The sequence below is a fragment of the Paramisgurnus dabryanus genome, chromosome 16, assembly GCF_030506205.2.
Source record: "Paramisgurnus dabryanus chromosome 16, PD_genome_1.1, whole genome shotgun sequence".
In the NCBI taxonomy this organism is placed as follows: domain Eukaryota; kingdom Metazoa; phylum Chordata; class Actinopteri; order Cypriniformes; family Cobitidae; genus Paramisgurnus; species Paramisgurnus dabryanus.
In genome coordinates, this window is record NC_133352.1 from 28,380,666 (window position 1) to 28,669,023 (window position 288,358).

The window sequence follows — 288,358 nt, forward strand, 5'->3', positions numbered from 1 at the left end:
CCAACATTGTGAATGCAGCTCAGTACGGTGCATCTTGAGTGGGTCAAGAGCCTCTTCACATTTCACTCGAAGCATCAGTGTATCCATGGCAACCTGCGCTCCGAGCATCTACATCATCATTGACTATAATTTCCCCCTATAACAATAAACCGCCGCAATCAGTTGTCTGAGCAGGTGGCGTGCACAACGCCGTCTGAAACCGACAGTCCGATGAGACCAATCATTGCATTTGAATTGTTATGCTGGCAGGATAGCTGGCATAAAAGTGGGTCTGGTGTGCATCTGCACTGTTCAATCCAAATCAAGATGCCAGGTCTGAGTACTCTAGACGGACATCTTATTAATGCAATGTTTTTTATGTGCTGCATAATGTGCATTAATAGGGACACTTTAACAGACGGCTGTTTGATATCATGGTCCATTAGAGCACTGCTGTGAACAAATAAGATTTTAAAAGGTGCATGATTGAGCCACTTATAAAACAGATCCTCTTGTCGTTGTACAGAAGCACTGCTGCAGTTTGAATCCATAACCTTGGATCACAATGCATGCATCCACAAAAAAACATTCCTTATGTTTTAACAAAAAGTAGCAGTACTTCTGAATACCTTTTGTAACAGCCTTCATGTCAGTAGCACTCCTACAATATCTTAAAATGCTCACTAGTATTCGCACAGCCTACATGTTTGTTTGTTTGTTTGTTTTCTCAAAAATGTAAAATATGTAAGCGCATGAGGAAGACAGAATGCACTAAATGACACAGCAGCTTTTTTGGGCAGACTGTTAAAGCAACACAATGCAACTTCCATATTTCAAAGGAATGAACAGAATGCCAGTGTTTGATGGTAGGTTTCCAAGTCACATGCTTCATATTCAATGTAACAACTCAGATGATATTTTTTAATAGATTTAAAGGGATAGTTCACCCAAAATGAATAATGTCATAATGTCATCATTTTTCACTCTCATGTTTTTACAAACCTGTATAAATTTCTTTGTTCTGATGAACACAAAGAAAGATATTTTAAGGAATGTTTGTAACCAAAACGTTCGTGGACCCCATTTACTTCCATAGTATTCTTTTTTCCTACTATGAAGTAAATGGGTCCACAAACAGTTTGGTTACAAACATTCCTCAAAATATCTTCCTTCGTGTTCATCAGAAGAAAGAAATTAATAATAAATAAAATATTTGGATTATTGATTATTTTCATTTAGTACATGTGCATTAATATATGATTATAAAATGTTGAAAACAAAAAGTATTTCATTGCTTGGACTTGCACAAGATGCTATGTTGCTATGGTGTTGTGATGGTTGCCAGGATGTTGAAACATGGTTGCCATGGTGATTTGAGTGGTATGTCCTTAGGCCTATATCTTCCAATATAAGTCTATGGGATTTTTTCGTCACCCATTTCATCACCAGCCAAAAATCTTTAATGCATAAAAACACAAGAGCTCAACTAACAGCTCTTGGCTTTGATCATACAAGATAAGAGGAGACTGGAAGTTAGTGGGTGGAATAGTATCTGGGCATGACGCAAGCAGGATTCAAACCTGCGTGCTTGTGAGCACAATAGCTCCTTATGTATTCTGAGATCAGTGCAACATGGCTCTAACAACAGACCCTTTCTGTATTCAAACGAATCACACATATTTATATAACTAAAAGTATGGCTGTCACGATTATTAAATTATAGTTGGATCAAAGTTATTTGACCTAACCATGATTATTTCTGAAGTTATGGTAGATTAAAGGGATAGTTCACCCAAAAATGAAAATTCTGTCATAATTTTTCACTCTCATGTTATTATAAACCTGTATGAATTTCTTTGTTCTGATAAACATTTTGAAAAAAAAAAAGGCGATCATGATCCCCATTCACAGAATACTATTAAGATGGGGCTCATGAACAGTTTGGTTACAAACATTCCCCAAAATATCTTCCTTTGTGTTCACCAGAACAAAGATATGTATACAGGTTTGTAACAACATGAGAGTGAGTAAATGATGACAGAATTTTCATTTTTGGGTGAACTATCCCTTTAAGGCTACACAATATATTGTTTCAGCATCTTTATTGTAACGTGCATATCTGCACGATTATTTTATTCATCATCATAAATGTCAACGCCCTGAAAATGCCCTTACTTATTAAATAGTTAATCATTAAAAAAATTTATAATCATGACAGCCTAAAATATATATTCCAAAATTATATATTTTTTTTAAATACAGTATCAATAATAATGAATGCATATAGTACAAGCGCAGTACAAAAAAACTGCCAACAATTAGCAAGGGAGGCAAACAGATCCAGACTAACAACAGAAAGTTGCTTGCACATTTTAATTAGCCCCAAGTGATTTGTCAACGAGACAACCAAAGTGACCCACGAGGTCAAGCGTGACTCTCGAAAGCGGGTGCTGCAGCTATTAGTAAGCGCAATCGCTTCGTCTTAAGAAACATGGCAACATTTCCTGTACCGTGTCCAAAACTGAAACCATTTGTCTGCATGGAAAAATAAACTACGAAGAAAATGAACAAAGGGATATTTGGGCACGTCTGGAGATTTTCAATCAGACAGTTATGTTAACGCAAAGTCTCCGTGCTCAGCGGTATGTCCACCACAAGTGCACATACCAACCTACAGATCACTGTGGCATTGCCATTATGAGCGTGTGTCTGTGTGTTTCCTGCGCCAACTGTGCTGATTTGGGTGTTTATTCTCACCGCGCTGTCCTTGAGACCCTATTGACAGTGCGGCCCTTAAGGTATTTTTATCCATAGCACATGGCACCAGGTGGAGTCTTTGCAAACAAAAACAAGGTCACTGGCTTATTGACTGAATATGTATTCGCCAACTGTACGGGATACAGTTTCAACCCACTGTCATCTAGAAAATATTTAAAAAAATGTCAAGACTACGATTTAGTTAATCATTAGAGCTGGGCAATATATCAAATGTTCACAACACATATAAAATGAAGCAACAATGAATATAATTTAGTTTAATGGGCCTTTTATTTAGCCATTAAGTTCTCTTATACCTCTAGACTTGTATTCAAACAATAGGAGTGATATTTTAATAACGCCTCTAATTTAAATTAAGAATGCATTACAATTACTAAGCTTGAAAAACAGTAACATATTGAAACAATTGTTTTTAGCGATTACGTCCAGCCCCTCAACATTTACGAGCGTCAACAAATCCACAATAGCTTGAGCCGGCACACATCTAAAGCTGTTATTGATCCAATGACATTTAATATTTCCTCAGTGAAGTCCCCAGCGTGCGTAACCGATGCAAAACAGCTTAGACTGCTATTGTAATAACCCACGTGAACGAGATTAGCGTGTCATTAACTGGCAGCTTTAATCCTATAAGGAAAGCACAGTCGCACGAGATGTGCAACAAACAGATGCTCTACTGTATGTGCCGCTGGTCTGACTCCATTGTTGTCCTACAGGCAGGTTTTCATGAATGACCTAAACTTTAATATTGATTAGTAAAACTGTAATGCTAAAAGTCTGTTGGGTGTCTTGCTTCAGAGGTGCCTATATAAAGTACAGCAAGTATTGTTGTCTATTGCTTGTTCCAAGGAGGTCTATAAAACAGAGAAAGCCAAAAAAAAATTTTTTAAGTGCATCAATGCAAAGATCTGCTGTTTAGAGTGGTCAAACTGGGGTCTAGGGACCCCCAATGGTCCCCAAGAAGATGTTCACCGGAACATAGAATAAAGACAAAGCAAAATTGTCTACTGTGTTGTTAATTATTTAAGTTTGTAAACAATTTGCTTTAATATCACCAAACTATTAATCTTACAGTTTAGCCCCCAGTTTCACAGACAAGGTTTAGGGCTAGTCCTCCTAACTAAAACAGCTGTCTTAACTGAAAATAACTTTCAGCACACACATTTCTTAAAATATGCCAGTGCCATTGATTTGTCTTAAGATACAAACCAGTAACATATTTTTCTAAGGTGTATAAAAAAATGCTTAAACATTTAGGATTAGTCCATTTTCTTAAAAAAAAAAATCCAGATAATTTACTCACCACCATGTCATCCAAAATGTTGATGTCTTTCTTTGTTCAGTCGAGAAGAAATTATGTTTTTTGATGAAAACATTCCAGGATTTTTCTCATTTTAATGGACTTTAATGGACCCCAACACGTAACAGTATTAATGCAGTATAAAATTGCAGTTCCAACAGAGTTTCAAAGGACTCTAAACAATGCCAAATGAGGCATAAGGGTTTATCTAGCGAAACGATTGTCCTTTTTGGCAAGAAAAATAAAAAATATGCACTTTTAAACCACAACTTTTGTCTTCCTCTGGTCGTGTGACCTCATGTATAACGTCATCACGTCGAGAGGTCACAGATGACGTATGCGAAATTAAGCCCCAGGACCGGTCCGGCGTTGTTGTATGTGGAATGATACTTATTAATGTCTTTGTGTCAGTTTATTGTTTAAAATGGTCCGCAAATGTGCGTTTCATATATGTAACGTGACCTTTCAACGTCATTACGCAATTACGTTCACGCTGGCTCGTCACACTACCGGAGGAAGAAGAGAAGTTGTGGTTTAAAAGTGCATATTTTTTATTTTTCTAGCCAAATATTACAATCGTTTCGCTAGATAAGACCCTTATGCCTCGTTTGAGATCTTTTAGAGTCCTTTAAAACAGCAATTTTAAACTGCATTAAAACTGTTAAGTGTTGGGGTCCATTAAAGTCCATTAAAATGAGAAAAATCCTGGAATGTTTTCCTCAAAAAACATAATTTCGTCTCGACTGAACAAAGAAAGACATCAACATTTTGGATGACATGGACTAATCCTTTAAGGCTTAGTCCTGGCTTTAGCTAAGCCTTGTCTGTGAAACCAGGCCTAAATGTTTCTTTATACAAAATATGAATGTATGAAATATATATTTTAGGAAAGGGGTCCCTTGCTTAATGTTAATCATATGTGGGGGTCCCTGCTAGGGGTTTAACAATACATCAATAGGGATCAATGCATCGACCAAATGCATCAATGCCACACGTAAATATTGATATGATGTACTTTAATTTTGACACTCTCCACATGTACTGTCTTATGTCTGATTGAGATGCGACAACAAAGTGGGGTTAACAGCAAAAAGACAAAAACAGAAAACTTTGTGTCTGCTGCCAGACACTATCTGCATATTGTTATCGATGATGCATATCTACATATCGATAATCATCTTCTTCCTTTATTTCTTTACGCCATTCCAGCATCTACGAATATATTCATGGCGAGATCCAGTTAATCCATACACAAGTTGGGGGAGGGACAATTTGGCATCTCCAATTTGCCTAACTTGCATGTTTTTGGCCTGTGTGAGTAAACCGGAGAACCCGGAGTAAACCCCTGAATCAAATCACAAGATTTTTGAGGTATCTGTAAACACTGTATCACTGGCTGAAAGTAGCAATATCATATTGTATCATGATGAGATTTCCAATTTACACCCCTAGTTCACACCATCATAAAGTTTGAAAACGCCTGGTTTAGAGCTTTTATTCCACTTCTTAAATAAATATAACCAAGTATTACCTCACCAAATAGGCTTTTGATGAAGATTTGCACTCAGGAGCATTTCAGACTAAAAACAAACCAGAACATTTCCTTCACACTGTAGTCACTTCATAAGTGTTGATTACCCATAATCCTACACAGTGTTAGTATGCGGCTGCACACATCACAGTCCATATGTCTGTAACGCTATGTAATTCGCAGGGGGAAAAAAAGAGTATCTCATCAGTCTTTAAAAGTAAGCCAGCAGGGATGGCGACGACAGAGCAGATTTCCCTGCAGTGCTGTGCAGCATGTGTGATTAAATTGCAGGTGCTTCTGCAACAGCCTGCAGGATTTCATTCTGACAGCCGAGCAGCTGCAAGCATGTGACGCCTCAAATGCTGAAACTGAGCCGGGTGACGTGAGTCCTCGTAGATGAGACTCCAGAGAGCTGATCCTGTGTAAACAGTGACACATACTGCTAGCCTTTATGAAAATGAGCCGTATCCCTATCAGCTATGGTTTTTGTAGTAAAACCACATTAACCACAAATTTACCTGTTTCACAAAAATGCTAATCTATGTACCCAACAAACATTGTTTAAACTAAAGTAACACCAGAGCTATTTTCGAAGAATGAAGGGCATGTTTTTAAAGCATGGCCTGATGATTGCAAAGGAAGTTAAAACAAATTGACATCACTTGCGAATGGCCCATTAGAAAGACAACAACAGGAAGTGATGACAGGGCAGATGATTGTGGGTCTCGGTTCTGCTCCGACACCTCCTGCTGTCGAGTCAACACCTTTCATGAGAGCCGAGTTAGTGCAGCGCTAGCGACTGGAGCCGGCGCTCCTGCCAGCGCCTGCATTATTCATGCTGCAAATAAATGTGAATAATTAACAGCGACGGTCCACTTTGCTGCTGTCGTGTCAGAGTCGACCTGACATAAAGAGCTGAAGCGGCTCCATTTTAATGTGCTCAGGGTCAAATATTAGTTTAACTCAAAGTACCTCCGTGAATATAAACTACCCAATTATTTCCTATCCGCCTCCTATCCGTTTTATAATATGCATCTAGCAGTAGGCTGAAAAAAGTTCCCAAAATCCAACACAAAAATTCTAAAAACCAAATAGCAGAAAGCATCACATCAACCGACACGACATCTGTGAACATCACAGTCATTGCAAAGCAGAACATATGTGTTAAATAATGCAGAACAAGCAGGGAGAACGACGCTCAGAAGCCTTCATTGCCAGAAGAGTAGAAAAATGTGAAGTTAAAACGAAACTTGCCAAAACAAGACCTTCTGCTTTCTTTTGAACTACATCAATAATTGCCATCATTATTACTTCACTTTGGCAGAAAAGAAAAGATGAATAGAATAACTCCAAGGACGAGATCTAAATAAATGTTATATAGACTGAGTTAACCCTGCAAAACTAAGGGCATAGAAAGTGAAAAGTTACATGTTTTAACAAGAAAAATCCATTAAAATTTAATCATACCAATGAACATTTCAATTAACATCTATCCAGTGCAATTGAATAGGATCAGAATTAATGCTTTGCTTTCTGTATGTGATATTACCAGAGAGAAATGTTAATAGCAGGTGTAATTGTGTGTCTTTGGTTTTAATAATACCCTTACAATTGTGTTAAGAAATTAACACTGTTAATTGTGACAGTACGGAAAATGTTTCCTTATGGTTTAATACCACTAATCATCTTAAAACCGCACTGACATAATAGTCAATAGAGACTGTTTTAATGATAACTCGAAACAACACCACTCAACCACATCACAACTCTCTCTGCCTGGGATCTAAGCCAAACAAACATTTGCTCTGTCAGGCCCCAACACATTAGGCAAAATGTATATGTTAAAATTACTGTTGTTGATTTCCATGCGAACACATATTACTGATTCAAAAAACTGTATGGATTGAATTGGATAAAAGCATCATGAATGTAAATGGGTTGAAAACATTCTGGTCTGCGCCTGTTCATAACTGTTAGTTAAAGAGACACTCCACTTATTTGAAAATATGCTCATTTTCCAGTTCTCCTAGAGTTAAACATTTGATTTTTACCATTTTGGAATCCATTCAGCCGATCCCCGGGTCTGGCGGTACCACTTTTAGCATAGCTTAGCACAATCCATTGAATCTGATTAGACCATTAGCATCACGCTCAAAAATAACCAGAGCATTTCAATATTCTTCCCATTTAAAACTTGACTCTTCTGTATCAAGTTAACTCAACAATTATGAGAAACACTTCCCTGCCAATGACGAGTTTTTCCGGCAATCCGTATTTACGCTATTATCACCAGGTATAAAACCCGGAACCAACCGCTAAGGCCAATCTCAGCTTTTTGCTCAAAATTTTGTATTTAAAAAAAAAGAGAAGGTAGGATGAAGATTTTTGTGTAAAAGCAGAGGGTCTGTTCTTTTATTTGATATATTGTATGTGTTTATACATTTCAAGAAGAACATTTTCTGGATGGCATTAAACTTTTGTAAAAAAAAAAAAATGCTGATGCTGTCTGGCTACTTTAAAAAAAAACACGCTGGCGGTGAAAAAGTTTATAAAGGCAATCCTATTGATCAGGCACCGATCATTACCGGCCGATAAGCGCTTAAAGAAGTTATACTTTATTATAGTACTAGTTGTATCATAAACAACACTTTGTTTTTTAAAATAGATAAAAAAAATTATGCCACACAAAATCTATATATGGCTTTAAATAGACCCAGCGATTGGTAATCGGTATCGGCCACTACTGCTTTCAGTGATCAGTGTCCAAAATCCTGAACAGAGCACCCTTAAAGGTTAATTTTGGTGCATACTGTTGTTTTCACCGTGGTGTAATTGGCGTGATAAATGGGCATTAATATCTCCTTGGATCCTCTCCTTATGTTATGAGGGCCCAAATTTTAATATACATATATTTCAGCTAACCAGTAGAGCCCGACCGATAAAGGATTATGAAGGCCTATACGATACAAATCTTTGCTGGTTTTAAAATCCGATATATCGGCCGATTTTTTTATTTCAGGAATGCGCAACAAAACATTAACAGATTATTAACATTAAATAATATGATAATGCATTTTAAAAAGAAACTTGTTTCTTTTATTGTCACAACAGAACAGAGGAACATCTTAATATATTAAAGTTCTGATAAATAAAATGTACAAAAATACAAACTTAACATATGAAACGTAAAGGCCTTTGAACAAAAACACAAAAACAACAACAACCAAATTAAAGTTACCAGTTTTAAAAGACTTTGTTCATAAATATAACTTTAATAGGACTGGAGAAAATTCTGTTAAGTTCTGATAAATAACAACAACAGCAAAATATAAATTGCTGATCATTTGACTCAGGCAGTGGCTAGAGGCCTAAATCTGGACCCCACCAGCAGCTCCTGGTTCAGAGCGCTCTGTCAAAAACACCAACAGTGAGGAAATCTTATGAAGGCTGTTTCGTCCGTTTTTTTTTTTTTGTTTTGTTTTTTTTATTCATTTATTGGCCATTATGAATGCCGATACCGATAGTTTGGAAAATGCCTAATATCATTGGCCCAACTAACCAGTATTGTGTTTTCAGCCAAATGAAATTACTTAAAAAAAGAGTTTGACAACTAATGGAATTTTTGTCATCACTGAATAACTTCAACATCAAACTTCATATTGTGATGGCTTTCATCTTTAAAAATGTACATAAAGATGTTATCATGTGTTAAATGGTGAGCAAAGTTTTGAGAAAAAAAGTAAAAATAAAAGCACAGTTTTATTCTAAAATCTTATTTGTATCAAGGATGGGTCAAAAAAGCAGGGTTAAAACCAACCTGGCCACAAATAAATCCACAAAACTTTCATTTGTGGTTTACCTATACCTGCAGGAATCTACTATAGGTCCTACTTTTCACTGGCAAATAGGTCATGCTGTGACGTCGGCAAACTTAAACTAACATAGTCCTATAAAGTAAAGATAAAAAAATCAAACTGATCTGGGGAGAAAGGTCTGCGTAAGGTCCAGCTTTTACGACAAATAACTTCAACAACAAACAGCAGGTGGGCTAATTGGATTCAAAAAGGGCTTAAGTTATGGAAGGGCATGCTGTTCTTTCTCTCCCGTGTCTATAATATGAACAATCTCAGATGCTGATGTAAGCAAAACAACGTTATTCTGTGGCCCGGGATGTGCTACATCATCAAAACTCGGCAAAGGGAAAGTCGAGTCTTAGTTAAAAGCCGAATGCTTCGTACAGTGTTGTGTTCGAAGCGCAGTACCAGGCTAAAGTTTTTTTCCTCATCCAACTTAAAAAAAAACATCTGCACCGCTATTGGCTGGTGCTTCGGTGGGTGACAATAGCGGATCAATTGAAGTCTGTTTCTCTGTAGTGCGATTCTATTTCCACCATTCTGGTCCACTCGGTTGCTAGGAGACTCTGGGACAAAGGGCTCCTTTTTTGAGCATTCAGAGTATTTGGCTGCATATTTTAGGCCTGTGGGGTACACAGTCTTTCTGCTTTAAAAACAATGCGAAGCACAGAATATAAATTGGGAGTAAAAAAACATTCAAAAGCAAACTCTGAACATGCTGACTAGAATGGTTATCTTGCGATGTATCATGAAAAGCACTGCATACAGACCATGTACTGTATAGTGTAGATTTTCTGTCATAAATAACATTGTTAAATGCAATTTATAGAACGGTTAGTTCCAGCCCTTGATTCTGATTGGTCAATAGCTGTGTTTTATTTACGATATATAAACGTGTGAAACATTGTGTTGCTGCAGTCGGTCAGGGACTATTTTTTCTAGCAGGGTGATTCATGAAAGTTGTGTTGAAACATATATTTTGCTTTGATATTGTATTATGTGGTTTACAAAAGCAATACGGTACTTGAGGCTATGGCTTTATCATGAATAAGAGAGAGCTAAGGGGTTGCAGGCCCTCCTTTTCGCCTAACAATGCCTTTCAGCTATGACGCATTCCATACTTTACTGCTTACATGTTCTAATACAGACCGAAAACTTGATATTTGGATTAGATCATTTGGCAGATGCTTTCACCAAAAGCGACTTACAAATGAGGGAGCATTTTACTATTTGCCTCTTAAGTGTCACATGACTTCTGTAAACAGACCATTAGCTGTATTATCTAGTTTGTAAAAACAAACAGATTTGCTGAAACTGATCAGATTTCTCTGAATTATTATGACCACAACTATCATTTCACTGCCATATGTTTATAGCAGTCTCGCTAAAATGAATGTATAAAACGTTTCAAAGAACTAAGCAAAATCAATACACAATGGCTCGTCTATATTTTGTGCTGTTTAGATTCAGTGCAACTTTATTCAATTGTTCATCTGATTGGTCAGCTCAATCCTCCTTTCCTGTTTACAGAGAATTTTTGTGATACCTGGAGGCTCTTGAAGCCATCGGAAGATTAGATCAAGCTATTTCAAGATGCATCCTCAGGATGTTTTTTCACAATTTAATTTAAAAGGAAAGCTGATGTCAAAGTTTCTCTTTTTTTGAAGAATGTGACGTCTAGGAAGTCTATGGTATAGTTTTGTGAGTTTGTGATTAAATTACTCAATCACTAATATTATAATGTAAGGAATAATTCAAGACGTGCCACTGATTTATTAGTAAATAATGCACACCCATGGTGGAAATGCGGCACGAAGCGGAGTTACACCGTTATTTTTAATTATACCATGGGGCTGTTGAATGCATTATTCTGATTGGCTGAAAAATGTTCCGTGGGTGTTGATTATTTTCTGTAAACCGCACACCTAACCTGTCAAATATCTTAAAAATAGGCACCAGAGCAATGTTTTTGGTAACCGTGATATAAGCGGAATAATTTACCTTTGAATTATTCGAAAATAAAGCCACCCGTGGCGCGTCGTGCTGCATAACCACCTTGAGTGTGCATTCTTTTCTTATAATTCAACGGCCCGTCGTCAGTTATTCCTTACATAATTCAAAAGACCAGAGTCAATAGCTGCGTTTACATCAACGAACACCACAAACCACTTAGTACAGAGTAGTACAGTTTTGAAAATGAACGTTAAGTGTTGTTTTAATGACATGTTTGTGCATGGTCATTGACTTCCATTCTGAAGCAGTCAAAAGAGATGCTTGAGTCAAAAAGTCAAGACACGACCCATTGTCAAAATTTCTGTGTCCATCACTGTAGTTCATCCAAAACAAACCAGAAATGATACTCAAAGTGTTAAATACCGGAATTATCCTTTAAGGCAGCAAAGTATTTTTTACAGTGTAAATAATCAACACACGTGAATGTTCTCAAATTTCTCAACCAATCAGAATAAAGCATTCAACAGGCTTGTGGTATAATTTTAAATGATAAAATCCTGTCATTTGTGCCATCCCCTTTATTATCATCCCAAGTTCATATGACTGACTTCAGTACAAACACCAGAATTGTGAAGCATGCTCAAGTTCTTATTTTCCACATAGGGTGTGAACAGGAGCTGTCAAGATCCAAAAAGATGAAAGAACTAAAAAGCATAATGGATCTATTGTATGGGAATGAAAAGTAAAAACATTGTGCTTCAGCTTTTGTACTCAAATAAAAGAAAGTGAGGAATATGGGTTTGCACAACATGCTAATAAGCAGATGATGAGAAAATTTGATATGGATGAACAGTTGGCTTTCATTTACTTTTAGGATTCTGGTGCTTTATCACCATTCCCCCCCAAGAGACCTCTGGATTTTCCCCTTCCTTTAAAATGAATGCTTTGTTTGTGCTTTTCATGAAAACAACAACAATTAAAAAATATTATATACAATATTACACTCGGTATATCACCAACAAGTTTTCTTCAACCATACTTTCTTTTCAGTTCAGTACTCATGCCCGATTGTGACAAGTCCCTGAAGTGAGCCACGAATCAATGTGACTTCATTAATAATGTTACTGTCTTGAATGAAGTCACACTACTTAAACTAGCCTCATTTTCATGCTTCCCACTAAACAACCCCTAGCGAAGTAACTCCTCTACAGAATAATTACAGTAATGCTGATCGCTAGTGACAGACTACAGCAGATTACAACAGGGGTCCACTGTACTGAGACCGCACAAAGGTCCGTATGGGGTCCGCGTCTTGATGAATGTCCTTTTTCCCTTCGACTACAATCAAACACTGCTGTACTCATCAGCATAATGCTAAACTGACACTGATTCACATTATAACAGCTATCCATTAAACATCACTGGTGATTATGCCAATACACAATATGCTCTCTACACAAAGGCGTACGAATTAACAACTCCGTTTGGACACCAACGTATCACGGCCAGGTGCAGAAGCTGGTAATCAAATGTGTAACATGATACAGTAATGTGACATAATAACATCAACTTTAAACAACAGCTGATGCTACTGCTTTAAATAAAATGACATAATCACATCATAAACCCATTTAGGGATCATTTATATCCCTTGCTATGAAAAAGATGGACTTGGGAATAAAAGAGCTTTGCAGGCCAATAAAAAAAAGAATGAGTCTGAATTGTTCGCAGTGGACCTTGCCACTTTATGGCCAATTGTGAGCTGCTATTGTCAAGAAAATCTGGGTTACCTCTACACAGCGGAGGTCTTTAATGGGGGCAACATAGGTGCTTTCCTGTTCTTTTATAGTTCAAAGCCTTCTACCGATCAGTGAAGACGAGCTTAAGCTAATTGGTTTTATTAGACACAAGGGATTAGGACCAGAATAGTCACACAATAGTGCTTAGTTTGACAGGGCAAAGCTGAACAAACAAGATCTGAGAAAACAAATTTAGTACATAGAAATAAAGATGCAAAGATGAATCAGTCCAAGTATGGTGCTGCTGTGAGCCAAAAAATGAGATTAATTCATCATCTGAGACATTCAACTGTCTGTTCTAATATTAAGATGGATTTGTTGGAACGATGGAAAAACACAGGAATACGAGCCTGAAGTGAGTCTGATTTGAAAGTGTGATTTTAAAAAGTCACATTTTCTATGCATTGCTGGCCGTGAAATAAATAGGCAGTTTGATCTGCTGTACAACACTTTCAGCATCATAAACATATTAACTCTTTCACCGCCAGCGTTTTTAAAAAAAGTTGCCAGCCAGCGCCAGCGTTTTTCATGATTTTCACCAGTTTAATGCCTTCCAGAAAATGTTCTTCTTTAAATATATAAACATACAATATACCAAATGAAAGAACAGACCCTCTGCTTTCAAACAAAAAAAAACCGTTTCATCCTACCTTCAGTGGTTCTTTTGTAATCAGCTTTTGAATATGGGAAGGTTTCTGCAAAAACACCACATTTTGAGCAAAAAGCAGAGATAATTCCATTTTTGTGACTGACTATTCATAGAGATCCCATTCAGAGCGATCTTTAAAACAGACACGGACATGCAGCCGCTTGCCATAGGGTTTAAAAAAGTTGCGGAAGGGTGGTGGCCACTAGGGGTGGGAAAAAAAATCGATTCTTAGATGAATCGCGATTCAGACGTGGGCCGATTCTGAATCGATTCACAAATTTCAAGAATCGATTCTTATATGTTAGTTTACAAAATATAATAACGTGACGTTATCAGAACCAAAAGGCGGAACTCAACTGGGGGAGCGGTGCTTCACACGGACAACTTAAGAGAGCGCGCACTGCACAAGCGCATAGCGGAGCTTACAAGAGCTGAAGAGAAAGAACACTTAAATGCTTCTAGGATTATACTGCATATATCTCTACACTGAATTTAGGGCTGTCACCATTACTTTATTCTTTTTGAGTACATGTCGAGTACTCCTTAAAATAGCGGAGATGCGGTTTAGTGAAACAAACTAGAAAATTACAACTGTATCAGAAGCATACAAATCAGCGCTACGCTGCCTCTCTCTCTCTCGTTTGCTCGCTCACACACACAGTGCGCGTGCATCTGCTCCTGCGTGAGGCAAGAATGCGCATCCTTGTGAATTTTGGAAGTTAAAGACGACTGAGCTGCAGTGGCCTGGCAAAACACAGTTGAGAAGGAAGGCGCAGCATTTAAAAAAGACCTGCGTTTTTCTCAATTACTCTAAAAGACCATAATGACAATTTCGCTCGTGGAGCAGCAGTTAATTATGTGTGATCTACCGGGATTGCCTTTGCGATCTACGTATTGGACACCCTTGCCCAAAACCATCCGCTGACTGTTTAGATATAACATGAATACTTCTGTAAAATATGCACATTTGCTATTCAGTCGCTGGTTGCGCTGCATTATATAAATACAGTAATACTGCCAATCACTGTGTATAATGATGATGATTAGACGCTTAACGTTCGTGGAAGTTAATGCCGGTTAACATATAGAATTAATATGTCACGTTTAATTACTTTTTTACTGGTTTTAATGTCTTACAGAAACAGGACATATATGTATATAAGAATGACATTATTTATCCCTTAGTTGCATTAAAGTACAGTATATGACAGTTCAGAGACTACTAGCAAAAGCGCAAACATTAACCTGGCTTTGAGAGCAAATGTGACGTAATGACGTCATATATATGCAAATTAGTACGTCAAGAATCGATTCTGAATCGAATCGGGACCCTAAGAATCGATTCTGAATCGATTCATGAGGGTCCAAGCGATTCCCACCCCTAGTGGCCACCTGGTGGATAATATCGGTAATGCGGAAAGACGGAAAATCTCGTCATTGGCGGGGAAGCGTTTTCTCTTAATTGACGAGATATCTCGTCAATGGCGGTGAAAGAGTTAAAAGATAAGACACGACTATTTTTTAACAGTCCCAATCAGCCGTGTAATAAAAGGGCGAAAATAAAACCCATCACACAAAAAAGATTTATGTTTGTAAAATTCAAAAGCAAACAACGTCCGCTGGAAAAAATAGTCCCTGACCGTCTGTGAACGACATCCCAATGTTTCACATTGCTAAGCGTGCTCGCAATGATACACAAAATCGTTGTTTTAACGTAAATATAACACAGCTATTGATCAATAAGAATCAAGAACTGGAACTAACAGTTTTAAAAACATCTCATAAACCACAGCTTGAAGCACAAAATGGTAATTAAAGCACTAAAATGCATTCAATAAATAATGTATAAAATTCTGAAATTTAATCTGAACTTGACTACTTAATCCAATCATTTTCCCACTTCATATCTACATTTTATATAGGATAAAACGTTACTTTAGATCCCACTGCATGAGATAGTGCCGAACACTTAACCCCTTAGGATGAGATGCTTCCCATTAGAGACTTTTAAGGTTTTAACAAAGGTCAAAGAATATCACAGAAATTAACATAATACATGAACTTCAAGTCAATTGTTTGACGCAAACAACTATAAGCTCTTATTTGCTGACAATCACCTCATCGCTTTGAGGTTAACACTTTGCTGGCCTAAAAAAAAAAAGGTTAAAAATCAGATTCATTTTTGAGCATCCATAAGGTGAACTAAAGTCAACATTACCTCAACTGATAAGAGACAGTGGGGTTGAGAAAGACTGAGCTGGAAAGAGTTGTAATCCCACTGATTTAAAAAAATCACTTGGGAATAATGGCTGTTTTAATCTTGATACTGGCAGACGGGCAAAGGGAATCCATGCAGGAGTTCAGCCTGGGTTAACGCTCACCCGAGGGACAACAAAGCTCATCCATCGGTGTGAAACAAAAGTCAAACTGTCAGAGATTTCAGCAGGAATTACATTAGTTTGGATTAGTAAGCATCACCGCTTTGCTACTGTTGTGCTGGGACTCTCAACACATGAAAGTTGACTAGCCTGATATCAGTCAAGTTCATAGTGAAGGAAATCAATTGAGTCAAAAGAAAAAATTCAGAAAGATTTAAATAGATCTTCAATATTAATATCAGTTTGGAAGGAAAACTAATCATTGCATTTATTCATACAGTAATATTAAAGGCGGGGTGCAGTAATATTAAATCTCTAAAAGCCAATGTTGACATTTGCAATCACCTAAACAAACATGCCCCTACCCCAATAGAATCTGGACCGTCTTTTGATAGACCGCCCTACACATACGCAACCCAGGCAATGGTGTCAGTTAGTAGACACACCCCTTGCTGCTGATTGGCTACAAGTGTGTTTTGGTACTCGGCCTGACTCCCTTTTCCAAAACGTTTCTCAAAAATCGTGCACCCCGCTAGTGATGCACCGATGTATCGGCCGCCGATATTTATCGGCCGATTTTTGAAGAATTTGAAACCATCGGCATATCGGCAATAGCACGAGAAACGCTGATACCGATTGTTTATTAATTAACTGCATAAAGAAATCCATTATATGTAAAAAATGTGTTAATGTTGTTAATAAAATAAATGCTGAATTGCAAAAACCATTTTTGAAGGTTGTCATGCTGTCTTATTATAATTGTTTTAGCTTAATTTGTGCCTCTCTTATTATGTTGGTCAGTTGAATGTTAATTAGATCCAATCCATGTTCAGTAAAAATAATTTGATGCAGAAATAAACTAGCTAATAGACCAACTGTATAGTATTGTATACAAGTGTTTAATATCGGTATCGGCCAGAAGTTGTCTGTTTAAATCGGTATCGGCCCAAAAAATCCTATCGGTGCCTGACACACTCTACAGCAGGGGTGTCCAGACTTTTTTGTGTGGTGATCCACTTTTAAAATGATAAAGTCAACAAGATCTATCTGCTAAAAACACAGTTAATTATTTTTATAACACTAAACACCTTAAATGCTTGTAAGGACTATACTGCATATATATATACTGCATGTTTCACAATTACTAGACCATAATGCCAATTTCCCGCGTGGAGCAGCAGTTAACTTATGTGCGATCTACCAGCATTGCCGTATTGGACACCCTTGCTCTACAGAGTATATTTTCCAGCTGCTTGTTTGACGGCTTAAATCCAAATAATGTTGCATCTGTCTTTTTCACGAGTTCCTCTGTTTCGCTGACGCTTTCATCCATGTTTATTCGGCTGCAGCTCGTGGCTCTAAAGTTCGCGGGTAGATTGTGTCATCAACACGCATTATCGCAATAGATTTAAAATCTCTATCGTATGCCATTTTTCTATCGTTTATATTGCATATTGTTTATATTGCCCATCCCTACAGGAAGCTAAATAGTAAATGGGTAATTACTATTGCGACAGGGTCATAACCCATACGACATGGGAAATACTGCAAATGGACTTTGCTTTTCATTAGAATTTTTGCTTAGTAAATAAAAAAATGCAAACGGTTTGCACTTGCATTTGAATTGCATTATTTTTACATCCACAAACAGCAATCTGCAATATGCTTTTAAAAATGATTGAAAAATCCCAATATAATAAAAACTGACAGTCGATAAAAATCTTTGAAATTGTATGAATTACAGTTTAAAACAGAAAGCTACTGTGCAAAGCTATTGCTAATATAATGATCAAAATCTTGTTAATTATCATTTTTAGTGTGAACAGGCCTTTATAAAGCAGTTAACAGTGAAGAAACAGAAAATTTCGCATATTTATGAGCAGTCAGCCAGGGCATCACCTAGCCTAAATCCATGCCATCATAAAATCACTGCTGAAGCAATAAAAAAGTCTATGGAGCCATAAAGAATTATGGGAATACAGTGTTTCCCATACATTGATTTATTTGTGGTGGCCCACCACAGAATCAACACTGGCCCCCACAAATAGAATTTTCATGATTCCCATTTACATTTTAATTTCACCATTTAAAACAGCTTAATTCGGCTTAAAATATAATTTGATATATAATACAGATCAAATACAGATACAGATCAAAGAGTAGACGTGAAACATATTTCAGGTGCCAACACTAGATCAAACTCAAACACAACATGATGACGTCACATATATGCTAATAAGCGGGTGACGTCATCACCACCACAGTCTCCTCAAAATCCTGTGGGAAACACTGGAATATGACCTCACCAGTAGCGCTTTCTTACTGGCGATGTGCCATTGTTCACGATAGAGGAGAAATACAATACTGGGCTCATGTGTCTGATCTGCTCCTCCTCATAGCCAAGTAGACTCTACAAAAATACAGCCTGGATAAAGGCTCACCATAGGCTCACTTAAACAACATCTTATAGTTCTATAAAAAGAATCAATCACATGAGCAGCAACTTGGAAAAGTTCCCCGGACTCAATACGGAGTTTATGGACACTGGCCTACATACTGAATGAAAGAAGCTTTTGTAAACAATCCTTAACCCACCGCAGGTAATTAATCAGTTAATGCTCTGTTCTACATCTACAGATGCTAAAATGGTAAAGAGCAGGATTAACACAGTACTGCGGAAACTCTAATCACTGATCTTAGACCAGTTTTGTAGTTTCCACCCTAATACTTAACATCAGGATTTAATTCAAGGGAGCAAGCCTGAAGATCACATGCTATCAGGCCACTTCTATCCACAACAGAGCCTACGTTTCAGTAAACAGATTATGTACCTTATGCATTCTGTTTTCTTTTAAACACCAAGCCAGTTTTTTTAAGGCTATCAGGGCACTTAGTTAACTTCAAATTCAAAGACCTTTCAAGGACTTCCCAGGTCAAATACCCGCAAATTCAAAGACTAAATGGGGACACATTTCAAGTGAGAGCAAGGTTACATCGTGTTACCTTTTAAGATATGTTACAGTTCCCTTTCGAGGGAACTCACGTTGCGTCACTGCGGTAACACTTTGGGGAAGCCTTCAGTGGTAAGTGCGTCTAAACGTGTATATCAAATTTAACCAATGGTGAGGCTTAACGACAAAGAAAGGGTGACGCGGGAGCAAGGAAGTATATCACTATCTGAAATATTGCCAAAGACGATGTTACAGGGACGCAAGAAGTATGGCAAGGGAGACGCAGCGTCTCGTTCCTTCTCAGAGAACAACAGTTACATACGTAACCGAGACGTTTTCATGTGTCAAACACAACTAAAAAAGCATTTTGGTATAAATCAACATTCGCATACAGAAGATATAAGCATTTAAAGCAAACAGTTTTGCACGTTGGCTTAAAAAGTCTAGAATTTGTATGATATTATCCTACACTACACAGGGAATAATATGGATTTTTTTCCAGAAAACTTCTTGCATAAAATAGATTCAAGCACTTTCAATGACCTGTATCTATTGTTTTTTTTTTAAACTTCCCAGGGCCTTGTATTTTTTCACCCAGATTCACAAACTTTTAGAGCTGCAAATTTCGACTATTTTTTCAACCGATTAGTCTATCGATTATTTTTTCGATTAATCGAATAGTCTAAATAAAGATTTTTTTTTACAAATAATAAATGTAACATCTGCTATTAATGCCAACATTTTATTGAAGCATTTTCTCAATTAAACAAATACACAAACAGTGCCAGTGCCAAGGAAAATATAACAAATCACATAAAAACAAGTCCAACATTAATTCAGCCTAACATAAACAGTGCAAAAGGGGCATTATTCACCTTAAACAAATAAAATATATTAATATTAAAGAAGTAAAATAAAAATAAATCAAACTGAATAATAACTCCTTATTAATATAAAAACATGTCCTGCTCTTTATTGTTCCAGCCCTAGTGCTAATCATAAACTAATGAAGAGTCATCATTAACTACAAAATGACTCACATGAAATCATTGTTTATTAATACATTAACTAAAAAACATGTCATGTTGTACTTAATGATGACTCTTCACTTCGTTTATGATTAGTACATGCATTTACTCAGCATTAGTTCAGACTGAAGTAAAAATAAGTTCATTGTGATTCATGAACCCTTATTATAAAATGTAACCATTATATTATTACTGTTAATATTATTACTATCAGTAGTAACGTTACTGCATTCTCATTTAGCATCAACTTTAACATTTAACTTTTCTTAAGTCTCGGGTAAATACAAATTTAGTTAGCATGATCTTCTAATATTTTATAAACGGCGTTTACGCTGCTGTTACTTTAAATAAACGCATGTCAGGAATACCTAACGAGACGAGCTTTTATAATATCTGCGCACATAGCAAAAAAATAAGCTATGGGAACTCCGCGCTGCCAGCTGGCTTTCAGTGCACGCGGGCACATGCCTATCTCAGTGTAACACAGTAACTTATTATTTCATAACTTCTTAATATAAAAAGTTAAACTTGTCCCGCTCTTTATTTACTGTTTCACCATACTGCCCAGACGCGATGCAATGTCGTGTCTGTCAGGCGTCTCGCAGCTCGTATTAAACTAAGATGTAAACACAGCTGTATTAAGCACCATATATGCCTGCATTGATTCTATTGTTGTATAAAAACTTACTGTAAAAATTCAAATACTTACGCTGCCGTCGCGTCATTCTGAGGTCGGAGAGCTCCAGGTTGCTTTCTTTTAAGATGATCATGCACAGATGTTGCGCTGCTGTGGTATGCCATTTCAGTTTTACACAGTATGTGTTTTATTTGGTCTCTGCTTAAAGTATTCCCACACTTTTGATCACGTTCTGGCTGTTTGGTATAACACTTGTATTATCCGGTCGGAGCTGAAGCCGCCTTCATTTGAAAACGTAAACAATGCGACGCATCGACGCATTTCCGGCAAATCGACGTAATTACGTAATCGACGTAATCGACTACGTCGACGCGTCGTTCCAGCCCTACAAACTTTCAAGGATTTCAAGGACCCATGTGGGGAGAGTCAGGTTAAATTAGGGATGCACCGATAGGATTTTTTTGGGCCGATACCGATACCGATTTAAAGAGCCAACTTCTAGCCGATACCGATGCCGATACCGATATTAAACACTTGTAAACAATACTATATAGTTGGTCTATTAGCTAGTTTATTTCTGCATCAAATTATTTTTACTGAACATGGATTTGATCTTATTAACATTCAACTGACCAACATAATAAGAGAGGCACAAATTAAGCTAAAACAACTATAAGAAGACAGCATGACCTTCAAAGGCAGTTTTGGCTATTCAGCATTTATTTTATTAACAACATTAACTCATTTTTTTTTTTACCTATAATGGATTTCTTTATGCAGTTAATTAATAAACAATCGGTATCGGCTTTTCTCGTGCTATTGCCGATATGCCGATGGTTTCAAATTCATCAAAAATCGGCCGATAAATATCGGTGGCCGATACATAGGGGCATCACTAGGTTAAATTGTATAAAGCTTAATAAGTTGTTCAAGATTAATTTTTTTTTACAAAACCAAAAAACTACATTTCTATTTACTTGGATAAAAACAAACATTTAAGTCTGACAGTTTTTACTATCAGAATATCTTAGTTCTTCTTTGTTGGAGAAAGGTATTCAGATGCGCTAACATTTCAGCCTTGACATTTCTCTACTGCTTCTGAGTTTTGCACTGTCTGAACTCTTTGTTCATCAGACCGCTATGGATTTCTTTCATACTTTTTATAATCCAAAGAACTTTTTTCACTACAAAAAAAGCCTTTGTGAAACAGAAAGGTTTTTCAGATGTAGAACGTTCTTTATGGACCCATACATCCAAAAATGATTCTTCTATTCAAATCTTACCCTGGAGGGCCGAGCACTACAGATTTTAGCTCCAACCCTAATCAAACCTGACCACCTGTGATTGTCTAGTGATCATGAAGACCTTGATTAGCTTGCTCAGGTTTGTTGGATTAGGGTTGGAGCTAAACTCTGCAGTGTTCAGCCCTCCAGTGTATGATTTGAATAGCCCTGTTCTATGGCATCATGAAGCACCTTTATTTTTAAGATTGTACAACCCATAAAACAACACCATGCATGACCATCACAGCCCACAGATCGCTCTCACACGTCTGTAAAAGTTAGTACACATTGACCTTACCCCTCTCAAATTGCACTGCTTTTGTTTTACCCAACAAAACCAACAACCTTCAAATAATAAAGATTTTCAATTAAAAGTAAATTTTGTTGTTGCTGATGTTGTTGGCATGGGATGAGAATAAATCTCAAGTCTGATTTCTCAGTAAGAGACAGTAAACGTATGAGTAACAGTAACAGTGAAGTGCTTGGAAATGCCTTTTAAAAAAGAGCAGTGCGACGCAGCTTTTTATATTGGCAGCTGTCCTGTAAATCAAATATTGAAGTGTGAGCGCTCTTTTTCTGTTAACATTCAGAAAGATGCGATGTAGGAGAGAGTGGGTGAGTGCAGTCTGGTTGTTCCAAATAACTGTAAACTTCCGTCACCACAATGAAAGGCCCGCCTCTCCCCTCATTCGATTGGACAATGGAAAGACGCAAATGACGTCGGGAGCTTTTCCGCTCTCTCCGCTCGTGCTTTGGCAGGCAGCAAAAAAAGCACGCATAACACTCACTTCCCATATAAAATCGTAAAAAAAGGCATCTGCGACTGCCTTAAATGCATTTGGTGTGATCGGCCCCTTAGCAAGCCTCGCTAATTAAAGTGTGAACAGCATCATGAATTACGAAAAAGAGATCATGCTTCAGAAATCCCTGTGCACTTCGGATGTAGCTTCAGAGCGAGCGGTTTCATCTACTGAAGATCACAGGGAGAGATGCTAACAAATGATTCAGAGAACAGAAACAGCAGATCAAAGTGATCTGTTGAAAGCGAGGATGAAGATGAGCTCTCCTCTGACACAAGATAAAAACACCTGACGGGACATGGGCAGGCAATCATTATTGTTGTATTTAAATCATTCAATTTACCCCAAGCAATGACCCCCTTCTTTTTGGGGTTGAGGGGGTCATCACTGAATGTACAGCTTCATTGCAAAAAAGTCTGCAGACTAAATTGTGTGCAATGACACGCAACACTTTCTATATCATTACATTATTTCTTATGATACCCCAATTTTGTGATAGTAAATTGATAGAAAACAGTAAATCATAAAAATGACTCCAGCTGGATTTTCACAGACTGGGTCTGGGACACATAAGCAAATAACTAGTGGAGAAAGGACTAAACACAGTCATATCATAGCAATGCGACTAACTGTAACTTGTGAGAAACTTGTCAGTAAAATAAGAATGCAATGTGCATCTAAACTTCCACTGTTTAATTTCCATATTGCACTCCACTTTATTGGACCTGTATTAGATTGTCAGACTAAAAGGCAAATGGATGCACAGTCAGAAACTGTTGGTCCAGCAATAACTGTAATGGAATGGCCAAAAAAACATTTAATTTGCCTTCCAAATCCTAGTGAAATTCCAACCTCAGCCATTAGGCATCCCTTATCTTTTTTGTCTGAATAAATAAACCCAGTAGCCTGCTAACAAATCGATAAACTTCAATAACCTTGGTACAATGAAGATAAACTAACAAGTTTACAAATGATAAAGACCTCAAGATACCAATGCCATACTATAATTAAGTCAACAATTTACATTTCTACAGCTGCCTGTCATGCAGAGCGGGTTTACATTTCTCAGGCCAACGACAAACAAAAATAATGCTCTGACACTTGTTCTGGTATTAACATGCCAGTTGTCATTATTTGTTTATGCACTCTAGTCAATCCATCTATTCTTTCTGTGTAAACTGAGATGGGAAATGTCACTCAAACCAGTCTTTGTTCGTTCAATCCTGTGTTTGTACAGTATGTGTCCAACCGCTTCTGTCAAGGCAATGACTCCCATTCATAACATGTGACTTCGCTCAGCTGGAAAAGGAAAACTGCTATGGGGAAATATAGGAAACGCGTAGCATGCAGCGAACGTAGCAATGAGTGTGTTTATGCACCAAATAATAATGATATCTATCCAAAATCATCTTATTATAGAAACTTGTTTACATGCAAATCAATAAACATGTTTACATGGAATTTTTTATTTGACGGTTCGTCACATGCAGTGACAACCCCATGTACAGACCGCCTATTAATTCAAAATGCTGGCAGAAAATATGCCAAAAGCTATACCGTTCTACTGTAGAACCTGTATACACAACAAGAGCTTTTCTTTTGCAATTTCTCCATCAACTGCATCAGCTGGTTCTGCTTTATGTCTTTTTTTCATGACAATTACTTTCAAGTTCTCTGTCATTTTGAGTAGTCTTAAAAATGATCCTCACCTGCCATAGAGTAAAAACACAATGATTTTTTATTTAAATCAGCAGTACAATACTTATTATGATTTCCTACTTCAGTCTTTTGAATCTGGGTTGCAATATGGCACCCATATGACAGAATCCATAAGATGGGTGCACCCTTAAAAAAACAGAAGACACCTGCAGCTCACTGACTGGCATGTGTGTGCAAACAAAGCTGAAGAACAAAGAAACCGGGTACAGGAAGATTTTTGTTAACAAACAAGCTTTTAGCTTTCTCAAGCTCTGACAGTCCAGTGATGCACGTCCGCTTTGTTTGAAAGAAAGGAAGGAAGCTGTCGGAAGGAAACCATCAGTCCGGGATGACCAGCTTCTCACAGTATGTTTGTGGGCATCGAAAATAACTGTCTCGGGATATATTTAGCTTTTTTCATTTACCGAATGAACAAGATCCAGCCTTTCAGAACAATAAGAAAAGTGCCCTTCTTTGATCTACTGACCGATAGAGGTCAAAGCACAAGGTACCATCAGCCTGTTTCTACTGTAACCTCATTGACCCCCGCATACCCATCCGTTGACAAAAATAATATCCCAAAAGATGAAGAATGCACACCCTCCACCATTTCCCAAAATCACCTATTCCAACGGGTGCACGTTTTGCTCATTTAATTTCCGACAGCCTCCATCAGCATGTTAAATGCAGGGGCTGTTGCTGTTTAGCAATAATGAGCTTCAAGCTCCATTAGAACGGCCTGCTTCATTCTCTATAGAGAAGGGTTAAATAATTAACGCTGTCGTAAAACTAGCTAGCCATGCAGTGTTTTAAATTTCCAACTATCAATTTCATGTCAAAGGTGTGGTTTATTTTGATTTCAGAAGTCTCCCCTTAACTAAAATACTTGCTGTTCACTTGATTGGGGATTGCTGAATACTAGTAGTGGCTAACTCAGGAAGATGTGAAGACTCAATCACTGGATGGGAAAATACATGGAATATCATGGATCATCATATCATAATGTTAAGGAATTCTGTGTTTCTGCTTTTACACCAGAAGATCAGATTGAGTCCGAAGACTAAACAGAGAGAACCTCAACAGAAAGGTTCTCATGACATTAAAGGTTCTTTAAGGAACCCTACAGCCAGACAAAGAACCTTTTAGGAACCTTTATTATTTAAATATATGGTCAATATATGGCATTCATTACCAAATGGAAAAGACTTGATGTGAAAATATCTACAAATGTAATTTTTGTGATCAATAGTGTGCATAGACATTGAATCTCCACTGTTTTATATAAGATCCATACACTTACATTGGCCAGGAGTCCCTGGTAGAAGAGATATATCTCTCAATGGGATTGTTTGGTGGAAAAATGCTAGGATAAATAAAATGTCAAAACACACACAACGTGAAAATCGTCATAGCTTAAGACAATAGAAATGTGGGCACAAACAAACCATGAGATGTGAAAATGTGTCGTTTCCTTTATGTCTGACAAAGCAGCCGGTCACCTCAAGTGCACGACACATTATTTCATTACTATCGATTTTTCTTTCTTAGCTTCCACGATTATAGACAAAAGCCTACAAACGAATGCATTGTATTGTGAATGTATTGCGACTTTTGCATATATCATCCTGCAGAAAGGAATGATAAACAAAAAATACATTTTTCGCCGGCTAAGCCACGTAAATGGGTGGAGACTGTACTGTATGCAAGCAATAAGATGTCATCGCATCATCTTTCAGAGCGGGTCCTTATGCAGCACTTTTACGGATAAACGTCCAATAGACGTTTGTTTTATATCCTAAGTAAATCGCGTGAAATCATAGCTGTCCTGTTAAATAGTTTCCGAAACAAAGCTGCGACTTGTCTAACTGTGAAAGATTAAGCTTGCTTGGTTAATGTTTATGCAAAGCAAAAAACTAAAGGAAAGCATTGTAAAATGCAATGCGATACAAAAAACGTCTTTACATTATATCTAAATGCAATTATACGTTATATGCAATTGTGCACAAACTAAACGCATGCTTATTCATAGCACAATGCTGGTATAAAGTGTCAACATTGTGCAACAATGTACCCAAGATAAACGTGTTTCATGCACATAATGCAAGACCAGCAAAGATGCGACCACATGACTCCGTAAACGTTTAACAGTCATCAGCAAACATAATAAATGATTTAAAAGACTGTCTTCTGACCTGTTGCGTCCTCTCAGAGGGGTTCACCATCACCGCTTGCCGAAAACTGTTATCCACATAGGACGCCATGGTTTTGAAAACAGTGAATGGAGTGTAGTAATCCAGCCCGAACCTCAGAAGTGGTTTAAACGCTATAATTGATTATGAGAGCAGCCTCAGAATGAAGATCCAGTCCCCAGGCCACAGCCCAAGCCCGGAGCTTTCTTGCTGTCCTTAGTCCAAATCCTCCAAGAGTAGGGAGTCTTCTGATACAGTACAAGCCGCTGAAGCGTCGCTATGAGTTGACAGGCGATTTTTGTGTCGACAAAATGTTTTACGATAGACGCCGTTGCTTTAAATTTTATGCAGACGAGTGCATTTTTCAGCATTCCGTGTGTCCGCTGTTCGCTATTCCATCTTCAGATTCCCAGTTTAAAGGAATATGCGATCCACGCGTCGGGCGATTGTCCATTTTAATCCATTTGCAAACCAACGGAGGGTCAAAGGCGGCATTTATAACCGGTGCGTTTGCTCCTAAACGCGACGGATGGTGCACTGTCTGGACTCGCTGTTGTGTGCCACCACCATGGTGACCGACAGCCTCAAGAGGATTCATGGGCGAGTCTATTCAGCACAATGTTGCGCCCACTGAACGGTTACACATAACACACGGTGCCGTGTCGCCATCTACTGCGCGGAACCTGAATTACAGGTGTTCACAGTGATGCACGCTACTTCATAGCGGTTTGGGTGGAACAAAAGAACAGCGGGAATAAAAACAAATATCCATAGAGTAGGCCTACAGTACAGTGCAACAAACCAAAACTAACTAAAAATAGATAATCTCATCCGAAGAACATTAATTCACCTCTAATTAATGAATGCAGGGGTCGTCGCATCTGTAAACGCAAACGTAACAAAAATGTAAATCAGAGGCTTCTTACGTCATGCGTATAGTCAGTGGCCTTCATTTTTTTTATATATTTTTTTAAAAAATGCATTATGCCCACATGAAAAACACTACATTTACTAACTGTAGTTAACTGCACTAAAATCCATAATCTACCTAAGTGTTTACCATCACAATAAGTTTATCAAGCCACTTTAGTTAACTTTATTAAAGACCAGCTTGACTAGATACGTTTTTTCCCAAACCTATCTAAAACCATACTACTACAACACCAGCTAAAACCATCTGGCAGACCATCTTTTGCTGGTTTTAGCATTTTTAATTAGGGATTTTTTTTAGATTTTAAGTGTAGTACATAAACATTATTGTAAACTGCAGTAAATTCATATACTTAAGTGTTTTGAACTTTATATATTATTAATATATAAATTTCAAAAACACTTAAGTATATGAATACAATAAAGTATACTACACTACAGGCTACAGTTAGTAAATGCTATTGAAGTATACTACAGTTAGTGTTGTTTAATCGTTTTTATGTTTACTTTCAATGTTGGTAAAAAAATTGCAGTTGGCAACTTTTTAATAAATAATCCGAATAATCTGAATGTATAGCTACCATTTACCATTTTATGTATACCAGAGCGCGGGCTCTGTGGAAACAACCTCACCATGGCAACAGCGAGCAGGTAACCTGCTGTCCAGGGGTTGTTTTACACAGTCCCACTGGGATAACGGATGCCCCATTATTATTAAATATTTTACTGATCTAGCAACAGTTTTTAGGTGAAATTAGGGTAATGAAGCCGGTTCAACAGGACACTGGACAAAGAGTACTATTCACAGGTAAAGGACAATGAATCTTTTTATATAGGCTAATCTAATTAATGTTATTTTCCCTGACATATTAGGAATGACAACAACAAGTCTCTAAGATCCGTTTTGTTCCCATCAAGGACCAGACGGCATTGGAGATTTTCGTCCCAGGTTGGACTATTACCCCCGCAGCATTGGAATTGGCCCTTTACCTCCAGATGCCACGAGTGATCTTGAGTACCTTTTCCGGGCTGCGCCACAGTCGAGACCGCCGGTACCTAAGAACTGCTACACAGGGGAAGTGGGCTGGGGTCTTCAGTACTCCCGAGAGCTGAACAGGCGGACCGTTATCAGTACCAGACAAAATGAGGTTTGATATATTATACATTTGTATTAGTATCAACCAGTGGTTTTGTATTCTTTTTTGTGATCTTTAAATACAATCCTAAACTCCATATCATATTTTGGTAATTGATTTTTGGTAATACAATGAACACTAAAAACACAGTGGGGTACAATTGGCATGGGTCAACTATGAAGATATAAGGTTGAATTGTGTTTCAAAATAAGGATTTTTTTACACATCAGTTTGGGGCAAGTTGCCACATGTGTCTAGGATAGATCATTAACATTACCTTTACATTAAGCAATTTACAGTGCATTCAAGCTACAGTATACAGTTTATCAGTATGTGTGCGAACCCACAAACTTTTATGCTGCTAATGCAATGCTCTATCAGTTAAGCTACAGGAACACAATTGTATACAATTTATTAATTGCAATATCTTTATTTTTCGTATATTTCAGCATGGAAAATTTCATTCGGATGGTGTGACTCACAGCCAGTGGTAAGCTAAAAAAAAGAAAAGAGTAACCACTGAAGGTATAGGGTTGGATTACCTCCAGCTCTCCCCATTACTCTTGATGGTGATGGATTTCTCTGGCAGAAAATTGCTATCAATAATTCAACACTTGCACACAGGCATACTACACCCGGGTTTTGGGACAAGCAACTGTCCTGCAAAAGCCTTTCAAGGAACCACAACACACATGATACATACAGCGAAGTCAATGATAAACAGTTCTCAGACTCAGATATAAATAAACAAGAGGTAAATACTCTCAGCATTTATATAAACTCACAGCTAGTATGTTTTAATCCAACTTAAAGGTTTTAAGGTAAACATCTCTAATTATATGTAGACTAATGCAATGTTAGTGAATGAGAGGACAGGAATGCTCTTTATAAAATGTCCAGTTTTATATAAAAAAAAATCTCCTTAATTTATTTTATATAATCTTATTTTTATTTTATTTTACTTAACATTCTTTCATTTTTCTAATCTGTTGCAGAGACCGTCAGTTCATAATGAGGAAACTTAAACAGGAGGGATTACTTTCTCTAAAATACAGTATGGGTTGACTTTGAAAAATGTTGAGACAGGAAATAAAAAACCTCACTTACTGTTGCTTTGTGATCATTAAACAGCAGTTATCTAAATAACATTGTGTCATAGCTTTATTATAAATCCCTATTAATATTCCTTGAAATATTCTTAATAATAATATCCCTGTGTTTAGTTTGGTTTACCTTAAAGGTTATATATACAGTATATGTTGAAGCATGAATTTTTATTCTCAAGAAAATGCTGCATAATTTTATCATATATTAATTATTTTTTTGTCAAACATCAGAAACAATGTTATTTATATGTCTCAGTTGGTGCATTTGCATTAGTAGCTCAAAAGATCATGGGTTTAATCCCAGGGAAGACACATAACAATAAAATGTAAAGCTTGTAATACTAAATTGCATTGGATGTAAGCATCTGCCACATGCACACATGTAAATAAATGCTCACTCCATCTTTAGGAAAGAGTATCTCATAAAAAAAACATTCATTTGTGTGCAGGATATAGTCAGGAGCTTTTAACTTTATTTATATTGTAAAAATATAAAGCTCAAATCCTCTTAGCAAGAATCACCAAAGATTCAGACAGTCGATAAGAACTAACGTAGTAATCCTGAGGCTAAAAGTGGGTTTAATGTAACTGATCGCTGTCTGTATCAGTTCTCAATCCTAGCTAATAATGGGAGAAAACCTTCTCAAACCACTTCCAATATTATATATTGGTCCTTCCATGACCCTATTTAGCTGCTATTCTGGCCTCTTTATTAGGTTTCAGCAAACGGTTTTATTCTGCAGTTTTGTTGTAATACCTTTTGTAGGTGATTATTTGATCAGATTGTCAAAAATTTAAACATTAACATGAATTTAAAAACAACTTAAGATGAAAACAGACCCTACTATAACATGAGATAAACATAGTGTTTGTGGGATAATTCTTGCTCTACTAACTATTTTAAGAAATAGTATGCAGCAAATAGTGGATACTGGAAAATTATTCTTAAGAGTAATGCCTTAAAACAACACATATTGTGTCTAGTTAAGGACACCACATTTAATTTTGTTTAACGTGTTATTATTGGAACATTGTTAACACATCTTGTGTTGTCCCTTTTATTTAAACACAAAATCAACATGAACTGACACATGATGTTTAAAATTAAACACATCCTTTCTTTAGAGTATAGTAGTCTCACAACTGCAAGACAAGACTGCACAATGAGTGACTGAACAAACAAACAAACAAACAAACAAACAAACAAACAAACAAACAAACAAACAAACAAACAAACAAACAAACAAACAAACAAACAAACAAACAAACAAACAAACAAACAAACCAACCAACCAACAAACAAACAAACAGGGGCTATATAGGCAAAGAGTCATGAGACACAGCTGAATCTGATCAAGCATAATTAGTCCAGCAATGAGAAGTGTAGGTCGTGTCTCAATCGGAAGGCTGCAGCCTCCGGAGGTCGCATACGCAAACTGCATACGTCATCAAGCATGGTTTATTTAAGTTAATTGAGAAATACATTCAAAAGTTATAAGCATACTACAACAATTTACGATTAACTAAGAATAATAATCAACTTTATAATTGTTAATATTTTGAAATAAGCCTGCAAATGCGACCTTCAGAGGCTCCAGCCTTCCGATTGAGAAACGGCCGTACTATTTAGTGAAGAAATGTCAGGAGTGCCCTCTAGTGGAGCAGCACATATACTGTAGACCAGGGGCCTTCAACTTTTTGGGAGCAAGGGCTACCACAATGTATAAAACAATCTGGAGGGCTACTTTTTGATATTGTCTTAAAATATTTTTGTTTTACTTATTTTATTTTACTTTTAATCATTGTTTAAAATGTTCACATACATAAAATAAGCCAAACTTATATAAAAAATATGTAATAAATAAATATTACAATTTAGACTATTAATAGAATGTGCTATTAAGACTCTGTGTGGGCAACCTGGTTTTAAAAACTTTAAAGCATTATGCAGTTGTCGTGGAAATACATTTAATGCATTTAATAATCATATAAGCCTATCTGTCTTTATACCCCGAAACACCTCAACTTCCCACCTAGGATATCTGCCAGAACAAGCTGGCAAAAAACAGGCCTGTGTGTGAGCTTCGGATCACAACTTACTTTGGGTTATTTTAATAGGTAATAAAGGCGAATGTAGACACACCATTAGCATGTACTGTATTCTTTGTCCCCAGTCACATACAGGACTCTTCGGTTTGTTATCATCAAATTGATCTTTGAATTTTAACCTTGCTTCACAATATGCTTTCAGGGATGTTATCAATTATGGTCAATTTGTTTTGATGTCAAGATCCTGCTTTTAAGTTCCTGCTTATTATGTTTTTATTAAGTATTTCTTCAAATTTGTATTTGTTTGCATTTTTGCAAAATCTTGTGTGTAACTTCAAACAACATAACGCATGTGAAATGCATTGTTTTTGGTATTTTTCAAAAAATAAAATGGTAGCAATGAATAAAATGAATGTGTGTTTAAGGAAGCGTTACTGAAAGCAAAACCTTTTTACAGGCTAGACATTTGACATATCCTTTTTGGTCTTTTGATCTCTTCCTCCTTATTTGCATCTTTATTCCTTGACACTTTAATGAGCAATTTTATGTTTTTTTTACTCAGCTATTAAGAAAAGATGTGATTGCATAACTGATAATAGTAGAAATGTCCTTTTCAATTATTATTATAATTATTCTGTAGGCTCTGTAAATGCTAAAGTATAAAGACTATTCCCTCTAAATTGAATCAAAGAGGGAGTCACAAAAGCACTTCTCTACAGAAAACATAATACAAACAAACCTGATTTACAATGAGAATGAGAATATGACATTTAAAAAGCCCTTACAACATTTAAAACCTTTTAGTAGTCAACAACAACAAAAATAAGATTTAAATACTTAAGTATTCATGCTAGACACATAATTGAGCTTTGGGTTAAATTTGGGATTTTTATTTGACTGTCTGCAAATGGCTCAAAAACACTTAAATCAAGGAGCCATTTCTATACCTCATGCTATTTCTTTCTTTATGTTTTATTTCTTAATAAACCACAACTAGCTTTAACCAACCATACTTTTACTTTCTAAAGGTCACATATTTTCAACCTCCTTCATGATCAGTATTTTCACTTTACATGATATCTGTAAAAGATTGTGTGTCACATCGGAATTTTATGGGTTTAAATCATTTATTTCTTGGTTCCTTGTTTTTGGAAAAGCAAAACATTCTTGTTATTCTCTGGAATATTCTACGTCAACTGTTGTTTATTTGGTGTCCAATCAGAGGAACGGGAGGTGTTAATCATTTGTATCTTGGTAAAGTGTGAAATAATACATTCAAATTAGTTTACAATTACAATACCGCATTTCATCAAAATATTATCATTATGCAATTCACACTGCAAAGTTGTTGATTCAAGCAACACATTTAAGCAATTAATGATTGAATGATGAATTACAAATAAAATTACAGGCCTTGTTTAACACATCTTTAATGTAAATTTATTTAAATAAAAGATTTAGTCTATACTTCCCTTCAAAAGTTGAGTTACTTACTCATCCTTTAGGTTTTTTTCTCAACATAAGCAATTTAAACAACATTAAAAACATTTTTGTGACTAATTGTACCCCTTAACATTTAAACAATAATATATAGAAAGAGATGTGTCATAATACGTTGAGTTATGTATGTTTATATACTATGTATTATTCATATTTGCATTACTGTTTGTGCAGGTTAAACTTTTTACCCATGTTACATTACATCCTTATATAGGCCTATAGCTTTATATTCAACACATTTTGCTTTCTTTATATTAGATGTATCTATTTATTAAACATATTTATCACAACCTTTTCACACGAGGATCGAAAATGTTTTTATTTTAATGTTTTGTGATTTTTCCCTCATGGTCAGATTCATTGAATGTTCGGTCTCTCCATCAACTAATGACGCTCTTCACATCAGCCAATCACATTTCACATCTGTAGGTGACAGATTAGAGAACCGAATCTATCTTCATACCTCTAGACACAGGGGCTTTCCACACAGGACTACAAAGATCCTGAAAAGCAAGTTGTGGTGCTGTTTAAAACCCTGCTGAAGTTCAGAGGAGTTTTCATTTAGTCGAGGCGCACAAACAAACAAATACACACCTGGGATGGCAGAACAACAACAGAACGAGGCGCTTATTGAGCGCGTGCCTAGCGAGGAGACCCTCATCTTGGGCACGAGACAGACAAGGTAAATTATTATCATTATTAATGTATAAAGAGCATGGTTATTTTAAAATTATTATTTTGCATAGTTTTTGCAAAGAGTAGTTTCTGTTGAATTTAATATAGCCTATGCTTTTTATTTGATGTTTAATAATATAGAAAATGCAATTATAATATAATGTATTATTCGTCAAGGTAATTATTTTGCAAGTTTGTGCTCTTTTAAACTTTGCATGAAGACACTTGAGGCTTCAGTATTGGACATATAACAACTTATACAAACTTAAAAAAAAAATGTTATAATAACGTAACTACTTTTACTGTTTACTAGTACTACTAATAATTAATAAACTCAAACTAAATTTCTAAAAGTTAAACATCATGAAGATAGAAATCAAACCCTACCTATTTACGAGTGACGTCATTTGTCATTCCCGTTAATGATTGGTTGTTTATAATACCTCTCAAAATGAAACAAAAATGCAGCATCTTATATTCAGGCATCGTCGTTTAGTACATTTTGGGGAAATATGGTAGAATTATATTGAATTATATTTATATTACCCATGGTAAATATCAATAAACCTAAACAACAAAAACAGTTTTTAGAGTTACAATAAATCTCCCATTTCATATAAAAACCATAAATTATGCATGTTTAATAATATGTGTATAAATATATGGTTTACATTAGTTATAGATTAGATCGAGTCTGACACACTGACAGAAATCTGCAAAACCCAACCAGCAAAAATAACCTTAATAATTCAACAGATTTAACAATTCAGTGCAGTTATCTTTACCAAACCTGGAATAATTGTGTATTTAGATATAAGAAAAAAGCAATTTTATTATTTGGCCACAAAACCCCCCAATACAGTCATGTGTGTGTTTCAAGCATATAAATATTACAGAAAACAGCCCCTCCTACAAACCCAGACACCTACACTGTCCAAAAAATATTCCCAAGCTTTCACAGGGGCAGTACCCTTTATAAAGGTCCTATTATGTACAATGTAGGCACAGATATGTATACATTTGGTACTTATATGTACCTCTGAAGTACTAATATAAATTTTTTTCCTGACAATGTACTGTGTCAGTATATGTGACAGAGGTTTGTTTCCCCAGCAGGAACTCTAATGGCAAAGCACTGAAGGTGGCCGGATTCACGGTTCTTGCCTGTCTGCTGTTGGCAGGTCAGGCTCTCACCGCTTACTTCGTCTGGGGTCAGAAACAGCACATTGACTCTCTGACGCAAGGCCAGGAGCTACTGAAGAATGAACTAACCCGCAAGTCATCAGGTAGAATTAATTTAACATGAACGTTCCTTTACTTTCATTTAGATCTTCATGTTGAAAAAAAATGATGGTGATTGTGATAAGCAAGGTGCGATTTGTGGAAAAATCAGGGGGGATCAAATATTTTTATTCATGAAAATAAATGAAGAGTCACAGACTTATATTGATTATTCGGTGTATTAAGCTATTTCTTGTAATAAAATCTTGAAATAAAACATGTATAGAAATTATTATGCTTGGCCCCAGACATGCAAAAACATTTGTTTATAATCATGATGGGGTGGTTTTCCGTACAGGGATTAGTTTAAGCCATGACTAGGCCTTAGTTTAGTTATAAAATATAAAACAAACAAAGGGCACAGATGTATTTTAAGATATGTCAGTGCAAGTTGTTTCCATTTTGGACAGCTCTTACATTTATTTTAGTCTAGGACTAGTCTAATCCCTGTTCGGGAAACCGCCCTAATATCTAATAAAAAAAAATGCAGCGCACAATATACTCCAAGTATAACAATAAATAGGCTATATAAGCCTAGACAAGACGTCAGACTAAGATTCTGCTCTCTCATTCTCAATGGTAATATTTCTTCGATTTGTTTTGTGACGATCCCTTAAAATACGATGATATGCTGCTTGAAATTTTTTCTTATTGTTTTTGCACTGAAGTAGACTATTGTTGCATGGCAACATTTGGAAAATCCCGGCATGGATTAAAAAAGGACCATGACTATACATTTTGTCCCCCCTGAGATAAAGACAAATAATCATAAGCAGAGATATAAAGACCCCCAGCAAATCGCACCCTGGGGATCAGTATCTTAAACAAATTTCAATGGGTTTATTAAAATGTTTGCTATGCTTCTGGGAAAGTGAGAGGAAACAAAATTAAACAAAAAGCAGAAGTGAAAAACCTTTGAAATACCTTAAATATTAAGTGCATGTTGTCTTTGTCGGATAGCTGGAGCTCCAAAGGTGATGCGCCTGCCAATGAACAGCATGCCCCTGCTGAAAGACTTCTCCGATGAAACCTCCGATCAGAAACAGACCGTCCCACTCACGGTCAGACACCATCCTTTTGACACAATCACATTTGAGAAAAAAATCTGCTGCTAGTGCTGGATCAGCTAAATGTCTGTTTCTTCTTGTTATAGAAATTGCAACCAAGTTTCCCAAGCCAGAAAGAGGGCAGTGGAATAATGGATGGTACGTGGCCTCTCATTTCTTCTTAATTTGACAATGATGAGCATTTTTGGCAAATTTATAAATGATACAGTAACTTATCGATTTCTGACGAAACCTGCACGTTCTCACAGAGGCTTCCCGGCTGATGCCAAAGCGAATGCGTTTCCCCATGAAGACCATGCCACTGCTGATGGACCCAGACACTGATGTGAATAGCACACCTGTTGCAGGTGAGATACAGACACAAACAGACTTAATCCTATAGCCATTCAGAGCTCAATATGACATCTATGTGTATCTGTGCAGCTATTGAGCTGGAGACCAAATGTAAGCTGGAGTCCGCCAAGGAGGTGAGACCCGGGTTCTACCGGCCAGAGTGTGATGGAGAGGGCAACTACCTGCCCATGCAGTGCTGGCACAGTACCGGATACTGCTGGTGCGTGGACAAGAACGGCAATGAGATCAAGGGCACTCGCATCCGCGGGAGACCCATCTGCAACACAGGTGTGTTTTGATGCTTACGTTTCATGGTGGAAAATCAGTTGTAATATAAATACAAACATATATTTATTTGCTTTATATGTAAAAGATGATCTGATCGTACACCCTGATATTCTTGGTGAGACTCCACTCATGTAGTAAAAGTCACACACACGACACAAACTCATGAACTGATAATAGATTAAACATATACAGGAGAATTATCTGTGTTAATCTCTCTCTTTTTCTCTCTACAGAGTAAATAAGAATCATCTTCTCCATCAACATCTATGTGAGATATTCAGCAATTAAGTGAAGATCAGCCTGCTGTTAAAGTTCTCTTCATTTACTTTCATTAGTTCATTACTTACAGCTCTGTCCTAATGATTACCTGCTTCTCATAGATATCATTAGATTAGGAACCTCTGAAAGTAACTTTTCTACCCAAGATCTCTATCTGAATTAAATACACATATATAATATTTCTAAGAGATGTCTAACCCCATGTTCTGATACTATCAGTTCTGTGGTAAAATTCTGTATGTTTTAACACAAGACATGTTTGTAGGGCATGAATATCATATAATGATTATAAAGCCTATCTAAGACTGTAAATATGATGATTGCAATAAAACATGCTGTCTTTAACTGTAAATGTGTGATTTAAAATAAATATTAAGACAATGTGTACAGATAACTGACTAAATAACTAAATTAAGTTTTGCAATAAATAACATTAATTATTATACATTATACCACGGGACTGTTGAATGCTTTATTCTGATTGGCTGAGAAATGTTCAATGGGTGTTGCTTATTTTTCTGTAAACTGCACACCTAACTTGTCAAATGTCTTAAAAATAGGCACCAAAGCAATGTTTGTGGTAACCGTGGTATAAGAGGAATAATTGACTTCAGTCCTTTGAATTATTTGAAAATATGCACACCTGCAGTGTAACAGCACTCCGCTTCGGATCATGTCACATTACCCCGGATGTGCATTATTTTCTTATAATTCAATGGCCCGTCGTCAATTATTCCTAACATTAATCCGATAAATCAAGTTTCTACAGGTTTTTCTTTGAAAAAAATGTAATTAGCTGGTGTCAAGTGATTTCAGTGGATGTTTTTGGGAGTTCTCATTCAGTTTATACACATGTTTAAATAAACACAGATATATTTTTTCATCTTAGAGGCACAATATGCAATTTTCACTTAGATCTCACAAAAAAACAACAACAACGGCCGCAGCTTGATGACACCGTTAAAGGTCCACTGTGTAGATTTTTAGCGGCATCTAAAGGTGAAATTGTGAACTGCAACCAACAGTTCAGTCCACAGCTCACCTCTCTCTTTCGAAAGGCATAGAGAAGCTATGGTAGCCACCACACAAGAAACACGTAATCTGAGAGAATATAGTGCCAGTTTAAGCTTACTGTTAAAAATGGGACCGTGAAATGGGAGCCCAGTCTTCTGAAGATGCGTATAAATAGCACGAAGTGTAAAACTCGTGCAATACATACGCCAAATTCCACTTTGGCGTGCATATGATACGCCAGTCCTTCCCATTCACTTAAACGGTGCATCTTTTTTGTCGTGGTTTCTAAATTGTTTTGCTATTTTTTACCATTTTCGCTTGTGTTTAGGGTTAGAACAACTTTTTGTTATATAAAAATGACATCCTAACCCAAACCCCAACTCTAACCCCATCTCCAAGCGACCATGGCTTAAATATGGACAAAAACATGGAGAAACCTGTATATTAAATAACCTCATTAAGCAAATCTAAAATCTAACCCTAAACCCAAGCGAAAATGGTTTAAAAAAACAGAAAAAAATTGAGAAACCAATAAATAAAATGATTAAAAAAGATGCACCGTTTAAGTGAATGGGAAGGACTGGCGTATCATATGCACGCCAAAGTGGAATTTGGCGTATGTATTGCACGAGTTTTACACTTCGTGCTATTTATACGCATCTTCAGGAGACTGTATTGGAAATGGGGACTTCTGTATAAGGGGACCCGGTGTTTATGTGGATAAAAAAGCTCATTCTAAGGTGATAAAAACAATACAGTTCATTAAGTAAGGTCTTTATACACCACTGATAATATACTTATGTATATTTTATTGCATTTCTGTCAAGAGTTCCTTCTAAAAGTTAACAGTGCACATTCGAAGAGCATGTCTTCAAATTCACTGTCGATAGGAATCGATCAGACAGAACTCACATTAAAGGGGACACTTAATGAAAATCGGACTTTTTCCATGTTTAAGTGCTATAATTGGGTTCCCAATGCTTTTATCAAGTATAAAAGAACAACCCAGTAACTTAGTTTTGGGAAACCAAAATAGGTCATTGAAATTTGGCTCCCCTTGTGATGTCAGAAGGGGATATTACGGCCCTCTAATCCGCACTATCCATCCACGGCACTGCCATTTTTGCATATTAAAGGACACGCCCAAAACGGCACATTTTTGCTCACACCTACAAAGTGGCAATTTTAGCATGCTATAATAGATTATCTATGTAACCCTACCTAACTGGTATCACCACTAGGGGGGCCACAATTAATGAACCAATGTATAAACCAAGGATTCCCACTATCAGGTATTCAACTGAATGAATGAGGGAGTAGACACAGTGTTCAAAAAGAGACACACACTTTAATGCCTTAATTAGTTGTCGTAGAAAAATAGAGTTTATGTATAAATACTTTCATTTGACATAGGAGTGATCTTAACTTTTTCCAGAGGCAATATACATCGACATCAAATAAATGTGCACACACGGCAGGCAGGCTGCTATGTCAAGTCTTAACAGACAAAAAAAAACACAAAATCAATATCACCTCATTAAAGGCGAGGGGTAAAAAGGTGCCAACTGAGAACGGGATCACAGAGAGGACTTAGCGGGTGTATAGCATAACCTACCCCAAGCAGATATAACAGGCCTAGTCACATATACACAGCTGTAAGCTATATACACACTATAATTAGAAGTGCTGTAATTAGTTAAAAGTTACACCGCACATCAACCATAAACCCACTACAAACTGCAATATTATAAGTAATGTCACGATACACGCGCACACTTAGTACAAGCCTCACGGCAATAGCACGGACTAGGTTCCAGCTCGAGCAGAATATGTTACTCTCTGTGTTCTCCCAACCCCAGCTGACAAAGAAACAAAAGAAAAGAACAGGCCTCGCCTTATACAGCAAACAATAAATCAATAACACACTAATTTGGAGGTGGTTTTACATACAAGGCAAATGGTTTCACACAACCTGAGTGCAACACACTAACTTGTCGATGTTTTACACATAGGGAAAACAGTGGTTACAATTTACTCCTGAAAATAACAAACAATCATATTAATCCCATACCCATTCAATTACTTGAAATGCATAATATCTGGTTAAGAATATTAATTATTTAATACCTGATCACGTCTGTACTGATCTCTCATACCATATAGACTGAAATCAATATTTCCACATAGACAACTATAAATACAACAAATACATATTCAACACATCATCAGCATGTACCTTATTTATCTTAAAATTAATGGTTTACACTTTAATATTTGTAAGCAACTATAAAAACAATGAATGCATCTTAAACACACAATCAGCATATCCCTTATTTATCTTAAAATTAATGATTTACACTTTAGTAAATATAACACTTACTTTCAACACGATCTTCAACAAAACTCATGAAGCTATCCATCCATCTTGTCTGGACACAGTGCAAACAAGGAAACTACAATATTAAACACATCATGAAACGCTGCACCAAACAGATGGACAAAATAGCTTTAAATACCTGAATATCAGCGCACCATGTATATACAGCCAAAGATGCCGATCACGCGGCAGACAACGAACCCTGCTTCGTATCGGATCACCGCCGGCCAAGTTCAACGTGATAAATTAGTCACACCATCAGATTTCAAATAGTAGATGCGGGGTGGCCTAATATACTACTCACATTACATCCAGTCAGCTGAGAGAACGTCATGTGACTCGCTAAACATGATCATATAACTCGCTAAACATGATCACATGACTCGCTAAACATGATCACGTGACTCGCTAAAACTGTTCGCACTAAAGCCCGGTGCATCACAATTCATAACTTTCCCACCTGTCACATATTCCCCCCACTTTGAAAGGTCACCGTCCCGGTGCCTGTGATCTATAATTCTTTAGGACCATGGCCTAAAGTAATAGCTAGAATTACTATTAACTAACTGAATGGTGTTTTGTTGGCCCTCCAGGTGTTGGGTGACTGATTGTGGCAGCCGGAAGGGGTTGGAGTGTTGGCCTGCCCTCACTCGTCGTGGGCGACTAGTCACATCTTCTCTCACAGTTGTCACATCGCCCGAAGATTCTAGGTCCACTTCTAGAAAGGGAACTGTTGTGCCACTGACTATCAACATTGGGGTGGCCTGCTCGCCTTGTGGACCCCCTTCTGCTGGGTTGGGGATGGGTAATGGGTTGGCTACACCTTCTTCTTGTCCCGTTTCCCCAAAAGGCCTTGTGTATGGCTGAGGAGGTTGTACTTGGAACCACTCTTCGTTCTCATCCTCCTCATTGGTCTCAGGCCTCTTCTTTCCCTTATTTGGGTCACAGGGGATTTCAATCAGTGGTTTAACAGATGATTCATTCTGAATTGGTAGTGCTTTTAACTCTGAACGATGGATATTCACATCTGGGCCCAGCCCATCTTCAGGGGTGAGGTGATACACCAAACCCTTCTCGTCTCTGCATTTAACTACACGGTATATTCGTGGATCCCAAAGGTCATGGATTTTATGACGGCCAAGTGGGTGGTTCCTACGGTACACCCTAGTGCCCACTACAAACAATGATGGAGACAGACTATACCGTTCTCTAGAGGCGGCTGCAGCCTCCAGGCGAGTTCTAGCCTCAGCATATACTTCAGCCAAATACTCTCTGTGAGTGGTGACCCAGTCAACTGGAGAGGTGTCATCTGACTCTGCTGCCCTCAACCCTAATAACGAATCCACCGGAAGTTGAGGCTTTTGTCCAAACATAAGCTCGTATGGAGAATGATTAGTGGATTGATGAACAGATGTATTATATGCGAACAATAGATGTGGAAGTGCTTGTGGCCACTTTTTCTTCTTCTCCGGAGGGAGAGTCCGTAGAAGGTCATGGAGAGTACGATTAAATCGTTCGCATTGTCCATTTCCTTCCGGATGATATGGAGTAGTTCGACTTTTATCAATTCCATACAATTTACAAAGACGCTTCAACAGTTCTCCCTCAAATGCCCGGCCTTGGTCTGAATGGATCCTTTTTGGCACTCCAAAGGAATAAAACCACTTTTCCGTAAGAACCTTGGCCTCAGTCTCTGCTTGTTGATTCATGGTTGGATACGCCTGGGTAAACTTAGAGAAGACATCTGTGACAATGAGGACATTTTCATAGCCATTACTGGCCTTCTCCATACATGTGAAGTCGATGGCGAGGACTTCCAGAGGCTTGGTGGCCAGCAGGTGCCCTGAATAGCTGCGAGCAGTAGGGACCATCCCCTTAGCTAGGGTGCACCGTTCGCATTGTTTGCACCACTGTTCAATGGCCTGGTGCATTTTCGGCCAGTAACATCGTTGGCGGATTAGCTCCGTAGTTCTTTCCACCCCCTGGTGGCCATGATTGTCATGTAAGCTCACTAGTACTTCCCTGTGCAGCGCATTAGGCAGTAATAACTGTAGCGTACAATCTCGTGCTGGGGGTAGTTGTACCTCCCGGTATAAAATGCCTTCTTGCTCTCTAATTCTACGCCACTGTCGAACTAACTCCAGTACCGCCGGTGCTTCATGTGTCCGCTCCTGCCTATAAGGTGGTCGAGCTCTTCTCCAATACACCAAAAACGCACTAATCACTGGGTCTTTTGTCTGGAGTGTTCGTAAATCTGCAGGTGACCGAACAGGGACTGCATCAATGGTGGAACTCACAGCTATTTGTGCCTGCTGTTGCAATAGCCCCCTGGATGCTCTCAGCTCTGATGGAACAGAAATGCCTGAGACCATGGCTGTTATAGACTCTATGGACGAGTCACTACTCTGGCGGGACAGGGCATCGGCATTTTGGTTAGCAGACCCAGGCCGATACTTCAACTCAAAATCAAAAATTGCCAGCTGGGAAGCCCACCTTTGCTCTACAGCAGCCAGCCTAGCCGTCTGCAGATGACTTAAGGGATTATTGTCAGTATAGACTGTAAATTTGGCTCCTAACAAATATTCCCTGAACCGTTCTGTCACTGCCCATTTTAAGGCCAGGAATTCAAGCTTCATTGAGCTATAGTTTGACATGTTTCTTTCAGATGGCCTCAGGGTTCGGCTGGCAAAGGCAATAGGTCTAGTCTTGCCGTCTACTTCCTGGGACAGAATAGCCCCCAAGCCCTGATGGCTTGCATCAATTTCAAGAATAAATGGCTTTGAGAAGTCAGCATACTTCAGCACTGGGGCACTTACAAGCTCTTGTTTCAATGTCTGAAAAGCTTCCTCACACTGATCATCCCATAAACTGCCTAGCCTGGTATTAGGTCCTCCACGATTCTTTCCCTTACCCTGGACTTTGGCTACGAGCTTATGCAAGGGACCTGCATGCTTGGCAAAGCCTGCCACAAAGCGGCGGTAATAGGAGGCAAAGCCCAAAAATGAGCGTAGGTGAGTCAGAGTAGTTGGTTGCTTCCACTGTAGGACAGTGTGAATCTTATCAGGATCAGTTGGACACTCCATTAGCCGATATTACATGGCCTTAATATTGCACTTCTTCCTTAAAAAAGTTACATTTGCTCAATTTTAGTTTTAAATTATGTTCCTTGAGCCGGCTCAGGACTAATTGTAGCCGTTGTACATGCTGGAGGAAAGAAGATGAAAATATAACTATATCATCAAGATACAGCAATAATGACTGGAAACTTTGGTCGCCGAAAATCCTTTCCATCAGGCGTTGGAATGTACTCGGTGCATTACATAGCCCGAAGGGCATACGATTAAACTCAAATAAGCCGAACGGTGTACAGAAGGCCGTTTTTTCCTTGTCCCGTTCTGCCATAGGCACTTGATTGTATCCAGAGGCCAAATCAAGGGTGGAGAACAGGGTAGCTCCTGTCAGTGCATCCAAGGATTCCTCTATTCTTGGGAGAGGGTATGCATCCTTCCTGGTCTTAGCGTTAGCTGCCTATAATCCACACAAAGGCGAATCGCACCATCTTTCTTCTGAACCACTACGATCGGGGAAGCATATGGACTACTACTAGGCCGAGCCACACCTTTTTCCACCAACTCTTGGACATGAGCTTTAACTTGTGCAAACTGTGATGGGGGTAGACGACGATAACGCTGGCGTATGGGGGCTGTATCCACTAAGGGTATCTCATGTTGGACTAACGACGTACAACCCAAATCCCCATCATGTTCACTAAAGACCCCTCTATACTTCTCGAGCAGCTCCCTAACTTCCTGCTGTTGTGTGGAAGACAGGTTTGGCCATTGTAACCCCGAGAAATCAACAGAAACTGAGGTACTAGCTGCTGCAGATTGCACACTGACTACCTGATCCTCACAGGGAGTTGGATCCACAATATGCAGGGTCCCGAGGGTAATGCGAGGCTGAAGCCACTGATCTTCTGTTCCCACATTCACTACTGGTACATTGACTTTGCCTTGAGCAATTGGCAATAGGGCTGATGAAATAAGAAGGTTTGGTGGCAATCGGCCCTCTCCATAGGGCAGTGGCTCTAGGAAACATGATGTAATAACACCTGGGACAAGAGAGCAAGTGGCATGCACAAACTTCAGGCACCCAGCGGGTATACGAAGAGCTGGCCCTGGCTGCACAACTGCCTTTCCAATGCCGCCAGAGCTAGACAGGCGTTCCACAACCTGGCATTCAGATAAAGCTTGTTTCCATCCGTTCTCTGCTGTCTGTATTAATGGGCAGTGGAACAAGTTCTTCCCATGTTCCTCAAAAAGCTCTTGGTAACAACGGCTAATGGCGTTCATCCCCAACAAGCCTGGCACCGTCATCTTCTGTTGTCGGGTGGTGGAATCCTGTACATCTGCAACAATTAGCACTCCAATCTTTGGGAGCACTTTGCCCAATACTTCCAGATCCAACTCGATATAGCCCAAGTAGGGAATGGCCAGTCCATTGGCTGCTTTAAGCCGTAACCACTCGCATGGCTGCATCGTTTCATTGGTCTGCGGCTGCACATACTGCCGAAAAAAACTCTCAGTCACCTTTGTCACCATAGAACCAGTGTCAAGAAGGCATCGTGTAGGTACTCCCCCAAAGCGGATGTCTATAACTGGGCAACTTCCAATGAGATGTGCCTTGGTCGCAGGAGTCCTTTTCTGTTCTGAGCCCAACAAACCCCCCCCTGGTGCCGAGCTCCCAACACCGGAGGGCGCTAGTTTTCCTGCTGCAGTACATTAATGGCAGCCACCCCAACCTGCCCTTCACCAGGTAAGTCGCTACGTGTTACCACTCCTTGACCTACTGGGAGCATAGCCCTGCAAAATCTTGCTATGTGGCCCGCTTTATTACAACGTAGGCAAATAGGTTTCCCGTCTGCTTGAAATTTATATGACTTAGGCTGAGCACCCACCGGTCTATTGGTGGAACTGGGAACACTATGTGACTGTCCTAATTTAGATAAGATTGCATCTAGCTGGGCCTGCTGTTTATGGAAACATTCCCTCAACTCTGTAAGCTCTGAGGAAGAGCTAGCTGATACTACATTAGCATCTACCTCATAAGAATTGCAGGAATAGGCCCGAGGCCGAGGTGTAGTTTGTGCACGCCTATTAAGCCAATCAAGGGCTTCACTACGTATAGCCCTAAAACTTAGGCGGTGATTTGCGGCAATCTGATCTAGCAGATCGCCTTGTAGTTTCTCATTACGAAGGCCTTCGACAAACTGATCACGGATAAGGCGATCAGCATGTTCTAAATCAGTATCTTTTTCTTCAATCTGCCCCATCAACTCCATTAGGACATGGGAATACTCTCTCACAGATTCGCTTTCGAACTGCCGGCGGTGATAAAACTGACGATACAATGCATTAAGAGATTTAGAGCAGCGAAAATTATTCTTCAAAATCTCAAAAATTTTCTGTGGGTCATTTCTATCCGTTGCTGGACTAAACTTTATCTCCCGCTTAGCTTCCCCGTCTAATAAATCATACAAAAACAAAGCTTGCTCAAGTTTAGACATACGACGGGTTGTTAAGGATCTATTTGCCTCCTCAATCCAGTCTTCTACCGATATATTGTCTACAGACATTTTACCAGAGAACCGGGGACATTTCCTTTCTCTTGGTACACATACCAGATGCTCCATGGGGGTTTGGGTGATAGAACTACTGGGGGGATCAGAGTCTAAATCTACTGTATTAGAAGGACCTGCCTGCCCCCGGAGCCGCTGATTTTCAGCCTTAAGTTGGCTAACCATCTCAGTCAAACTCTTCACCTGATCCTCCACGCTTTCCAAAGACATGTTGACGACCAGGCAGCCCAACTTGAGTACGATGAGTAATGGAACCCCTTTGAAGTAACCACTGTTTTCCCACCTAATGCCTTTTAAACAACCACCTCCAACAAAAAATAAACAAAATAAAACCAGCAGCCAAACCGATCTACAGCCTACTCCCACAATCCTGCCGACTACGCCAAATGTAACCCTACCTAACTGGTATCACCACTAGGGGGGCCACAATTAATGAACCAATGTATAAACCAAGGATTCCCACTATCAGGTATTCAACTGAATGAATGAGGGAGTAGACACAGTGTTCAAAAAGAGACACACACTTTAATGCCTTAATTAGTTGTCGTAGAAAAATAGAGTTTATGTATAAATACTTTCATTTGACATAGGAGTGATCTTAACTTTTTCCAGAGGCAATATACATCGACATCAAATAAATGTGCACACACGGCAGGCAGGCTGCTATGTCAAGTCTTAACAGACAAAAAAAAACACAAATCAATATCACCTCATTAAAGGCGAGGGGTAAAAAGGTGCCAACTGAGAACGGGATCACAGAGAGGACTTAGCGGGTGTATAGCATAACCTACCCCAAGCAGATATAACAGGCCTAGTCACATATACACAGCTGTAAGCTATATACACACTATAATTAGAAGTGCTGTAATTAGTTAAAAGTTACACCGCACATCAACCATAAACCCACTACAAACTGCAATATTATAAGTAATGTCACGATACACGCGCACACTTAGTACAAGCCTCACGGCAATAGCACGGACTAGGTTCCAGCTCGAGCAGAATATGTTACTCTCTGTGTTCTCCCAACCCCAGCTGACAAAGAAACAAAAGAAAAGAACAGGCCTCGCCTTATACAGCAAACAATAAATCAATAACACACTAATTTGGAGGTGGTTTTACATACAAGGCAAATGGTTTCACACAACCTGAGTGCAACACACTAACTTGTCGATGTTTTACACATAGGGAAAACAGTGGTTACAATTTACTCCTGAAAATAACAAACAATCATATTAATCCCATACCCATTCAATTACTTGAAATGCATAATATCTGGTTAAGAATATTAATTATTTAATACCTGATCACGTCTGTACTGATCTCTCATACCATATAGACTGAAATCAATATTTCCACATAGACAACTATAAATACAACAAATACATATTCAACACATCATCAGCATGTACCTTATTTATCTTAAAATTAATGGTTTACACTTTAATATTTGTAAGCAACTATAAAAACAATGAATGCATCTTAAACACACAATCAGCATATCCCTTATTTATCTTAAAATTAATGATTTACACTTTAGTAAATATAACACTTACTTTCAACACGATCTTCAACAAAACTCATGAAGCTATCCATCCATCTTGTCTGGACACAGTGCAAACAAGGAAACTACAATATTAAAAACATCATGAAACGCTGCACCAAACAGATGGACAAAATAGCTTTAAATACCTGAATATCAGCGCACCATGTATATACAGCCAAAGATGCCGATCACGCGGCAGACAACGAACCCTGCTTCGTATCGGATCACCGCCGGCCAAGTTCAACGTGATAAATTAGTCACACCATCAGATTTCAAATAGTAGATGCGGGGTGGCCTAATATACTACTCACATTACATCCAGTCAGCTGAGAGAACGTCATGTGACTCGCTAAACATGATCATATAACTCGCTAAACATGATCACATGACTCGCTAAACATGATCACGTGACTCGCTAAAACTGTTCGCACTAAAGCCCGGTGCATCACAATTCATAACTTTCCCACCTGTCACATCTATATGGTATTTTGAGCTAAAACGTCACGTATGTGCTTGCTAAAGATTTATTTGACATCATAAAAAAAGTCTTGTGAAATGTCACCTTTAATGGATGATGGTATTGAAATAAAGTAAAACAACTGTTACATTATAATGTAAGAACCACAGTGTGTACTGGTTTCAAATTGCTTTCACATAGATGTCATAGACAGTGTGTCCCATAAAGTCAAACACATATGGTTTCTATTCTATAGCAAAAGTAGAAATCGAGAATAACCTGGACATTGACAAGTGATCCTACGAACAGAGGCGGAGGACTGGATAAAACTTAAAATTATCTGGATTCAAACATAGTTTAAAAGATGTGAGATAATGTAAGTAGCCTACACAAAATATAACACTGTGCTAGTAGTTTTTGGATGCATAAGTGTAACATTTTGTGCCTTTACCTGTAGACATGGGGGTGGTTTCCTGGACAAGGATTATCTTAAACCAGGACTAGGCCTTAGTTTATTTGGGAAATATCACCTTTTTTAATCAAACATGCATAATAAAAACATTACTTGTGTGCATTTTGAGGCCAAACAAAGGGCACTGGTGCATTTTAAAATACGTCAGTGCAAGTTGTTTCCAGTTTGGACAGCTCTTATATTTATTTTGGTCTAGGACTAGTCTAATCCCTGTCCGGGAAACCGCCCCATGATCAAGACAGACAGGTGAAAGTGAGCAGTACACAATAAATATTTTACGAGTGTAACAGAGCCACACACACACACAAAACACACTGCTGTCTTTAGTTCAGATCACAGACCTGCTCGACACAGAAAGAATGGACACATCTGTGAGTATAACATACAAAAACATGAATGAAATTTGCATGATTTATCAAAAATATGAGTTGGGGTAACACTGATACCCAGTAAGGCTTGTGTCTAACTAAACCACTTTAACGTGTGTGTGTGTTTGCTGTAGATAGCTGTCGGAGAGAGAGATAAAGAGAAGAACGAGTCGGCAGGGATACAAAATCTCCTCAGACAGGAAACAGAACTGCACATTACTGGTGTGTGTGTGTGTGTGTGAATGAAAGCTGAGATACATCAGTCTGTTATTTGTGCTGTACAGTATGCTAACCATCTTATCTAACCTGATGGTGATATCAGAGGGCAGGGTCAGTGTGCAGAAGAATCAGGAGCGGGTGAATCGAATCAGACAGCTGAAAGAACAACTTCAGAAAGACAAGGAGGAGGAATCGGACCAATCAGGACCTGGCACTAACACAGTGAGTGACCAATCAGAAGAGAGGTATTCAGTGATGATAACTGATAACATATTTTTCAGCATTCAGATGAACAATTCCTAAAAAGTTTATAAACATACGCATGTAGTTTTTTCAAAGCAGCTCATTTTTATAGTGAAAAAGTACATTTAAACCACTGGTATTAAACAGTAAAGATTAATGACATACTGTAAAAAATGTTGATCCGTGATGATGTAATGGTGTTTGGATGTCTCTTAGATAGAGCGTGAGAAACTCTTGGAGCGCAGGATGAGAATGAGAGAGACTCATGAGAAAGTGATTGAAGATGAATTAATAAAGATGGAGCGAGAACTAGAGAAGCAGCAGGTGAGAACAACACCAGCGGCCAGATTTACAAAAATGGTCTTAAAGTCACAATGAAAAACAGATTTTTTTTACAGATGACTTATCTATGAGCTTATTATTTAAAAAAAATTATGTGCCGAAATAAGTCACATGTGGTACTGTGTGTAGATTTCATATGCCTAGTTGTGGACTGAGCCATTGGTTGCAATTCACGATCTCACCACTAGATGCCGCTAGTGGTGGCCGCCCGGTGTCTTTTTTTTGAGGCCGCAGATGTGAAGCTCATCACAATTGTGTGTGGTTTGTCATTTCAAAATATGTGTTTGTTGCGTCAAATGAACCTATGCACATCACGTGTCTTGTCAAAATAAGTGCCTGCTTCACACACGTCTAAAAAGTTTATGATAAATATGCCAGATACTCGCATAATCTCATGCGTAATCAGAGTTTACTGTTAAGGGAGTGTCTTGCAAGTATTTTGTGTACGTGAGCATTTTTTTATCATAAACGGTTACAATGCGTGTGCAACAGGCACTTCTTTTGACAAGACACGTGATGCACATGTTTTACATGACACAACAAACATATATTTTAAAAACACGAGCAATAAACCCGACACTCTAAACACATATTTTGAATTCGCACCCCTGAAAGATCAATCACCAGCCGCCACTTGATGCTGCAAATAACACAGTCTCACCCCATGGCGTCAATATTTGACGACACTTGACCATGCGTCAATATGTTGACGCGGAGGGTATACCTTTCGCGTCCTTTTTTGACGAACTGGGGACTTCAATACTATTACGTCCGTTGCATTCTCTTTCCTATTTTCTTACCATTTTCGTGTCGGTTTAGGGTTAGATTACGCAAAATTAAACAGTGTACGCGAAATTAAACAGTTGTCACCTGGCGTTGGGGTTAGAGTTAGGTACGCGAAATTAAACAGTTGTCACCTGGCATTGGGGTTAGAGTTAGGTTTGGGTAGGGATGTCATTATGTAAATCTAACCCTAAACCGACGCGAAAATGGTAAGAAAATAGGAAAGAGAATGCAACGGACTTAACAGTATTGAACTCCCCAGTTCGTCAAAAAATGACGCGAAAGGTATACCCTCCGCGTCAACATATTGACGCATGGTCAAGTGTCGTCAAATATTGACGCCATGGGGTGAGACTGGGTTGCTGCAAAAGATCCACATAGTGGTCCTTTAACTCATTCGCCGCCAGCCATTTTATGTTTAAAGTTGCCTGCCAGCATTTTTTGAGATTTTCACAAAAGTTTACAGGAAGTACTTCCAGGAAAATTTTCTTCTAAAAATATATATAAACATACAAATATTTTAAATAAAAGAACAGACCCTCTGCTTTCAAACAAACAATAAACAAACAAACAAACCAAGAAATAATTGCATTTTTGTACAGGAATTTTGTTAGAGATTAGATTCAGAATGATTATCAAAACTTAAACGCGAAGCAAAATGAATCAATAATTTTTTGCTTCAGTTTTTGTATAAATTAGGGAAATAATCATGGTATTACAGATAACACTAAAACCTCACCAGTAAAACTTTTTTTTATGCAAATGTTTTATCTTAAATGATGAGATATCTCGTCAATGGCTGGGAAAGAGTTAAGCAGAACTCAATCAGAAGGTATGCTAATCTGATCACATGACTGATTCTGGCTGCAGGTGACTGGTATAGAGGGTGAAATGTTGTACCTGCGCAGAGAGAGACACATTCTGGTTCTGCAGATCGAGGCGCTGCGCAGAGAGAATCAGCAGGCACATGCAGACCTGGAGACGCAGTACACACAACACCAACAAGAACTAAACACACTCAGAGAAGAGAGCTTACAGGTGAACAACTCAACATTTTGTCTCCTGTACACAGAATACACTGATGATGACCAATACACAATGAATACTGTGTGTAAAGACACATTGCACTCATTAGCCAAACGAAAATCGGAAAGTTTTTATGTTGCATCTTTAAAGGGGCAATTCACCCAAAAATATTTACTCGCCCTCATGTTGTTACAAACCTGTATTAATTGATTTGTTCTGATGAACACAAAGGAAGATATTTGGAGGAATGCTTGTAACCAAACCAATTAGAGACCACATCCATAGTATTGTTTTTTCCTACTATGGAAGTCAATGGGGCCTCTGATTGGATTGTTCTTATGAACATGTTTTTAACCAAAGACACTTTCAGGTTTGTAACAACATGCGAGTAAATAAATGAAGACAGAATATTAGTATTTGGGTGAACTCTCCCTTTAACGCAGATTTCTGCTTGTATAGTTGCGTACTGAATATTTTGGCAAATGTATTAAGCAGGTCATCTGGATATTCCATGCATAAAGAAACTCTCCATACTATATTTCTACTATAGTATGCAGCATGCAGTTTGTCAGTATGCTAGTCTGAACATATCCAGTAATCTTGTGATGTTATTTTAAGATGATGCTTCGTCTCCTTGTGTTTGCAGGTCTTCAGGGTGTTTCGTGAGGTTCTAGAAGAACAGAAGAGAACTTCAGAAGAGAGGTACAGACGTCTGCTCATAGATGCTATTCAGGATGCCGTTCACCTGTCCACTCAAAACCTACAACTACAAGAAGAAATTCAGCAGCTGAGAAACAGTAAGACACTACTTACATGAGATACATCTTTGAGTAGCAGATAAAAGATTTTAATTTAACTTGAAATCAAACTACTATGACAATTTTTATTACACATACCAAAAAAACCAAGCTAATCCATTCACTTTTTGAGTTGTGTTTTTTTTTCTCTCACTTTGGCTTTGACAGATCAGCGAGCATTTTTCTCAAACCAGATGCCGATGCAGAACTGAATGCTTCCTGTGTGTATATCACATCTACATTATGCAAAACAGAGTCACAATCACAGTGAATAAAACACTACTAGACATTAAAAACATAAAATACTGTAAGAACTATATGATCATGTATGTAATAAATACTAAACATAAGATAAAGTAATTATTAACAATAAAACTGATGTCTGCCTAAATTTCAAACACAAAGAAAGTCATTCAAAATATTTATTTGCATAATTCACTCTTAAATACTGTACAGGCACTGTACCATTACATATGTTTCAACATTTCAATAAAATAAAAACATAGGATATGCATAGGAGAAGAAAAACAACAGTGAATCTCCAAACAATGACATTCAGTTTGTATGAGATGATGTTGATTCAGTAAGATGCACTTTTTTATAATAAAGGCAGAAAGGATAATAGTGGGCACAAGCTGAAGAAAATATTAGACAGAAGAAATGCAGTCAGAGATTTAAAATGGTTTAAATATAAAAAAAAGGATATGTGCAATTGCATGATAGTCTCTGTCCCATCCGCTCTACCTGTAATACAGGTACACTGCCCACCCAATCAAAACCACAGCAAACAGGAAGTGATGAGTAAGCTGTATTCCCAGAAGCCACCAGGAGAGGACACCATTTACCAGCATTCCAGAAGAGATGACAAAAAGTCTCATGATTCCAGTTCCGTGTTTCATGATGACAGACATGAGGAGACCATTAGTGACCTGTCCTGCAATAATAACCCAAACCAGTGCAGAGAATCCATACAGAAAGCCCTGCTGTCCACTGCTGCCAGTCACAAGAGACATAAGATTGATCGCCACCCCAAAAGCATAAAGGAAAAGATTTTGGAGGCTCAGAGGTAGATGCTGAGTTTTCAGCGTGCGCTCTGTGTAGACCGCAGCCAATCCAGACACAAAGCAATACACAAGCACCAGCAAAAGCCCCCAGGATGTGATTCGAAGCCCGGGGTTTGATATATCCTCTTTCGGCTGTTCCCAATCGAGGCTGGTGTAGCTATGGCAGACGCCAGCAGCCACGAGAAGCCCCACGGCAAACCACTGGCCACGCCTCAACCTCTTCCCTAAACAGAATGTGTAGAGGAGCGCGGTAGAGCCGATTTTCAAGTTGCTAAAAAGCTGGAAGGAGCTGGGATCCATATACACCTGCATGATGACCACAAGGTTGTTGTTAAAAGCGTACAGAAGAGCAGGAATGGCGTAGGGCAACACGGCAACAATGGACACGGATGCTTTGAGGCTGGACAGATTCCCGGTCACCACCAGGGTTGCGAAAGAGACCACGAGCTTGGCAAATTCTATAAGAACCACACAGGAAGATGAGCTGAAGGGAACGTGACCATCAACCTTAGTGAGGGAGATGAGAGGAGCGTGGGAACCATAAATAAAAACCAGAAGAACTAGTAGTATTGCCCAGGGAGCCCCACAAGACCATCGCCTGGTGCGGTGGAGTTCTGGCTGAATAGGATACTCATCATCTATCACAATTCTTACCCGGTCTGTCTGCAACATTTTATACTAAGGGAACAGATGACTAAAAAAAAAAACACCAAATGTAAAAGCAAAACAACCAAAATACCAGTGAGAATATTGATCTGAATCAAACTAGACGTGAAATATTTTAATGTCTGTGATCGGTAATCTTCATCATGAAAGTCCTCTCACATACTTAACACACATTTATCTAAAACGCACAAGACAAGCAGCTCAGACAAGCATATGCATCTGTTCTTCTTCTGACTTTTGTTCGTGTAGTCCTCTGCTAATTACCGGGTCCTTTCTTCAGAGAGCTCACAAAGTCTCGTATGCTCTCCTCAATGTTGGGCACCTGATAGCTCTGGGCAGCATAGATACCAGTCAGGGTTCCTAAAGCGACTCCCAAGATGGCAGAAGAACGCAGTCTGGAAACCACATACCCTGCCAGGAATCCTTTCAGAAAAGGTGAAGCTAATAAAGACCCACCCTGAAAAGATAAATGGACAGAGTTTAACTAGATGCAGTCACAGGTGCAGAATTGATTAAGACATTTGTACCTACAACCCTATTTACCACCTTAGACATTTAACCATCTTGTATTATAAGTTTACAAGCTGCAAATACAACATTAAACATGTTTTACATCTGTACAGGGATGCATTATTAAAATTTATCAGCAAATAATAATTTTTCCTTTTTATACATTTTTCATGCCTTAAACATCATTTTCTATGCCACGTTTCAAACATCTTGTATGGTACATACATTATATTGTTTTAATACCCGACTAAACTTAAAGGGATAGTTCACCCAAAAACAAAATTCTGGCATCATTTACTAACTTTAATGTTGTTTGAAACCTGTATAATTTTTTTGGGTTCTGATGAACAATAAGGAAGATATTTTTAAGGAAGCTTTGACCGTTCCTGAGCCCCATTCACTTCCATAGCACTCTTTTTTCCTACTATGGAAGTGAATTCCTCAAAATATCTTCCTTCGTGTTTATCCGAACAAAGACATTTTTACAGGTTTGTAACAACATGAGAGTGAGTAAATGACCGATTTTTCATTTTTGGGGGAACTATCCCTTTAACGTGATGTCACAGAAACTAAGCGGGTCTTTTGTTTGTTTAAACAAGCTGAAGTGTACTAGTTTATAATTTTGATACATCTTATCGATTTTCAATTATGAGTATATCAATATTTTGGTGTTGAAGTAATGACTGGATGAATGCTGTACCTGTGGGATTCCTGCTTGAACTTCACCCTCCACCTTCTTCTGGATTTCCTCCAGCTGATCCTTGAGCTGGGCCAGGTCCTTCAGCCGGGTTACTGGATCCTTAAACAGAACCCCGCACACTAATCAAATTTATTTATATAGCAATGTTACATTGTTTTAAAGCAGCTACACACGACATAATAAAGAAAATGTTTTTAGTCACTGAGGTCAAGTAACGTTAACAAGTAACACCTCGAGGTATAGTCACGATAGGAGCAAGTAATGTGTATTTCTGATAAGAGCAGTCTCTGTAACTTACTATGATAAAAACATAACACTTGTGAAGACATTGTTATGAGTGAGCTTTACTGACTGAGTCACCTTTAAGTTACACTCTTCTGTTTTTCAATGGTCTGTGAGATGAAATCTCGGAGTTCAGAGACTTTAGGTTAATCCAATGCAGTTAAAATAAACACGGCAGTTATTAATGTGGAAGGCACTATCGTTTATGCTACATGACAGCTCAGTGTGTTTTAATTCATTGTAAAACAGCTATGTTTTCAGACTCACCTTGTCCCCCGCCATGCTGCAGGAATCCCGAGCGATTCAATCTGCGCTCGATGGTGCGACTACTCATGTCTGACTGTTTTTCGTTGTTTGTTCATTTAAATGCCAGTCACATTACCACCAATAACATAAGTATTCATTTTTGACAAATATAATAGAGAAATATTGAACAAATAAAGAAAATAAAAATATATAATCAAAAACTCATTGTGCGAGTTTCAATTTTCGTTGGATTAATGAGATGACGAATTTTAAATGTAATAATTTTATAAATTTTTAGAGTGCACCACTCATGTAGAAACAGAATAAAAGTTGTGTTTATCAGAAAAATTAGTGTAATCATTTCCAATTTTAACTATTTAGTGTTAAGTTTCTTATAATTATTATTTGAGTATAAACTATTGTATTAACTGTGTATAAATTATTTTCCAAAACAAAAAGTAATGAAAGTTTTAAAACATTCTAGAAGCGAAGCGGACTGTGTCACGTGGTACCTGTCACTTTACTCAGCGCTGAATCAACCTCAATCACCGACTATAATTTTTTAAAATGTGTTCCATATAGTTTGCTTTGAAATTAAATTAGCATATAATAAAATAATAATCCTTGAAATAAACAGACATAACCGATTTTGTAATGCACATATATCTCATTATAACAAACACCATAGTCACATTGACACCTAAATGTAAGTCCTTTGGGCCACCGCGCGCCCCCTGGAGGACAAAACACTTTGCGTCTAATAAGTTATTATTCTTTATTAATTTAAATTAAGGGATGCCAGATGTCTTGCGTTTGCTAAAACATTATACCAGTCTATAAAATAGTCCCGCTTAAACTCTACTGTGTTGTCTTTGGAAACTGAGGATAAATAAAGATTCAGATGAATTGTGACTCTCATATCGGGCCTCCACCGGCTCATCTGATCCGCCATCTTACTGCAGCATACTGCAGAAACACACGCGCTGAAACACACACTCACACACTGTCACGCTCCACACAAAAACAAGATCTGTGTCCCGGTACCGACGAGTGACGCCGGCTGAGAGGTTCGGATGAATTTGGACCGATCGTGCGCCGATTAAGGTAAGGGTTCAATAAGACACGCGCTCATTGGCCACGCACAGCCAGTATCAGGACTCAACAATAACTGACAGACTGGAGGAAATTAAACACACACACACAGACACACACTCAAACACACTTCACCCGTGTGCATCTGTCTTTCAATATGTGTGTTGTGTGTGTACTGCAATGTATGTATGTATGTTTATATATTTGTGTATGTTTTCATATGTGAATCAGCATGTCACGTGACATGGTTAGACTGAATACTTTGAATCATATTTGATATTTTGCAACAGCTGCGGAATTGGGTTTCTGCAGAACACTGTCAGTAATGTTATTTAATATTATCGACAGTGAAGTATTATAGTAATAACATGATTCATATGTTATGTAGCCTACTAAAGAGACCATGTAAAAGGCTTAAATGTAACGAAACCTGTGAAGTTATATTTCCGCAAATCGAATAAATAGATAATTTACATGATTTAGAAATGATGTACATGCCCCTTGAATCCTCAATACAGGGGAAAATGTAAAATTGTTCACTTTATTAACACATTATTGTAAAATATACATCCTTGAAATATGTGGTACTGCCTGTCATGTTGCAGATTAAATCCAGTTTTACAATATGAATTTTATTTAACTAAGTTCGGGACGAGCATGGTCATGTGATCCAACCAATCAGGGCGAAAAGGTGCCTATAAATAGCTGTGCCTCACCGCTGTCCCATGACAGTTTTTGCAGCATCCCTCCTACACCCCATCACCTCACTAGTTTCATCTATCCCAGTTAAAGAGGGGGGAGTACTCTGGGTTGGGGCTAAAATTCTGAGTTCGGAGCCCATCCCTCAGTTACATTTTAATGTGAACTTGGGAAAATACAATAAATATGAATTACTGAGCCTAAACTGGTTTGACCTGTTAACCCACCAGTAAGCTAGCTACTTTCATCTTAGACCAGCTGTACCAGACTTTGATGACCAAATTCAATTTAATTAAATTCAAAGAAACCAGCTACTTCTATCTTAATCCAGCTAAGACCAGCCAAGCTTCCAGCCTTGTTTTAGCTGGTCTTCCAGTCTGACCAGATAGAACCAGCCTGACCAACTAAAAAATTGTCTAAAACCAGCCTTCTACATCAGCTTAAACCAGCCGGTAGGGTGTATATTTTAGGACAATAAATTTTTTACTTGATAAATATGTCTTATTACAAAAAAAACCTTAATGGCAGTGTTTAAACCACTTATATTTTTTAAGTGCATACTTTTCTTTCTATGTTTGCTCTCAGAGATGGAGGCCATCTATGGAGAGATGGAGGTGGAGAGCTGCTACACACTGCTGCAACTTCCATCACCCAAGAAGAAACGGAGGAGCAAAGGCGGCACAGGAAACGCAGACAAACCCAAGAAGCCCAGGTAGAGCTAAAGAAACTCAAACATAAACCTACTCAGGCCTGATTTATTTTTATCAAACTGCACAATCTGAACTGTAATACTAATCGACCATGATTGGTCAGAGTATAAGAGCACTAATGCATTAATGCAAGGTTTCAGCTGCATTAACCCTTGACCTCCGGTGCAGGTCAGCGTATCTGCTCTACTACTTCGACGTGCGTCAAAACATGCAACAGGAAAACCCAGAGCTGCCTCAGTCTGAGATCAACAAATGCATCAGTGACAGTTGGAAGAGACTGAATGTGGCCGATCGAGGTTATTACCTGGAGAGAGCTCGCATGGAGAAAGATGGCATCGACCCCATGAGTCTAAATGTAATTATTCAAAGAAAACCTGTGTGTATTCTTTATATACATACTGTATGTATACTGTAAATATTCATCTCATAGACTTATATGACAATCATTTCCTTAACAGCAAAAACACAAAAATTCTACATAGCCACAAGTTTCTTGTAACGCTGTGATCAGATATTAAAGGGGCCATGGCATGAAAATCTGACTTTTTCATGTTTACGTGCTATGATTGGGTCTCCAGTGCTTCTATCAACCCAGAAAATGTGAAAAAGAACAACCCAGTAACTTAGTTTTGGTAAACCATTCTCTGCAAGCACGTGAAAAATTAGGTCATTGAAATTTGTCTCTCCTTGTGATGTCATAAGGAGCTCTTATTATAATAATACTGCTCCTTAATCTGCTCTATCCAACCACAGCACTGCCATTTAGTGCAGAGAAAAAGAGAGAGAGAAAAATAATTGACAGCACAATAATTGAGTTTGAATTGCATCAAACCACCATCATTGTGATCAGTGTTTGCATTTCATCAGCTCATTTGCATTTTAAAGGACACACCCAAAACACACATACAAAGTGTAAATTTTACATCTAAAACTTCACATGAGTATTCTGGGGACACCAAAGATTTATTTTACATCTTAAAAAATTATTATGACATATCCCCTTTAAAATTTCCCACTCTTTTTCCAGAGCAACCAATCAGCTGCCTCTTCTCAGGATGTCCCAGGGTTCCGCAAGATCCTCCCACGGGCGAATTATTTGCTGCTTTCAAAGAGCGCAGTGGAAGGGGAAAGTGGAGAGGTTTGTGTGGACGGAGAAGCAGAGGGGACCCTGGATAGAGCCACTCGGACCCCCACACAGGAGACTCTGGTGTCTCCCATGACTCTGGGCAGTGAGGTGGAGCTGTCCGAGCAGTGCATCGCCATCGAGGCGCTCGGCGAACACACGTCTGTGGGTGGAACGGCACACCTCGGAGTCCTCTCCCAGAATTCCTGTGCCATTGAAGGATCACTGGGTCTCGGGCGGGATGCTCTTAAAGCTGCTGCTGTTCTTGTGAAGGGAGAGGAGTGTAAAGTAGTGGGCGGGGCCTATGGTGATGCTGGCATGGTGGTAGAGAACGTAATGGAGGGCGGAGCTCTAATGCCTCAGATCAAACCGGATGCAACACGTCTTGTTGCGATAATACCTAATAAGGTGGGCTTCGCCATATTGGCTGCAATATCTGTTTAGTTTCAAACCAAAATAATGCATTTTTTTTATTCAAATAGTGTTTAATAAGTGATTTAATTTTTTTCTGTTTGAATCATTGTTATGTATTGTGTTTTTCAGGGTGTAGTGGAAAATAAAATAATTACCACTACAGGTCCAGTAATGATGTTTCCAGTTATGAACACTGCGAAAGCAGAACCCAAACCCTCATTTAAATTGGTCAGTGAAATAGTTTTACAGTCAGTGATGCATGTACATTCACTTCTGTGCGTCTGTTTGATAATTCAGTGGTGTATTTGTAACACAAAAAATGATGTAATGTCTGCACATTTGTTCAGAGTATGTATATTTCTAATATCAGAAGTCTATTTTGCTTTCAGCCCATCAGATATACACGACGAGGGCGAGGTTACTGCACCACACCTGGCTGTTTGTTTTCATACGTCACCCGTCACAAACCGCCCCAGTGTCCTGACTGTGGCCAACATCTCGGTGGGAAGTGGGTGGCCATTGTAAGTGCTAAAAACTGATCTGGGTTACAATCGTATATTCAAGGGGTTGGCATTCCTGGTCCTGAAGGGCCACTGTCGTGCCAAGTTTAGCTCCAACCTTAATCAATCACAACTGAAAAATCTAATCAAAGGCTGCATGATGACTTTCAGGTGGGTTTGATTTGGGTTGAAGCTAAACTTTGCAGGACAGTGGCCTTCCAAGACCAGGAATGCCCACCCCTGGTATATATATATATATATATATATCTTACAAAATAATTAATTTTTCTCAATTACAGGCAAAAAGAGCATCAAGAAAAGCAGCGCCTCCAGGGCAACAATGCGATGACTTCAAGCTTCCTGTTTCTCATCCATGTGGTCTGACAGATCCGACTGATGCAACAATAAACACGGAAAAAGAACTGATGCAGAACACGGACCAAACAGGCTCTTCCATAATTACCCAGAAATCCTCTGTAGATAAACCTCAGGACCGAGGCTCTACATCCTCTCGAAAGGCCGGCTGCAGGAAGAGAGAGAAAAAAAAAGCTCAACAAGCTTCAACGTCTGATGCTGAATCAAAGTCTGTGCTGTAAGATATGCATCACACAATGCATTCTGTTCACATGAAATATTTGCAGTAGGGCTGGGCGGTATATTAAGTTTTGGTAATATATTGGTATCCTTCCCAATACTGTCTTTATTATTTTTATATCTGATATAACCAACAAAAGCTCTCCCAGACTTGTACACTGAGGTCAGACGTAAGCTTTCCAACCAGCTCACATGTATGCAGCTGTATATTTCGAAACCGGAAGAAAAAAACCCTCTTGAATCACACGCTGTTTTATTAATGGTGATCGTAACATTTTACATGCGGCTTTGACTTTGCATGTAAACATTTATTCGACTTTGTATAAAATAGAGAGGTATTTATCACACACCGCCATTCATACCCAAATTACTGAGATGTGAATTGTGGTCGATATCGTCCAGCACCTAATATGCAGTGAATTTGTATTATGCAGAAATTACGTTGATTCTCTCAGGGTTGTTTTGGTAAATATTGTGTACCTTTTCTAATTATCTAACATTTTGTCTGTTCTATGTGCTTTCAGATCATTGAGTAATGGTCAAATTCAAGTCGTCTCGAAAGAAATAAACAGCAGTGGAGCACAAAAACGCCGTATAAGAGCGATTCTTCCAGCGCCTGCTCAGACCAGTGAGTCTTAAATTTTTTTTTACTAAAATTATTCGAATTGAGGTGGGGCTGGGGTGGTCCTGGACCTCCTATAACCATTGAAGGACCCCTTATAAAGCACAAAAATATAAATTAGGGGGGTCCCCTGTTTTTATTAAAATTTAAATACTACATAAATTTAAAATTTCTCATGCTGCGCTGCCACAAAGAGATACTGTCCATTAATTGTCCCAATTTTGCAATGAATGAATCCAAAAGATTTATGTATGAAATAAATGCAAACTTTCAAGGGCGCCTCACGCTGTTTTGTGGAGGAATTGACAGATTGTTCAATTTAAAGGGGACATTTCACAAGACCTTTTTAAGATGTAAAATAAATAATTATTTGGTGTCCTAAGAGTACATATGTAAAGTTCTAGCTCAAAATATCATATAGATAATTTATTATAGCATGTTAAAATTGCCACTTACAAAGTGTGAGCAAAAATGTGCCAATTTTGTGTGTGTCCTTTTAAATGCAAATGAGCTGATCTCTGCACTAAATGTCAGTGCTGTGGTTGGATAGTCCAGATTAAGGGGCAGTATTATCCCCTTCTGACATCACAAGGGGAGCCAGATTTCAATATTTTCACATGCTTGCAGAGAATGGTTAACCAAAACTAATTTACTGGGTTGAGATTTTTTTTTTACGTTTTTGAGGTTGATAGAAGCAATGAGGACCCAATTATAGCACTTAAACATGACAAAAGTCAGATTTTCATGATATATTCCCTTTAAGATTGGGTTAGGGGCTTTTAAAAAATTCTTCTCAAACTATTATTTCACACTTTTTTGAGAGCTAAAATGGTTAGGGTTTGAATTAAGGGTAATTTTTTTTTTATTAAAATTTTGTTCCATGACTAACAAAATTTTTTGATTCAGGATCATATCTTACTTTGTGAAATCACAGCGACCCTATAATGACACAGGGCTTGGCCAGGGGGGAGTTAGCTAGTGGACCCCCATAATCTTTAAAATAATTTCGAACACTGATTGCAGAAAGTGAAATAAATGAAATGTATGTGAAGTTCAGGTGTTTCTCCACAGATGCGGCCGCCCAGTCTGCACTTGTACAGTGGATCGCTGTTCGTCCTGATGAGGTCGGCACAGATACTGGTATTATCAGAACAAGTGAGCTCAGATTTTAATAATCTGTGTTTCTCATCCATGTCTTACATCTCTGGTAACATCCAGCTTGTGTTGTTCTCAGTGAAACCATCAGCCAGTGAGCACATCGTGGGTCTGAAGCCCAGCACCCTTAAACAGTTGGGTCACATAATCACACCCACTGCCTCAGAACAGGTGAGATTGCTGTCTCTGGTACGGTTGCAACTTGCACACTGCAAAAAATTATTTTCAAGAAAAAAATGTTATTAGTATTTTTTCTTATTTTCAGTAAAAATATCTAAAAAATCTTAAATTAAGATGCTTTTGGAGCAAAACAACCCAAGAAAATAAGTCTAGTTTTTAGACCAAAAATATCAAATTGAAGTGATTTTGTGCATAAAACAAGCAAAAAAATCTGCCAATGGGGTAAGCAGATTTTTCTTGAATTTAGTGTTTAAGAAAAATGTTCAATTTTTTTTTTGCTTACCCCATTGGATGATTTTTTAACTTGTTTTATGCACAAAATTACTTAAATTTGATATTTTTGGTTTAAAAACTAGACAAATTTTATTGGGTCGTTTTGCTCCTCAAGAAAAAGCATCTTAATTCAAGAATTTTTTGATATTTTTCTGAAATTTTTTTTTGCAGTGCAGTTTTGCAAAATAAGGCACACCCTTATACATTCACGCCAAGGTGCACCCAGAATTTATTTAACATGTGAGAGCATTATAAAATATCAAGCAGTTGTTTATTGGACCATAATTGTTATCTAAAACTTCATAAATGTCATTGGAAAGATTATAGAGATTTATTATGCAAACATTTAATAAATAATAACAATGTCAATATATTCATTCATTCATTACATAAATATTTATTAGTTATTAAAGGGATAGTTCACCCAAAAATGAAACTTCTGTCATCATTTCGTAATCAACCTGTTTGTGAGCCCCATTCACTTCCATAGTATTCTTTTTCCTACTATGGAAGGGAATTGGGCTCACGAACGATTTAGTTACAAACATTCCTCAAAATATCTTCCTTCGTGTTCGGTAGAACAAATTTTTTTAATAAAGGTTTGTTTGTAACAAATGATGACAGAATATTCATTTTTGGGTGAACTATCCCTTTAATTCTATATCTCATATTTTATGGGACAGCAACCCTAATTTATGGTTCTTACCATAAATTTCATATTCATCAAGAGTAATAAACTGCTAAATCTTTTTGTATTTCAGAAGCCCACGACAGTCAACAGTAACCAATACATCATTACTGACAATGGCGTGAAGATTCTCTCCATGGTGCCCTTTAAGAAAACATCTGGATCATCCCTTGTTAGTGTGCAAATACTGCTATCCTTAACTGTTACCTAGTTTGTTGCATCTCAGTTTTTTGTGTTGCCATATTTTAACTGTTTTGTGTACGTTGATCAGGCTCTAGGTTTGTCTACGGCGAGAGGAAGAGGTCATTGTAAGAACCCTGCGTGTGATTATGTGTATAAAAACAGACACAAACCTCAACACTGTCCGACCTGTGGATGGGAACTCGGCAAGAAAACTAAACACACGGTTAGTGCGAGCACTCTTCACCCACCACATACCACATGTTGTACCGTTTCTAAATGCGTTCATGATCTCCAGATCTCTGCTGAGGTTGAGGCTGGTTCACCGATTCTGTACGACCTGTCTCAACCTTTGAGCTCCACTCAGAAGGAAGTGCAGCGTCAGTCAACAGTGAGCGTCCTCAGATGCTGTCTGCAGTTTCCAGAGAGTGAAGGAGAACTGCAGGACGTCTTTAGCCTCATACGCGAGCTCAACGCTTCTGAAATAGGCGATGAGATGGAGAACGCAGCGAAAGAGAGAAACGGATGGCCGTCTTTTTATGAACCAGCGGCCACACACTGCAGTCTGTGTCAATGCCCGCTGATTAAAGGGGAGCTGAGGTGAGACAGACCTCATCCAGAGGGTAAAAGATTATTGGGGTTTAACCCCCATTAACCCTGTGCACTTGAACCTAAAGGTTATAGGTTTTATTTTAAAAGAAAAGAAATTCCTGTCATAATTAAAGATCCAAAATAGTTCATCCAAAAATGAATGTTGTTCAAAACCTGTATGAGTTTCTTTCTTCTGTTGAATACAAAAGAAGACATTTTGATGAATGGTGGTAAGCACACAGTTGACAATATCCATTGACTTCCATAGTAGAATAAACAAAGTCAATGCACTGTCAACTGTGTGTTTACCATCACGCATTTGCGTCCACAATGCAGTTAATCCCAATAAATCGAATTATCTTAAATCCTCCTGCTTAATGTTGTGTAGAAGTTCAAAGCATATGCGTCATGTTGTGTTTAAAGGCGGGGTGCATGATCTCTGAGAGCCAATGTTGACATTTGAAATCACCTAAATAAACACGCCCCACCCCAATAGAATCAGGATCTTCTTTTGATAGACCCACCCCACACTTACGCAACCCAGGCAACAATGTTGTTTAGTAGACACGCCCCTTACTGCTGATTGGCTATAAAAGTGTATTGGTACTCGGCCCGACTTTCTTTTCCAGAGTGTTTTTCAAAAATCATGCACACCGTTTTGTGCTTCAGGTAACCGTGTGTTGTGTTGTTGTGTAGTTCGGCTGCAGGTTTAGAGGAATGCTGGTTGTTGACTGACGTTGCGATTCGACTGGTCACCCTACAGGTGAAAATCTGCTCAAATCTGCAGTGTCTGGCACTTCACAGTTTCACAGACCTGCATCCAGGTAAACACAAAAAATCTCATCATGACAAAAGTGGAAAAACACACTGTAGATGTCTGCACAGTGTGTTACTCTCATGTTCAGGACTCAAGGGGGCGTACATGCACCTTTTCCAACAGGGCTAAAACCTAATCGGGAACTATGATGTCTCCATGCCCTTCTGTCCTGCATGAAAACACTGAGAATCAAACACAGATTTGACAACGTGAACGTTTGTTTTGTCTTAGGTTTGTTTAACATCGGAAATAAACTGCTGGTGACGCTGGATTTATTCTTCAAGATGAGACATCAGATCAGACAAGGAGATGATCCTGCACACGCTGCTTTCAGTATTATTAAAAACACACAGACACAAACAGGTGCTTGTCATATACTGGACGTGTGTTGTATTTACTGGAATCATGAGCTGGGAATCAAACCATAACCGGTCAGGTGTCTCTCTTGTTTTTTTTTCAGACTGCGTGTTGAGCTCGGAGGATTTGTCTCTTGTTCAGGAGCTCTTCTGCAGTGGTTACTGGGCGTTTGAGTGTCTGACGGTCCGAGATTATAACGATATGATCTGTGGAGTGTGTGGCATCGCTCCTAAACTTGAGGTCGCACAACGCAACACCAACAACGTTTTACTGCTGAAGAATGTGGAGGTACAGAGATGTATAGATTCACATTAGTCGTGTTTTAATGTGATTCTTCTGGAGTCGAGTGATATGTAAAGATATTATAATTTTCTATGTAATTTTCAACTAAATAACAGATGATCATCATTCACATTATAGTTCACCTGGCCTGAGGTCCAAGTGACGGACGAGGTGCAGGTTGATGAGTTTTGGCTGACGATGGAGAACGAGGCGTTAGAACAGGCAGCGTTTCCCTGCAGCATCCCCATCACGCGATTCGATGCATCCATCATTGCTCCGTTTATTCCTCCTCTAATGAGGAGCGCAGGTGTCATTAACACAGAAAAGGATAAGATCACCACAGACACAGCACTCACAGGTATGCACACCACTTACAGGGTTTCCCGCAGAAAATTTGTTAAAGAGTAACTAAACCCTAAACCAACTTTTTTTAGTTAATGATCTGTAAGAATGATGCTTTATTAGTGCTGTTCATTGATTTTAGTAAGTTTTTTGACATTTAGATATAAAGTGTTTCAATACTGCAATATATGGTGTAAAAACGTCTGAGTGCTGCCCTCTTCAGGTTGAACGGTGGCTACTGCAGTTGAATTTTCCTATTGGATGTTGGGTCCAAAAAATGACTCGTGACGTAAGCAGGTTCAAGCTCACCACGCCCTTGTTATGATCTCACCACACACTTGGTACGAGCTTAGTTCGTCCCCTAAATCTCCGTTGGGATCTTCCCACTTTTCTTGTATTTTTCAAATATTGCCAGTGGGCGGAGTCAGGCTCTGACCAGGGGTTTAGTTACTCTTTAATTAAGGTGGTTGTGGCCGGCAATCAAAGGGGCGGGGAATACGCGTCATGATGAAAATGATCATATTTTTATTTAAAACACTCAAATAAAACTAAATTTTGAAGAAACTATGACAGAAAATGAACACATGCTAGATTATTAATGAATTAAATGTTTTTAACAGATGTTTTATCAACTGGCTACTAGTTATCCTCCAGACAGTGAAGGACAACGTCTTTCTCTCATTTGGCTATGTGGCACTTGACGGCCTTTTGTGCAGCAAATTATATTTTTTTTGACGACCTAGTTAAGGCGGTAGGGTTTCCCAGCTTAGGCGGGCCGCCCGAACTGCAAAGTGTTGTGGGAAACCCTGACTTATTTACCTCTGTACATTATTGTTTGAAATGGCAGTATGTGAACTTTTAGGGGTGGTTTCCCAGACGGGGTTTAAGCCTAGTCCTAGACTAACTTAAATGTTAGCGATGTCTTGATAGAAAACATCTTGCTCTTACATATCTTAAAATATATCAGTACAAGTGTTGTGTCTTAAGATGCACACCAGTAGTATTTATTTATAAATTATGCTTTTAAAAATGACTTAAATATCTTATTTAACTAAAGCCTAGTCATGGTTTAAGCTAATCCCTGTTTGGGAAACCAGCCCTTAAAGGGGTAGTGCACCCAAAAATGAAAATTCTGTCATCATTTACTCACCCTCATGTTGTAATAAACCTGTATAAATTTCTTTGTTCTGATGAAAACAAAGGTGGATTAAGAAATGTTTCTAATCAAATCATTTGTGGACCCCATTTACTTCCATTGTATGCTTTTTTCCCACAATTGAAGTGAATGGGGTCTACGAATGGTTTGGTTACAAACATTTCTCAAAAAATCTTCATTTGTGTTCATCAGAACAAAGAAATTTATGCAGGCTTGTAACAACATAAGATTGAGTAAATGATGACAGAATGTTCATTTTTGGGTGAACTATCCCTTTAAAGCAGGGGTTCTCAAAGTCCGGACTCCGGTCCGGATCCGGACCCGATGAGAACTTGATCCGGACCCGCGTACACTTCATATTACAAGTGCATTAATTTCTATGTGATTGATTAAACGAGAGCATTTGCTACTTTACAAATGCATATTGAACTTGTAAACCATTCGTTTAGTTTTGTTTTCTTTTTAGATTTAACAGTATTCTTGGTCCGAAAATAAAACGAGTTATTTAAAAATTTCCTGTGTGACGCTGTAGCCATCACACCCAGATATTATGCACAGCTACTTCACGTACTACGGCTTTTGATCAGTAAGTCCTTATCAATCTGCAATCACTGTTGGTTTGAGTCGTTTAAAACATGCATTTGAAAAAGCAACACTCGTCAAACATAATCTTTATACATATTCTTTATTATCATGAAAATACCTGAAAAGGTTTGAAGAACAGCAATATAAATATATCCTTAAGACATTTCCTGGAGCTGCGTGTGTCTTGTTCTTCGTCTGCTGCAGCGCATATTAAGTTTCTGCCCGAGAGCGCCCCCTGGCTTTTGGATGTAGCGGCATTTCACCGTAATTCATGAGAAGCATGGCAAGCATCATAAACCAATTTATAGGTGCACCCCTAATTTTGGTCAGTGTCTCTGCCTACCAACAACACTTTTTTGCCATGGTTTATGCATCTGATGGAGAACAAACTGTGCCATTTCTCTAATTAGATTGCTCTGTATTTTGCACCTGGTTACTTTTTGCATATTTCTTGTGTTTATGTTGAAAAAATTTTTTTACTTTAAATGCAAAATACACTTATGTTTTTCCCAAACTGTTCGTGTTGATTTGTTATATAAACAAATGATTTACATAAAGTTTTTCCGGACCTATGAAAATTATGAGAATTCAGATTCGGACCTTTGAATGTAAACTTTGAGAACCCCTGCTTTAAAGTATTAAAAGGTACCCCGACTTTAATACTTCATATTTGCCTTCAACTACTAAACTTTATTGATACAAACACATAAAATTTTTTCATTACTTTTTAACCTATGGAGGCCGTCATTATGTTTTGCGTTCTGAAATTGATGATGTGTAATGGTTCTTGTGAAATATAACTATAGTTTACTATAGTAAATACTATGGCATCTTCTATAGTATTTCATGTGATATTTCTTTATTTCCCACTCACACATTTTTATTTTTTAGATAACCTTAAAGGAATAGTCCATTTTCTTAAAAGAAAAATCCAGATAATTTACTCACCACCATGTCATCCAAAATGTTGATGTCTTTCTTTGTTCAGTCGAGAAGAAATTATGTTTTTTGAGGAAAACATTGCAGGAATTTTCTAATTTTAATGGACTTTAATAGACACCAACAATTAATACTTAACTCAACAATTAACAGTTTTTTTCAATGGAGTTTCAAAGGACTATAAACGATCCCAAACGAGGCATAAGGGTCTTATCTAGCAAAACGATTGTCATTTTTGACAAGAAAAATAAAAAATATGCTCTTTTAAACCACAACTTTTCGTCTAGGTCTGGTCCAGCGTGACCTAATGTTAATGCGTAGTGACGTAGAGAGGTCACGTGTTACATATATAAAACGCACATTTGCGGACCATTGTAAACAATAAACTGACACAAAGACATTAATTAGTATCAGTTGACATACAACAACGTAGGAACGGTCCTCTTTTAACACACTTGTAAACACTGGAGCGGAGTTTCGCGTTCGTCCTCTGTGACCTCTTGACGTCATGACGTATTGCGTGGGGTCACGCTGACGCGTCACGACCTGATCTACATGACGAGAAGTTGTGGTTTAAAAGTGTATATTTGTTATTTTTCTTGTCAAAATGACAATCGTTTCGCTAGATAAGACCCTTATGCCTCGTTTGGGATCGTTTAGAGTCCTTTGAAACTCCGTTGAAAAAAACTGTTAATTGTTGAGTTAAGTATTAAATGTTGGTGTCTATTAAAGTCCATTAAAATGAGAAACATCCTGCAATGTTTTCTTTAAAAAACATAATTTCTTCTCGACTGAACAAAGAAAGACATCAACATTTTGGATGACATGGTGGTGAGTAAATTATCTGGATTTTTCTTTTAAGAAAATGGACTATTCCTTTAATTTTATATTTCTTTCAGTAGTATGTTTTCTGTATTCTTCATGAAACAGAAGACCTGATGCTGTATTTTTAATTACATAGGAAACCAAATACCGCCACCTGCTGTCTGTGTGCGTTTATAGCTCTCATCTTCTGTTTCACATCTTTTTATAATCTACTTATTGAAGAATTGTTTATCACATTTACCTTGCAGTAGCGTTAATAGAAAAGGTTTTATTGCCACCATTTGACATCATGTATATTCCTTTTCTGATGATGGATGAGCTTCAAAAAGCTAAGATAGAAAGCCACACACTAAGGGTTTCACAGACAGGGTTTAGATAAATCCAGCACTAGGTCTTAGTTTTTATCATACCACGGGTCTGTTGAATGCTGTATTCTGATTGGCTAAGAAATGTTCCATGGGTGTTGATTATTTTTCAATAAGCGCACGCCTAAACTGTCAAATGTCTTAGAAAATAATGCACACCCGCAGCACCTAATTTGACATAACGGCTTAGAAATTCGCAACTTTAAATTTTCTGTCAGTCTTAGTACACAATATAACTACAAAAGATTCAAGTTTTAAATAGGTAAAATATCCAAACTCTTTGGTCATTTTGAGCGTGATGCTAAATGGTCTAATCAGATTCAATGCATTGTGCTAAGCTATGCTAAAAGTGGTACCGCCAGACTTGAAGATCGGCTGAATGGATTCCAAAACGGTGAAAATCAAATGTTTCACTCTAGGGGAGCTGGAAAATGAGCATATTTTCAAAAAAAGTGGAGTGTCCCTTTAAAAAGCATGAAATGTAATGTTGAAACGAGGTGGTGTCTCAGCCCTAAAGTTGCAGCATGTGTCTGTGTTTCAGGAGACCCTGCAGTCCTGGTGCGTCTTATCCACGAGGGTCTGCTGAGATCGGATCAGATTGAACAACACAGTGAGCAGGAGCTCAGGGACGTGCTGGAAAAATGTGGAAGCCCAGCTGCAACAGACACTCCAAAGGTACTCTTTGGAGATCTCACCTCATTGTATTTAATTCAAGTTAAATAACCGAAGTTCATCACTCGATTGTCATTTGTCCTGACAGGAGCAGCTGTTGGCGTCTGTTTCTCTGTTGTACTCACAAATAAAAAACGGACTTTGGACGGCGCCTGAACCAAAAACTCCCGTGACGGCGGGCAGAATCAGCCGAGTGTGTCCACATCAGGTACGTCATACTCTGATCATTATAGATTATGAAGGATTGAACGTGGCTTCATTCAGATTGTTTGATGATGTTTCCGGACAGGTGGTGTGCAGCTCGAAGTACATTGTTCGTCGAGAAAGCGCTCGAGATCACGTGGACCTGCTGTTGTCGACGCGGTTCTGGCCGCCGGTCTATGTGACGGATTGTGCTCAGAAGGTGGCGCTGTGTGCTGATGTGTTATACCCTGAACTGACCTCTCAGATGTGGGGTAGAAACCAAGGCTGTTTTTCTGACCCTTCAACAGCACCACAGGTAAGTTGTTTGTGCTGTGTGTTGATGTGCTTGGTCTGGTTTTGGTAACGTCTCTGTCCTCTTTCAGTACGTCTCATGCTCAGAACTACAGGACCAGCAGTACACTTTGGATCTGTCCATTACTGAGTCAAACCCACAGCTGCACCCCATCACCAAATCCGCCTCCCGCTGGATTGTGCGGCTTGACAGTTCAAACCATCTGCACGGGGACCGTGATGCTCACCACGCCATGACGCTGTGCAGAGAACTCGAACCTTACGTTGACGTAGCAAGCGAGATATGCCACGAATCTGACAATGAAACTAGCGAAAACGACGGCGTGTCTGCTATCCGCCGTAAAGCGCTAGTGTTTGATAACGCAGCGTATTATTACCTCTACAACAGGCTGGTGGACTTTCTAAGCAGCAGAGACATTGTAAACCAGCAGATCGCAGAGGTCCTGAACGCCTGTCAGCCGGGCGAGGTGGTGATGATCAGAGACGCCCTCTACAGGCTGGGAGTGGCACATATCAACTCAGACGAACAGGAGCTTGAAGATGGCGAGATGGAGAAAGACACTGAAGTGATGATGAGCGAGGAGATGATGCTCGTCTGACTCAGGGATCACGCAGACACGACTACCATTTCAATTTTAGGAAACTATAAGACGTTGGGTTTCAGACACGGAAGCACTTCAGTGGGGTTTATTCATGGAACAGTTCACTAAAAACAGGAAGATGTTGTCTTGTACTCACGCTCATGTGCTCCAAAGCTTCTGTTAGAAGAAGATCTGCAGAAGGGATGTGAATGTTTGTCCTGTGTTATTGTGTTCTGTAGTCATACTATATTAAAATATAGTATAAATAAACATTTGTTCTCAGACATTCTGTCTCATGCCTGCCACAATAATCTTTCAGGGACAGGAGCAACGTGAAATTGACTAACAGAGAACATTTTTCTGAAGGACTTTTGTATGCCTTGTGATCTTTGTAAATAAGAATTTTATTGCCCGTAGCAAAGTGAAACCACTACAGGTGACAAATCAACAGTATTTATTTTAATTGCATATTTTGACAGTTGTGTGTTGAGAGATCCCGCTTTACCGTGCATTAAAAAAAATTATCAAGTTAACTGTTTATTTTGAGTGAATTTGTGTTTGTGTGGCATAACTCATGACGTACTTTTATGCGTACTTTGAAGTTTATTTTTGAAAAACAAGGAAAATAAATGACAAGTAAATTTCTTTCGTGCATATATCATATCTAACCAGTGGCGGTCGGTGACATTTTTTTTTTTAGGGCGCACGATGCGAAGTTTGTCACAACATGTATGTAGCCTGTCATGTTTGTGGTTCGTAATTTCAAAATATGTGTTCTCTGCGTCGAGTGAACCTGTGTGCTTCACGTTTCTTGTCAAAATAAGTTGCCAGATACTTGTATAATCTCATGCGTAATCAAAGTTTACTGTTAAAGGATAATTTCGGTATTTAACACTTTGAGTCTCATTTCTGGTTTGTTTTGGATGAACTACAGCGATGGACACAGAAATTTTGACAATGGGTCGTGTCTTGAGTTTTTGACTCGTTTAGAAGTGTCTCTTGACTGCTTCAGAATGAAAGTCAATGACCATGCACAAACATGTTATTAAAATAACACTTAACGTTCATTTTCAAAACTGTACTACTCACCGAGTGGTTCGTGGTGTTCGTTGGTGCTATATACCATTTAAAGTGATCCTCAAGCCAGTGCTTTTAAATACAGCTTTTGGCAACTGACACAGTCAATAAATAATGCTTAATCTATGTGGAATAAATCATATTTATACTGATAACAACATCACATGACATTTTTAAAGATTTATTAGTATCATACAGTAGGAAGTTAGAAACATGTTTATATCTGTATATGATTAATCATCAATGATAAAGTGCTAACACTTTACAATGAAGTTGTATTAGTAAGCATAAGTTAATGCATTAATTAACATAAACAAACAATGAGCAATATAGCTTTCAGCATTTCAGCATAATTCTTGTTAATGTTAGTTAAAAATGCCATTACAGTTATTCATGTTAGTTTATGGTGAACTAACTAAGATTAATAAATGCTGTAGAAGTATTGATCATTGATAGTTCATGTTAGCTAATGTATTAACTAATTGTAACCAATTAAAACCTTATTGTTAAATGTTACCGATAAAGCTTTAATTCTCCACAAACAGAATTTTATTCATGACATAAAATGTTCAGTCTGAGACATCATTGATTAATTCAGGAATAAACTTGTCAGATTTAACAATAGATACAAAAAATGTTTACATTTCTACTCTAAGACCAATGTAAAAACAATATAATGTCTTTTGAGAACTCAAGAGTACCTTGGGTTACTCTATATGGCAGTATGTGTCTGGTGCTACATTTAATGCAAAATTATTCAAACAAAGAGATACTTTTGTACAAATGTACCACAAAATGTAAAGATTTTTCTCTTTAAAGGTGCACTGTGTACATTTACAGTAAGTAGGATCTCTTGACAGAAATTTAATATATTTCAACTATATTATCAGTGGATAAAAACCTTACATAATGAACTGTGTTGTTTTTATTACCTTAGAATAAGACGTTTTTATCTACATACACCGCGGGTCCCCTTACATGGAAGCAGCCATTTTGCGCCATCATGTTTCTACAGTAGCCCTAAATGGACAAACTGCTCTACAGAGCGCGTTTGTCACTACGTCGTCTCAGAGGATGACATGTTTGTCCTGTGATCAGTACCATAGCTTCTCTCTGCTATTCAAAAGGGAGAGGTGCAATACGCAACCTCACCACTAGTTGCTGCTAAAATCTACACACTGCACCTTTAAAATTATAGGTGAACAAGCAAATTGTAAAAAAAAGAAGAGAGATATAGCTTAATTTTTGTATTATATGAACATCTCTTGAATAAAAAAAGCTTTAAGTTTCAAACAAAAATAAATGAATGAGAAAACTGTGAAATTACTTGAATATGTAATACTCTGCATGTACAGTAAAAACCAAGCTAAAGTCATTTATTAGTGATTTGCTTTTTCTACATAAAATCATCCTACATAATGTAAACAACATTCTTTAAAAATATATCCTTGATTTCCTTAAAGGGATAGTTCACCCAAAAATGAAAATTCTGTCATTATTTACTCACTCTCATGTTGTGATCAGAGACCCCATTCACTTTCACAGTATTCTTTATCCAACTTTGGAAGTCAATGGGGCCTCTGATTAGTTTGGTTAAAAACATTCATCAACATATCTTCCTTTATGTTCATCAAAATAAAATGAAATTTATACAGGTTTGAAACAACATGAGAGATAATGACACAATTTTCATTTTTTGGTGAACTATCCCTTTAATATTGACTTCTGAAATCAATGAGTGAAATAAAACTTTGATTCTCCTATAATCTCAGAATGAATTAGGCTATAAGACTTTAGTCTGGATTTCACAGATAGGGTCGCATACAACAAGAAACTTGTTAGTTTGTACAGTTAGTTCGCCTTGTGTTATGGCAATTAAAATCAGTGTTGCTCTATTTTAAAGGCTTCTATAATGAACAAGGTTGTTTATTAATGAGAAACCATTTAACCTTCAACCCTCTGTCATCTGATGAAATAAAGTCAATGAACGTCTGACCTCAGAAACGTTATTGCACCACGAGCGTGTCAATGTTTCACCCGTTATAGGTGTGGAGTTCTGCTGTAGACCTGCGTTGAGCGTCTTATCGCTCCTAACTACCATAATCAGCAGTAAAGGGTGGTAAAATACTTTGTTTGCATTGCAAGATTGACTAAGAACCGGAGCATAGGGCTGACTTCCACCTCACCTCACTAACCTGCTTCATTCACCTCTCACCTGCTCTTTCACACCTGCAGAAATAAAGTGCATGCTGCAAACAGGTGAATCACACGCAAATGCAAAATGTTTGTTTATAGGATTTTATCCAAGATTGCGAAAACAGAAACCACTGGCAGGCAAAATGTGTTAAATGCGGAAGTGCAACATGCAGCGTTCGCATCTCAAAGTGATGAACTAGCATCATTCCCGAACAGGGAAGTTCAAGCTTACGTACAAGAGGAAACCGAATGTTAGGTTTGGAGATCCGTAAATGTGTGTTATCTGAGAAGTGAAACCGGTTGGGTTTGTAACAACACACCTAAACTTAGCAAAGCAATTTAGGACTGTTTACAACATAGTCTTAGCGTCTGGGTCGTGACCCAAAAACTGGGTGAGAGTCTTTTCTTAACAAGTCACGGACAGAGAAACGCAAAACGCAAACTGGTACCGAGACAATGTTTTGAGCATTTTTTAAAAGGATATTTAGAAAACATTTACAAAATTTCCAATGATGTTTTGTTCATCATTTTGAGCAGCTTGGTGTCAGATGTCCTACATGATTTAAGTGAAAACTGGTCAACAACACAAACTCTATAGAAGAACTGTTATCAAGATTATTTAAGCAATCGAGAGCGTTTAAAATTGCATCTTTCCATGTTTGTGACTCAGGGTCATGTAGACATAAACTGCGTCTGAGCTTCGTTTCCATGTGTCAGTGGAGAGATTGTGAATCTGTGAACCAGTCTGACTCTCAACAGAACTGATAGTTGTTCACTTTCGTAAGCAGCTGTGCGTCTTCATCCTGGTCACATGACGTCTCACATGACTCACATTCTTCATTGGTAACAATTTCACACGATTCCAGCTGTTGGTCAGCGGGTGCTTCAGACTGGACGTTCTGGTACTCTGTCTGCTGCAAAGGATTATGGGAAATAATTAGCAAGGATTTGTGTCTGCACTACTATAATTGATCATGACGTGATTGTCAAGGACTTACAGCATCAGTATTTACCTGCTGGTCTGGTGTCTCTCCCAACAATCTCTCGATAAGCTGGCTGATCTTGTTGAAGGTTGGCCTCTCGGACGGTTCCAGGTTCCAGCACATCTTCATGATTGTATATCTGCACACAGGAGCTTTTCATATGAGTTAATCAGTTAATGTTAAAGACTGTGTCGTCAACAGTGTTGAGGAAAGTTACTTTGAAAAGAAATGCATTACAATATTAAGTTACTCCCAAAAAAAGTAACTAAGGGGGTTACTTAGTTACTTTTCATGGAAAGTAATGCTTACGTTACTTTTTAGTTCGTTTTGCATGCTTTGGCTGAGGCATAATCTCTTTCAGGCCTTGCAAGTGTTTTTTATGACTGAAAAGAAATTACATATTTCATCACGAAAATGTTGAGCTCTGGCCTGCCATCTCTTTTTCTGACTCAAACTGTTCCAACACTAGTGTGTACGCATAATGTAATCAAATTAATTAAACTAAAAAAGTAGTGCTGCACAATTAATCGCATCGCAATCGCAATCGCAATGTCAGCCTGTGCAATTATATGACAGCAAAATGTTGCAATTATATTAAATAAATAAATGTGTGGACTTGTGAACACAAACTTTCTGATAACAGTTTGATGATTTTTCTTGCTGTTTAAAAAAAAGAAAGAAAAATGAACAAAAACGGCAATGCACGTGTGGCATGCACGTGTGTGGTGTGCTTCGTCACTTATACCAGAGCGAAGATGGATACAGAGGAGGTTTACAGTGATCTGGTAGCTAAAAAAAAACTCTATGTCTGTTGTATGGCGGTATTTTGGATTTAGGATTACTGACACTGAGCTGTTGCTACATCACGTGGCAATACGAAAACATTTCTAGTTTTACAAATACACATTTTAGCTAAACTGTGTGTGGATATTCTTTAAAACCCATCAAGTTGACTCATGATACCATTTAGTATAGTCGCAATCGCACATCGCAATTTTAGCATCAATAACCGCAATGGGAAAAATTACCCAAATCGTGCAGCCCTATAAAAAAGTAACTTGCATTCCTTTTTTTAAAAAGTAACTCAAATATTAATGTGTACCCTGGTGAAAAACAAATATACTTTATTGTATTTCAAGTATATTTAACTTTGCAATAGTACATTACAAATATACTTACAAAGGAATGTACTTTCTTTAAACATATTTAAAGTATGCTTACAACATATTTGCGCGTATTTTTTACAATTAAACTTTTAACATACTTCAAAATAATTATACTTTAGTATATTTTCTAAAAGTATACTTTAGAAAAATATACTTAAAGTTAAAGTTTTGTGCAATTTTTAAAGTATACTAAATTTAAACTTATTTTAAAATGTATTTTAGGTATACTTTATCGGTATGCTTAAAGTTATCATTATAATAATGCACTGACATTATATTTCTAAAATACATTATTTAGTATTCTTTAGAAACAGTATATTTTAAGTACATTTTGATATGTATATGGGGTGTACAAATGTATATTATTTTATGGAGAAATAACGTGGGCTTAAAATTACGACAGAGCAGTATGTTCAGTTACATTTTATATTGTAGATGTATACATTTGTAATATACTATTAACATAATAAGGTACACTTTAACTTCACTATAGTCAAGCATTGGATAAATCAATTAACTGTGTTTTACCACAAAATAACCATGGTTTTGCTAATAATAATCAATACACCAAAAAAAAAAAAAAATACTAAACTTTTACCACAAAAAAACATTCATTTTCGTAAGGGGAATATGAGTGTTTGTTTTTTTTGTAGTTTTTGAGTCAATTGCATACCGCTTTTAGCTGTACACATTAATTAACTTAAACAGTTTTCGTAAATGCATTTCAGAGAAAAGTGAATTCTGAGATTTGAATAATGCATCTGACGTGTGTGATGACGTCACGACGCACGTATTTTGATTTTTACCAGTCGTTCAAGACGGACGGGTTCAGTCCCAAGGTACGTTAAAATATCTTAAAATTAATTATATTTGATTATCGTTTGACCATTCTGAAGTTTATCAGTAGACTATCATATTTCGAATGCGAAATGTTGTCAATAACGCGGTGTCTAACTCGCTATTAGTGATAAGCTGCTGTGTAGCTTAGGTTAGCTTATAGCTAATGTTAAAGGTTTGAAAGATAGCACTGTTAGGCTGTTATATCGAATTAGTACACCCGATTGTTTTGTTAAATATATGTATTGGTGTGTATGTATATGTTAATGAAAAAAGGTAGTGTCAGAAAATCTGTTTTTTAAATGTAGCGTGAAAGTTAACCATTTATTGACTGTCAGAGGTTGTAAGGCTTTTACCTAACTGTATTTAGTATTAATGATGCTGCATTCTTTCCTCAGAAGCTAAAGTTTTTCAAAGACATTTGTAGGAAGGACTTTGCAGCTAATGGTAAGTCATTTTAAACTCTTAAGATATAATAATTCATTCGTAGTAGTAAATCAAGCTTCAGTTTAGATAACGTTATATACATATTGAGGCGGTTTCCCGGACAGGGATTAGACTACTCCTAGACTAAAATAAATGTAAGAGCTGTCCAAACTGAAAACAACTTGCACTGACATATCTTAAAATACACCAGTGTCCTTTGTTTTGCCTCAAAATGCACACAGGTAATGTTTTTATTAAGGCATGTTTTTTGAAACTAGTTATATTTCTTAATTAAACTAAGGCCTAGTCCTGTTTTAAGCTAATCCCTTTCCAGGAAACCACCCAATTGTCTGCTTGTTGCATTTTCTTTCTGACAAGTTTTACATTTAAATTTAATACAATAAAATCTTTCTTTAGGAGCTGAAGTATTTTATGTAAGGAGGATTTTGCAGCCCATATAGGCAAGTCATTATAATGAAAACTCTTAGGGGTGGTTTCCCAGACAGGGATTAGATTTATGCAGGACTAGACCTTAGTTTAATTAGGATAGTTTTAACAAACATGCCTTACTAAAAACATTACTTATGTGCATTACGATGTAAAACAAAGGGCACTGATGTATTTTAAGATATGTCAGAGCAAGTTGTTTTCAGTTTGGACAGCTCTTACATTTATTTTAGTCTAGGACTAGTCTAATCCCTCTCCGGGAAACCGCCCCTTAATATATATGATGACATTTAAGTCAAGCTCTAGTTTAGGTAAAAATATATCTGCTATACAATCTCTGCCAGTAAACTATAGATTTAATACAGTAAGTCTTAAATTAATGTAATGTTTTAATATTAAACACTTTTTAATTGAGCTTATTGTCTCTCTTTTTCAGATTTCCTTAGGCTGAACCAAAACCTGCCAGACTAAAGTTGATTTGGGAGAGAAAGACGTTGTAAACTCACTCATCTTGACATTCTTCAATGAGTAATTGTTCAATTTTTAGGCAAATACTGTACACTTTGAATGGTGTGAATAAAACTATATTTTAAATATATTTAAAATGAATTGTTTTTGACTGTTTTAATCAGCTTTTATTTATTTGGAAAAATATATTTTGGTTATGTTACCAGCTAAAGTAATCTATTCACAAAATAGCACTCTTTAAGTTAACTAATTATTAACGCACTTGAAGTATACTCATTACTAATCTAGCTGCAGGTATGTAAAAGTATACAAAATGTAATGTACTTGGCATATTCATTTTTCACCAGTGCAGTTTTTAGAGTTTTGGATTGGCCAAAAATATATAGAATGTACGCAAACAGTCTATTTAAGGTATACTGATTGTATGTTTGCAAGACACTCATAATACATTTGTAATGTACTCCTAACATAAATAAAACACACTCTAAATCCACTTATCAAGCATGAATTTAGCACAAAAACAAGTCATGTACTTAAATTGTACTAAATACACTTAAAGTTGTTCCACTTTAGCACACAAAAGTACACTAAATACACTTAAAGTTGTACTTTGTTACAATTAATATACAACTAAAATATATTAAGTACAAAATTAGTTGTTCCAAAATAGCACTCTTTTAATAAACTAATCAATAGCACACTTTAAGTATACTGGTCATTAGTGTGACTGCAAGTATACTTAAGTATATCAAAATTAAATATATTTAGCATACTATTTTTTCACCAGGGTACATTTAAAAAGTAATGCGTTACTCGTTACTTCAGAAAATTAATATTATTACGTAATGCACGTTACTTGAAATGCGTTACTCCTAACACTGGTCGTCACCTTTACAAAGGTTCTTATAGTTTAAAACCAGAATTTGAAATAGTAGTTATACTGTTTGTTAGTAGCCTGAATTGTAGCTACTGTAAGTAGGCCTATAAGTTATATGACTGCAGTTTATTGACAAAAAATAATTAGTAGCATGTAGCAGGGTTGTAGTCAAGTCCAACTCAAGTCTGAGTCAAGACCAAGACTAAAGATCAAGTGTCAAGTCCGACAGGGTGCAGATAATGAATGTAGACTCAGTCTTGACATGGACTTGACACTTGATTTCTGGTTTCAGACTTGAGTTGGACTTGACTACAACACTGGCATGTAGTTCATTACACACAGATTTAAAGGGACACTCCACTTTTTATTGAAAATATAACATGGCTGCAGCAGGTGTAGGGATATTACGCACTGCCCGAAAATAGTTCCCTGCCATTGAAAGTTAAAAAGGGAACTATTTTCGGCTGCTGCGTAATATCCTGCAGCCATGTTACGGCAGCAAAGTTCTTGATAATTACACCAGAATGAGAGTATAGTTCCTAGACCTATCTGCCTAGAAAATTACAACTTTTAATTTTCCAGTGGTCTTATTACACGATGCTAATGGTCAAATCAGATTCAATGGATTATGCTAAGCTATGCTAAAAGTGCCAGCCCCAGGCCCGGAGATCAGCTGAATGGATCCCAAAACTGTAAAAGTGAAATGTTTAACTATAGGGGGGCTGAAAAATGAGTGGAGTGTGCCTTTAAGGTTCTCAATACTGTTTTTATTTCTTCTTCACATAGATTTACTGATATTTTACAGAAACCCAGTGTGTGTGTTTGTGTGTGTGTCTGTGTGTGTGTGTGTGTGTGTGTGAGAGAGAGACTAAGCATGAAATGTGTGGATAAAGAAGCTCATGTCATGTGTTTAGGGTTTAACATGCAGAACTAAAGATCCATGTAAAAAGGACAAAAGCAGACACTGACAGACTGGGCTATGAGTCAGAGAGTCCACGTCAATACACTGTCATACTCAGGAAAAAAGGTCAAAAATATGAGTTGTCACTTAGCCAGTACCCTTTAATATGTCCTAATATGTACCATTTAGGTATAGATACAGTACATTTTGTACATTATACCGTGTAGGAAAATAAGGCCACAAATAAAGCTGTTAAGATACTTTTGCATTAGATAAAAACGACACAGAAGTGACTTTCACATTAAAAGAATGAAGACACAAGTGCAAAACCTTTTTTTCAAAACAGGCGTATGTGACCCTGGATGATTAAACCACTCATAAAGGTATAGATTTTTTGACATTGAAATGTATACATCTGGAAGCTGAAATATTTTATATATGCGGTAGGAAATGTACAAAATATCTTCATGGAACATGATCTTTACTTAAAGGAAAACACCACCGTTTTTTTATATTTTAGTATGTTCTTACCTAAACTTAGAAGATTTAATACATACCTATTTTTTTCAATGCGTGCACTTAATCTTTTTACAGTGTGTTGTGTGTTAGCGTTGGGATCCAAACAGGAATGAATTTAGAAGCCACCAAACACTTCCATGTTTTTCCTATTTAAAGACTGTTGCATGAGTAGTTACACGAGTAAGTATGGTGGCACAAAACAAAACATGGCGATATTTTAAGCGGATTAAAAATGAGAACTATATTATATGGCGAAAGAGCACTTAGTTTGCAGCACTTCGACCTCGGCACAGTAATATTGACTGAAGATTGAGCGAGGAGGGGAGTAGTCAGGAGTGATGATGTTATTCAATAATGATAAAAAAATTCATCCCTGTTTGGATCCTAAGGAATGAATGGGGCTAGGCTAAATGCTAACACATTCACGATGCGCTGTACAAAGATTAAGTGTACGCATTGAAAAAAATAGATATGTATTAATGCGTTTAAGTTAAGGTAAGAACATAGTAAAATAATGAAAAACTGTGGTGTTTTCCTTTTCCAATGATTTTGACCAATGCAATGTATTGTTGACTGTTGTTACAAATATACTTGTGCGACTTATGACGTAGGGTCGCATATGTTATGTTTAAAAAAATATAACATAAAATTTTATTTTACAACATAAAGTACTGTGCAAAAGTCTTAGGCCACCATGCCAGAATTAGATTAGTTGTTTTTGCAATACAGGAAATGTGTATGCAGTATTAAAAACTGTATAAAAATGTAAACTGATGTGTCAAGTTTTAGAGTAAACTCCCCTTACACTTGAGCAATAGCAGGAAACTGCAGGATCTCTTAAACATAAATAAAATGAAATCCTAACTTCTAATTTTAAAGAAATTTTTACTTCATTCTGCTCAAAAACGCTCAAGATTTCTACATATTTCCTGTATTTTCTGTTTGTATCTTAATAAAATAGATTGAAAAATAAATATGGATGGACATTAAAACTTCTAAAACAACAAGTCTGGTGGTGGTGGCCTAAGACTTTTTCACAGTACTGTATAAGAAAGAAACACAGTGACTAAAGTTTGACTTAAGATCACTGTTCTGTATTTAAGCGGTTTCTTTTTCGAACAATTCCTTCTTTCAGTGTTGTTTTTCTTACTTTTTGTTTGTTTAGTTGCAGAAAACTGTGGTTAAAACAGCTGACCTGTTACATACATGTTCAGTCTTAACATGATCTTGGTTAAAACAACATAAACAGAAAACAACTTACATCTCAGGAGGAGCAAAATCAGGTCTGGACATCTGATAGCCACATTTAATCATCTTATAGAACTTTGAGTCCACCAGCATGTTAGGGTACGGGCTCTTACCTGCAGAAACATTTTCAAATATTTACCCTGAAAATAAAGACACGAGATGAGTTTATTAACCAGCATTCGTTCTTACCCAATGAGAAGATCTCCCACAGTAAGATGCCGTAAGACCACACATCACTCTGAACCGTGTACACACACTCAAAGATGCTCTCCGGAGCCATCCATTTCACAGGAAGACGAGCCTAAACATAACAAACACACACAATTGAATTGTGTCCGTCTATGATGATGAATGTGTTCTTATGTGCGTTTGTATGTGTAGCCCTCACGTTTCCTTTGACCACATAGTTGGAATCGTTCATGATGTCTCGTGCCAGCCCAAAATCACAAATCTTAGCCACACGTTTGTCGGTAAGCAAAACGTTGCGGGCTGCCACATCTCTGTGGATACACTGAAGAGAAGACGCATAGGATTTTAATGCTTGGTTGTGGCCATCGTCACCTCTAGACTGCCATTTATCATGCTGGTTTTTTGATGTAAGAACTCACATTTTTAGCTGCGAGGAAGTGAAGTCCTTCAGACACCTGATAGGAGAATCTGAGCAGGTCGTCCATGTCCACCGGCCATGAATCTTCTTCCTGATTCTCACAAGAAGAATCTGAACCATAAGAGAAAGTGGCTGAAATCTAACAGATCTTTCACGTAAGGTCTTTTGAGTCAACATGAAAACAAAGTTCATAATTTACCTGGAAGAAAAATCAACTGAAGGATTGGTTTATGTGTACCTAAAACAGTGCTTTGTTGACTCACCCAGAAGTGAGTTTGTCAGTGCTGGTCTCATGTCCAGATAATGATCAGAGCAGGTGCTGGATATCCCACTGTCACTGTCAACACAACCAAAGACAAAACCTTTTACATCATGCAGTTTTAAATAAAACACAGATTTATTAAACCATTATTAAGTTGAAGTATGATTAAGCTTACACTCTTAAAAAAATAAAGGTGCTTAAAATCTGTGTCCATGTCATTTCAGAGAATTGTTACTAAACACATTACAAATGTTTGACACTTATTGCAGAAACACGTTACAAAGACTGTGAACTACAGTATTTAGTACTGAATTGTGGAGTTACACCGTTAAACAGTTTTTCCACATTTCTGTGTTCTGGATTATTTGGGCGGGGCTAAAACAGTGGCTTGATGATGCACTGGAGCCACCGAGCATGGCCACACCCATAACACATTCAGGTTGTAGCTGTATTTGAAAGTTGAGAAAATTATGAAATTTTCAGGTTCCGAGATATTCGGTTTCACACGCGGAGCTTACGTAAATATTCATAAACTTTCACAATCTATTGGATGTGGTGAGACTAAAGGGATTCACATTTTTTAATGCGCATGCTCGGAAAGTTATTGAATATTCACGTTAGCTCAGTAACCAAAACTCTCGTGACACCGGTGTCATAAGCAATTGGATCTCCTTTGGACCCCGACTGGTACCTGGCGCTAATGCCTGATCAAAATTTGTTCACGCGATATCTTATTAATAATGGCTAATCGAAGCTGAGTTAGCGGCTATTGGTCTAGCAAGCTAAATACTATGTACAAATTAAAATAATTAAAAAAAAATTTTAAACAAAAGTGTACAATTCATGTAGCAGACACACCAGTATCTGCTTAAAAAAATACTTCTAATATTTTTGTAAATAACCAATATCATAACAAATCAACATACCGTACGAAAATCAATCATATTTTTTACAATAGTAAAAGTGTACTAATCATGTCGTATAAGTTATCGTTTTAAAGCATGGTTCAAATATAGGCTTGCAACCCATTTAAAACTAACAAAAAAACTCTAAGGGGGCGTGCACACCAAAGCTTTTACGCCCGCAGCCGGCGCATGTTTTCAATTGATTCCAATGGAAACTCTGCGTTTTTCAAATAAGCCGGCGCTTTCAACTCTGGGTGAAAAGCTCTGCTCGTCAATGTCAGTTCTCACACGACTGTCCAGTCACAGTGGAGGAGGGGCGGGACAAGTATCACAACAACCAACCAGCTCACAGCTCAAGTATCACAGCTTAAAAGCGCTCGGCTGAAAAAACTGCTGGCAATCGGTGTCCTACAGCCGCGTTTAAAAGTTTTGGTGTGCACAACCCCTAAGAACAAGATTTGTTTAATCTCAATACCTATAGCCTCAGTTATACTATACTACAATATAGTTTCAAATTCAATATTACATTTCAAATACATTAGTTGTAATTTTAACAAATTTATAACAATTTATACCACAGGCGTGTTAAATGCTTTATTCTGATTGGTTGAGAAATGTTTCACAGGTGTTGATTATTTTTCTATAAAACTCACACCTAACCTGTCAAATGTTTTAAAATAACCACCACAGCAATGTTTGTGGTTCTTTATGGAACCATTCAGCCAAAATGGTTCTTCTAAAATAAAGCACCTTTATTTTTTAAGAGTTTAAGTATTATATTTAAAGATTTCGTTTTTAAATATATATGATGATATTTAAAGTTTAGATATGTGCTTGTTTCTGTGTTGTCAGTTTTATTTCAGTTAAATAAACCTTCTGAAAAATGCCCGATCGCCGGTCACATTCTTGTAATCCATCGTCTGCTCTGGAACATTCTGGGCCGTCATGACAAAGTTCAAGAAGGTTTCAGCTTTTTGACGCAGGAAGTTCAAGAGGTCACCATGGCAACAGTACTCAGTGATCACCAACACTGGGCCTGGAAAAAGACAATATACACATCAATTTCATCATCTGTACCTGCCATCTCTGGGATTCAGGATGTGACTATAAGGCGTTTTATATAAAAAAGACTAAAATAACATTTGCATGTTTATGTTTTTCTCACAGGCAAATAATTAATACGTGTACAGTCCACAGTCCAAAGTAACCAATCATCTTCAGCATCATATAGCAGTTACAGACAATAGAGATGAATGAATCTTACCTCCATAAGTGCAGGCGCCCAGCAGATTCACAATGTTCTTGTGCTGCCCAAGATGACTGAGGATTTTCAGTTCTGACATCAGAGCTTCCCGCTCATCTGTATGAGCGCTGGCTGCTCTCAACACAACAACACACACAACACACAGTTTTAATGTCAGTGACACATAAAACATTGGTCCTAAGGGCAATTCTCAATAGGTTCATGAGCTGTGTTAACTTTGGTTCACATCACAGTTTTACAGACATAAAACATCTGTCACATACCATGGTACTTATATGAAAAAGTTATAAGCATGCTCTGACCTTTAAGCATTTTTACAGCAACACGTAAGATGTTGTCGTCTTTCCCCAGACCGTATGCTGTAGCCTCCACCACCTTCCCAAAGGCTCCTGCACCCAGAGTCTTACCTGTGCACACAACACACATCAATACACATGAACAACATGATCAACACGCAAGGTACGCAGGTACCAACCCAGCTTGAGTTTGTCTCGTGGAAACTCCCACTTCTCATTGTATGGTAGTTGCGTTGGGTCTATGAAGGTGTAGTTATTTCCATTTGTGGTTTCAATGATTTTCCAGCGGACCTCATATCTAGGTTTCTAACAAAAGATGGAAACAAGACGTCAGACATTTAACTTCTGATGAAAGGTGGCTGGAGGAGAGACTTTGGAAAAGCATGCACTAATTTTTCAGATTTAATGCAGGATCATGAAATATGTAAACAGGATTAATTCGGATTTGAGACGTGGTGATGTCACCTGTTTGTACTTGTAAAGCAGGAAGCAGAGAAGCAGGAGAAGCACCGCCATGGCCCCCGCACCTCCGCATAAAATGCTGGTGAAATGTTTATCTGGAAATAAACCCAGAACTTCAGCAACACATCATAAGAACTTCTTTAAATTAACAAAAACTTTATAATAACGGCCGTCTTACCAGAAACTTCCATTGCAAAGATGTCACTGTCCCGCCCGACCAGATTGTAGGCCACACACACCACGGTCATTCTCTGAACAGATGATCCGATGGTCAAGACGCTTTCCACACCCACACTTCCGTATTGTTCCTTATGAAACTCCACCGTCTCCGTTTCAAGTCCTGTAGAGTTCTCTGTGCATCTGACAAACATTACATCACATTATTTCACATCATATAAAACTATATTATATAAATGGTGAAAAAGTGTAGTTAGGAGACAACACATACGAGACGTCGGTTCCTGTGCACTGGTACCAAATGATGCTGGGAGCTGGATATCCATATGACTTACAGGATAGAGTTGTGACATTCTCCCATCTCACCACAGTAACCGGCTTCCCTGTTCAGATATGTCTTTTAATATTTGACCCTGCCTGTGAAAACCCAGCTAGTTTACAGTAAAAACATCCTACAATTTTGAAAATATAACCTTTGTATCTTAAATATTGACTGAGTATGGTCATGTCAAAGATTTAAATTAATGGAAAATCAATTATTTAAATTAAACTTTGATGCTCCTAATTGCTCAAATAATGCTCAAAATGATAAGACTTTAGCCTGGATTTTACAGACAGGGTCACAAATCTTCATGTTAAAATGTATTGCCAGCTCTAATGAACATACAGCATAAATGCAAACTGCAACCATGTCATTTAAAGGGATAGTTTTTGTCACAATTTGAATTTAATTTTGTGTTCTGATGAACACAAAGGAAGATATTTTGAGAAATGTTTGTAACCAAGCCGATCAGAAGCCCCATTGACTTCCATAGTATTCTTTTTTATACAATGAAAGTCAATGGGGCTTCTGATTGTAATTTTCATTTAGGGTGAACTATCCCTTTAAGGGGGTTAATTTGGACACTCAGGTTACATTTGAAATAATACTTAACTGATGAATTTACTATACTTACTATACATTTTAATATCAAATGAAATGGAGGCGTTTCTCTTGTCGCTCTGCACATGAAGTGTGTAGCGACCCATTTCCTGAAAGTTCAGTCTTTTGAGAAACAGCAGGGCTTCATACCTACAGAATCATCAGGTGTTTTTATGAAACCCTTTACAAATAAAAATTTGCTTACACATTCAATCAACTTCAGTAATTCTGAGACAAGAGGAATTATAAAACAATGCATGTAAATATATATTTTTTCTGACCTGTCGTTATAGTTGTAAAACTTTTGCTCTAGGAGAGATGCATTATGGGGCACTGGAATCTCCCACCAGTGAGATTTAATAGGGGGGTACGCTTCAATCAGAACCCTCAGATCTACATCATCTCCTTCACTGACTTCAATGGACAGATCATTATGGGTGAGTTTAGATGAAAGCTTCGCTGACAGTCGAATGTAGGGCTCATCTGTTGCAAATCAAATTGACCATCAGTGAGGACTTCGAAGGGTTTCCAGTAAAACTGGAGTGATTGGCGATGTTCTTACCCACAACCAGCAGCTGAGTGGTGGAGCTGTTGGCTCCGGCTTCATTCTGCCCTGTACAGGTGATGTTTCCTGAATCAGAGAGTCGGACAGCTGGAATGGTGAGGACGCTCATAATGGCAATTCCATCTCCTGCCATCGTAGATTTGTCCTTAGCATCAGGCAGCTAGGAATAAACAAAAGTATAGAAAAATAAGCTGAAGAATGTTTCAGAATTAAGAGTTAAGGACAAATTTGACTTTTGTATAGAGTTTAAGTTAACCTTTCCCTGCCATTGATGAGTTATCTCGTCAATTAAGAGAAAACCCTTCCCTGCCAATAGTACTATTCAGACAGGATTAGTTTTACAGGGGGAGAAATTTTGCTTCTCAGAGGTCCTCTGTGTTTTTAAACCATTCCGAATCGGCTATAGCACTAATCGGACGGGATTAGTTTTCCAAACAACGTTTGAGTTTCAACGTCTCCCCCAGGACGTCTGTGATTTTATGTACCAATTCGGATGGGATTAAAATGATGCAGGCTATTCCAGAGATGGGAGTGTCTGTTTCATGCATTTGGGCGTTGCAGAAGAGCACGTGCTCTGGATACGCGTGTTTGTAATGTTTAATATTTTGCTTTAAATGTAAAATTATGACAGAATGTAATTTATTAATTTAATTTTAACAAATCAATATAAAATATACAAATCCTACTAAAGTTATGTTAGCCTACATGTTTTATATAACTGTCTGCTTATAATAAACCCAAAGAAATGAAGAAATAGTGATTAATAACAATTTATTATCTTTATTAATTAACATTACCATTCCGGAGTTGAACAACATTGAACGGAGTTTCTTATAACGTGAATGATATTACAGTGGCCAGTCTTAACAGTGTTTATTACACGGCTCTCTGGAATGCTTGATTCTGATTGGTCAGTTGAGACATTTGCAGGTTCGTTCTTTTCAAATAATAACCGCTCCAAAATAATAACGCATAGCCGGACTACTTGCACGATTAAAATCGCTCCGCGCCAATAAAGATCAATAAAGATTACTGTCTGTTTGGCGCCATCTTGTGACAAACACTCGACAACCACGACAAGACACAGAGAGCTTACTGAAACTGAACTTGACAAAATAGAGCATGACAGCTACGAAGCCAACACACAAAAAAATACAGAATGGGCATTAAAACTTTTCAAAGACTGGTTAAAGAGAAAAAAATGGAGACAAGTATAAAGCAGAGGATCTTAAGGTATTACGATCATTTTATGCATCTGTGCAAAGTTTCGCGGAAGGATAAAAATGTTAATTTAAAACAAATATGCCAATAAAATGTTTCAAATTCATATTCATGTCCAGTTTTTTTTCTTATGTGCAAGTAGCCGTGTAATAAGCGGGATAATGTAGAGGCAGCCGGTAGTTATTGGGAAATAAGCCCCTTCAGTGTGATACAAGACCCTCCGCTTCGCGTCGGGTCCTGATCACACTGTCGGGGCTTATTTCCCAATAACTACCGGCTGCCTCTACATTATCCCTTACTTGATATTCAGCTCGTCTTGATTTAATTATTTTATTTTGCCGAATGCGTAAAAACATCCATATCTGAATGAACAGGACTCAGGAAATACAATATACGCGCATTAGTAAGACCTTACGGCAGATCACGTTGGCCAAAACACGAAATGGACCGCGTTTTCAAAAGATATTGCGGGCAAACACAGACATTTGCATCCGGACGGGATTACATTTCTCAGAGGACCTCTGAGTTCGGCAAAAAACAGTAGGTAAATTGCTCTGGAATTCTTATGGAGGTCGTCTGAGAAAAACACAGACGTCCCGATTCGGACGGGATTAAAAACACAGAGGACCTCTGAGAAGCACGAGTTTCTCAGAGGTCCCCCTGTAAAACTAATCCCGTCCGAATAGGGCTTATGTCTGTGTTTTTCTCTAACGACCTCCGTAAAAATTCCAGGGCAATTTACTGTTTTTCGTCGAACTCAGAGGTCCTCTGAAAAATTTAACCTTGGATGCGAATGTTTGTGTTTGCCAGCCATATATTTTAAAAACGCGGTTCTTTTCGTGTTTTGGCCAACGTGATCTACCTTAAGGTCTTACTAACGCGCCAGTCCCATTTATTCATTTTTACGTTACATAAAATCACAGATGCCATGGGGGACACGTTGAAACTCAAGCGTTGTTTGGAAAAACTAATCCCGTCCGAATATTGATAAGTTTTTACTGCAATCAATATTTCCGCTATTAACAGGGTGTGGCTCTTAAAACACTAAAGCATACACTGATTCAGAAACAGTAAAAACTATGTATATATTTTGATTATCGTTTTGAATCTGACCCCCAACAAAAATCCTTTACAAAAATGCAATTATCCCAGCTTTTTGTTAAAAATTTTGTATTTTCGAAGAAACCTACCAATTTTTGAGAGGGCATAAAAGGAAACAAATAAAAACAAAATTAAACATTTTTTTCAGTTTTGTTTGTTTGAAAGCAGAGGGTTTGTTCTTTCATTTGATATATTATATATTTATAGAAAGAAAAATTCTGGAAGCATTACACATCTGGAAAATTATAAAAAATGCTGGCACTGGCTGGAAAAGAGTTAAAGGGATAGTTCAGCCAAAAAGGAAAACTTAATTGTTTGTCACTTAAAATATAGGGCAAGTTCATTGGAGATATTTGTTTAACACTTTTGGGAAGTTTAAAGAGGTGGGGTAACCATCCACTACCATAGTAACCAGAAAACCCAAAACAACACTTTTAAAAAGTTTGCATTTGGGTTCTGCAAAAAAGACATTGGGGATCAAATGACAGGAGGGTCATTAATAAATAATGGCAAAAGCCCCATTGACTTCCATAGTATTATTTTTTCCTACTATGGAAGTCAATGGGTCTTCTGACCAGTTTGGTTATAAACATATGTCAAAATGTTCTCCTTCGTATTTATCAGAACAAAGAAATTTTACAGGTTTGTGAATAAATGATGACAAAATGTTACATATTTAGCGAACTATCCCTTTAAGAATCTCATGAAAATATATAATGCTAAAAACAAAATAAACAAAACTGACTTTGCATAAAGAAAACATATTGCCATCCATAAATACATAACAATATAGTAGTAATATTATAATAGTAATATTTTACATGAAAGGGTTAACAAGTCAGAGGTCAAACCTTTCTTGAGGAGTGCGTCCAGGTAACATTGTAGTTAAAGTTTGGGTTATTTGTGGTACAGCTGATTTGAAGTGTCTCTCCCACCAATCTGACATACTCGTTTCTTTGCAAAAATACATACGGAGGAAAACGTAGTCCTGGAAATATATCAACACCGATATCTGTTATCCTTCTTGACGTAAATGTTAATAATGTAGTAACTGCTTATTGCACAATTTCAACAATTTTGGCATTTACTCACTTTGTATGACGTTAATTTTGAAAGTCTTTGAAACTTTCTCAATTCCCCTTACTCTCGCACTGCACACATAGTCTGCGTTGTATCCGGGGTGAACGTTTCGAATCAGAACACCCTTCTTGGGGTCATAGGTGATGTTCATGCCATGAGGCAGAGCTGATTTGTTATCCATACGAAATGTAAAGTCTGTGGCGTTGGGGTCGGTCAGTAGACACGGTAACAGCAGATCTTCACCTTCTTTCCGCACGTAACTAAGAGGTGTGCTTGGGCTCACGAACAGAACCTCTGGATCTGTAAGATATTTATGTTGTTGTACACTTTTGTTTATTACACTTTCTTGTTAAAGATCATCAGATAAAATCAAAGATTTATGACATTTGAGGCCAAGTTTATTAGCCATCTTTAAACATCGTTTTCTGGAGCAAAATTTGAGCAAAACGCCAACTATTTATAACAATTTATCCTAACATCACTTTCCAAAAACTACGCTGGAGACCCCTGGTCTAGAATGATAAAGCGTGCAATAGTACAAGTTTGATCTTTCAACCTTTTTAAAAAAAGAAAAAAGAGCCACTTCTACACCACAGCACTTCTGTTTTGTTCCTTCATCCGCAGGGTGTCTAAAGTTCAAAACAACAAATGTCTCTTCACTTACCCCTCACAAACACATGCAGAGAGGAAGATTCATTCGATTTATCTTTGCTGATGTAACTACAGGTGTATGTGCCAGTAAATTCCACTGTGGCTTTATCCACATGAAAACTCCGGATGTTTCCCGTTCCTTTGGAGATGTAGCGTTTGTGTTTATTCAGCCGAGGAACCCATGTTACTGGTCCATCACCTTCACACATCAGATGAAGAGGAGAACCAGAGTCCAGAATCACATCAGTACCCGACAGGACATCAGAGTTCACGAAGATCTTGAGTTGAGACCAACCTGTCAATCAAATGGCAGTTGATGATGTCACATATGATCTGATACTACAGCATTCAATACGTTAACTAAAGACATACAGTAAGAGACCATGTTAAGATCTCTGATATCTTGTGGTCACACCATCAAAGTGTCTTTAATAAAGTTTAGGAAGAAGTAAACAGTGTAAAATGTGATATAACATGCTAAAACCACATACACATTTCTTTTATATAGGAAAGGTTTAAATGTGAATGTCTGACATGATGACTGTGGCCAATTTCGTAAACACAACCACAATTTCTGAAGATCCTTTCTGTTTCACAAAATGTTCTTTGTGGTGTAAAAAGTTCTTCAAATTATAAAATGGTAAGGAAGAAATTGCTCATCTAAGAACCTTTGACTGAATGGTTCCTTGAGGAACCAAAATTGTTATGGCTTTGCTGTAAAGAACCTTTTGTAGCACCTTGCTTTTAAGAGTGTGTTTATGATTTGTACTCCCCAATCAGCAGAAAACGTCTTAATCCTTCTTTCACTTCTGCTTTATTTTTTGAGACACACACTGTTTGTGCACGCACGCACTCACGCACACCCCACCCACACACACAATCAAATTCTGACCCACTGCATTTTCAACATGAACCCCCATATTTTTTGTCATAAACACGCATCGGCTCCTCAATAGACACCTGTATTACTTCAACATCTTAATCAAACCTACAGATTTTTAAAGTATCTTACTACTTCATAAGATCAACAAATAATAATTGATGACCGGCCATTCAATTATTTGAAAATAATGCACACCCAAGGTGGTAATGCGGCAAAACGTGAAGCGGAAGTACACTGCGGGTGTGCATTATTTTTAATTATACCACGGGGTTGTTGAATGATTTATTCTGATTTGGGGAGAAATGTTCCACGGGTATGCATTATTTTTTAATAAACGCGCACAAATGTCTTAAAATAACTCCCAGAGCAATGTCTGTGGTAACCGTGGTATAAGCAGAATATTTCACTCTGGTTCTTTGAATTATTTGAAAATAATGCACACTCGTGGTGTAACGGCACAACATGAATTAGGATATGCATTATTTTCTAATAATAACGGCCCTTCGTCAATAATTCCTTACATAATTCACAGGATCAGAGTCAGTTATTTCTTACATAATTCCAAGAATTGGTGTCAATTATTCCGCTTATACCACGGTTATCAAAGACATTGCTCTGGTGGTTATTTTAAGACATTTGAGAGGTTAGGTGTTAGGTTCTCATTCTCATTTATAATAACAGCCCTGTGGTATAACCAAATATAACTGAGCCCATTAGCGGTGCTTTCCAAATGGCACCAGCAGACAGAAAGTTAATAAACAGAAACATGTCTATAGTATTCAAAAGAGCACACAAACACTTCAGTCACAGGTTTAGAAAATGACAAACTTCATCAGTGCTGTTCACATGATCATTCAGGATTGACCACATCTAAAGAACAAGTCAAATACAATATACAGTAAGAAAGCCAACTGGAAACTTTTCTGTATCTTAGAGAGTTAATTTTAGATACAGTAATGTAAAACACACACTGCACATATCCCTAAACCCTGCTGAAAAACAATAGAAACCATCACAGAAATTCTATTGGTTTATATTAAAATACCATTAGAAAGAAAGAAAGAAAGAAATACAGATACAAAGCTTTGTCACTGAGGTGGTACCCTCAAAGGTTCATTTTTGTACTTTTATACAACACATTGAAATGTTGTAAAATATTATACCCTAAGGAGCTACCAGTTAAATAGTACAAAACATTTACCGAGACCTTTAAAGGTATACAATAGTTCCAAAAACTACAACATTGTATTGTTTTGTATATCTTACATGTAAAGGTAAAAACAGAACCTCAGGGTACCACCCCAGCAAATTCTGACAGTGTACCATTACAACCACTACACAATTCCTTTTTGTAGTGTGTTTTGGGGCATATTCCAGGATTTAATGGTCCTACCAAAAAAAGAACACATACCAGACCCACAGAGTCCATTATAGTTTCCATTACAACCAATAAAATTCCTATTAAAACAATTAAATTTAATAGAATTTCTCCAATGGTTTCTATTTTTGGTTTTTAGCAGTGAAGATAAAAATTTTAGTTTTACTTTTAAAGCAATTTAGAAAAATGCACTAAACAAAATCATGAGACGCTCGTTTCCATTATTACACCATCATCAAAAACACTTTTCATCTGTACTGTATGTTTCATAAACGCACAAAGATGATGTTTAACAACCAAACATGCCATTTTAAAAATCAGCTGCTCTAACATCTTAAAATCTCTTTAAAACTTTTGAGTCTGAGCTAAATAAGCTTTGAGATGCAAGTTGTGATTTGTTCCCCATCTAATTTGTTGTTGTTACTCAATATCATAAGTGTTGAGACCAGATGAGATTCTTACCATGGGCTCGACTGTCCAGCAGTCCTAAAACGAAAATGAACAGAAGCATCATGGACCTGATCCCGGGCCAGAGATGATCCTGTTCAAGTGTTTCAAGTGTGTCTTGAGTTAGTTTCTGCTCTGAGGAAATAAGGAATGATTTCAATGTCCTTCAACAGTGACTTCTCATTTTAGTTGACGGATGTGACACATCTGGAAAATCAGCTGACCAGATATAATTTTACAGGAAATCAATATTATTTTCTTTACATAAACCAATTCTTCTTATCAATTGGAAATGAATTAAGCATGCACAAGCAAAATGCAAACGGCAAAAGTGATTAAAGAATTAAAGTTTTTTAGCTTAAAACAACTGTTTAATATCTTCTTAATATCAATTCTACTTATCAAAATATTATGTGTTTTTAAATATTTAAAGATAATCTGTGTTGAAAAAAAATCTTTTCAGTGACTGTTCAGGAAAAAAATTCATTGAATCAAAATTAAATGAACCAATTAAGTCCATACTGGAAGTAAAATCCACAAAAAGAAAAAAATAAATAATAAAACTAGTAACAGCTTCCAAATATTTTCCTTGCTAATCTCATCACCTGTGGAATTGACTGTAGTGAAGAAATGTTCTGCTGTTAGTCCCAGTTACATCCAATCTGAAATCATCTTGAGACAAACAGGTCTCATATGGTAACACTATGGTCTTACATCTCCATCATGGTATTCAAGTGAATCAAATGTGAATCCTGTGCACTAAGAACTGGGAGTTTGCCTATGTCAGCTTGAACAAGACTTTCCACTGTTCTGACAGCCACATGATCAGAGCGCTTAATCTGACTTTACCGTCTATTTATGTGTGAAAAATGGCCATCAACCGGCTCCTTGTAGAGCATATGAGCTCCAGCTGTCTTCTGCGTCCCACAAAAACATTTCTGCTGATAACCAATTTTTGCTCATGAGTCATTTCAGTGTTTAGGGACTTATTTTGGTTTCGAGTCTAAGGCATTAAACTCCAAATGAGCTGCAGAAAACCAAACTCTCAAATCTTCTACAGGTTAAATAAAAACAAAGGCTGATGTATTTTTTTTACCGTTCTTAGTTTATTATACAGAACATAGAATATGTAAAACAACAATGTACAAAAGATCTATACAAAAATATACTTGTAAACATACATAAAGCTTTGGTACCTTAGAGTGTGTAACTTCATTATTATACTTGTAGTGAATTGTGCAATTTATTAAAGTCTTGTGCATACATAGAAATGTCTAGTGTTAAAGTCAGGAATATTAAGCCCTTGTTTTTGCAAGAAAATACGACTTTACGTTACTACTGTAACTTTGTGCTTAAGGATTTTTAACTGACAGATGGAGGATGAATTTATTTTTGATACGATACGATTTAAAAAAACATCAAAAAGTGTGGGCTTCTACTGTACAATTTAAAACCAATGAGAAGCTAACCCCTGGTTTAACAGACAAGGCTTAAAGGGAAACTCCACTTTTTTTGAAAATATGCTCATTTTTCAGCTTCACTAGAGTTAAACATTTCAATTTTAGCGTTTTGGAATCTATTCAGCCGATCTCCGGGTCTGGCGGTACCACTTTTAATATAGCTTAGCATAATCCATTGAATCTGATAAAACCATTAGCATCTTGCTCAAAAATGACCAAAGAGTTTTGATATTTTTCTTATTTAAAACTATTGTGTACTAAGACCGACAGAAAATTAAAAAGTTGAGATTTTATAGGCCGATATGGCTAGGAACTATACTCTTATTCTGGCATAATAATCAAGGACTTTGCTGCCGTAACATGTGTGCAGCAGGCGAAATTATATTACGCAGCACTCGAAAAAACTCCCCTTGGTAACTTTCAGTATCTTGGGACTATTTTCGGGCACTAAATAATATCATTTCGCCATGCTAATGGTCTAATCAGATTCAATGGATTATGCTAAGCTATGTTAAAAGGGGGTACCGCCAAACCCGGAGATCAGCTGAATGGATTCCAACAGTAAAACTCAATTGTTTAACTCTAGGGGAGCTTGAAAACAAGCCTTTTTTCAAATAAATGGAGTGTCCCTGTAAGGCTACTCCTAGACTAATGTTGGGTTCACACCAGATGCGTTTGAGATGTCGAAATTCGTGTTTAACGTGCGTAGTTGGACGCTTGAACATTTTGAGTGTACTTCATTCCCATGTGAAAGTCGCATGTGAAATTTTAATCATCAAGACATTCGGACAGGAAATCCGCGTCATGGGAGGCTTCTGCAACTTTGCTCACTTCTTGTAATCACATCACTACTAGTGCAAGTTCCTGATTGGTTAACGCGGCGTGTTTTTCCGCCAAAGTTAAAATATTTCAACTTGCGGTTTCCCCTGGCAACGCTCAATTCGTGCCATTTGCGCTGCGCTAAACGGCTCATTCGCCAGCGAAACATCCAGACATGCGTCAACGCATGTTTACATCCACTTAACATTGAAATCACTCGCGCTTGACGCCTCTATCGCAGCTGGTGTGAACGCAGCATTAAACACATGTTTGAGATGCCTCAATTGAAAATAACTTTTACTGACATATCTTAAAATCTACCAGTGCCATTGATTGGTCTCAAGATACATATCAGTAACGTCTTTTTTAAATGCATGTTAATATGAAGCCTTGTCTGTTAAACCAGGCTATAATGTTTATTTGTTGCCTTGTGTTCTATTGTATTGTTTTGTGTGCCGAGTTGAATGGTATGTTGTGTATTTTGTATATTGTACAGTAAAGTATAGTGTTTTGTGTATAAAATGTATGTACAGATTTGTGTATGGGTATTTGTATCTATCATGAAGTAATTTGGAGGTTGCTTCACTAGAATTTGATAATGTAAAGTGACAATAACAGATCTGATCAATTTCAATGAAAAAAATTGAGTTTAAAAGTTTAAAATAAGGCGATTTAGATGAAAAACACTAAAGACTGTATCGTAATGTACCTTAAATTCATCATCATTTAGATTTTAGACTTATGAGGAACATATTGTACAGCTTGGCACAGGAACAGAAAAGATAACAGCTGGCTCATCAATCTCATACAAAATCAATCCATTCATGTTCTTTGACCGTTCCCTTTAAAACAGGTTTATGTAAAATAGGTGAAACCAAATTAAAATTACATATAATTACTTTAGCTTGTGTTTCATATATTTTCTTCAATTACCCATAGACGTTAAAGTGCAATTTTGCTACAAGAATCTCAAAAAAAAAAAAAAAAAAAAATTCAGATGTAAAAGAAATATATCCAAAGATATAAAATCAAAAAATCTGAAGTTGTCTGCATGTAGTGATATTCAAAATTATTCAAAATAGCAGTGAATGCATTATAACACATTAAAACACAAATTAATAATCTTCGTCAAGATCTGTGCAGATTTACAGATTGAAGTAAAAAAAAAAACATTTAAAAGCACATAAAAACATATATAGCTAAAAGATGAACTGCTTGTATGTTTGCTTTAGTCTATAATACTGAGAGTTGTACCAAGTTATTAAAAATGATAAAAAACTGACAAAAACGTGATCAAAATTCTCAAGAAGTCTTAGATTTCTGCTGTAGTTTTATACATTTTAATGCTAAAGTCAGCTATTGATGTACAACGTTTCTAATAATTTGCTAAAAATGCAAGATTTTACTTCATTGTCACAAGAAAGTCAAAGGAAACTCTCTTCCACATCTGAGGTTTCTGAACGCTCCTGCAGCAGTTGCTCCTGATCGGGTTCAGTACTTGGGGTTTCCATGGAGACCGTCTCCTCATCAGAGCTCATGAAACTGTGAAAGAGAGAGAGAGAGAGAGAGACCTTTACCATCCAACCACACAAACAAAGTAAATCACTCCATCACGGCTATACACCTCCAGAGGGCGCTATTTATTATTTATTTAATCATATTAATAATAATATTAATTAGTTTATAATTTCTCATCATCATGGGGTCATAAGAAATCCTAATAATCATGTTAATGTTTAAATTCAACCAGAAGCATCTTCCCTAATGTGCTCAGACCCCTATACATGCCCCACATACATTTAAATGCGAAGGTCACAGCAGCACATTAGTTTTTTAAGGGTCTGTTTAAAAAAGGTACATTTGGTCATTCTTAAATTAGAAATTGCTCTGGTTTGCACAGATTATTCATCCGTATTCCTGAAAGAAAAGGGAAGTGAGCCTTCTGCTAGAGGAAGAGCTCGGACTTCATCTTTTCTTCTGTGGTTTCAAATGGTTTGATTTATTTCTGATCACACAGGAAGTCTGAGATACCTCAGGGTGCTTTCCACCAGCACCATCACATCCTCAGATTCATCCTCTGGCTTTGGGTCCGGAATGGGAATGATGTACTCGTTGTGCAGAGCCTCCGCGACCCCTCCATCGGTCTGAGGACGAGGAGTTGGGATGGGCTGAGGTCTTGGAGAAAACTCAGAGAGGGTCTCTGGAAACGGTGCAGTGGGAATCGGGGACTTCACGCGAACCACAGCAGGGTGATCGCTTGTCAGAAAGTTGTTGTTGACTTGAGTGTATCTCTGACAGACAAATATTAAAATTAGGATTGTAGGCAATATGCAGAACGAGGCAACCAAAGAAATGAAAACGTAGAGGAAACCTTTTTATATCCATCCGACAGAAGGTTCCCCATTGAGTGCACTAGAAAGGAGAACTCTGGTCGTGTCTCAAACTTTTCATCCCAACATTTCTTCATGATCTCATAACTGGAGGGGGAACAACGTAAACTCCATTTAAACCAAACCCAAATTCTGATTTAAACAAGCCTAAAAAAAACTTCCGGAAGCCAAAGTCTGTTATTAACCTCTCATTCCTGTGAACAGATGTGCAAATGAAATATATATGTATAAATTAAAATTCTCTCATAATTTTTTCATCCTCATGTTGTTCTAAACCAGTATGAATTAATTTTTTTCTGGTGAACATAAAAGAAGATATTTTGATAAATGAAGGTAAGCACACAGCTGATTGTAACCATTGACTTCCAAAAATGATGAAATTCAATGGTTATCATCAACTGTATGCTTACCATCATTTATCAAAATATCTTCATTTATCAATACTTACATAATATTTGTTTTCCTACTATGGAAGTCAATGGTTACAATCAGCTGTGTGCTTATCATAATTTTTTTTAAATATCTTCTTTTGTGTTCATCAGATAAAAGAAATAAAAAGTTTAGAACAACATGAGGATGAGTAAATGATGACAGAATTTCCATTTTTGGGTGAACTATCCCTTTAAGTGATAGATATGAATATATAATACATAATTCAGGGGATTGTATTTGTTTGTTTATTGTTATTTAAATAGCTGGAGTGAGAACATACATTTCATCTGAGGCGTATGAAGGTTTGGCCATACGGTAACCTTGCTTCAGAGCGCTGTAAAATAACTCATTCATCGGCAGGTCTGGATACGGGGTTCCACCTGCAACATCACACAGAAGATAAACCAACAATAAAACACTTTATGTTATATTTACCAAAGCAATATTGTCTTATAGAAGCAGCAAAGTTCATAAACGAAACATATACATACATACATACATACATACATACATACATACATACACACACACACACACACACACACACACACACACACACACACACAGGTGTGTTTTATTTATTATAATATGATAATAAAAAAGTATTTTAGTGATTTTACTTAATAAAAGTTGTGTTGATGACACACACACATATACAGTATATACATTACTGTGCAAAAGTCTTAGGCCTCCATGCCAGAATTATTTTGTTGTTAATATATAATTGTTTCTCCGTCTCTTTAACAGAATACATCCAGAAAATACAGGAAATGTGTATTATAGTATTAAAAACTGTATAAAAATGTAAACTGATGTGTCAAGTTTTTAGGGTAAACTCCCCTTCCACTTGAGCAATAGCAGGAAACTGCAGGATCTCTTAAAGGAATAGTCCATTTTCTTAAAAGAAAAATCCAGATAATTTACTCACCACCATGTCATCCAAAATGTTGATGTCTTTCTTTGTTCAGTCAAGAAGAAATTATGTTTTTTGAGGAAAACACTGCAGGATTTTTCTCATTTTAATGGACTTTAACAGAGCCCAAAATTTAATACTTAACTCAACACTTACCTTTTTTTGTTCAACGGAGTTTCAACGGACTATAAGCGATCCGAAACGAGGCATAAGGGTCTTATCTAGCAAAACGATTGTCATTTTTGACAAGAAAAATAAAAAATATGTACTTTTAAACCACAACTTTTCGTGCAGGTCTGGTCCAGCGTGACTTAACGTAAATGCGTAGTGACGAAGGGAGGTCACGTGTTACATATATAAAACGCACATTTGCGGGCCATTGTAAACAATAAACTGCCAAAAAGACATTAATTAGTATCAGTTGACATACAACAACGTAGGAACGGTCCTCTTTCAAGACGCTTGTAAACACTTGTGCGGAGTTTCGCGTTCGTCCTCTGTGACCTCTTGACGTCATGACGTATTGCGTGGGGTCAGCTGGCGCATCACGACCGGATCTACATGACGAGAAGTTGTGGTTTAAAAGTGTATATTTGTTATTTTTATTGTCAAAAATGACAATCGTTTTGCTAGATAAGACCCTTATGCCTCGTTTGGGATCGTTTAGAATCCTTTGAAACTCTGTTGAAAAAAAAAACGTTAAGTGTTGAGTTAAGTATTAAATGTTGGGCTCTATTAAAGTCCATTAAAATGAGAAAAATCCTGCAATGTTTTCCTCAAAAAACATAATTTCTTCTCGACTGAACAAAGAAAGACATCAACATTTTGGATGACATGGTGGTGAGTAAATTATCTGGATTTTTCTTTTAAGAAAATGGACTAATCCTTAAAACCTAAATAAAATTAACTCATAATTTTTTAATTTGAAAGAAATTAGTCTTTTTACTTCATTCTGCTCAAAACGCTCAAGATGTGTTTAGTGCCAAGAGAGGTCACACTAAACACCGACGATGCCTAAAGAAGACATTTAGTCCTGAAAATAATTTTTTTTGTACATAATTTCCTGTATTTTCTGTTTGTATCATAATAAAAAAGTGAAAAATAAATATGGATGAACATTAAAACTTCTAAAACAACAAGTCTGGTGGTGGTGGCCTAAGACTTTTGCACAGTAGTGTATATGCAACTTTCATAAAGTTAAATGACCAACTGTGCATTGTTTGGTGCAGCGATCATAGATGTGTATTATCATAAATAACACACAGCTATTCTGCCCTACAAAGGCTAAGTGCAGTAACTACGCAAACACTGAAACTGAGAAAAATGCCATTAAAGTTTTTTACACCAGCCAGTTAAACCTGTAACTTTAATTTTGGCACACGTTTCTCTGAAATGGGAAACAGGAGACTTACTGCACTTTGGCTTTGTAGGGCAGTATTGACCAATCAGAATCAAGGTCTAAAACTGACCGTTTTATAAGTAATAATCATTATTACACAAACATGTGAACTAAATGAATGGTTTGAAGAACCCACCCAGAGTGAAAATCTCCCACAGTAAGATGCCGTAAGACCAGACGTCACTCAGTGAGGTGTACAGGTTATGAAAGATGCTCTCTGGTGCCATCCACTTCAGTGGGAGAAAAGTCTGGAGAAAAAAAATGTAAATCTTCACTTAGCATCACAAGACATCCAGTTCATTTCAAATTCACATCTTTGACTTGTACAGTTCTTCGATTACGGTGTTAATATACTCAGATCACACTGCACTGAGAGGATGGCGGGAGATGGTGAGTGGTGGACATACGCTGCCTTTGGAGATGTAGTTGTTATCGTGCATGATGTCTCTGGCCAGGCCAAAGTCACAGATCTTGGCCAGTTTGCCTTCACAGATCAAAACGTTTCTGGCTGCCAGATCCCGATGGACACACTGAAAAACACATGCGAGATAAAAACAGATTTTTTAGGCTTTGAAGACAAAATAGATAATGATGTATGTCTGTGTGCATAGAATCAAACGTAGTAAATAAGAAATTGAAATATTAAATTTGACAAATACTCACATTCTTTGCTGCGAGAAACTCCATGCCTTTCGCCACCTGATAACTGAAACCCACAAGATCAATGTAACTCAGAACTGGAGAATCACTGATGGCCAGAGACTGGTCTACTCTGTGACCTGCAATACACACACACACACACAAAGTGAGGAGTCTTCACAATGATACCAAAATCCCTTTAGGGAAGTCGCGCCACTAGGCGGCCATCTTTGCAACACCTCCAGGGGGCAAGTATTTCAGTCAGGCAGGACTAAAGTCCCACCTACTTGAATGTGCAAAGACAGATATCTCTAGAAACACATCCCAAAAATTATGAATTAACAACATATTTCTGGCCAAAAGTTATCTTTCGTTTCTTAATCTGAAATTAAATTTTAACTTCTGCTTAAGCGCACAGGTTGGCAAGCGCCTCATGCCACTCTATACACAGCCCCCCAGAGAATCGTTGATTGGTCCTCTTAACGGGAACGCTGGACTTCCGTTGCCAGAGCGGCCATATTGAGCTTTACATTGTCCCTATTCATAGCATTAGTAGTACATAGTACTCATTTCCCGCGAGCCATTTTTCGAAAAGTTGCCCCCCAGCATTTTTCATCATTTTCACAAAACGCCTTCCAGGAAATTTTTTTCTAAAAATATATAAACATACAAATACATAAAATGAAAGAACAGATCCTCTGCTTTCAAAAAAACAATAAAATAAAACAGGGAAAAAAACTCATCCTATCTATTTTTTTCTGCTTATAAACTCTTTAAGGTGCAGTGTGTAAATTTTAGCGACTTGCAAATTGCAATCAACAGCTTAGTCCACTGCTCACCCATCGCTTTTGAAATGCATAGAGAAGCTACGATAGCCACCACCAGAAAACTGTCATCATCAGAGACAACTTAGTAAAAAAAAGTTTGTCCGTTAAGGGCTTCTGTAGAAACAAGGCGGAACAAAATGGCGACTTCCACGTAAGGGGACCCTCAGTGTATGTAGATAAAAACTTCTCATTCTGAAGTAATAAAAACATAACAGTTCATCATAAAAAGGTCTTTATACACATATAGTTTTGTATATTATTTTGCATTTCTGTCAAGAGATATTTTAAAAAATTACGCACTGCACCTTTAAATATGGGTATTTTTCTTTAAAAAGACAAAATTTTTGATCAAAAACTGAAGTAATTGCATTTTTGCGAAGGAATTTTGTTAGAGATCAGATTCAGAATGATTATCAAAACATACACAGAGTTTAAAATTAGTACATAACATTTTGGCTTAAGTTTTTTCATAAATTGGGTAAAAATAAAAATTCATCAGGAACGTTTTTTAAATGCAAATGTTTTCTCTTAATTGACGAGATAACTTGTCAATGGCGGGGAAAGAGTTAATCTAGTTATATCCAATATTTTTGATGATACACACTGATGCAAATACAAATATACAGCTAAATATCCGAGTGTGGTAATTCTATAAGAACTCCAAGGTTTTTTATAATTTCATGTATTTTGGAAGGTAAACAAATAATTATGTTGGCTTGACAAAGCCAACATACTGTTCTTCGATCTAAGCTTATTATTATTATTATTAGTGGTGCTTGCATTTATGCAAGGCATCACTATTACTATTGCTCATACTTATTATTTATTTATATCTTTATTTATTATTCTTATATCTGGACACTTTTTCGGCGCGTAACTCGTCCCACACGGTTTGTCGTAGACCAATAAAACAGGGCTCAAAATGACCGGCTTATTGAGGACACGTCTGCTATGACTTTTATAAGGGATCGGGTGCAGGATTTCCGAAAGGGGGGCGAAAAACCACCCGAAAAATCCCATTGACTTAACATTGCGCCCAACTTTGACGAGTCATAGCTCCGCTCAAGGATTTTATAGAAACATGTGGGTTACAACATTTGAAGAGGGTGGTAGACTCTGTAACAACATGGATCACAATGGGGTGTAAGTTGTACCCCTGGGGTGTAAGAGGTGCCCAAAAATGCCCAATGAAAAGTCAATGGGGCAAAATCCCATAGACTTAACATTGGAAAAATTTTGACGCGTCATAGGTACGAGTGAGGATTTCATAGAAACATGTGGGTTACATTATTTGAAGAGGGTGGTAGGCTATGTAAGAACATACATGACATTGGGGTGTAAGTTGTACCCCTGGGGTGTAAGAGGCACCCGAAAATTCCCATTGACTTATAATGGGGCAGGAAACATGCCCATATAAGGGAATAAAAAAGTTCCAGATGGGATATCTTCGCTTTACAATGTCGTAGAGACACGGGGGTTGGACCGTTTTACTCATGACTCAGAGTGTAATCATTATGGGATGCCAATTTTTTCCCTAGCAACCAAATACAGTACCCTAGCAACAGAGTAAACAAAGCCTTATATCTCCGCACCAGAACATCGTAGATACACGGGGGTTGGACCTTTTGACTTGTGACTCGGAGTGTAATCATTATGGGATGCCATTTTTTTCCCTAGCAACCAAATACAGTACCCTAGCAACAGAGTAAACAAAGCCTTATATCTCCGCACCAGAACATCGTAGAGACACGGGGGTTGGACCGTTTGACTAGTGACTCAGAGTGTAATCATTATGGGATGCCAATTTTTTCCCTAGCAACCAAATACAGTACCCTAGCAACAGAGTAAACAAAGCCTTATATCTCCGCATCAGAACATTGTAGAGACACGGGGGTTGGACCTTTTGACTTGTGACTCGGAGTGTAATCATTATGGGATGCCATTTTTTTCCCTAGCAACCAAATACAGTACCCTAGCAACAGAGTAAACAAAGCCTTATATCTCCGCACCAGAACATCGTAGAGACACGGGGGTTGGACCGTTTGACTAGTGACTCAGAGTGTAATCATTATGGGATGCCAATTGTTTCTCTAGCAACCAAATACAGTACCCTAGCAACAGAGTAAACAAAGCCTTATATCTCCGCATCAGAACATCGTAGAGACACGGGGGTTGGACCGTTTGACTCGTGACTCGGAGGGTAATCACTAGTGGATGCCATTTTTTCCCTAGCAACCAAATACAGTACCCTAGCAACAGAGTAAACAAAGCCTTATATCTCCGCATCAGAACATCGTAGAGACACAGGGTTTGGACCGTTTGACTGGTGACTCGGAGGGTAATCACTAGTGGATGCCATTTTTTTCCCTAGCAACCAAATACAGTACCCTAGCAACAGAGTAAACAAAGCCTTATATCTCCGCATCAGAACATCGTAGAGACACGGGGGTTGGATCGTTTGACTCGTGACTCGGAGGGTAATCACTAGTGGATGCCATTTTTTCCCTTAGCAACCAAATACAGTACCCTAGCAACAGAGTAAACAAAGCCTTATATCTCCGCATCAGAACATCGTAGAGACACGGGGGTTGGACCGTTTGACTCATGACTCGGAGGGTAATCACTAGTGGATGCCATTTTTTCCCTAGCAACCAAATACAGTACCCTAGCAACAGAGTAAACAAACCCTTATATCTCCGCATCAGAACATCGTAGAGACACGGGGTTTGGACCGTTTGACTCGTGACTCGGAGTGTAATCACTAGTGGATGCCAATTTTCTCCCTAGCATCCAAATACATTACCCCAGCAACAGAGTAAACAAAGCCTTTTATCTCCACATCAGAACATCGCAGAGACACGGGGGTTGGACCGTTTGACTCGTATCTCGGAGTGTAATCACTAGTGGATGCCAATTTTTTCCCTAGCAACCAAATACAGTACCCTAGCAACAGAGTAAACAAAGCCTTATATCTCCGCATCAGAACATCGTAGAGACACGGGGGTTGGACCGTTTGACTCGTGACTCGGAGGGTAATCACTAGTGGATGCCATTTTTTCCCTAGCAACCAAATACAGTACCCTAGCAACAGAGTAAACAAAGCCTTATATCTCCGCATCAGAACATCGTAGAGACACGGGGTTTGGACCGTTTGACTGGTGACTCGGAGGGTAATCACTAGTGGATGCCATTTTTTTCCCTAGCAACCAAATACAGTACCCTAGCAACAGAGTAAACAAAGCCTTATATCTCCGCATCAGAACATCGTAGAGACACGGGGGTTGGATCGTTTGACTCGTGACTCGGAGGGTAATCACTAGTGGATGCCATTTTTTCCCTTAGCAACCAAATACAGTACCCTAGCAACAGAGTAAACAAAGCCTTATATCTCCGCATCAGAACATCGTAGAGACACGGGGGTTGGACCGTTTGACTCATGACTCGGAGGGTAATCACTAGTGGATGCCATTTTTTCCCTAGCAACCAAATACAGTACCCTAGCAACAGAGTAAACAAACCCTTATATCTCCGCATCAGAACATCGTAGAGACACGGGGTTTGGACCGTTTGACTCGTGACTCGGAGTGTAATCACTAGTGGATGCCAATTTTCTCCCTAGCATCCAAATACATTACCCCAGCAACAGAGTAAACAAAGCCTTTTATCTCCACATCAGAACATCGCAGAGACACGGGGGTTGGACCGTTTGACTCGTATCTCGGAGTGTAATCACTAGTGGATGCCAATTTTTTCCCTAGCAACCAAATACAGTACCCTAGCAACAGAGTAAACAAAGCCTTATATCTCCGCATCAGAACATCGTAGAGACACGGGGGTTGGACCGTTTGACTCGTGACTCGGAGGGTAATCACTAGTGGATGCCATTTTTTCCCTAGCAACCAAATACAGTACCCTAGCAACAGAGTAAACAAAGCCTTATATCTCCGCATCAGAACATCGTAGAGACACGGGGTTTGGACCGTTTGACTGGTGACTCGGAGGGTAATCACTAGTGGATGCCATTTTTTTCCCTAGCAACCAAATACAGTACCCTAGCAACAGAGTAAACAAAGCCTTATATCTCCGCATCAGAACATCGTAGAGACACGGGGGTTGGATCGTTTGACTCGTGACTCGGAGGGTAATCACTAGTGGATGCCATTTTTTCCCTTAGCAACCAAATACAGTACCCTAGCAACAGAGTAAACAAAGCCTTATATCTCCGCATCAGAACATCGTAGAGACACGGGGGTTGGACCGTTTGACTCATGACTCGGAGGGTAATCACTAGTGGATGCCATTTTTTCCCTAGCAACCAAATACAGTACCCTAGCAACAGAGTAAACAAACCCTTATATCTCCGCATCAGAACATCGTAGAGACACGGGGTTTGGACCGTTTGACTCGTGACTCGGAGTGTAATCACTAGTGGATGCCAATTTTCTCCCTAGCATCCAAATACATTACCCCAGCAACAGAGTAAACAAAGCCTTTTATCTCCACATCAGAACATCGCAGAGACACGGGGGTTGGACCGTTTGACTCGTATCTCGGAGTGTAATCACTAGTGGATGCCAATTTTTTCCCTAGCAACCAAATACAGTACCCTAGCAACAGAGTAAACAAAGCCTTATATCTCCGCATCAGAACATCGTAGAGACACGGGGGTTTGACCGTTTGACTCGTGACTCGGAGTGTAATCACTAGTGGATGCCAATTTTCTCCCTAGCAACCAAATACAGTACCCTAGCAACCGAATTAACAAAGCCTTATATCTTCGCATCAGAATATCGTAGAGACATGTGGGTTGAATTGTTTTACTTTTGGCTTGGAGTATAATCATATATTGTCCCCCGAAATTTGCCACGGCAAGCACCACTTCACATTTTCTTCAGGAAATGTACCTATCTAGTTAGTGGTGCTTGCATTTATGCAAGGCATCACTATTACTATTGCTCAGGGATATTATTATGTTGGCTTGAGAAAGCCAACATACTGTTGTTGCACTTAAACTTATTATTATTATTATTATTATTATTCTTTTTCTTCTGAGACTAAAATTTCTAACTCTAACTCGTCCTAGAGCTTTCAAGCTACAGCCATCAAACTTTGGACAGACTTTCGGTCTGATCTGACGAGGTGTGCTATATCTTTTCTAACTGATGGGACCTTCCGAATTCCTAAACGGGGCGCTGAAACACCCCAAAATTTCCATTGACTTAACATTGAGACAAACTTTGACGGGTCAAAGCTGCGAGTGAGAAACTTGTAGAAACTTGTGGCTTACCACATTTAAGGAGGCTGACAGGCTGTGTAAGAACATACCTCACAATGGGGTGTAAGCTATACCCCTGGGGTGTAAGAGGCCCCCAAATTTTCCCATTGACTTATAATGGGGCAGGAAACATGCCCATAAAAGGGAAAAAAAGCGTCCCAGATGGAATATCTTCACTTTAGAGTGTCTTAGAGACATGGGGGTGGGCTCATTTTACTCAAGCATCCAATCAGTCTCTTAGGATCACCCCAGAGATATTAAGCCACGCCCCTAGCAACAATTTTGGGTACCCTAGCAACATCTCCCATAGACTACCATTATAAAAAGCCCAGATGGATATCTTTGCACCAGAGTGTCATAGAGACATAGGGGTGGGCTCATTTTACTCAGGCATCCAATCAGTCTCTTAGGATTCTTATTGAGGTATTAAGCCACGCCCCTAGCAACAAAATATGAAGACCCTAGCAACATAATAAACAAAGCCTTATATCTCTGGATCTGAACATCGTAGAGACACAGGGGTTGGACCGTTTTTCTTGTGGCTTGAAGTGTAATCATTATGGGATGCCAATTTTTTCCCTAGCAACCAAACTTAGTACCCTAGCAACGGAATAAACAAAGCCTTATATCTCCGCTTCAGAACATCATAGAGACACGGGGGTTGGACCGTTTTACTTGTGGCTTGAAGTGTGATCATTAAGGGATGCCAATTTTCTCCCTAGCAACCAAACTTAGTACCCTAGCAACGGAATAAACAAAGCCTTATATCTCCGCATCAGAACATTGTAGAGACACGGGGGTTGGACCGTTTAACTTGTGGCTTGAAGGGTGATCATTATGGGATGCCAATTTTCTCCCTAGCAACCAAACTTAGTACCCTAGCAACGCAATAAATGTTAGCTTCATGCTAGCTTCTTGTTAATCATGCTAGCTTCATGCTAGCTTCATGCTAATCATGCTAACATCATGCTAGCTTCATGCTAATCATGCTAACTTCATGCTAGCTTCATGCTAATCATGCTAACTTCATGCTAGCTTCATGCTAATCATGCTAACATCATGCTAGCTTCATGCTAATCATGCTAGCTTCATGCTAGCTTCATGCTAATCATGCTAGCATCATGCTAGCTTCATGCTAATCATACTAGCATCATGCTAGCTTCATGCTAATCATGCTAGCTTCATGCTAGCTTCATGCTAATCATGCTAGCATCATGCTAGCTTCATGCTAATCATGCTAGCATCATGCTAGCTTCATGCTAATCATGCTAGCATCATGCTAGCTTCATGCTAATCATGCTAGCATCATGCTAGCTTCATGCTAATCATGCTAGCATCATGCTAGCTTCATGCAAATCATGCTAGCATCATGCTAGCTTCATGCTAATCATGCTAGCATCATGCTAGCTTCATGCTAATCATGCTAGCATCATGCTAGCTTTATTCTAATCATGCTAGCATCATGCTAGCTTCATGCTAATCATGCTATCATCATGCTAGCTTCATGCTAATCATGCTAACATCATGTTAGCATCATACTAGCTTCATGCTAATCATGCTAGCTTCATGCTAATCATGCTAGCATCATGCTAGCTTCATGCTAATCATGCTAGCATCATGCTAGCTTCATGCTTATCATGCTAGCTTCATGCTAATCATGCTAGCATCAAGCTAGCTTCATTCTAATCATGCTAGCATCATGCTAGCTTCATGCTAATCATGCTAGCATCAAGCTAGCTTCATGGTAAATCATGCTACCTTCATACTTAAACATACTAACAGCCAGATAGCCTACTAAACTAAACTTATGTCAAACCGTTTTAAACGTTCAGGCTACGCTTTCTCAAGCCAACATAAAGTTTGTCTTCAAACTTTACTATCTAGTTATTATTATATCTTTATTCTTATGTCTGCACAAATTTCGGCGCGTAACTCGTCCCGCACGGTTTGTCCTAGAGCTATAAAAGAGGGATCAACTTGACCGGATTATTGAGGAGATGCGGGCTATATCTTTTATAAGCAATCGGGTGCAAGATTTTCAAAAGGGGGGCGAAAAACCACCCGAAAAATCCCATTGACTTAACATTGGGCCAAACTTTGACGGGTCATACCTCCGCTCAAGGATTTTGTAAAAACATGTGGGTTACAACATTTGAAGAGGGTGGTAGGCTCTGTAAGAACATACATCACATTGGGGTGTAAGCTGTACCCCTGGGGTGTAAGAGGCACCCGAAAATTCCCATTGACTTATAATGGGGCAGGAAACATGCCCAAATAAGGGAATAAAAAAGTTCCAGATGGGATATCTTCGCTTTACAATGTCGTAGAGACATGGGGGTGGGCTCATTTTACTCAGACATCCAATCAATTTATCAGGATAGTCCCAGAGCTATTAAGCCACGCCCCTAGCAACCACTTTTAAGCACCCTAGCAACATAAAATTCAAACAGTTATATCTTGACATCAGAACATCGTAGAATCACGGGGGTTGGACCGTTTTACTCATGACTCGGAGGGTAATCACTGGCCGGATCATTGGCCACTCCCAAGCCACGCCCCTAGCAACCACATTGGAGCACCCTAGCAACCGAATAAACAAATCCTTATTTCTCTGCATCAGAACATCGTAGAGACACGGGGGTTGGACCATTTTACTTGTGACTCAGAGCGTAATAACTTGCGACATCATTGGCCACTCTCAAGCCACGCCCCTAGCAACCAAATATGAGCACCCTAGCAACCGAATAAACAAAGCCTTATATCGCTGCATCAGAACATCATAGAATCACGGGGGTTGGACCGTTTTACTCGTGACTCGGAGGATTATCACTGGCCGCATCATTGGCCACTCCCAAGCCACGCCCCTAGCAACCAAATTGGAGCACCCTAGCAACCGAATAAACAAATCCTTATTTCTCCGCATCAGAACATTGTAGAGACATGGGGGTTGGACCATTTTACTTGTGACTCAGAGCGTAATAACTTGCGACATCATTGGCCACTCCAAAGCCACGCCCCTAGCAACCAAATATAGTACCCTAGCAACAGAGTAAACAAAGCCTTATATCTCCGCATCAGAACGACGTAGAGACACGGGGTTTGGACCGTTTGACTCGTGACTCAGAGGGTAATCACTAGTGGATGCCATTTTTTTTCCCTAGCAACCAAATACAGTACCCTAGCAACAGAGTAAACAAAGCCTTATATCTCCGCATCAGAACATCGTAGAGACACGGGGGTTGGACCATTTTACTTGTGACTCGGAATGTAATCACTAGTGGGTGCCAATTTTTTCCCTAGCAACCAGATACAGTACCCTAGCAACAGAGTAAACAAAGCCTTATATCTCCACATCAGAACATCATAGAGACACAGGGTTTGGACCGTTTGACTCGTGACACGGAGGGTAATCACTAGTGGATGCCATTTTTTTCCCTAGCAACCAAATACAGTACCCTAGCAACAGAGTAAACAAAGCCTTATTTCTCTGCTTCAGAACATAGTAGAGACCGGGGGTTGGACCATTTTACTTGTGACTCGGCATGTAATCACTAGTGGATGCCATTTTTTCCCTAGCAACCAAATACAATACCCTAGCAACAGAGTAAACAAAGCCTTATATCTCCGCATCAGAACATTGTAGAGACACGGGGGTTGGACCGTTTGACTTGTGACTTGGCGTGTAATTACCAGTGGATGCCAATTTTCCCCCTAGAAACCAAATACAGTACCCTAGCAACAGAGTAAACAAAGCCTTATATCTCCGCATCAGAACATCGTAAAGACACGGGGGTTGAACCGTTTTACTTTTGGCTTGGAGTATAATCATAAATTTCCCCCGAAACTTGCCACGGCAAGCACCACTCACATTTTCTTCAGGAAATGTACCTATCTAGTTAGTGGTGCTTGCATTTATGCAAGGCATCACTATTACTATTGCTCATACTTATTATTTATAATTATTATTCTTCTTTTTCTGGACACTTTTTCGGCGCGTAACTCGTCCCGCACGGTTTAACGTAGTCCCACGAAAGAGGGCTCAAATCGACCGGATTATTGAGGAGAGGTGTGCTATGACTTTTATAAGGGATCGGGTGTAGGATTTCTGAAAGGGGGGCAAAAAACCACCCGAAAAATCCCATTGACTTAACATTGCGCCCAACTTTGACAGGTCATAGCTCCGCTAGAGGATTTTATAGAAACATGTGGGTTACAACATTTGAAGAGGGTGGTAGGCTCTGTAAGAACATGGATCACAATGGGGTGTAAGTTGTACCCCTGGGGTGTAAGAGGCACCCAAAAATTCCCATTGACTTATAATGGGGCAGGAAACATGCCCATATAAGGGAATAAAACAGTTCCAGATGGGATATCTTTGCTTTACAGTGTCATAGAGATAAGTGGGTGGGCTCATTTCACTCGGGCATCCAATCAGTCTCTCAGGATCATCCCAGAGCTATTAAGCCACGCCCCTAGCAACAATTTTGGGCACCCTAGCAACATCTCCCATAGACTGCCATTATAAAATGCCCAGATGGATATCTTTGCATCACACTGTCACAGAGACATGGGGGTGGGCTCATTTTACTCAGGCACCCAATCAGTCTCTCAGGATCCTTACATAGGTATTAAGCCACGCCCCTAGCAACCACTTTTGAGCACCCTAGCAACTTAAAATTCAAACAGTTATATCTCGGCATCAGAACATCGTAGAGACACGGGGGTTGGACCGTTTGACTCGTGACTCAGAGTGTAATCATTATGGGATGCCAATTTTTTCCCTAGCAACCAAATACAGTACCCTAGCAACAGAGTAAACAAAGCCTTATATCTCGGCAACAGAACATCGTAGAGACACGGGGGTTGGACCGTTTGACTCATGACTCAGAGTGTAATCATTATGGGATGCCAATTTTTTCCCTAGCAACCAAATACAGTACCCTAGCAACAGAGTAAACAAAGCCTTATATCTCGGCATCAGAACATCGTAGAGACACGGGGGTTGGACCGTTTGACTCGTGACTCGGAGTGTAATCATTATGGGATGCCAATTTTTTCCCTAGCAACCAAATACAGTACCCTAGCAACAGAGTAAACAAAGCCTTATATCTCCGCATCAGAACATCGTAGAGACACGGGGGTTGGACCGTTTGACTCGTGACTCAGAGTGTAATCATTATGGGATGCCAATTTTTTCCCTAGCAACCAAATACAGTACCCTAGCAACAGAGTAAACAAAGCCTTATATCTCCGCATCAGAACATCGTAGAGACACGGGGGTTGGACCGTTTGACTCGTGACTCAGAGTGTAATCATTATGGGATGCCAATTTTTTCCCTAGCAACCAAATACAGTACCCTAGCAACAGAGTAAACAAAGCCTTATATCTCAGCATCAGAACATCGTAGAGACACGGGGGTTGGACCGTTTGACTCGTGACTCAGAGTGTGATCATTATGGGATGCCAATTTTTTCCCTAGCAACCAAATACAGTACCCTAGCAACAGAGTAAACAAAGCCTTATATCTCAGCATCAGAACATCGTAGAGACACGGGGGTTGGACCGTTTGACTCGTGACTCAGAGTGTAATCATTATGGGATGCCAATTTTTTCCCTAGCAACCAAATACAGTACCCTAGCAACAGAGTAAACAAAGCCTAATATCTTCGCATCAGAACATCGTAGAGACACAGGAGTTGGATCGTTTTACTTTTGGCTTGGAGTATAATCATATATGTTCCCCAGAATTTTGCCACGGCAAGCACCACTCACATTTTCTTCAGGAAATGTACCTATCTAGTTATTAGTGGTGCTTGCATTTATGCAAGGCATCACTATTACTATCTTGCATACTTATTATTAGTGGTGCTTGCATTTATGCAAAGCATCACTATTACTATCTTGCATACTTATTATTATTAGTGGTGCTTGCATTTATGCAAGGCATCACTATTACTATTGCTCATACTTATTATTATTATTATTATTTTTATATCTGGACAAAATTTCGGCGCGTAACTCGTCCCGCACGGTTTGTCGTAGACACATGAATGAGGGCTCAAATTGACCGGTTTATTGAGGAGAGGTGTGCTATGACTTTTATAAGCGATCGGGTGCAGGATTTCCGAAAGGGGGGCGAAAAACCACCCCAAAAATCCCATTGACTTAACATTGGACCGAACTTTGACGGGTCATAGCTCCGCTCGAGGATTTTGTAGAAACATGTGGGTTCTAACATTTGAAGAGGGTGGTACGCTCTGTAAGAACATACATCACATTGGGGTGTTAGTTGTACCCCTGGGGTGTAAGAGGCACCCGAAATTTCCCATTGACTTATAATGGGGCAGGAAACATGCCCATATAAGGGAATAAAAAAGTTCCAGATGGAATATCTTCGCTTTACAATGTCGTAGAGACATGGGGGTGGGCTCATTTTACTCAGACATCCAATCAATTTATCAGGATAGTCCCAGAGCTATTAAGCCACGCCCCTAGCAACCACTTTTAAGCACCCTAGCAACATAAAATTCAAACAGTTATATCTAGGCATCAGAACATCGTAGAATAACGGGGGTTGGATCGTTTTACTCGTGACTCGGAGGATAATCACTGGCCACATCATTGGCCACTCCCAAGCCACGCCCCTAGCAACCAAATGTGAGCACCCTAGCAACAGAGTAAACAAAGCCTTATATCTTCGCATCAGAACATCGTAGAAACACGGGGGTTGGACCGTTTTACTTGTGACTCGGAGTGTAGCAACTGGTCACATCATTGGCCACTCCCAAACCCCGCCCCTAGCAACCAAATACAGTACCCTAGCAACAGAGTAAACAAAGCCTTATATCTTCGCATCAGAACATCGTAGAAACACGGGGGTTGGACCGTTTTACTTGTGACTCGGAGTGTAGCAACTGGTCACATCATTGGCCACTCCCAAACCCCGCCCCTAGCAACCAAATACAGTACCCTAGCAACAGAGTAAACAAAGCCTTATATCTTCGCATCAGAACATCGTAGAAACATGGGGGTTGGACCGTTTTACTTGTGACTCGGAGTGTAGCAACTGGTCACATCATTGGCCACTCCCAAGCCCCGCCCCTAGCAACCAAATACAGTACCCTAGCAACAGAGTAAACAAAGCCTTGTATCTCAGCATCAGAACATCGTAGAGACACGGGGGTTGGACCGTTTGACTCGTGACTCAGAGTGTAATCACTATGGGATGCAAATTTTTTCCCTAGCAACCAAATACAGTACCCTAGCAACAGAGTAAACAAAGCCTTATATCTCAGCATCAGAACATCGTAGAGACACGGGGGTTGGACCGTTTGACTCGTGACTCAGAGTGTAATCACTAGTGGATGCCAATTTTTTCCCTAGCAACCAAATACAGTACCCTAGCAACAGAGTAAACAAAGCCTTATATCTCTGCATTAGATCATCGTAGACACACGGGGGTTGGACCGTTTGACTCGTGACTCAGAGTGTAATCACTATGGGATGGCAATTTTTTCCCTAGCAACCAAATACAGTACCCTAGCAACAGAGTAAACAAAGCCTTATATCTCCGCATCAGAACATCGTAGAGACACGGGAGTTGGATTGTTTTACTTTTGGCTTGGAGTATAATCATATATGTTCCCCAGAATTTTGCCACGGCAAGCACCACTCACATTTTCTTCAGGAAATGTACCTATCTAGTTATTATTATTATTCTTCTTTTTCTGGACACTTTTTCGGCGCGTAACTCGTCCCGCACGCTTTGTCGTAGACCCATAAATTAGGGCTCAAATCGACCGGCTTATTGAGGAGAGGTGTGCTATGACTTTTATAAGCGATCGGGTGCAGGATTTCCGAAAGGGGGGCGAAAAACCACCCAAAAAATCCCATTGACTTAACATTGCGCCCAACTTTGACGAGTCATAGCTCCGCTCGAGGATTTTGTAGAAACATGTGGGTTACAACATTTGAAGAGGGTGGTAGGCTCTGTAAGAACATGGATTACAATGGGGTGTAAGTTGTACCCCTGGGGTGTAAGAGGTGCCCAAAAGTGCCCCAATGAAAAGTCAATGGGGCAAAATCCCATAGACTTACCATTGCAAAAATTTTGACGGGTCATAGGTCCGAGCCAGGATTTCATAGAAACATGTGGGTTACTAAATTTGAAGAGGGTGCTAGACTCTGTCAGGACGTCCCCCACAATGGGGTGTAAGGTTACCATAGCAACCATTTTGGGCACCCTAGCAACCTATACCATAGACTGCCATTATAAAATGCCCGGATGGATATCTTTGCACCACAGTGTCATAGAGACATGGGGGTGGGCTCATTTTACTCAGGCATCCAATCAGTCTCTCAGGATCCTTACAGACTTACTAAGCCACGCCCCTAGCAACCACTTTTGAGCACCCTAGCAACATAAAATACAAACAGTTATATCTCGGCATCAGAACATCGTAGAGACACGGGGGTTGGACCGTTTTACTTGTGACTAGGGGTGTAACAATTGGGCACATCATTGGCCACTCCCAAGCCACGCCCCTAGCAACCAAATTTGAGCACCCTAGCAACCGAATAAACAAAGCCTTATATCTCCGCATCAGAACATCGTAGAGACACGGGGTTTGGACCGTTTTACTTGTGACTCGGAGTGTAATCACTGGGCACATCATTGGCCACTCCCAAGCCACGCCCCTAGCAACCAAATACAGTACCCTAGCAACAGAGTAAACAAAGCCTTATATCTCCGCATCAGAACATCGTAAAGACACGGGGGTTGGACCGTTTTACTTGTGACTCGGAGTGTAATCACTGGGCACATAATTGGCCACTCCCAAGCCACGCCCCTAGCAACCAAATACAGTACCCTAGCAACAGAGTAAACAAAGCCTTATATCTCCGCATCAGAACATCGTAGAGACACGGGGGTTGGACCGTTTTACTTGTGACTCGGAGTGTAATCACTGGGCACATCATTGGCCACTCCCAAGCCACGCCCCTAGCAACCAAATACAGTACCCTAGCAACAGAGTAAACAAAGCCTTATATCTCCACATCAGAACATCGTAGAGACATGGGGGTTGGACCGTTTGACTCGTGACTCGGAGGGTAATCACTAGTGGATGCCATTTTTCCCCTAGCAACCAAATACAGTACCCTAGCAACAGAGTAAACAAAGCCTTATATCTCTGCTTCAGAACATCGTAGAGACACAGGGGTTGGACCATTTTACTTTTGGCTTGGAGTATAATCATAAATTGTCGCCTGAAATTTGCCACGGCAAGCACCACTCACATTTTCTTCAGGAAATGTACCTATCTAGTTATTATTATTAGTGGTGCTTGCATTTATGCAAGGCATCACTATTATTATTGCTCATACTTATTATTTATTTATTTATTATTCTTATATCTGGACACTTTTTCGGCGCGTAACTCGTCCCGCACGGTTTGTCGTAGACCAATGAAACAGTGCTCAAAACGACCGGCTAATTGAGGACACGTCTGCTATGACTTTTATAAGCGATCGGGTGCAAGGTTTTCGAAAGGGGGGCGAAAAACCACCCAAAAAATCCCATTGACTTAACATTACGCCCAACTTTGATGGGTCATAGCTCCGCTCAAGGATTTTGTAGAAACATGTGGGTTACAACATTTGAAGAGGGTGGTAGACTCTGTAAGAACATGGATCACAATGGGGTGTAAGTTGTACCCCTGGGGTGTAAGCGACACCCGAAAATTCCCATTGACTTATAATGGGGCAGGAAACATGCCCATATAAGGGAATAAAACAGTTCCAGATGAGATATCTTTGCTTTACAGTGTCGTAGAGATAAGTGGGTGGGCTCATTTTACTCGGGCATCCAATCAGTCTCTTAGGATCATCCCAGAGCTATTAAGCCACGCCCCTAGCAACAATTTTGGGCACCCTAGCAACATCTCCCATAGACTGCCATTATAAAATGCCCAGATGGATATCTTTGCGCCACAGTGTCATAGAGACATGGGGGTGGGCTCATTTTACTCAGACATCCAATCAGTCTCTCAGGATCCTTACATAGGTATTAAGCCACGCCCCTAGCAACCACTTTTGAGCACCCTAGCAACATAAAATTCAAACAGTTATATCTCGGCATCAGAACATCGTAGAGACACGGGGGTTGGACCGTTTTACTTGTGACTAGGGGTGTAACAATTGGGCACATCATTGGCCACTCCCAAGCCACGCCCCTAGCAACCAAATTTGAGCACCCTAGCAACCGAATAAACAAAGCCTTATATCTCCGCATCAGAACATCGTAGAGACACGGGGTTTGGACCGTTTTACTTGTGACTCGGAGTGTAATCACTGGGCACATCATTGGCCACTCCCAAGCCACGCCCCTAGCAACCAAATACAGTACCCTAGCAACAGAGTAAACAAAGCCTTATATCTCCGCATCAGAACATCGTAGAGACACGGGGGTTGGACCGTTTTACTTGTGACTCGGAGTGTAATCACTGGGCACATCATTGGCCACTCCCAAGCCACGCCCCTAGCAACCAAATACAGTGCCCTAGCAACAGAGTAAACAAAGCCTTATATCTCCGCATCAGAACATCGTAGAGACACGGGGGTTGGACCGTTTTACTTGTGACTCAGAGTGTAATCACTGGGCTCATCATTGGCCACTCCCAAGCCACGCCCCTAGCAACCAAATACAGTACCCTAGCAACAGAGTAAACAAAGCCTTATATCTCCGCATCAGAACATCGTAGAGACATGGGGGTTGGACCGTTTGACTCATGACTCGGAGGGTAATCACTAGTGGATGCCATTTTTTTCCCTAGCAACCAAATACAGTACCCTAGCAACAGAGTAAACAAAGCCTTATATCTCCGCATCAGAACATCGTAGAGACATGGGGTTTGGACCGTTTGACTCGTGACTCGGAGGGTAATCACTAGTGGATCCCATTTTTTTCCCTAGCAACCAAATACAGTACCCTAGCAACAGAGTAAACAAAGCCTTATATCTCCGCATCAGAACATCGTAGAGACACGGGGGTTGGACCGTTTGACTCATGACTCGGAGGGTAATCACTAGTGGATGCCATTTTTTTCCCTAGCAACCAAATACAGTACCCTAGCAACAGAGTAAACAAAGCCTTATATCTCCGCATCAGAACATCGTAGAGACACGGGGGTTGGACCGTTTGACTCGTGACTCGGAGGGTAATCACTAGTGGATGCCATTTTTTTCCCTAGCAACCAAATACAGTACCCTAGCAACAGAGTAAACAAAGCCTTATATCTCCGCATCAGAACATCGTAAAGACACGGGGTTTGGACCATTTGACTCGTGACTCGGAGGGTAATCACTAGTGGATGCAATTTTTTCCCCTAGCAACCAAATACAGTACCCTAGCAACAGAGTAAACAAAGCCTTATATCTCCGCATCAGAACATCGTAGAGACACGGGGGTTGGATCGTTTGACTCGTGACTCGGAGGGTAATCACTAGTGGATGCCATTTTTTTCCTTAGCAACCAAATACAGTACCCTAGCAACAGAGTAAACAAAGCCTTATATCTCCGCATCAGAACATCGTAGAGACACGGGGGTTGGACCGTTTGACTCATGACTCGGAGGGTAATCACTAGTGGATGCCATTTTTTTCCCTAGCAACCAAATACAGTACCCTAGCAACAGAGTAAACAAAGCCTTATATCGCCGCATCAGAACATCGTAGAGACATGGGGTTTGGACCGTTTGACTCGTGACTCGGAGGGTAATCACTAGTGGATGCCATTTTTTCCCCTAGCAACCAAATACAGTACCCTAGCAACAGAGTAAACAAAGCCTTATTTCTCCGCATCAGAACATCGTAGAGACACGGGGGTTGGATCGTTTGACTCGTGACTCGGAGGGTAATCACTAGTGGATGCCATTTTTTCCCTTAGCAACCAAATACAGTACCCTAGCAACAGAGTAAACAAAGCCTTATATCTCCGCATCAGAACATCGTAGAGACACGGGGGTTGGACCGTTTGACTCATGACTCGGAGGGTAATCACTAGTGGATGCCATTTTTTTCCCTAGCAACCAAATACAGTACCCTAGCAACAGAGTAAACAAAGCCTTATATCTCCGCATCAGAACATCGTAGAGACATGGGGTTTGGACCGTTTGACTCGTGACTCGGAGGGTAATCACTAGTGGATCCCATTTTTTTCCCTAGCAACCAAATACAGTACCCTAGCAACAGAGTAAACAAAGCCTTATATCTCCGCATCAGAACATCGTAGAGACACGGGGGTTGGACCGTTTGACTCATGACTCGGAGGGTAATCACTAGTGGATGCCATTTTTTTCCCTAGCAACCAAATACAGTACCCTAGCAACAGAGTAAACAAAGCCTTATATCTCCGCATCAGAACATCGTAGAGACACGGGGGTTGGACCGTTTGACTCATGACTCGGAGGGTAATCACTAGTGGATGCCATTTTTTCCCTAGCAACCAAATACAGTACCCTAGCAACAGAGTAAACAAAGCCTTATATCTCCGCATCAGAACATCGTAGAGACATGGGGTTTGGACAGTTTGACTCGTGACTCGGAGTGTAATCACTAGTGGATGCCAATTTTTTCCCTAGCAACCAAATACAGTACCCTAGCAACAGAGTAAACAAAGCCTTATATCTCTGCATCAGAACATCGTAGAGACACAGGGGTTGGACCGTTTTACTTTTGGCTTGGAGTATAATCATAAATTATCCCCCGAAATTTGCCACGGCAAGCACCACTCACATTTTCTTCAGGAAATGTACCTATCTAGTTATTATTATTCTTCTGGTACAAACTTTTTCTCACAGTAACTCCTCCTAGAGCTTTCAAGCTACACCCACAAAACTTTACAAAACTTTTAAGACTGGTACGTAGATTGTTGCTATGACTTTTCTAACTGATGGGACCTACCGAATTCCTAAACGGGGCGCTCAAACACCCCAAATTTTCCATTGACTTAACATTGCGACAAACTTTGACGGGTCATAGCTGCAAGCGAGAAATTTGTAGAAACTTGTGGGTTACCACATTTGAAGAGGCTGGCAGGCTCTGTAAGAACATACATCACATTGGGGTGTAAGCTGTACCCCTGGGGTGTAAGAGGCCCCTAAAATTTCCCATTGACTTATAATGGGGCAGGAAACATGCCCATATAAAGGAATAAAAGCGTCCCAGATGAAATATCTTCACTTTAGAGTGTCGTAGAGACATGGGGGTTGGACCGTTTTACTTGTGGCTTGAAGGTTGATCATTATGGGATGCCAATTTTCTCCCTAGCAACCAAAGTTAGTACCCTAGCAACGGAATAAACAAAGCCTTATATCTCCGCTTCAGAACATCATAGAGACACGGGGGTTGGACCGTTTTACTTGTGGCTTGAAGGTTGATCATTATGGGATGCCAATTTTCTCCCTAGCAACCAAACTTAGTACCCTAGCAACGGAATAAACAAAGCCTTATATCTCCGCTTCAGAACATCATAGAGACATGGGGGTTGGACCGTTTTACTTGTGGCTTGAAGGTTGATCATTATGGGATGCCAATTTTCTCCCTAGCAACCAAACTTAGTACCCTAGCAACGGAATAAACAAAGCCTTATATCTCCGCTTCAGAACATCATAGAGACATGGGGGTTGGACCGTTTTACTTGTGGCTTGAAGGTTGATCATTATGGGATGCCAATTTTCTCCCTAGCAACCAAACTTAGTACCCTAGCAACGGAATAAACAAAGCCTTATATCTCCGCTTCAGAACATCATAGAGACACGGGGGTTGGACCGTTTTACTTGTGGCTTGAAGGTTGATCATTATGGGATGCCAATTTTCTCCCTAGCAACCAAACTTAGTACCCTAGCAACGGAATAAACAAAGCCTTATATCTCCGCTTCAGAACATCATAGAGACATGGGGGTTGGACCGTTTTACTTGTGGCTTGAAGGTTGATCATTATGGGATGCCATTTTTCTCCCTAGCAACCAAACTTAGTACCCTAGCAACGGAATAAACAAAGCCTTATATCTCCGCTTCAGAACATCATAGAGACATGGGGGTTGGACCGTTTGACTTGTGGCTTGAAGTGTAATCATTATGGGATGCCAATTTTCTCCCTAGCAACCAAACTTAGTACCCTAGCAACGGAATAAACAAAGCCTTATTTCTCCGCTTCAGAACATCTTAGAGACACGGGGGTTGGACCGTTTTACTTGTGGCTTGAAGGTTGATTATTATGGCATGCCAATTTCCTCCCTAGCAACCAAACTTAGTACCCTAGCAACGGAATAAACAAAGCCTTATTTCTCCGCTTCAAAACATCTTAGAGACACGGGGGTTGGACCGTTTTACTTGTGGCTTGAAGGTTGATCATTATGGGATGCCAATTTTCTCCCTAGCAACCAAAGTTAGTACCCTAGCAACGGAATAAACAAAGCCTTATATCTCCGCTTCAGAACATCATAGAGACACGGGGGTTGGACCGTTTTACTTGTGGCTTGAAGGTTGATCATTATGGGATGCCAATTTTCTCCCTAGCAACCAAACTTAGTACCCTAGCAACGGAATAAACAAAGCCTTATTTCTCCGCTTTAGAACATCTTAGAGACACGGGGGTTGGACCGTTTTACTTGTGGCTTGAAGGTTGATTATTATGGGATGCCAATTTCCTCCCTAGCAACCAAACTTAGTACCCTAGCAACGGAATAAACAAAGCCTTATATCTCTGCTTCAGAACATTTAGAGACACGGGGGTTGGACCGTTTTACTTGCGGCTTGAAGTGTGATCATTATGGGATGCCAATTTTCTCCCTAGCAACCAAACTAAGTACCCTAGCAACGGAATAAACAAAGCCTTATTTCTCCGCTTCAAAACATCTTAGAGACACGGGGGTTGGACCGTTTTACTTGTGGCTTGAAGGTTGATCATTATGGGATGCCAATTTTCTCCCTAGCAACCAAACTTAGTACCCTAGCAACGGAATAAACAAAGCCTTATTTCTCCGCTTCAAAACATCTTAGAGACACGGGGGTTGGACCGTTTTACTTGTGGCTTGAAAGTTGATCATTATGGGATGCCAATTTTCTCCCTAGCAACCAAACTTAGTACCCTAGCAACGGAATAAACAAAGCCTTATATCTCCGCTTCAGAACATCATAGAGACACGGGGGTTGGACCGTTTTACTTGTGGCTTGAAGTGTAATCATTATGGGATGCCGATTTTCTCCCTAGCAACCAAACTTAGTACCCTAGCAACAGAACAAACAAAGCCTTACATCTCCGCATCAGAACATCATAGAGACATGGGGGTTGGACCGTTTTACTTGTGGCTTGAAGTGTAATCATTATGGGATGCCAATTTTCTGCCTAGCAACCAAACTTAGTACCCTAGCAACGGAACAAACAAAGCCTTATATCTCCGCATCAGAACATCATAGAGACATGGGGGTTGGGTCTTTAAACATATTAGCTTTATGCTGACTTTATGCTAAATCATGTTAGCTTCATGCTAAATCAGGCTAGCTTTATGCTAAATTATGTTAGCTTTATTTTAAAAAGCTTCATACTTAAGCATACTAACAACAAGATAGCCTACTAAACCAAACTTCTGTCAAACTTCTGTCAAACTGTCTTAAACGTTCAGACCAGGCTTTGTCAAGCCAACATAAAGTTTGTCCTCAAACTTTAATATCTAGTTTTTCTTCCGACTGTATAACCATCCAATAGCATCACTGTACCACCACAGTACTTTTGTGGTTGGGTGATTTGCTCCATATTAATTCACATGTCGACATAAGAAACCACACAACCTTCTAGTAAAGCATCTCTTATACGTGACATATTACAGTTTTAATTAAATCACTGCGGTAAAGTTTACAGCATTGTTATAACACTGTGGTGATGGCAAGATGTTCTGTTTTTCGAATGAGGAAGATTACAATAATCTAAGTCACGAAATAGTGTAAACTGTGTATTATGCTGTTATGTATAGTGGAGCATCATCATGTGGTTAAGTTTACCACAGTGGAGGCAGTTCATCGGACATCCTGTCATATCAGGAAGTGAAAACATATTTTTTTCTCTTTATAGTTTAAGATTTAAATCATAACACGTGTTGTTTTTAAAACACGCACACACATGGACACACACTAGTGTGTGCGTTTCTCCACTATACATAACATCTGCATAATACACAGTTTACACTATTTCGTGACTTGGATTATTGTTCATTGCTAAACTTCCTCATTTGAAAACAGAAAATCTTGTCATCACCGCAGTGTTACAATACAAACAAAGCAGTCTGATTATGTTTAAAGTGATTCATTTAATTGCATGCAAATTCATAGAGAAGAAGAGGCAGGTGTGGCCCTGCCGGGATAAAACTTTAGTCACATCATTTGTTTTTTGTGTTTAGGCCAAACTGAAATCAGTCCTGACAATGTTTGCCACGAAGAGGAAGAAACAAAAAACTTGTTTAGATTCTGATTAAAAACAGATTCAGATCAAAGCATGCCAGCAGATTTGGATGCAATTGGACCTACAGTACAGTAAATGGCATACTTTAAAAATAGCATAGTGGTTTCTAGTATTAATAGACAGACATGTTTTTATCCCACACTGTCAGAAAAACGGTACAAAAGCTGTCACTGGGACACTACCCTTTAAAAGGTTTCTAATATGTACCATTTATATACAGATATGTAGCGTTGAGGTATAAATATGTACCTTTGCGGGTTTTTTATGCACTCTATAGGTAACACAAAGGTGTACTTTTTAAAAGGGTACCGCCCCAGTGACAGCTTTTGTACCTTTTGTTCATAAGAAGGTCGCATGTATAATAAGATACATGAGGTATGTATGTGTGACGTATGTATGGGCATTTATAAAAATCAAGCAATTTTTTTCAATGAATGTACACACATCGGTGGCGCCTAATGGTGGTTGTCCACTGTGACTCATATTTGTCCAAAATCGTTAACGATTAACATCGGTTGTTAAATCATATTTTGCATCTGGAAGTAGACCGTGTCTGACAAAAGCTCAGGGTATTTAATGTGCACGTCCGGTGTGCGATATCTACGAGTTGTCCTACACACGACGCAACGCTTCTCGCCCAGTATGCGCCCCACTTGTGTATTGCTATTTCCTGATTTTTATAAAATGAAGATGAGGACATAGGGTACCGTGATTTCTACCAAGCTTACAGGGTTTGTATACCCTTCATCAACTTCTGAAAACCACAGTCACTCACATGGTGGATTGATGTTTTAATCCAAAGCTTTTTGTAAAAGAAAGATATACAGTATGTGCAGTACCTTGCTCCTGGTAGATGTCCTGCTGGTAAGGGGACTCGTAGGGTGACGGCTGAATGTCAGCATACTTGATAGTGTCTGTGAGCTCTTGCATGGCAACATATTCTGTCTGTATATCTTTAGTCATGTCCATATAACCTCCATCACACTCGCTGCCAAACGATACATATCTAGAGATCACAGTGAGATCAGTCAGCTTTAATATTTCTTCAAATTTGATCTTCAGATCGGTTCACACTGTCATTTTGCAAGCTTTAAAATCAGATCTGCTCAGTACAGATATATTTGTTCACTACTCACTACATAGTGAACATAAAACAATAGACATTACTGTACACACGTATGTCGAACTAAAGAATGAAATCCAAATAGATTTAGACTGAGACATTTAAATTCAACTGGATTTCAAATTATAAATGAATGTGGTTTGGATTGGGCTTTTGTTTCGCAGACTTACATAAAAACATTACACTTCCTGTTAGACAGTTTCATATTTTAAAATGATACAGTAAATGCCAAAAATGTTACAACAGAATCTAAAAAAAAGAAAACGGAGGGTTCTCATACTCTTTCCCGGTTGGTACATCAGCATCATGACAGATCTGAGTGCTGTTGCCGTTGGCGATGTGGTTCTTGTCTGTGTAGTACTGAAGGAAGCTGTGCTTGTTCCTGTGCAGGTAATCCACCAGATCACCATAGCGACAGTATTCGGTTACCAGGTACAGTGGACCTGAGTGAAATAAAATAAGTAGATTTGAAAACTGAAGATCAAAAGATTGTTGGATCAAACACAAAAATTCATTGGGTTTCTATTGAGTGACACTGAATCATCTTTATAAGTTTTATATTAAATGAATAGTTCACCCAAAAAAGAATCCCATATTTTATTAACCCTTAAAACATCCTCCTAGGTGTATATGACCTTCTTCTTTCAGCCAATCACAGTCGGAGTTATATTAAATAATATCCAGTCTCTTTTTCAGCTTTATAATGGCATTTTTATAGAGCTCCAAAAAGTGCACGCATCCATTAAAAACTCATCCATACAGTTATTGAATGTCTTCAAGGGATGGAATTTGTAGGGAAACATTTATACTTCAAACTTAATAAACTATGGCCATAGACATGTTCGTAAGAGGTAGCAAGCTGACCTGTGACCCATTAGAACGACAATAGATAATTGTATAGATTGGTTTTGATGTATGTTTTTCGATTTAAAAATGGAAAACTATCTAATGCCATTTTGGAATAAACTATACTCTTTACCACGGTAAAATCTTTTATTGCAAGCTTATTTCTTTAGTAAGTCACAGTGAGCCTATTTTATTTTATTTTATTTTCATACTACAGTGTTCAATTTGAAAAAAAAAAACATAATAAAAAAGCATCGGGACTGTTCACCTTGTTTGGTGCAGGCGCCCAGCAAGTTCACAATGTTCAGGTGAGGACCAAGATGGCTCATGATCTTCAGTTCAGACATCAGAGCTTGTGTCTCACTTCTCCGTGCGGTTGCTACAATAATGAGAAACCACGAGTGAGCATCATGTTTGTGTTAAATCATGTGTTTACTGTACTGTTTTTACACTTACATTTAAGCATCTTTACTGCCACTTTAGTGGCAGACTGAGAGAGACCGAGACCGTATGCCGTCGCCTCAACAACACGCCCGAATGCTCCAGATCCCAATGTACGACCTGAATAAACATACAGTTCAAACGATTCTGATGAGTTGTTATATAAGACAAATCAATAGCTGAGCAGTTAATTTTTTCTTTGAAGATTGGTTTGCCAGTGGCTAAGCTGTTATTTGTGGTTACTTAACAGGCAGATATAGCAAACTATATGTCTGTGGTATACATGTTGGAATTCTCACCTAGCACCAGACTGTCTCGTGGCATCTCCCATGCCAGGTCATACGGTAAGTGAATTGGGTCTACATAGATGTACTCATGTCCGTCCAAACTGACTGATTCAATCACCTTCCACCTGATTTCATACCGTGGTTTCTGCAGAAGAGAAAAGTGTTGCAGGTTATTAATGCTAAATTTGCAGTAAATGATGTGACTCTGAGTTGTCATATAAAATCTTTTCTCTCAAAAGCATCTCTGCTGACATACATTAAGTAGATCTGGTGCTGTGTTACTGTTTGTTTTGCTAACCCTGAATGCTCCTCCTAGAGGAGGGACTCTGTTGTGAGGCCTGAGTGTCAGTGAAGCAGGATATGATTTCACTAACCTTCCTCCACACAGCGATGAGGATGATGATGGAGATGATGACGATGACCACAAGTGCCAGAACAGCAGCCAGGACAGCCACCTGTGAGAACAACGCTGGACAGAGACAAAACACATGCTTTAAATACTGATTCACGTTAAAATACTGATTCACATTAAATGCTGATTCACTTTAAATACAGATTCACGTTAAAATAATGATTTACTTTAAAATGCTGATTCACTTTAAAATGCTGATTCACGTTACATACTGATTCACGTTAAAATAATGATTCATGGAAAAATAATGATTCACTTTAAATACTGATTCACGGTAAATGCTGATTCACGTTAAATCCTGATTCATGTTAAATGCTGATTTACGTTAATTGCTGATTCATGTCAAATACAGATTCACGTTAAAATAATGGTTCATGTTAAAATAATGATTTACTTTAACATTCTTATTTAACGTTAAAATAATGATTCACGTTAAAATAATGAATCACGTTAAAATAATGATTCACGTTACAGTACATACAGATTCATGTTAAAATAATGATTCATGGTAAAATAATGATTCACTTTAAATACTGATTCACGTTAAATGCTGATTCACATTAAATGCTGATTCATGTGAAATGCTGATTCACGTTAAAATAATTATTCATATTAAAATAATGATTCACGTTTAATAATGATTCACGTTAAAATACTGATTCACAATAAATGCTGATTCACGTTAAATGCCGATTCACGTTAAATGCGGATTCACGTTAAATGCTGATTCACGTTAAAAGTTGAATTACGTTAAATGCTGATTCACGTTAAATGTTGATTCCCGTTAAATACGGATTCGCGTTTAAATAATGATTCACTTTAACTCTTTCCCCCGCCATTGAAGAGTTATCTCATCAATCTGCAATACCGCTATTATCCACCAGGTGGCGCAACTTATAAAACCCGGAAGTATTGCCCTAGGGCAAATAGCTGTAAGTCCGTGTATGTTTTAAAGATCGCTCTGCATCTGATCTCTATCAAAAGTCCTTCACAAAAATCTAAAATTTGGTGTTTTTGATGAAACCTACACATATTTGAGAGGTGATAAAAACAGAACAGATGAAGGTAGGATGAAACAGATTTTTTTGTTTGAAAGCTAAGGGTCTGTTCTTTTATTTCATATATTGTATGTTTATATATTTAAAAAAAAGAGAATTTTCTGGAAGTCATTAAACTTTTGTAAAAATCATGAAAAATGCTGATTCACATTAAAATACTGATTCATGTTAAATGCTGATTCACATTAAATGCTGATTCACGTTGAATACTGATTCATGTTAAATACTGATTAACGTTAAAATGCTGATTCATGTTAAATACTGATTCACGTTAAAATGCTGATTCATGTTAAATACCGATTCACATTAAATGATGATTCATATTAAATACTGATGCACGTTAAATTCTGATTCACGTTAAATACTGATTCAAGTAAAAATACTGATTCACGCTAATTGCTGATTCACGTTAAATGCTGATTCTGTCACAGTCAGCAGACTGTTCCTGCCGGGGATAAGTGTCTTCACCTGTCTGCACTCTCATTAGACCCTAATCACCGGCACAGCTGTTCATCATTACATCACTCCATATATACTCACCAGTTTCTCTGTTTCTCTGCCAGATCCTTACACTCAACAGTTGGATACTCAAGCTTGGACTTATCCGTTTGTGGATGTACCTATTATTGTGTCGTGTCGTGTCGTCTCGTCTCCGCGTGGATGTTTCCGGTCATCAGTTTGGATTTACACCACTGATCATCACTCCACCAACGCCGTCACCTTCACCCGCACTCAGGCTCCACCGTTGTCCTTCGTTCCTGTGCTTCCTGTTTAAAGTGTGCTTTAATAAACTTTCATTGTTCACTCGCAACTGCTTCCTCATCTCTCATAATTTATCATGACAGAAGGATCTGGCCAAAATTGGAAGCAGCGAGTGTACTCCGGGATGTCTCAGCCCCACAGTGATCGCCCTCCTTCCTCAGAGAGAGAGTGGGGAGAGAGACGGAGGAGTTTGGCTTCCCTCCGGCAGCGGGGTGAGTCAATTCTGGGTTTTGCTCAGGTCTTTTGGACCCACGCTTATGGTCTGGGACTCAATAAGTCGGAACAAAAGAGCTGGCTCAACCATTGTCTGGATGACCCTCTGCCTCGGTGGGAGATGGACGGGTTGGAAGTGTTGGATTTTTGGGCCTTTGTGAGTTATCTGTACAACCGCAGCCGTCGGGATTTATGGGAATCCTCCGTCACGGTCTCCGCCCCGGTACAGAGGACTGAAATGCCGTTTGAGCCGATAATTGTTCAACCACCACAGAAACCCCGTAATCGCAGGAAGAGGAAGAAGCTAGTGCTGCCTGTTAACCCAGAGCAAACCATTGGTGCCCCGGACACCGCATTGCTTAGCCCTGTCTTGTCAGAGCTGGTGTCCGAACTCAGTACAGCTGCCGCCGTATCCGACTTGGTGTATGAGTCAGTCTCCGGTTCTATTGACTCTGTCAAAGTTCCACGTCGTCGCCTGGTCAGTAGTGTTACGGACAGCCCAATAACGTCGGTTCGAGCGGCCGGAATTCCCAGACTGCTCCGTTCTCCCAGTGAGCTTTCCAAAACGAGTGAGATACCTAAGTCTATTGAGCTAGGTGAACTGTCCGGTTCAAAGGAACCGATCCACACTAACTACTCTGTGAACCTCTCAGAATCTCGGGAATTGATGAAAGGATTCAACTCATTTGAATCATCCAGTTTAAATGAATATTTTGAACTATTTAAATCTCCTGCTGATGCTCTACCTGTGGGTACTGTTGGAACTATGTGTTGCTCTTCAGCTCAACAGGAAATCTCACAAGCTCTTGAACCCAAATCATCTGACCAACCTGTTAGGACTGGGGGACTCAAACCTGAATCAACTGAATTCTTCAACTCAACTGGATCATCGGATCCGGAACCACAGGTACTCTCTGTTACCCGTGAAGTTTTTGAGTCATGTGATATGTTTGAGCCTAATGAGATTTTTGAGTCAAGAGAGAATTTTGAGTCTAACAAGTCTTTCGAGCCTCAATTCCTAGACTCTGTGCCAAGTGAGTCCTCCGAGCCGAATGAATCTTCTGAGTCCTCTGAGCCGAGTGAATCTTCTGAGTCCTCTGAGCCGAGTGAATCTCCTGAGTCCTCTGAGCCGAGTGAATCTCCTGAGTCCGCTGAGCCGAGTGAATCTTCTGAGTCCGCTGAGCCGAGTGAATCTTCTGAGTCCGCTGAGCCGAGTGAATCTTCTGAGTCCGCTGAGCCGAGTGAATCTTCTGAGTCCGCTGAGCCGAGTGAATCTTCTGAGTCCGCTGAGCCGAGTGAATCTTCTGAGTCCGCTGAGCCGAGTGAATCTTCTGAGTCCGCTGAGCCGAGTGAATCTTCTGAGTCCGCTGAGCCGAGTGAATCTTCTGAGTCCGCTGAGCCGAGTGAATCTTCTGAGTCCGCTGAGCCGAGTGAGTCTTCTGGGCCGAGTGAGTCTTCTGGGCCGAGTGAGTCTTCTGAGCCAAGTGATTCCCCTAAGTCCTCTGGGCCGAGTGAGTCTTCTGACCCGAGTGAGTCTCCTGAGTCCTCTGACCCAAGGATATCATCGGAGCCGAGTAAACTCTCCAACGAGTCCCAGAGTAAATCATCTTTGAGTGAGTCATTTCAAAGTGATTCGTTAATAGTAAATGATTCTGTGGAACTGTTTATAGCCAACAAAGTCACCCTTTCACATGAAATTACCATCGTTCATGATGCTAAGACAATGAAACTGTTCTGGCCACTGGGATTACTCAAACCTCAAGAACTTCTTGAACTTTACGAACTTTATGAAGCGTCTATGTTTGCTCTGGCGTTGTGTTGGGTGTGGTCTGTTTTCTGTACACCTGTTCCACAGGGCATTACCCAAACTCACAAACATGAATCATCTGAACACCCTCGCATGGCTGGAGGATTTGAACCTGTGTTCTTCGATGTCAGGACTAAAAGATCCGAACCTGAACCACGCACTCTCTCTGCCACAATGGAGCCACTCGTTCCCCTAAGGTCACGTGAGTTCTATGCACCTCTCATTATGGAGGAGGAGTTTGAATTGGAGTCCCATGAGTTATCTATCTCTACCAAGTATGCTGTTCCCGAGTTCCCTGAACTCTCTTCCTGGCCCAAGATGGCCGATCCCAAGCTTTCTGAACTCTCTGCCGGGTCCAAGAAGGCCGATCCTGAGCTCCACAAGTTTTTTGCCATCACTAACATGGCCCAGAGGGCCTCTGTTTGCTTCCGCCCTCTACCCAGGTTCCTGTTACCACCAGCCCCACCATGGTCTCTACGTCCTTACTGGTCTCTGGCTCCGCCTGCGGCTCCGCCTTGGTCTTTGGTCCCATCTGTGGCTCCACCTTGGCCTCTGATCCCGTCGGCGGCTTCTCCTTGGCCCCCTGATCGGTCAGCCTTGTCCTGGTTTCCCGGATCCTGGCCTCTTCCCGGGCCTGGCCCTCCGTCCCTCCCCCTGCTCTTCCACCAGTCCACCTCCCACCTGATCTCTAGCCTCTGGAAGTGTCTGGTAGCCACTCCTCAAGGGGGGGGGTACTGTCACAGTCAGCAGACTGTTCCTGCCGGGGATAAGTGTCTTCACCTGTCTGCACTCTCATTAGACCCTAATCACCGGCACAGCTGTTCATCATTACATCACTCCATATATACTCACCAGTTTCTCTGTTTCTCTGCCAGATCCTTACACTCAACAGTTGGATACTCAAGCTTGGACTTATCCGTTTGTGGATGTACCTATTATTGTGTCGTGTCGTCTCGTCTCCGCGTGGATGTTTCCGGTCATCAGTTTGGATTTACACCACTGATCATCACTCCACCAACGTCGTCAGGGACGTGCACAGGGGGGTTGCTCAGGTTGCCCGGGCAACTGCCCATATGCCCTTCTTGACTCAAGTTGCCCTTCCGAGGTGGAAGAAATTTTACTTTTACTTCGTTTACATTGTGCAGCGTTCCTTCGTTACTGTATTTTAATTAATTACGAAATTTATATTTTATTTTTAAATTGCTGTCTCGTGTTTCTGAGGCATTCGCGAATTAATGACTCGTTTGAGTCGATTCCTTACAAAGTGTTGCAAATAAATGAGTCTTTTGAATCGATTCTTTACAAAGCAAATGGGCCAAACGTTTTGAATTTGAATGAATTGTTCAGATCGCTGCAAACACGGAATCGTCTGATGCTGTTTTACTCGTAGCCTATGTAGAAACACGCCGAATATAAACAGTTTTGGGTGACGTGGATATGAATTTATCAATCTTTTAACTAAAAGCAAAACTTCACACATGTACCCGCCATTACATACGCGTGACCTGTTCGTCGCGCAGCCTCCAGAAGTCCAGAAGCATTGTAGCACAGACTGAAGAAAATCCATCGATGATTGACGTCTGATTCGCTGTATACTGTACTGATGTAAGTGATTCTCACAAAACACACGTGACATGACAACGTAAGAAAACATGAGTTTTGTCTAAAATCATTTTTATGTAAGTGTAAACTGTCAATGTCCTCAGACCATCTTAGGAGATTCTAACTTTATACATAATGAATGCAAAACTCTTTGTCAGTTTACTTGGCTGATATTTCAGCTATAAGCTACATCAACATTGAGACTACAGCTAATTTGTAATGCTTGTCTATTCTGTGTTTGTATTCTTTTTTTCTGTACTGTTTGTGTATGTTGCAGTTTTACATATAATTTATAAGTGCCCTTCATAAGTATTCTTCTGTTTGCTGTGGAGTCAAGAAATGTCTAAACATTCAAATATAAACATTATACAAAAGTACAGAATCTGTCACATTATTTTTGTTTAATGGGCACTGAGCTGTGTCCTGATTGTTTACACATGAAAAGCATAAAATGTGTAGAATCAGTTTGATTCACTTGTGTGCATTTGGGTACAACACACATAAGTCAACATTTAATGCTGTTGTTCTTTGTTGTTAAAGCATGTATGTGTTGAAACATAAACAAAGATTAATAAAATGTGACATTCTAAACTTCTGACATACTGATATTTATCTTACCAATATCTGGTCTCCACAGCAAAAAGAAAAATCTTGTCTTTACTGTTCTGATACTTATGGAGGGCACTGTATTGTGGGTGGGTGTGCGCGTGCATGTATGTATCTAGATTAATTTTTTCATGAGTAACTAGTAACTCGCTACTTGAGTATTATTTTCATTGCATACTTTTTACTTCTACTTGAGTAATTATTTCTTTACTCACTTGTACTTTTACTTAAGTAAAGTTATTGGCTACTCTTTCCACCTCTGTTAAAATCTTCATAAATCCAGGCTGAGTTTGCCATGTTAGCCTAAATAATCAGACAGATAGCAGCTAACTATCATAGCTTGCAGACAAGCAGCCTAGGCTACTATTTTTTTGGTAGGCATTAGGCAAACATGTTTGGTGATTTTAATAAAGACCCTGTTATTCTCAGTCCTTCATATAGGCCGTAAGTTTTTTCGGGGGTGGGGGGGTGGGGGTGCCCTTTTTTTAGGACAGAGCAACTGCCCCTAAAAATTCCTGTGCACGTCCCTGAACGTCGTCACCTTCACCCGCACTCAGGCTCCACCGTTGTCCTTCGTTCCTGTGCTTCCTGTTTAAAGTGTGCTTTAATAAACTTTCATTGTTCACTCGCAACTGCTTCCTCATCTCTCATAATTTATCATGACAGATTCACGTTAAATGCTGATTCATGTTAAATGCTGATTCACGTTAAATACTGATTCACGTTAAAATAATGATTCATGTTAAATGCTGATTCACGTTAAATACTGATTTATGTTAAATGCTGATTTACATGATTATTTACCCAATATTTTTTTATCTTTCATCATTTACTCACCATCATGTCACTCTAAACCTTTAGAACACAAAAGATATTTTGAAGAATGTTGGTAACCGAACAACACTGGCCACCTTTGACTTCCATTGTTTGGTCACAAAACCATCGAGAAATTTTTCTAAATATCTTCTTTTGTGTTCCACAGAAGATTGAGTCATATACATTATTTAAATGACATGAGAGTCAATAAATGTTGCCTAAACGGTCTGATATGACAGCTTATGATTTAACAAATCATGGGAGTTTTGGGCAGGGCTAGAACAATGACAGAATCTGTTTGTAAGTTTTGCAATTCTGTTTAGTGCCACAGCAACCATTCACCCTTATTTTTTTTACTTTGAGACAGAGCGACTGGATTCTCATAATAAACATATTTTGAGTACGTGTTTCCCAGGGCATTAACATGTGTGTGTGTGCATGTGTGTGTGTTTTTCTCACAGATGAAACAGTATCAGGTTCTCAGTGCTGCTCATGAAAACAACCCTGGATGATTATGGGATTGAAACCAAAGCCTCTCTGTGTTTGTTCTCCATGGGTGCTGCTTCACTCATGAGATCTTCATTTCAAACGAGGGCTTTAACTTTATAACACACACACACAGAGTTATTGTACTCACTGTTGTTGACCAGCCTGATGTCTCTGGCCCGGGTTCCTCTCTCGTTCCGGGCTTCACAGCGGATGGTGAGCAGCTGTGGCCGCAGGAGCGACAACTGACTGTGAGCCTGGTGGATCTTACGTGTGCTGTTGTAGGTGATGTTAGTCTGGATGGAGACGGTCTCTGGATCTTCCACTAGAGGGCTCCATACAGCACTTTTGTTACTGCATCTTATGAGAAGACACAATGACTGCATTTAGCATTTGGAGAATGCATACCGCACACAGTTTTTAAATGAGATAAATAAATCAAGCTCACTCAAACTGTTTAGGGCATGTGAAAACAATATTGCATAGTACATGGAGGCAGTTGTGGCCTAATGGTTCGAAAGTTGGACTTGCGACCTGAAGGTCATAGGTTCGATTCTCAATGCCAAACATTGTGCTACCTGTCATACTAACCCCTACCAAAACCTAAGCAAAAGTATAGAAATATATCATAGCATGCATTGTGCCGCAACATATCATGATATAACATGTTAACATGTACATGCACACAATATGTATCGTATTGTCACACCCATTGCAATTCACATCCCTAAACCATACACTTCATACATTTTGTCTGATCGCTTCCGCACATGTGAGCTCCCAAGAGCACTAACTTTCCTGTGCCAGTCTCTTTGCTAAAAATATTACTATACATAACTTGTTTTAAAATCATTCAGTTATTGCTAACACTTGTGATGTGCACATCTGAGATATTCTGATGATTTCAATATATTTGACAGCCCATTTATTTATAGCACATTAATGTTTCAAATGTTTATCATGCTTGGGAAGTAAAGGTAAAACTCATTAGTGATTATTCAATCTGCAAACCTCAACAAACACAGGCAATAATATCTGCTGGGTTTAGCTGAGCATTCAGAGCTCCAGTCGTAAAGTAAGTGTGCTGTGATTGACTAGAGGTGTGCACTAATAGCTGTTACGGCATACACGATTTGCATTATTCATACTGAAGTATTCTGGAGTGTTTTATAAGCATATGCACAGCATTCAGATGATGCAAAGAGCACATTCAAGCAAATGTTCATTCTCATCGACCACTTTCCCTTCATCGCGCCAATGTGTGTGTATAATGCTTTTCAAAAGTGCTGTACAAACTCATAACGTACAAATTTACTTATCTCTAAAACAATCCTTATGAAATATGAATGAGAATCATTAAAAGGGTTTTTAACATTTTAAGATGTTGCATAATAGTCTAGTGTTTACCATCGGCACACTAAACAAACAGCATATCTGAGATTACATAAACATTGGGGCAGAACATATGTTTCAAAGGAAGTACTATTTGTCTTTTGGACAAATAGAAAAAATATGCATTTAAAGTTGATCTGATTTCAACGTGGCATCAAATGAAACGAAAACAGAGCTTAATGTTTTATTGTAATAATAATGATGGACACATTACTTGGGCATGCTGTCACAACTGAACCACTGGATGGTGGGTGATGGCACACCCTCGGCTACACAGGTGACCGCATGTCTCTTTCCCGGCAGATGATGATCAGACAGTTCAGTTATTTGAGGAGGAACTATAAAGACAGAAACATGACATCACACAATAATATTCAAACACACACAAACATTAAGGCCTAGTCCACACGTACACAGGTATTTTTATAAAATGAGTTTTTCCCTTCTGCGTAAAAAAAAAATCTTCATCTGAACACACAAATACCTGTGGCCGGTTGCTTAACCATTTAAAACTAGTCTTAAAAGTTCAAGATTGATCATAACTGTTTTAAGTATGTCACATAGAAAGGTAGGCTTTGTTTATGCAACCCGTCACAGGTATGAAGTGCTGTCAAGAGCCAAAAGATGGTGATATATATTCCTACTTGTAAAGCCATGTTGGCCAATCAAAAGTCATTGCAGAGTTTTTGCCTCAGCACAAACACCAACGGCTGTGTCCCAAATGGTGCACTCCAGACTTGTGGACTTCCTCAGAGTCCACACTTTGATGACATCATGAAGTCAACAAGGGTGCAGCAGAGTCGTATTTTTGGGACAGACTCTTTTGCAATGATTTCTGGGTTGGTTAAGTGCGTGAGACTTGCAACAAAGCCGAAGACCGCATCAAGGGTGCAAAGGGGGCGCTGATGAGCACACTTCGTAGCATAACAATGACAATTGGGACACCATACGGACTCGTAAACTAAGCGAGCACGTGCAAATTAAGGCGACGAGACCGAAAGTCCACACGAAGTGTGCGATTTGGGACAGGTCCAACGTCACAAGCAAAAACTCACCGTCTACACCAGGGGACCGGTTTCAAATTTTTAAAAAAATTTGCGGACTGGTGGGTGAGGTTGGGGGGGTTCACTGAGTGGCTGTTTGAACAAAGTGCTGAAAATCCTCCTTTGCGAAATTTAATAATATAACGTTTTAAATGGAAGGAAAGATCAAACAACCATGCATTAGGAAAATTGATAATTGCTTTATTTATAGTATATTTTATATAGATATAAAATATACTATAAATAAAAAAAATCATATTTTGGCGGATTGTTTTACTTTCACTGTTTCACGAGTTTGCCTGCCCATTTAGTCTTAATAATTAATGGTAAACAAACTTGGCTTGCTTTTCTCGAAGGCAGCTCGAATCTTGGTCGGGCTTGAGCCCCAAATTCAAGTAACAGAGCAGAAGAAAAATGCAGTGAAATAGGAGATGAGGAGGGGAGATGCCAGAAGAATTGCGGCTTGGCGCGGACAGGCATGACTCCCGTTTACCATATGATTTTAATGATGATTGACACAGGGCTGTTTAGGTTCTTTCAATCCTACGTTAAAAGTGTACTCGATAAAATATTATTACTGCAGTAAAAGAGTTTATTTTGATCATGGTGCCACGATCGCTAGATAATTATGTTGTTTTACAAAGAAGAAAATAATTAAGCTACTTTTCAGTCGTTTGCGATATCACAGAGTTGAACGTCTTCACGTATTTACATGATTTGCGAGGTACATTTGCAAATTATTCATAATGTCATACCTCTGCAATTCTTTAATCAATTGTGTTTTAAAAGTAGCCTACTGTATGCTCAAACTCTAATGACAGCAATGTGATCGCCTATACGCTGGTACTATACGAAGAGACAGAGAAAAATAGAGAGCGCGACCATGTACAAAAGTGGAAATGATCGATGTTATTTGAAGTCGGCTCTTAAAGGACAAAATACCAGATTAAGCTATTACGCTATTATACGCATTTATACGCAAGGACATTCTTACGACCCAATGGCAGCTTGTCCACGACCCGGTACTGGGTTGCGTCCAGGTGGTTGGAGACCTCTAGTCTACACAACAACGGAGTTTCTAAAAAACTTCACCCTAGCTGAAGTTTAAAAAGTTTAGATTTGATTCACCTGATACTGCGTTTGCGTGTGGACGAACAGTTAAAGCGCATAGAAACATTTTCGGTTTTGAAAATACCCGTGTGGACAAGTGCGCTAAGTAATACATTTGTTTAAATTTCACTAATCCAACAAACAGCCACATCGAGGAAGAAACAGTTTTATATAGAATGACCCTTAAGGAAATCAACCATTGGTTTATTATTACATGATCTCGCAGGAATTTGTACGTATTTTAGGAGTTGAAGTGAATCGTTCAAATACGTATGAGTATATACAAAACAATAATGAAAAACTCCTCTAAACCCCCCCCTAACATGAGTCTCTGGGGCGAAAGTCACAAAAACACACGAATGTGTTAGTACGAATTAATACGAATGAATAACGAATACATAAGAATTGCCATTTCTTTGTAGTAACCATGTTTTTTAGCGTCTTGGTTATCCCTGGCAAAACTAAACTACTACTAGTGGTTTTACTACAGAAACCATAAGCAGAGTGTTGCATTTGTGCTTGGGGGGCACCTATCGGCAAACAAGGTAACTGCAATACCTAAAAATAAGCGAGAGAGTGCGGCTTCATGGTTTTAATTTAAATATGGTTTAAATAAATTACTGAATGAATTAAGGAAGTTACTCAGTCTACCCATTAAAATGTTAGGATTAGACAAATAAAATATTAATTCTCATATTTTTATTTCAGTAAAAGCTCAAATGAAATCATAATTGGCTCTGGTCTGGGGGGCCATGCCCTCCGGACCCCCAAACTCCACCTATGAAAGTAACTATGGTTTAGCCATAATAAGTGTAGTATAACCTTGGTAATTTTTGTAAGGGCAGATTTTCCAAAACACTTTTGTGATCATTTAAAGATAATCGAAAAATAATGCATTACTGCACATAAACATAAAATAACTTAATACAATAAAGTATCTATTTGTTATTGTTTTTTTTATTAAAATAAACTAAAATATTCTTAACATGACACCAACTGTTTTTTTGCAGCCACCACGGCCGTCTTATCTCAGGAAATGGGCTGCAACGATATGGTGCGAGAATTGATGTCAAACTCCCTCACCTTTCACCTCGAGGTCAAAGGTCATCTTTTTAACGTCATCTTCATTCTGGACACTGACAGTGTAGAGACCCATCTGCTCCAGTCGGATCCTCACCAGGGTCAACGTGCTGACATACCTGCGACAGATCCCCAGGAAACATCTAGAGCATTATCCTGTTGAGGGGATTGATGTTGTTTTATGATGCGGGTTTATTACCTAGTCTCATGTTCCTGTCTCATGGTTGGTCCACGAATAAGGACTCCATCTTTAGTCCACTTAACAGTGGGTTTGGGATATGCCTCTATTTCCACTTTGAGCTCAACATTTTCACCGAGCTTTGCAGAGACGTTCCTGTCCAGATGAGACGTGAGGGCCACGAAACCTTTCTCTGTGGACATGTCAACAGATAGTGCATTTAGTTTGAAAGTCATTGAAGGTCATAAGCATTCCCACTGAACTCTGTGGCTGTACAGTGTTAGCACTTTAAAACACTCAGTCTGTGTATGAGACACATAATAAAACTATTGATTCAGAAAGTGCAGTGAGGTTGTAGTTTAAAGAGCCAGACCGTCCAGATCTCTTTGATATCCTGATTATATCTCTGTGTAGTCTCTCTTACAATGTAAGTGAATGGGATGTATATGCCTGTTTAATTGCCCTTTGATATTGTGTATATTACAAAGCCCATGTTTTATGAATGACCATAGTAGTTATATGGGGACACCTCTCGTCAAACTTTTATGACCCCCTCCCCCACCCGCTGACAGGTCGTGTTTTATGACCCCTTGACAGATGGCGTTTTATGACCCCTTGACAGATGGCGTTTTATGACCCCATGACAGATGGTGTTTTGACAGGTTGTGTTTTATGACCCTTAACAGATGGTTTTATGACAGTTTGTGTTTTATGACTCCTTAACAGATGGTGTTTTGACAGTTTGTGTTTTATGACTTCTTTGACAGCTCGTGTTTGGCAGGGGGCGGGACCATCAATCAAAATCTGTACAAGTTGTCAACTTTAGACAGAAAGTATTTAATGGTTTTATTGCCGGTCATTTAGAGTGATTGTTTTTCCTGAGTGTGTTTTATGTCAAGCGTATGGTGTCATGTTTAATGACGGCTCGTGTTTCGACATTTGCTGTTTATTGACATTTGATGTCAGCTCTCACCCTTCCTCCCTCCTTTCGCACAAGACCTGCATTCTTTCACAGGGGTGCGTGTTGTAAAGCGATTAAAGATTTCTAAAACTCAATGTTGGTAAAACAATCCCCCATTACGGTGTCAAAAAAGTAAAATGTTTATTTTAGATTTAGACAAATCATGAACAATGCTACGATTAAAACATTTGTTTGTAACAACACAAGTTATTTAATGAAATATTCCGTATACGTGTATAGTTTAAGCAATGATCTGATCCATAACCTTCGGAGCCGGCAATACTATAATCTTTAGACGAAAGTCTAAACTAAATAAAATTTTAAACGATTCATGAGTTCCGTGAATCTTTTCATGACATGCTCTATAGTTTCACGCGTATTAAAGATCCGGCGGTGTCTGACAAAGCGTTGGGTGATTGTTTCATATCTGTCATTTAAAATAAAGTTAATAAATGTAATTCTGTCCACTATGGCAAAATAGGCGTTTATTTTAGATTTTAGGGGAATCTTTAACCATGTCTCTGATTAAAACTTTTGATTGTAACATCACAAGTTATTTAATTAAATATTCCGTATACGGGTATAGTTTAAGCAATGACCTGAGCCATTACCTTCGGAGCCGTCAATACTACAATCTTTAGACGATAGTCTAAACTAAATAAATTTTTAAACGGTTCAGGAATTCCGTGAATCTTTTCATAACTGCACTATAGTTTCACGCGTATTAAAGATCCGGCGGTGCCTGACAAAGTACCGGGTGAGCGTTCATATCTGCCATTTTAAAATAATGTTAATAAATGTAATTCTGTCCACTATGGCAAAATAGGATTTTATTTTAGATTTAGGGGAGTCTTTAACCAAGTCTCTGACTAAGACATGTGTATACGTGCACAGATGGTGACAGAGAAACTTATATATGACGTTAATAAACTTTTAAATGTTTTTAAGACGTATTCACCCCATTTTTGGGTTTTATTTTTAATTAAAGGCTTCTTAAAACATGTGTGAATATGTGTATATTATACAAAGAGTCTTATATTGTCTGCTCTGACAAAAATAAAGTATTTTTTAGATTTAGGGGAATTGACTGCGTGTGTCTTATAAATACAACTTGATAATACGTTTGTTTTGTAAAGAGACTTCTTTAAAGTCACGCTAGAATAAAATATTATAGTTGTAACTGGTTAAACTTAAATCTGTTATTATCTATTTAACTATAAGCTGTATTTTTCTGATAAGACACAAAGTTTTTGATGCTGAACTTATGACCGTGTGTGATAGATATTTCACAGCAGGGTCGGTTTGTAATCTAGGTAGAGTCTTTTAAAACTGTAGTGGTAAAATGTAATATGGTAACTCTGTCAAAAAAAAAGTAAAAGGTTTATTTTAGATCATAATCTATTTATGGCAAACATTACTGTATCTAAAAGTTTTTAACAACACAATTTATTTAATGAAATACGCAGTACGTGTATAGCAAGGAATTGTACCAAAACCCCCGTAGGTCGACATTTCTTTAGACTAAATCCTATTTATTTTAAACTATATAAAAGCTGATTCGCTTCACGAGATCTGTGAAGCATTTCAAGCAGGGGGTTCTGTTCAAGCCATTAAAGATCCGGCGGTGCCTGACAAAGCGCAGGGTGAGCGTTCATATCTGCCATTTTAAAATAATGTTAATAAATGTAATTCTGTCCACTATGGCAAAATAGGATTTTATTTTAGATTTGGGACTTTCTTTAACCAAGTCTCTGATTAAAACATGTGAATGCGTGTACCAACGTTGCCAGAAAACGTACACTGATGCGCACATATATCTGGCGTTAAGAGCCTTTTAAACGTTTTAAGACATTTCACACCCTATTTTGAGTTTAATTCATTAATGTCATCTAATATCGAAGTGTGTACATGTCTATTTACGATAAATGTAACACGGTAAACATTGCCAAAATAAAAGGGTTCTTGAACATGTTATTCCAGGGGGTGTTTTTTGTTTTGCGAGTGTTCGACATATTTATTGATGTGGAAAAAGTTTGTTGTTTGGACGAACAGTTTCAGTCTCTCTCTCTCTCTCTCTCTCTCTCTCTCTCTCTCTCTCTCTCTCTATCACCAGTCCGCTATCAACCAGCAGACAACCCCCCAGATGTCTGGACAGAGGGAGTGTTGGTAAAATAAAAGAAACTCAGCCCCCATTGACAAAAAGTAATAGGTTTATTTTAGATTTCAGGCTTCATTACTCAGATACAGATTAAAGCATGTTATTTCTTATTCGTAATTTAAAGAAACTTAGAAGTTTTAAGACATTTCATCACACATACTATGATGACATAAACCATGGTGTTAGCCCTTAGAGGACAACAAAACGGGTGCAAATATTATTTATCAACGTTTGATGTCGTTATAAACCAGGTTGTCACATACGTGACAACAATCATTGCTTTAAAGACAAAACATTTAACAAATTTGACATTTTGTTAAACATGGTTGTGTGCGTCCATAAACACAACAACAGTTAGGACATGGTTCTACATAATATTAAAATCACGGACTTACGTTAAATAGGTAAACCTTAATTTTTACTAAATAAAATAAAAATGAACTATTTGAACATATTATCTGATATTAGGTTAGGTTTAAGATCGTAACATCGTAAAACCCCCAGCGGATATGGTGCGTGCGTGTATGTGTGTGTGTATGTGTGTGTATGTGTGTATGTGTGTATGTGTGTGTGTGTGTGTGTGTGTGTGTGTGTGTGTGTGTGTGTGTGTGTGTGTGTGTGTGCAATGGCTGTTATCACGTGGTGCGGACCAAACGACCAACGCTGCGGGGGTTGTGAAGCGAAGAATGTTCTGTATAGATGAGAAGTTTTTCCTTCTGAACACAGAACCTTTACCAAAAACGTAACCCCGGATTAACACATCACAGAACAATTTGAACAACCGTGTCGGATTCGTACACACCAGAGGACTGTTTTATGTTTTGCAGAAACTGTGGAAACTTTTGATGCTGCAAAGGTGTCCGAATTCGCAAACAAACTATCAAACGCAACGCGGCGGAAACAGTGGACACGAGCCTTTTGTTGCTGAGAAGGCGATTGAACTCAGAAACAAACAAGCAAGTAAAGTTGTCTACGAAACTACAGATTCTTGAAAAAGATGGCACAAAGATCATTCGAACGACTACGCAATGGCCAGAGGGGGTATGTGTACGGGACCGACCTTTTTAAAGATATGCTTAAAAAGAACTACAAGCGCGAGATGTCCAATCTACTATGTACTGTGATATACAAAGAAGCCAATGTGTGCATGCCTCCAAACTATTGCGAAGCGAGCGCCGGTCGTGTAACCAGACTCAAGGAAAAAACAGATGGTGTGAAAATTATAGATGGCTCTTTCAATAACATGGTACAGACAGTTGTACAGGCCCAAGAGGAACCCCGTGTGATTATTAGAAAGGCCCTAGAGATATTTTATGAATGTGACGAGGCCGAGTTCTACATCATCAATATCATACTTATGTCGGCCTTTGTAATTGACGTATGCATTGATATCCTTGTAAAGAAACGAGAAAATAATGTGTGTGAAATCATAGAAAATGCCGTAGATTTCATGTTTGAAAAGGGTCTTGGATCATGCATGCACTATCTATGGTATCTAGATAATATCATAACGGTTAATGATGACTAAAAAACCAAACCTGTGAGCCAATGGTATATTTTACGCAAGTTTTACAGTTGTTTTTTAGTTTTACCAAAAGTTTTAATCTGATTTTATTTTTTACTCAACATTATGATTGATAAACCATGTCCGTCAACAAATGTATACTTTAACAAAAACTACGTTCTAGTAGTTTCAATGTATGGTAACTGGTGGTTTTTCATCATTGATTTTGTATACTGCTTATGTTTTTGTATGTTTTGCTGTACCGGTTTCATAAAAACAAAATATACAAGGATTTTTTTGGTCTTAATGTCTGTTGCTACCATAAGATACAAACATTAGAACATTTAGACATCTTGTTCAGACAACGTGTGACATTGCTCATTCTTCATATGTTTTTGCAACACCACACAGAGAAACGTGAAAGATTAATAGAAATTACATGTGACTACATCACATGTCTTTCAGAGGCGTAAAATAAAGTCACCAATGTTAGTATGGGATGCTAAAACAGCACAGGCACAAGCTGATCCTAATTTTGATACCTGACGTCTGTCACATAGTCAAAGCTCATATACTTCATGTCTCTACGAATCCTGACAGAGTTTTAGTTTCATATACACAACACATCAAATGTAAACCACGGTAAACTAAATACATTTGACAGCAAAGATCTCTAATTTTCTGACAACCCCCAAAAAAGATGATGGGGTCATCATCAAACATCACTCACTTTTTAGGTAGCGAAAGGTTTTTGTTTATTTTAGTTTAACTCGACACTGAAATTTTAGTTAAGCACACAGAAATGCACAGATTTTACGTTTTAAGTATACATGTGTACATCACATTGCGATTTCAGTCTCAACTAGATCGATGATCTATCAATATTAGCTACAAATGTTGTTAGTATGCTTGCTCTGATTTCACAAAACATCCATATACATTCAAAACCTAGGGGTTCAACGCCTTAAAGTCATCAATTTTATTTCGTACACATCAACCACACCAAAATTTTTAGAATGTGCAAACTGTTTTACTTCGTTTTAAACATGTTTGTGCGGTTTCGGTCTAGATTTTATAGAAAACTTCAGAACATGACACCGTTTTAACATTTACAAAATGATGAAATATTTTACTTTTAAATGGCTCCCATGAGTATGTGTTGCTGTGACAAATACTTTTGATTGTTTGGAAATTATATGAATGCAGAGAAACAACGCAAAAGTTTTTAACTTTAACATAATTTTATATGGGTCCTGATTTTTAAAAACAGTAAGCTGTAATGTTTCTTACACACAAATCTAAACACATCACAAGTCTGAATGTTTATTAGTATGCAAAGGGTTGTTGGCGTATTTTAAACACAAGCTGTTTATCTTAATCTTTAAACAAATGTGTATGACAAAAGTTGTTCTGCCTGAACTGACACTAAGGATCGATGCCGAAATGTTAAATCTTAAGTATTTGCAAAACAACCTTGACCACCATATAGATGTTTTCAATCTAATGGTACCGGTTTTAAATGTGACCAAACTATTTCAAACATTACAAAGTTGTAGTTGGTTGCGTTTTACTTTACAAGGTTTTAACACACATTACTGTTTAGTCACGGTGTGTTTCATTGCATTGCTGCTGCATACAACAGACTCTCTAGTTTATGGTAAAAGGCTTACTAAATAAAAACCTAAGCACTCTGTATTATGTTGCCACTGATGATTTTACAAGTTTACAGTTTCAAACATTTTTGCTATCTTAGCTGTGAAAGATTTAGTAAATAACTCTAAAACATAAACAGTGCTGAAGCATTCTCTTAATCTTCTAGCAACGATTTTCAAGAGATTACCAACATGTATGATGTACTAGCTGTCAAGGGGTCTGTGATATTATTTTTGAAGTAATTAGCTATCTAATGGCTACTGCACAATAACTTAAGCGATAAAGAGGTTGCCAAATATTACATAACCTATAGAAACGAAACAAGATCAATTACAAAGCCACTGGCATAAGGTTTACACTTAAACAAATCACGCAGATGTTTAAAGTGGTACATGTTTTTTTATTTCTCATCAAGTAAAAGAAATACATCATATGTTATCATTGTAGTGTAGAAATATCACAATGTTTTTCACAAGAATGTGATCATCCATCGGTTCAATAATTTCACAAACAGCAATTTGATCATTATTTGATATTGTAAACAACACATACACACTGTAATAGTCTCTAAATATTCTACAGAATACCATTAGCTTTTTGTCATCAAGTTTGTAACAGATGTATCACGAAGCCTGTTTCATGATCTTGAAACCAAACAGTCTGTGGAATCGATACACACAATGTGTATTGATTCATCAGGCATTGTCGGATCCTTCTTGGGGACACAGGTCCATTGGAACATCATCAGACATTACTTGAGCCGTACAAAGGGTGGTGTTGTTGTAGGGTGATGGTCCGCCATCAGATACTGTGGAGGACTTATTGAGTGCGCATGTCCAACTGTAGGTTCTATCATCTTCATATTGCTGTGGGGTGGGTAGCGCGAATGTGTCGGTGTAGCAGTAGGAGTCCATAGTTTCTTGAAACTTGTTAGGCGAATGTGTTTGAATGAATCATAATGGCGCCGTTTTAATGACTGTAACGGATAGGCGGAGATAGGAGTCCTGGAGTTAGGGACACCCCTCTCTGAGGGGTAACAACTGCACTTTAAACATCTGCGTGATTTGTTTAAGTGTAAACCTTATGCCAGTGGCTTTGTAATTGATCTTGTTTCGTTTCTATAGGTTATGTAACATTTGGCAACCTCTTTATCGCTTAAGTTATTGTGCAGTAGCCATTAGATAGCTAATTACTTCAAAAATAATATCACAGACCCCTTGACAGCTAGTACATCATACATGTTGGTAATCTCTTGAAAATCGTTGCTAGAAGATTAAGAGAATGCTTCAGCACTGTTTATGTTTTAGAGTTATTTACTAAATCTTTCACAGCTAAGATAGCAAAAATGTTTGAAACTGTAAACTTGTAAAATCATCAGTGGCAACATAATACAGAGTGCTTAGGTTTTTATTTAGTAAGCCTTTTACCATAAACTAGAGAGTCTGTTGTATGCAGCAGCAATGCAATGAAACACACCGTGACTAAACAGTAATGTGTGTTAAAACCTTGTAAAGTAAAACGCAACCAACTACAACTTTGTAATGTTTGAAATAGTTTGGTCACATTTAAAACCGGTACCATTAGATTGAAAACATCTATATGGTGGTCAAGGTTGTTTTGCAAATACTTAAGATTTAACATTTCGGCATCGATCCTTAGTGTCAGTTCAGGCAGAACAACTTTTGTCATACACATTTGTTTAAAGATTAAGATAAACAGCTTGTGTTTAAAATACGCCAACAACCCTTTGCATACTAATAAACATTCAGACTTGTGATGTGTTTAGATTTGTGTGTAAGAAACATTACAGCTTACTGTTTTTAAAAATCAGGACCCATATAAAATTATGTTAAAGTTCAAAACTTTTGCGTTGTTTCTCTGCATTCATATAATTTCCAAACAATCAAAAGTATTTGTCACAGCAACACATACTCATGGGAGCCATTTAAAAGTAAAATATTTCATCATTTTGTAAATGTTAAAACGGTGTCATGTTCTGAAGTTTTCTATAAAATCTAGACCGAAACCGCACAAACATGTTTAAAACGAAGTAAAACAGTTTGCACATTCTAAAAATTTTGGTGTGGTTGATGTGTACGAAATAAAATTGATGACTTTAAGGCGTTGAACCCCTAGGTTTTGAATGTATATGGATGTTTTGTGAAATCAGAGCAAGCATACTAACAACATTTGTAGCTAATATTGATAGATCATCGATCTAGTTGAGACTGAAATCGCAATGTGATGTACACATGTATACTTAAAACGTAAAATCTGTGCATTTCTGTGTGCTTAACTAAAATTTCAGTGTCGAGTTAAACTAAAATAAACAAAAACCTTTCGCTACCTAAAAAGTGAGTGATGTTTGATGATGACCCCATCATCTTTTTTGGGGGTTGTCAGAAAATTAGAGATCTTTGCTGTCAAATGTATTTAGTTTACCGTGGTTTACATTTGATGTGTTGTGTATATGAAACTAAAACTCTGTCAGGATTCGTAGAGACATGAAGTATATGAGCTTTGACTATGTGACAGACGTCAGGTATCAAAATTAGGATCAGATTGTGCCTGTGCTGTTTTAGCATCCCATACTAACATTGGTGACTTTATTTTACGCCTCTGAAAGACATGTGATGTAGTCACATGTAATTTCTATTAATCTTTCACGTTTCTCTGTGTGGTGTTGCAAAAACATATGAAGAATGAGCAATGTCACACGTTGTCTGAACAAGATGTCTAAATGTTCTAATGTTTGTATCTTATGGTAGCAACAGACATTAAGACCAAAAAAATCCTTGTATATTTTGTTTTTATGAAACCGGTACAGCAAAACATACAAAAACATAAGCAGTATACAAAATCAATGATGAAAAACCACCAGTTACCATACATTGAAACTACTAGAACGTAGTTTTTGTTAAAGTATACATTTGTTGACGGACATGGTTTATCAATCATAATGTTGAGTAAAAAATAAAATCAGATTAAAACTTTTGGTAAAACTAAAAAACAACTGTAAAACTTGCGTAAAATATACCATTGGCTCACAGGTTTGGTTTTTTAGTCATCATTAACCGTTATGATATTATCTAGATACCATAGATAGTGCATGCATGATCCAAGACCCTTTTCAAACATGAAATCTACGGCATTTTCTATGATTTCACACACATTAATTTCTCGTTTCTTTACAAGGATATCAATGCATACGTCAATTACAAAGGCCGACATAAGTATGATATTGATGATGTAGAACTCGGCCTCGTCACATTCATAAAATATCTCTAGGGCCTTTCTAATAATCACACGGGGTTCCTCTTGGGCCTGTACAACTGTCTGTACCATGTTATTGAAAGAGCCATCTATAATTTTCACACCATCTGTTTTTTCCTTGAGTCTGGTTACACGACCGGCGCTCGCTTCGCAATAGTTTGGAGGCATGCACACATTGGCTTCTTTGTATATCACAGTACATAGTAGATTGGACATCTCGCGCTTGTAGTTCTTTTTAAGCATATCTTTAAAAAGGTCGGTCCCGTACACATACCCCCTCTGGCCATTGCGTAGTCGTTCGAATGATCTTTGTGCCATCTTTTTCAAGAATCTGTAGTTTCGTAGACAACTTTACTTGCTTGTTTGTTTCTGAGTTCAATCGCCTTCTCAGCAACAAAAGGCTCGTGTCCACTGTTTCCGCCGCGTTGCGTTTGATAGTTTGTTTGCGAATTCGGACACCTTTGCAGCATCAAAAGTTTCCACAGTTTCTGCAAAACATAAAACAGTCCTCTGGTGTGTACGAATCCGACACGGTTGTTCAAATTGTTCTGTGATGTGTTAATCCGGGGTTACGTTTTTGGTAAAGGTTCTGTGTTCAGAAGGAAAAACTTCTCATCTATACAGAACATTCTTCGCTTCACAACCCCCGCAGCGTTGGTCGTTTGGTCCGCACCACGTGATAACAGCCATTGCACACACACACACACACACACACACACACACACACACACACACACACACACACACACACATACACACATACACACATACACACACATACACACACACATACACGCACGCACCATATCCGCTGGGGGTTTTACGATGTTACGATCTTAAACCTAACCTAATATCAGATAATATGTTCAAATAGTTCATTTTTATTTTATTTAGTAAAAATTAAGGTTTACCTATTTAACGTAAGTCCGTGATTTTAATATTATGTAGAACCATGTCCTAACTGTTGTTGTGTTTATGGACGCACACAACCATGTTTAACAAAATGTCAAATTTGTTAAATGTTTTGTCTTTAAAGCAATGATTGTTGTCACGTATGTGACAACCTGGTTTATAACGACATCAAACGTTGATAAATAATATTTGCACCCGTTTTGTTGTCCTCTAAGGGCTAACACCATGGTTTATGTCATCATAGTATGTGTGATGAAATGTCTTAAAACTTCTAAGTTTCTTTAAATTACGAATAAGAAATAACATGCTTTAATCTGTATCTGAGTAATGAAGCCTGAAATCTAAAATAAACCTATTACTTTTTGTCAATGGGGGCTGAGTTTCTTTTATTTTACCAACACTCCCTCTGTCCAGACATCTGGGGGGTTGTCTGCTGGTTGATAGCGGACTGGTGATAGAGAGAGAGAGAGAGAGAGAGAGAGAGAGAGAGAGAGAGAGAGAGACTGAAACTGTTCGTCCAAACAACAAACTTTTTCCACATCAATAAATATGTCGAACACTCGCAAAACAAAAAACACCCCCTGGAATAACATGTTCAAGAACCCTTTTATTTTGGCAATGTTTACCGTGTTACATTTATCGTAAATAGACATGTACACACTTCGATATTAGATGACATTAATGAATTAAACTCAAAATAGGGTGTGAAATGTCTTAAAACGTTTAAAAGGCTCTTAACGCCAGATATATGTGCGCATCAGTGTACGTTTTCTGGCAACGTTGGTACACGCATTCACATGTTTTAATCAGAGACTTGGTTAAAGAAAGTCCCAAATCTAAAATAAAATCCTATTTTGCCATAGTGGACAGAATTACATTTATTAACATTATTTTAAAATGGCAGATATGAACGCTCACCCTGCGCTTTGTCAGGCACCGCCGGATCTTTAATGGCTTGAACAGAACCCCCTGCTTGAAATGCTTCACAGATCTCGTGAAGCGAATCAGCTTTTATATAGTTTAAAATAAATAGGATTTAGTCTAAAGAAATGTCGACCTACGGGGGTTTTGGTACAATTCCTTGCTATACACGTACTGCGTATTTCATTAAATAAATTGTGTTGTTAAAAACTTTTAGATACAGTAATGTTTGCCATAAATAGATTATGATCTAAAATAAACCTTTTACTTTTTTTTTGACAGAGTTACCATATTACATTTTACCACTACAGTTTTAAAAGACTCTACCTAGATTACAAACCGACCCTGCTGTGAAATATCTATCACACACGGTCATAAGTTCAGCATCAAAAACTTTGTGTCTTATCAGAAAAATACAGCTTATAGTTAAATAGATAATAACAGATTTAAGTTTAACCAGTTACAACTATAATATTTTATTCTAGCGTGACTTTAAAGAAGTCTCTTTACAAAACAAACGTATTATCAAGTTGTATTTATAAGACACACGCAGTCAATTCCCCTAAATCTAAAAAATACTTTATTTTTGTCAGAGCAGACAATATAAGACTCTTTGTATAATATACACATATTCACACATGTTTTAAGAAGCCTTTAATTAAAAATAAAACCCAAAAATGGGGTGAATACGTCTTAAAAACATTTAAAAGTTTATTAACGTCATATATAAGTTTCTCTGTCACCATCTGTGCACGTATACACATGTCTTAGTCAGAGACTTGGTTAAAGACTCCCCTAAATCTAAAATAAAATCCTATTTTGCCATAGTGGACAGAATTACATTTATTAACATTATTTTAAAATGGCAGATATGAACGCTCACCCGGTACTTTGTCAGGCACCGCCGGATCTTTAATACGCGTGAAACTATAGTGCAGTTATGAAAAGATTCACGGAATTCCTGAACCGTTTAAAAATTTATTTAGTTTAGACTATCGTCTAAAGATTGTAGTATTGACGGCTCCGAAGGTAATGGCTCAGGTCATTGCTTAAACTATACCCGTATACGGAATATTTAATTAAATAACTTGTGATGTTACAATCAAAAGTTTTAATCAGAGACATGGTTAAAGATTCCCCTAAAATCTAAAATAAACGCCTATTTTGCCATAGTGGACAGAATTACATTTATTAACTTTATTTTAAATGACAGATATGAAACAATCACCCAACGCTTTGTCAGACACCGCCGGATCTTTAATACGCGTGAAACTATAGAGCATGTCATGAAAAGATTCACGGAACTCATGAATCGTTTAAAATTTTATTTAGTTTAGACTTTCGTCTAAAGATTATAGTATTGCCGGCTCCGAAGGTTATGGATCAGATCATTGCTTAAACTATACACGTATACGGAATATTTCATTAAATAACTTGTGTTGTTACAAACAAATGTTTTAATCGTAGCATTGTTCATGATTTGTCTAAATCTAAAATAAACATTTTACTTTTTTGACACCGTAATGGGGGATTGTTTTACCAACATTGAGTTTTAGAAATCTTTAATCGCTTTACAACACGCACCCCTGTGAAAGAATGCAGGTCTTGTGCGAAAGGAGGGAGGAAGGGTGAGAGCTGACATCAAATGTCAATAAACAGCAAATGTCGAAACACGAGCCGTCATTAAACATGACACCATACGCTTGACATAAAACACACTCAGGAAAAACAATCACTCTAAATGACCGGCAATAAAACCATTAAATACTTTCTGTCTAAAGTTGACAACTTGTACAGATTTTGATTGATGGTCCCGCCCCCTGCCAAACACGAGCTGTCAAAGAAGTCATAAAACACAAACTGTCAAAACACCATCTGTTAAGGAGTCATAAAACACAAACTGTCATAAAACCATCTGTTAAGGGTCATAAAACACAACCTGTCAAAACACCATCTGTCATGGGGTCATAAAACGCCATCTGTCAAGGGGTCATAAAACGCCATCTGTCAAGGGGTCATAAAACACGACCTGTCAGCGGGTGGGGGAGGGGGTCATAAAAGTTTGACGAGAGGTGTCCCCATATAACTACTGACCATTTGTACAAATACATCATATTAGGTACAGAGAGTCTTGCTTGCTCATCTTATATTATCTATTTAATATTTAATAAGTTTGATTTAAATCATGCACAGGTGCTAAAAGCACTTTAGACCGCAATCTGTGTGTCAGCTGATCTACGGTCAGTTCCTCTGAATCTTAAAGTACAGCCCGTCTGTGTACAGCGGTTTGGACAGTGTGTGTTTTTTTTTCCTGTTAAACATAAACACAGCGACCTCAATGTCTGCATTCACCTGCACTTTGTTTGTTTTGAATGCTGAAATTTTCCTTCAGAGTAAACTCATGAACACTGAGGTCTTGTGGATGTGAATGTTCATTTTATTTGGGTTTGCATGAAAGATGTTACTCAGATTTTATAGTTCTTTCATGCATCACATGAAGAGTCTCTTGATGCAAGACTTTTGTTTATTTGAGCTAACCATCAATAAAATCTAACCATCAATGTTTCCAAGTGCTTCCAGTAAGCGAACCGCTACAGTACAGCTGCTTAATATAACATACCATTTAAATGAGATTTATTTTTTATAACTAGGCAATGCAGTTGAGTAAATTAGTTTCTAGGATCATACTAATGGTTTGTACAAAAGCTCTCACCCTGACCCTTAAAGACCAGCAAAAACATTGGATGGGTGCCACAAAGAACCCATTACTGATACATCAAGCATGTTTAATCTGCAGTTCTTACCCAGTACAGTGATGGTGATACTGACTGAAGCCTTCTGGTCCATCACACCCTCGTGTGCATGACAAAAATACTCTCCAGAGCTGGCCAGAGTCACATCTGTGATGTTGAGACAGGAGCGCATGCTCAAAGAGGACAGAACATCGGTCAATGGCTCAATTTTTCCCTTCTGTGGATCAAATAAGATCAATAAAAAATCATCCTTCTGGAGAACCAGTTTAAACAAGAGAACAAGCTGGCCAACAGGTCCCCACCAAGAAGGTAGTTACATAGTTTTTTACTCCATTACATATGTATTAACACTTAATAAAAACACATTATACATGAAGACGATGAGGAAAGAGGTGCGGCTGAACATCTTGAGGTAATTCAACATTCTGAACCTCTTATGGGAGCCAAAGTGCACGAATTAGAAAATTCTGGAAACAAAGCAATGTGTTTTCAGCCCACTCACATCTTTGTTGGGAAAGTCCCAGGAGAAGAAGACCAGCTCCACACCGGTAACCGTGCAGTTGACGTTCAGCGTCTCGCCCTGTTTCAGCACAGTTTTGGAGGCGTTGATGTAGGGGTCCAGAACCTCGGGGACTAAGGCCATGTGTGCGAAAGAGAGAACAAAACTGCTTTTGTTTTCTATAAAGCAAACAATCTGATGTGTTTATATGAGACGCTATCTCATGAACGATGAGACAGATATCAGACTCAGCAGATGTACAACAGATGGAGATCCCTGTCGGATTTAATACAAAACTCATCCTATTCTTGTTTAATAGGTGACAGGGTTCAGATGGTTGAAAAGCAGTTAGTAGTTCACTTATTGTAAAAGTAAAATCTGTCGATTGTTAACATACCCAGGATGCTGTAGACGTAGAAGGATTTGGATTCTTTCTTCTCGCCGTTCAGCTCTCCCCTGCATTTATAGGTTCTGTCCTCCAGGACGGCAGTGTAGCCCACGGTGGGATTGTACGAACCTTCCACCAGCATTTTGCTGCTACTTTCAAGCAGTGTGACATTTATCCGTGGATCCGTCACCAGGCATGGTATTGTGCCCTCCTCGTGAGTCTTAGTCACCATATCATGATCATTTTTAAGAAACCAAACCTCAGGATCTAATAGACAAAATATGAATGTAAGTGAGTGATTTGTGAAGATAAGCACTGACGTAGATCATCTTACTGTGCATTCACACCAGAAGCGAATTAAGAAAATAAATCACGCTTTTTGTGCGTAGTGGACGCTTGAACATTTTGAGTTAAAGGCAGGGTCCATGATCTCTGAAAGCCAATGTTGACATTTGAAATCACCTTAACAAACACGCCCCTACCCCAATAGAATCTGGACCTTCTTTTGATAGACCCGTCCCACACATACGCAACCCAGGCAACGATGTCGGTTAGTAGACACGCCTCTTACTGCTGATTGGCTACAAGTGTGTTTTGGTAGTTGGCCCGACTCCCTTTTCCAAAGCATTTTTTAGAAATCACTCTCGCTTCATTAAGACAGAGCGCAGTTATGTTAATTTGAAAACCACGCCCACCTGTGTACACCTAACAAACCAAAAAAACCCAGAAATAAGTTTTTACAAGCTGTTGACCACAAAAAAAAAGGTTTGAAGACTTTTGTCCTACATTGTTTCTGCCTAAACTTGGTACGTTGTAATCACGTCACTACTTGAGCAAGCTCCTGATTGGTTAACGCACCAATGCACCAGTTCCACCAAAGTTACGATTTTTTTTTTAATTGCATCAAACACACAAAACTTTTGTCACCCATATATTTATAAGCCAAAAAAATCGGACTGATCAGATTGTTGGTCTATTCCTCTCTACTGGCTGGTGCTTAATATGGACCAATCAGAATACAACAGCAGAAGTGATGAATAATAAAATCAGTTAATATATATATATAAATCTTCAAATGATCTTACCAGGCACAAAGACGATCACCTCTCTGGTCTCACTGGTCCCAGTCTCAGAACACACATAGACACCCGTGTGATGCCATGTCACGTTCTCAAGGCTCAGAACACTCGAAGTTGGACTTTGGTTGATAATGTTGAACTGTGGAACGTTCTCCTCTCGTTTGAAGCGCCAGGTGACGTTGGACCAGCCGGAGCAGGTGATAGTGAACGAGGAGTTTGTAGGCAAAATGACCTCTGGATGGCTGGGATTGAGCTCCAGACCTGAACTGACCAGACCGAGCAGAAGTAATCCTGCACACAGCACAACAAAACAAACTTACTTTAAATGTACAAACATTGTACAAACAATACATTGAGCATTGACTTCAGACATAGATTTTCCGAATACAAATGAGAACTGGATTCAAGTCAATTCAGATGTATTTATATAGCACTTCTTTACAATGTTGCATTGAATGGATTGCATGCAATGTTTCATTCAAAAGCAGCTTTAGATTAATTAAACAAAGAAAATAGAAAATAATCTACTAAAAGATTATAGGACATTTAGTAAATCAATATGATAGATGACAGGTATCAAATAAAAAATAGTGAAATACAAAAATACGCAGCAAAATGTTTTTTTTTTATTGAAGTAAATAAGTATGTTTACAATTAACATTCCTCTTGTTGCAATGCATTATGGGATTGCCTTATTACTGAAAGATAAATGCAATGCTGTCTATGAATATGGTAGTAAAATATATTAAAATCATGATTTTGCTCTTAACATATAAATTGTCTTGCCGCAGTAACACTGTAAAAAATATGCAGCATTTTTGTCAAATCAACACATATTTTTATGTTACTTTAACTTAAAAAATGTAGTTAAACAATTTCAAATTAAATTTCTAAGTTATGTCAGGTTTTTTAAAGTCAAACCTCAAATAGTAGGTTGAATTGACCTGCAAAACCAAGTTGTTTTAACTTCATACTGCATTTTTTAAAGTGTAGACAGTCAGTATGCAAATTTTGACACAGACCCCGGCATATTTGGGCAGCAACCGAATATAATATCACATGCCAAAGTGTTTTCTTTTTTCATTCACACATCATGGATTCTGACATGCTTGCACCGTTATGTCACAACTTAACGTGATATTAATCACAGATCAGAGCCAACTTAAACTTTATCGAAATGTAGTTTTTTTCCGCATGAGCTTGTGTTTCCGATCTGCCGCGTTCCCATGTGTGCAAATAAAAGTCAAAGAAACGAAAAGTCTAGTGTGACCGCAGATTGTTTTTCCTATTCTTAAAATACTGTCAATGTAGGGAGGTGTCCAGATTTTGGAACAGAACTGGATTTTCCATTAAACCTACAAATACTCTCGATGTTGATTATTTTTTAGTTTAAAGCCCTTTAATGCTTTTCTGCATGACAGCAATGTGGCTCAGTTAGGTTTCCTGTATCTGAGAATAACACAATTGTGTGTGTTTTCAAAAATAATTGTACAAATACAGAAAGTGTTAAATCAGCAGAATCGCACATGTTAAACACAGGACATGCAGAGCATCAGGGATATTCTGAGCTTTAAGGTGGAGTTTATTTGGCTAGCTGTGGGGTGTAAAGTTATTTTGGCTTTGGTTTAGTCTGTTACCTGCAGTCAGCTGGAACAGGCAGATGGTGAAACTCTTCATACTGGTTTCCAGGGCAGGACGCTTTTAAACTGGAGACAGAAAGAAAACAACTCATTGATTCAACTCATAATTGAAAAACAACAATTTCAACTTACATCAAAATGTATTTCAAAGTCGAGGAAGTGAATGTCTGTCCATCTGTTAAAAAACTTAAAAAGATGCACAGAAATGTACAGTACATGCAGGCTGGTGAATAATGTTTGATTTTAATTTTCTTGCATGAACTATGAATGGACAGGCAGCCTGTGATGTGCAGAAGAACACATGGGTCGGTTCTCACACAGGGACGCATGCCTGACTGCACACAAACAGAAGCATGCTTCACAAACTCGGCATTGTTGCTTTTCATTGCAGCACTCGCCGGCATTTACTGCGGTCAGGGTGACAAGATTGAGGCTGCTATAAAATGAATTCACCCAACATCCAAAATAAAAAGTTTGAGGAATGAAATAATATAGCATTAAATATTTAGCACATTATTATTTTCTAAAAGACTTCAGACTGAAGCGCATTTCCAAAAGTTTGACATACGACAGGTCACATGATCCGAGCTTCACTCATGTCTGCAGCACAGACTTGAATGAGTAACTGAGTTTTTGAAGTTTAATAGTGAGTGTTGGTTAGCATGACTCAGTGTGAGCAATAATAAAAAAATGTCAATAAATCTGACATCTCCAGATACTGAAATTAATTTATGGGGGAGACTTAACCACTACTTGTCTTGCCAGTGCTTTCAAACAACAAATAAACATTCAGGTTTACTGGACCTGATTAACAGCAGAGATGAGCTCCTTAAATCTAGAGGTCACTCATCGAGGCCAGAGGTCACAAAGACTCAAATCCTTAAGGAAATTTGTGTGTTGGTCAGTAAATAAACACAGAGAGAGAAAGAGAGAGAGAGATGGGTTGATTAGGACAGGGTCAGTGTGGGTGGATTGGAACAGGGGTGGGGGTATTTCGGAGGTCTGGAAACAGTTAAAGCTGGATCGCTGGGTGCAAATTCAGGGTGGGAAATGCAGTGAGGGCGGAAAAACATATCACAGAGAAGTGGAGGAGGAAAGCTTTGAGGGAGTCTGTGGACAGTGAAATAAATAATAGGATAAATATTCATAACTCATTGAGAATGTTTCAGTATGGTGATCTAATGCTTTTATTTTTAGCAACAGGATAAGACTCGATGTTGTAAGAGATTCGTCATGAAAAATAAAAGAAATCTGGAAACAATATCCTGCCATAAAACAACAAAAAATAACATCCTCAACATTTGATTTTCTCAATCCGAAACATAGTCAAGTCCATATTGAAAGCATTTTCATTCCAGGCTATAAAAGAGGAAATTCTAACGGAGTGTTTGGCCTTTAAAACCTATCAGTATTATCTCACCAGGGCAATCAAAGCCCACGCAAATCCTGTGAGACGCTTCATTACGACCCCCTCTCATCCCTAATATACTGCCAGAGGTAAAACATACTTCGTACAACACTTTCCGTCCCTCAGGAGGGTCGAACAGAGGGGACCAGGAAGTTATAAGTGCTCCTACACTCACTGTATGAGGAGTTTTTTCAGTTTGTATTCCCAGAAAAGATTCTGTAACTTTCTCATGATCTTTAATACACAGGGGAGCAGAGGCCCCGGACCCCTCAGGAGTCATGTTTACCCATAAGGTCTCATGTGTGATGTGTTACTATAAATAGTACAGTCTTGTAGGCGTTAAAAGGTTTACCTAGAATTAAAAAAAATGTGGAGGAAAGACAGACATATGAGTTTGAACTGTATAAGGGTACGGTGACAAAAATAGTCCCCTGGTAGTCGATTAATCAGTCAATGGAAAGAAAAAGATGCAGATTTTAAATCACAAACCTCATGTTTGTAAGCTGAGTTGAGGTGTGCTGAGTCCTCTGTTGCTGCTAGAGCAGCGGTACCAGGACAATTTGAAAAAACAGGACATGAATACGGTGAACATCTACTGCCAAACAACACAGCCATGAAAAAGCACTGAAAAAATCCCTTTCAGAGAGAGGGAGAGAGTGAGAGAGAGGAAGAGAGAGAGAGAGAGAGAATGGCTATAAACAAAGAGAATATAAAGGGTAAAGTTTTGTAACTCAGGAGGAGGGACAGGGGACAGAATGAGGCTGACGTCTCTTTGGATTCCACTACAGCCAGTCTGCGTCACAGAGACCTGTGGAAGTCTTTACAGTCCTCAGAGACTTAATAACCATTATCACAAAGATAATCAATACTTTGCATCATTGACTATATGACTTAAAATGCTGTATTACATGTGCCAGGCCAGTAGTTGGCGATGTTACTTTGTAAAGAAACACTAAATGTCTACACTAACGCCTTTTTCTACAGATAAAACAATCAAGGCAGTGAAAGAATCAAGCAACTTTGTTTAAATGGACAATGAGGTAGGTTTATTACTACAAGTGACCCTGGACTGTAACGCGAAAATATTTTGTAAAGTTTTTCGTAAAAAATAGCTTGTGGTAGAAGTATTGATAAACTCTTGAGCAGTGAAAGCACAGTCCTACAGACGATTTCATCGGACACACTGCATTGTCGTGGTTATGTGTCTGAGTGGAACTTCCATCTGTTTGTTTAACTCATTCCCCGCCAGACTTTTTTTTGAAAAGTTGCCAGCCAGCATTTTTTTTTTGTGAGATTTTCACAAGTTTCACAAAATGCCTTTCAGGAAAATTTTCTTCTAAAAATATATAAACATTCAAATATATCAAATGAAAGAACAGACCCATTGCTTTCAAACAAACAATAATAATAATTAAAAACAAAACGGGAAAAAAAACATCCTATCAATATTTTTTCTCTGCTTATAAACTCTTAAATATGGGTATTTTAAAAAAAAGTTTGCATTTTTGTGAATGAATTTTGTTATAGATAAGATTCAGAACGATTATCAAAACATACACAGAGTTTAAAATAAGTAAAAAATTGTGCGCCATGTAGTGGATAATCGCTGTAATGCATATTAACATAAAAACTAGGGATGCACCGAAATGAAAATTCTTGGCCGAAACTGAAAACCAAAAATGAGGAAACCAAGGCCGAAAAACCGAAACACCGAAATAAATTATTATGCCAATTATTAGTACAAATGCATTTATGGCTATCACTGTGTACTAACTTTACTAGGGGTGTGTGACAGATCACAAAACTCACGGTTCAGATCACATTACAGTTTTTGAGGCACGGATCGGATTATTTTTCAGATCAGCAAAAAGGGGGTGGGGAAAATCTAACATTACAAACATTTATAAAAAAGAACAAAGCTGCACATTAATAAGGGCTAACATTAGCATTAGGTACAGAAATCGAATTAAATGAGTCATAACACTGTCTTTATTGTACAAATTAAATATATTATTATTTTTAGAGCTATTTGTCTCTTTGTTAGACTTAAGTAGGTTAATTGAGGTTACTGTCTCTTTAAATAAGCAGAGACTGGTTTATGACTGTAATCTATATACACTTAAGACATAAACAAAAGTTTTTATTAGAAAAAGAATACTTTGGAGATAATTTTGTTTATATGTGCTCTGTCAATAACAGAAAGATTTTACGTTCGCTTGTTTGTGTCTCACTCGTGTGTGCACTATTGAGGGCACATAAACGCGCGCGCGCACACAGAGAACGAAGGCGAATCCCAAACAGCGCAGCATAAAAACGTTACGTTGTTTTTCATTGCTTTATTCGGCACATGTATGTTAATGGACTATACAGTATGAGACACATTTGCGCGACTCTCTCTAAAATTTACACATCAAGAGTTCTGATCTTTGAAGGGCGTACTCACTGTGATGATCACGTCTGGACCGGACACAACCGCAGGTGCCTCTGTGCGTACTTTAGCGCCTTTTTGTGGTTAAATACATCCACGCCGCATACATGTTCCTTCAGACAAGCACGTGCAGGTCGCGGTTTCTGTTTGCGTCATCACAACATTTCGGCCGTATTGTTTCGGTGATAAAAGTCTTTCGGCCGAAAGCCGAAAATGCTCTTTAGGGCCATTTTCGGACGAAAATTTCCGGTGGCCGAATATTCGGTGCATCCCTAATAAAAACTCATCAGGAACACGTTTTTTTTCATGCAAATGTTTTCTCTTAATTGATGAGATAACTCGTCAATGGCGGGGAAAGAGTTAAAGGGAGGTTTTGCAGCCGATCTGTAGTTAAGATTGTATACATTATATAGTATACTTTTTACACAGTAATGTTAGCTCATTGTAGTTTTTGATACGCTTTAGCTATGATTTGAACTAAGGCTTGTTTGCTTTTTATCAGAAACAAACTACTCTAAAAGGATTTTGTTGTTATTAATCCTTTGCAAAGTTTACCAGAAGTTACGTTTGTTCCATGAAAGCCGTTTTTTATGTTGTTACTGCTGAAACCGTCTAAAGGCTGCTATTGTTGGTATGGTTGTCAAGTACTCGTGCACGCCTGTAGACTGAACACGTAATACGAAGGAACATGACGTCGCCGTTTTCACAGATTTGCATTTTTTGCCGTTTTTTTAAAACTTGCACTTTAAAACTTATTTTCAAAAGTCTGCATTTTCAGGACCCTAAAACGTTGTTGTGTAAACGAACAGCCAAAAACGCATATAAAGTTTTTAGTTTAATGCTGAAAATTTTAAACCCGAAAATAAAACTTTTAGGACTTTTCGAACAAATATTATGACAGAAGAATTAAAAATATTAATGAGCAAGCTTGTTGCTGAAATAGCATTATAAATTTTAATTTTGTTATCCATATATCAATTGCAAATTAAATAATTAATATGTTCCATATGTGTGTGTAGGTGGAGGTGGAAAGGGAAGTGAAATAGTGATTAACAAAAAAAACCTGAAGAGTTTATCTTCACATAAACATATATAATTCCTGTCCCCTAAAGTTTGCCTGAGTGTGAGCGTGTGTGAACATCATAGGGTGTTGGGATGGGAACGTTGTGCCCGCATGACCTTTCCCAACATCTCGATATCCCGCCAGCAGTCTTAAACGTGTCATTTCATGACACAGCAGCTAAATCCCAGAACTTCCACCAGCTGACACACGGCTTCCACACCGACCTCGCACCCATATAAACCCCCAGAGCTGCTGATCTCTACTGGGATTACTCGATTGATTGTTTTCCTAAAAACATCTGCCGGCGATGCACTGATGAAGTAGGAGTCAGTCTGAAACTTGTGTGTTCTTGTGCACGGCCTCCTGGGAAACATACACAACTTGAATGCCTCAAAAGAAAAGTGGAAAAATAATGACAAAGAAAAGAAACCATGTTTTAGATCCAGGCTTTCAGCTGGATGGCCTCACACTTCCTGTGTGCATCTGGGAACATGTGTGTGGATCCAGTGTGGGTGTGTGAGACCAGGAATAACACACACAAATAAAACCATGGAAAAATCCCCCTCTGACAGCCTTAAATGTTGCGAAACACACCGCTGTCGGGTCTATGTGCTGACGAGACCACTGATGACTATCTCAAACCTCAAAAGAATGCTATCCACAACTTCTCTTTATACTCTCACAATACATCAACACTTGACTTTTAAGAGAAACATCTCAGACAGCAATAACTTTTTTCTCTTGACACACAGATGAGCAGCACATAAACATCTACAGCTAATGGTCTGCACGAGTACATCATGTTCAGAGATGACAAGAGGTCCTGCGTTCAATCTAAACAAATATCAGACCCCAACCTCACATCATATTTCATCTCACAGTTCACAGACCTCTTATCTATTATTAATAATAGAGCAGTGTTTTTTAAAGCAAATACAGAGATGGTTATCTATCTGGAGGACGTCCAGTTCATACACACGTGCACACACACACTCGTATTCTGTCCCACTTTAGCGTAAAGATGGCTGCACCCCCTAGAGCCGAACCTTTGGCACAGACTGTGGGAAAACTGATCCGATGTGTCCGTGTTAAAATAAACGTTTGTCCTTTTCTATCCCTTCTTTCCCCTGGGATTATGTGAAGACCCCAGTATGTCAAACACCCCCTGCTATGCCTATCAACTCTAAGATTATGAAATTTACATTTATGCTTTTGGCAAACATTTTTACCCAAAGCAACCTACTGTGCATTAAATACAAATTTATTTTATCAGTATAGTATGTGTTTCCTGGGATTGAACCTATGAGCTAGGTGCTAACATTGAGCCACATGAACACATCATTCTGCCAGTGTTCATTCATCACAGCGAATAGTGTCTTAAACAAGTGGGCTGTGGCCCCCTGGGGGCCCGAGATTGTGCCGGGGGGCCCCAGTTTTATGACATTTTATGAAATACATACATTTTTTGTTTAATTAAAAATGTATGTTTTACAATGTTTTATGCCACTTTGTAGGTGTGAGCAAAAATTTGCCGTTTTAGGGCACAAGTGGGGACCACCGTACACAGGGGCTGCATGCCAAAAAGTTTCAGAAGCACTGTTTAAACAACATAAAATAACATTTGCATGATTCCCAACACAGGCTTGCAAAAAGAGAAAGAAGTAAATAAAAAACACAATACATTCCAAACATAGTTTCTCACTGCCAACATCTGCATTCCTCTTTCTTTCTTTTTCTCTTTCTTTCTTTCAGTCTTCAACTTAATATAACGTTTTAGGCTGGAAAACAGAAACTGCTGGTTTTTAAAGCATATGTGAAGATGATGGTGCTGTGAGTATATCACTGTGTGTGTGTGTGTTGTGTTTCATATGTGGGAGGCATCTTTTCTCACATTAAAAGTTCTTTCCTCTCAACTCATTAAGGATAAATTGTTATGGGGGAAAAGTGTTTCAACACTCCCAACATTTAACAGGCAACTCTGGAAGTTAAAGGTTGACAGTTATTCTGTCGTAATTCGTGTCGGTCCTCTCGTAATGTTCTCTCGTGCATTTGAATCACTGCTTTTTTTATTTATCAGTCCATTGACAGTAATTCCAAAGATCAGAGTCAGAGGGATTTCACCACAGAAAAGCCAGGGTGTGCCAATTCAGATGAGAAAAAATACAAACTGCATCCTGAGGATGCTGATCACATCCAGAACTCTCAAAAACAGCTATCAAACACTGACACCATCAGAAAAAAAGTGTTGCGGACTGTGCATTTGTACATATAATACCAAAGACTTTTTAAGGATTATTTTTTTAAGGGGGAAACATAACGAAAATCTGATTGTTTTTCCATGTTTAAGGGGGTCCCCAGGGCTTCTATCAACCTAGCAAATGTGAAAAAGGACAACCCAGTAATTTAATTTTGGTAAACCATTCTCTGCTAGCATGTTAAAAAATAGGTCATTGAAATTTGGCTCCCCTTGTGATGTCAGAAGGGGATAATACCACCACTTAATCTGCATTATATAACCACGGCACTGCCATGGAGTGCATAGATCAGCTCATATGCATTTAAAAGGACACACCTAAAAATGCCACATTTTTGCTCACACCTACAAAGTGGCAATTTTAACATGCTATAATAAATTATCTATATGGTATTTTAAGCTAGAACTTTACTTATGTATTCTGGGAACACCAAAGATTTATTTGACATCTTAAAAAAGTCTTGTGAAATGTCCCTTTGCCTCTTTTAACTAGGAGGCGGGACTAGGGCAGCCATTTTGACCGCTGCAATCACCCCCCATTCATATCAGTGACGCATCTTGTTTATATTAAATGTCTTTGACACTACAGAGCAGCTATGTGGTTATTATGGTATTGTGGGTAGATGCTAGCCATTAGTTTGATAGATGTTTGAGATGTTTATTAATCTGTTGTTAGGTGTGTGTTGCTAAGCGAATGTTAAACTGTTCTCCTCAGTAAACAGCATGAACCCAGTCATGTCTATACAGTAAAAAACCTCAAACCCCATTTAACTAAACTTCCTAAAAACCGCAAGCCATTCTCTCTAAAAAACCTCAAACACACCACATCAAACATAGAAAGAGATCTAGAGAGATGAGGGGTGTCTGCTAATCTTTTTAAACTGTCTCTCCTCCATGCAAGTAGCTAAACTAAAGAAAAAAGTGACAATAGAAGAATAGAGGTTACGTTAATATGACAACAAGAATGCAAGATATACAATTTATTGTTATTTATAAAGCACTTTACCAATGCACATTGACTCTAAGCAGCTGTTGAGAATAACACAACACATTCTGACACATGTCAGATCATAAGGGGTCTTAAATCTAGATCTGTGGAGAGTCCATGTGTTCACATATGTTTTCCACTCTGAAGAACACACACACCGTATCATTAAAAGTCATTGCTTGGCTTTAAAAAAAAAACAGAAATGTAATGGAAACATCTTATATGGCCTAAATTACAAAAACTGAACACATACACAGTCACAAGCAGAAATACATACATTACATACAGGCAATATTCACACAGCACTGGCATACGCTTGTCACGATACATTCACATAGGGCATCAGCGTTAACGCTTCTTATTTACTTTGAATAGGTGACGTCATGCATTGCCAAACTGAATTGTGGATCCGTCTGTATCATGTAGGGATGCACCGATACCGATACTGGTATCGGGTATCTGCCTCGATACCACATTTTCTAAAGTACTCGTTAAAAGTCCCCCGATACCTAGAATCGATACCACGGTCTAAGAAATGTCTATGTTTGAGCGGCGTGTAAGGGGTTAATGCCTCTTGTGTTGTCCAAAGAGGCAGAGTTTACAACAAACTGGAAAACTAGTCCTTTGTTTTTTGTTAAATTATATGACTAAAGCTGTTACCTGTAAATTTAAATCATGTTTTTTATGAAGTACTCGGTATCGGCAAGTACTGAAATGCAAGTACTCGTATTCCAAAAAAGTGGTATCGGTGCATCCCTAGATCATGTTTCCGGGGTTGCTCGCGGCAGAAGTTGAACATTTCTCAACTTTTCAAGCACCAACCCAAATGTCAGCCAATCAAATCAACTTATGCAAATAACCTCACCAATTACGTTTATGCAAGACCGGAGAACAGAGAATCACGCGTTGTAGCCACCATGATTTTCACTATTCCAATCAAGCTAGGGCTACGATTTTAGACCCGCCCTCCGCCAAGTATTAACCCTGACGCCCCCTGCCCGTGTTAATGTACTGTCAGTCCTGCATTCAAGCTTCCGGCTGCGTTCAAACACCGTTTTTGATTATTTACAGGAGTGACAATCACATTCTATAAATGAACTCATTGCTGTGTGAACAACTAGTTGTCTGTGACATCACCAATCACTCTCTCACTATGTTGAAGTACAGAATGAATGAAGATGATGGCAAACTACGGTGCTGATTTTTTCATATTGTTAGGCACAGTTGATCTTCCGACACCAGAGTGCTGAACTGTAATGCTGTACTTTATGAGCACTCGACTCTCTTGTGTAGACATATTGCATGAGTGTTGCATTTGGTATTTAGTACAACATGCTTGTTGTTGTACAATGCTCAGTCCAATGCGAAAAGAATACTTTCTGATGGTAACTTTCTGTTAATGGTTATAGGCGTCACATGCAAATTGAATACGGGCTTGACTTTGGTTGTTTACACAGACAGTATGAAATATTCATACTGTAATCTGCAATGTGAACAGAACATTTTCAGACTCACACTTATAAGTAAATCCAGTCAATCCTAAACTTTGACAGTGGGAATGTAGCCACACACACATACAACACACAGTGTGCTATCTTTAAGAGAGCTGCTTATCAAAAGAAACTCTAATAATATTTTCTTTGGTCTGATACGACAATTTTTTCCAGTACAACCCAACACTGCCTCTATGCGTTTCTGTTTGAATTGGACTGAGTGCTGAGAGACAGACAGAGACAGAGAGACAGGCAGAGCGAGAGAGAGGAAGAGAGAGAGAGAGAGAGAGAGAGAGAGAGAGAGAGAGAGAGAGAGTCAGACAGACAGGCAGAAATAGAGACAGATAGATAGGGAGAGAGGCAGAGAAAAGAGACAAACAGTCTTTTTCTTGTCCCAAAAACACAATGCATTCCTGTGTGTCAAAACCTGGAAAAAAATCATAAAACCAAAAAATAATGGTTTAACCAGGACTGCCAAACAATTTGTAAAAAACGAAGAATGCTGACTAATAAGAAACCCAGAGATACAAATAACTCAGAAACTTACCTTTTTTACGGTGAAATATTAAATCAATATAAACCTACATTCACAAGACAACACAATATATACACAAACTGTCAATCAAACAACCAAACAATCAGAAGAACTGGAATTGGCAATCAAACATCATCAAACCCCATTAGACTTATAACTATAACTTTAAACCCCTAAACATAAAAATGGCCATTGTTAAATGAATCAGTGTGGTTCTGAGGATATACAGTAGGTCACTTCCCTGACATCTAGAACCAAAGCTAAACAATGATCAATTTGTCCTTAAACGGGACATTTCACAAGACTTTTATAAGATGTCAAATAAATCTTTGGTGTCCCCAGAGTACATATGTGAAGTTGTAGCTCAAAATACCATATAGATAATTTATTATAACATGTTAAAATTGCCAGTTTGTAGGTGTGAGCAAAAATGTGCAGTTTTTGGGTGTGTCCTTTTAAATGCAAATGCACTAAATAGCAGTGTCGTGATTGGATAGTGCAGATCACAGGATGGTATCATCCCTTTCTGACATCACAAAGGGAGACAAATTTCCATTACCTATTTTTCACATGCTTGCAGAGAATGGTTTACCAAACTAAGTTACTGGGTTGATCTTTTCACATTTTCTAGGTTGATAGAAGTACTGGGGACCCAATCATAGCACTTAAAGGGGACAGAGAATGAAAAACCATTTTTACCTTGTCTTTGTTGAATGGTAGTCTACCCACATTCACAAACATACAAAAAGTGCTAAACATGCTAAACATCTCAGTCTCATAGAAATTCCTCTTTTAGAAATGTCAGACAGAAAACGGTCCAATCTGAAAAACTGATGCTTATGACATCACAGGCATCTCACTGCCCCTCCACTTTAAAATAATTGGCTACATTTTTTGAGTGGCATCAAAGTCAGCCAATCAGTAATGAGATTGCAAGTTAAGCCAGTAGGGGGAGCCAAATAGGTGCAAAACCACTTGTTTAAAAACCCCACCCTAATAGAACTTTCTGAGAGAGGTTTTTAGGAAGCTTCTAAGGCATTACAGACCCAAACAAAAAAAAATTGTCTACATGTCACATCACAGAACAAGGATAAATACTCCGTTCAATCATTCTATGTCACCTTTAAACCAGCACAAAAAGTCTGATTTTCATGATATGTCCCCTTTATAATATTTTGCAGTGTGTAAGGGGCCACACTCAGTGTCCTGAACAAAAGCGAAATAGGATCTTACCAAATTAGCACACATTAGAGATGGGCAGACACAGAAAACATTTCTGCGATATGGAGAGCTTGTGTCCACAATAAGAGAGAGAGTCTTTAGTGTTTGCCACATTGAGAATGTACAGATTAAGTGTATACACGTTTAAATGTTTTTTGTAAACATAAAGGATTTGCACTTTTTTACTTTACACTGAACACATTTTCCATAACCCAGCTGCAAATTGTTTGGCAATACAAATGTACAGTTTTTGTCATGCCAATAAAGCACACATGAAAGTTGTTTATTATGAAAGTTGATTATTATGAAAGTTGAAACTGACAAGCAGAGACGGGGAGAGAGAGATAATCCAGCTGATGAAGACAATATCATTTGTCTTTCTTTCTACATTCTTGTAAATTAACAGTCATTAATAATTGTTATTTTTTGGTCATGGTGCCACAGTCATTGACCGCAGTATTCGGGAGACTACTGACAATTGAGTGAAGGAAATTTACCCTGATGACAGAAGAAAAACTTCTGCTCTTAAATGCTGAAACTTTGCAGGAGCTGAAAGAGACAGAAATCTTAACCTCTTGTTAGACGAACAGTATGGTATTACTGTGGTCTTACTTTTTTATTTATCATGAATCATTATAACAACGTAGTTTCAGTCAGCCCATCCTCATCCCATGGCGTCAATATTTGACGCCACTTGACCATGCGTCAATATGTTACGCGGAGGGTATACCCTTCGCGTCATTTTTTGACGAACTGGGGACTTCAATACTATTGAGTCCGTTGCATTCTCTTTCCTATTTTCGTACCATTTTCTTACCATTTTCGCGTCGGTTTAGGGTTAGATTTACATAATGACATCCCTACCCAAACCTATCCCTAACCCCAATGTCAGGCGACAACTGTTTAATTTCGCGTACCTAATAGTATTGAAGTCCCCAGTTCGTCAAAAAATGACGCGAAGGGTATACCCTCCGCGTAACATATTGACGCATGGTCAAGTGGCGTCAAATATTGACGCCATGGGATGAGGATGTGTTGTTTCAGTGGTACCATGACACTAGAACAATTTGTTTTTAATGTTATTTAAAGTTACATTTATGCATTTGGCAAATTATTTTACCCAAAGTACCATCAAGTGATGAGAACCAGAGGGGGCGTAAGTGACATTTCAACAAATTTACAGGATGACCAGAAAAAAATAACCATGGTTTGATCTGAATTGTGTACTAATTTCAATCTTTTATAACTTCAATTATAAAATGTCATTTTGGCATCAGAAAGAGCTCATCAAGAGCTTTCATTTGGTATATATCTCCATTTCACCAAAAATGTCACTTATGCCCTCTGACCCCCCTCGATTGGTGTGCGTTCTTTGGAATGGAACCCATAACCTTTTGTGCTGCTAATGCAATGCTCTACCAACTGATCGATGTTAACACTACGAATAACATTAGCTATTACAACCATATATACAATAAATAAGATAGTCAATGATACAATGATTTAAGAAGTACTATGCTGACATCTTATACCATTAAAAAGGCACTGATAACATGTATTATACATATTAAGTTGACACTCAAATTTATGATTTTTTTTAGAAACCAAATTAGGGATGCTTAACGATTAATCGCGATTAATCGTTAGCAGAATAAAAGTTTTTGTTTACATCATATATGTGTGTGAACTGTGTATAATAACTTTGTATAAATAAATGTACACACATGCATGTATATGTTTTAGAAATGTTTACATGTGTATATACATTTGTATATTTATGTATAATTTATATTATATATAAATATAAATACTTAATACATAATTTTTTTTTTCTTAAAATTATACATGAATGTGTTCATATTTATATATATACATATTATTATACACAGTTTACACACACATGTGATGTAAACAAAAACTTTTATTCTGCTAACGATTAATCGCAATTAATTGTTTAGCATCCCTAAACCAAATGCTAAAAACTAAAACGCTATGTCTAGTGTCCATGAGTTCCACTCATCCGCTGCTAATGGAAAGCACATTTACAGCACATTACAGACTGGTATGTGACCCATCTGAGGGAGGGAGGGTATACAGGAAACAGCTGGTGATGCAGTCCTCATAACTTTACTTCACTCCTGACAGTTTCGGCAGACTCACGTTTTACTCATGCAGTGACTAAAGATTGTGTGTTCTAGTACTATACAGAGCAGATCTGAACAGAACCTTCTCATGACAAAACAATGAACTGATGACTAATGGAGTTTGCTAGAACACAATGTAATGAAGGTTCTGCCTCAGTGCAACCGAGAACATGTGCTCCAGAAACTGAGCCCCTGAAATCAGCTGCTGAACATCTGTAAGAGAGCGGCAAACAATTCAGAGTGTTCGAAACATACACAACGTCCTGCGTTTCAGATAAGAGGCTGTGCAACTTGGTTTTATAAATGTTCGCGTTCCAAGTCTGTGCATTAGATCATAAGTTCAACGGATACTTATTATAAACACTAAAAACTGTTGAGTTAATGATAATAATCCTTTTATATCAGTGTCTATTGCTTTTTCTTATACTTTAGGAGACACATCTGGGATAAAGCTGCTGATTTAAGGATACATGACTGAGATATTCATTTAATCTCAAAATCTGTAAAAATCACAATGTGCAACTTGCAATACAGTTTTGTAAACATTTTAGTAAGCAGCATATAGTTCTTAAAGTTAAGCCATAAAGTTGTGAATCTAGGCAATGAGGTTCTGGAATGTCACTGTCCTCCAAACGCAGTTACACAACAGACACAAACAATGCAGCTGGTGAGAAAACATGGTGTGTTTCAAAGACTGAAAAACAAGTCAAATAAACCATTAGTATTATAGCACCACACACACAACACTGCGTTACAACTTCACACACAGAACACAAACGTGCTCTGTAAGAAAATAAACAAGCCAGAGGTTTCAACGATGTTGACAACCGTGTGTAAAGATGTTCAAACATGCATACGTTTGCCATCGCTGAATTCCCAACATACTCATTACAATACAACATGTTTACGACATAAACAAACAACAGGAACGTTCTCAACCACCCAGACCATTTGAAAAACACAATTCTCACCACAAACACAGACAGAGCATCAGATGTGATGATGCACGGTCATCCTTCCCCAACACAATCACGTTCAGACACAAACATCTTGACACATCATGTGATAACGTTCACCAAATATCACATTTTTGCTGCATGACTTTAACGACACGTCTTTTCATTATTGACTCTATAAACACAAAAATAACTGGAACTTTTACTATAGCCAAAAAGAATCAAATGTTGTGGAAAAACCTTCAGGAAAACCAGCTGGAGTCAATCAGAAATTACACATAATGGAGGGAATGTGCAGCAGATAAATGAGCTCACATCTCTTACCTTCAACAACACAGAATCCTGAACTTCGGATCAACCGCATTCCTAGAAAACTCAGAGTTGTTTCTTACTTTTCCTCTCGGACTTAAAGTCTGTATCCCTGGCTCTCTCTCTCTCTCACTATGTGTGAGCAACAGTGTTCAATTATCTGCACTTTTGCTTTGGCCGGTCATACAGCTGGTCGAGGGAGGGATGGAGCTAAAGCTTTTTAGTCTCCAGGGTCCCAGACCAGAGAGAGAGAGAGAGAGAGAGAGAGAGAGAGAGAGAGAGAGAGAGAGAGAGAAGAGAGAGAGAGAGAGAGAGAGAAAGAAAGAGAGAGAGAGAGAGAGAGAGAGAGAGAGAGAGAGAGAGAGAGAGAGAGAGAGATTGGGCACCACTTGTTTATTTAGTCAAATCACCACAGCAGGGTTCACTCACTAGTAAAACTAACCCACCTCTGAAAGGTACCACAGGAAAGATCCTAATGCATCCTTCCACATATAAACAACACTTAACCTTGAAGATTAACAGCTAATTTCTAATAAATTACCGCAATTCTTACTTTTAAGACTTTGTCTCCTACGTTTCTCCTACGTTTAAGTTTTTAGATGAAAATTCAACAATTTTAAAATGCAAGACATCTGAGACTTCAAACATTTTTCATCAAGTTTTGTAAATTATGCCATCCACATTAACTAATAAACATTCAAGACAAAGCTGAAACTTAAAGGAAAGGAAACCAAAAAGTCTTTTAAACTATAAAAGAGTGATGGCATATCTCCAGCTGAGTTTAAAACAAAAACAGTCGTACCGTTTGAAGAACTCAAGCGTGCCTCTCTAAACGGGACGTCTGTCTTCCAGAGGTTTGGTAGAGCTGAGGAGAGACGCACACATCAAAACACAAGCCCAGCCAGAGCTCCTCAGCAACAGTCGTCTGTTTCTCCTGTGCTGAAAACACGAGACGCAGGGAGAATTAAAGGAGTTTGGCAACTCTTGCGATGCAGCGGCCAGCTGAAGAGAAGGAAAAGGAATTAGAAACAAAAACAGGAGAGAAAGTTCTTTTCAGGGCAAATCAGAGCGTCTCAGTGCAGACGACAACCGGCCTTAAACGATAAATGAAAACGCAATGGAATATTGTGTGGCTTTGGATGAAGAGAAGGTGTGTCAATAGTAGCGTATGAAGCACACACACACACAACGTACCGGGATCTGTTTTCAATCTTGGCTCTCTCTCTCTTTCTTTCTTTCTTTCTTCCAGGCAGCAAGCTGAGTGGCTTGCAAATTCATAACGGTGTCCAGCAGCTGAGTAAGGCCTTTTCCCTTTATTTGTGGGACAGAGAAGAGAGAGACTGGGAGAGAGAGAGAGACTGGGAGTGTTGGCATTCACTCTGTATTAGTGTGAGTGAACACAAAATGTCCTGATAAACAGACGCTCATTAAAGACCTTGGACAGATGACAAATACAGTGCTCAGTAATTCTTCTGACAATGGACAAAACAGACTTGAAGATAAAAGTTTATGTGCCATAGAGTTTTTATGTTGGCTTGATAATCTATGGATTCAATAAAAAAACTTCCACTTATGTGCAGTATAAATAGTTAAACGAATTAGCACTTTGCATATTATTGAATCCTAAGAATGAACTGCTTTCCTCTTTTTTGTATGTTGCTTCAGATAGTGTGTTTTCATTTTAATTTGATGATTAATATCTTATTGATTTTACTTTGACATCAATTTACTGACTAATTAAGTATACAAAATGAAGTATACAAAACGTTTTAATGTGTCACATAAATCGATATCATAAATGTAAACTGCAACTCACTTGTATGTGTTATCGTTGTTCCGATCCAACATGGCGGCGCTGTTGACCCATCGCAGCAACGGACCAAAGCTGTTAATGTGTAGCCTGGTCTTTGAGAGGCCTGAGGACAGACAAATTCTGTACAAACGAAAGTTTTATTTACACTGTTTACAACTTTAAACGCATTTTAACGATTTAAAGTAGTTGTTAAAAATTCGCTTCAAATATAATTTTAAACGCCTCGTTAACCTGGAGTAAAGAGGCAATACATTTTGGACGCAACACAACAGCCTGCAAGAACCGACACCCGGATGACGTCAAAGTTCCGCGAGAGCGATTTAAAAGCAAACTGCTCTGTATGATTTCGCGAATCGCTCTCGCGGTACTTGGAAGTCTTCCGCCTGTCGATTCTTACGGCGCCGCATGAAGTCGAACAAGCCTGACACACCTGCATCCTTGCCGAGGACAATCCCACAATCCACTTCGAGGCGAGTGGGCGAAGTTCCAACTTATTTTTTTTACAAATATAAAAATCTACCTTTTAAATCCCTCACAACCCCTCAAAGCATTTTAAAGTTTAATTTAATCTACATTCATTTGTTTAATTTTCAATCAATTCTAATTTTACTCTAAATCAAATTCACACAGAGATAGGCTACAGTAATCCACAAACGTAACACAGGTAACATTATCATACTGTTTTTGCTTTACTGAAAATTAGTACATCAGTTCTTTTGTGGTGCTGACTAGTTTAGTTTGTTGTTAAACTGACTGGACAGGAAACAGATAAGGAGCATGTCAGATCTTTAATTCTCACAAGCATTCCGCTTTATCTGCGGCCCGTCAACAGGCGCTGAAGCATTTCATTTCTCTGTCTGCGTGCATGCGTGTGCCAAGGCGCGTGCACGCGCGATTTAAAAAAAATCTAAAATAGCAGAAAGTTTTCCTAGGTGGGTTTGTACACTATAAACATTTTCCCAACAATATAGCTACAACACTGAGCCTCACCTAGAGTCGACACAGCCAATAAACACTCATAAATCTTAATGAGGTGATTATCTTCTCTAAACTAATATAATCAAATTTCTGTCTTTATTATATGTAGTAATAAATCTGATGATTTTGCATAAAAAACTAAAAACTGATTCTGCAAAATATGAATGTGATCCGAGCCTAACTTCCTGTTGAGAAAAATACAGAGCTAAAGCTGAATTTGAAGAACTTTAGCAGTGCTGTGGTTTAAATCACACAAACAGATGTCAGAGAACTGCTGAGTGTGAAACTAAATCTCTATATCTGTCTAGTCCTGTAAACAGCTTAACCAACAACAAAACCCTCACTCGTTATTTCATTGTTTTATATTTCTTTCTGTTTTTAAGGAGAACATCTGGTGAATATGGATTAAACTTACCTGTGGGTGGAAATTCCACTTTTACAGCAGTGTTACAGTACATAAAAACTGAGCGTAATTTAATTTTTGAAATTGACAGTATGTCTATACAAATGCAATACAAATTTGTTGATCTTGTGATATTTGTTGCATATATGAAACAAACTTCAGCTTTTAAATAAATTTATGGGCAGTAGTTTGAGGATGAAAAGCTGGCCTGTAAAAAGTATGAGGGATGAACACAGCTCCAGCACAGACAGGAAATGGAGGAGGAGAAATCGCCAGAGAGCAAAAACAGACGCGGTACCAGAAACTTTCTGTGTATTGATCTGATGATGTTTATTGAAAATCTAAGGTACACGAAAGGTTTTTGTGATGGTTGGGGTTAGGGAATGGGGCAGGTAAGGGGAATAGAATATACAGTTTGTATGGTATAAAATGCATTACGTCTATGGAATGTCCCCACAAAACATGGAAACCAGAATGTGTGTGTGTGTGTGTGTGTGTGTGTGTGTGTGTGTGTGTGTGTGTGTGTGTGTGTGTGTGTGTGTGTGTGTGTGTGTGTGTGTGTGTGTATATATATATATATATATATAGACATACAGTTACATAATTTAAGACAACATTTCCCTAGACATTCATGTTTTAACCTAAATGATAAAGAAAAAGATCACATTATGAACACACTCATATTTCACACTGTAAGTAGATTTGACTACCACCATTATGTTAATAATTTTAAAAGCACCACATTGGAGAGCTAAAGTTATAGTACAGCTCAGTGCACGAGCACAGCTGTGTGCTGCCCACTAGTGACCAAACAGAGAAAAACACGACACGATATGTCCATTCAGTTTACATTTATTGGGCTTACAAATGGGGAAGCATCTTGCATAAATTTTTTTACTTGCCTTTCCACCTTAAATAAAATACAATGTGCATGTTATTCAAAAATGTTTAGTAATAATAAAAATCATGTTTTAAAATAAAAAACTATAATAATGCTGTAATAAATGGTGAATTCACGTAAGGTGGGGCATTTAGGTTTGATTGTATTGTGCTCAGTGGGGTTTAGCCTACTGTTAGGATATTAGGTCTTATGTGCTTTATCTTTAAATTATAAAAAAATAGTGATGAGTATGGCCACACCTCAGATTTTCCTTTCTAACTTATATGGTTTCTTATATGCTTAGTAAATGTAAACAAACATTTCTGTGACAGTACCTGTTGTTTTATTTGTTACTATTATAAATGCAAAACATTTTGTAAGCAGTTTAAATAGGCTATAGACAAAGTGGGCCAGTTGAGTGAAAGTGAGCCACATGTAATATTTACTAATTCCACTCACAATAATTAAGACCTTGACATTCACTGTTTACTTTATAATTGACGTGTACTTTAAAATAAAAATGTGGCAAGTAAGCTATCAGGAATATCGGGTTGAAGATTAAAGAAAGTAAAGAGAGCAGATGCAAAGGCATCAAAATGTGCAAAATGCATGCATCTTGTATGTGACTATGTTACCGTGTTGAAAGTAGATTCAGACAAAAAGCTTTAAAATATAAACGTTGTTAGTATTTATCTATTTTTTTGTTAGACTTATAGGCCTACAAATGGAATGTCAACAAACATGTTATATCAGATTTACTCATTAATTAAGTGAACTATATATATATATATATATAAACGTTGAAAACGTTGAAATATTTTCTAATGTAATGTATGATTTGTAATAAACAATGCCTTTTTAAATGTATAATTATTTTACAACAAATTACAAACCACCTACCAGACCAGCAGGTTCACTTTACCTGAAAAGACATTTATATGGGATGCATGAACACTTAATGTTTATTGAAAGGGTATACCATTCAAATAACAAATTAAACAAATTATAATGGAACCTTAAAGTTAGAAAAAATATATGAATGAATAAAGTAGCTAACATTATAAGTTACATAACACAAGTCTATTTTTAATAATGAATTTAATTTCACAATATAATAACAAAATAAAAAGCCACACAGTGTAGTACAACTTTGACGACAGTATAAGTTCAAATGTAGTGTCGTATCAGTGTTCACGTGAAGCATGAGAAATTTCAGTGGGTTCTCACGGCAGCAGCACGAGTCTGTGAAAGGAAGCAGAAAGCTGCATGACATCGGCATTTGAATACAGAGGATTTCACTTTACAACGGCGCTCATTTGTCGCCTTTATTGCTGCTCTTTGATGTGCGGCGCGCGGGAGCCTTTGAAATGCAGGAGCGCTTTCTGATGTAAAGAGTCATGCGCGCCGCTCTGATGTACAGTAGGCTCCAAAAGTCTGTCACCACCCCTGAAAACCCCTCTACATTTTCCCCCTCTACATATTATACATTATTTTATTTTTATCTCTTGTTATTACTATTATTATTATTACATATAATAATCACATTGCAGTGGTTAGCTGCTTTTTGCATTGCGCATAGTGCATATTTGTGCTTTTTGCACACGACATGATTTTAAAATATTCCAAAATATTCTTCCTGTGTTTTAAGAAATCTGACTTTTCTTACAAAGGTTTCTTATTCATTTATTTCATGACGTTTTTTAGAATAAAATATATATTTCTTTGTGGGTCTTAATTACACACCTCACTGTACCATTACATGTATCCTATTCATCGTCTTCACCTCAAACACACACACACACATCATATTCTGACCTTTATGCAAAATGTTGTAGCCTATATTTGGTTTACGCGACAGACGCCCCATCTGGCACGCGCCAGCTTCACTGATGGAGCGTCGCGTCACGTCGCCAGTGCGAATGGGGTGTCATGAGAGCCCCAACAGAGACAAAACTTCAACGCATTTTAGCCTTCATCGACGTTCTCAGTTGATCATATAATATCGCCCTTCCGGCGGGCCAGCGGCACCTGCGAGTGTCATAAATCAGCTCAGGTGGGTGTCCCGGCATGACGTCAGAGCTGGGCAAACAAACGCACGCTCGCGAGCGCTCAGGTGAGGTGAAGTTTAGTTAAAGTAAAACTTTTCGTCCATGAGGAAAAATGTCTGTGAGTTTCCTGCTGGAGAGAGACACTGCCATGTACGGGAGACACCTGAACCTCGCTCAGCCTCACCTGAACGTCTATCCGTCCACCCCGTACCCGGATTACACCGGATACCACCCGGTTTCTGCCCTCGGCAATGAACTCCATCACACCGGGAGCGCGTGGAGTCCCGGATTCGGCTCAGCGGCACGTGAGGACTGGCCGCCACTGTACGGGCACGGGACAGGTCACTCTCTGCCGGGTAACGGCGTGGAGGTGAACGTCATTCCGTCCGTCGATCAGGGGCTGCTGAGCGGCGGACAGAGCGCGCCAGTGGAGAGAGAAGAACCGCAGGATTGGATGAGACGCGCCACCGGTGCTGCAATTCCAGGTGAGAAATCAAGATGCTAAAACTGAACTTAAAAAAAAAACTGAACTTAACGTAACTGAACCTTAAACAACTCAACCTCAATTAATTGTTTCACTTCCTTAAAAAAAGTGCAATGATATTTTCATGATGCTTTGGACTGTTTACCATAATAGGAGCATGTTTTTGAGCATGCATGCACCATGGTAATATAATGAATTTAGTCATGTACCTGTAATATCACATTTTATAAAAGTTTTTAATGTCTTTGTTATAGGCTATGCCTTGATAATGCCATATTTATTTTACCTATAGGGGCTTTACGAAAATGCACCTTAGTAGCCTAGATGTTTCCTTGTAACATATATTCTTAGAAGTGCCTTAAAGTACCATGGAAATAGCCTATACTTGTAAACCATTATCATTTAATACAATCAGATGTACTTTTTGATATAGATAAAAACAAAGTTTCTTTTCAGCTCCAAGAGCATGTAAAGCAGTCTAACTGCTGTTGTGTTTTAGTTATTTAGTCATAGATGGCTTTCATCTTTTTCTGCCCTTCAGTCAAACAGTTTATAAATGATACAAATGAGTTTGTACAGTATGCGGTCCGGCTACAGAAGGATTAAAATTCCCTGCAGAACCCACCTGTTTGATCTTTGACATTATTTAAAGAAACATGTAGTTGAACAGTTATGTTTGTGGCCTTATCAAAGTATTGTGGCTAATAGTTTACAGAGTGATAGACTAATCTCCTATTTGCAGATATAAGGTTGGCACAGTTGTGTGTCAAAAGATATAAAGCTCAAGTGAAACAAACCACTAAATTTACCTTGGTGAGAAACGGAAATTGACTAGAAGCTTTTTTTTCTAGAAGTTGTGATGTAACATCTTTCCTGTGTTGGATTTTGTTAATGTGAGTTGTTTACTCACATTTGGCCTTTATTTGCAGACAGGCTGTCTGTTTCAGTTCCGTTTTGTTTCATAATACGTATTGTTTCGAATTAACTTTGCAATCAATAATTTGAAATGAAAAAGTAATGAATAATGAACAATGAATGTTTCAGAGGCAGATCAGGAAACAACCAGTCATAATCTAAGATATTATTGAACTGATGTCTGTGTAAACGGTCACATTTAATAAAAGATAAAAATACGTACATCTAAAAAAAGTCTTAACCAGGTGCAAGATCAAAGGATGTATAAAAAAAATAGAAAAAATATCTGCATACAGTTATGTTCCCTTTTTTTCAAGAAGTTTAAACCAACAACGTTTCAGTCACATTTCTTAAACGTCATCAATAATTATGTTCAATAATAAAAAAATAATTATCATAAAATACATACAATAATTATCATAATTTTGTGTTCGGTTTTCAAAGAGGGTTGGAAAGGATGCAAATGTCGCCATCATGCTTGACTATTCAAACATTCTGATATCATTCATACATGCATCATGTGACAAAAACAAATATAGATATGATGACATTGTTTCAGAAATGTGAGAAATGTGTAACAATAACCTGAACTTCTTTATTTACTATTCATTTCTTTAGAAAACACAACAAGTTGGTACACATCAGCTCATTTAACTAATCAGCTTTTTAATGTTATGACCTACACTCTAAAAAAACAAACGGTGCTATATAGCACCAAAACAATTGCTTTGGATCGTAACGATAGAAGAACCATTTTAGTGCCATATGGCACCGGTGAAGCACCAGTGAAGCACCAGTGAAGCACCAGTGAAGCACCAGTGTAGAACCATATAGGGGCCATATAGCACCACATATGGTTCTACATAGCACTATATGGTTCTACACAGGTGCTTCACTGGTGCTTCACTGGTTCTTCACCGGTGCTATATGGCACTAAAAATGGTTCTTCTATCGTTACGATCCAAAGCAACTGTTTTGGTGCTATATAGCACCGTTTGTTTTTTAGAGTGTATGGCACTTCTTAAGACATACATGTGCGCATGCACACACACACACACAAAAAAAATAATGACATAAAACAATCTCAAACTTTTGAATTAAACAAAAATTATCAATGACATCAATGACATGATGTTGATTAATAGCCTTATTTCTGAGGTTTAATTAGCCTACGCAGAATTTACGATAAATTAATGGGGGCCCGAGTTTGAGAACCACAACCCAATTTCTATATCTAACCTAACACACACACTATTTCAGCTTATCACAGGGCAAAACTTAAAATAGTAGGTTGAATTGACTTTCAAAGCCAAGGTTTTTTTTACAGTGCATGCACACACGCACGTTATCAATGCAATTCACTGCTGCCCCCTATTGGTAAACTGTCACACTGAGACATTAATAATGCTTTATTCTAAACAGTTAGGTGTAATATTACAGATATCTTCCTCAGTAGACTATGAAAAATTGTGCACATAAGTGTACACATAAAATTACTTCTTCTGCCACCTACTGGCCTGTTAACATGTTTATAATGCACTTTTCTTTCATGTCATTGAACTTGTTACAGTCATTCATGCAACTTGACGAGAATGTCCAGAATGAGGTGTCAGAAATGTGCGTTTAAGAACAGAGAGTTTGGATGAGGGCCACAATGCCTAAAAATGATGTCTATGGTCTCCAGAGATGTCGGGCAGGATTGACAGATTGATAGTTGTGTTTATCTCAACACATCACATGACTGTATGTGCGTGCATGTTGTAATAATGTTAAACACTGTGAACCCTGATGTACTGAGTTTACTCAAAATGTTTGCCCTCTTATGACCAGTCTGAGGAGATAAATCCCAGTAAAATCAGTCATCCATTTAACAGAGGACTCCACTGACACACTATTACACCCACTTTAACTTCTGTTAGTTCAAGTAGGAGTCTCGGTGATTAGTGTGCCAATAATCGGCGTTTCCAGAATCTGTGATATCAATCATTATGTATCGCTGATGTCACAGAAAGAAAAATCGGCATTTAACGAAAGGTAAACAAGATTGTCTTGGTGCCATGAGGACAGACGTGTGGCCGGCCATCAGTTGAACAGAAACAGTGAGTCAATGCTGTGTCACGACTTATGAATTAAGGTGGAGGGTCTGTTGCACAATATTGGCAGCTCAATTATTCATCAGCGCATTAAACGCATGCTGTTTAAAGACGCAGAGCCTGTCGACAAAGTGAAAGATTTTTTGAAAAGCTAATAAGAGCAGAAGCCAGCGAGTCTGAGGAGGTGCCGCACCCTACTGTGTGCACTGTGAGAGAACCTTGGAGCACTGATAAGAGTGTGTGTGTGTGTGGGTTTATGTCTGTCAGCTAAATCCGGTGAAGGAAAGTGATGAAAACTCTTAAAAAAGTCTGTAAAACGGAAGTTGGCAAGGGTTTTTTGTAAATGCACAATATATTTTTAAGTGTCCTGAATGATTCAGAATAGAATTGTTCGCATTAATTGTCTCACATCTCAATGCCAGTGTTGTTGGTGGTCATTTTGGCATTGTTATGACAAAATTCATGCCTTTCATTTAAACATGTCTAATGTACAGCTTTGTATCTGAAGTTCAGTAAAACACATTGTAATGATAAAAATGAAGCAAATAAAAGAAATGTATTGAAATTCCAAGGAACAATAAGTGATGAAGCTTATGTCGAATCATTTTCATTGTGGACAGAATCAAACCTAAACATTGTTAGATTTTAACAGACATTTGTTTTTATCATATGCAGCTGCATGTGATCCTTTGTCCTGGGCAAATGTCTGACAAATATGTATGTGTTTTGTTACTCTGTATTTCATTTGTCTTGAAATCTTGTACCTTGTAACGCGTCCTTGAGCTTGGGGAAGGCGCTATATAAATTAAACATATTATTTGATCTGACTTCCACTGATGTAGACATACAGACTTAGATACAAAAGTTTTCTGTTAGTCAGCAATTAACTAATATGCATTATTCTAAAAGAATCCATATATATATGTTCCTGTATAACACTTGTCACATGCTTACAGTAAGTTATAAAAAGTAAACAAGACTAACAACATTTACGCATATCAGTATAGCACATCAACTTTAAAAAAAAGTTTTTGGGCCACAGTCTGTGAGTTTAAAAGTGTTTTGACACTTTCTACCACTTAAACTGTGAGCTTATGGAATAGTTGCTCTTACAAGAAGTTGTGTATAGCAGACGTGGTTAACACACAAATTTGGTTCACACAAACATCTAAAGAGGAACTAAAACTAAAGGAGGAATATCAAGGTTGCTTTAGTCTACCATGCACATACTCTCCACCAGTATTTCTAAATGAAAGCCACAGCTTTCATTTGTTTGAGATGCTGAAATAGATTATAAAAAAAGGAAGTGAGACCTTTGCTGATGTCCTTCCTTTAAAACCTTTAAAAACTTCTCTTCTGTCGTTCTGTTTTAAGAGCAGCTGTAAAAACTCTAAAAGCATGACGTTTCCAGACATAAAAATTAAATTATTAAAATAATGAAAATTTCTACATTTCTGCACAATTTATTTCTAAATGTGCTGTAATTATGCAGCTGGTGCCAGTAACTTACTGTAGAAGATAAAGACTGAAAATGTTTCATGTTCATTTAACTTGGAACAAACTGTTACCATTAAATATAAATGTAAAATCTAGTAAGTTACGGGCAGCTAGTTGCCAGTAATACCCAGTAATACTGTAATTTCTAAAAAAAAAATTTACAGTGTAGATTAAAATTCTTATTGGATATATTTTCATTTTAATAAGAACAATGATTGGTGCCGAACATTAAAACATAAATCCGCTCCATTTATGTCAAGTGAAACACTTGAGTATTTAAGTCTAAAATCTTAACAGATCTCTTATGATTACAGGTGGAAAGACCCGAACGAAAGACAAATACAGAGTCGTGTACAGCGACATGCAACGTCTGGAGCTCGAGAAAGAATTTCATTTCAGTCGCTACATCACCATCAGAAGGAAGGCGGAACTCGCTGTGAACCTCAGCCTATCGGAGCGGCAGGTGGGTGCACTTTTGTGTGATGATGGGAAAGTTCATCCAAAAATAAAACTTCTTTCATCATTTACTCCCCCCGATGTTAAAGTTAGATTAAAGATCAGATAACGGGGCAGTTTCCCGGACAGGGCTTAGACTAGTCCTAGACAAAAAAAAATTTAAGAGCTGTCCAAACTGAAAACAACTTGCACTGTGTTAATAACCACACAAAAAAGTTTTAAATGTGTTCTAAGTTTGTCACACTACAGAAAAGGTGTTATAAACCACAAGCCAACTGTGAATGATGGAAAAAATGGCCAAGTAAATAATATAAGCAAACAAAATCTGCAGCCTTTTCTTTTTTTAGTACAGTCAAAAACCTACATACAGCTCCTTTAATGGTTTAAGTTGAGTCTATAGACGGTTTCATCGGACGCACGTGCGCTGACGTGATACACGTCTGGATCCGAACTTTACCTCCGGTTTCGTTTTTTTAACGGTCTGACTAATTGCTAAACTGATCTCTTGAACAAATGCCTCGCCGAAAATAACAAATGTTTCGGTTTCCTAGGTAATCTATGTGTTGTTTTTTGCTTGTTATATAAATAAACTATGTTTAAAGAACGTTGTTGTTATTTATTCTTAGCGGAGTTTACTGGAAGTTACGTGCGGACCATGACAGCTGCTTGTTTATGTTACTGCTGAAACCGTCCATAACCGGTCATTTACACCCACTTATGGTTCACAGGTAAAAATTTGGTTTCAAAACAGACGAGCTAAAGAGAGGAAGATGAACAAGAAGCGTCTGCAGCAGGTGCAGCAGACGTCACAGCCCAACACATCCATCCACAGTAACGTCACCATGGTTACCAGCACCAATAACAGTTTGATGACGGATATATCAACCAATATCAAAGAGGAATATTGAGAACTGTTTATAACTGAAGGATAAACACTAAATGTTTACACAGATTCAGTAACACTGAACGCTCACATTGCACTACGCAAATGACAAGGAAACACATTTTATTGTGAATAAAACACATAGTATTTCAATTTTTGTAAAGAATAAATATGATCTTAGTGTATGAGGAACATTCTGAATTATTTGTCGACTGCTTTTGATATGACCACGCTTACTGTTGAAAATTATTGTTGGATGACTGTATATTAAGTGCCTATTTTACACTGAGTGCCAATATGTTTAGCAGTTTTGTAAAATATTTTCTACTAAATCTACTGAATCATTAAAAATAACTTCTTTTTTTATTTTTTTTGAAAAGGAGGGAATTGTTGCCTCTTGAATTGGTGAACTTGTGCAATTAATCATTTAAATGTTTTTAAATTCTAATAAAAAGAGTTTATTTGAGGACAGTCAAAGTAAAACAGCTCATTTGAATTTTTTAAACGCATAATTTACAAATCCAATTTTGCTTATATCAGATTTAAAGTAGAAAACAAAGCTTTTTAGCTTTGTGGTAAGAATTTGGGTCAATTGCGCACTGTTAGAAAAAAAGGTAAAAAAATCAACCTGATCTCACAAATTTCCGTGAAATAGTCACGCATTATTTTGCTCAGTTTTGCGTGACATTGTCACGTATTTCCACCATTTTACGTGCCCCGCCACGACTTTCTTTTCCGTGAGCGTTTCACGTATTGTTTACTCAACTGTTTTTCCTATTTTCTTACATTTGTCACTTCGGTTTGGGGTTAGATTTGCTGTTTGCGTTAGGATGTCACTTAAAGTATTGGTTTATATTATGTTTTCGTATGCTTTATAAACCATTGTCGCCTGACGTTAGGGTGAGAGTTGGGTTTGCGTGAGGATGTCATTTTATGTAACAGAAAACTGAAGCGACAATTGTAAGAAAATAGGAAAAACAGTTGAGTAACCAATACGGACTGTCACGAAAAAGAAAGTCGTGGCAGGGGCACGTAAAATGGTGGAAATACGTGACAATGTCACGCAAAACTGAGCAAAATAATGCGTGACTATTTCACGTATTTTGTGAGATCAGGCTAAAAAGATGGACCCAAAATGTCATTAGGGCAGAACGTTTTGCATCTAAAGAGTTCATCGTAGCACTTTAGAGGTACACTTTGGTACCAAAAATAGCCGAAATAGGTGCATACATCCTTTACAGAAGTAATCCACGGCTCCAGGTCTTCTGCATGTAATTGATAACATTTTGTAGAAGAAATATACATATTTTAAACTTTATAAACTGTAATAACTATACCCTTATAAAAGATGTGTTAACACACGGTTTCGTTTTGTGTTATCCTATTTAACATTTTATGTGTTACTTTAACACTGTATGTGTCATGTCATGTGATTTTGAGTTCAAATAAATAGAAGGAACAACACAAGATGTGTTAAAACAACACAAAAATAACACAGAGATGTGTTGTCCTTAACTAGACACAAGATGTGTTATTTTAAGACATTCGTTTTAAGAGTGTAGCTTCTGGTAATGATGCCATCTGGACTCAACAATTCATGAGAGAGTTTAAGTGTGGTTAGCGTTGGTTGCCATGTGTACCCAGTAACTCTCATGGGTCCAAGATGGTGTCGTTACTGGAAGCTAGTAAAATGGTTAAAGTCGCCATGAAACGGAAGTATCAATTGCCTCATTTTCCCCGTGGTGACGTGTATCCGAGTAAAGCCGGCCTCTGAAATAAAATAAGGCAGGGCTGGATTTGAATTTGTCCATCGAGATCTGATTGGATCATTTGAAGTTGGGTCGTGTTGCTAATTGCTAATCGCAGCGATATTCTCCCGGACCCCGCCCACCTGCCATACATTATGACCGGAAGAAAAGAGAGATCGTTTTTAGGAGGGGAGGAGATTTGCATTTTTGATTAAAGATTATGAGGGCACATGAATTTTTAAAAAATTAATGAAGCTCACAGATAAATCATTTGTAAAAAAATACCACAATATTACAAAACAAATTACAGTTTTTTATTTTACTTTCATTGCGACTTTAAGTGTAATGTGAAGCATGCGAAGCCTTTAAGTTACAGTTCACAACTAAACCTGTAGCATGTCTTCTGTCAACATTAAGAATAGAGATGTGATGGTGATAATGATTAATAAACTTGTGATGACCAGTGTTATCCCACACATTTTACATTTTGATCTTAACCTCTTCAACCCTGAGGACCCTGTCCCGGGTCCAGAATTTCGTATTTTGACTTAATATAAAATATTCTTTTAATCTTTGATACTCCGTCATGGACCCCAGTAACACATATGAGATACTGTTTGAAAGCTTAGAGTCTCTACTTTCTGCAGATATGCATCACTTTGACACATCTTTTAATGTAAGAAAGTTATTTACACTTAATTTACACTATCACCCCCCCAATATTTTTTGATATCATATAATATTCACATATTTCATATTTTTCAAAAATGACAAACATGGGCAAGTCTTATATCAAATGAAAGCTCTCACTCTCAGGAATAAGGCTACAGCATTATTTTTGTTCTATTATCAACACATATCCAACAATCATCGAATGAATAATAAGGTAAAAAATTGTCTTTTGTAAACATATGTGAAACTTGAGTGTGGACTGCCTCAGATAGCACATATAGCCACAAATGATACACCATCGTTTATTTTAGGTCCTACTCTAAACAATGAGTCCATTCACAGCATTTTATTTGGTTGTGTGCATAATTAATCCCTAGCTTTTTATTATATGTGCAAAACAAAAAATTAATATTTTCATGAAAAATGTATTTCCGCACCCTTCAGTAAAATAAGAATATCTTTTGAATGCGACATGATAAAGAGTTCATTCTTTTTTTGGGTGTTTACTGTCTGCTGCTGGTAACAACCAGAACTGTCTGCAGTCTGCTAGAGCACACAGAACCAGAGTTATACACTATCAAAGACAGTGTTTACAACATAAAAAAGAAAATTTGGTGTTTCATCATATGAAAAACAACATAAATAACAATATTTGTCACAAACAGCAGCTTTTTATGTAACTTCAAAGGGTTTTCTTTAAAATGATATAAAGAAATTGCATTTATTCCACTGTATGTGGTTATGGGGACACTTCAAATGTATGATAGAGAAAAAATTCCTTTTTCCTCTGTAAGCTGACAATTGCTGAAATCAAACAAAACTGTCTGCAGGGACCTGAGATACCCAGGGCCAGAGTTATATACTGTCAAATAAAAACTTTAGACAAAAACATCAAAAAGCGCCTATTTATTTTTGTGTTTATTAGAGGACTGATATCACATACAACCATGTTTACCACTTTTAACAGTGTTTTATGTAATTTCAAAGGGTTTCCTGCAAAATGATACCAAACTTTTGTATGTAAACCTCTGCATGTGGGTATGGGATGCTTTTGAAATTGGGTAGGCCAAATCCAGGCGAAAATCCCCAAAATGGCTTCAGGGTGGAAGAAGTTTATGTGTGATCTTCAAATCCTTCCCTTTTATGATCAACAAATGAGGAACTCAGACACAGAAGCCGCTAAATGCCACCTCCGCCAAAATGATGTTGACCAAATGCATGTTGACTGAATGTATATACGTTCATCGAATGCTTTCATGCCCTTAGGCCATTCAGAAATGCAGATTTGTCTGCAAAATCCAATAAAATTGTTTTAAAACTAATGAAAACCTTCTCAGCACCCCCTGATGAAAATATGTTCCCCCTGCTATGGTCTCCAGTTGGGACCATTTTTGCTGACAGTTTTGCATATTCTGATGGCATGCAAATAGTGAAACATTTTGGTTTGTAAAACATAACTTCTCTTTTATTTCTCTTATATGTTCATGAGATTCACTTGCGTTTTGGATTAAACACATATCTCATATAACCTTTAAATCTCACTGGGTGGAGGGCAGTTAGCGTGCAATCTTTACTGATCACAATAAACTGTGTGGATCTTAAAAAGTGATAACATAAGGAAACAAATGTTGCTTACTGATAAAAACAGAAGCACATCTCAATGAAGTCAATTATTCACAGAAACACCGAGGTCAGAATAGAGGTACAAACATTATTAAAATAAATAAAGCATTACAAACTTAAAATTACTAACAAAAGCCATCATGCATCCTCAGGCTTTAAATAATCAATGATCATTAATGCAATGATTAGAGTAACATCTCTTGGCTTTCGGTTGGCATGGGTCGGATTGTTGAACCGAGGGTTAACCTTGACCTCTTGGCACCTTTTTGTCAGATGATTCATGTCAATTAAAAAGGTGATAAAGAACTGACGGCAGCAACGTATCGAAGATCATGTGTATGAACTGTTAATGTTTGATTTATTTCACAATATCAACACTGAACCTTAAACTGGAACAAAAAAAAACAATAGGAAATAATTTTGTGTCAAAGTATCTACAAAAAAACATATTTTTTTTATTAAATTGTGTTATTTAAAGGTAAGGGATTTATAAAAACCTGGCGTTTTATAACTGACAACTAATGTGAAATATGCACATCGCAGGGTTCAAATTAATGAAACACATTTTGTGTTAAAAATAACAGAAAATGTGTTGTTTCAATAACACAGAGATGTGTTGGTTATGCAGAATTTCCCTACAATAACATAGAAGGTGTTGTTTTTAACACATCAGGGCCGGGTCCACCCCGACAAAATGTTGGTGGTTTAAACACTCTGTTCTGATGACGCAAATGTTGCATCTATCAGGTTATAAGGTAATACTTTGTGTCTAATGTTATAAATGCGTGTTTAATACTGTAAAATACGCTTAATGTTACAGTCACTGCCCTTGCTGTCCATAATAAAAGATAACACATTTGCAAACTACTTTACTTGCACCTACTGTATTATGCGTATTGTTTCTTTAATACCTCGTGGTTTATATCATGTTTTTGCCAATTGGGCTGGCATTTTTGACATACCCACCAAACAAGAGAAAATGTATTTCAAACCTGTTGCACACCGGTGCACACTGTTTCCCAGAAACATCTCATTTAACCTGGAAACCGTAACAAAACGGTTTGAGCTTGAACGTGCCTCTGTTTTCAGAGAGCAGCACAGAATTTTAGGCCCTATGCAAAATTAGTTTTGGCTGAAAATTTCTGTGATTTATCCGTTTTAAATAATAGCCTGCATACACTCTTAGAAAGGATGTGTTCATTTTTTACTCATCTTTTTGTGTTATGCTTTTAACACATTAAGTGTAATTTTAACACATTATGTGTCATTTTGTGTTGATTTTGTGTTCAAACTAAACACAAGTTGTGTTAAAAGTAACACAAAGATGGGTGAATTCTGGGAAAACGCATTTGTTGTCCCAGAATAAAGACTAATGTGTTGTTTATAACACATCCGTTCTAGGGTGTACACATTTATAGCTTTACAGTTTTGTTTCACTGATATTATATATGGTATGTAATATATTATATGTGTACTATTTACATGTAATATTTCAAACAACAGTTCCAAAAAAAAATGATGCATAGTATATCATAAATTGTTATTTGCTTCCATAATGGGGTACTTTAATGTCTAGACCATCAACAGGGGGTCCATGGTGGTAATACTTGGGGCATTTTTTTATTTAATCAGGTAAATTTAATAAAGTACATTTATGGGCCAATAATAAAAATGCAATGAAGAGCATAATGACCCCACAATAAAATCTATTCAGTTAAATAAAATGTTATGTAGTATGCCAAAAATATTTATTTTTATATTTTTATAAAAAATCATAAAAATCCAGTCTTAAAAGCTTAGTCAATTTTCCAGATAATTTAATCACCACCATGTCATCCAAAACGTCTTTCTTGTTCAGTCGAGAAGAAATTATGTTTTTTGAGAAAAACATTCCAGGATTTTTCTAATTTTAATGGCCTTCAATGGACCCCAAAACTTAACAGTTTTAATGCAGTTTATGATTGCAGTTTGCAAAGGACAAATGATCCCAAACGAGGCATAAAGGTCTTATCTAGCGAAACGATTGTCATTTTTGGCAAGAAAAATAAAAAATGTGCACTTTTAAACCACAACTTTAATTTTTCCTCCGGTTGTGTGATGCGCCAGCATAATTGCATAATGAAGTGGAAAGGTCACGTGTTACATATATGAAACGCACATTTGCAAACCATATTAAACAATAAACTGACACAAAGACATTTATTAGTATCATTCAACATACAACAACGTCCTCTTTCTCCACACTCGGGCGTAGTTTTACATACGTCATCCGTGACCTTTCGACATCATTACGCAAATATAATACAGGAGCCCCGCAGGGCTGTGTCCTAAGCCCTTTTCTTTATACACTCTACACAAACGATTATGCTCGCCCTTTATCTAACATCATATTCCTTAAATATGCCGATGACGGTAACACTTTAGTATAGGGACCAATACTCACTTTTAACTAGTGTTTTATTAGCTTACATATTAGCTGTTTATTAGTGCTTATAAAGGACATATTAATGCCTTGTTCTGCATGACCATATTTTAAATCTCTTAACCCAATCCAATACCTAAACCTAACGGCTACAACAACTACCTTATTAGCTATTAATTAGCTGTAAATTGAGAGTTTACTGAGGCAAAAGTCATAATTAATAATCAATAAGTATTCCCCATACTAAAGTGTTACCTCACGCAGTGGTGTAGAAATAATTATCTTAAACTTAACATCAGCAAAACAAAAGAAATGGCTTTTGGACTGGCACAACCTCAGCACCCTATTATCATCAATAATGAAACAGTAGGGACAGTAGATCACTTTAAATATCTTGTAAATATCTTAAATACAATTGACAATAATTTCACCTTTGAGCACCATACAACAGAAATACTGTACAGAAAAAAGGAAACCAAAGACTATCAGTTGTGCGCAAACTAAGAGGACTCCATGTTGCCCCGCCCACTACTACTACTACTGTGTATAAGCATTGTTCATCCGATCATTTTGTTCTGTCCCACCTGCTTCTTTAACATGCTGACTGTAAAAAATCATAACAGACTCATTCAGATAACAAATATTGCTACCAACATAATAGGTTTGCCCACTCCAAATCTACAAGAACTAAACACCAAAGCCATTACAGTACATGTATCATTGGGATTGTTGTGAGTCCTTTGAAACTGTCATTTTAAACTGCATTAAAACTGTTAAGTGTTGGGGATCATTAAAGTCCATTAAAATGAAAAAAATTCTGGAATGTTTTCCTAAAAAAAACATAACATTTTCTCTACTGAACAAAGAAAGATATCAACATTTTGGATGACATGGTGGTGAGTAAATTATCTGGATTTTGGTTTTAAGAAAATGAACTAATCTTTTTATTTGTTACATGTACTGGGGGTCCATGCTCCTCCTCTATCCATTAAGGGGTCATTAGCCTGAAAAAGGTTGAAGACGTCTGCTTAAAACCAAATTTGTGTCTGAACTGAGTCTTGGATTGTACAATTTTTCGGATCAGCAGAAAGATAAAGATAAAATTGTACTAATTAAAGAACACGTGAAGTTTTTGTGAGTACTTAAGTACACTTTAAAACTACTAGCCTAAGTAATCAAGTTCAAACATGACAAGTAATGACATGTGAACAGTTAGTAATAAAGCAAAAACAATTCAAGAAATCACAAGCATAGACCAAAAAAAGGACGTTAAAGGAAGTTAAAAATAAAGGTCTAACAGTATTCATCCACAGAAGGGGAATAATCGAATGAATCACTGGATATGTCTCAAGCATTTCCTTACAGCTCCATATAGGTTGTGAATCAGAAAATTGTGTTTAACTTTTTGTTAGTATTAATAGTAATATATACATGTAAATGACTGCTGAATTTACACAGTGAAGGACAATACAGAAAGCAATGATCTGCCTCAAACAATAAGATTTTGTCCCTAATATAAGTTCATAAATACCTGAATACTGCAGGCACATTGATAATGTTTTGCTAATAGTGAGTGTGAATGGCAATGACAATACTGTAGTACTGGAATACAGATGGATTACGGTGAACTCAAACACAAAATAACAACATAAAGTTTTTAAAGAGTAAACTTATCATCTGATTGTGAAATATGTGTCCGTTGGCTTGTTTTATGCATAATATTTAGATGATGGATGACTCTCTAATATAAAATCTGATGTAAACAATGGAGAATATATATTAAAATTACTCTAAATCCTTTAACCTTTTTGATGCTTTATATGTGAAAATTAACTGTTTGGACAACCGAATGTTCATATAAAATATGTCACGCCATTGTGGGTCAGTTGGCTCATGAAAGCTTTGCTAAGCCAATTAGAGTTTTGCATCATTCCTTCAAGTTTTGAAATGCCTGCTTTGTGACTTCTCCTAGCGACTCCTCTTTCATTTCCTCTTGCAAATAAAAAATAACATGGTTTGGCAAACAATTATTTTTTAATAATATGTTCCTCCAAATAAATTGTTTAATGTTAAAAAAATCCTCTGCCTTGTACCAGGCGCTCTCTGACCCTCATGTCGTTCCAAACTCGTAAGAGCTCCGTTCATCTTCGGAACACAGTTTAAGATATTTTAAATTTAGTCCGAGAGCTTGTTGACCCTTCATTGAAAATGTACAGTATACTGTCCATATCCAGAAAGGTAATAAAAACATCATCAAAGTAGTTCATGTGACATCAGTGGGTCAGTTAGAATGTGTTGAAGCATCAAAAATACATTTTAGTCCAAAAATAACAAAAATTACGACTATATTCAGCATTGTCTTCTCTTCCGCGTCTGTTGTATAGCGAATGCGTTATTTGAAGTTTTTTTTTTTCAAATTTACTGCGTTCGTCTCCCTCAGACTGTAAACGAAGCCCGGGCTCACAAAAAAAAAAACAGCTGGGGCGCACCAGATAACACATCAGCCGCGTCATACGTCATGCTGAATAAAGTCTTAATTTTTGTTATTTTTGGACCAAAATGTATTTTTGATGCTTCAACACATTCTAACTGACCCACTGATGTCACATGGACTACTTTGATAATGATTTTATTACCTTTCTGGACATGGACAGTAAACCGTACATAGATTTTCAATGAAGGGTCAACAAGCTCTCAAACTAAATATAAAAGGTCTTATGAGTTTGGAACGACATGAGGATGAGTCATTTATGACATTATTTTCATTTTTGGGCGAACTATCCCTTTAAGTAAATCCTGACAGTCGCAATTTAATGCCAAAATGATGGTTTGTGCTGGCGCAAGCGGTTAGTATGTCTGGCCCTAAATGCTAAGTTCCTTAAACTTCTCTGTTTGCTCTTTAGTAGCGCAAGACTTCATAACAGTCACCTCCTCACTCTTATTCTACACAATACAGACATGATTCAAGGTTATCTTGGGTTACTTTTTTGCTTTTTTATTAATTCGGCAAACACTTCCTTACATTCATTTTGTACATTATAGATCACTATATACAATAATTGGAAATCATGCCTACGGGTTTACCAGCTGAGCAGTAGAAAAAATATTTACATTTATTTACTTGTAATTGCATTTAGTGCCTTAAGTCAAATTTACACATGTATATATTACATTATTAAAGTGTCCACATGTAAAAAGTCGTTATATAAAATCCAGTTCCACATAATTTAGAAACTGCAACTTGAAGACTTTAAAAAGGAAGTTCTGGTTTGATGGAAATTAAGACCAAAATGGTTTCCTCTTTTCTTCTAAAGATTTATATCTCTCTTTCCTTTGGCTTGCTAGCTCAACACCTCACCACTGAACCACAGAAACATACTGTACCCTTAGTAACAGCTGTTATGTAAGGGATAATGTAGAGGCAGCCGGTAGTTATCGGGAAATAAGCCCCGACAGTGTGATCAGGACCCGACGCGAAGCGGAGGGTCTTGTATCACACTGAAGGGGCTTATTTCCCGATAACTACCGGCTGACTCTACATTATCCCGCTTATTACACGGCTACTTGTCACATAAGAAAAAAAACTGGACATGAATATGAATTTGAAACATTTTATTGGCATATTTGTTTTAAATTAACATTTTTTATCCTTCCGCGAAACTTTGCACAGATGCATAAAATGATCGTAATACCTTATTAAGATCATCTGCTTCATACTTGTCTATCTTCATTTTTTTCTCTTTTAGCCAGTCTTTGAGAAGTTTTAATGCCCATTCTGTATTTTTTTTGTGTGTTGGCTTCGTAGCTGTCATGCTCTATTTTGTCAAGTTCAGTCTCAGTAAGCTGTCTGTGTCTTGTCGTGGTTGTCGAGTGTTTGTCACAAGATGGCGCCAAACAAACAGTAATCTTTATTGATCTTTATTGGCGCGGAGCGATCTTACTCATAAAAGTAGTACCGGCTATGCGTTATTATTTTGGAGCGGTTATTATTCGAAAAGAACGAACCTGCAAATGTCTCAACTGACCAATCAGAATCAAGCATTCCAGAGAGCCGTGTAATAAGCAAGAATACTTATAAAGCTAAAAAAAAAGATCACGCCATATATCTCACGAATGGCCTAAATTCTTTTGAAAAACAAATATTTGTACTGTACATGTGCTGTAAACATGTTTTCTTATCAACATATATTTTATGTTACATTAACTTAACAAATTACATTTTCCAAAGTTATGTCAACTTATCACAAGTCAAAATTTAAAAACGTAGGTTGAATTGACTTGCATAATTTAGTTGTTTAAACTTGCTGCATTTTTTCATAGTGTGAGATGTACTGACCATGCTTCTCTGGTTCAGAAAACTGCAGCAATAGTGAGTCAATCATTTCTGTTGGTATATCTGAGAGTAGACACAATCATCCTGCTCCATACGCTGTTTCTGAACGTTGCGACCGCCCGGAGTGAACGTCACCTCACCATACTGAACCTCATCTTCCTTCATCTTCTTCTTTTTAGTCTTTCTCTGATTTGCTACCTCAGCATATTCAACATCTGCAGCTGAACTCATCTCTAAATACAGAGAAAGATCACATCAACAACACATACTGTAAGGAAAACTCTACAGAATAAACTTAAAAACAATCCCTAGAGAAAAATGTAAAGGGTACTTCTTATTTTCAGCCTCTAAACTTAATTTAGGTTAATTGGTCCTCTTTGTTACCTGTTTTCTTTGGTTTATTGTCTCTGTTGAGTTTGTCATGATTGATGTCAGCGTAGACGAGTTCTGTCCCGCCATCAGCTGCTGATAGAGAAATGATATAAAACACATTCAGTAAAGCATCAACATATCTGCAACATCAAGACCTGCACAAAACAACAAAACCTTAATTCAGTTTCTTTGGGGAAAAGTAATATTTAAAATAAGATTGATGGCTGACAAATAACAAAAGCTGTAGTCCTATAAATTATTCCAATAACTAGATCAAAATTAAATTAAATAAAAAAAGGTTGCATTCACCAGATGCACATTCACAACATATACTAGTGTCTTCCAATGGCAGAGTCAATGGAAACACAATCGAATGGTAAATTCCACATTTTCGCTCCACCTCGGACCATAAATATTGTTACGTCCCATGTTATTATTTATTTTGGGAATGGTATATTTGTCTTTACTTTCGTTTCAGCATGGTTATGCTGGTACCTGAGTGGTTAAACCCTTGGCCAATCACCGCAGCGCATGGTGACGACAACGCATGGCTTCACCAATGAGGGCGCCCTAGTGGATTATTAAAGAGCGCACCTGTGCAGGAAGCGGGAGTTAGCTGGCATGCCACACATTTTATTGTTGTGTGATGGTTGACTTGCGTGCTTATTTTGCCCTGTACTATTCTTGTGTTTAATACCTGTTGGGAAAGTCTGGGTTTTTCAAAAGTCAGTGTTTAATGGCCCATTTGAACTTTTTTTTGGTGTTTCTCGCCATTTCTGTTATCTGGTTGATAAACCGACATTACTTAACGGGGAAAGTGATAAAGAACGGGTAAGATATACATGTGTGTCACACTGAGCTGTATAGAACACTAGTTTAGTATTTTTTTGGTTTATAGTAAAAAGTAATGTATTTAGGGCGTCTTTGATGCCCAACATTTTTCTTTTTGTTCAATGTAGGGTTTTTGTGAATATTAATCGGGATCAATAACAGTTGTCCCGAACAATTAAGCACTTGCCCGTATAATGGAAATCAAGTGATGGTACAGGTTAGGGAGTGTTTGTGTGTTAGTGTAAGGTTTAAGTCGTGGGTTGTTGCTTGTTGGATAGGAGTAATAATAACCATGACAGTAATTTGACAAATGTAGAAAGGATGATTTACTAGACATTACAACTCATTTCCAAATTCTTGTATCGAAACAATTGCTTAAAAAGAGATTAAAAATGTTGTGTGTAAGCGTCTGCTTGAATTACAAATTTTGGTTGTGTCGAATTCACACTCTGTGTTAGTTGGTGCGGAAGGCATTTCTAGTCCTGATGTAACTTATAGGGATAACACAGGAGCAGAGAATGTGTTTAGGACCGTCCTGCTGCCGTACGATCCGTTTCCACTTGTCTACTTTGGTTCCAAGGGGGATGGGAGATTAAAAGTTTGGATAGCTCATTTACAGATGGAAGCTGAGGATAAAGCTGATAAATGACAAGCTGAATAAGATTTGCATCTAAAGATAAGCACACTTGAGATTGAGGTTGAAAACAAGTTAAGATGTAATTGGAGTTAGATGCCATGAAAATTGTTGGTGGTGTAGCAGCCGTGCAGCCAGCTGCTCCATCAGTTTTGCCAGCTCCTTCTCACACCTATTCCCTCTTGAGTTGCTACGCTCTCTCCACCGGCGGATTCAAACTCAGTAGCGGTTACATTTGATGTTGGTTAAATATATTACGTTAGTTCCTCATTTTAGGGAAATCGAGGTTGACTCCTATTTTAATGCCTTTGAACGTATCGCAACTTCGCTTTGTTGGCCAAAAGAGATATGGACAATTTTACTTAAGTGCAAATTAGGAGGGAAGACACAAGAGGTTTTTCGACTTTACCTTTGGAGGAGAGTTTAAAATATGACACCGTAAAACTAGCCCCAAAAAATTGCCTGTGATTCATGTGTATCTCATCAGCTAGGCAAAATCGCATACATTATCCGATGTACCGTGACAGTGTTACATTTTTTTGTGAGTATTTTTGTAGCAGATGTTGAGGATCGAAGGAGTGTGGTCTCCAAAGTAGTGAGACTTTCAAATTACAGTTTTTCTCAGTCGCTTGGTACATTTCTCAAATCAGATTTGAGATTCTCAAAACTTGTTAAATTTTCACATCATTGTGTCACTTGTACACATCAAAAAAGCAGTTTCTCATTTCTTTGAAGAAGTTCCAAATGCTTGGTACATCCATGCAATCGATTATGTACAATTCTCTGCTGTTTTCTACATTATCAATTGGTTATGTCACGTTGATCAAAATGTATTATAATGGTTCTTTGTTGAATAGTCTCACCCCCCCAACATATAGGCATTAGTTGATAGTATAAATCTTTACATGCAAGATAGTTGAAGTTGTCATAATATGTCAAGCATATTTCTATACATTTCCAATAAAAAAAATTCTAAATCTGTCCTGAATTGGTAAATTACTACCAGGTGAATCTTGAAGGAATTTGCATCTTATAAACTTTGCAAATATACTGTATATAAAGCCGGAGCACAACACAATGTTACAATGTCTAACAATGGAAGGACAAATTGTATTCAGATGACTTTTCACCTTTTTAGACACTCTACAGCAGGGGTGGGCTTTCTTGGTCCTGGAGGGCCACTGTCCTGCAAAGTTTAGCTCCAACCCTAATCAAACACACCTGAAAATCTCAATCAAAGGCTTCAGTATGATTTGGAAATGAGATTCAGGTGTGTTTGATTAGGGTTGGAGCTAAACTTTGCAGGACAGTGGCCCTCCAGGACGAGGAATGCCCACCCCTGCTCTACAGGGATCTCATCACTGAACAAGAGTATGTGATAGTTTGCTTGACGTACTGTAGCAGTGTTTTAAAATTGAAAACTGTTGTTAAGCCTGAAGTACTGCAGTTACGTAGACTGTTGTAAAATACATTTGTGTAGGTGAACTTAAGGCCCGACAGATTTTGACCATGTCTGAAGCAGGGACTTTCAGGTTCAGAGGCTTGACATATTGGATTGTTCATTCATAAGTGTCTGATGTACAGGAACTATGAATGAACAGACTAAGAAATATCTTACTAGACAACGTGTAGTCACTGTAACAGTAAGTTGAAAATACCTGTTGAATTATTGCACATAATTCAGTAAGACGTTTAAAATGGAAAAACGGATTGTTAAATAAATCTCCAAGCATGGCTCACAGGGAATATCTGATGAGATAGAGCAGGTGTCTCCAACCATGCTCCTGGTGAGCTACCGTCCTGCAGACTTCAGTTTCAATCCAGCTCCAACACACTTGTCTGTAATTATCAAGCAACCTTGAGGACCTTGATTAGCTGCTTTAGCTTTGTTGGATTGGGTTTGAAGCTAAAATCTGTAGGACGGCAGCTCACCAGGATGTTGAGAAGCCATATAAATGGCTATCTCTAAGGCCCTGTTTACACATACATGGGTATTTTGAAAAACTGAGACATTTCCCTTCGTTTCCGCCCTTCGTTTACACGCGAACGGAGAACTCACCATTTGAAACCGATTCTTTCTAAAAACTCCGTCCAGAGTGGAGATTTTGAAAATCTTCGGTTGCACAGTTGCATGTAAACTGAGACAAACGGATGTTTAGGCAGCCAACGTCACAGTATGTGGCAAAGCTCGCACCTACGTCAAAAGTGCGACCTTGTTCAAAAGAGGAATAGGAAGTTACTCGTTGCTTTTTTGGGTTTCTGATTGGCATACGTAGGCTTGAGCTTCTTGTTACACCATATATACACGGGTACGTGTCAATGAACACTTTTCTGAAAACTGACATGTGTGCACAAAGTTATTTTTGAAACCGGAATGGTTGCAATGTCCGTTTATGAAAATAGCCGTCCATGTGAAAACGTAGTCTTAGTTTGAAACTTATCCTAAAATGCCTAAAAATGTAAAATAAAAGCTTGCCAATGCGCTTCAAGCCGTTTTTGGTTTGTACAAAGTAATTTGTAAGAGAGTACATGAGTTAAAGGCTGAAAAGGAGGGGCTGTTTACACTTGGTATTAAGATGTGTTTTCATCGATCGGATCACAAGTGGACGAGAGAGACACATTGCGTTTACACCTGGTATTTAAATCCATCTCTTTTGTCCACTTTCGACCGCATCTGTCCTGAATACTGTGAGGGGGTGGTCTGTGAGACGGTGGGCGAGTCTCTCTGCTGTCATTCAAACGCGAGCGGGAGTAATTATGAGTTTATATGGACACAAACTTATATTATGTCAGGGCCAGCTGCTTGTTTAGCAAGTATACATGCTGCACAGTGTTTTGTACGTTTATTTGTTGGAGCTTTCTCTGAATTTTCAGCGCAATTGATGAAATAGGATCGCGCAACTTTTACGCTTTCAAAACGAAACTACGGAGAACACCCCGCAGTAGTTTATCAATGAAAGGCAAAAAATAGCGCTGTAAAATTTGGAAAATTAGTGTTTAATACCTCAGATTAGATAAATGGGCGGAGAGAAGGCGGTCGCGTGTGGCTGTTCGCACACATTCAACCACATTGCGTTCCGCAACTCCAAAGCGATCCGATCGAAAGTGGTTTCGACTACCTCTGAATGTGGTTGAAAGTGGTCGAAAGTGGACGCGTTCAAAACGTTTTGAACACCGTTTACACCTGGCATTAACGTCGTCCACTTGTGATCCGATCGACGAAAACGCATGTTAATGCCAAGTGTAAACAGCCTCGGAGTGACTCAGTGTTGTGGTAATTTCTACAAAACAAATAACCAGGCAATTGAAACTGGTCAAGATGCAGAACGAGATCTCCTTAGAACTAAAAAGGATATGCTTAAATCATCTGAAGATAATGATATTTTGACCAAAATTTGGAGGAAGCACAGACAGCCTGTCAGTGTATGATAATGAATGGCACAACTGAGAAAAATGCTAGTAAGACATTGTTAGATGTGACAGTGTATAGTTTGGTTTCAGAAATGCCAGATTTGCAGGAAGAAAGTGCTGAGGATTGGGTCTTTTAGTAGTCAGTACTCTGACTCTACAGTTCGATTTCCAATGGCACCAGTTCATGTGATTACAACTATGCGTGCTAATGAAGGAAGGGAAGAGCAAATGACCTCTACCATGATCAGAGCATTTAATTGTGATCAAGAACATTGGGTAATTTGACTCTGCCAAGCAGGATCCATTACATTTTCTAAAGAATCTGGAAAAATATGCAGATCTGATGGTGATGCCTGATACTTTGTCTGGAGCCTTAACTCAGAAAGTAAACAACAGAACTGCAAATAAATCAGAGAGAAAACAGGCAATTCCTGAAGTTTTGGGAATGATGTAAGTTGATTGGGAAAATGTCTGAGATGCACATGAGGAAAAGGGAGCCCCCAGCAGCATTTCAGAGCGTTTTACTGGAGCCATTTAAAACTTTCAGTGGCACTCCTGATATTACTAAGAAGTCTGCCCTGATTAACAAATGTGATCCACTCACCCATTCTGCTGTGTCAATGTTTGTGATGCTTTCTCTGAATATGATGACATTATTGTTAAAATGACACAGGTTTCCAACAATAATGCTAATAGTCAAATAAAAGGTGCCAAATCTGGACATCCAGTGGCTGCTTTTGGCAGGTCATAATATTCTAGATTAACTGATGGCTTCCACCATACTGTAGACCAAGAAGGTTTGCAAGAGTAAATTTGCTATGCATGTGGAAATGGTCACATTGCTAGACATTGTCAAGAAAATAAGAGACATACAAACTTTGTCTGTCATGAAAGTGGAAAGGATGGTCATATTTCAAGGAATTATTTGGAGAAAAAATGGAAAGATAATGAAGTTGTTTTCTTTAAATGTGGAAAGACAGGGCACAAGGTAAGACAGTAGCCTCTTTCACACAGTAATTCTGGTTAATTACCATGAATTTACCAGAATGAATTTACCAGTAAATACAAAAATGTGCTGTTCACACATGCAGTGACATTCCGTCTTTTTACCAGTAAGACATCATTCACACATCAGTATCAAAATACCGGTAAATTCGGAGAGAAAGCGGAAGTTACCTGTGGCGCGCGGCCGGCGAGCTCCGTCCGTGTCATATTTGTAAACGGCGGGTTATGACTTAATATCCACGGTCCGTATTTTGTTGTTTTCACATCTGTGGCAAACGGTCGCGAAGTTGCTCGTGACCAAACAACATTGCGTTAGGCGGCGTCAAACGGAACCTGCGCGTTTGCACATTAGGCTTCACAGATGGTGTGCTAAGGACGTCGGCAATTTGGCAATTAGATGGTAAGCTGTTTTAAACAACTTTGGTGAAGAAATGTGGATGTTAATTTCAGGTGTGCTCGACTTTTAAGCAACATGTGTGTGGAAACGTCCGTAAACAGTCTGGGGGAAACCGCGTCACCTGTATAAAAAAACTTTCTGATTGGCCCGCCCGATCTGTCAGCGCGGTCTGACGTCATCTAAATGCCGGTAATGCTATATTTTTCGTTCACACACAGCGCTTACCGGCAAATTACCGTTAATCTTACAACCTGTCTTACTGGTAAATTGGGAGCACTGATTTACCGGAAAGGTTCTGTTCACACATGACATGTTAACTGCAATTTACCAGTAAATTACCAGTAAAGACTGTATGTGTGAAAGGGACTAGTGTCACTTTTCTCATAAAAGAAAGTTTGGCTTTCATGATTTACTTAAGAAAACAGGCAGTTTAGAAACCCAGCTAGGACTGTTAAAACCCAGCAATGGAAAGAAGGAAGAAAGCATTCACACTTTGCCAGACACATCACTGTGTGAACGACATGACTGTAATTCAGTCACAAGCAGATGTTGATGGGAACTAGAAATTTTCTTATGATAGTAACACAGAAAAAAACATGTTTACTACCAAAAGAGGGTTGATTCTTTATAAATCATGAAAAATGTTTTAATATAATTGATATGTTAATGTATTTTGAAGAAATGTTTTAACGCCATTAAATTTTAAAATTAATTTAAAAAACTTCTGATGTTTGATATCTCTCGATTAAACGTATGTGACTTTGATGTTTTGAATGTGAAAAAGATCTTGTGGGGGAAAAGGGGGGCAACCTCTTCTTATGTTCTTGTTTCAAGTGTAAGCATGGAGATTTGAAATGTGTACCCTTGGGGAAAGATGATCTGGACAAAAAGGACAAGGACCAGAAGGCATGACAAGTGATGGCAGGGTTCTTCCTCAAGTAAAAGGAATTAACCCAATCAGCCAAGAATTTCTCGAGTGTTACCACTGAAATAGGAAATCCAGACATTTCATATTCCAGTTTGAGAAAATTCTAAAGGTGGAGAATCTTGAAACATTACAGGAACATGTTCTTAAAAGAAAGGAAGAACCTTTCTAGATTTGGTACATATTTTTATCAAGAGAATAGTGGGGAATAAACACCGTGAGAGTGTTGTGACAAAACCCCATTCGGTTTCATCTGCGAGTGTGACGCAGTGGAAAAACAACCATTGTGTGAAGCACCACAAACAAACTGATGTTTGTGAGATTAATCTCATGCATACTCACAATAATTTTGCTAGGTTAATTGTCACCGATGAGAAAACTTTTGTTTCTACAACTCTAAATCATTTCTCCATCTCTGTTAACGGTAGCCAGATACCTTGTAATGTCAATCGTACTTAATTTTGTATAAATACAGAATCAGCATGGTCAATATGTTATTATAACTTTCCATATGTGAATGTGACCCAACAAGTACTATCCTTCAACACAGAACAACAACTTGGTTTTATAGAAAATATTCCAGAATTAGATTTTGAACTGCCAGAATTAGACAATGTGCTAATGTCATTGATGCAATGAAAAGACAGTCAATTAATGCCCAACAAGATCTTAATGAGAAAGACAGAGGTTTGACTGTTACACTGCAAAAAATGATTTTCAAGAAAAAAATCTAATTATTTTTGTCTTGTTTTCAGTAAAAATATCTAAAAATTCATAAATTAAGATGCTTTTTCTTGATGAGCAAAACCTTCATAAGTCTAGTTTTTAGACCAAAAGTATCAAATTCAAGTGATTTTGTGCATAAAACAAGCAAAAAAATCTGCCAATGGGGTAAGCAATTTCGTCTTGATTTTTTTCTTGAATTTAGATTTTTTATCTTGTTTTCAGTAGAAATATCTAAAAATTCTTAAATTAAGATGCTTTTTCTTGATGACCAACATGACCTAAGAAAATAAGTCTAGTTTATAGACAAAAAATATACAATTTAAGTGAATTTGTGCTTAAAATAAGATAATTTAGCCAATGGTGTGAGAAAAAAAAAACTAAAAATAAGTTCTCTTTTTTTCTTAAACACTTGATTTAAGCAAAATTTTCTCAACCCATTGGCAGACAATTTTGCTTGTTTTAAGCACAAATTCACTAAAATGTTTTATTTTTTGTCTAAAAACTAGGCTTATTTTCTTAGGTCATTTTGCTCATCATGAAAATACATCTTGATTTAAGAATTTGTAGCTATTTCTACTGAAAACAAGACAAAAATACTAAGTAAGAAAGTCATTTTTTTGCAGTGTGAGAATCACAGAAGAGCTGAAGCAGTAGTGCTGCAGTCGTTTTACTGCAGAGTCTACATGTATGCTGAATCCATACATCTTAATTATAGACTTGAACTACTGATCCAAACTTTTAGCTGTGTTGATGTAATTTTTTACATGTTTGTGACATTTGAAACCAAGGTGATTTTGAACCACTGGAATGAAAATGTCTCCAGTTTTATGGAGATAATACTCAGCAATGGCTTTGAATGATGAATTTGTACATGGTTGCTCCTTAAGCATATTAAAAACATCACAAAGACATAAACAACAACAAAAACCTGATTTTCCCCACAGGGGGACTTTAACACAATGGTTAAATGGATAGTTATTCTGTCATAATTTTCTCATCCTTGTGTTGTTTTAAATCTGTTGAATTTCCTTTTTCTGATGAACACAAAAGAAGATACTTTGATAAATGATGGTAAGCACACAGCTGATTGTAACCATTGATTTCCATATTAGGAAAACACATATGGAAGTATTGTGATAAATGATGAAGAAGATATTTTGATAAATGATGATAAGCACACAGTTGACGGTACCCATTGACTTCCATAGTATTTGTTTTTCCTATGGAAGTCAATGGTTACAATCAGCTGTGTGCTTACCATCATTTATCAAAATATATTCTTTCTTTTTCATCAAAATAAAATAAAAAAACTGGTACAGGTTTAGAACAACATGGAGGTGAGTAAATGATGACAACATTTTCATTTTTGGGGGAACTATCCCTTTAGTGTGGGGTAGGTCACAACTTTGGTTCAGTCTCTCAGTGGTTCACATTTGAATGTGGAGTAAATGTTTTAAAAAACGTTTCACAATTTTTGTGGCTACTCAGCTAAACCAAACATATCACCATAGTCTCATTTCATGTTAAGACAAAACTGAAGCATTTTTTCACGAATGCACTACAGTTATATTTCATTTTAACCTTCATAAGTGAGTAACTGTACCAGTCAGAATATTTACTGCAAATTCATGTACTCTAAATGAACTGACCTGCTGCTGACTTAGGTTGTTTCTTCTTCTTGTAAATGTAACAAACTGTGATGACCAGCAAAATAAGAATCACAATTGAAGAAGCCATTCCAATAAGATGTACTGGTTCCACTATGGAAAAAACACAACACAATTGTTTTACACAGTTACATAAATACATATGCTTTTGAATATACAGATTTTGAATGTTCATTAATGTTCAACAGCAACAAGAATAGCAATTATATCTGTGTTCAGAGAAATGTCTTTATGCAAAATCTCATTTTATTTGTTCTTTTAATTTTGGTGAAATGTGCTCATTTATAGCAGTTGTAGAGCATTGTGTTAGCAGCACAAAAGATCATGGGTTTGATCCCAGGGAACACACATGTTGATAAATGTATACCTTGTAATGCACTGTAATGTGGCTTTGGATAAATTTAAATGTCAATTGTGTTTTGGTTTTGTCAAAAATCATTTTAGCTACATGATTGCATGATAAATTATCCATTGACGAAACCCTGTATAGTTTGTTTCTCACATCTACACTGCAGTTGCTTTACACTCACACTTCAGTGATGCCAACAGTCCAGGGTTCTGTGTGTGGGTGAGATTACTAGCAGAGAGATTCGTACCGAATGCTGAAGTGCTATCTGTAGAAGTCAGATGTGTGGTCACAGATGCAGTAGTTGTTCCTGTAATCAGACACAACTGAAGAATCATCTCCATTCTCTCTCTGTATCAATTTACCCCAAAACACATCGACACAAGTCATGAACCGACCAATAAACCTCATCACAGTTAACAATTAAACCTCCATTTCAGATAGTCAATTCATGGGTGAATCTCAAATTTGCCAATAATATATGTTGAGGACATATATAAGACCAAAATCAAAAGAAAGAAGTGAGAATTTTTGATTATGATAACAATATGGTAACCTTAACACATACAAGACGAAAATATAAATTTTGTATGATTTAACTGTATAATACTCTAAACTATGTTTACTTCATGTTGTAGTTGCTGCAATGCCTTTAATTTCTGCTGATTTAAGTAGAAAAAGAGAATACTTTAGTGGTAAAGATTTCGTAAATGGGGTCCACGAACGGTTAGGTTACAAATATTTATTTAAATATATTCCTTTGTGTTCATCAGAACAACGAAATTTATACAGGACTTCTTCCTTATAATGTTATTTTTATTTGGTTTTTATTTTATTTAGGAGAAATGTGTCCTGTGTTTATGAGATGTTGTGAGATTTATTCAGTGATATTATTCTTGTTGCTGTTGTTTTAGTAAGTAAAGTAAACATTCATAGTTTAAAGCTCACCAGGACAATGGTCTACAGTAATGCTCTTCTCTCCATGACTGATGTGGTTCTTCACACTGCAGATGAGGTTTCCAGAAGTGTTCCCATTCAGATTAATGGTGGTTTTATTATCTTGTGGTAGTGTTTGTCCATTCAGAGTCCAGTTGAAGAAGAGTGAATCCCCCTCAGAGGAGCAGGATGCCCACCTCACCCCACTGATGCATTCGACTGACACATTCACTGAGCCAATAGGAGCTGGAGGCAAGGACATGATAAAATACAGCACACAGGGTTCAGAATGGCATACTTGCATACTACTCATACTATTTCTGCAGTTTTGTATACTGTGTACAGCATGTTCCTTTCTCTATTTGTATAATACTAAATAAAGAGGTGCAGTCTATCCAATGCACGAGATCCTGTACTGTACTGCACTCAACCCTCAATTTCCAGTGTGATTCAAAAGGTCAAGGTTTGGCTGGTTAGCATGGTTTTGTTAGCACATGCTATAACTCTCTCTATTTCATTTGATATCACAGCTCATGATATCTACTAGTCTGTTAGAAACCTGGAGGTGGTGCTTGAAGGACCAGCTGATATTTACAACACACACTGAAACAACTACTTGATCACGTGTAGTTATGTGCTTTATCACCATCTTTCCTCTTTGAGCATGATACTCTTTTAAAAAAATAAAGGTTCCCAAAAGGATCTTTGTCTGGCTGTATGGTTCCATTAAGAACTTTTAACATCTACAGAACCTTTTTGTTGAACAAAAGATTTTTTGTTGTGGAAAAAGGTTCTAAAGAAGTAGACAAGAAATTGATCTTTTACGAACATTTGACCAAAAGTTTATTTGGGGAACCAAAAAAAAAGGGTTCTTCTATAGCATTGCTTTGAAAAACTCTTAATAGCACCTTTATTTTTAAGAGCGTACACAGAGTAAAAGCTCAAAAACTCCTGACTACGGCAAAAGTGAGCAAACCTCTCCAAATGATCCAGAATACAGAAGCACGTCTGATCTTCAATCAACCAAAAATATCTCTTGTCGCATCCCTTCTCATCTCTCTCTCTCAATTGGCTACTTGTTGCTGCCTGCAGCATTTGTAAGTCACTGATACTGACCTTCAGGACAATAACTAAAGCTTTATCCTCAAACAGTACTTCAACTCACTCCTATAGGTATACAACACCTCCTGCCATCTATGGTCAATAAATGAGCGACACCTCTTTACAACCTTCAAGAAACAACTGAAGACACATTTTCTATCTTACTGTTTAAAATTGTTAACAATAGTTATTATTGTAATTATGTCATCCTTTTATTTTACATTTGTACCTAATATGAACATGCAAAATAACTCTTTATTTCTGCCAGGATAATTGGACACCATTTGCTAAACATTTGGCGTGTTTAGATTATGTGACGTCAGTGCAGCATAATAATGTTTGAAATATTTATTTCAGTGCATGGTAGTAGTATTGTAGAGTTGCTGTAGACAAATACTTTCAGATATAAATAATATCCTGCATGAATCCGCACACACACATTCTGGTTTCCATGTTTTGTGGGGACATTCCATAGATGTAATGCATTTTATACCATACAAACTGTATATTCTATTCCCTTCCCCTAACCCAAACCCTAACCTCAACCATCACAGAAAACAATTGGTCCCCACAACGTGATAATCACCAGGTACACACGCACGCACGCACGCACACACACACACACACACAAACACAATTTTATTTGAATAAGAAAGAGATGTCAAAAAAGTGTGATAGTATTTATTCTGATAGAGAGTTACTTTACCTTCAACCTTCACTTGAAGTCCTGCAGATGTTTCTTTGCCCTGTGAGTCAGTAAGCTTTAATGTGTATCTCCCTGAATCTGCTCTGGTCACATTGTTTATACTCACAGTGTCATTACTGCCGATAACGTCAGATCTGTTTTCATAAAACTTTAATTTCTTGATTACGTTATTCTGTATTTTACAAATCAAAGTCTCTTCTTTCTTTAATTCCAGTTTAATTATATGAATATCCTGAAACATCCGTAGAGAGAGTTTGTCTCCCAGAGCTGCATAACAGGTTTCTGTCTGATTAAAAGTGCAGTTCTGATCCACACCTGCAAAACAAAACACACACATACACAAAATCAAATCTAACAACAGAAACATTTCAACATGTTTTTATTATAAAAGACAGAGTCTGTACGTTTTCTGCGGGTATAAATATTACTCTCATCATAATTTAAAACCATTAAAGCAACATTTAAAACTCTTAAACATAAAGAATTGTATAAGATAGATATTATCTTTGATCAGTGGAGCATCTGATCTCAGTCCTCAGAGTCTCAGCCCTACCCAGTGTCAAATGCAGCAACATCTAATACAAGCATTAATACAACATTTCCCTTCAGTCAGTCATAAGTAAATATCATAAAGTACTATCATGAGCATCACCTCTGTAACTGAAAACTTTCCAAGCATCTGTGAGCTGTTGAATTTTCTCAGCAGATTAAAACAAACCTCTCAATGAAAGATTTTAAATCTATGCTCAGAACCAAATTCTTCAGATTCTTTTTACAAGTGACTATAGTTTTCAGATATGTTGTAAACATATCTCAAATAATTAAATAAATGTCCTCTTTCTATTGTATCTGTTTTCGTTTCAGATGAACCTTTTAGGTGTTTCTACCATAGTTTGCCATCTCTTGCCTCAAAATCAGACTTATACTGTATTTATTAAATTACTGCAGTGGGTCTGTCAAGCCACACAACTACTTAAGAAATGAAACCTTAATAATTGATGATCGTTTACTTACATGAGACAGTCTGTAGCAGCACCAGCATCAGTCCAAAGATGATCAACATTGCTCTGAAGTTTCCAGAAGAGAGTAAATCCATCAGAAGAGAGTAAAGACAGAGTCCTTAAAGCAGACTGTAAAGTAGGAAGATCTGTCGCTCTGTCTCATGTGTCTCACTCTGACAGACCACAACTGCTTACACTGGACTCACAGTCTTTAGTGAGAATCAGGAAGTTTCCTCACATGGGGGAAAACAGACACAGACACACTGCTAAACAATTTCCACTATACTTTAAAGAAAGAGAGAAGTAACAAATGTCCCATAAATCTTTAAAAAACACTGAAAAAGTGTCAAATATCTTAACTAATTGACTCATTTACCAATGTACATGTTTTATACATTTTAGGGCCCCTCAGAATTGAGCTGAATAAATGCATACACTGTCTGGATCCTGAAAGGACAACATGCAGTAGGCTGTTATGTTTAAACGAAGATTAATGGAAAAGATGCATTTTATTAAACTTCTTTTACAGTTTTTACAGCTCATTATTTTATAAAATGTCCGTCATCTTATTTTCAACACCTTGGCTTTAATATTTTTGGGATAAGCTATATTTTGAGATTTCTACAAAACATTTTTGTCACAGATAATAGAGGTTCTTGTAAACAACAGAACTGTGACTAACTCTGTAACAAGACATCAAAACACATCTTACGTTAACAGAAGTTAAAACCACTGAACACAGTCGACAAACACCAGATACATTGATGAAGTCTTAGTGGCCAGAGTAAAAATTAAATAAGATTTATATGCAACAATACCCAATTTTTTTTGCCTTTTCAATTTCAATGAAGAAACCCATTTGATTAGTAATGAAGTAAAACATCCTGATATTTAACCTGAAGAAGAACCTAGAGAAGATTAAATGCAAACGCATCAGTACTCAAAATCACCACACGAGGTCTCCATCACCACAGTGCTTAAATTTGGTTTGGATAGTTACAGCACACCACACTTTCATACCAAACCTTCAATGAGGGAATATAAAGTAAAACTGTAGATCAGGGATGGGCAACTTCAGTCCTGAAGGGCTGGTGTCCTGCAGAGTTTAGCTCCAACCATAATTAAACACACCTGAAGCAGCCAGTTAAGGTCTTACTAGGCATACTAGAAACTTTTAGGCAGGTGTGTTGGGGCAAGTTGGAGCTAAACTCTGCAGGACACGAGCCCTCCAGGACCGAAGTTGCCCATCCCTGCTGTAGATATAAGGGCAATATGTGACATGGCAAATTTTGTGTTTATATGCAAATACCACTGAAATAGCAAAATATAAGTAACATTTAAATACATATTCATATTAATCCAATTAGCCAAATTTCAGTAAACGGTGAAACACTCATTTAAATTTAATTGCATTTGAGAATACATTTGTATTACATTAATGTTATAATAAGCTCTAAAATGCTGTATTTAAAGTCCTCTCACAGTCAGTTACTGTATGTTAACACAAAGTTAAATATTGGTTGTTGTTTTTGGAAAATATCAGACCCTGGGGTATTCTAGAAGGCAGGTTATGTGACCTACACGGGTAAGTTTAGGAGTAAGTACTAGCATATCCAGGATTCACAATGTGGGTGGGCCCAGAGAAAATCAGGTGCGCCTAGCGGAAAATGCATCTGTTATCAAAATATACAAACACACAACTACACCTGCTTCAATATATCACCGTTTAATAAGAACAAAAGCCTGTATATGTGGGCCCTATTTTAACAATGTAAGCGCAATGTGCAATAAACCAATAAGAGTCTTATCTCTCATCCCCTTTAAAAGCCAGTTGCGCTGGCGGCATCCCAATTTCCTATTTTGGCAGAATTTGTAAACTAAAAAAAAGCGGAGGAAGAAGACCACTAGTTTAAGATTGATATTAAAAAATTGCGTTGTTTTTATTTGTAATGAAATTGTTATTTTTTTTGGTAATAAAACCTTTAAAAGTCGTTTTCTTTCAGTCATGGAAGTAAAAATAGCAGGCCCACCCAGGCCCACCCATAGCTATGCGACTGGGAGTAAGTAAACGGATAACCTCTGCTTTCGATTCCAAAAACGGAGGTAACTTTTGGGTTATGTAAGTAACCATGGCAACTGACTCTCTGAGGAGCAGGTTATATTCCAGGGTTAGTTCATTTAAGTTAATGACACAAAGCTTCGGAGGATGTCTGCTCATGCGTGCATTTATGATAAGCGTGCAGCAGACGTGGAAGCATATATTTTGGATAATATTATAATGTCAAAGCATTTATTTTATTACATTTACAGTCAGAATATTTATTGCTGTCTATTTCTGACTTAGAAAATGTTTGCTTTCTCTTTTAAAATAAAATACTTTTTTAATAAAATGGATTGATATATGTGATTAGACTAAAACATATACATTTAAATATGTCCATTATTAATATATCTCCAAAAAACAGTGGATGAAATGAAACACAATTCCATCAGTTAATTAATTTTAACAACAAAGTAACGTTCCGTATTAATTCTGTCAATTCATAAATAAACTCATTACTCTCTTTCACTTACTAGATAATATGAGATAAATCTTAATTTATAATAAATGTGTGTGCAAATACATTGTCATTATTGAGCCAGAAATCTTAACATTATTTAAGTGACAATGTGGTAATGTTACAGTAAATTAGTATAACAGATGAAACACATGATGTCAGTCCTGTGCTAAATAATAATTGATTATTTACAGAGGAACAGAAGTTACGCCTGCCTGCAGTCTATGATATTCATATGCTTTTAACACTGACCCACACAATGACACAGGTGAAGCACAGAATTGCTTAGGTGACATCCATTAAAACACAGACATGACAGAGTGGTCAGAGATTTCCTATTATAAATCAGGTACATAATGAGATGAAATTATAAATATATATTTAATAGTATCATTTTTATTTCTTAAACATGCATGTATGATCCTTAGCCTCCTCTCTACATTTGATCTAGTTCTTTCTCTAAATCATATTTTTTCTTTAATAATTTACCTTTTGCAGCTCCTTTCCTGAGCTATCATTTTTGAGCCAAAAGGAAATTGAAATGTTTGGTTAAATCATATACATATTATAACATATAGAACATGTTACTATGGGAACTAATCTAACACTAATGTTCTACACTTCTAGAAACCGATATACTCAGAGTAGGCAAGTTTTGGTTTAATCAATCCAGAGTTCAGGGTTAATCTGATGGTAAGTTAACCCTGCTTTCTGGAGTACATTCCTGGGTATGTCACGACTGACCAATCGGAATCAAGCACATTGTGTTTTTATTTTTCTCTCTTTTCTGCTCCCTTTTATAAATGTATTATTAAAGGAACATGAGCAAGTAATTTTATATGGCATTTAACATACATTTCTTGTGAAGACATGTTATATACTTCTGTTTTCTTGCTCAGTCTGTTGGTAAAAACTGTTGACCAATAATTTCCTGATTCTCACTATAAAGACTTTGAGTTCAGTATAAGCAGATGTGGTTTGTCAGACACGCGAGTGAGTGAAAGATCTTCATACTTCACAGTCTGCTTCAGGACTCTGTCTTTACTCTCTTCTGATGGATTTACTTTCTTTAAGAAACTTCAGAGAAATGTTGATCATCTTTGGACTGATGCTGGTTCTGCTTCACACTGGCTCATGTAAGTGAATGATCATCTCAAGTTGAATGTTATGATGCTGTTTAATCACATTTGGGCAGCTATACACAAAAAAGATGGTGCCAAATTGCACGAAAAGTGGTTAATTGCCTTGTAATCATTGGAACCACTTTAAATCATATTTAAATTCAATTGTAGTTATGTAGTACCATAAGTTTTAACCACTTACACCTGCATAGCACCACTTGACAAAATAGAACTGAGATCAGATGCTCAACTGATCAAATATAATGTCTGTCTTATACATTTCTTTTTGTTCAAAAGTTTTAATTATGTGAGTTCATTTGTAATATGTTTTTTTGCTGGTTTTAAATTATGATGAGAGTAATAATTATACCAGCAGAAAACAAAGGGGTGGTTTTCCAGACAGGGATTATCATAAATCAGGACTAGGCCTTAGTTAACTTATTAAATATAACTAGTTTTAACAAACATACCTTACTAAAAACATTATTTGTGTGCATTTTGAGGCAAAACAAAGAGTAATAATGTATTTTAAGATTTGTCTGTCACAACACAAGAAACAGGTAGGAGGACGCAAGTACAAGTTCTTTAGATAAACATTTACTAACAAATGCACTAGAATAGTGATGTTAGGTTCTTGAACAAATCGTTCTTTTAAAGCTGGTTCTCAGGAAGTAACCAGTCAATAGGTTCCGAGGACGCACAGCCGAAATAGCGCAGCAGACTCAAAAAGAACCGAACGAAGTTTGTTGATGATTGCCGAGGCGAGGATTGCAGACGATTCTGATGAATGAGTTGCTGACACTGCGTGTGTATCACCGAGGATTTGAATTAGCCTGATGCACAAAGTTTATTGTTTTATTAGTTTCTTGATATGGTTGTTTTATTAAAAAGCTTTAGTTTTAGTACAATTTATTGTGCATGCAAATCATATTTTAGTTGTTTAAGGAACCCTAATGAGTTTAAAAGACAAGTTTATTTATTATTTAACTTAGGATATGTAGAACACATCCGCAACTGTGCATCAGTGTCTTTTAGGAATCTTATCCAAGTTGTATGGTAGTCAAAATGAGCAGTTGTATCTGGCATTTATGATCCGTGATTGAAACTGTGACCACAAACATTACTAACTTGTAAATTAAAGGCAATAAATCAGCTATGCCTTCGTAAAAACAACGTTATTTGAATGTTTTAATGTGTTGACACAAACGACTTTATTTGAATGTTTCAGTGATACAAGTAGTTAGAAAATAAATGTGTTGTGATGTAATTTCTTGATGATGTCAGGAACCTGTCAATCGGCTTTTTGAAACGGTTCAATGAGCCGAACTGTCTGAAAAGAGTCGGTTCGCAGAAATGCATAAGACTTTGCATTACTACACTAGAACACTGAACGGTAAATAAACAAACAAACAGGCAGGCAGGCAGGCAAAATTGGGAACAGGAACTAAGATGTACACTATAGTTACAGAGACATTCAGAGACAATGATCCAGCGACTGACAAGACAAGAGACAGGGCAATTATACACAAGTGAAATGAGTAACAGTTGTTCTGATGAATAATGAGGGAAATGTCCAGGTGACAACAATCAGTAGCAGACACAAAATAGAACACAGATTAAACCGTGACAATGTCAGTGCAAGTTGTTTTTGGTTTGGACAGCTCTTACATTTTTTTTAAGTCTAGAACTAGTCTAATCCCTGTCCTGGAAACTGCCCCTTAGAGTCTGTCTATTATAATAAAAGTTTGATGTTTTGTGTGTGTTTTGGTCTATAGGTGTGAATCAGAACTGCAGTTTTAATCAGACAGAATCCTGTTATGCAGCTCTGGGAAAACAACTCTCTCTACGGATGTTTCAGGATATTCATATAATTACACTGGAATTAAAGAAAGAAGAGAGTTTGATTTGTAAAATACAGAATAACGTAATCAAGAAATTAAATTTTTATGAAAACAGATCTGACGTTATCGGCAGTAATGACACTGTGATTATAAACAGTGTGACCAGAGCAGATTCAGGGAGATACACATTAACGCTTACTGACTCACAGGGCAAAGCAACATCTGCAGGACTTCAAGTGAATGTTGAAGGTAAAGTAACTCTCTATCAGAATAAATACTATCACACTTTCTCTACAGATCTTCTCTACACAGTGTACACTGCATATAAACTGTTTATTAATTAAATTCTTATCAAAACCAGTGTCTATTATGCAAAAATATTTTTATTACACATTCATGTTACATTGATGTCACATTACATGAGATGTTTAATTCAGCAAAATTGTGTCCAGTTATCACCCAGTTGCTGATAGGTGTATTTCACTATAAAGCTCCTTTCATTTGGCAAGAAAATTTCTGTTTCATAACACTTTTTTAGATAAAAATGCTGTAGTTGCAGCATAACAGGATCATGTTAATCAGCTAAACCTTGACCTCCTGGATCATACTGGAAATGAGAGTTGAGTACAGTACAGGATCAGGATCAGGATCAGGATGCTCTTGATGTAGACGGCACCTGTTTATTTAGTATTACATACAAACAGATATGAGCATGCTGTACAGAAACAGTATGAGTAGTATACAAGTAAGTCATTATGAACCCTGTGTGTGTTGTATCATGTGATTGTGATGCGTCCCTGATTTACTATAACAACAACAACAAGAGTGACTAAGATGAATTAATTTTCTGATCTGGAGGTTTAATTGTTAACAGTGTTGAGGTTTATCAGTCAGTTCACTCCAAAAGAGTATCCAAATAACAGGCAATAGGTCAGGGCAGGCAGCAAACAAACAATATCCAAAACAACAGGCACGGGTCAAAACAGGCAAACACAGAACAGGAAACAGAATACAGGTTAACAGGTAGAATGCTAGGTAGGTTAAACAATAATCAGCAGGGAGTGAACAGATTTGACCGGTTTAATACAAAAACACAGGAAGTGAGAAGCATGGCATGACATGATATCAAAATAAAAGTCAGAACAGGGTGTCAAAATAAAAGTACAAAACACAAAACAAGACAAAATCCTTACATTGATGTGTTTGTGTTGTACTGTAGGTTCAGTCTCTATGTCATTTGTGATAGTGTGGACCTTACAGATGATGTTTCTTCTGCTTCTGTTAGGAGGCTTTCACATCTACATCAGAAAGCGCACCAGCACACAAACACCAGGTGACAAACACTTATGATGGATCTGAATCACTAATGTTTAAGATTGTGATGATAATGATTATAATCTGATGTTTTCAGGAGAAAAAAAGCAAGAAGATATTGTTATGTATGAAAACTTAAACAAGGTTACAGAATAACATCGACAGAATCAAGGAAATATTATCACTTATATGCTTAAGTTTGTGTCTACTTTACCAGGTGATTAGCATGAAATGTTAAACTCTAGCTACTTAAGTCAGAATTACACATGTGTCATGGATGAATTAGGTCTGTAAGGTGTATATATAGCATATTCTTTGTATATTTAACATAGAACACATTTAGACAGCCTTCATAGGCAATCTTACAGAATTCTGTTTAAAATAAACAGAGAGCACCGTTGTGATAAAATTGAATATTTAGAAATACTAACTTCTTACTAAAAAAACAACCGCAAGTTGGAAAAAGTGAAAATTTACATAAAAGTTTATTTACACAAAAACTGTGCTCCAAACACTTTTTTGGACCATGTTTTAATTTTGAAAATTCGCAGGCTCGAATAATCACATTCTCTGCTCACACACACACACACACACACATACACACACGCATGCACGCTCACATGCACGCACACACACACACACACGCACACACAAACACACACACACACACACACACACACACACACACACACACACACACACACACACACACACACACACACACACACACACACACACACACACACACAAACATAGAATTGCATTGAAAGCAGTGAAGGATACATCCACTGCCTTCAGAAATCAACCTGATGAAGGATACAAAGAGTAAAGCAAACATTGGATTCAGACGTGTCTTGATCTCTTCCTCCAAAGGCAGCATTTAAGAGCTTTCAGATGCAGTCTTGGTCTCAAACTGTGTTTACCGTTGTGTTCTGTGTTATTTTAGCATAAGCACTTTTAAAGTAATGACTTGTATGTGTTTCTGTTTTGATACTTTATGACTGTTAATAAAGACTCATCACATGAAAATTGGGGTAAAAATGTTTCTTTTTTATATGACACAAAAATCGTAATGTATAGAGGGTATGCATTGACGTCACTTTTCCACATGACCACGGCGGAGCTCGCCCTGTTGAGTGGCAAAACATTCAAAAAAATTGCTGGTTTTCATACAGTAGCAGCTGCTGCGAAAACGCCAGTAAAACTGACTATTATCAACTTAAATTGAATTTAGTTGGCCTTAACAGTGACCCTAAAAACTTGCCAAACAATTAGTAGTCTGTGGACCATGGCATATGGCCAGACATTGCTTTTCCTGAAATATATGTTTGTCTTGCCTAACACTATTAAACCATCCCACCTTTGTAGAACACAAGGCTCATTATAATGGATGTTTTTAATGACGACTCACTGACAAAACTTTGCAATTACAAGATAATAAGAGTATAATTATAAGAGTATTTATGTATGTGTATTTTAGGTAGCACTTTATTTTACAGTATGTGTACTTACATTGTAAATATATGGTAAATAAGTTGTACTTACCGACAAATGTGTGGTACTTACTTTTAGGTATCTACATGGTAATTAACTGGTATCATTACTGTACTTACCAGTGGTACATACTTGGTAGTTATTATGTAACTCTAGATAAGTACTGGGTAATATACTTATAGTGTAGGTATACTGTAACTAACGAGAAACATTACTGTACTTACAAATAAATGTACAATATAAGTATTTAGTATTTACAGGCAAGTTAGGGTAAATGACAGGTATTTATAGTGTACATATATGATAACTAATCTCAAACACTTCTGTACTTACAAATTGTACCTACTGTAAAATAAAGTGCGACCGTAATGTTTATATATGAATGAGTGTTAAAAAACATAGCACTGCTCATAGATAAAGTTCCACCATAAATTATTTTATGTTGCAGCACTCGTTCACTTCTCTGGACTGTTTGTTTACAGTGTCGCGTGAGCAGCTACACTGCAGGTTCGACTTCATTTGGCGCTAAGCAGACCTCTTGGTGATGTCAAAGTACCGCGAGAGAGAGTCAAAGCAGATTTTTCCATGTGATAACTGGAGTCTCTCTCGCGGTACTTTGCTGTCACTCGCCAGTCTGCTCCCCAGTTACTTTCGCGTCACTATAGTAATCTGAATTCATAGAAATTCATAAGCTGATCGGATCGCGCAGTTCGGCATGAAGTATATAGCCTAATATGTATTTCAACCCGCTAAAGTAGCAAGTGTAGCATGCTAATGGTCAATGCTTCACATCTATATTATGACTAAACTTTAAAAATGTCACAAAACCATGCTGTTACGCATCCTCGCGCTATTTTTAGTGGGTATACGGAAATCCTTGACAATTTCTAGTGGGTATACGGCGTAGTCCTGCGTATCACGTAGACTACACCACTGCATATAATGTCTGTAAATTAATTTTATAAACACCATAGTGTTCAATCAATTGATCTGAGGTGTCACATCCAACTTATTATTTAGGTACATTCCACCACTGGGAATTGCTTACATAAAATTAAAAGTCCAGATATTTTTGTCACATATGCAGACATCAAGATTCACCCCATGAATCACAACAGTGGTGACACTATGGGAATCATGAGTTTTTATAATACGCTGGTGCAATGCATTGCAACATGTAGGAAACTCCCCACTGTTGTGATTCATGGGCTGATTCTTGATGTCAGTATCTGTGTCATAAGGTCTGGACTTTACATTTTTGATTACAGCCATGAGTTTAAAAAACATTTATGTTTCTTAACATAAGAGTGAAAGTCACTTACCATCTTAAGGATATGAAAAATAACACATTTAAATCAAATGAGGTGATGCAAACATGAGTACACCCTACAAAAATTCTTTTAAAAAAGCAATCTAATATTTTGTATGGCCTCAGCCACTAATTCTTCTAGACATTGAATAAAGAAGTTGACAACATACAGTTACCTCTTTCAGATCCTGGATGGAAAATGACGTTCTGCTTGTCGTTTCAGAACTCCCCATACCTCAACCTGGCGTTGAGGTCTGAATCACTTTTACCCTGTGCTTCTTCTTAAATGAATTAGTGACCTTAAATGTGTGTTTTGGGTCACAATCATGTTAAAAGACTGCACGGTGAGCAATGGCACAGAGTGATGGAAGCATCTTCTCTTTAAGTATTTCACAGTACATCTGTGTATTCATGATGCCGTCTATACAATTCAACTCTCCAACACCTGCAGCATTCATTCAAGCCCACAGAAGAACACTGCCACCACCATGCATTTTTCATTGGTACCATGCATTTTTCATTGTACTCCTCACCCTTGCCACACCATACAGTTTGGAACACCTCAGAACCACAAAGATTAATCTGTGTCTCATTACTCCAAAGTATAGAGAGCTAGAGACCCAATAGTCTTTACCTTTCTCAATATGAGCTCTAACAAAAGGCTTTTTGTGCATTGACTTTACCAGTGGCTTCCTCTGTGGATGACAGCCATGCATGCCTTTCCTTTGCACTATACCTCTGTCGTGTGTTGTCAAAGGAAACACCCCAGCTTGACTTTCTAATGATTTAGCCAACTGTGCTGAACTTGCATGATGATTTTTTTTAACATCAATTATCACAAAATACTCTTGACAAGGTGTTAACTTCAGGGAACGTCCTGGAGATCGCAGAGAGCTTCTCACAAGTCCATACTTTTGTAATTTTTGGATCCCTTTCGTGACAGTATTCAAATTTATTAGCAATGCCTAACTTATTATCTTGAAACCTTGATCATTTTGTGCAAAGAAATTATTTTATTTCTCATGTCTTAAGACATTTCTTTACCATGTGGTGCTATTCTGTCACCATTACATGAGAGTGGATTTTCTCTCTTAAATACCACTCTCAATTGCCAGTTATCCTGTGGCCACCTGTGTGATGATTAATTATATTCATAATTTCCTAGTGAATTCCTGTTAATTACACTTTATTTAATTTTTTTGCTAACATGTTCATCATGTACTCATTTTTGCATCCCCCCATTTGATTTCAATTAGTTATTTTTTGTGTCCTAAAGATGGTCAGTGACTTTTACTCTTTTGTTAATTAAAATAAATGTTTAATAAAACTGTTTAGTAAAAAAAGAAAGCAAATTGGTCTCATATTTACTAACAAATGGAGAAAAATCTTAATTTTCAAAGGGGGTGGGATGTCGAAATGACGTCCTTTTGAGACGCCTTGCTCAGTGGGTTAATCATTTGAAATATTTTTAAGCTTATTAATTCTTATTCAAACTGAGTAAAGATACAAAGATTGATACAATAAACGTATAGTATATCAGTGTAGATCATTCACAGTACCTTGGCGATAGATCTGTGGTGTGTTATCAGTTTTAGCAGTTGTTTTCGAAAAATAACAGTCCTGGGATTTCTCTCTTTTCTGGTTGCCTTTTCAAATCCATTATTAAAGGAACGTAAGCAAGTGATTTTATATGGCGTTATATAAATTTCTTGTGACGACATGTTATATACCATACTTCTGTTTTCTTGTCAAGGCTGTTGGTGAAAACGGTTGTCCTATAATTTCCGACAAAACTTCCTGATTCTTAATTAAGACTGCAAGTCCAGTGTAAGCAGAAGTAATCTGCCAGAGTGAGACACGTGACTGAGTAAAAGATCTTCATACTTCACAGTCTGCTTCAGGACTCTGTCTTTACTCTCTTCTGATGGATTTACTCTCTTTTAGAAACTTCAGTGAAATGTTGATCATCTTTGGACTGATGCTGGTTCTGCTTCAGACTGGCTCATGTAAGTGAATGATCATCTCAAGCTGAATGTTATGATGCTGTTGAATCACATGTTGGCAGCTGTACACAAAAAATGATGGTGCTAAATTGCACTCAAAGTGGTTTATTGCCTTGTAATCATAGGGGAAACACTTTAAGTGCTATAATATAACACGTGTCTTTAAATGTGCTAAACATCACTTTTGTCAATTGGTGCTATGTAGAACCATAAGTAGTAACCACTACACCTGCCAATATAGCACCACTAAGGGTTCTAAATATCACCATTTGACAAAGGTGCTTTAAACACCTTTAAAGTTGCTATTATTAAAGTAAAAGTGCTTCATGATGCCGCAGAAGAACCTTTAACATCCAAACACCTTTCTGTTTCAAAAAGGTTCTTCAGATTATATTTAAGGTAATAAAGAAATGGTTCTTGAATGTTTCTTTGAGGAACCAGAATTGTTCCTCTATGGCATTACTGAAGTGAAACGTTGTATTAATGCTGGAATTATGTTGCTGAATTTGTAGGGCTCAGACTCTGAGATCAGATGCTCCACTGATCAAATATCATTTCTGTCTGATACATTTCTTTATGTTTAAGAGTTTTAATTACTGTATGTGAGTTCATTTGTAATATGTTGCTTTGCTGGTTTTAAATTGAGAGTAATATTTGTACCAGCAGAAAACATTAGACTATTATAATAAAACATGTTATAATGTTTTTGTTGTTAGATTTGTTTTTGTGTGTTTTGTTCTGCAGGTGTGGATCAGATCTGCAGGTTTAATCAGACAACACCCTGTAATGCAGCTCTGGGAGACAAACTCGCTCTACAGATAATTTGGGATATTAATTTAGGATATACTAAACTGGAATTAAGGAAAGATAATATATTAATTTGTAAAATACAGAATAACACAATAATTAAATATGATCTTTATAGTAAGAGACCTGACGTTACCATCAGTACTGGCACTGTGATTATAAACAGTGTGACAAGAGCTGATTCAGGGAGATACACATTAAAGCTTTATGACTCACAGGGCATAGAAACATCTGCAGGACTTCAAGTGAATGTTGAAGGTAAAGTAACTCTCTATCAGAATAAATACTATCACACTTTCTCTAGAGATCTTTTCTACACAGTGTACACTTCATACTGTCTATGAATTAAATTAGTATTTAAACAAATTAGTATTATGCAGAAATATTTTTATTACACATTCATGTTACATTGATTTTACATTACATGAGATGTTTAATTTAGCAAATGGTGTCGAGTTATCATCCAGTTGCAGTTATTTTACAGGTGTATTTCACTTAAAAACCTCCTTTCATTTGGCATTAAGTTAAAATAATAAGGGACTGTCACTGACATCAAATGCTAGAGAGAAAAATATCAGTTTTACCCTTAAATAGTCTAAATAAACATGCTTTTAAAAAATAACTTTACAACGAGATGCTGTAGTTACAGAATAACAGGATCATGTTAATCAGCTAAACCTTGACCTCCTGGATCATACTGGAAATGAGAGTTCAGTACAGTACAGTACAGGATCTCATGCTCTTTATGTAGACTGAACCTGTTTATTTAGTATTACAAACAGATATGAGCATGCTGTAGACCAGGGGTCTCCAGAGTCTGTGAGGTGCCCACCAAAGCACATTTTATTAATCGTCTCTATTAAAAGTCTCAACTGTAATATTTATTTATTACATATTTTTTATATTAGCTTGGCTTGGCTTGCGTATGTTAACATTTTAAACAATACTAAAACAATTATAATCAACAAGTACAGTCAAATAAAATCAACAATTTAAACAAAAAAGGTTTTGAGTAAATTATATCAAAAAGTAAACTAGCCCTCCAGATCGAATTATCCATTGTGGTAGCCCTTGCTCACAAAAAGGTTGGGGACCCCTGCTGTAGACAGTATATACACTGCAGAAATTTTGTGAGTAGTATGCAAGTATGCCATTCTGAACCCTTTGGCACAGTGTTTCAGTGGGTAGCACTGTTGTCTCACAGCAAGAAGGTTCCCAATTCCCCAGAAGAGCATCACTGTAAACAATTGTACTGGTGAGCTTAAACAAGGAATTTTTATTGATTTACTGAAACAACTACAACAAGAGTGACTGATATGAATTAATTCTCTGATCTGAAGGTTTAATTGTTAACAGTGTTGAGGTTTATCAGTCAGTTCATGTGTTATGGGGTTAAGAGAGATGAATCTTCAACTGTGTCTGATTACAGGAACATCTACTGCATCTGTGACCTCACATCTGACCTCTACACTAACCATTAACAAACATCATATACACCTTTCTTATTTACAGTTAATAAAGGAAATAATAACAAAATTAGACATCCATCAATGGCATACAACATTTTAATTAAGAGTTAATTAAGAGAATTATTACAATTTGAGTATAATTTCTGAAATCATTTTTACAAAAACAACTTTGCCTAATTTCACTTAATTATTTAGACTTTATTTTTCTTATGTGCAGAACAAAAAACTAGTGTACTGCTTACTCTTTACTACACCATGTACACTGCACATACTGTCTGCTAATAAAAATAGTTGTAATGTGAAGGAAAGTAATTATTAATCCAAAGCATTTGGATGAGATGGTAAGATTTTGTTTTTGTTTTGGTTTTTTATGCAATAATTAATAATCAGATGGGTGGGTGATTAAATGCAATGATTCACTGACAGATATTGTTTGTGTACTGTAGGTCCAGTCTCTCTGTTTGTGATAGTGTGGACCTTACAGATGATATTTCTTCTGCTTCTGTTAGGAGGCTTTCACATCTACATCAGAAAGCGCACCAGCACACAACCACCAGGTGACAAACACTTATGATGCATCTGAATCACTAATGTTTAAGATTGTAATGAAAATGATTATAATGTGATGTTTTCAGGAGAAATAAATCAAGAAGATATTCTTCTGTAAGAAAACTTAAACAAGATACAGAATAACATCGACAGACAGAAGGAGGCTTTATCACTTATGAGAAATGATTTCATGATGTCAAAGATTTTCACATTAATGGAGCTTTTACCTTATGCACCAGCCGTGGATATTCTGATATTATTATTGTGACTTCTTTTAAGTTCTTTAAATGTTTATGTACAAAAGCGAAATTGTCCAAAATATATCCAAATAATGATCCTACCTGTCAACTTTATATCATACTTTTTGTCTGTGCCCAGCATTAATTTCTCTCTGGACACATATTTTTAAGTCAATTTCTGATGTTTTTATTTTAGATATTGAACCAAGTCCCTAGTAGCACTATTTAGTCTTTAGTCTTGTTTCATAATTGCTAAGAGAGTTGTACTAACAAACTGGAAAAATCCCTCCCCACCTTATTATTATCATTGGATGCATGACCTGTTGCAGTTTATTCAAATATAAAAATGTAAATTAAAAAAATGGTAGAACAGAACAATTTAATACAATTTGGAAACCCTTCTTGTCATGCCTTAAAAAATAATGACTTCAGTCTAAATATATAAGTAACCCCTCCCTCTGTATTCACTCTTTGCAGTTCTTGTCCACCCTGTTATTCCTGATTTAGAAACACAAAGCGAAAAAAGGAAAAAAATGTATTAGTATTTTTTTCTTCCTCAAGTGACAATGATTGTTTATAGGTGCCCCCTCCCGTTCTCTTTCTTTTTTCTCTATAGACCAATTTAGAGTAGACGTCACAGTTACGTCACTGCAAGCTGCGCGCGCAATGCGGTTGCAGAAAAACAGTGGAAATGAATTAGACACGAGTGAAAAGAGCAAGATAACTCACTGGAAAATGTCATGTTGTGCTGTTAAGTGTCAGAATAAGAATGCCAAAAAAGATGGCTTTCATTTTTATAGAATACCATCGTCAAAGACATCATTTGAAGATAAACGTAGGTGTTTATGATTACAATAAGCCCTTAAACGAACAGAATGGAGCAAGGAAATCATCTGGAAATCTTTTAATAATTAGAATAGAAAATAAGTAGAGAAGATGTCCGGTGTTCTGTCGAAGTCTGTTCCCTCCATGTGTTTCTTATAGCGTTTTTATCATGTTACAATTATAATTTATTAAGGAAGAAATAACAAAAAACAGGAACATTATGAAATATTTAATAAACGCTATTATATATAATACATGATAGTATTGCTTTTACATGTACTTTAGCGATTCAGACTGTAAAAATATTTGATTTAGCAAAAAAGAACAATACATATACATTACATACATGCATATCAGTAGCCAAGCCATTTACACTTTTGATCTATCTAAAAAAATAAACGTAATGTGATTAAAACGCTATAAGAAACATTGCACTAAAGGGAAACATAAAGGAATCAGACTTCGACAGAACACCGGATCCATAAAAATCACGGTTAAATGCTAAAACACTTCACAACCCTACTGCGGAGCAGTCACTTTCTGCAACCAGTTTGGCTCCGCCCACAAAAAACGTCATCTCTGTTTGCAAACACGAAATTGGTCTATATAATTTTTTATACTGTGTTTATATATGTAGCAAGAATTTATTGTATTATATTTGTCCCTTATTTTGTAACTCTGTCTATTGGGCTGGGTGCAAGATAGGGCCCCTTGTGTTCTGTATTTCAAGGGGCAATATGTAGATTTAAACTAAATTAAAAAAATGCTATATGTTTGTAGTTATTTCGAAAACACATTCACATATCTTTGTCTCTAAAAACACTGCTATAGCCAGCTATTCTACTTTAATGTCTGTTTTCGTTTTGTTCTGTGTGATCCTGCATACAATAGGAAACCAAATTAGCTTTTTATGATTCCAGTGTCACTCATCGTAGTTGTATTTTTACTAGTAAGAATTAAATAAGAGAGCTCTACAAGTCAATTTCTGCTTCCCATAGTGTATGACTCAATGCTTTTCATTGGCAGTTGCACTTCTATAGGTGTCTGTCCACTTTTCTTGCATTTTTCAAATATTGCCAGTGGGTGGAGTCAGGCTCTGAACAGGGGTTTAGTTACGCTTTAAAAACTAATAACTTAAACCAAACTTTAATAAAAAAAAAAAACAAGAACACTTAAAAGAGCACCATAACATGAAATAAATAATGTACTGTAACAGAAACCATTGCTGGGAAAAATGCATTTAAAGTGTAATTTGATTGATAAGTTTAGCTCATGTGCCAATTGTTTACATGGTGATGGTAGGGGTTATGACCTATACTGGAGTCTGCCACTAGGGGGCAATTAAAATGTCTTGACTTTTCAGGATGTGTAGCCCCACTGACTGCTCCTTTAAAGTATTTACCACACAGTTAAACTAAAACAGTGGTCACCAATCCTGGTCCTGGAGGGCCGGTGTCTCTGCAGAGTTTAGCTCCAACCTTAAAGGAATAGTCTACCCTTTTGCCATATTAAAATATGTTATTACCTCAACCTAAACAAATTAATACATACCTATCTTTGTTCAATGCGTGCACTGTACAGCGCGTCGTGAATGTGTTAGCATTTAGCCTAGACCAGGGATGGGCAACTTTGATAATGACGAGGGCCAGCATTTTTCTCCTTTATTCCCAAGGGGGCCAGAACCACACGCACAATTTACATCATTCTTAATTTTCTTTATTAAGAAACCACAATATACAATGAACCGGTCTTTATAGATTTTAACTATTAAACTTGGCAATTATGCTAATTCTAAATCATAACTTTATTTTCAGTGGACAAAGCATTTTTAGATAAAACTTCTTACAGTTTTTTTCGATTGCTAAACGACAGTGGGCACAACTGGAGTCACATGTGCAAAACTCTAACTACAGTCTGCACAGCAGCAGTTCATGTGGACCAAACTCTAGTTCGTTTTTCATTGGTTAAACACAGTTTTCAAAACTTTACACACTTATCCCATGACTTTAACCACAACCTTCACAACACTGTGGATTTACAGCACTTTGTTCAAATGCTAACACACTGCTGTCAAAACTGTGAACCACACATTCAAAACAGATTGATTGTGCCTTTCAAACACTGCTGATTGCAATTTCATATAAATATAAATTCCAATTTCATTTATATATTTCATTTATATATAATATTACTTTTTATATAAATATGATAGGTAGAGCTTAGAAAGACAAATTTTGGAAATGGAACAAGGAAGACGGGTTCGTGGAGGGAGAAGGGTGGCAGGTAGTGGCCTGATGCTAGCGAAAGGCAGGATTAGCTCCTCAATTCTTTGTTTGAAATACAGTATGTACTTTTAGTTTCTGTCTTTTTTCCTCATTATTATAATTCCATAAACTACTACAGACTATTGAAGCAAACTGCAAATTTTCATTTACCTTAAAGAATTGTTCTGGTCAAAAAATTTCAATAAATCATGTGATAAATCAATCAATAAATACATCATTATTTGAAGAAAATATTACTTTGTATGAAGTCACTGAAATTGTTCAAATTGTAAAGATAAAAAGTTAGTAATTTCTGTATTGGTGTTTGATGTTAGTGTTTTTCCTCTCAGTGTGTTGTGAGTGACAGTGTGTGTTATCTCAGTGAGGGTTGTGTTTAGTGTTTGGCTGCACGGAGCTGTTTTGAGCCATGTGTTAAGAGTTGTGCTCAGGTGACATTTGGTATTGCAGGTTGTAGTTAGAGTTTTGCACATGTAGCTCCAGTTGTGCCCACTGACGTTTAGCAATCGAAAAAAAACTGTAACTGCATTGCTTTAACATCTGTAACAAACAAGGCAGTTTTAAATTAGTATAGAGGAGTTTCTCATCCTGCCCTCAGAGAACAAAATTATTTAAAATAAATATACATAATAATAATAATAATAATGAATACATACATTCAAAACAAAATATATAAAAATGTTAATAACAAAGTATTTTACCTTTCAAATCTAAGAGTAATTCTGTCTCGAGTCTGATCCGTCACCCAAACCAGTGGCATTGTTTTGAACCCGACTGGACCCGAATGTAAACTGACGTGTGTGCAGTCGCAGCCCTGGTGGGCTCGCAACCAATTTGGCGAGCTGCTCCATTTGTTTATATGACGATGACACCGAGGTAACGGCTAAAATGTACATTTAAAATGATCTGACATGTCTGTCTCAACGAAAATTAACCTATCGCCAGCCACAAAATGTCGTAATTAGGCGCTCTTGGCAAACAGAGGAGAGGTTTGAAAAGGACATTAACACACATAGTTCAGGGCTTATCGGGTCAGTTCGGGAAAAACATTCATTTTAAATAAACCGAGACCCGATTATTGTACCCGACCTGTGTCCGAGGCACGCGTGAAACATTTAGATCCAAACTTGATCGAGTCTCGGGTCGGACCTTGGGTTTTCAGACCCTGTGAACTTGAAGACCTCTTCTTCGCATAAGCCCAAACACGGGACTATGCTTACTGTGACGATCCGCTGGACGTAGCGCCCCCTCCTGGTTGGGAGGTTTTACGTCCGAATACAAAAATCATAATTTTAAAAGTATTTGATAAATTATAATATGGTCCAGCGGGCCGTATTAAAATCTACCCCGGGCCGTGTGCGGCCCTCGGGCCGCCAGTTGCCCATCCCTGGCCTAGACCCATTCATTCCTATGGTACCAAAAAAAAGTTTTATTTTGTGGCACCATACTTACTGGTACAACTCCTCATGTAACAGTTTTTAAAGCTTGCCTACATTTTCAATAATTTGACACATTTGTGCGTTTCAATATGATTTAAAGATGCAATGACATTAAGTGGGAGGAGATTTATATGTGCCTCGGGTTTAATCGAAAAAACACTTTAGCATTAAATACACTTGTGTATCCTCCCTCATGACTCCTCATGAAGCCTCTTTACTCTTCGATCTTTGCATTTTCGAGGTGCAGTTAAAGAATTGAGATGTCCAACAATATGAGCTTGATCGGTTTCCAGGTTGTAGGAGCGAGAAAACATATTTAAAACACCCATAGACTTCCACTGTAAAAGAATAAAGCCAAAATATCCCAAAAATATCAGCTGACGTAATTTGGAGCCAGAATCTGTGCAGAAGTGATTGTGAGGTGGGCCGCGGTATCAAGGTCCTGCTCAGTTTTTGTCCAGTTTGACTCAATCACAAACACACAAATGATGTCTTACCACATTTTTAATAACCTAAACCAAACATAAAAAACAACAATTAAAAGTACACAAGCATAAGAAATAACTAATGTAACAGTTAGACAAGACAAACATATAACTTGTGTCAGGAAAAGCAGTGTCTGGCCACAGCAGCCGCTATGAAAACCACCCATTTTGTCGACCGTTTTTGCCACTCAACCTGGCGAGCTCTCGTGTGGTCATGTGGAAAAGTGACGTCAATGCATACCCTCTATACATTCATGGCATGATGCGCTGTGCCGCGGTGCTTCTAGTCTGGTGTGCAGCGCCCTTAAGGCCTCTCCCAAAATTTTAAGAGCTTTATTGAAATTATTTTATTTTAGAAAATGTTGTATTTATCAATTTTGTCTGAGGCTCTTAATACTATTAGACCTCTGTAATTTTTTTTGTGTGTGTGTGTTTAACTAAAGTTTTATTTTACCTTGAATCTTATTTCTGTGTGTTTTTGTGCAGTCATTCACAGGGAATACAGCAGCTTTGTATGAATTATTGTAATTTAATGTTTCCATGCACATAATACACTAAAAGGAAGCATGTGATTGATCAATGTATCTGTCAATCAAACACACTCTTTCTATGTTCAGTTCTTGAATGAGCTAAATGAGCTTATTGTGCTTTGTGTATTTATTTGTATTGTCATGGCCGATGTTAAGTTAGGCCTGAGATGCTCTATTCATTTTTCAAATCTTAACTGATTTTAAAACCACGAAAGTCCACAGACAAAAGGACAGTTTCGAACCATTTTTAAAATTATAATCTTCTGAATGCACAAAACAGACAATTGAACAGCCCATTAGACCACACCTGCCGACTGTAATAATGATTTCACACTGCAGCAGTAAATTGGAATCTATAAAACAGAGGATTTTTTTGGACAAAAAGTCAGGTGCGACAAGCCTCGAATTGGGCCATGGCCACTAATCGACAGGGGGTGCAAATTGGACCCAAAATAGCCTGTCTATATAACACTGTACAGTACATAGACACTTGTTATTGCAACCTAAACCTGACAAGATGTTCAGGGCTTTATTTTGTGATAACAATTGGCTGGATGTACATTAGTCCACTTATTGCATGGCAGCTTGCTACATAAAGAATGACATCAAATAATTTGAAATATTTTATTAGCTTATTTATTCAAATAAAAAACTGAGTAAAGAGACCAAGAGATACATTAAACATATAATGTATCTGTGAAGGACACCTAGAACCAGGATTAGTGGTGTGTTATTAGTTTTAACAATTATTTCCGGGAAATATCAGATCCTGGGGGTATTCCAGAAAGCAGGTTATGTGACTTACCAGGGTAAGTTTAGGAGTAAGTAAATGGGTAACCTCTGCTTTCGATTCCAAAAATGTAGGTAACTTTTGGGTTATGTAAGTAACAATAGCAACTAACTCTCTGAGGAACAGGTTATGTTCCAAGGTAAGTTCATTGTATTTAATGACAAGAAGCTTGGGAATATGTCTGCACATGCATGCATTAATGATGAGCGTGCAGCAGATGGGGATGAATGTATTTTGCATATGTCAAAGCATATATTTTATTACATTTACAGTCGCAAATATTTATGCTGTCTATTTCTAACTTAGAAAATGTATGCTTTCTCTTTAAAAATCAAATACTTTTTTAATAAAATGGATTGATATCTGTGATTAGACTAAATTATATACATTTAAATATATCATTTTTATTTCTTAAACATGCACTTCTAATCCTTAGCCTCCTCTCTACATTTGATCTAGTTCTTTCTCTAAATCATATTTTTTCTTTAAAAATTGACCTTTTGCAGCTCCTTTCCTGAGCTATCATTTTTGAGCCAAAAGGAAATTGAGAGGTTTGGTTAAATCATATAGGATGTCAGGGACAGGGAAGACAGAACCCTAGTGCAGACAGCTCTTAACCAAAAATACTTTTATTATATAACAAAAACACCCTCGAGGGGGGTATACAAGGCAAGAATATAAATTATAACAAGACATGGCAAACCAAACAGGATCCATAACAGTGTCAAACGTGACGCACACAATGATCCGACACAGGACATCACACACAATGGCTTTAAATAGGGGAGAACTAAACTAGGGAACGAGGACACACAGGTGAAGGGCGTAAACTAATAATGAATAATTAACAAGGCAACGAGGGGGGCGGGGTCAAGACTTAAGACAGGAGAGCACGAGGCACACAAAACACAAACACAGGCCACGTGACTCTCCACACAAAACAAGACAACAGTGAGGGCTGCCATGACCCTGTCACATGAAACACATAAGACATACAGGGCTGACAGGATCATGACAATAGGAAATATTATAACATATAGAACATGTTACTATGGGAACTAATGTAACACTAATGTTCTCCACTTCTAGAAACCAATATAACCAGAGTACGCAAGTTTTGGGTTAATCAACCCAGAGATAAGGGTTAATCTGATGGTAAGTTAACCCTGCTTTCTGGAATACATCCCTGGGTATGTCACAGCTGACCAATCAGAATCAAGCACATTGTATTGTTATTTTTGTCTCTTTTCTGCTCCCTTTTATAAATGTATTATTAAAGTAACATGAGCAAGTGATTTTATATGGGGTTTTATAAATATTTCTTGTGAAGACATGTTATATACTTCTGTTTTCTTGCCCAGTCTGTTGGTGAAAACTGTTGACCAATCATTTCCAATTAAGCTTCCTGATTCTAAGTAAAGGCTGTGAGTCCAGTATAAGCAGATGTGATCTGTCAGAGTGAGAAACACGACTGAAAGATCTTCATACTTCACAATCTGCTTCAGGACTCTGTTTTTACACTGTTGATGGACTTCTGGAAACTTCAGTGAAATGTTGATCATCTTTGTACTGATGCTGGTTCTGCTTCAGATTGGCTCATGTAAGTACATGATCATCTCAAGTTAAATAATGCTGTTTAATCACATGTGGGCAGCTATACACAAAAAAGATGGCGCTAAATTGCACTAAAAGTGGTTCATTGTCTTGTAATCATAGGGGAACCAGTTTAAGTGCTATAGCACCCATCTTTAAACAGCTCATTTGTCAATTGGCATTATGTAGTACCGTAAGTTGTAACCACTTACACCTGCATAGCACCATTTGACAAAATAGAACTGAGATCAGATGCTCCACTGATCAAATATAATGTCTGTCTTATACATTTCTTTATGTTCAAGAGTTTTAATTATGTGAGTTCATTTGTAATATTTTGCTTTGATGGTTTTAAATTATGATGAGAGTAATAATTACACTAGCAGAAAACAAAGGGGTGGTTTCCCAGACAGGGATTATCTTAAACCAGGACTAGGCCTTAGTTTACCTATAAAATATAACTATTTTTAACAAACATGCCTTAAAGAAAACATTATTTGTGTGCATTTTGTGGCAAAACAAAGAGTAATAATGTATTTTAAGATATGTCTGTCACAACACGGGAAACAGGTAGGAGGAAGCAAGTACAAGTTCTTTAGATGAACATTTACTAACAAATGCACTAGAATAGTGATGTTAGGTTCTTGAACGAATTGTTCTTTTAAAACCGGTTCTCAGGAAGTAACCAGTCGAGCCGGTTTAAAAATCTAACTTTAGTTTTGGACATAGGTTCTGAGAACGCACAGCCGAATAGCATGTCGGACTGAAAAAGAACCGAACGAAGTTTGTTGATGATTGCCGAGGCAAGGATTGCAGACGATTCTGACAAATGAGTTGCTGACACTGCATGTGTATCACCGAGGATTTGAATTAGCCTGATGCACAAAGTTTCTTGTTTTATTAGTTTCTTGATATGGTTGTTTTATTAAAAAGCTTTAGTTTTAGTACAATTTATTGTGCATGCAAATCATATTTTATTTGTTTAAGGAACATCAATGAGTTTAAAAGACAAGTTTATTTATTCTTTAACTTAGGATATGTAGAACAAATACGCAACTGTGCATCAGTGTCTTTTAGGAATCTTATCCAAGTTGTAGGCTAGTCAAACTGGTCAGTTGTATCTGGCATTTATGATCCGTGATTGAAACTGTGACCACAAACATTACTAACTTGTAAATTAAAGGCAATAAATCAGCTATGCCTTCGTAAAAACAACGTTATTTGAATGTTTTAATGTGTTGACACAAACGACTTTATTTGAATGTTTCAGTGATACAAGTAGTTAGAAAATAAATGTGTTGTGATGTAATTTATTGATGATATCAAGAACCGGTGAATTGGCTTTTTGAACCAGTTCAATGAGCCGAACTGTCTGAAAAGAGTCGGTTCGCAGAAATGCATCAGACTTTGCATTACTACACTAGAACACTGAACAGTAAATAAACAAACAAACAGGCAGGCAGGCAAAACTGGGAACAGGAACTAAGACGTACACTATAGTTACAGAGACATTCAGAGACAATGATCCAGCGACTGACAAGACAAGAGACAGGGCAATTATACACAAGTGAAATGAGTAACAGTTGTTCTGATGAATAATGAGGGAAATGTCCAGGTATCAGACACAAAACAGAACACAGATTAAACCGTGACAATGTCAGTGCAAGTTGTTTTTGGTTTGGACAGCTCTTACATTTTTTTAAAGTCTAGAACTAGTTTAATCCCTGTCCTGGAAACTGCCCCTTAGAGTCTGTCTATTATAATAAAAGTTTGATGTTTTGTGTGTGTTTTGGTCTACAGGTGTGGATCAGAACTGCACTTTTAATCAGACAGAAACCTGTTATGCAGCTCTGGGAGACAAACTCTCTCTACGGATGTTTCAGGATATTCCTATAGTTAAACTGGAATTAAAGAAAGAAGAGACTTTGATTTATAAAGTAGTCAATAACAGAATCTTTAAATTTGATTTTTATTATAAAAGATCTGACATTACATTATCTGACGGCAATAATGACACTGTGATTATAAAAAGTGTGACCAGAGCAGATTCAGGGAGATACACATTAACGCTTACTGACTCACAGGGCAAAGCAACATCTACACCAGAACTTCAAGTGAATGTTGAAGGTAAAGTAACTCTCTATCAGAATAAATACTATCACACTTTCTCTACAGATCTTCTCTACACAGTGTACACTGCATAAACTGTTTATTAATTAAATTCTTATCTAAACCGGTGTGTATTATGCAGAAATATTTTTATTACACATTCATGTTACATTGATGTCACATTACATGAGATGTTTAATTCAGCAAAATTGTGTCCAGTTATCACCCAGTTGCTGATATTTTACAGGTGTATTTCACTAAACACTTTCATTTGGCAAGAAAATTTCTGTTTCATAACAGTCTAAATATATGCTTTTTTAGATAAAAATGCTGTAGTTAAAGCATAACAGGATCATGTTAATCAGCTAAACCTTGACCTCCTGGATCATACTGGAAATGAGAGTTGAGTAAAGTACAGCACAGGATCAGGATGCTCTGGATGTAGACTGCACCTGTTTATTTAGTATTACATGCAAACAGATATGAGCATGCTGTTCAGAAACAGTATGAGGAGTATACAAGTAAGTCATTATGAACCCTGTGTGTGTTGTATCATGTGATTGTGATGCGTCCCTGCCTCCAGCTCCTATTGGCTCAGTGAAAGTGTCAGTCGAATGCATCAGTGGGGTTTGGTTGGCATCCTGCTCCTCTGAGGGGGATTCACTCTTTTTCAGTTGGACTCTGAATGGAAAACCACTAGCACAAGAATATAAAACCACCATTAATCTGGATGGGAAAACTTCTGGAAACCTCATCTGCAGTGTGAAGAATCACATCAGTCATGGAGAGAAGAGCATCACTGTAAACTATTGTACCGGTGAGCAGTGCCGCTGCTAGCCATTTTGGTGCCCTAAGCATAATTCCTTTATAATGCCCCCCACCCCGACCCTGAGAAAAACAACGTTTGTTTTTGCCAGTTTAATTTTTTATTGCCAAACATATTAATACTTAATAGCAGAAAGTAAAATCTTCACAGCTTTAGCCAACACGCACTACACATTTGAAAGTGCGAACTTTTATAGAATAGCAAAACAGAAAAAATTACCAAACTTAAATTATCAAAATAATCCAGACATGGTTTTCCCAAGTACAATTTCACTTTAAATAAATTACATTAAATAAACATCAATAAGTAAACAAGAATACTCAATATTCTTAAATAAAACAAAGATTCAGAGAAGTGCCACAGTAATGTTTGCTTCATATCATGACGTTTTATATTTATATATATTTAAAGTGATGAATTGTAACATGTGCACTGACTGCTAATGTTAACTTTTACTGAGAAAGTTTTAACCACCGTCACGTCAAAATAAACCACAAAATAAACTGCTGCTCAATATCTAAAGAAACGTAGTAAAGAAAGTAACAGCTGCGTCAGTTATTTGTAAAATGCATATGCATAGGTAATGTTTTACAGTAATGTTTCTTAATTTAGCTTGCACTGAAGTTATAAATTATAACAACATAGTTTGCTAAACATTAATATCAGCACAGCAAGTTCGAGGCGCATTACTGCAGCCCATGCGCATTTCCCTTATTTAAGAGATTAAACATGATGGACTTAGCTGCAAGTGATGCACGGGCATCATCCCGCAGTTTCTTCCTTTTTCTTTTTTCCGATCCTGACTCCTGCTGTCTTTTCGGGACCATTTCCAAAAATTGCCTACTGACTGTCCGTTTCTCAATCCGAAGGCTGCAGCCTGCGCAAGGTCGCATATGCACGCTGCATACGTCATCAAGCCTGGTTTATTTCAGTTAATTAGACATTAGCAAATCATAAGCATATTACAACAATTTACGATTAACTAAGAATAATAGTTCACTTTATAATCATTAATATTACGAAATAAGAAAGTTTTGATGACGTATGCAGCCTGTAAATGCGACCTCTGGAGGCTGCAGCCTTCGGATTGAGAAACGGCCTCTGTCAAACTTCGTCAGGCGCCCGCGCGATCAAACGGCATGGACCATCAAAGGCTGGGGGCATACTTTCTAGACTAGAGACATTAAATTATCTCGTTCCCCCTTTTTTGTAACATATACATGGATATAAAGGGCCTAATAATATTTCTATAGACTAATGAAATAATTTCAGCATTATAATTTTTTTTCATTAGGCTATTATTTTTGGTGCCCCCTCAGCAAGTGATGCCCTACGCACAGCGCGTGATGCGCGTTATGGGAGCGGCGGGGCTGCCGGTGAGCTTTAAACTATGAATGTTTACTGATTAACAACAAGAGACTGAGATAAATTAATTATCTGATCTGAAGGTTTAATTCTTAACAGTGATGAGGTTTATCAGTCAGTTCACTCCAAAAGAGTATCCAAATAACAGGCAATAGGTCAGGGCAGGCAGCAAACAAACAATATCCAAAACAACAGGCACGGGTCAAAAACAGGCAAACACAGAACAGAAAACAGGATACAGGTTAACAGGTAGAATGCTAGGTAGGTTAAACAATAATCAGCAGGGAGTGAACAGATTTGACCGGTTTAATACAAAAACACAGGAAGTGAGAAGCATGGCATGACATGATATCAAAATAAAAGTCAGAACAGGGTGTCAAAATAAAAGTACAAAACACAAAACAAGACAAAATCCTTACATTGATGTGTTTGTGTTGTACTCTAGGTTCAGTTTCTCTGTCGTTTGTGATAGTGTGGACCTTACAGATGGTATTTCTTCTGCTTCTGTTAGGAGGCTTTCACATCTACATCAGAAAGCGCACCAACACACAAACACCAGGTGACAAACACTTATGATGGATCTGAATCACTAATGTTTAACATTGTGATGATAATGATTATAATCTGATGTTTTCAGGAGAAAAAAAGCAAGAAGATATTGTTCTGTATGAAAACTTAAACAAGGTTACAGAATAACATCGACAGAATGAAGGAAATATCATCACTTATGCTTAAGTTTGTGTCTACTTTATCAAGTGATTAGCATAAAGTTAAACTCTACTTGAGTCAGAATTACACACATGTCAAGTATAAATTAGGTCTGAAAGGTGTATATATAGCATATTCTTTGTACAGTATATTTAGCACTGTATATTTTGCAAAGAACACATTTAGACAGCCTTCATAGGCAATGTAACAGAATTCTGTTCAAAATATAAACAAAGAGCACCTTTGTGAATTTATTGAATATTTAGAAATATAAATTTCTTCCTAGAAATGCAATCATAAGTTGGAAAAAGTGAAAATTTATATAAAAGTTTATTTACACAAATACTGTGCTCCAAACACTTTTTTGGACACTGTGTTTCACATAGAATTCTGTGACATTGAAGGAAGTGAAGGATACATCCACTGCCTTCAGAAATCAACCTGATGAAGGTATCTCAGGATACAGGAAGTAAAGCAAACATTGGATTCAGACGTGTCTTGATCTCTTCCTCCAAAGGCAGCATTTAGTGCTTTCAGACGGAGTCTTGGTCTCAAACTGTTTTTACTATTGTGTTCTGTGTTATTTTAGCATAAGCTGTTTAAAGTAATGACTTTTTTGTGTTTCTGTTTTGATACTTTATGACTGTTAATAAAGACTTATCACAGAAATTCGGGATAAAATTGTTGTTTTTATATGACACAAAAAACCTAATGTAAAGAGGGTATGCAACGACGTCACTTTTCCTGACCACGACGGAGCTCGCCCTGTTGAGTGGCAAAACATTCAACAAAATGGCTGGTTTTCATAGCAGCTGCTGCGAAAACGCCAGTAAAACTTACTATTATCAGCTTAAATTGAATTTAGTTGGCCTGGGGCCTCATTTATAAAGCGTGCGTACGCACAGATTTGATCGTAAAGTTTGCGTACGCAAAAATCCACGGCAAAGTGCATATTTATAAAAGCTGTCTTTGACGTGGAAAAGTGCTTAGCGCCACGTCAGGGTCTGAGCAGACGTACGCACTTTTGCTTGTCTGATTGCTGCAGGTTTTTGGAAATATAAGCCAATCTTGCTGCTCGAAATTTGGTTTAAACGTTGAGAAGTGCTCTTTTATATGTCTGTGACATTAATTAGGCATCGTTTAAAGGCGGAGATCTGAAACTGCTGGGATGGGCATAAGTTCAAGTTTATTTGCGATTTATAGATTTGAAAGGGGTACGCGCGTTTTTTGCGCGTACGTTCGGTTTATGAATCACACGTACGCATTTTTGATAAATGATCGTAAGATCAAATGTAGGATGGTTTTTACGCAGCATTTTATAAATGAGGCCCCTTAAGAGTGACCCTAAAAACTTGCCAAACATTTAGTAGTCTGTGGACATTGGCATGTGGCCAGACATTGCTTTTCCTGAAAAATATGTTTGTCTTGCCTAAAACTATTAAACCATTCCACCTTTGTAGAACACAAGGCTCATCATAATGGATGTTTTTTAATGAAGACTCACTGACAAAACTTTGCAATTACAAGATAATAAGAGTGCAATTATAAGAGTATTTATTTATGTATATTTTAGGTAGCAGTTTAATTTACAGTACGTGTACTTACCTTGTACATATATGGTAAATAAGTTGTACTTACCAACAAATGTGTGGTACTTATTTTTAGGTATCTACATGGTAATTAACTGGTATCATTACTGTACTTACCAGTGGTACATACTTGGTAGTTATTATGTAACTCTAGATAAGTACTGGGTAATAACAGATACATACTTATAGTGTAGGTATACTGTAACTAACGAGAAACATTACTGTACTTACAAATAAATGTACAATATGAGTATTTAGTATTTACAGGCAAGTTAGGGTAAATGACAGGTATTTATAGTGTACATATATGATAACTGATCTCAAACACTACTGTACTTACAAATTGTATATACACAATAAGTGTGTACTAGTGAATGTACCCAGTAGTTATTCATATGATAGTCAATGGTTGGGTTTGCCTTACAGTGACATGTATATGATGCTATATCTTAGGTGTTAGGTCCTATGTAATAAATGTGTAAAAAATCAACACATTATTTTACCGTCCTGTTTCCATGCAGTTACCATGGATGTACTAGTGAATTTACCCAGTAGTTAATGTGTATGATAGTCAATGGTTGGGTTTGCCTCACAGTGACATGTATGTAATGCTATATTGGAAGCAATTATTTTACAGTACGTGTACTTACCTTGTACATATATGATAAATAAGTTGTACTTACCGACAAATGTCTAGTACTTACTTTTAGGTATCTACATGGTATTTAACTGGTATCATTACTGGACTTACCAGTGATACATGCTTGGTATAGTTATTATGTAACTAAGTACTGGTTAATAACAGATACAAACTTATAGTGTAGGTATACTGTAACTAACGAGAAACATTACTGTACTTACAAATAAATGTACAATTTAAGTATTTAGTATTTGCAGGCAAGTTAGGGTAAATGACAGGGATTTATAGTGTACATATATGAAAACTTATATCAAACACTTCTGTACAAATTGTACGTACTGTAAAATAAAGTGCGACCGTAATGTTTATATATGAATGAGTGTTCAAAAACATAGCACTGCTCATAGATAAAGTTCCACCTTAAATGCTCTCTCTCTCTCTCTCTCTCTCTCTCTCTCTCTCTCTCTCTCTCTCTCTCTCTCTCTCTCTCTCTCGTCCACTAAATAATTGTTAAATGTGCCTTATCTCTGTTAAACTAAAACAGTTTAATCTCTGTTACAATCAACTACAATGTTTTGAAGTAGGACCAACAGAGATTTATATGCTGACGTTTTATTGAAAATGTTTTTTCACCATAATGAAGATCAGTGATTCCTTTAGTTGGGTATTTGAGTCTTGGCATTTTCTTATTGGTGTCTGGTCTTTGAACACTAAGAGTGCTAAAAGATTTTATCTTTTGCAAAGATAATTTATTACAAAACTCACATGGGTCTTATAACTTCCCTGAAAGTTTACCAACAGTAATACCACATATAGATTTTTTTGTCACATATGCAGACATCAAGATTCACCCCATGAATCACAACAGTGGTGACACTATGGGAATCATGAGTTTTTATAATACGCAATATTGCAACATGTAGGAAACTCACCACTGTTGTGATTCATGGGCTGATTCTTGATGATGGCATCTGTGTCATAAGGTCTGGACTTTAAATTTTTGATTACAGCCATGAGTTTAAAAAACATTTATGTTTCTTAACATAAGAGTGAAAGTCACTTACCATCTTAAGGATATGAAAAATAACACATTTAAATCAAATGAGGTGATGCAAACATGAGTACACCCTACAAAAATTCTTTAAAAAAGCAATCTAATATTTTGTATGGCCTCCATTCTTTAAAAAAACAGCACTAATTCTTCTAGACATTGAATAAAGAAGTTGACAACATACAGTTACATCTTTAATTCTCCATTCTTGAACAATGACCTCTTTTAGATCCTGGATGGAAAATGACGTTCTGCTTGTCTTTTCAGAACTCCCCGTACCTCAACCTGGGGTTCTTCTAAAATGAATTAGTGACCTTAGATGTGTGTTTTGGGCAGAGGTGTAAAAAGTACCCAAAAATTTTAATCAAGTGAAAGTACAAGTACTGAGTGTAAATTTTACTCAATTAAAAGTAAAAGTATCTGGCCAGAATTATACTTGAGTAAAAGTAAAAAAGTACCACATTAAAATTGTACTTGAGTATTAAAAAAGTAAAAGTAACCGGAAGAAGGAAAACGAGAGATTCATGTTTAAGCTTTCTATAAAAACATGAAGTGAATGAACCACATACAAGGTTTTATCCTTGTGACAACACACGACGGACGTATAGTGCAAAGGAAAGGCATGCATGGCTGTCATTCATAGAGGAAGCCACTGGTAAAGTCAATGCACATAAAGCCTTTTTGCTAGTGTCATGGCCATCTTGTCCTTTGTTTAATCTAGTCTTGTGGCAGAATCATGACAGACCCATGTTTTGTGTGGGTTCACGTGGTCTCAGTATTGGTTTACTAGACCACGTGTTCCCTGTGTCTTGTCTCTTTTACCCCGCTCCCTTGTTATCCTCCTCTTCATTGTTTAACTCCTGTCACCTGTTGCCCTCATTAGTTGTCCTCTTTTTAAGATCCTTGTGTTTGTTGTCCTGTGCTTGTGCATTGTTTCCAATTCATGTGAGTACTTTGTTAAGCTGTCAAGTCTAGTGTTTTATATTAAGTGTTTTGTCTAGGTTATTGTTAAGTGTATGCAGTTTAGTGTTATAGTTTAGTCCTGTGTCCTGTCTAGTTTAGTGTTCACTAAGTATCCAGTTTATGTTGTTTTGCTCCCTCGTGGGTTTTGCTTTCTGTTTTTGTCACAATAAAAGTCTTTAGTGTTCATCCACCACTGTCTGCATTTGGGTTCCTTACACTCCACATAACAGCTAAAGCACATATTGAGAAAGGTAAAGACTATTGGGTTTCTAACTCTCTATACTTTGGAGTAATGACCCACAGATTAATCCTTGTGGCTCTGAGGTGTTCCAAACTGTATGGTGTGGCAAGGGTGAAGAGTACAACAAAGAATGCATGGTACCAACAGTAAAGCATGGTGGTGGTAGTGTTCTTCTGTGGGCTTGCATGAGTGCTGCAGGTGTCAGAGTTGAATTTTATAGACCGCATCATGAATACACCGGTGTACTGTGAAATACTTAAAGACAAGATGCTACCATCACTCTGTGCCATTGGTCACCGGGCAATCTTTAAACATGATTGTTACCCAAAACCAGAGTTGTAAAGTACTTAAGGAATTTTACTTGATTACTGTACTTAAGTTACTTATTACTGTACTTTTACTTAATTACATTTTTTTTTAAAGAAAAAAAGAACTTTTTACTGCTTACAATTTTATTTACAGTCAAAAAGTACTTCTATTTTAGAGATCTATTTTCGCTTGCTCTATCAAACCAATTGAATTGCGCTGATGGCCAGTTTAACTTAAATGTTATTTATTCTGGAGCCTTTGGACCCACTAAGGAATTGGCCAACAGTTCATCTAATGATGAAGATTTTTTGCCTCTTTGAAACCGACAACACATGAAGTGACACGTTTCCTGCTGTTTGCAGCCTCTCTATCAAGACCAAGACCTTGTTCACACTGTCAGTCCAAATTTTGGTGCATATCTAATTCGACAGACTCACTGTCCACATTGTGTATCACAACTGTTCAGATCCGATCTGTGCGTCCTGTAGCCGTTTTCAGGATTATCTGCACTATTATGTTTCTATGGCAATGACGTCGCGCTGGCATGACAATCTGCCTCAACGTCTGACGTGTTTTATGTGATGTGACAGCATGACGTAACCAAAAAGCTATACAAATGCGATCAGGACAGTCAAGGCCGCCTTAATGCACGGGCTTATCTGGCCTGAAGCTCAGGGGCCTCCCAAGTTCACGTTAATTTTGTTTTTTAACTTTTCAGGTTGTCTGTCAATCACTCTAACTGCACGTTACATGGCTGCTGATTGGTCCGTGGTAACTTACTGTGAAATAAAATATCAGACGTAACAGATTTTCAATTCCGTGTAATGTAATTAAGTGCGCGTTGTCAACTTGGAATTCCTGCATGTTAGACTGGGTGTGACAGAGAAACGGGAAATAATCCACCAACAAATGAAAGAGTAATTTCTGAAATTTCATAATAAGCTCTCTCTCTTTCGCGCGCGCGCTCACTCTCTCTGTGCTCGTACAGCTGCGTCTCTGGCATGCAGAAGTCTCTCCAACCGTGCGCAAGAAACTGTGCCGCCAAATAAAAAAAGGAGTTCCCGAACATTAATGCTGTTCGCTGTTATAAAGTTTAAGTTTACTCGCGTTTATATCAGGGACGCGTGCGCAGCTGGAGCGATGTAGTTTGACGCGATGTTAGCTCACAGGACACACATCTGGTTAAGAAAGACGACGCAACGGTAAATGTGCAAGTCAAAGCGTGACAAGACCATCTCAAATGATCATCCCCTGATCGCACCATTCATATTTATAATCTCCTTATCTAAAGATCTTATATACAGGTATGTTCCCTGTCTGTTTTGTGCATATTCATACGTGTTCGTTTTACATGCGTAGTATGCATAAATACTAAATACAATATATCTTCAATAGCCTACAAAATAAATAACTGATTAAAAAACAAGATTCTGTCTATAAAGACTTATCTTTTGTTAACATTAATGCATTTTCACTTTAAAACTAACTTTAACTTCTTATATTTTTACAACTGTGGTGAGCATTTAGTTAGTGAGTGGCAATTTTCTGCAAATTTGTATATTCCAAAAACTATATAAACATAAAGCTTATAAACACTTTTGGTTTTATTTTCACCACAAGTTGCTGTGTGTGGTTGTTAAATAAAGTGTCTTGTGTTTATGCTCAAGTGGGCTCAGTGATATGTTATTAATGATAATATGGTGTTTTCTGGGTCAAAGAGGGAAAACTACATTTTGTGATGTAGATTACATAGATATTACAATTTTTTTTTTCAAAATGAGACTATAAATTGAGGGTATGGGGGGCCTCCAAAACCTCTCAGCCCCAGGGCCTCACATTAGGTTAAGGCGGCCCTGAGGACGGTAAGACTGAAATCGATTTCCGGAAATGCAATTTGAAACGAATTTCAAACCACCTCTGGATGTAGCCTGAAACAGATTAGAAAAAAACAGATTTCATGTGGTTTTTAGCCGTTCACCATTCTAAATGTGATTGGATTCCTGTCGGATATGCACCAAAATCGGATTTGGACTGACAGTGTGAACAAGGTCTAATACACCTTTTCCTGCAACGGCTGCCTGTGAGAGGCTTGATCGAGCTTGAAATTTAATTTAAATTCGAGGTTTTACAATTTTGAGTAGCATGTTGCATATTAAAATTCATTGTCATTGTCACGGATCTCCACATTTTTCTGTGTCTGTACCACAGACTTTCTTTTCCGTGTCAGTTTCACGTATTGGTTACTCAATTGTTTTTCCTATTTTCTTACCATTTTCGCGTGGGTTTGGGGTTAGAACGACTTTCTGTAACATAAAATGACATCCAAACCCAACTCCTAACCCTAACGTCAGGCGACAATTGTTTAAAAGTATGGAAAAAATATTATAAACCAATAGTTAAAGTGACATCCTAACCCAAAGCCCAAATCTAACCCAAACCCATGCGAAAAAGGTTTAAAAATAGGAAAAACAATTGAGTAATCAATACGTGAAACTGACACGAAAAAGAAAGTCCGTGGTACATACACGAAAAAATGCGGAGATCCGTGACAATGACACGGATAAATGAGCAAACAATTCTGTGACTATACCACGGAACTTTGTGAGATCATGTTGGAAATTAGGTAGTAGTCTTATAGTTTGATAATGAAATACAATTAAATACAAACACACTGTAAAAAATAAAAAGTTGACTTAACTTAAATTTTCAAGGCAACTTGCTGCACAGTAGTGATGTTACGTTCGTGAACGAATCGTTCTTTTTGAACGAATCTTTTATGTGAACGAATCGTTCTCGTTCACGCCATCCATTGACTCATATTTCTCGTTCACTGAAATTTCCCTCCCTTCTTGAGGAGCACGGACAAATGATGCGCGGCTTTCTTTCCGCCTTCAAAGAGTGACAAAACTACGAGCCAATGGCAATCGAGTATAAGCTGTGGCCGAGCATATGATTGGCTCAACGTACTGAATGAATACGCCCTTCACTGACCGAGCCGCTGTTTTGAGTCTGAACGAACGTGAGAGAGATAGAGAGATCGCGTTCTTAAACAAACTGAATGACTGGTACAGGTTACAACCTAATGAATGAGAGAGATCGTATAGATAGCGAGTGCAACGTAAACAATCTTGTGAAAGAATCATGTGGTTTTATTTTAATAAAAGTTATAGTGTTTAGGCGGACTATTTACCTTAATACAAATGATAAGCAAGGTAATTACTGTTGAAAAAATTGGTATTTCTGTTTAATATAGTTTTATATGTCTATATACTTTAATCCACCCTTTCACCGAACTTAAATCAGTCATCTGCGTCTGAACGAAGTCTTGAATGGCATGACCGAAATTATATGATTCGTGAACGAGGATCTGATGACTGACGAACCAGAGGAGGCATGCACGGGAGTCTTTATTTACAACAAATCCAGATTAGATGTACTATGAATGTACGTGTGTCTTAATATATTCGGTAACTTGATAAAATTATGCTTAGTATTTCACAATTTGAGCTTTATTAAAAACTAATGAGTTTTTGCAAAAAGTCATTCATTGTCTTAAAACACATAATGACACACATCTTCGCCACCTATTGGCGTATTTTTGTAAAATTAAGAAATGGTCACTGAACGAATCAGTGAACGAGTCTGAACGAATCATTTTGGTGAACGAACTGAAAATGAACGAGTCACCTAAATGAACGAAAATTTCCATCACTACTGCACAGCTTTTTTGAGTTTACTCAACTTTTGAATGATGTAGTTCACCTAACTCAATTTACTGAGTAATGTCAACTTAAACTGATTAGGTAATAAGAAAATTTCTATGTTCACTCAACTAGTGACTAAGTTGGGTAAAGAGTAATTTAGTATATCCAAATTTAAGTAATCTACATGTTTGGACTGTGGGAGTATACACAGAAAGATCTCATAAACAAAGTCGTTGTCTGACTTAAACCAGAGACCTTTTTGCTGTGAGGCAACAATGATGCGCGCTAACTCATTGTGCTGCCCTCTACACTGAACACACACTTCTCAATCATGGTAACAATGAACAAACATAATTCTTTAAAAATTACTCTAAATACAACATATAACTAACATTAACAACATAACAACATAAATAAATCCAGCAAAAATTAAAACAGTCATCTTTTTTAGTAAATATTAACCAAAGAAGTGAACATGTCGCAATGCATGCTGGTAAATTGCAGTTAACATGTCATATGTGAACAGAACCTTTCCGGTAAATCAGTGCTCCCAATTTACCAGTAAGAAAGGTTTTAAGATTACCAGTAATTTACAGGTAAGTGCTATGTGTGAACGAAAAATATAGGATTGCCGGCATTTAGAACGGACGACGTCAGACCACGCTGACAGATCGGGCCAATCAGAACGTTTTTAAACAGATAACGCGTTTACCACCGCACTGTTTACGTTCGTTTCCACACCCATGCTGTTTAAAAGTCGAGCACAACTGAAGTTAACATCCACATTTCTTCAAAGTTGTTTAAAACAGCTTACCATATATTGTCCAAATTGCCGACGTCCTTAGCACACCCTCGGTGAAGCCTAATGTGCAAACACAGGTTCCGTTTGACGCCGCCTAACGCAATGTTGTTTGGTCACGAGCAACTTCGCGACCGTTTGCCACAGATGTGAAAACAACAAAATACGGACCGACGATATTAAGTCATAACCCGCCATTGTGTACAAATACAACACGGAGCTTGCGGCCGCGCGCCACAGGTAACTTCCGCTTTCTCTCCGAGTTTACCGGTATTTTGATACTAATGTGTGAATGATGTCTTACTGGTAAAAAGATGGAACATCACTGCATGTGTGAACAGCACATTTTTGTATTTACTGGAAAATTCATTCTGATAAATTCATTGTAATTTACTAGAATTACTGTGTGAAAGAGGCTACTGTTTGATGTTTGTGTTTCAGTCTCTTTGACGTTTGTGATAGTGTGGAGCTTACAGATGATATTTCTTCTGCTTCTGTTAGGAGGCTTTCACATCTACATCAGAAAGCGCACCAGCACACAAACACCAGGTGACAAACACTTATGATGGATCTGAATCATTAATGTTTAACATTGTGATGATAAGAATTATAATGTGATGTTTTCAGGAGAAATAAAGCAAGAAGATATTGTTCTGTATGAAAACTTAAACAAGATAACAGAATAACTTCAACAGAATGAAGGAGATATCATCACGAGAAATTATTTCATAATTTCATATTAATGGAGCTTTAGCCTCGTGCACCGGCTTTAGATGTTTTCATTTTCAAATTCATCCAAATTACCAAGTATCTGTAAATGGTTGTTTAAATTTAATTGCATCTGGGAATTTAATTTATATTTTAGATTACACTGTTAGATGTCGCTGTAGATTTAGCAGTACATTACTGTAAAAATCCACAGTACTATACTGTATGTGTACATTACAGTACAGTACTGCAGTTCATAATGCATTCTGGGTAAATTTGTTTGAGCGGGAAAATTTTACAGTATATTTTGGTCTTGATGTAACCTTGCTGTAGCCATTGCTGTAATGTGTCAGGTGTACTTGCAATAATCAGAGAAAGTGCGCCAACGTCAAATCACACAGACAGAGCACAACTCCTGGCTGCACCTGAAGGAGGACGATTGATTTCTGTCAGTTCGGTAAGTTTGAAATATTTCTGTTTCATGAAAACTTAATTTTTAGTTTAAGAATGTTGTCAATAGTTTGTCACAATATTGTTTTAAACGTGCAATGAGAGAGAAAAACGGTCGCCAACAAAGTTTCAATCTCCCTCAGAAAGTAAGCTTACACACAGATGTCTACCGCTGCTTTAACTCGCTTTACACCTTTATTAATGAATATAGGGTTGTTTTAACTAAATTATGAGGGTTTTGGTGAGTTTATATTGTGTTGAAAGTGTGGTGACAATGAATATTTTTAACAAAATGGACAAAGACAACCCGCCAGCGCGGTCTTGCGGTCCCAGCATAATGGTCGTTTATCTCGGCGTTTCATCCGTTCAGTTAGCGTCAGAGAAAAGTATTAACCCGTTTAATCCCACCGGTCACATTTGTTAAGTTCGACTGTTTGGCAAGGCTGACTCGTGGTTGTAAACAGTCAGGACTTGACACGCGTACACAGCATACTGTAGTACCGAACTCGTCTCCTCCACAGAAGTGAAAACAAGAAACCTCATATTTAACTGGATACATACATCGAACTCATCGCAGCTTTAACTTCGACCAAATATAATTCAGACCTGGGCTCATCTTAATATCAGATGAACTTAAGGGATTGCCGCGCCTATTGTTGTTGTTATTATATTACGGTATTATCAGCAAAAGCAGAGAATATCTTCTCTAAAGCGTTTTACACGTCCAGTAAGTTGTCAAATACATTTTTATGGCATATTGTTTCCACCACTTCAGATGCATTACATGCAGTATATATAAGTTTCCAAAACGCATCAAATCAATGCACGAAAAGAGAATGGGCTCCGCATTTACGTACCTTTGCCTTCTCGTCTCTGTCATCTGATCCTTCATCTCTGGATGTAAAATAGTCCATTATAACATCGTGTAGGAAACTGGCATCACCAGGATTGCTCAGATTTAGGCGTTCATGTTTATCTTTAAAGTGAGCAGCTAGCTACTAACTTAAAAAACTTTGCGTGAAATAGCGTGTTACACCGCAGCCGGTCCGGGTTAAACATTAGGGGCAGTCTTTTTACCTTGTCACTATAAATCGCTATTTTCTGCACTAAACGAGACATTTTCAGATATTTTCTGTAGACAAGATGTTATAGAATAATAATAAAAAAAAAGACTTATTTAGATATTTATATATAATATATAATATAACAACTAATATATATATATTTGTTTTACAACTGACTAAACACTTACAGAAAGGTTTGATTTGTTAGCATAACATGATATTAGATTTAAACACTTAATGCATTTTTAAATCAATCACTTTGTCTCTGCACAATGAACATTATCAAATATTATTAATATATTGTTCATTGTTAGTTCATATTAGCTAAGGCATTACCAAATGTTAAGGAATAAACTATTGTAGTAAAGTATTACTAAATTTTCTTTTTCCATTTCCTTTACAATGTCTACTTATTTCTATGGCTAACAGATTTTGTAAAATTTGTATTTTTTACAGTCTTACCATTGCTTGTAAGCTGGATTGGGTAAGATGGATCATCTTTAAAGGAACCAGGCAAGTACATGATGTACAGTTACAAGTCATGTATTTTTTTGACTGCAATATTAAATGCTTTCACGTCACATGTAAAAGTACACAGGAATGTGCTGATCACTTTTTATTTGTAGTTTACCTGAGTGTCCTTGCACTTTATCAGGAGTTAAGGCAGATGTGGAGGCACAACGGGTGACACCAGACACACCCAAGCACATTATGTTCGGTAAGTTTGCACTTTACCACTACAGCTTCTTTAAATACCCATGTATACACTCATTCACAATTCCCACACACAACACTGTAACACGACCATACACAACATGTACAGAATTGTCTTAGTTTGCCATGTAGAAATATACAAACAGAAATATTCAGACTTTGGTTATAAGAAATGTAATAATTGTATTTATTTAGCAGAGGTGTCCCTGGACTTTATTGACAAAAGATTTTGTTTTCAGAATAAAAAGTTGTGTCCAAATCAGTAACAATTGTACTTTCTGTTCAGGACATTCAATCATGACATGATCCAGGTGGATGCTGTCCATTGAGGAAAGAGTTTGTTCCGAGGTAAGTGAATCTTCTGTATTTTAATGTAATTCGGTGTGGAACAGTAGAATAAGAGCAAAAGGTTTCAGAATAGGAGTAAATTCAAGGCTGAGTTTAGTTTTTAAAAAATCTTTTTCTATCTTATATTTGTTGACTTAATGTTTATGATATTTCTAACAGGTTTCTGGATAGAATTAATTCCAAAGATGGGAAAAAGTGCACATCCAGACAAGGAGCAAGCAAAAAGACAAGGAACTTGGTGCAGAGAAAAGCTGTGGCCATTAACCCCCATGTGAACAGCTTCATGCAGTCCCTGATTGAGTTCGAATGGACGACTTCAAAGTAAAGGCCACTGTGGTCTGTCTGCCAGTTTAATGCATTTATTTTTAGTGTTCAATGAAATTCAAGTAGAATATTTAAAACTATGGGCCAGTGTTCTTTTTACCACAGTGAAATGTTACCTTTTAGTCGATGATGGACTTTAAACTGAAAACTTCAAACTATGGAACAGTGTTCTATTTGCCAGAGTTAAATATGTTACAGCAGGGGTCTCCAAACTTGTTTATACTTGTTGATTTTATTTTATGTTACTTGATTATATGTTTATTATTGTTTAAAATCTTGTTTTAAATGTTTTGTTTCGATTAAATGTTTTTATAAATAAAATTTTAATACAAACATTGCTTGGACTGCCTTTTAATTCATTATGTCATGTCAAGGATAGCATTTTTACCATATTAATAACTATAGATTTAAACCTAAATCTCTATCTATTTTATATAATATTATTGTATTAACTGTAATAAGTAATAAATAGTATTTATGGGTCAATATAGACATTACAGTAAATTACTGTAAAAATAGACTACTGTAATAAAATATTGTAAAATTACAGTACAGTACTGCTTTGTAACTATACAGTACTAGTTTGTGTACTGTAAAATGGTATTACAGTACAGTACTGTAAACCCAAAATACAGTAACTTGCTGGCAACCGTGCTGCCAGTACCGTACTGTAAAAATACAGGGAAATCGTTAACAGTGTATCAGAATAAATACTATCACACTTTCTCTACAGATCTTTTCTACACAGTGTTCACTTCATGTCTATGAATCAAATTAACATCTAAACCACTGTCACATTACATGAGTTGTTTAATTTGGCAAAATGGTTTCCAGTTATCATCCAGTTGCAGTTATTTTACAGATGTATGAAAAATTGTGTGTGAAAAAGGTGTATGAAAAAAGTATAAAAAGTTCCTTTCATTTGGCAATAATTTAAAATAACAAACGACTGTCATTGACATCAAATACTGTATAAAGAGAAAAATATCTGTTTCATAATTTTTTTTAGAAAACTTTACAACAAGCTGTAGTTATAGCATAACAGGATCATGTTTATCAGCTAAACTTTGACGATCTGGATCATACTGGAAATGAAGTGTTGAGTACAGTTCAGTACAGGATCTCATGCTCTGTATGTAGACGGCACCTGTTTATTTATTGCAAACAGATATGAGCATGCTGTACACAGTATACACACTGCAGAAATTGTATGGGTAGCAAGTGTGCCATTCTGAACCCTGTGTGTGTTGTATTTATTATGTGACTGCGAAGTGTTCCTCCCTCCAGCTCCTATTGGCTCAGTGAAAGTGTCAGTCGAGTGCATCAGTGGGGTGAGGTGGGCATACTGCTCCTCTGAGGGGGATTCACTCTTCTTCAACTGGACTCTGAATGGACAACCACTACCACAAGAAAATAAGACCAACATTATTCTGGATGGGGAAACTTCTGGAAACCTCATCTGCAGTGTGAAGAACCACATCAGTCATGGAGAGAAGAGCATCACTGTAAACTATTGTCCTGGTGAGCTTTAAACTGTGAATGTTTACTTATTTACTAAAACAACAGCAACAAGAATAATAACACTGGATGAATCTCACAACATCTCATAAACACAGGTACATTTCACCTAAATAAAAATAACAGTTTGCATATGGAGAGAAGAAGATCACTGTGAAGAGAAGAACATCACTGTAAAATATTGTAACAGTGAGCTTTAAACTATGAATCTTCACTGATTTACTAAAATGAGTGACTGAGATGAATTAATTCTCTGAAGGTTTAATTGTTAACAGTGTTGAGGTTTATCAGTCAGTTCATGACTTGTGTCAATGTGTTGTGAGATTCAGAGAGAGAAAAGATGATTCTTCAGTTGTGTCTGATAACACAAACAAGTACATCTGTGACCTCTACAGTGACCAATAGCACGCATCACCCGGCCTGATTCTCTCTGCTAGTAATTTCACCCTCACACAGAACTCTGGATTGTTTTCATCACTGAACTGTGAGTGTTGAGCAACTGCATTGTAGATGTGAGAAAGAAACTTTACAGGGTTTTGTCAATGAATCATTTATCTGTGCAATCATAGCTAAAATAATGTTTATGACAAAAACCAAAACACAATTGTCATCGGTGACCTCACGTCTGACCTCTCTAAACAATCACAGACAGACATCAGACTCAGGAGAGGGTACACGTTTCTTATTTACAGTTAATAAAGAAAATAACAAAATAAGACATCCATCAGTGTGTCAACATTTTTTTATTAGAGTTTATATTTACAATTTCAGTAGAGTATTTTGACAAACACAGCTTTGCTTTAAGTTCTGCACTAACTTAACTAACTTATTTATGTTAATTGTTTTTATTTTTATTTAGCTACAGTATGTTCATAACATAATAGTGTACAGCACTGCTTACTTTTTACTACACAGTGTACACTGCACGTATACTGTCTGCTAACTAAAAATTGTTGTACAGTAAATGTGAGGGGAAATAATTATTAATCTTAAGTCTTTAGGATGAGATGGCAAGATTTTGTTTTTATTTTGAGGTTTTTATACAATAATTAATAATCAGATGGGTGGATGATTTAATGAAATGATTTACTGACAGATATTGTTTGATGTGTTTGTGTTGTACTGTAGGTTCAGTCTCTCTGACGTTTGTGATAGTGTGGACCTTACAGATAATATTTCTTCTGCTTCTGTTAGGAGGCTTTCACATCTACATCAGAAAGTGCACCAGCACACAAACACCAGGTGACAAACACTTATGATGGATCTGAATCACTTATGTTTAACATTGTGATGATAATAACTATAATCTGATGTTTTTAGGAGAAATAAAGCAAGAAGATATTGTTCTGTATGAAAACTTAAACAAGGTTACAGAATAACATCGACAGAATAAAGGAGATATCATCACTTATATGAGAAATAATTGTATAATGTCAAAGATTTTCATATTAATGGAGCTTTAACCTTGTGCACCAGCCTTGGATATTATGATATTATTATTATGACTTCTTTTAATTTCTTTAAATGTTCATGTACAATATTGCTTAAGATTGTGTCTTTATCAGGTGATTAAAGGGATAGTTCAGACAAAAAATATGTTAAACCCATTATTTACTCACCCTCAAGCCGTCCAAGATGCATATGTCCATAATGTTTCAGATTTTCAGTTATTTTAGAAAATGTTTTAGAAAATAGTTTTTACAGTTTTTCTCAATTGCTAAAACACTAAACCCTATTGTCTGAACCAAATGCTCAGTTGCCTGAACCCACTGATTAAATCAATCACTCTTTTGGCAAAACCATAAGCACTTTTCACCTGTTCAGACACAACTTGCCAACACATTTTCATTGTGATTGTGCATAATGGTGAACACAGGTGACAAAAGTCAAACACAATTAAAGCACAAGTGTCACCACTTAAACACAACAACTCAAAATTGATCACACTTGTGGCTAATGATATGAGGGAACATACTGTATACAGTTAGCCAGTTCAGAGAGCACTGGTTTGTGAGGCCTTCAATGGATAGAAATCTGAGAGGAAGAGTTTGTGTGAGAGGAGGTCGAGGTGGTCAGCGAAGACAAAGAACAGTAATATCTGATGAAATCAGAGCTACTGTGATTGACCATGTTCTGCATAAGATTTCTGTTTTGTCTTTTTGTACCAGTGCTATATGCACAGTTTTTTGTTTTGTTTTGCAACATGCATTTAGCCTACAGTAAACAATAAACATTTATTTCTCAGGCTTCATGTCTGAGCATTGTGTTTTCTATTTTTCTACGTAGTGTTTAGTGACTGTTCTGTAGTGTTTTTACGTAGTGTATTGACTCGGGGCATGATTTGACAACATAGTTCAGTTTTGAGCACAGTTTGAACTGTTTTGAGGTGAAAGTTTGGTTTTGCAAGATGAGTCTGAGGTTTTGTGAATGTAGCTTGAAAATTGGGTTTTGTGTTCACAGTTAAGAGAAAAGGAGAGCAGCATTCAACAAATGTGTCTTAGCAATCGAGAAAAACTGTAAAATGTAAGGATATGGAGTCCACCTCTTTCAAGTACAAAACCTGTGCATCCATCCTTCATAAAAGTAATCCAAATGGCTACAGGGGCTAAACAAAGGCCTTCTGAAGGTATCCTTGCAGTTTTGTCACAAAAACTCCATATTTAAAAATTAATAAATGAAAATAATTAGCTTCTGGTAATTCTGCCATCTTAGACGGCTCTGTATTCAGATAAAAGTGTGTTCGCACTTTGCAGAGGGTTCATTGCTGCTGCTCTCTGTGCCTCCATCCTCTGCATCTACTGTAAGGCCTTTCTTTAGCCCCCAGGAGCCGTTTGGATTACTTTTGTGAAGGATGGATGCACATTTTTAGGACTTGAAGGAGGTTATCAGTGTTGAAAATACTGTTGTTATATAGCCTTGATGTGGGCAGGGCAATACACGTGATTTTGACAAAACAGGTGAATGCAGAAAGTCATTTGGATACCATGTCAACCAAGCAGGGCTGGGTTTCCCGATAACGATTGAACTTAGCACTTAACTCTTTCACCGCCAGCGTTTTTTTTTTTTAAAGTTGCCAGCCAGCGCCAGCATTTTTCATGATTTTCACCAAAGTTTAATGCCTTTCAGAAAATGTTCTTCTTTAAATATATAAACATACATATACCAAATGAAAGAACAGACCCTCTGCTTTCAAACAAAAAAAACCGTTTCATCCTACCTTCAGTGGTTCTTTTTGTAATCAGCTTTTGAATATGGGTAGGTTTCTGCAAAAAAAAAACACATTTTGAGCAAAAAGCAGAGATAATTCCATTTTTGTGACGGACTTTTCATAGAGATCCCATTCAGAGCGATCTTTAAAACAGACACGGACATGCAGCCGCTTGCCATAGGGCAATACTTCCGGGTTTAAAAAGTTGCGGAAGGGCGCCACCTGGTGGATAATAGCGGTATTGTGGAAAGACGGAAAATCTCGTCATTGGCGGGGAAGCGGTTTCTCTTAATTGACGAGATATCTCGTCAATGGCGGTGAAAGAGTTAAGAGCGCTTTCTACGAGCTACTTAACGAAAATTCGTTGTTCATTTACGTGCGTTTCCCAAAGGTGCAAGTGAAACGATCATTCGCAGCTGGGTTTTAAGTGCTACTTACGAGTCGCTATCCACTTGTCAAGTGCTGAAATGTCACCAATAGAATGACTCGAATTTGTAGCAAAAGCTTGTTTAGGCTAATGATCTTCAGCCGATGTGCACTAACATTTTAAATAATATATTTTCATTATTGTTCAATGACTTTTTAAATGTTTTAATAATTTATTAAATATTATTTTCCGTATTTAGTTAGGACTCGTCCCACTGCGAAATGCCTTCGGCATTTAATGTAATAGTTTAGATTATTATTATTATTTGTTTTTTATTATCTATGTTTATTTATTATTAGGGATTATTGCATTGTACTGTACATATTTATTTGGTTTCCTTAATCAGATGCCATTTCACTTCAAAACAATTATTTTTACTGTAGATTAATTATAGAAGCAATTGGTAGGAACCATTTATCAATTTAATAGTACCAACTATTACCGAAATTTACCAAATTTGTTTTCCTTCTTTATTAATTTATGTTTAGTAATTTAAATTTGATTTCTCATTTTAATTTTAAATATATTATATTAAAGTCATTTAAACAAATAAACAAAGAAGAATCAATAAATATATACATTTAAAACATTACATTATCGTCATTGCTGGAGTGCAATTTGCTGGTTGTCCTGCAGGTGACCTTGTAACTCTGTTGTCTTACGATGCACTTATGAAAGAACGATTACTCCAGACCACTCGTAGATCTACGATGATTTTCAAGTGCTACTTACGAAGCTTTTGGGAAACGGCCCGTAATTTTAAGATGATTCGTACGATCGTTTTTACGATCAACTTAGCCTTACGATGCTTTTGGGAAACCCGGCCCAGGTAAGTAGCCCATGGTGCTGTAGCAGATCAATAGCCGCTTTTGCACTATCGGGCCTGTGCGAGCCAGGGCTTCAAACGGGCCTCACGGAGCCAATAGCCTCCGACCTCCTGCCGCTTAGCCAAAATCAAGACGCGTTTGCATTGTCAGGCCAATAGCACGGCAGCGCATCAGAAAATCCCGCCCTTAATACGCCTACCTGGATCTAACGTCACACAACTTCGCCTGTTTTACCGTGAGGAAGTCACTTCAATCTGACAGGAGACGGGAGATAGATCACATCATCATACAACAAACTTAATGAAAATTACAGAGGGGGCTGTTTGCACGGTGAAAGCCAAGATGAGAATATATAGATGTTTGCTCCCTCCGTGGTGTTACTCTTCAAGTTTATATTGGCTGCACATAAGCGATCTCACGACGAGACAATATCAGATCAATAAGCATTAGTAAACTTTATGAAGTAGGATAATTATAAATAAAGCGTTCATCTACCTAATGTGCCATTAAACTATATACACAATATTTTAAAGAACATAACGACACATAATAATCTTATTTTTTATGTTTAAAATACAGGTATGCACATGTTATTGTAAATATGTAACGTTTGTTTGTAATTATAGTTATATGGCGATGTACATCATAAGAGGTGTGATATCTTTATTCATGAAAATGTAAATAGTTGAGCATCACATGAAACACAAGGTAACTGTCTAATAGCTATTTCAATAATGTGTCAATGAATAAATACTTGTCTATAAAGAACTGCCTCGGATATCTGAATAGGACTGAAAACAAATTTACTTTCATCTCAAAAATCAAAATATTTGACAAATCATTAGAAAATTTGCTCGTTAAGAATTAACTCTGAATATACACAAGTATTTAAAAAGCTATGTTACAGTGGTTAAGTTAATGATGATTATTTTTACCATTTTGTTATAGAATTTCTGTGTTTCATTAGGATGTGATCCTTATTAAGCAATAATAGTAAACTGACAAGCAGCCTTAGCAATAATAGCGGGGTATTTTATTTACATATGAAGTTTATATCAGTGCACAAACAGGTGTTTTTAAAGACATCTCCTCCCGTCGGATATCAACATCCATGGTTTCTGTCGTCTCATCATCATCATCATCTTCGTTTCATCTCCTGCTCTTGCATCTGTTGCTGTGTCATCTCTCATATACAAAATAAAAACTCCTGGATGATAAACTGAAAGCTTTACGTTGGCATTTTTCTGTAAAACGGACACAAAAGAAAGCAGCACATGTGATGTTTTGTATAAAGGGTTTGTAAATACACATACAGTATACCGACAAGTTTGCTTCATTCATATAAGAGTCAAATTAATTTCCAAAATACCAGAAAGCATCGCTAAGACTAATATAATAAAACCATGGTTACTTTTTCTAAGGGCTGACTTAAAAAATTCAACAGATTTGACAATATACAAAAAAACAAAATAAACACCCATGTAAGACACTTATGCAATCGTTATTTGTATTGTATTTTAAGTGTTTTGTATAAAAAGGTTATGTAGCATGTTAACTCACTGACTGTAACGTAGATACCATCGTGACTCGAGTGATCGCTTCTTTAACATGGACGATGAAATGATGATCCAACACACATCTTTAATTTCTCAGCACTGTTGCACTTTAAACACTTTCTTCTGTGCCCGAAACTTTATAAACTTCTCCCGAACCGGTACCGGTGTGAGCCGGATCTTTAGCATGACAAGTTCGGCGTTGTAACGTGTCTTTGTTTTTAAAGATGCAGATCATTTCCTTCAGTCCGAAGTAAAAACATAGCAAGCAACTTCCGTTAAACAGTAAATTACTGGTGATCCCGATTATTTTTAAAGTTTTAAAGTTTAATCTGCAGACAGATGAATGCACATCTTGCCAGAGACTCAGATAAACTTTGACCTTTACCACTCCCCTAGCCCCGAGAAGCCTGCTCTGGCCCAAGGTATTCGGCAGGCCAGAAAAGCCGGCCTGAAGCCCCAACGAAGCACCAGCGAAGCACGATCATGCCCCGGAAGTGACAATGCAAACGGGACAGGCCTGACACGCCCGCTTGAAGCCCGATAGTGCAAACAAGACTAATGTGAACCGACCCGACCACACAACTTACAGAGTGTGGTTGTAGCCGCTAGGAGTATAATCACGTTGCAGGAGGAGTCGAATTCTTCTAGGAGTTGTATTACAACTGAAATAATTTTAGAGACATTATTTTAAGGTCGAAAAACTACATAGTGTTGCTTTAATTACACTCAATCTCCGTTTTGGTGGTGGGTGCACATGAAGCGATACACAGTTATCATCTTTCCCCCGGTTAATCCTATTATTTCTTACACATGCACACACTTTGCTTTGTTTGTTTGGTTTATTTGTTTGTGTCGGCAGCCTTCCGGAATGGGATTCTGCGGCAGCAAACACAAGCGATTGAGGGGCGCCCGTTTATGACTTCACAGAGTGCACCACACTGACGCAGTACACCCAAAGCAGGGCAGAGTCTATTATGTTTGTAAATGGGGTGTCTTAGGGGCAGTGCCGGTCCTAGATGCTGGGGGGCCCTAAGCAAAGCTTTGTGAGGGGCCCTCTGTCAGTGCATTCAGACCCTTATAGCATAGCACACATACATCTCGGAGACGTCTATTTGATGTCTGCGTTTACATCTGCAAGATGTCTTATTTAAATTGTTTTCTCATCTGCAATACGTCTGTGAGACGTCTCCTAAAAGATGTCATATAGACATATTGAAGATGTCTGCAAGACGTTTTTGATTTAGAATGTATGTAAACCAGCTCTTTTCCTTTATAAGATGCTTTTACACACCAGATGTATTCCAGATCTCCAGATCTTTACCAGACATCTCACAGACGTACCTGTGCTATCTGGGTAAAACCCAGTCAATGTTGCTGTTAGTTAGTTGTTAACTAACCACATAGTGTATTATCTTATAGCTGTATAATATTCCCATATGCACATTACTTTGAAACCCTGACTGATAAACTTGCTGATTATAACATGAAACATGTATTTGCTGATAAGTTGTTTTGATTTAAAATGTGTTGTGAGAAGCACTAAAAAATTAACCTGATCTAAATGAATGTAATGAATCAAATTAAATTACATATAAATACATACTGTTAATACACAGGGGTTAAATTGGGATTTGTTATGTGGGGGGGGGGGCTCTGTGGGGAGGGGTACTTCGAGGGGTAACATGTTTAATACTGATGACAGCAAAGCAACTGGTGTGTTTCAATGACATTCTGGACCTCTGATAGGATTTGATAAGTTTCAGCTTTAAAAGAGCATTTCACCCGTAGAAACATTAATCTTTATTGAAAGTGTTATATTTGTAGTCGAAATGTAACATACATTTAGAATTTGGTGCCTATTTTACAGAGAAAAGGGGTGTTTGTAGTCTCATTCCCTCAACAAAGACATTGCACTTCCTTCTTTCAATGATGCAAAATGATGATTTTTACATCATTGAAAGAAGGATGTGCAACACTGAAATCTGTATTTCTCCAGTCTCAGCGGCAACTGAGGAAATGATGCATGACCATTCAAAAACATGACTGGAGTTCTAACTATACAAAGCTTAATGCAAATGGGTGAAGTGTCCCTTTAAAGCTGTCACAGAGGTTGACCCCAAATATTTTAAAAATAGTGTCTGATTTTAAATATTGCAAATCTATGAGTTTGACACCCTATATCCATTTGTTGCACATGTCATTATGCACAACTGATCAAACTTTAAAGGAAGTTAAAAGAATCAATCTCCTTGAATAATTCTAGGCATAAGATGCCCAAAAAGACTCAATTAACAAGATAAGGTACAACACACAGTACTGTATCAGCAACATGTCTTAGAAATTAGCCATAGAGATTCCCTATGCTGGTCAGCAGCTACAATCATATAGTTAGGTTTGATTTGTGTAATCAAAATACATTATTTTATTATCTATACAATGAGTTATATCCAGTGTTATCCAGTTAACATACTGTAATTAACATGTGACATATACTTTAATCCTTTACAAATTTCAAGTCTTCTATTAAGTTTTCTCGACGTGGGCACCATTCTTACCTCTCTCTCTCTCTCTCTCTCTCTCTCTCTCTCTCTCTCTCTCTCTCTCTCTCTCTCTCTCTCTCTCTCTCGTCAAATTATCCTGCACGAGAGCGCGTTCTTGAAGTTCAAAGGAAAAAGCGCGTGTTTTCGCGGCAATTGCGTCACCCAATTCGCGTCATTTGAATCGCCCCATGCTAGGACGCGTGTCTTTACATTGACTTAATCTGCTCGCGCAAATCCTTTATCTTGTTCCCTTGCTTCACGTTTTTTTCCCTTTATTCTGCTCCAGACGGATAGCTTTGTCTTTGTTTTAAATCAATGGTGGGCATATAATATGCGCATCGTTACCAAATCACTCTTCTGCGTCATGCACGCGGCCGTTTCTAAATTTGAAGGCTGCAACCTCCGGATCATGTCGCATATGCGCGCTGCATACGTCATCAAGCCTGATTTATTTAAGTTAAATAACCATTTCATTTGCAAGTCATACGCATAATATAACAATTAACCATTAACTAAGAATAATAGTCAACATTATAATTGTTAATATTCTAAAATACGTTTTTATGACGCATATGCAGCCTACAAATGTGACCTCTGAAGGCTGCAGCCTTCGGATTGAGAAACTGCCTGCATGTTGTCCGAGTACATATCAGTGATTTAAGAAATCATTAAGTATTTTTAAAAACCCGCACAAATTCGGAAGTTTGCAAATTATTTAAATTATAGCGTCTTGTTTTCATTAAACATAATAATAATTTTTCTTTGATATAATGGTTTTAAATAATTCTGAGATCAAGGGGGCCCTCTAGTGGTGCGGGGCCCTATGCAAATTGCGTACTTTGCGTATAGGAAAGACCGGCACTGCTTAGGGGTCAAGCCACAAAGTTAATCTTTGTGTTCAATTATTGTCAAACTATTGTTTGAGTTTGTGTAAAGTTTGTAAGTGTTTATTGGGAACTTATGAGAAGAAGTTCAGAAATACTACCTGTCGGTGGAACTCCCAATTTAGGGGAGGAGTCTGGCCCTATAAAGCCGGAGGCCAGACTTAACAGGGGCATTTGTTTACCAAGTCGACCTGAGTGGATCATAGCAAAGTTAGACCTGAATTGTCGTCTCACAATGTGTTTACTGTTGTTCTGTGCTTTTAAAGTTATTTTAGCATAAGACGTTTTAAAGTAATGACTTTTATGTTTTTATTATCATAATAATGTATGTGACATATCATAATTCCTCCCACTTTGACTCAGTGTAACGACTCGTAGAGAGGAGGAAGCAAGTGCAGGCAATCAGAAATGGTTTATTAAAGATGATGGTAAATACACAGAAACACTGAAATAATAACTGAGTCCAGGATGTTGGCAATGGTGATCGATGGTCTACGGTGGCGTGAGAAGTGTTGGATGATGAAGTCGGTGGTGAATGTGAAGACGGTCAGTGGGTGAAACCAGGAACAGACCGGAACATACACACGGAGAACGACAACACGAAACACTAATCCAAACACGAACACGGGAGACAATGATCCAACCTGTGACTGCAGCAACATGAAATGAGGATCTGACAACAGGTAGAGAAACGGGTGAGTATTTGTAGCAGAGTAATGATGAGGATCAGCTGGAGCGAGACAATCAACCCACAGGTGACAACAATCAACTAAACGAGCACATGGAGACTACGTGAGTACAAACACAAACACAAAACATGACACGGAGGAAACAGTGGATTTCCTACCGTGACAGTACCCCCTCCTCTAGGACGTCACCTGACGTTCCCAGCCTGCTTTACCTGTAGATTGTAATCATCAATAAGGCGGTGATCCAGTATGTCCCGAGCAGGAACCCACCTTCTCTCCTCCGGACCGTAACCTTCCCAATCCACCAAGTACTGAAATCCGCGTCCCCTCCGTCTAGAGTCCAGAATACGGTTAACCGAATATGTGGTTTCCCCATTAACGATACGAGGCGGGGGGGGAACCGGGGCAGGCGAGTTAAGACGGGAAAAAATCACCGGTTTAATTTTGGACACATGGAACACGGGATGAATCCTCCTGTACGCCGGTGGAAGGCTAAGACGCACTGTTACCGGGTTAATAATCTTGGTAACAGAAAACGGGCCAATAAATTTGGGAGCAAGCTTATTCGAAACGGAACGCATCGGAATATTCTGGGTAGAAAGCCACACTCTTTGACCGACGACGTAACGGGGAGGCTTCGACCGGTGGCGATCGGCCTTAGCCTTGGTGCGCGACCTAGCCTGGAGCAGAGCTCTGCGAGCTCTGGTCCAGGTGCGGTGACACCTCTGGACTAGTGCGTGTGCGGAGGGGACCGACACCTCAGATTCCGTACTGACAAAATTAGGTGGTTGGTAACCTAAACTACACTTAAATGGAGACATGCCCGTAGATGACACTGGCAGAGAATTGTGTGCGTACTCCACAATTGAGAGTTGCTGACACCAGGACGAAGGATTATTGGAAGCCAGACATCGCAACGCCCTCTCGACATCCTGATTGGCTCGTTCGGTTTGACCATTGCTCTGGGGATGGAACCCGGATGAAAGACTAACAGTCGCTCCTAACAATTTACAGAACTCACGCCAAAATTTGGACACAAATTGGGGACCCCTGTCAGAGACCACGTCTGTCGGGAGGCCATGTATGCGGAAGACGTGGTCAATGACAGCTACCGCTGTTTCCTTGGCTGATGGTAATTTGGGCAAGGGAATGAAATGAGTCGCCTTCGAGAACCGGTCCACTACGGTTAAAATCACCGTATTACCCCTAGAGGGTGGGAGGGCGGTAATGAAATCTAGCGAAATGTGGGACCAGGGTCTCGAAGGGACAGACAGCGGTAAGAGTAACCCATCTGGAGGTCGATTGGAAGTCTTACCAGTGGCACAAACCGAGCAAGCCAAGACGAAGTCGTGGACGTCACGAGCCATACCAGGCCACCAAAATCGTTGCTTGACTAGAAACCTAGTTCTATTAACCCCTGGGTGACAAGCAACACTGGAACAATGACCCCACTGGAGGACGTCTGACCGTAACCCTTCCGGCACAAACAATCGGTTCGGTGGGCAACGAGCCGGGGGCGTTACCCCTTCTAAGGCAGTCAAAACCTTCGATTCGACCTCCCATCTGAGCGCGGAGATAATGATGGTCTCCGGTAAAATGGGCTCGGGAGTAGCAGTACGATCGGAACGCTCAAAAAGATGGGATAAAGCATCGGGTTTAATGTTTTTGGAACCCGGCCGGTAAGAAAGTGCAAAATCGAAACGACCGAAAAACAATGCCCACCGAGCCTGCCTGGAGTTAAGTCTTTTGGCGGTTCTAATGTATTCGAGATTCTTATGGTCCGTCCATACAATGAAGGGTACACCCGACCCTTCAAGCCAGTGACGCCATTCTTCCAGTGCAAGTTTGACTGCCAACAACTCTCGATTGCCAATGTCATAATTAACTTCCGCAGGAGATAAACGATGAGAATAATACGCGCACGGATGCACCTTTCCGTCTGAGGATGTGCGCTGGGACAACACTGCTCCTACCCCCACCTCTGACGCGTCGACCTCCACTATGAATTGACGTGAACGATCAGGGGTGACGAGAATCGGAGCTGAAACAAAGCAGCTTTTCAGTTTGGCAAACGCAGCCTCGGCTGCGTCTGACCACCTGAACATCAAACTAGGGGAGGTCAAAGCGGTCAGAGGCGCGGCTAGTTGGCTGAAATTGCGAATGAAACGCCTGTAAAAATTGGCGAACCCCAGAAATCTCTGCAGGGCCTTGCGAGACTCTGGGGATGGCCAATCTACCACAGCCTTAACCTTCTCAGGATCCATGCGAACACCCTCAGTCGAAATGATGTGTCCTAAAAAAGAAACAAAGTGTGCATGAAAAACGCATTTCTCCGCCTTGACAAACAATCCATTCTCTAGCAACCGCAGAAGCACTCGTCGTACGTGTTGCACGTGTTCCTGGAGAGACGAAGAAAAAATCAATATGTCATCCAGGTAAACATATATGAATAGATCGACCATGTCTCGCAACACGTCATTAACGAGTGCTTGGAAGACCGCTGGCGAGTTCGTGAGCCCGAAAGGCATCACGCAGTACTCAAAATGGCCACGAGGGGTGTTAAAAGCAGTCTTCCATTCGTCCCCCTCCCTGATGCGGACCAAATGATAAGCGTTACGTAAGTCCAATTTAGTGAAAACGGACGCTCCCTGCAACCTCTCGAAGGCTGAAGACATGAGCGGCAAAGGATAAGTATTCTTTACCGTTATGTTGTTCAGTCCTCGGTAGTCAATACAAGGTCGCAGAGATCCGTCCTTCTTTCCCACAAAAAAGAACCCCGCCCCCGCTGGAGAAGAGGAAGGGCGGATGAACCCCGTTGCTAGAGAACTGGATATATATTTCTCCATGGCCGCTGTCTCTGGAATAGACAAGGAATATAACTTGCCTTTAGGCGGAGAGGTACCTGGCAATAACTCTATCGCACAGTCATAGGGACGATGAGGAGGAAGAGAATCAGCCCGAGACTTACTGAACACCTCCTTCAGGTCGTGGTACTCTGCGGGCACGTTAGCCAAATCCACTGCTTCCCCCTGAAACACAGACTCAGAAACATTAATGACAGCAGACAGGAGACAAGACAAATGACACTCCTCGCTCCAGCTAACCACAGATCCGAGACGCCAATCGATCCTGGGGTTGTGCTTATGGAGCCAAGTGTGACCGAGGACAATGGAAGTCTGAGGTGAGTCCGTGATGAAAAATGAAATCTCCTCTGTATGGTTACCGGATGTGACAAGGGAAACGGGTATGGTGGTCTGTGTGATGACTGGCAGTCTGTGTCCGTTGAGTGCGAAAGGTGCAATGGGGTGATTGAGAGAGGTGAGAGGAATGTTGAGCTTACGAGCAAACTTGAAGTCCATGAAACACCCCTCGGCCCCCGAATCCACCAAAGCGTGAAGATCAAGTGCGTGGGTGGACCACCGTAGTCTCACCGGAAGGAGTGTCGATGTAGATGAGGTCTTCTTGGCAGAGATCCCACCCGATAGTAGCCTCAGTTTTACTATCGGGCTTGGTCTTTTACTGGACAGCGCTGGATGTGATGTTCTTGGCTGCCACAGTATAAACATAGTCCCAGGGACCTCCGCCTGATCCTCTCCTCCCGGGAGAGCCGAGCTCGCCCCACCTGCATGGGTTCCAGATCTCCAGGTGGGCTGACCGCAATCTCTGCGCGCTGACGCTGAGCCTCCGGTCTGGTCGCGAGAACAGCTCTTCCTCTCCGTCTGGTGGCTTGGTCGAGTCGGTTGTCTACTCTGATGGCGAGATCAATAAGCCCATTGAGAGAAGTGGGGAGCTCAACGGCGCGGATCTCCTGTTGAATGCGGTCAGCCAACCCATGCAGGAAGTGATCCCACTGCGCCTCTTCGTTCCACTTACACTCCGCCGCCAGGGTGCGGAACTCGATTGAGTAATCAGATACGGACCTGTCCTCCTGACATAGGTCCGTGAGCATTCTAGCCGCCTCCCTCCCGGCGACGGAGCGGTCGAAGACCCGTCTCATCTCCTCCGAAAGGGCGTGGAACGAAGCACAGCAGCTGTCATGGTTCTCCCACACCGCCGTCCCCCAGAGGGCAGCCTTCCCCGTAAGCAGTGATAATACGAAAGTCACTTTCATTTCTTCTGTGGTGAACGTGCGGGGCTGCAGAGCGAAATGCAGGGAACAATGAGACAAAAATGATCGACAAAATTTTGGCTCACCCGCATACTTCTCAGGGATAGGGAGGCGTGGTTCGGACTGGGAAATCCCCCCGGGGACGATCGGCGGTGCGGGTGGCGTGGGAGGCGCAGCGGGTGGCGGTGGTTGTTGTTGTTGTGCCTGGAGGGCGAGCTCAGACACCTTCGTCACCATTGCTTGGAAAGCTCGACCCATCTCATCTATCGCTTTGTCTTGGCGATCCATACGACCAATGGCTCTCTGCAGGAAGTCCTCCAGATGAGATGGGGAGCGATCGCCTGCTGCTTCCATGATGGTCAGATCCTACTGTAACGACTCGTAGAGAGGAGGAAGCAAGTGCAGGCAATCAGAAATGGTTTATTAAAGATGATGGTAAATACACAGAAACACTGAAATAATAACTGAGTCCAGGATGTTGGCAATGGTGATCGATGGTCTACGGTGGCGTGAGAAGTGTTGGATGATGAAGTCGGTGGTGAATGTGAAGACGGTCAGTGGGTGAAACCAGGAACAGACCGGAACATACACACGGAGAACGACAACACGAAACACTAATCCAAACACGAACACGGGAGACAATGATCCAACCTGTGACTGCAGCAACGCAGAGTAATGATGAGGATCAGCTGGAGCGAGACAATCAACCCACAGGTGACAACAATCAACTAAACGAGCACATGGAGACTACGTGAGTACAAACACAAACACAAAACATGACACGGAGGAAACAGTGGATTTCCTACCGTGACACTCAGAGCCTGTAAATGAACTTCTATTAGCATTGCATTGTAAGCGAATCTTTCAAACATGGTAAGGAGCATCACATTTCCAGTTGACGTCAGAGGTATTCAGGCCAATCACAACATGCAGTTTAGCTGGCCAATCAGGGACACAGCGCTTTTCCGATCGTTGAGCTTTGTACAAAATAAGAGCTTTTGAGGAAGGCAGTATATCTGGACCTACAAAAATGTAGGGTTTGTGGAAAATAATGTGCTTTCTAACCATAAACCACACGAATACATTACATTATACCAAATGCACAAAAAATTCTTACATATTTAAAAGCATGCATAGACATTCACTGTAAAAGAATAAAGCCAGTATGTGTGCAGTAGTGATTGTGAGGTGGTGCTGCAGTATTAAGGTCCCACTCATTTTCCAGTTTGTTTCAATCACAAACACAAAAAAAGTCTTCACATATTTTTAATAACTAATGAAATCTTTACAACGGAGGATTTTTGGGACAAACAGTCAGATGATGGCCTGTCTATATAACACTGTACAGTACATCTAGACAGTTGTTGCAACATGGCAGAGGTGGAAAGAGTAATAAAATATTGTACTCAAGTAAAAGTAAAGTTACTCTAATAATATTTTACTTAAGTAAAAGTAAAGTTACTGGTCTAAAAATCTACTCAAGTAAAAGTAAAAAGTAAGTCATTTTAAATTTACTCAGAGTAAAAGTTACTTTTTTTTACAGCGGGGAGAGGTGGAGGATTCTAGTGGCTATAGTTCAAAAATGACAAGGGAATATAAATCTCAAACTAGTTGTTTTTAATTGTAGGAACATCTTTACAATTAAAGTGCAATAACAAAAAGTTAATAAAATAAAAAGCTTTTTTAAACTAAGAAACTTTTATGAAATTGTTTAATGATTTTTACATGTGAGTTATTCACATTTGAAGGTGGTCAGCAGCAAGTAAATACAATCACTATAGTAAGGTTGTAGTTGATGTATTGCTGGTTCATACATTATTTTATTGAACTATATATCTAGTTTAAATGAGAATATAATGAGATGAGTGCCATGGCTATATACTTTTGACACGTTTATTGTCTTTTAGCTTCCCTGACCTGGGTGCCTGATGTCAGACCTTTATTCTTCTCTCTCTCCCTCTCTCTCTCTCTCTCTCTCTCTCTCTCTTTCTCTGTCTCTGCAATGTCTAATGACCTGCGCATTCTCGAGGACGTTCTGAAGTTGTGTTTGACTTGACGCAAAGCAGCTAGACCTCGGAAGATAATGCGCATGGTATTAAAAACGCGTTGTGCAAACGAGCGGTAAAAACGGCCATTTCGTAGTCAAGAGCATGAATCCTACCTTTTTATAGTCATGAAACACTCGCTTCGCGTCAGTGGAAAGTGGTCGCTTAAATATGACCAGGGGTTTCTTTCATAAGATTTGAACTGAGGCGGGTCTGCATTAGCACGCGCCTGTCTCGTCCATCTCCATGGTTCTTTTTGTGCGTTCGCCCGCCCATCAATCATCCGTTGCGCGTCTTTATCACCTTGCTTTTTAAATATTTTTTACTCAGTAACGGATATGATTTAAAATGTAGCGAAGTACAATACTTTAAACAAAACATACTTAAGTAAAAGTAAAAGTACAGATTTTAAAAACTACTCAAAAAAGTAAAAGTACACAAAAAAACTACTCAATTACAGTAACGTGAGTAAATGTAATTCGTTAATTTCCACCTCTGCAACATGGCAAGAGGTTCAGGGCTTTATTTTGTAATAACAATTGGCTGAATGTACAGAATTCGACTTAATTAACGGTAAAATTTTCCTTAGGTATGCATTATTTTTCGATAACTGCAGTGCACACCTAACTGTGTTTGTGGTAACCATGGTATAAGTGGAATAATTGACTCCGGTCCTTTGAATTATTTGAAAACTTGTGGTGTTACCACCCTGGGTGTGCATTATTTTCTCATAATTCAATGGCCCGTCATCAATTATTCCTTAGATATTTTATAAGCTCATTTATTCAAAATAAAAACTGAGTAAAGAGACGAAGAGTATTAGTGAAGATCACTCACTCACAGTATCTGGATGATAGATCTGTGTTGTGTTATCAGCAGTAGCAGTTTCTTTCGTATGTCACAACTGACTAATTGAAATCAAGACTTTGTGATGTGATTTTTCTCTTTTTTCTGCTCGCTTTTTGTGATTTTATATGGCGTTTTATAAACAGTTCTTGGGATGAAATGTTATATACTTTTCTTGCGAAGTCTGTGGGTGAAAACTGTTGAACCACAAAACTAATAATAGCAGACAAAATTTCCTGATTCCTTATAAAGGCTGGGGGTTCAGTTTTAACAGATAGTCTGTCAGAGTGAAACACACGTCAAAGTAAACGATCTTTATACTTTACAGTCTGCCTTTACACTGTTAATGGACTTACTAACTTCTGAAAAATTCTGTGAAATGTTGATCATCTTTGGACTGATGCTGGTTTTGCTTCAGATTGGCTCATGTAAGCGAATGATCATCTCAAACTAAATGTTATGATGCTGTTTAGTCACATGTCTGAATGTACTAAAAGTGGTTTATTGCCTTTTAATCACAGGGAACAACTTTAGGTGCTTTAGCACCTGTCTTTAAATGTGCTAAACAGCACCTTTTTAAAATGTTGCTATTTTGAACCATAAGTTGTAACTACTTACACCTGCCACTATAGTACCACTTAAGAATCTATATAGCAAAATTTGACAAAGATGCTCTTTAGCACTTTAAAGTTGCTATACACTCATTTCTAAATTTGGATGATAATCTTTAACATCCACTTAACCTTTCTGTTTCAAAAAGGTTCTTATAAATGGTACTAAAGAAAGGGTTCTTAAAAAAACTTTGACTGAATGGTTCTTTTAGGAACCAGTAGTGTTCTCGTGCCGTGTGTTGAAACTTAGCCAATGAAGACAGTGTTGTAGTAAGGTTGATCATTTACTGTAACTCTTTTTCATTAGCATGTTGTGGTGAAAACTGTAACAAAACAATACATACATATGTCTCAGTTAATCATACAATTATAAATGTCTGTAAAAAAAACAATCACAGCAGTTCTTGCTGTAGTAACATGGCTATTATCATCACTGTTAGCTTTTTTATAACTTATCAAACATAATCTTTTTAGCAAAATCCTTAACAGGTGATATGTCTAATGTCACATAAATGAATTTATGACATTGCCTCTATGAAGGATTAAAGTGGATGCAATGGATTGTTAGTGAGACATATGACTTTCTCATGTTTTCAACAACTCACAGGAAGTCTCCAAACAGGCATTGACATCATCACATATTTAATTTGATCATGATGGCAACGAGATGTGGTTTATCGCGTTACACTGTGACCTGTACATTTTTGCCTGGAGCTGAAGCTTTTCATCAACCTTCTCAAGAATAAAATTATTAATATAACCCGCCAATCCATAGTTAAGGCCCTTTCGGTGACTTCAAGATGATATTTCTGTCTTTAAAAATCATCAATTTCCTCCTGTGAAATGTCTCCTATAGCACCTGTCACCGAATGTTGATTGTTTGTCCGAGTGAGTGGAGGGGGCATGGCTTAGCCATAGGTCAATTGTTCCTCTATGGCATTACTGAAGTGAAACGCTGTATTAATGCTGGGATTAGATGTTGCTGCATTTAACACTTAGTAGGACTGAGACTCTGGGATCAGATGTTCCACTGGTCAAATATAATGTTTGTCTTATACATTTCTTTATGTTCAAGAGTTTCATTATCAGTTAATTTGTAAGATGTTGCTTTGTTGGTTTTAAATTATGATAAGAGTAATATTTATACGAGTAGAACACGTTTAGGTTACTCACATAACCATGGTTCCCTGAAATAACTGGAACAAGTGTTGCGTCAGTTTACTCCGTAATTAAAGGCTATTGGTTAACGTCTGTAAAAATTACAGACCAATGGTGTTCGAACCCGTGATAGGGCGAGGCTTACGCTCTATATAATGTGGGTTAGAATGCCATTTCACTTACCTCATTCGACTGAAGCGCAAGCCGAATAAAGTTCGCTTCGACAAATGTATAGCACGGCCAGCAACACAATGTTTGTTCCCATTTTTTTTTAGGGAACCATGGTAACGTGAGTAACCTAAACGTTCCCTTTCAATACAGTTCACTTCGCATTGTGTCAGTTTGTTGATGCTATGGGGAAACATAATCCCATCACGCCGTACATATACAATGTTTTAAAGTGCCCTGAGTAAAAGCACTATATAAACATAATGACACGGTGGATCCTTTAACGCACCAGGATGCGATATAACTTAGCGCCGTGCAGTGTAATACAAGAGTATGAGTATGATGGTAAGCTAACCGAATGCACCGTGATGCATACATAAATACAACAGCGGGTATACTGTACAGGTGAAATCAACGAGTGCAAGGTGATGCATGTGTGTGAGTTTAAGCAGACAGAACCTGCGGTTGTAGGGCAGGGAAATCTAAGCTGTAAAATCTGACAAACGTAGACGGCGATGACCAATATCAAAGATGGAAATCCCTGTAGACCAGTGGTTCTTAACGTTATTCCTGGAGGCCCACTGCCCTGCATGTTTTGTATGTCTCTTTTATTTGACAGACGTAGTTCAGTTCATGGAGATCCCTTCTAATGAGCTGATGATTTGAATCAGGTGTGTTAAATAAGGGAGACATACAAAATGTGCAGAGCAGTGGGCCTCCAGGAATAACGTTAAGAACCACTGCTGTAGACCAAGCCCAAGATGCAGCCATAATCCAAAAATAGCACGCTCTGACACCGAGTGGACATTGCTCGTTCAGGGAGGCATATGCCAGAGAGATAGACTCAACAATCCATTTAGATAACCGCTGTTTAGTAACGGTATACCCATAAAGTGATCTGCAAAGCTCACAAACAGCTGGTTGGACTTACGAAAAGCGACAGAGCGGTTTGTGTAAATTCTTAGCGCTCTGACAGGGCAGAGAGAGTTAGGAGGCTGTTCGCCGTCCGCCGGTGGGAGAGCAAGTAGAGAGACCACCAGAACCCTGAATCGCGTAGATAAAACTTTAGGAATGTAAACCTGCTCTTGGTCTAAGGATTGCTTTGCTATCGTTAGGACCGAATTCAAGACAAGATGGGTTGACGGAGAAAGCGTGTAAATTGCCTACTCATTTAACTGATGCTAAAGCCAGAAGGAGAGCGGTTTTAAACGAGAGGGCTTGTAAGTCCGCCTGTTCAAGCGCTTCAAAGGGTGGACCCCGTAAAGCTTTCAGGACCACGAATAGATCCCAGGGCGGGACCGTGTGCAGTCGTTTAAGGAATTTAATGATGAGGTCAGACCGGCTATCGGAGCGTGTTTCGCTGCAATCGCGCTACATAGACTTTATGTGTAGAGGACGCGCAACCGTCATCCAACAACTCCTGTAGAAAGGAGAGGATGTGTTCTGTGTCACAGGGTCTAAGCTTTTAACTATGCACCAATCAGAGAAAATAGACCACTTTTGAGCATAGAGGCACCTAGTGGATGGGACCCACACAATAACACAGGTGTAGCAAAGAATTGCTTAACTGACACCTATTAAAACACAGACATTATAAGTTAAATCAGGTACATAATGAAATGAAATTATAAATATATATTTAATAGTATCAATTTTAATTTCTTAAACATGCACTTCTGATCCTTAGCATCCTCTCTACATTTGATCTAGTTCTTTCTCTAAATCACATTTTTTCTTTTAAAATCGACCTCTTGCAGCTTCTTTCCTTAGCTATCATTTTTGAGCCAAAAGGAAATTGAGATGTTTGGTTATATTAAATCATATAGGACATATTATAACATATAGAACATGTTACTATTGGCACTAATGTAACATTTCCGTTCTGCACTTCTTGAAACCGATATAACCAGAGTAAATCAGTTTTGGGTTAATCAATCCAGAGTTCAGGGTTAATCTGATGGTAAATTAACCCAGCTTTCTGGAATACATCCCTGGATATGTCACGACTGACCAATCAGAATCAAGAACATTGTGTTGTTATTTTTCTCTCTTTTCTGCTCCCTTTTATACTGTAAATGTATTATTAAAGGAACGTGCAAGTGATTTTATATGGTGTTTTATAAACATTTCTTGTGATGACATGTTTTATACTTCTGTTTTCTTGCCTATAGTCTGTTGGTGAAAACTGTTGACCAATAATTTCCTGATTCTCACTATAAAACTGTGAGTCCGGAGTAAGCAGAAGTGATCTGTCAGAGTGAGACACACGACTGAATAAAAGATCTTCATACTTCACAGTCTGCTTCAGGACTCTGTCTTTACTCTCTTCTGATGGATTTACTATCTTCTGGAAACTTCAGTAAATTTTTTATAATCTTTGGACTGATGCTGGTTCTGCTTCAGACTGGCTCGTGTAAGTAAATGATCATCTCAAACTAAATGTTATGATGCTGTTTAATCACATTTGGGCAGCTATACAAAAAAAAGATGGTGCTAACTAAAAGTGGTTTGTCTTGTAATCATAGGGGAACCCCTTTAAGTGCAATAGCACCCATCACTTAACAGCACCTTTGTCAATTGGCGTTATGTAGTACCATAAGTAACACCATTTGACAAAATAGAACTGAGATCAGATGCTCCACTCATCAAATATAATGTCTGTCATATACATCTTTTATGTTCAAGAGTTTTAATTATGTGAGTTAATTTGTAATATGTTGCTTTGCTGGTTTTAAATAATGATGAGAGTAATATTTATACCAGCAGAAAACATAAAGGGTGGTTTCCCAGGCAGGGATTATCTTACTGCCTTACTAAAAACATTATTTGTGTGCATTTTGAGGCAAAACAAAGAGTACTGATGTATTTTAAAATATGTCAGTGCAAGTTGTTTTTTGTTTGTTTTTTTAAGTCTAGGACTAGTCTAATCCTTGTCTGGGAAACTGCCCCTTAGAGTCTATTATAATAAAACATGTAGAAATGGGTAACACTTTATATTACGACCCGCAAAGTACTGCGTAATTAAACCGAATTTACAGCGTACCTATTTGTAACAACAGAGTACCTCTACAGTACGTACTTGTAGGTGTAAGGGAACAATATTTTAAGTTTGGGGTAATAAGGGGTTAAGAATATGAAGAATTATAAATTATTTATTCTCTAAGTATTTTATAACTACAGGGTACCTATTGTAATATTACGGGGTATGTATGACTTAGTCAAGTCTATGGGGAAATTATGTATTCATTTTTTATGATTTTCTTGTGAATTTTTCATATTGACTACTGAATGTTGTATACAGTCGATGTCTACAAGCCACACCGGCAAAAAAATATAACAGCACATCACTTTTATTTTAGTAGTCTATATTACTTGCTTTTAATAACAAAAGTCCAGCTGATTTAATGTGGCTATCTTTTTTTAAGGCAAGTACCCTAAAATAGCAACTTATTCCCAATTTACCATAACTCTAACATTTGCGGACATATTTGAAGTGGTGCTTTGCAATTGGATATGCTTGACTCTGAAACTCTTTTATTTCAAATGACACAATAATGACCACAAAGCAGCATGCTATCTTTTGTTTTGTTTTTTTAATAGGTGTTATCATTGGTAGAATAAAACTTTGCAATATGTGTAAACACAAGTATTTTAGCCAAATAATTTATGCAATGGCAAACCAGAATGAAACAACAACAGATGGGTATCCAGCTCGCGGTAAAGCACATGCGACTAGATGGGTACTGCGCAGGTGTAGAGCGCGCACCCGCCAGCAGGAGGTTTGCTGGAACGCGTCGCAATCCTGAGGTGAAATTTCTTTAAGAGGTTTTAAAAACGTTCTACACTGTGGAGTACGGCTGCGATTGATGTGAGCAGGATCCACATGCTGGATAAGGTGACTGGTTTTGTTATTTCATGACTAATGCATTTCAAACAATGTTTTTTTCAAGAAAGTTGCCAGCTAACAGTAGCAGCAGGTTAGCTAGCATATAAGTTAGCCTAAAGTTAATAACTGGCTCAGAAAACCAGCTGCACAGTGAAGAAACATTTACTGAAGGCTTTCATTTATGTTTTTTCGTATGTAATGCAGAACAGCATTTGTGAGACGACATCAACTCAACCTCCGAGTGGACAAGAACACCAACAGAGGAAGCCAAGCCGCAAAAACAACGAAAAATTGCCATGACTTTTTATTTGAAATAAAAGTTTTGTGTTAATAAAAATGAAGTGTTGGCTTAAATATAGTGTTGTAAAGAAGTTTTGAAACAAGTTATTTAAAAATAAAAATAACAATTTTCTGTATGCTTATGGTATTTACCCTATAACATTTATAACAAGAGGTGAACAAAGCACCACTTTAGTTTACAGCCCGCAAATTGTCATGGTTCTGCCATCTTGTCCTTTTTATCTAGTCTTGTGGCAGAATCATGACAGACCCATGTTTTGTGTGGGTTCACGTGGTCTTAGTATTGGTTTACTAGACCACGTGTTCCCTGTGTCTTGTCTCTTTTACCCCGCTCCCTTGTCATCCTCTCCTCATTATTGTTTGATTTATATCACCTGCTCCCCTCTTGATGTGCTTGTGCATTGTTTCTGTGATCCTATGAGTATGCTGTCTTGAAGTCTTGTAGTGTTATTGTATCCAGTCTAGTTCATTGTTTAATGTTATCCTGTTTAATGTCATAGTGTAGTCTTGTGTCTTGTACAGTTTAGTGTTCCTTATATAATCCTGTTTATGTTGTTTTGCCCCCTCGTGGGTTTTGTTTTTGATTTTTGTACATATAATAAAAGTCTTTTGTTAGCACCTGCCATCTGCACTTGGGTTCCTCCTTACACTCCACCACCATCCATAACACAAATATAAGAGTTACCTAGTAAATACACAGTACATGCACCACTTTAATTTCCAGCCTGCAAAGGTAAGAGTTACCTGGTACATACACAGTACAACAGGGTAATAAGCACCACTTTAATTTCCAGCCTGCAAAAGTAAGAGTTACCTGGTACATATGTCACAGGTTGGAGAAGCGGACCGCCCCTGTCGCGGGTCACGCTCCTCCTAGTTCCACCCCGAGGAGGTCCCAAAACCACCCCAATGACCAGACACACAAGGGATGAATAATATTAAAAATGAAACTTTATTAAATATTAAAATAGGGGGAATTAAATATTTAAAAGGACATCATCAGTCCTCAAGTCTTCATAGCGAGGGGGGGCTGGGTAGGCCTCCACTCGTCGAGGAAAAGGTTTCGTGGCTACACACTCAAGGGTGTCCCACTTTATAAGATTCTCCAGTCCACACTCCACCGTTCTCAACAGCTGACTCTCCTCACGACTCCTCTGGCCTCGAATGGCTTCTATCAATATAAACACAGCACGACACTGCAAGCTGTAAAGTGTACACACAAATGAAGACAAAGACTCACCCACGGCACTACACACACACACTTCGTGAATTATGGACAGAGCCAAACTCGACCCGGGCCCGCCGTGTGGTGGGTTGGATGGTCGGTCTTGGTGAAGGGGATGAGTCAGATGAAAAAGGAACGCGAGACTTCCCCCGGCGGCGATTCAGATGTCCTACGGCTCGCCCACACTTCTCTCTCCGATGGGGCCGAATGATACCTTTTACATTCACGACATACACCACAGGCTGTAAGATTACTCACGTGTGTCTCTACTTCCAGGACAACTCCCCGGCTCGCCCACGCTTCTCTCTTCAATGGGGCAGCAATTCTTCGTAACACTCAGAACACAAGGTCAGGTGATACTTTTGTCACAGGTCGGGGCGAACCCCTTCCTAGCTCCCACCTCGAGGAGGTCCCAAAGCCACCACAATGACCAGACACATGAGAGAGAAGTTATAATTAAAAATAATCTTTATTAATTTACTTAAAATGATGATAGGGGAAAGGGGAAGGGCAATTTCCCCTCCAGGCGGGGCTTCACGGGAGCAGGGGGATCAAGCATTTAGGATTTTTCCTCTTGAGCCCGTGGCGCGCTCCCCTTCTCCTGGAGGCAAATCAGAAAGAGTGATTACTGTGCTGGATGCGTATTCTGGTGCGGTCTTTCTGCTTCCTTCCACAGGCCCGTGTGGCGAGCAGAGGTGTGTGTCACACAGGACTGGACTTCTCCTTCCTTTTTCTAGGTACGTGCTACGAGCAAAGGTAAGTGGTACACACGACTGGACTTTTCCTCACTTTTCTAGGTATGGGCTGTAATCAAAGGTAAGTGTTACACAGGACTGGACTTTTCTTCCTCTTCCAGGTATATGCTGTAAGCAAAGGTAAGTGGTACACAAGACTGGACTTTTCCTTCCTTTTCTTAGGTACGTGCTGTAAGCAAAGGTAAGTGTTACACAGGACTGGACTTTCCTTCCTCTTCTAGGTATGTGCTGTAAGCAAAGGTAAATGTTACACCAACCCATCCTCATGCCCGTGGCGTCAATATTTGACGCACTTGACCATGCGTCAATATGTTACGCGGAGGGTATACCTTTCGCGTCATTTTTTGACAAACTGGGGACTTCAATACTATTACGTCCGTTGCATTCTCTTTCCTATTTTCTTACCATTTTCGCGTCGGTTTAGGGTTAGATTACGCATATTAAACAGTGTACGCGAAATTAAACAGTTTAAACAGTTGTCACCTGGCGTTGGGGTTAGAGTTAGGTTTGGGTAGGGATGTCATTATGTAAATCCTCTGGCCTCGAATGGCTTCTATCAATATAAACACGGTACGACACTGCAAGCTGTAAGTGTACACACACAAATGAAGACAAAGACTCACCCACGGCACTACACACACACTTCGTGAATTATGGACAAAGCCAAGCTCGACCCGGGCCCGCCGTGTGGTGGGTTGGACGTTTTTTCTTGGTGAAGGGGATGAGATGAGTAAAAGGGGAGAGCGAGACTTCCCCCGGCGGCGATTCAGGTGTCCTACGGCTCGCCCACACCTCTCTCTCTCCGGTGGGGCCGAAATGCTACGTAACAACTCACAGCACAGGGTCAGATGATACCTTTTTATAGTGACGCTTCCCGGCTCGCCCACGTTTCTCTCTTCAATGGGGCCGCTACACTTCGTAACACTCAGAACACAAGATTAGGTAATACTTCAATGTCCACAATACACATCACAGACTGGATTGCTACTCACGTATATCTCTGCTTATAGTGACGCTTCCCGGCTTGCCCACGTTTCTCCCTTCAATGGGGCCGCAACACGTCAGAACACTCACGACACAAAAGCAGGTAATATGATGACATCCACAATACACAACATAGGCTGAAATGTTACTCACGTATATCTTCTACTTCCAGAATGGATTCCCGGCTCGCCCACGCTTTCTCTCTCTCTCCAGTGGGGCCGTAATGCTACGGAGCTTCTCACAACACAGTACCAGGTAATACTTTGCTTAGTCGTTCCCAATGGGCAGAATTCAGTTTACTCACACTTAATGTGGCTTCCGGCTATCCGCATTGAAGACCGCAACCGTCTTCAACTTAGCCGTCTTGGCAATTCGCTTAGCGATCCTCCTTCACTCCGTTTATCCAACTCCAATTCTTCCGTAGTAGTCACAGCCCAACAGCACAACACAACACAGCAGCACAGACGAAACACAGCGCAGACAAACTTCTCCAAGGGATCGATGTGGACCAACACACACGGGTCTGCACAGCAGAGACAAGGCACTTTTCAGTGTGGTGCTCCTTTAATGTCCACAGCTCCTTCCTTTTCGCCTCATTTGGCTGCCGCACTCTTTCCTGTCGCTTTAAGCGATCCCCGGATCAACGGTGCCCCTTCGGCTCCTCCAAGGACTCACGTAACACGACAGCACAGACAAAACACAGCGTGGACAAACTTCTCCTTCTTTCCGTGGTGCTCCGCTATGTCATAAAACCACAACTCCTTCCTTTAGCTTCTCTCGGGCCCGCACTCTTTCCGTTCACTTATAAAGCGATCCCCGGATCAACGGCGTCCTCGGTGCTTTCCAGGAAGTATGAGTTTGTGGTCCGCCTTAGGCGGAGCGGAGCTCGCCCACGCTTCTCTCTTCTCAACTTCTCCTCTCCTGTGTTTCTCTGGGCCTATTTATGTGTCCTTTCTGCCTGCATCCTCCAATCACAAATTTCCACACACCTGTTGCTCCTGAAGCCCTGATTGTGTTGCCCCAGAAACCAGGAAGTAAAAGGGTGTTTTACAAATGCGGTCCGGGCGGAAACCATCTTCAGGCGGAACCAATCTCCGCCGCTTTTGGTTCCGCCCTATATAGTCACCCGGTGACACATACACAGAACAAGCGGGGAATAAGCACCACTTTAATTAACAGCCCGCAAATATAAGAGTTACCTGGTAACTCCTGTATACATATACAGATCAAGGAGGTACAAGTTGCCATTATTTTTATTGTACTTTCCTTAAAACACAGATGATCAAAATAAAGCAGCTTCACTTTTGCTATTACACAGTACAGTCTATACTGAAATAAAAGTGATGTGCTGTTATATTTGCCGACGTGGCTCATAGACATTGACTGTATACAATACACTTTCATCAGGTAGCAAATATGAAAAAAAAACCTATAACAAAAAAAATTTATAGACCATATTACCCATAGACGTAAGTCATACATACCACGTAATATTACAATAGGAACCCTGTAGTTATGAAATACTTAGAGAATAAATAATTTATAATTTTCCATATATTCTTACCCCCTTATTACCCCAAACTTAAAATATTGTTCCCTTATACCTACAAGTACGTACTGTAGAGGTACTCTGTTGTTACAAATAGGTACGCTGTAAATTCGGTTTAATTACGCGGTTACATTGCAGGTCATAATATAAAGTGTTAACTAGAAATGTTTCTGTTGTCAGATGTTTTTTGTGTGTTTTGTTCTGCAGGTGTGGATCAGATCTGTCGTTTTAATCAGCAAGAAACCTGTTATGCAGCTCTGGAAGGCAAACTATCTCTGCAGATGATTCAGTATATTAATATATCTAAACTGGAATTAAAGAAAGAAAACATTATAATTTGTAAAATAGTAAAGGAAAATATCATTAAACCTGGTCTTTACTGTAGCAGACCTTACCTTTTGCTCAGTAATGGCACTGTGATTATAAACAGTGTGACCAAAACAGATTCAGGGAGATACACATTACAGCTAACTAACCTACAGGGCAAAGACACATTTACAGAACTTGAAGTGAATGTTGAAGGTAAAGTAACTCTCTATCAGAATAAAAACTAATACACTTTCTCTAGAGATCTTTTCTACACAGTCTACACTGCATATACTGTCTATTAAATAAATTAGTATCTAAACCAGTGTGTATTCTGCAGAAATATTTTTATTACACATTAGTTGATTTTACATTACTTGAGATTGTTAATTTTTGCAAAATGGTGTCCAGTTATCATCCAGTTGCAGTTATTTTACAGGTCTATTTCACTAAAAAGCTAATTTTATTTGGCAGTAAGTTAAAATAACAAATGACTGTATATAGAGAAAATTTCTGTTTCATAACAGTCAAAATAAACATGTTTTTTTTTTAGAAATCTTTACAGCAAAATGCTGTAGTTACAGCATAACAGGATCATGTTAATCAGCTAAACTTTGACCTCCTGGATCATACAGGAAATGGAGGGTTGAGTACAAGATCTCATGTTCGGGATGTAGACTGCACCTGTTTATTTAGTATTACACATAGATATGGATATACATAGATAAATGCTAGATGTGTTACGGCGGAGTCTCTAACATCATCACCTGGCGGCCATTACCACGGGGATGCTTTAACATGTTTCATATTTTTTTTCTTTTTAGTATAAGGCCCAATCCCATTTCTCTGTCTTATCCCTTCCCCTTACCCCTACCCCTTAGTTTTGCACGTTCACGTGAGATAGCCCTTTCGCTCTCATGAACGTGCAAAACTTAGGACTAGGGGTAAGGGGTAAGACAGAGAAATGGGATTGGGCCGAAGTATGCAGTGTCATAGGTACATCTTTGACGATTATAACAAACCAAACCGTTTGTAAATTGGTAAAAAATTAAGCAAGTTATGGTAATTTAACAGTACCTGCACCATTAAACTCAATGCTACGAGTAAGCGAGCTCCCCGTGATAAGATGGCCGCCAAATGCAGACGTTCCACTCAATTGGAAACAGTATGAGTATACAAGTATGCCATTCTGAACCCTGTGTGTGCTTTATTTATGATGTGACTGTGATGTGTCCCTGCCTCCAGCTCCTATTGGCTCAGTGAATGTGTCAGTCGAATGCATCAGTGGGATCATTTGGGCATCCTGCTCCTCTGAGGGGGATTCACTCTTCTTCATCTGGACTCTGAATGGACAACCACATGCACAAGGATATATGACCACCATTTATCTGGATAGGGAAACTTCTGAAAACCTCACCTGCAGCATAAAGAACCACTTCAGTCATGGAGAGAAGAGCATCACTATAAACCATTGTCCGGGTGAGCTTTAATCTATGAATGTTTATTGATTTACTACAACAAGAGTGACTGAGATGAATTAATTCTCTAATCTGGAGGTTTATTGTTAACATTGATGTGGTTTATCAGTAAGTTTTTGTCAATGTGTTGTGGGGTTCAGAGAGAGAATGTACAGTAGATGGTTCTTCAACTGTGTCTGATTGCAGGAACAACTATTACTACTATTAATAAAGCAATTTTGCGACCTTTTGCGTCATACTGAAGTTTCCCTCAATTCTAATGAGAGTAGTTTCTGCAGTCTCGTTCTCAATAATAATATTTCTTGGACTTTTTTGTATTGGTCCTGTAAAATGCAATGATATGCTGCTCAGTTTTTAATGTGGCTAACTGTTTTCACACTGAAATAGACTGTTGGGCTATGGTAACTGGGGTGGAATTTTCGACAGTAACAGTTCATTCCTGCGTTTATTGTTGTTTGCACTGTTAAGTGGCACCATTTTACTTAAAATATCTTTATATATTTTAATGGCCACCCTAAGTATACAGAAAATCAGACGTCAATCATCGATGGATTTTCTTCAATCTGTGCTATGTGCTACAATCTGTGCTACGTTTTCTTCAATCTGTGCTACACTGTAAACAAATTCCGTAGAAATTTGCAGCTGGGTTGCCGGTAAATTACAGTAGATTTAAATTTATGTTATTTACTGACAACATTTTGTTCAAAATTAAATGAACATTAAACATTTACAAGTCTTTGTCTTTACAGAGTAAAACTAAAAAACAGCATCAAGCAAAATATTCTGGGAAACAAAATCTGAAGCAAAAAACACAAAAAGTTTGATGATGATTTCTGGTTCCCAGAATGCTTTGCATGAGGCTGTTATTGTATAGTTTTTTTTCTGTAAAGATAAAGACTTGTTAATATTGAAAATTTATTTAACTTTGAACAAACTCTTGCCAGTAAATAACATAAATTTAAATCTACGGTAATTTACCGGCAACCCAGCTGCAATACCATTGTAATTTCTACGGATTTTTTTTTACTGTGTACGTGTTTCTGGAGGTTGCACATGTTTAACTGTGTCTGACGAAGAAACAGTTTGCGCGTATATAATGGCGGGTACATATGTGAAGTTTTGTTTTTAGTTAAAAGATTAGTAAATTATATTCACGTCATCCAACACTGTTTATGTTCTGCGTGTTTCTACATAGGCTATGAGTAAAACAACATGAAACGATTCAGTTTTTGCAGCAATCTGAACAATTCATTCAAACTGATTGGTGACCCAATTCAAAACGTTTGACTCATTTGCTTTGTAAAGAATCGACTCAAAAGACTCATTTATTTTCAATACTTTGTAAGGAATCGACTTAAACGAGTCATTAATACGTGAATGCCCCAGAAACAAAGAGACGGCAATTTAAAAATAAAATACACATTTCTTATATAAAAATACAGTAACGAAGGAACGTCGCACAGTGTAACAAAGTAAAAGTACAATTATTTTTTTTCCACCTCAGAAGGGCAACTTGAGTTGAGAAGGGCATATGGGCAGTTGCCTGGGCAACTTGAACAACCCCCCTGTGCATGTCCCTGCAGTTTAGTCTTGGCAATGGGGAGCTCCAGTTCCAGTCAGGGTTCTGGCCCCATTCTGCTGGACAATGTGGAATGTAAAGGAGGAGAAATGGATCTGAGCCATTGTGGGAATCACACTTGTGCCATCGAACTGTTGTATAAATGCATTATCGCTCTCGTAAGCCTGGCTGTGATTATAGGCCAGAGACACAAGTTCGCAATCTGAGTGTCAGAAAAAAGTCTCTTTTTTGATGAGCTACTTCTTTTCATCACATATTTGAAGGCCAGTATGACAATAAGTTAAAAATAAGTTACTGGGTTGTTCTTTTTGTTGATAGAAGCACCGGGGACCCAATTATAGCACTTTTCATGATATGTCCCCTTTAAGTGTTTTTCATATTGTACTTTAACAAGTTTTAACAGTCGAGAAATGCCATTTCTGTGATGCTTTTAAATCCATGCCCTGAATGCCCAGTTATGCCATATTAGATAGAAATAGAGGGATGTACATGTTTCTGTTGTTAGATTTGAGTGTGTGTATTGGTGAGCAAAAAAAATGTTAAGCCTGGACCCCACCTATGGGGTAAGTAATAACATTTGCATTTTTGTCACTTTCAGTGTAATTGTATAAGAACGATAGGTTAACAATCTTATAATAATAATAATAATGATGATAATAATAATAATAATAAACTTAATTTTCTATAGCACCTTTAAAAGTAGCATCTCAAAGCGCTTCACAGAAGAAAAAGGAGACAATTATACAATTATACAAACAATACATTAAAATAAATAAGATATAAAAACACACCAATAAAAAACATACTATCATTATAGGTAAAAAAATAAAGTTAAAAAGAATTCAATTTAAAGTAAAAGCTATAGAAATAGGCTTTAAGGGAGATTTAAAAACACTAAGGGATTCTGCTGCCTAATCCAAGCAGACAAGGAATTTCAGAGTCTTGGAGCAACTGAAGAAAATGCCCTATCACCCATAGATTTTAAACGGGTATGTGGGACGATTAAAAAGCCAGTTTCCAAACAGCGGTGAGCACGTACAGGTGTGTAGGTGGTTTAAAGCTCAGTTAGATAGTGTGGAGCCAATTCATTCAAAGCTTTGTATAAGCATGAGAATTAGAACTAGAACACTGAGAGAGATAGAAGACACAGCCACGTTAACATCAGGTTTTGAATGTACATAAACCTGGGTATCATCTGCATAAAAGTGAAAGTTGAAACCAAGTGATCCTAAAAGTTAACCTAATGGTTAAATGTAAATGCTAAAAAGTAAAGGTTCCAAAATTGAGGAACGGCAGTTTTCACAGCACCAATATCAGACCTGTAACCACCAATTGTAATGAACTGTTTTCGATCTGAGAGATAAGACTCAAATCCTGATTGAAGGGGCTCAAAAAGATGGTTAATAGTAAGATGGGAATTTGAGTGATTAGCAACAATTCGCTCTAAAATTTTGTAAAGAAATGGAAGATTAGAAATGGGACAGAAATTATTCAGATTGTTAAAATATAATACATTTAACTAATATATTTTTGAACAAAAGAGCCAAAAAAAAATGTTTGGAAATGTAAACTGCAGAGGCGATTCTAGGGTTAGAGCTTTAGGGGTGCTGAGCACCCAATGAGCTCCACTGCCACCACCCACCCTTTTTTCACACAAAACCCAAAATATGTCTATTGTAAAATAACTTTATCATTTTACCAACTTTATCATTGGTTCAACTAACTCCAAAATCCTGAAAATGTTTAAAATTACCTATTTTAAAGCATCAATCTGATGAGTTTTGACATGCATTTTTTGCCAACCTTTTTTTTCTGATTAATGACGAGCTAGCACTTTTTTGCCATTAATGCCGTAATGAAGTCTCAGGACAAAAGGTGGGCGACCGCAGCAGTGCGGGTATGGTTTTATGGTAATATACAGTGTATCGTTTTAAGCCTGTCTCAAAATGACAGATCTCCTAATTTATAACTTGTATGCCTAAGTTTCGTATGATAGGTTTATTTATAGTTTGTTAATTTACAGCTTTTCTTTTAACAGTCCTTTAATTGAACCATTACCTTTACTATATGTCTAAAACAAAACACTTGTGACTCCTGAAAAATTTTAGAACAACATTTCTTACTCCAAGTTTTAGGGGTGCTGAGCCTCACCCATGGTAAACCAATAAACAACTGGTGTTAAACCATTTTTGGTGGTGAAAATCTTGATTTGTCTAACATTTTTGCACAGTACTATATATATTACAATCATAGGCAAGCTGGTAAGATATGTGTTTTGAGTACACCTTCAATCTTCAGTCATCAAGCTTTTAACTCTTGCTTGAATTCTGGAGGAGAGATGTTCAACACTAAAACTCAGTCACCTTATTGACATCATACTCTTGCATGGATATTCTATCTTACAGTAGTAAGCCAAAAGTTGTTCACGAGTTCACACTTACAAATAATTCTGAACAGGGATATTAATATGCGTATTTGGCGTGCTGTCCGAGGAGAGGGCTCCGAGCTTGTTAATGGCCTGAGCCCGGAGCGCCTCCTGGCGGGGAGAGGGTTCCGGGCTCGGCCTTAGGCCCGAACCCAGAATAATCCCCCCTGTTCTGGTTAGTAAGGTGACTAGGCAAATCGTGCGGAGAAGGGGAGGTGGAGGGATGCTGAAACTATCAAGGAATGAGGGTAAGTTGATTTTCAGTCTATATAGGTTTCTGTTGATGCAGATCAGGTGAAGACCTGATTGCTGATTGTCGACAGCTGGTCATAGTTATAAGGTAATTAGGTTGATTATTTGAACGTGCTCCTCCCGAACTTTGTTAATAAAACATCATTTCACGAGTTCACACTTACAAATAATTCTGAACAGGGTTATTAATATGCGTATTTGGCGTGCTGTCCGAGGAGAGGGCTCCGAGCTTGTTAATGGCCTGAGCCCGGAGCGCCTCCTGGCGGGGAGAGGGTTCCGGGCTCGGCCTTAGGCCCGAACCCAGAATAATCCCCCAAAAGATCGCAATACTGGCATCGGACAGCAGCCGGGAACAGTGTAGGTGCCCCCCAAAAAAGCGGAATGTGAAATGGAGGTAAACGGGGCTCCTGCAGGAGCAGGGGGAACATCACTGCTGCGGCAGTGGCAAAATTGTAAAATTTGGGGCTCCTGCAGGAGCAGTACAGACATCACTGCTGCGGCAGTTGAGAAATTGTGAAAATTAGAGCTCCTGCGGGAGCAGAGGAAACATCACTGCTGTGGCAGTGGAGAATTTGTGAAATGTAGGGCTCCTGCGGGAGCAGAGGAGACAGTACTGTGATGGCAGTAGAGATTAGTGGAAAGCAGGGCTCCTGCGGGAGCAGAGGAAATGGCACCGCTGTGAAAATAGGGTTCCTGCGAGGGCAGGGGAAACATCACTGCTGTGGCAGTGGAGGAAAATTGTGAAAAGCAGGGCTCCTGCGGGAGCAGAGGAAACATCACTGCTGTGGCAGTGGAGGTTAGTGAAAGCGGTGCTCCTGCGGAGCAGAGGAAACAACATTGCTGCGGCGGTGGAGAGACAGGCATCTGCAGGAGGCAGGGGAAACATCAATG

General features: G+C 38.0%; 13 protein-coding genes and 4 long non-coding RNA genes across 30 annotated transcripts in view; 11 read left to right on the forward strand and 6 right to left on the reverse strand.

Annotated features, from left to right (window-relative positions):
- rapgef2b (Rap guanine nucleotide exchange factor 2b) overlaps window positions 1-27,388 on the reverse strand; it is a 124,531-nt gene extending 97,143 nt beyond the window's left edge. The window contains exon 1 of the mRNA XM_073812057.1: window positions 26,811-27,388. Coding sequence (XP_073668158.1) covers window positions 26,811-26,879 — 69 coding nt within the window. The 5' untranslated portion in view covers window positions 26,880-27,388. The remainder of the gene's footprint in view (window positions 1-26,810) is intronic.
- Window positions 27,389-28,499: 1,111 nt separating this feature from the next.
- LOC135763431 (protein SPMIP2) lies at window positions 28,500-34,093 on the forward strand. The gene is made up of 5 exons (XM_073812096.1): window positions 28,500-28,545; window positions 28,656-28,885; window positions 29,323-29,363; window positions 29,498-29,627; window positions 33,998-34,093. The coding sequence occupies exons 1-5, from the start codon at window positions 28,500-28,502 to the stop codon at window positions 34,091-34,093; spliced, it is 543 nt and encodes a 180-aa protein (XP_073668197.1).
- Window positions 34,001-37,901, forward strand: cd74a (CD74 molecule, major histocompatibility complex, class II invariant chain a). 3 transcript variants are annotated; one of them, XM_065273993.2, is made up of 8 exons: window positions 34,001-34,210; window positions 35,317-35,489; window positions 36,445-36,545; window positions 36,638-36,689; window positions 36,800-36,898; window positions 36,975-37,172; window positions 37,258-37,287; window positions 37,406-37,901. In XM_065273993.2, the coding sequence occupies exons 1-8, from the start codon at window positions 34,128-34,130 to the stop codon at window positions 37,408-37,410; spliced, it is 741 nt and encodes a 246-aa protein (XP_065130065.1). In that variant the 5' UTR covers window positions 34,001-34,127; the 3' UTR covers window positions 37,411-37,901. The 3 variants fall into 3 exon arrangements, with proteins under 3 accessions (XP_065130065.1, XP_065130066.1, XP_065130067.1); XM_065273994.2 differs by having other exon boundaries at window positions 34,002-34,210; window positions 35,320-35,489; XM_065273995.2 differs by lacking the exon at window positions 37,258-37,287 and having other exon boundaries at window positions 34,003-34,210.
- A 10,605-nt stretch (window positions 37,902-48,506) lies between these two features.
- Window positions 48,507-53,413, forward strand: golga6l9 (golgin A6 family like 9). Its single transcript, XM_065273997.2, has 7 exons — window positions 48,507-49,326; window positions 49,458-49,545; window positions 49,646-49,764; window positions 50,002-50,109; window positions 51,781-51,948; window positions 52,583-52,733; window positions 52,902-53,413. Exons 1-7 carry the CDS (start codon window positions 49,315-49,317, stop codon window positions 52,943-52,945), a joined length of 690 nt encoding a protein of 229 aa, XP_065130069.2. The 5' UTR covers window positions 48,507-49,314; the 3' UTR covers window positions 52,946-53,413.
- Window positions 53,142-54,477, reverse strand: LOC135760021 (probable UDP-sugar transporter protein SLC35A4). Its single transcript, XM_065273992.2, has one exon. It carries the CDS (start codon window positions 54,467-54,469, stop codon window positions 53,474-53,476), a length of 996 nt encoding a protein of 331 aa, XP_065130064.2. The 5' UTR covers window positions 54,470-54,477; the 3' UTR covers window positions 53,142-53,473.
- A 236-nt stretch (window positions 54,478-54,713) lies between these two features.
- On the reverse strand, window positions 54,714-56,403 carry LOC135760089 (SLC35A4 upstream open reading frame protein-like). The gene is made up of 3 exons (XM_065273998.2): window positions 56,223-56,403; window positions 55,674-55,772; window positions 54,714-54,920 (listed from the first exon to the last, which is right to left on the reverse strand). The coding sequence occupies exons 1-3, from the start codon at window positions 56,235-56,237 to the stop codon at window positions 54,720-54,722; spliced, it is 315 nt and encodes a 104-aa protein (XP_065130070.1). The 5' UTR covers window positions 56,238-56,403; the 3' UTR covers window positions 54,714-54,719.
- Window positions 56,404-56,896: 493 nt separating this feature from the next.
- hmgxb3 (HMG box domain containing 3) lies at window positions 56,897-73,133 on the forward strand. Its single transcript, XM_065273991.2, has 21 exons — window positions 56,897-57,305; window positions 58,578-58,704; window positions 58,871-59,057; window positions 59,730-60,233; window positions 60,369-60,467; window positions 60,629-60,760; window positions 61,039-61,331; window positions 61,858-61,961; window positions 63,027-63,110; window positions 63,190-63,281; window positions 64,325-64,423; window positions 64,523-64,657; window positions 64,730-65,031; window positions 65,719-65,846; window positions 66,071-66,202; window positions 66,300-66,484; window positions 66,617-66,836; window positions 71,232-71,365; window positions 71,451-71,570; window positions 71,652-71,861; window positions 71,929-73,133. Exons 2-21 carry the CDS (start codon window positions 58,580-58,582, stop codon window positions 72,454-72,456), a joined length of 3,813 nt encoding a protein of 1,270 aa, XP_065130063.2. The 5' UTR covers window positions 56,897-57,305; window positions 58,578-58,579; the 3' UTR covers window positions 72,457-73,133.
- Window positions 73,134-74,453: 1,320 nt separating this feature from the next.
- Window positions 74,454-96,549, reverse strand: csf1ra (colony stimulating factor 1 receptor, a). Of its 4 annotated transcripts, none has more exons than XM_073812232.1 (22): window positions 96,410-96,549; window positions 95,820-95,934; window positions 93,110-93,391; window positions 92,458-92,745; window positions 92,217-92,353; window positions 89,041-89,203; window positions 88,760-88,961; window positions 88,513-88,628; window positions 87,828-87,939; window positions 87,558-87,739; window positions 87,383-87,474; window positions 87,097-87,223; window positions 86,924-87,028; window positions 86,622-86,732; window positions 86,231-86,393; window positions 84,454-84,527; window positions 84,192-84,301; window positions 83,972-84,094; window positions 83,773-83,884; window positions 83,597-83,696; window positions 76,710-76,833; window positions 74,454-76,622 (listed from the first exon to the last, which is right to left on the reverse strand). In XM_073812232.1, the coding sequence occupies exons 2-22, from the start codon at window positions 95,869-95,871 to the stop codon at window positions 76,464-76,466; spliced, it is 2,934 nt and encodes a 977-aa protein (XP_073668333.1). In that variant the 5' UTR covers window positions 95,872-95,934; window positions 96,410-96,549; the 3' UTR covers window positions 74,454-76,463. The 4 variants fall into 4 exon arrangements, with proteins under 4 accessions (XP_073668333.1, XP_073668331.1, XP_073668334.1 ...); XM_073812230.1 differs by having other exon boundaries at window positions 74,454-76,625; XM_073812233.1 differs by having other exon boundaries at window positions 74,454-76,625; window positions 76,725-76,833; window positions 96,410-96,548.
- Window positions 78,669-80,168, forward strand: LOC135785661 (uncharacterized). Its single transcript, XR_012335265.1, has 4 exons — window positions 78,669-78,699; window positions 79,096-79,144; window positions 79,541-79,584; window positions 80,007-80,168. It is a non-coding gene; the product is annotated as an uncharacterized lncRNA (long non-coding RNA).
- A 341-nt stretch (window positions 96,550-96,890) lies between the features above and the next one.
- pdgfrb (platelet-derived growth factor receptor, beta polypeptide) lies at window positions 96,891-175,561 on the reverse strand. Of its 3 annotated transcripts, XM_065274015.2 has the most exons (24): window positions 175,472-175,561; window positions 175,080-175,216; window positions 159,476-159,544; window positions 157,845-158,129; window positions 156,769-157,026; window positions 156,375-156,505; window positions 155,924-156,089; window positions 141,759-141,930; window positions 141,563-141,678; window positions 138,541-138,664; window positions 137,086-137,294; window positions 129,547-129,641; window positions 129,185-129,317; window positions 128,901-129,005; window positions 128,713-128,823; window positions 127,879-128,041; window positions 127,315-127,481; window positions 103,881-103,996; window positions 103,625-103,747; window positions 103,354-103,465; window positions 101,186-101,285; window positions 100,455-100,560; window positions 100,115-100,374; window positions 96,891-99,625 (listed from the first exon to the last, which is right to left on the reverse strand). In XM_065274015.2, exons 3-24 carry the CDS (start codon window positions 159,513-159,515, stop codon window positions 99,508-99,510), a joined length of 3,210 nt encoding a protein of 1,069 aa, XP_065130087.1. In that variant the 5' UTR covers window positions 159,516-159,544; window positions 175,080-175,216; window positions 175,472-175,561; the 3' UTR covers window positions 96,891-99,507. The 3 variants fall into 3 exon arrangements, with proteins under 3 accessions (XP_065130087.1, XP_065130071.1, XP_065130077.1); XM_065273999.2 differs by lacking the exon at window positions 175,472-175,561 and having other exon boundaries at window positions 175,080-175,388; XM_065274005.2 differs by lacking the exons at window positions 175,080-175,216; window positions 175,472-175,561 and adding an exon at window positions 174,293-174,450.
- A 4,270-nt stretch (window positions 175,562-179,831) lies between these two features.
- Window positions 179,832-187,192, forward strand: cdx1a (caudal type homeobox 1a). Its single transcript, XM_065270671.2, has 3 exons — window positions 179,832-180,884; window positions 185,703-185,851; window positions 186,573-187,192. The coding sequence occupies exons 1-3, from the start codon at window positions 180,512-180,514 to the stop codon at window positions 186,750-186,752; spliced, it is 702 nt and encodes a 233-aa protein (XP_065126743.2). The 5' UTR covers window positions 179,832-180,511; the 3' UTR covers window positions 186,753-187,192.
- An 8,969-nt stretch (window positions 187,193-196,161) lies between these two features.
- On the reverse strand, window positions 196,162-211,760 carry LOC135760149 (uncharacterized). 6 transcript variants are annotated; one of them, XM_065274066.2, is made up of 7 exons: window positions 211,597-211,760; window positions 210,583-210,897; window positions 208,788-209,021; window positions 208,024-208,149; window positions 207,476-207,586; window positions 197,910-197,987; window positions 196,162-197,758 (listed from the first exon to the last, which is right to left on the reverse strand). In XM_065274066.2, the coding sequence occupies exons 1-7, from the start codon at window positions 211,676-211,678 to the stop codon at window positions 197,571-197,573; spliced, it is 1,134 nt and encodes a 377-aa protein (XP_065130138.2). In that variant the 5' UTR covers window positions 211,679-211,760; the 3' UTR covers window positions 196,162-197,570. The 6 variants fall into 6 exon arrangements, with proteins under 6 accessions (XP_065130138.2, XP_065130155.2, XP_065130145.2 ...); XM_065274083.2 differs by having other exon boundaries at window positions 208,090-208,149; window positions 211,597-211,759; XM_065274073.2 differs by having other exon boundaries at window positions 197,910-197,990; window positions 208,090-208,149; window positions 211,597-211,759.
- A 3,309-nt stretch (window positions 211,761-215,069) lies between these two features.
- Window positions 215,070-288,358, forward strand: part of LOC135752256 (pregnancy-specific beta-1-glycoprotein 7-like) — a 79,472-nt gene continuing 6,183 nt past the window's right edge. The window contains exons 1-3 of one of the 2 annotated variants that reach the window (XM_073812176.1): window positions 215,070-215,277; window positions 217,038-217,352; window positions 282,979-283,212. In XM_073812176.1, coding sequence (XP_073668277.1) covers window positions 215,196-215,277; window positions 217,038-217,352; window positions 282,979-283,212 — 631 coding nt within the window. In that variant the 5' untranslated portion in view covers window positions 215,070-215,195. Of the gene's footprint in view, window positions 215,278-217,037; window positions 217,353-274,919; window positions 275,142-281,634; window positions 281,950-282,978; window positions 283,213-288,358 lie in introns of those variants that run through there. The other variant, XM_065270705.2, reaches the window with a different exon arrangement.
- On the forward strand, window positions 218,319-219,168 carry LOC141280899 (uncharacterized). The gene is made up of 2 exons (XR_012335236.1): window positions 218,319-218,436; window positions 218,515-219,168. It is a non-coding gene; the product is annotated as an uncharacterized lncRNA (long non-coding RNA).
- On the forward strand, window positions 234,044-239,891 carry LOC135760211 (uncharacterized). The gene is made up of 5 exons (XM_073812177.1): window positions 234,044-234,238; window positions 236,032-236,358; window positions 236,924-237,157; window positions 238,977-239,090; window positions 239,169-239,891. The coding sequence occupies exons 1-5, from the start codon at window positions 234,190-234,192 to the stop codon at window positions 239,225-239,227; spliced, it is 783 nt and encodes a 260-aa protein (XP_073668278.1). The 5' UTR covers window positions 234,044-234,189; the 3' UTR covers window positions 239,228-239,891.
- On the forward strand, window positions 251,399-252,428 carry LOC141280907 (uncharacterized). Its single transcript, XR_012335261.1, has 3 exons — window positions 251,399-251,475; window positions 251,758-251,819; window positions 251,979-252,428. It is a non-coding gene; the product is annotated as an uncharacterized lncRNA (long non-coding RNA).
- LOC135760230 (uncharacterized) lies at window positions 253,154-255,510 on the forward strand. Its single transcript, XR_012335235.1, has 3 exons — window positions 253,154-253,664; window positions 254,790-254,903; window positions 254,982-255,510. It is a non-coding gene; the product is annotated as an uncharacterized lncRNA (long non-coding RNA).

What these genes read in the sequence shown, in the direction of transcription:
- cdx1a (XM_065270671.2), top strand. Translation starts at nt 180,512, where the DNA reads ATGTCTGTGAGTTTCCTGCTGGAGAGAGACACTGCCATGTACGGGAGA. An exon ending in CACCGGTGCTGCAATTCCAG is followed by an intron (nt 180,885 to 185,702) that starts GTGAGAAATCAA and finishes TTATGATTACAG; the next exon opens with GTGGAAAGACCCGAACGAAA. An exon ending in TCAGCCTATCGGAGCGGCAG is followed by an intron (nt 185,852 to 186,572) that starts GTGGGTGCACTT and finishes TATGGTTCACAG; the next exon opens with GTAAAAATTTGGTTTCAAAA.
- cd74a (XM_065273993.2), top strand. Translation starts at nt 34,128, where the DNA reads ATGGCAGAACAACAACAGAACGAGGCGCTTATTGAGCGCGTGCCTAGC. An exon ending in GGGCAGTGGAATAATGGATG is followed by an intron (nt 36,690 to 36,799) that starts GTACGTGGCCTC and finishes ACGTTCTCACAG; the next exon opens with AGGCTTCCCGGCTGATGCCA. An exon ending in GAGACCCATCTGCAACACAG is followed by an intron (nt 37,173 to 37,257) that starts GTGTGTTTTGAT and finishes TATATGTAAAAG; the next exon opens with ATGATCTGATCGTACACCCT.
- LOC135760089 (XM_065273998.2), bottom strand. An exon ending in TTCAAGCAGGAATCCCACAG is followed by an intron (nt 54,921 to 55,673) that starts GTACAGCATTCA and finishes TTATCTTTTCAG; the next exon opens with GGTGGGTCTTTATTAGCTTC.
- LOC135760211 (XM_073812177.1), top strand. Translation starts at nt 234,190, where the DNA reads ATGTTGATCATCTTTGTACTGATGCTGGTTCTGCTTCAGATTGGCTCA. An exon ending in TCTGCTTCAGATTGGCTCAT is followed by an intron (nt 234,239 to 236,031) that starts GTAAGTACATGA and finishes TTTGGTCTACAG; the next exon opens with GTGTGGATCAGAACTGCACT. An exon ending in CACCAACACACAAACACCAG is followed by an intron (nt 239,091 to 239,168) that starts GTGACAAACACT and finishes TGATGTTTTCAG; the next exon opens with GAGAAAAAAAGCAAGAAGAT.
- LOC135763431 (XM_073812096.1), top strand. Translation starts at nt 28,500, where the DNA reads ATGAAGCCGGTTCAACAGGACACTGGACAAAGAGTACTATTCACAG. An exon ending in ACAAAGAGTACTATTCACAG is followed by an intron (nt 28,546 to 28,655) that starts GTAAAGGACAAT and finishes GTTCCCATCAAG; the next exon opens with GACCAGACGGCATTGGAGAT. An exon ending in GGTGTGACTCACAGCCAGTG is followed by an intron (nt 29,364 to 29,497) that starts GTAAGCTAAAAA and finishes ACTTGCACACAG; the next exon opens with GCATACTACACCCGGGTTTT.
- hmgxb3 (XM_065273991.2), top strand. Translation starts at nt 58,580, where the DNA reads ATGGAGGCCATCTATGGAGAGATGGAGGTGGAGAGCTGCTACACACTG. An exon ending in TTGCGATAATACCTAATAAG is followed by an intron (nt 60,234 to 60,368) that starts GTGGGCTTCGCC and finishes TGTGTTTTTCAG; the next exon opens with GGTGTAGTGGAAAATAAAAT. An exon ending in TTTCACAGACCTGCATCCAG is followed by an intron (nt 65,847 to 66,070) that starts GTAAACACAAAA and finishes GTTTTGTCTTAG; the next exon opens with GTTTGTTTAACATCGGAAAT.
- LOC135760021 (XM_065273992.2), bottom strand. Translation starts at nt 54,469, where the DNA reads ATGTTGCAGACAGACCGGGTAAGAATTGTGATAGATGATGAGTATCCT.
- csf1ra (XM_073812230.1), bottom strand. Translation starts at nt 95,871, where the DNA reads ATGATGCTTCTGTTCATTTTCGTTTTAGGACTGCTGGACAGTCGAGCC. An exon ending in TGCTGTAAAAATGCTTAAAG is followed by an intron (nt 86,733 to 86,923) that starts GTCAGAGCATGC and finishes TGTTGAGAGCAG; the next exon opens with CCAGCGCTCATACAGATGAG. An exon ending in GTGGGAGATCTTCTCATTGG is followed by an intron (nt 83,697 to 83,772) that starts GTAAGAACGAAT and finishes ATGTTTCTGCAG; the next exon opens with GTAAGAGCCCGTACCCTAAC.
- pdgfrb (XM_065274015.2), bottom strand. Translation starts at nt 159,515, where the DNA reads ATGAAGAGTTTCACCATCTGCCTGTTCCAGCTGACTGCAG. An exon ending in GGGACTTTCCCAACAAAGAT is followed by an intron (nt 156,090 to 156,374) that starts GTGAGTGGGCTG and finishes TTTGATCCACAG; the next exon opens with AAGGGAAAAATTGAGCCATT. An exon ending in ACGAGACAGTCTGGTGCTAG is followed by an intron (nt 129,006 to 129,184) that starts GTGAGAATTCCA and finishes ATGTTTATTCAG; the next exon opens with GTCGTACATTGGGATCTGGA.
- LOC135760149 (XM_065274057.2), bottom strand. Translation starts at nt 211,678, where the DNA reads ATGGATTTACTCTCTTCTGGAAACTTCAGAGCAATGTTGATCATCTTT. An exon ending in TACTGTAGACCATTGTCCTG is followed by an intron (nt 208,150 to 208,787) that starts GTGAGCTTTAAA and finishes GTCTGATTACAG; the next exon opens with GAACAACTACTGCATCTGTG. An exon ending in ACAACCTAAGTCAGCAGCAG is followed by an intron (nt 197,991 to 207,475) that starts GTCAGTTCATTT and finishes TTTCTCTATCAG; the next exon opens with CAGCTGATGGCGGGACAGAA.
- golga6l9 (XM_065273997.2), top strand. An exon ending in CAGGACCTGGCACTAACACA is followed by an intron (nt 49,765 to 50,001) that starts GTGAGTGACCAA and finishes GATGTCTCTTAG; the next exon opens with ATAGAGCGTGAGAAACTCTT. An exon ending in AATTCAGCAGCTGAGAAACA is followed by an intron (nt 52,734 to 52,901) that starts GTAAGACACTAC and finishes TGGCTTTGACAG; the next exon opens with ATCAGCGAGCATTTTTCTCA.